The sequence below is a fragment of the Pecten maximus genome, chromosome 11 (assembly GCF_902652985.1).
Source record: "Pecten maximus chromosome 11, xPecMax1.1, whole genome shotgun sequence".
Taxonomy (NCBI): domain Eukaryota; kingdom Metazoa; phylum Mollusca; class Bivalvia; order Pectinida; family Pectinidae; genus Pecten; species Pecten maximus.
In genome coordinates this window covers 7152959-7422693 of record NC_047025.1, presented here as the reverse complement: position 1 = coordinate 7422693, position 269735 = coordinate 7152959, and the positions used below count along the sequence as shown (strand labels likewise).

Genomic DNA, 269735 nt, shown 5'->3' with positions numbered 1-269735 from the left:
TGTAGGCCGGTGTTTTTTCTCCGGGTACTCCGGCTTTCCTCCACCTCCAAAACCTGGCACGTCCTTAAATGACCCTGGCTGTTAATAGGACGTTAAACAAAAATAAACCGAACTATGGAAAAACTGACTTACATAGAAATACCAATGAACTAATGTTTCAGAGTGTGTAAAATTACATATAACGTAGAAAAGGAGTTAGATATATACATGTAATTGTGTCATATAGTGTATGTTATTAACCCTTCCTATAATTGTTATATTATACTAGTATCTTGACTCTATCGGCGCGTCACTAGTTGGTAGAATATCTAACCTATTGGCGCGTCACTAGTTGGTGAAAAATCTAACCTATCGGCGTGTCACTAGTTGGTAGAATATCTAAGCTATCGGCGCGTCACTAGTTGGTGGAATATCTAACCTATTGACGCGTCACTAGTTGGTGGAATATCTAACATATTAGTGCTTCAGTAGGTGTTGGAATATCTAACTTTTAGGCGCCAATATATCGTGGAATATCTAACCTTTTGGCGTCACTAATTGATGGAATATCTAAGCTATCGGTGTGTCACTAGTTGGTGGAATATCTAACCTATTGGCGCGTTACTAGTTGGTGAAATATCTAACCTATTGGCGCGTCACTAGTTGGTGGAATATCTAACCTATTGGCGCGTTACTAGTTGGTGGAATATCTAACCTATTGGCGCGTCACTAGTTGGTGGAATATCTAACCTATTGGCGCGTTACTAGTTGGTGGAATATCTAACCTTTTGGCGCGTCACTAGTGGGTGGAATATCTAACCTATTGACGCGTCACTAGGTGGTGGAATGTCTAACCTATTGACGCGTCACTAGGTGGTGGAATGTCTAACCTATTGACGCGTTACTAGTTGGTGGAATATCTAACGTCTTGGTGTGTCACTAGTTGGTGGAATATCTAACCTATTGACGCGTCACTAGGTGGTGGAATGTCTAACCTATTGACGCGTTACTAGTTGGTGGAATATCTAACGTCTTGGTGTGTCACTAGTTGGTGGAATATCTAACCTTTTGGCGCGTCACTAGTTGGTGGAATATCTAACCTATTGGCGTGTCACTAGTTGTAGAAATATCTAACCTATTGGCGCGTCACTAGTTGGTGGAATATCTAACCTATTGGTGTGTCACTAGTTGGTGGAATATCTAACGTATTGGCGCGTTACTAGTTGGTGGAATATCTAACGTATTGGCGCGTCACTAGTTTGTGGAATATCTAACTTATTGGCGCGTCAGTAGTTGGTGGAATATCTAACCTATTGGCATCACTAATTGATGGAATATCTAACCTATTGGTGTGTCACTAGTTGGTGGAATATCTAACCTATTGGCGCGTCACTAGTTGGTGGAATATCTAACCTATTGGCGCGTCACTAGTTGGTGGAATATCTAATCTATTAACGCGTCACTAGTTGGTGGAATATCTAACCTTTTGGCGCGTCACTAGTTGGTGGAATATCTTAACCATTGGCGCGTCACTAGTTGGTGGAATATCTAATCTATTAACGCGTCACTAGTTGGTGGAATATCTAATCTATTAACGCGTCACTAGTTGGTGGAACATGTTCTTCCCTTAGTCTCCTATTTCTTCTCTTCCTCTACCTGATACTGGCTTGATTATCTTCCTCATTCAGGGCCTCTTATTTCTTTTGATATTAAAAACTGTTCAAATAGCTGTCTTGTACAATCAATTAAGAAGACAGTTTTATAAAAGTGTCTATCACTCATCTTACCTGAATACCATGTTCTGTGATGTGCGGCTAGCTATGATCCCGCCCCATTGCAAGTGAACCACAAACAGATGGGTGTATTGACAGACAAGGCTTGTACACGTGAGTTCAGGGACGAATTATCAACTCACTCACATTGATAAAAATATATTATAGATTCGTGCCAAGTCCCTGTGCATAACGATATCAAATATTCCGTCATATACATTTATTTTATATCATACACACGACACAAGACAATACTTTATTGTCCTCATAAGGCGGACATGGTAGTGATCCACACTGAGCCAGAACGGCATAGAATAGAAGCCCGTTATCGTTCCTGCTTCCTCCACCAAGTACGGCCTGGGGATGTCCATCCATACAGAGGAATTCACTTGCACCAGCATTTTTTGGGTACCCGGATGTTAGAAGGCCTTCATAGGCCTCTGTCCACCCAGGGTAGCACGTGGTCCGACCGGGAATCATGTTGATGATCGAATGTGCCGTGTTTTTGCACACGGCACACGGAACGTCTTCATTTAAATCGGCCATACCGAAAATCGTAGTATCATCATACTCGGCACCGTACAAATAGGATGGATACGTGAGCGTCGCGTTCTTATGTGGTCCCCATATAGGGTCCGAGGGCATACACAGAGTTGTGGCGGCGGCACCACTGGCACTGTACCAGGATCCACCAGCGAAACCTAGGGAAGAAACATACACCTTTTTTAAATGCATAATATAGATGAAATATAACTTAATTTCGTAATAACGGCATAACGGTGTATATTATGATGTATATATAGAGTTTCCTAGTACAAGTAGTAGCTGATGGCTACCTCACTGAACAGTATACGAGACCGTCGCTTTCAAAAACGAATTAGCAAACATAAAGTATCTTGTCCAAGGACAACACCACAACTCAGGCCGGTCCGTGATCTCATCTTCCTGAGAGGCACAAACCGCCCCTAGTAGAGATCGAACCACACACCTCGGATCTTCATCCGAGGTTAACTTGTCCGATGTTCTGCAATCTGGTCTAACACGACCCCTATCGGAGATACTATATATTGGTACAGAACAAAGTTAATTTCTTTAAATCAAAATCGATAACTGATCTTTTCTTACCAGTGTAGACGAGTTGGTTGCCATTTCCCTCCGGACAATCCTTTCTGCCCCACCTGGTGTATATGACGCCTTGCCCACCTATAAACGATAATGTACATCAGCTATATACGGCCGAAAATATGTCTGCAATGATAAAACCCCGCTCCTTTACGACAACAGATCACAGCCAAGCCCCTGTGATCACGGCGGTGTTCCCTGGGAGGAATGTGATTCTTAAATTCCCTGTTAATGTGATATGAAGTTCTCATCAAATGCTACGTCCCGAGAATAGAGCACTAATATATTATTTCGATCGGTTGAGGAAACGAATTGGAACGAAATTATGTTCTCCTATGTTGAATGCGTGCCGATAGGGGGCGCGTTATGTAGTCCGCGCCACACGTGCCGGCGCACGGCGTTGTCATTCAGAGCGCCAATGTTGAACAGAGCACGCGTATTGTTTTGGAAATTAAATACAGTTGTATGCTGGTTTGTGGTAAAGTGAATGAAAGATTTAGAATTCTAGGAAAGATTGCTGTATACTTGTGTCGGATTGTAAGAGATTGTGTATTGTTTTGTATATAAATTCAGTCCGCGGCGTGGTCGCGCCCTTGCAATTCATATGATTTGTTATTATTGGGATCAGGCATAAATAGTGCTATAGGAGAAATATAAGTAGTAAGGAGCAATGTTGATATGTGACAAAAGAAAAATGACAGCAAAGAGTGATGAAATATAAAGGGGAGATAATTCTCCTTATGAGATAAAAATGAAAAGTGACAGTATTTTGCTTTATTATTTTTATTTTCACACATCTAGTATGTTTCTAATATTAATCATAATCTATCACTGCAAGAAATGTTGTTTGATTTCATTCGTGACAAAATAGTTTTATTGAAAAACAATGTTTGAAAACAAAATTCTTACCTATAGGTACAGTTTTTCTACTAAAACTCGATTCTCCCTTTAAATGCTTAATATTTACAGAGAATTGTGGTATTTTTATCCTGATGTTTAAATAATCACTTTTTTTTTTTTTTAAATGCATGTTTTTTACAATAAAGCAAATGGTGGCTCAAAAATCATTGATGTCAATTTTTATGACAATCGAATCACTATTTCCTGACCATGTCGTATCCTCTTAAGGCCAAATGCAGGTGTGATGAATTACTCGTGAGCGTGCTCTGTCGATTGTAGGGTTCCCCTTCAGGCCAAATGCAGGTGTGATAAATTTCTCGTGTGCATGCGCCGTCGATTGTTTGGGTTCTACTGCTCGATAAGGGGGCGTCACTCGGTACGCTCAGACCACAAAGCAATCGGGAACCGGCGGCACTTTCCGTAAACGAGAAAATATATTTTCTCGTTTACGGAAAGTGCCGACGGTTCCCGATTGACTTCAAAGCTGTGATCTAAGGCCAAACTATAATTAACAGGGAAGGGATAGTTTCAACAGAAGAGGCGTATCCTCCCGAAACATTACATGTACTCTTTATTTTACATGTGCGGAGAAAAGAAAGAGAAAGAAAGTATGCAAGGGTTTAGAAGGGGATAATACTGTGGGGATTGTTTTTCATTTCAGGAACAAATGCTTATTGCATCACAAGTGCTTGGGGGTGAGAAATTATATATTGCATATGTGTACTATATGAGCCTTGTATTACTACTGTATGAAATAAAATCATATAGTAATACAAGGCTCATATAGTACATATATACAATGTATAATTTCTTACTCCTACCACATGTCGATTGCATAACATATAATGTATGACGAAAGAGCCATTAGGACTGCACGTGCTTTGGAAAGTAGTACTTATACTAACAATACTACAGATACAATTCTAATTTGACAGTATGCAGTTAGGATAAAGGGTATTTAGTTTTTTAAAAGCACTTAAACTGACTGGTAAAGTTTTGAACACAATCAAAAATAGTTCCGTTGTACTGTGCTGGCATGTCTGAACTACCATGTAGTAAGGGGTTGTATGTAATGTTATAATTAGGAGGAAGGCTCCTAAAACATTGAATTCTTAGCTGCTGGTAGTTGGGACAATGGAGGAGGAAATGCTCGGTAGTTTCAGCAGACTAATAAACACATAGGACTATCAACTAAGTTACGTGAGTACACGGGACTATTTAAGGAGCTGCAGTTCATCTTAGTCACGCATGATGGTGTCTATTTAAATAGATATTGTTTATATTTTTCCTTCGTAATGTTGATTTGAGTTAAAATTACGGATTCGCTATCATGGCGGTATTCTATGCTGCTTTTCTCCTGAAGTCTATAAAGCTGGCTTAAATTACCATTAACAAGCAGATTTATCCACAGGGACTTGACACGAATTCCTAGCCTACAGTCCATAATGTATTATATAAATGGACCGTAGGTTGGAAATTGGCACCTGTGGATTTACTCATCTCTAAAGTTCGGACTCTGTCTAACACAGGCGTCTGCATCTAGTTCGTAATTATAGAACAAATAAAGTCCCTACTACTAATATTTCAACTTTGATATACCTCAGTAGAAATTGGGGTTAATCTTTTTCTCTCTAAAACTACTTACAAGATATGCAGACGCCTGTGGTCTAAATGACTGTCATTTTGATATTCACCTTGACTGGTCAGTGTAGTGATGGTCGACTGCTGGCTGTCTATGGTTTGTTGTTGGGTGGAAACCTTTGCCTGAAGCTGTTGTAACTCGGACTGTAGGTGGTTTAATTCCTGTGCCACATAGGCGGGGTCGCTCATCAAAATACGCCGATCCTTGGCGGACGTCGGACAGAAGAAACACACAACGGACAATGCAATAACATAATAGTACATTATGGCGGAATCGGGCAGTATGAGTTTAATAATAGATTCACGGAAAGTTTTCTTTATAGGACTTGTCTCAGAGATAAGGCAAGTTACGTAGAGATAACGAATGATAAGGTCCAGATTTCCTGATTTCTGATTGGCTAAATCGAGGTCAGCTGATCCGTATTTCCAAATACTGATTGGCTAAATCGAGGTCAGCTGATCCGTATTTCCAAATTCTGATTAGCTAAATCGACGTCAGTTGATCCGTATTTCACAAATTCTGATTGGCTGAATCGAGGTCACCTGATCCGCATTTCTGGTTTCTGATTGGCTAAAACGAGGTCACCTGAGTGATCTCTCATATTTTTCTATGCTTCGTTATACAATGCAGAAATGAAATATTAGATATTTTATGTTGTGTTAATTCGACAATATTAATCTTTAGAAGGAACATTTCCATATGATATGCTCCTTCGAATGTTACCTCACACTCCTCTCTGAGCGAAGCGACAATGACCTCCACGTCGTCCCAGTTAATGTTCATGCGATTTTCACCACAATAAAAATCAGTAGCTGATCGACCACATACACACTTCCATAGTACATGTGTATATAGTAATATTTAAGACACTGGGGTAACACTGAGAATTGTCTATGCGACAGTGATTGCTGACTTTTTGACTGATTGCGACATTGTGACAACGCGCCAAAACTATCCCGCCAATATGACATAACAATTATTTCGCTTTATTTTCAAATCTCGCGTTGGTCCGCGCTTTTAGCCCTAAACCTGTACGCGATAATTTGAGATGGCCGAAATCAGATATCATACGACAGTGATGCTCTGCCATTACATGTTAGAAAGAGAACAGGTTACCCTTTTATACTAACGTTCTTGGCTGTTGAAACAGCAAGAGTGGTCACAGACAGCCGGGTTGTGCTGTCGTGGTCATGGCCTTGCGGCAAGACACCTTACCTTAATTGCAATTGCTCTAGATGGCACGCGACAGGACCTCCGTATGTTGATCAGTGAGGTAGTCACTAACTACTACAAAGAGACCCCACCGCAAAATGACCCTGTGTGTTCACGGAGCGATAAACCCAACAAACAAACTACATGCATATATGTTAATTGATACTTTTTTATAATTCATTCCGTAATGGCGTAAGTTGTTTCCAGTTCGAAGGTTCTGTTGCCATTCGCAGTACTTGGGAAGGGAATTAACATAATCTGTACACGTATTTTCCCATTTCACATTAATATATGTATGACTGTGCAATATGGTTGAATAAATTGTTAAAGTACATCGGCCATATTGAGTCAATGAAATTCCCATTCAGGACAATGTTGCAATGTTGTTTGAAGGGAAGCAACTCCTCTACGCACAGCACGAGTTCAGTTACATGGTAATGTATACCTACAACGCATGTATACTTTTGTCCCGGAGTGTACCACTAATACCTTAAAGATGTGACGTCTGGATTGGGGCCGCGGTGGCCGAGTGGTTAAGGTGTCCCGACACTTTACGAAACCTACGTGGGGCAGTTGCCTGGTACTGACCGTAGGCCGGTGGTTTTTCTCCGGGTACTCCGGCTTTCCTTCACCTTTAAAACCTGGCACGTCCTTAAATGACCCTGGCTGTTAATAGGACGTTAAACAAAAAACAAACAAACAAACGTCTGGATTACCGTGCCATGGTAATCCGAATGATTCTGACACCCTACCGCTTTAATACACCAATAATGGGCGGGTGAGATAGTTATAGATTCATTCGGACTAGTGCCATTAGCGCATTTAGAGGAATTTACCGGACCTTTGGCCCAGACTAATGATGCGCGAGTTGTTGTTTTTATTTATTTATTTATTTTTTTTTTTTTTATTTATTAATTTATTTGTAACAATTTATTCATCGAACAAATCTCGCCCACAGGGACTTGGACAAACCAAACCCGCTGGCTAATTCATGTATATTGGTGTCGTATATATATGTATATATACATTGACCGTTAGTTGGGGATTATGACAAGTCCCTGTGCAACAAGTCCCTGTGAATACGCCTATACGGTAGTGTCGACTTCACACGGACCGTCGAGCCTAATATTGTGTACAAGTAACATTAGTTTAAAATGTTTGTACGTATTGAACCGAACGGATCGAGTCTCGTTGTTTTGCATCATTGAGTGGGGGGGTGTATCACTCAACATCCAGTTAGACTGATTTTGAGGCAGGGTCTCCTTGTAGTAGCTGGTGGCTACCTCACTGAACAATATACAGAATGCCCGTCGTTTGCCATCCAGAGCAATAAGGGTAAAGTGTTTTGCCATAGGACACAACCATGACCGCGCAGATCAGCCCGTTTCTCTGCCTATACCTTCACAATCCCCATTTCGTCCCAAACTTTATGAACAAATCTATCTCCAGGGTTGAGATATCTCTGTTTTCAGTACACAGTAATGACAGATTAAATCATTGCGAACCAAGTTTTATCAGCATTCCTTAACTCAGGGAAATCACTTAAATTAAAAAATCGAAAAGTTATTATTTTTTCTTTGACTCCAAGGATTCTTTCCAACAGAAAATTGTACGTCACGGTACTGTGCCTCTGGCTATCATGGCAATGTAGCGGAGTTTTATTTACGGAAGATCAAGATCAATATATGCATTATGTATGGACACAAACTCATCACTTCATTTATTTCTGAGGAATAACAATATCTTAATTTGAGAATACATTTGTATTTAACATACTTATATGGGATTACACTCATGAAGATTGATAAGAAATCGATGATATTATACACAGGGGCTTGACATGTTCTCCCAACCTACTGAGCATAATGTGAACGGTCGGGTGGCGCAGTGGTAACGTACTCGCCTTTAACTTGGTCGGCCGGGTTCTATTCCTCTATCAGACGTGAAAAGGTAATATATATATGTATATACATTTTGTAAATATTTTTCCAGTTGAATGATAATTATTTTGAACCTTTATCGTTAAAGTCAATTGGGATCATCGGGAAAAGAGCCTCCTTGTGCACATATGAAAACAAACCCTAAAAGGGACAAGTTTGTAACTATCTGCGCCAACTTCTCACTCAGATGAAATCTTAAATTCTCAGATATCCATTCCTAAACACTTTAGATTTGTCAACATTAATTTTCAGTTTCAACCGTTTACAATAATCGTCCAACATATTCAATCCATTTTGTAAACTTTTACTGCATTAAACTGGCTATCAGAGTGATATCGTCAGCATATAAAAATATGAATAATTTAAAATATCCTATCGAAACACCCTCATATCCAGTTATAACACAGATACTTGGCACGAATACATATACACATGTCGACCGTTGGTTGGAAATTCGTGACGAGTCCCTGTGATTCATGATAAACTCGTGCTCAAGATCCTTTACATAAATGACAGATAAAAATGGGGATAAAATTTCTCCCTGATTTACCCCGCCATACATTCTAACATGTCTAACATCCCACCTCTTATACAATGTCTAACATTCTACCTCTAATACAATGTCAAACATCCTGCCTCTAATACAATGTCTAACATTCCACCTCTAATACAATGTCTACCATCCTACCTCTAATACAATGTCTACCATCCTACCTCTTATACAATGTCTAACATCCCACCTCTAATACAATGTCTACCATCCTACCTCTAAAACAATGTCTGACACCCTACCTCTAATACATTATTCAACATCTCACCTTATACAATGTCTAACATCCTACCACTTATACAATGTCTACCATCCTACCTCTAATACAATGTCTAACATCCTACCTCTAATACAATGTCTACCACCCTGCCTCTAATACAATGTCTAACATCCTACCTATAATACAATGTCTAACATCCTACCTCTAATACAATGTCTAACATCCTACCTCTAATACAATGTCTACCACCCTACCTCTAATACAATGTCTAACATCCTACCTCTAATACAATGTCTACCACCCTACCATTAATACAATGTCTAACATCCTACCTCTAATACAATGTCTACCATCCTACCTCTAATACAATGTCTAACATCCCACCTCTAATACAATGTCTAACATCCCACCTCTAATACAATGTCTGACATCCTACCTCTAATACAATATTCAACATCTCACCTCTTATACAATGTCTACCATCCTACTTATAATACAATGTCTACCATCCTACCTCTAATACAATGTCTAACATCCCACCTCTAATACAATGTCTACCATCCTACCTTTAATACAATGTCTAACATCCTACCTCGAATACAATGTCTAACATCCTACCTCTAATACAATGTCTACCATCCTACCTCGAATACAATGTCTAACATCCTACCTCTAATACAATGTCTACCATCCTACCTCTAATACAATGTCTACCATCCTACCTCTAATACAATGTCTAACACCCTATCTCTAATACAATGTCTACCATCCTACCTCTAATACAATGTCTAACATCCTACCTCTAATACAATGTCTAACATCCTACCTCTAATACAATGTCTACCATCCTACCTCTAATACAATGTCTACCATCCTACCTCTAATACAATGTCTATAACATCCTACCTCTAATACAATGTCTAACACCCTACCTCTAATACAATGTCTAACATCCTACCTCTAATACAATGTCTACCATCCTACCTCTAATACAATGTCTAACATCCCACCTCTTATACAATGTCTAACATCCTACATCTAATACAATGTCTAACATCCTACCTCTAATACAATGTCTATAACATCCTACCTCTAATACAATGTCTAACACCCTACCTCTAATACAATGTCTAACATCCTACCTCTAATACAATGTCTAACATCCTATCTCTAATACAATGTCTTACATCCTACCTCTAATACAATGTCTGACATCCTACCTATAATACAATGTCTGACATCCTACCTCTAATACCATGTCTAACATCCTACCTCTAATACAATGTCTAACATCCTACCTCTAATACAATGTCTAACATCCTACCTCTAATACAATGTCTACCATCCTACCTCTAATACAATGTCTAACATCCTACCTATAATACAATGTCTAACATCCTACCTATAATACAATGTCTACCATCCTATCTCTAATACAATGTCTAACATCCTACCTCTAATACAATGTCTACCATCCTATCTCTAATACAATGTGTACCATCCCACCTCTAATACAATGTCTGACATCCTACCTCTAATACAATGTCTAACATCCTACCTCTAATGCAATGTCTAACATCCTACCTCTAACACAATGTCTAACATCCCACCTCTTATACAATGTCTAACATCCTACCTCTAATACAATGTCTACCATCCTACCTATAATACAATGTCTAACATCCTACCTCTAATACAATGTCTAACATCCTACCTCTAAACACAATGTTTAACACCCTACCTCTAATACAATGTCTAACATACTACCTCTAATACAATATTCAACATCTCACCTCTAATACAATGTCTACCATCCTACCTCTAATACAATATTCAACATCTCAACTCTTATACAATGTCTACCACCCTACCTCTAATACAATGTCTAACATCCTACCTCTAATACAATGTCTAACATCCTATACCTCTAATACAATGTCTAACATCTCACCTCTAATACAATGTCTAACATCCTACCTATGAGCGAACCTAATCAGTTTAATGCATAAATGAACACCAACTACACAATCAAAAGCTTTTTGAAAAATATACACAGTACAATGTTTTCTTAATACTAATAAAATGTGAGATCGTGTAAAATGAAGACATTATCGACCCTAATATGTCCATTTCTAAAACCAGCTTGTGTATCTACATACATTGTATTCCCCAGCCGAGTTTGATAGTCTGCTGTTCAAAATCTATATCTCACTGGATGAAAATCTTTATGTAAACCTGGAAACAAAAGTTGTCCCTGAGCCACGCTGATGTAATCAGTAACGCGAAAAAGAAAATATCATCGATATACTTACGGGGACTTCCTGTGCACTTAAATTTTCAGGGATGGAGTGAAATAAGTAAGGTTTATAAGATTGAAATTATTGACCTTTCAGGTATAACACATATTTATACATTATGTAAGTTAAGTCAATATATTTAATTTCCTCAGAATGTATTGTACTTATTCATTCACGTTAAATAAAAGATAAAAAAATGGAGATCAAACTTTTGGAGGGGGTTGTGTAATGCGTATACGTAAAATAGTCTATTCTCGTATCTAATTGATAATTTTCATTCTAATTAATATATAATATGGCAATATTCAGGCCCATGTGTGTCGCTGTATATCTTATGCATAACAGATTTATAATGTAATTTTAGATTAGATCTACATATGAAAAGAATATATATATAGATAGATGATATCATAACATTGTATATATTGTTCAGCTAGGAAGTCACCAACTACTACAAGGAAACTCCATCTCAAAATGACCTCGTTATTGCCACGTGCATAAAGTGTTGATAAGTCACAATCATAGTCCTGGCAAGATTACAAAGAAATTCACGTCTAGACGTCATTTTTGTTCAGTGGCTCTCTGAAAGATAGAATTAAGTCACGTGCGGAATTAACGTACAGTATATCGCAAGGTGCGTGATTTTAATGTTTATTGCTCAAAATAAATTACATTGTGCCTAATAATAGATCTTCAGAATATCTAGTTTATTTCCTATGTCATATTGTTAATCATAGAAGTTTTGGCATGTAGTCACAGCGATTTGGGCACTCGTCCTGTTTACGAATCTAATCAATATGCGGATGACCTAAGCGGCCTCGCCGTGACACGGAGCAAGCGGAGTCGGTCGAGGTAGGTGTACGGTTGCCTTCCTGTTCAGTTGTATGTGTATTTCTCAGACTTTCGGAAACATTATCGTAATTATTTTATGTCATGTTAATGATAGGTCATTCCTTTTTATTCCTATATGTTTGTTATGTATAATACGTATCTAGTTCGGTCACATTATCGACATTGTTTAGCATGGGCAACCGTGCGAGCTCTCTCTTGCAAGCAAAGATGGCTCCTTTCTCTTTGTTTGCCCTTCGTATCGTCACTCGGCGTAGACCTAATCCCAAACCTGTATTGTACATATTTCTGATACGGGCTTAAACAATCGATACTATTGGCAAATCTTAGAATATACAACAGGTATAGAATCAGGTTATGTTGTAACTTATGTTGTCCGCGAGAAGACTTGTAGAGCATTGGGCTGTCAGCCGTGTGAACATTGCTAGCATACTGTGTGTACATGCGGCCATTGATATGCACGTAATATCGGCTCGTATTTCACGCGTCTGCATTGCCAGCTACGTGCAGTAGAGTATTGGAGAGCTAGCAAGACGCCTAGGTTTGTTGCCATAGTGCAAAGTCCGTAACATCAACAGACACGCACTGTTGTCTTGTCCTCTTTGTGTACGAAGCTATCATGATCATGTCCAATGTTAGTGTATTCCGGATAGTTGGCTGTCGACCCAAAATTATGACTATTCAAAGAATATTGTAGTAGTGGCCTAGTCATTGTCTGTCATAAATAATTTAATCACTTTATAATTTTATCAGTTTTATCTTAAAAGGCCAATATAATATAAACCAAACTTTGTCTCAAGACATAGTTTTAACTTTTGTTTTGCATTTGTAGTTAGTTTTAACTTTTGTTTTGCATTTGTAGTTTGTTATAAGTAGATGGGTATTTTACTCTTGAGGTTATTTGTGGTTGATCAGCTGCGGGACCCTTTGTTTCTTCTATAATTTACTCTTCTAAAGTTGAGATTGTTTTTAAAAAAAAAAAATCACTATTTAGTATTTCTTTTTACAATGTTGGCTACTCTTAATATATTGAATTATCAGTGAAAAATAGAATTAAAAACATACATTTTAATAAAATATTAATTGAATTGTGTATTTACACTGTTATGCATGTGTCGATTCATGGTAAGATTTTAACCAATGTGGGAAAAAACCAAAAACACATGAGAAGTTTTATTTTATGACCCTGCCACAATGTGGTCAGACATTCATTGTTCCTTTTACTTTGTTCGTCACAATATTAAATCAGTTAAGAAGTTTTACATAATAATTATGCGCTCATTATTAGTAATGATATGATGCTATGGTATCCATACAAGTTCTGCTGGACAAATCACCAATGCTGTTAAGACAAATTGGAAAATTCAGTTACAATTTTTCTTAAATTTTGACATGATTGGGACTCAAGTTTGGTCATTGCCGACTGTCTTTGTATAAAGTTTGAAAGGGTAATCCTGCCTGGTTGCTAATATTTGGGAAGTTATAGATTTTCGAGGCCAAAATTGTTTTTTTTTAATGCTTTCAGTTTTGATGAAGAGGTTATTTTGCCATTTGTAGACTTTTATATAGGGGTCAGAAATCCATGTTGTGTAGACAAATCTTGCAAAAAATGCATACATTTGTTGGGCTTTGGCATAAATGTTGAGTTTAGTTCCATCTCTATGAATGCAAGAGTTAAACAAATGTTTTACATAAAGTACAACAGGTTATTTATCTATATTTTACCGGTATGTTTATTTATTTTCTTTTGCAAAGGCCTGCATAATCTTATGAAGTAAATTTTATTGATTTGGTATGTAATCATGCAATGTATTAGGATCTCTGGTATTACTGTCAAGGGGCTCATAGAGTGCTGACCATATAACCTCAGGATGAAGATCTGAGGTGTGTGGTTTGACGCTCCTTGACTTGGTCGGTTTATGTTTCTCGGGAAGCTGGGAAAGGGGCTGGTCTGTGCTGTGTTGTGGTTGTGTCCTTGGGTAACACTTTACCCTTATTGGTCGGGACGACATGTCATGTGATGGGCCTCCTGTATGTTGGTCAGTGAGGTAGCCACCAACTACTACAAGGACACATCGCTTCAAAATGACCCTAGTTCACAGCAAACACAAAAAATTCTTGAAAATTTATATACCGTATTCACTATGTAGGTATTTTGTCAAACATATAATTATTTTACTGTTTTAATTAGTAATTCACACAATATGTTTTATTTGCTTGCAGTGCTCTAAGGGCTGTCATGTATACCACCTATGTAAACATTCCCTACACCTTATACTGTCTAGGTCTAGGTCGATTCTTTGATTTAAACTAACATTAGTTATTCATGTTAAAATTACGACCGACTGTATAATCCTTGAACAGCAATTTGATAGTGAACTGTTGCCCCCCCCCGACAATTATGACATAGTAATGATGGCCACACTATGGGTATCATTTAAATGCAGTCCTTTAAAATCACACTGTACCTACACCTGGTATATCTATATATATGCAAATGTAAAAATGTAAACCACCAAATAGTTCGTACATGATTTTGACGGTGTGATCATGATCATTGGTCAATAATCATGTTTTGTATGTCAGATTCTGAATTTTTCAAAATGATTGCAGTACAAATTAATGTATATATATAATCAGTTTGATAAACTCACAGATCACGGTTTTGGTTTTGTTGTAGTTTTATTTTATGGCGTACCATTAGCTGGAAGTTAGCTAATCACTGTAGTGTATGTGATAATTAGGTCAAAAGTTACATACTTCAATTCTGCAGAGATTTTCTGTTCGAACTCCATATATCCACTGTACTGTAATGATATAACATGGTATACATAAGTCAGTATCGAAAACTGTGGTTGTAGTAATAATTACACATAATATTATAATTCATCAAGAAAATAATGCAAAATGTCAGAGTGAAGAATGTTAATTAAAGAGAATCCTAACAGAGTGATTTAGGACAATGCCAGTCTCGTATGTTACAGGGAATTTTAACATTTGAATATATCAAATAAACAACACAATCCAAACCAAAAAGACGACAATTTAAAGTATCGTGGATCGTCAGTTAAATATGTAGGGAACATTTTGCCTATTTAATTTCCATTTAGTTTGGAAATTTTAACAGCTTCATTGAATTGGTGAATCAGTTTTATATGTTTTGGAATAAATTCTCACCAAATAAACAATATTGACTGATCATGAACAAAGCAAGTCTCTTGTACCAGTATGGAAGATATTGCAGACATTTAGGATACAGGTAGTCACATATGTTATGAAAATTGTCAACCCTTCAAATCACATATGTACAGGAAACATAATTATCATGCCATAAATAACTTTAAAAAAACGACTTCCTGCTACAACTATAAGATGCTGTAATGTGAACATCAAAGACATCCATGCTCAGTTGTTGCTAATGTGATTTCTGATTCTCAGGAAAGAAACATCTTTGTTCAATACCAACGTCACACATGTTACAAGTTGTAAATAATGTATATATACATGTACAAGATATATGTGTTTATTGGTAGTGTATAATGGATCAGGCATAATGTTCTTCCTGTTATGAAGTTAAATATTACAATATTGTTTTATTGCCAAAGTGCCAGGTTTATTATATATCCCTTGGCAATTGTTTGACATCATTACACATGTGACACTCAAGCTGAAATTAAATTAAAAAAAAAAAACCTGTATGCAAAAATTAATTATTTGTCCGACTATTTTCTAACTGAAATGTATATATGGTTTCATTCTTCATTTAAACCAGGTCAAAGTTATAAGCTAAAGGATATACAGTATGTCTATTTTTGTTCGCAATTACTTGTCCCACTTAAGCTTATGTAACATTCTCAAGGACAGACCAGTGTGCTTTCACAAAAAACTTTTTTTTATAAAAGAAAACCTTACCTTGCGACTGTACAAAAGACTTAAAATCAATTTATTAGTAGAGTCGAAACTGAACTAAACTAAAACCAAAACGATTGTTGGAATCATGAAATAGATTGAATGTTAAATTCAAAATTTTCATAATTAAATTTATTACCATATTATACCGGGTATAAAATAAGCCCAGGGGGTTAGTGCACTGAAAGTAGGCAAAAGTTGGCGGTTGGCTTATTCTCAGATAAGACCCTATATGCAAGAAGGGAAAAAAATCGGCCGCCATCTTGGATTATAAAGGATCTACATCAATGATCTATGACTGAAACATTTGTTTAAAAATAATGCCATACATCGTTGATTCCATTCAAATTTTGTAAACATATGAGATAATTGTAAGTTACAAGGTTCGGAAAATGTGTTCGGTCACCGCATAATTTGTGAAGACAAATGAGAATGTATGGACCATTTTCTCATCCTTTTATTTTCAAAGTAGATAAAAGGCATTTAGAACTAAGAAATATTTTATAGAATACATACTCTCGGTGCTGTAACGGTAGACTATATATACTCGCTTCATAACAAGACTGGTGAAGTCTGCGTTTTGTATAGGCTATCATGATCACTTGCTCAGGCTGATTGAAATTATACTTATTTGTCAGTTCAGTTCATTATCAAAAGGATGCCTGGATAAATGAAAAGAAATTTGTCTAAATTTTGAACAAATTTGAGGAAGAGAGTGAGTGCTTGTTAAGTTGTTAAACATATAAACAGCATATAGCCTACCTCAGGTCTACCTACTGAGTAAATTTAACAGAGGGGGGGTGATAGGGTAAATCCTATTAACATCTTCAAAGATCTACAACTGCTAAGAGAGATGTGACATTTACTATCTACTGAAGCAAAAATGGTTTTCATGTTGATTCAGGACTTTGAAACTGGGCATTACTGTATTTATTTGGAAATATTTAAGCCTTTTTTCCATTAATAAGCCTCTGTCCAAAAATAAGTCTATTGATGAAAATATACGTATAAGCATTTTCAGAAGTCAAATCACTTCGGAGGATCATAATGTACCTGTCCTGGTAAACAAAATAGTCAAAACTAAATCTGGGGAATCATATACGGTCTCCAGGGTAAAATAAAGCATAAAGAAAACCGTGATCAATTTAATAGATCTTTCCCAGGAACATGATCAGAAAACAGGGCTTCAGGCCGATATTATCGTCCCCATTCTCAATTGAAATTATTTCATATTCAAGCTGAATTTCCAAAATTTGCAGTTGACTCCTGAGAATTTCCTTCCCAATTCACTAATTTGAATTAAACAAATTTCTCCCTAAAATGAGGTGAAAGGCCCCATCAAACAAGTGAAAAAAGTCAGGACTGATAAATTAAATGTATGTATATTGAGTGTCTATATATACTTAAAAAAAATATCAGAATGTCTATCATACGACCTTGGGTTTTAGATTTAATGTCATTATTTCTCAAAATTGAAGATATCGTTTACCTTTTTTTTTATCCATGGTAAAATTTAACTTGAGTATATTGGTATGGCATTGTCTGACCTTTTCTTTATCCTGAGATCTTCTACTATTTCCAACTGATCTCTTTGATACTTGGTATGTTTTATCACCACTATCTGTAACTTTGTGTTTCCCTGAGCGGTATTTTGATTCGACTATTGCCCTTTGCTTATTTCAGGAATTGATTTTTGTCTGCAGATCTTCATTTTTCAACTGATTACTTTGAAACTGGGTATAGCCTTTTTAATCAAAGATAGCATGGAAGGCAAACTTATATTACTGTAACAGTATTTCATTCTTGTTGATCTATCTGTAGATGCTGAATTCTTTATCAGTTTTCAACCAATTTCTTTCAAATTTTTCGGCATAGCCGTATAATATTCTTTTGGCCCTGGATATATGACTCACAAATGACACATTAATTTGATTACATTCCTGATTCAAATGCAGTCTTATTATCACCAAAAATGATTCAAATTGATGTGTTATCATTGCTGAAACGCATTAGTTTGTAAATTTATTTCACCAGCAGTTTTACATTATAACCACGGGCACCAGCATTAAAACTATGCCGTCGTTTATTTTTTTTAAAGATATTTCTTGTTAAGATTTTGCTATGGCAGAAATTGTATTTCCTCAATCATATTTTGGTTATACAATTAATCTAGAATTTCAATATTTGTGTTCAATTGATATATATATATAATACCAGTAAAGGGTTTCTTTTTGGCAAGGGCCGAAAGGCATATATTGTTTAGCCCTACAATACTCTTGTTCAATTTTACTACATGTAGTTGCAAATTATCACATTTTTGTTACATCATTGTTAAAGGTCAAGGCGACAGCAATATTAAAGATTGCAAACATTTTCTTCATCTGTTCTGTAAGACCCAAGATTCATATTATTTGCATTGGCCAACAGCTGTAATAGAGCATTTTAAAGGTTCCCCATGTAAGTGACCTTCTTGACCAGCTCTCAAGGTCACAAGCATGGGGTCAGTTTGTAGAGATCTTATCTAATACCCAGAAATCTTCCATAGTTATAGAAGACCCAGTGTTGGGGTAACATTGTATTCAATTTTAATTTGTGCACAGGTATATACAGGACATAGATCAAAAGTTAACATTGATTGAAACTTTAAAAATCAGAATATCCTGGACCATTATTTTCATGTAGTAAATAAATAAGTACGTAGGACATAGCATTATAAAGATTCAATTTGGAAAAATATCCACACTCTACTTTGTTTATTAAATATATATATAATTAGTCCCTAACCAGTGAAAACCGGGGGGACTATAGGTTTCTTCCCCGTCCGTCTGTCTGTCTGTCCACTCAGTTTTATGCACTTTTTTCAGCCATGCTTCATGGTATGTTGGCGATAGTTGGTATCTACTTCAGTCAGAGTAACTACAAATCAAATTCAAATTTCAGGGTTTTTTTGGTCAAGGTCACTGTTACTATTATTTAGCAGGGGTTTTCTAATGATATAAATATGTAATGACCATGACCTATTGTCAAGGTCACAGAGGTAAAATTGAGAATCGATTCAACAGGTTTAAAGCATGTTTTAGTCACTCCCATGAATCAAATTGAGTTTAAATGTTTCTCAGTCTACTGAAATGCCATGTGCAAGTCGCTAGCCCTGGGCTAGTAGGGCTGTAATTTTCACTAACCCAAACCCCTGACGTCGGGGATAGCGGGTTTTTACACCCCTGAAAACACTACATAATGATTAACTAAATGCATCAGTGAATCAAGATCATCTTTGTTACAAATATTGTTTACCGTTTCCTGAAAAATCACCCATATAGTTAGTATGATAGACTTCTAATGTCAAAATAGTTATTTTGCCACTTGATTTATTTGATCTATAGTTTCTCATTAACACAGATTTCAACCATTTCGGTCCACCATTTGTTGACACTAATGACCTTTTCTCTTGTGTTGATGGCCTTATATATATTAATTAAGAATAATATTTTAAGTAGGAAAGTGATGTCCTATCAACCTAGAAGATATCATGATTTCATTGTTAAAACAGATCGGCAAGGATTTCATAATAAGAGAAATCATAATTCTAAATTTTATTTCATTTGTATTTTTCAGGCTCCAAAATGGGGAAGAAAAACTCCATGCTGACCCTGTTGAAATGTGACCTCTGCTCCGTGTTTTCTACCAAGAATGCCTATATCTTCAAACGCCACAAGATACGATGTAAGCGTGAGAGGTACACAGAGGCCCACGCCCCTAAACAAGACAAAGTGAAACTAAAACTGTCTGGTGCCTCCCTGTTTGCATCAGCATCGACGTCAAAATTACCAAAATTGGAACTACAAGAGCCCAGTTCCTCAGCAGACCAGTCAGTAGATTTGAATGTTCAGACTGAAGAAGAACCGACTGCTGCCAATTCGCAAACAGAGACCTATCGAAAAGGCAATGTCTATTGTAGAACATACCGATGTCCCGAGTGCACCTACTGGACTAACAAATCAAAGACTTTTCTTTACCACATGATTGACACCCATCATAAGAACCTCAGTATCTTCTCTTGTAACTTCTGCGAGTATGCCTGTAAACATCGACACAAAGTACAGCGTCACCTGAAGTTGGTTCATCGCTACAATATTGATATTGATGATGTCAAGATTGAATACCAGACTGAAATGTCAGCTGCCAACTACAAGAGTAAGTCTCCAAAAGTACCAGCAGAGAGCCCAGTTAAAAACATTGCTCCACTGAAGGTGAAGATTGCGTTGACGACCACGGCCAGTCGACAAGCGGCCCGTGGTAAAGATATTTTACCTGTGGGTTATGAAAACCACATGGTTGAATTGACTTCAGGAGGCCAGAAGCTTTTCAAGTGCAAATACTGTCTGTTCAACAATGCAGATAAGTATCGTGTGTCAAAGCATGTGCAATGCATTCACATCAACGCAAGAACCTATAAATGCAACATTTGCAGTTTCACTACTGTGAAAAAGAAGGACTATTACATGCACAAATCTTCACATAGTGGCAAGACTGCTTACAAGTGCATGGAATGTGACTATACATCAGATTTCAAACCCAACCTTGACCGGCACAGACTCAACCACACCAACAAATACAGCATCAAATGTAAATTCTGTACATACTCGTGTGACCATGAGGGCACTGTAAAGCGCCACATGGCCAACAATCACACAAATAGTGCAGAGAATGTGTCTCTGATTTTCCCCGATGCCGATACCTCAGTCGAGTCCACCATAGATGAAGCACCTCCTCAAGGTATAAAGGCTGCAATGGCCTCACCGATTCCTAGCAAACAGAAAGGCCCAAATACATCCTTGAATATGTCCGACACTGAAATAGCAGGAGATGGAATTCCGAGTCTTCAAACTGTGGAAGGAAGTTTCTTCTGTCCTCTCTGTGGTCTCAAGTACAAACGCTCTTCTGACCTGAACCGTCATATGAAATTAAAGCATAAGATGACAGTAAAGCAGTATCTACGCGACATTGACTTGTATACAAACACTGCAACTCCTGTCATTTCGAACCAGGTGGAAGAGGAGGAGGAGGAGGCTGATGGGGACGGACCATTGGACCTGTCAGTGTCATCAAATAAGGATCTGGACGACTCTATGGACAAAGACAACCTGAAATGCTGCTACTGTACCTACCATGCGAAGTGGCCGAGTGACCTGCAGCGTCACATGGTCGTGCACACCGTAGAGAAACGCTATAAGTGTCCACACTGCAACAAACAATATAAGTATGTGGGTGACCTCAACGTCCATCTCCGACGCGATCACAAAAAAGAGCCTGGCTCGGTCAAACATGTCAAGGTTCCCACTATTCCAAACCGCAAGTCCTCACCAGCTATATTTAAATGCCCATCTTGTTCGTTCACATCTCCCTGGAAGTCTGAGGTTGACAGGCACTCCAAGCTCCACAAGGGCGACAAACCTTTTTGCTGCAAGCACTGTGTATACCAGACACACTGGAAGGGGGATATTCGCAGGCACATGTACAAACATCACCCAGCCGTCATGGTAGATGACGTCATACTGGATGAAGTCATCACAATCCTGGCTGACAAACTACCAGGAAAGGACAAGGAGGTGGGCGAACCATTAGATGATGAGAAAATGGAGGTTGGAAGCAACTCTAGTCATGATACAGACCATGTGTTTGATGGGGAGGATAATGACGATGACAGCGATTCAGAGTCTACACCATTAAAGCCATCACCCTCGGGCCTATATCGCTGTAATTTCTGTGACTTTGTAACCAATGCCCAATCTAAGCTGAAGGCTCATGAATCGACCCACACCAACCTCAAGCAGTACATGTGTCCTATATGTGGTCGCCGTGCCAACTGGAAGTGGGACATCAGGAAACATATTAGAAAGGATCACCCTGTCAGCGCCCTGGATGTGGTGAAGCTTAGTCGTCAGGAGGCAGAGGCCACCATACAGGCATACCTGGACACCATGCCTGTTGTCAGACGGGAACACCACCTCAATGTTCCCACAAATAATGAGGAGGAAGAGGGAGAGGCAGGTAAACCTGGCAACAGCTTTGTCTGTAGTGCCTGTGATTTCAACTCCAGCACCCGAGTCGCTGTGAGTAGACATATTCGTACCGCACACAGTGGCCTGAATGTAGACATCATCTGTTTGGTTGAGGAAGATGTGGATGATGAGATTCAGATAAAAATTCCCCGTATTAGTTCAGAGTCTAAGACATCCACTCCAGTTGCCGTGGCTGATAATTCAACTAGCAATCTTGCACCACTTTTTAATGCTGGAGATAAGCCATATAAATGCGTAGCATGTGGAAAAACTGGCAATATTAAAGCCGACATTCGAAAACATTACCATTACCGTCATCCAAACCAGCCAATCAAAATCTGGTACACCGATGAGAGTGGTACTAAAATGCTTCCAGAAGAACCCCCAATGCCACGCAACAACAAGAGGAAGCTGTCATCCTCATTCACCTCTAACATGCTAGATCTAGAAAAGACCCCCGGCAAGGATATTGCAAATGACACAGAGGCCACACCTGAAAAGCTAACCCCCGAGGTTGTACAGAATCGAGTGTCTGCAGCTAGCCTGATCAAACCGTTCATGTGTGGCGATTGTGGAAAACGCAGTGCTACGAAGGCAGATATTAAAAAACACTACAACTATATCCATCCAGGACTGGAGGTTAGAGTGGTTTACCAGGAAAATCCAAACTCACCGTACGATAGATTCAAACCTGTGCATAATAGTCAGACGACTCCTGCTTCATCTCCATCAAAGGGACCATCCCCTAGCAAACGCCCTTATAATAATTACCCCGGAGGACTGCCAATTGCCTCTGCCGATCCCAAAGTATTTGGGTACTGTAAGCCATTCCAGTGCTCAGACTGTGGACGCCGCTCCAACTGGAAGTGGGACCTGAACAAGCACATCAGAATGAAGCACCCTGGCAGTACAACAGCTCACATGATCGCGCTAACTGAAGCAGAGGCCCGTGCCACCCATGACGAGTACATGGCTCAGTTCAGCCAGACCACTCATGTTTCTAGCGCCTACAAACGGGCAGTACTTCAGGAGGCAGAGAAGGTTCCGAAGACAAGTCCCCAGAATATACCTAGCAAGGGAGTCTACAAGCAGTTCAAATGTTCAGGATGTCCTTACAGGTCTAACTGGCGTAGTGATATTGTACGTCATACAAAGCGTAAACATGGCGGCCGCTCCAGACTGGTTGTCATGGATACGGAGGAGGCTAAAGTGTCCCTGATGGAGTATAACTATAATCCAAGGAAAAAGAGAGAAGGAGATGAAAATCCTCCCTCAAAACAAGGCGGCGGTCTGACAAACATTTGGAAATGTGGAAAATGTTCATTCAAAAACCGTGACCGAACAGTCGTGATCAACCATCTTAGCATGCACAATGTTAAGGCCTATAGATGTTCCCTTTGTAACTACTCCACCAATTATAGGAGCTCTGCCTGTCGTCATATTAGGGTAAGACATCATAGTGAAAACTTGTCCCTGTGTCGATCTGCTATCAAATGTGTCAAGCAAGGCAAGGACGGCCAGGTGCTGGAGCCAGTCGCCAACACAGAAAAGGAAGAATTTGACTGGAAGGATGCTGAGCCAAATAATTTTTACGATGTGTTCAAGTGTAAACTGTGTGGATTTCAGTCCAGCTGGAGGTCCTGTGTCACCCGACATCTTCGTGAGAAACACAAGGGTGGTGGAAGTAAGGGTAAAGTTCTCAGAGTCCGCAAATATCTCAAGGATGAACAGAAATCAAAAAGTAATGTTCGCATTGCAGACCGGCGGTTCAAGTGTGATGTATGTCCATACAGAACTGACAAATCCAACCTCCTGCAGTTCCACATGAGTTGTCACAAGGCCCAGCCTGATTCACAACAGGTCAAGTGTCCTTACTGTCCATATTTTGTCGTGGCTCAGCGACTTCTCCGCCAGCATATCAAGCTCCACGAAGAAAATGTTTATCCAGAACCTACCAATAACAAAGAGGTGGTTTTCTCTGCCCCTACAACTCCAGTTAAGAATGTCACGCCAGTTTTTCAAACCACTCCTAAACGTCACCGCTGCGAGAAATGTCCCTACACCAGTAACAGCAAAAACGATTACTTGTACCACAAGCAGTTCCACAAGCCCAAGGAGAATGCAGAGTTCAAATGCCATTTGTGTGACTACTGGGTAACACATAGACGACTGTTGAAACAGCACATGAAAGTACACGAGGTCAACCACCAATCGCCTGCAGCCAAGAGCACCAACAGCTCTGCACAGTCATCGCCCTGCAAGTCTGACTTTTCCGAGTCCAGCAGTATCTATGACATGGTACAACTTGCTAACTACAAACAAAAAGTCATTGCCTCCAAGATAATGCCCAGTATTTCCCAGAAGCCCCTGATGTCTCCAATGAAGATTGCCTGCTCAGTTGGTAACAAGCCTGGCTATGTGTTCAGGAATGGCGTCTACAAGAAACTCCAAAAATGTAAGAAGTGTCCATACATGACCGTTCGTCTGAGGAACCTCAAGTTGCATGAAATGATGCACAACGTGCGGATATCAAGGAACCCTCTGCTCAAGTGTCCACACTGTGACTACTATGTTGGCTCCAAGGGTCTGATTTCCCACCATCTCAAAGTGCACCAACCTGGCTACATGATGGATTTCTCTGACACTACCATCTCTGACCTTGAGGCGATGGAGGGTGGGGCAGCTGAGGAGGATGTTGATGACAAGTCTGACATTGTTGATATCCCGTATGAGAGCAAAGTTGACACACTTTATGAGATAGCCAGGTTCAAGAAATACAGCTGTGAAAAGTGTCCTTATGCCAGTGCCAAGCGGTCACATTACGAGCATCATGTGGAACTTCACGGCAGCAAGCAGAGATGCGGATGTAGGTACTGTGACTACAGCGTGCCCTCACAGAACTTGTTGGCCCAGCATGAAAAGCTTCACAGAACTCCCAACCAGAACCTCATGGTAGCTCAGTCCCTTTCCAACCTCCTTCAGCTACCTGAGGTCCCTGCGGATGTGGCCTTGGCCAGTACTCTGCCTCCATTAGACACTAAAGAATCTTTCACAGTCAGTGTCACCCATGATCATCTAGAACTGTTTGAGAATTCTGCTGATGCAGATTCTGAGCCTAAGAAACTGTATCGCTGTGATAGATGTCCCTATGCCAATGTCAGACGTGACCATTTACTGTCTCACCTCAAGTTCCACATGATCCGCAGTGATCTGGCATGTCCCTACTGTGATTACACGGCTTCTAAGCAACACCTGCTTACTCAGCATATCAAGGTTCATTTCTCTCCCCTGCCCGAACTCTCCAACTGGCTGGCTCAGAATGGACAGATGGATCGGATGAAGCAGTCAAAGGAACCGGATATTACTGAAGCCCTGTATGTGGCACAGTTGCTTCAGGGAGAGATAAAAAAGGAGACTAATAGGAGAAGTTTGGAAACTGGTCCCTCTAGGAATAATAGGTGGAGAGAAGAAAAGTCAGGTTCCCAGTGCTTCAGAGGGAAGTTTGATAGACATTCCATCCAGTAGTTCCGACTGTCACCTGTCAACAACGGAACCAGTAGCCGTCAAATCTGCTGTAGAGTTGTCTGAAAAGTCATCCACTGAAGCAGAGAAAGGTATGACTGAAGCATCTTCTGTAGATGGCCCTGGAGTTTCCAACTCTGACACACCTGCTGTGGACAAATCTACTGAGGGTGATCTAAAACCCATCGACCCTTCCTCAGATGCTGAAATTCCCTGTTTCAGCAGAAGCACAAAAAGAAGTCGACCTTCCTGCTGAAAATAAGACATCTGGTGAAGACTGCCAGACAGGGTCTGGAGTATTGACCGACTCACCAGAGAAGATTCCAGTCACTGAGGTCAAGGTCAAACAGGAGATGAAGGAGCCGTGTAAAATTGACAGCTACATATGCCAGTATTGTGACCGAGAATTCGCTGCCTCTGGACAGCTCGTTATGCATGAGATGCAGCACCTGATTGGCAACAACTTCAAGGTATGCTATCTACAATACTGCTAACACATAACATACTCCAAACTGATAAGGGAGAACAGAAATTCTCTTTTTTTAGTATTTGCTTTTTTAAGATCTTAACAGGGAAAATTGAACGTCTTTGATAGATTTTGAAAAAAAAAACGTTCAAAATTTAAGGACCAGGAAGCTAATGTTATGTAGAGCAATAATATTTTGACAAGTGTCAAAGTGAACAGTTTAAGTTTGAGTCTCACTACTGAACAGTACCAGGGCTTTTTCTCACTGGTTTGGGATGGGGTCTTTTTGTCTCTTTTTAGGAAGAAAATTGGTGAAGTGGGAAAGATTTTTTCATGAGTAAACAGAAAATTTTACGAATTTGTCTTTAAAATGAAATAATTCCAATTGGGAATGGGGCCCATTAACGGCCCCAAAAAGCCCTCAGAAAAAGCCCTGAGTAATTGTTTAAGTGACTGAATGAAAATATTTGTGTTATCTAGCTACAAAAATAAAAAATCTCTCGCATGTTACTAGTCTCCAGGATGAAATCGCCATGCTATACAGTATAAAGATTATGTGTAACTTATGCTCACACCAGTACTAATCATGTTTCTGTACATTTCAGGACTACCTGGCAGAAAACCACGTAAGTATAACATATATTTCTGTTGTGTAGCCTTTAAATTAACCTATAGCTACCAAAGAATATTGTTACGCTATATTCATCTGGTAGTAAGCCAAGGGAGTTGACAAATATGCTTTGCAACACATATAATTTACACTCTTCTGAAGTTTCATTTGTTACACTTTCATATGAAAACTGCCCTAGTTTGTACTTTTAACCAAATTTGTTATACAAATACATTTAGTGTTGACTACAGTTTAATTGGGAAAGGGAATTTAAAGTGTACACATTATCAGCTCACCTGTCCGAAGGGCATGTAAGTGGATGCCGTGGTGCGTCGTCCATCTGTCTGGCCGTCTGGTTCATTTAAAGAGGTACAGACTGTAATTAGTTTATGCAAATGTGGTTTGGTTTCACCCAAATTTAATATACAGGTCCATATTAACTAGATTGAATTTGTTTACGTTATATACATTCTGTGTGTATACACTGCCCTCCAAAAGTCCTGTTACAATTATTATGTAAAATACAGCGAGGTTAATCTCTAAGTTTTTATTACAATTTGTTAGAATCATAACTTCTTAGGATGTTTTTGTTCATGATTTCAGATGTTCATGTTCATTTTTCAACAGTGCATATGTTTTGTTACAATGGAAATCCTCAAAATGCAACATTCTGGAAATTTCCCTTTTTGTTTAATATAAATTTCAAAAATGCATTTCTTACATTTTGTTTTACTGTTAATCAATTAAAGAATTACTTTTATTTGTGTCAGTGAAAAAAACAACATTTTTATTCATTTTTAACATTATGGAAAATAGAACCCTCCTTCAAAGAAGTGAGTTATTTTTCAAATAATTCGCAATCGTCACTTACAAATGGACTATCTTACGGATATTACAACACTTTTTCTCCAATTTTGTTGGCTAGCCATTCAGTTTAAATGTTCCAAGTGTAACAGAAATTTGGAGGGCAGTGTAGATTGACAAGTTTTATATCAAGTATGTATCCAATTCACAACAATAGGTAAAGCTCATAGGTCAAATTTTGTAGCTTTTCACTAATGAACATTTTGTTATGAAACTTTGAAAAAATGTTTTAAACAAGGAATCTACTGACCAGAGGTCAAGGTCAGATTTTGGATATTTTCACTGACAAACATTTTGTTATGAAACTGAAGCAATGTTGGTTGGATTTTAAGAAGAAGACAATTGACTCAAGGTCAAGGTCACTGGGTCAAAAGTCAAGGTCCAATTTTGTATCTTATCACTGAGAAATCAACAAGAAATCAACTTATTTCAAGTCAAGGACAGTTGGTCAAGTCAGCAAATTTTATATTTTTTTAGTGATGAATAATTTTTTTCTGACATTAGGAAGCAAAAATTGGTCTGAATTCAATTATAAGTCAACTGATGAAGGAGCAAGGTCACTGGATTTATTTGTTGGGTTTATCACGCCGTGAACAGATAGTGTTATGTTGAGGCTGGGACTCCTTGTAGTAGAAAGTGACTACCTCACTGTACAACATAAGGAAGCCATGCCATCGCATGCCATCCTGAGCAACAAACCACCATGGGTAGGGAGTATCAAACCACTCACCTGGGATCTTCACTTGAGGCTATATGACCCAACACTCTATAAGCAACTGATATAAGCTATTGCAGCCCCTCACTGGATGAAAGGTCAAGGTCGTTATATAATAATTAGAGTCCAAAGTTTAAAAACAAAGTGGATATCTGTCTATGACCCTGGCTCTTGATGGGGAGGTTTTCAAATAAAACAACTCAAAACAAACAAGGATTTCACCAGTATTTACATTTTCTGTTTGCCAAGCAAAAATGGAGGTGGAAGGAAACAAGAGTTACATCATAGTAAATGTGAAATGTATATTTTGCTTTCTTGCGATTGTTTTTGAAGTTCAAATGTAAAACATCAACTTCATCTAGATTATGGGGGATATATTGCCACAATAAGGGGACCATATTGACCTGTCAGTGTTCTAGTTGCTTCTATATATCAAAGTGTTTTAATTGTTCCTATCTCAAGCTTATTGATTCTATCGAAGTACCATTACTCTGGTATCTGATAAAGTATTACAGAACAGCTTTTTGTATGGTTTCAGGCAAAGACTGAAAAACAGGAAGTGATAATGAATGGCAAGAGCGAAAAAGTGGACGAAACTGTCAAAGACCAAACAAAAAAGAATGATAAGATAAATAGCGAAGAGACAGAGTGCCCTCAAAAAGGAGAAAAACCTGTACAGAATGGGATTGAGGATAAACAGGAGAAGGGGCCAAAACTAAACGGAGATGAGCCAGGACTGCATGAGGGAACAGAAAATGTAACGGTAGAGGAGAATCTCATGGAAACTGACTAATAGTATTTCACGGTATTGTAAGGGTTCTTCAAAGTATTGCTATTGGCTGTCCTCCTACTGGAATGACATAATTGTGAGTGTAAAAAGTAAATGTTAGTATTAAGCCAAATTTGATTCAATTAACGCATTCAACTATACGGAATTGAATGTACTTCCGACAGTATTCCAGGTGCTGGATTGGGAAAGGACCCTTCTACCGTCTTGTGTTGTGAAAGTTCTGTGGAACAGCAAATGACTTTAAGATGCGTCTCATGTGATACTTCAAATGATTTAAACCATAAGCTTTAATATCACTTATGAACTTGTGTCTTAAGTATTTTTGAGATTTACGACTGGTGACAGAAGTAAATACAATGTATCATGCAAACACATGAATTTCAGTAACCATCGGCAGATGTTCCAGCAAGCTGCAATATTTTCTCTACCGCCTTTAAAGACTTTTCACACAGCGAATTGTTTACCTGAGGTTATAGCCCCTAAAAGTGAGCTAATCATGGCAGGAAATATATATGAATGTCATCAGGGATTTGCTTATCAATTACAGCCAGTGAATTTGATTGATTGTACAATTTGTGTTTTGTGGTGGGTGGTTATGATGGATGGAATTTTGTTGGTTAAGTTTGAATGGCACTGTTAGTTCAGTTTTGAGAAAATGTTGAGGCATCCAGCAAATGTACAAGAAGTAGCATAGGAAGCATGAGACAGTGGCCAATGGTCAGAACTGCTGACCGGTACATGTCCAAGCCATTGACCTGAAGTGTGCATCCTCTTGCTGTATAACTTATATGGGGCCTTATGATCAGAACATTGTAACTTGTAAATCACATAGTATTCAATAACATGGTGCTTATGTTGTAGACATTTTTCTGTTTTTTTTGTTTTTGTTTTTGTTTTTTTTGGGGGGGTAATTTCACAGAAAATATTAAAAAAAATCCTAGTTCATCAATATTAAGGTTTTTGGAACAATTTGCAGGACAGGAAATGTTCTACAGACCATGTACCTGGTACAATATATAGCAATCCAAAGATTTAATAATACTTCATATATTATGAGAAGAAAAAGTTAAGATGTTCCATGGTTTGGATTCCCAGATCCAGAAGAAATAATGAGATATTATTTATTTATTTATAAAAAAAAATAATTTGGAAAAAGAGAATTTTTTTTTTCTATTTTAAAAGATTTTCAGCAGTACCATTAGTTTTTTCAATTTGATTGGGTGCATTTGGTCAGGCCCACTAGCCTTTTACCAAAATGACTGGAGTTTGATTCCTCCAAGTCACATGGGAAGGCTAAAAGTTGCACTGACATGACCATCCCTTAAGTACTCAGGTTTCCTGCCACATTATTGATTTTCGAGGTCGTTACTTGATATAGCTATATGTAGTTATCACATTAGCGGTATTTATGTACTAATAGCCTTACATATCTCCTCTTATTGTAAATCATTCTAGTCTGCACACCCGTTCTTAGTTGATAGTGTAATATATATACATACAGTATTTAACATAACGCATTTTACATACCGTATTTTACCTAATAAACACACTTGTGCACTAACACAAAAGAGATGCAGTTAATAACATCATCATATACAGGGGAAAAGTTACATGTGTATCTTGGGGAAGGAGGGGGGGGGGGGGGGGGGGGGGTAACTTTTTTTTATCATTCATTTTATTAGCCCATCTGCCTGAAGGGAAAGTGAGTTTATGTTACAGTGTTTTGTCTGTCTGGTGTCAACTTTTTTATTTAAACCTCTTCTTCTAAATAACCAAGGGGTGCATAGACCTGATATTAGGCCTGTAGTATGCTGAGGTCAAGGATGGTTGATCTACATTCAAGGTCACAGGGATCAAATGTGTTAAAATCTTTAAACAGCGATTTCTTGATAACCAAAAGACCCAGAGACCTGATTTTGTGCCAATATTATGCTAGAATGAAGTGCTAAAAAATTTCATTGAAATGAATGACCCTAGACTACTCTGATGTCTAAATAAAGAGGTTATCAGCTCAGTATCTGCATAAATGACTTTATCAACTTCGATGTTGCATTAGAAGCAGATGAGTTACACAGTTTTTTTAGTTTTTTTTTATGTTTTACACACCTGAATGTAGCAAAAACAATCCAGAATGTTTGTTTAGAAGAGTTGAGACAATATTGGCAGATGTTTCAATTAGTTCACTTATCCACTTTTCCTGTTAAAAGGTTTGGGGTGTTTGTTGCAGGAACAGGTGTGCTTATTTGGTTGAATGCAGTAAGTGTGCACTTTTAGGGAAAGATTGAAGTTGGTTATTGGAATAGAAACTGCAAAAGACTGGGTTTAGGCAAAAAAATCATGTGTATGAATTTATAAGGTGAATCAGATCAGGAAAATATTGGGCAGCATATATATTTACTTGCCAGTAGTTGGAAATTAGGCCAAACAAGTTTATGTGTGTGGTTATTGGGTATTTCCTGGTAGATTGGTGCATAGGTGGTATGTTTAGGCCAAACAATTTCTTAGAGAAGCCCCCCTGGAATAGGTTTTTTCTTATTGTAGGATTTAATTTCTGTTTATATGAAAGATTTTACGATAGAAAAATGAAGACATTGAATATTTGATAATTCCCATTTAGGTTTTTAAAGTGACGTTATTAAATAGTGATATGATAAAATTATGTCACATGTGCAGTCCTTGTCCTGTATTATTGCTTTAATATTGAGTTATACCAAGAATAATAACCCAAGTTTCCTCTGGCCCTGACACCCTGTCTGGTGTCATAACAGGGTCAGAGGAAACTCGGGCTACAAGCATTAATGTGTATTGTGTATAGGATAAAAAACTAATTTTTTTTTGTAAAAACAATATGTTGAATCATGTTTCCTCAACTCAAACTTGTATATAGATAATTGGAACATAAGTGAAATTCTCTTAGTTAAACATTGCAGAATTTATTTTGTTTCTGTATAGTTAAAGGGTGATGCTGGACTGTACTAGAAGTAGGTCATCCGCTGTTGTATAATGGTCTATATAACCTGTAAGTTATTGATATGAGTGTGATTGTGTGTATGGGGTATTGATGTTTGAGTGAAATAGGTAGAGTATTATCCACTAGGACGTTTTGAAAGTGCCATGTGACAATGAATGTCTTAACTTCTTTCCCACAAATTTTGTCAACTTCGTTTGATATTCAGTTTAATTAGTTCCCCTGCCTTAAGCGACCCAGAAACCTGTTATTGGGCCTGTATAGTATGCTTGTATGGAGAGTAACTGAGTTTGTTCAGGTGAATTACCTTGACCTACTTTCAAGTTTACATTGATCAAATGTGCTAAAATGTTTAAAAAAAACAAAATTCTCAATAACCAAGTAGCCCAGAGGCCTGATATTGTGCCTGTAGCATGCTTGGACGAAGGCTACAAAATTGATTTAAACAGATAGAACTAGCCTACTCTTATGTTTGAATAAGTAGTAATCAGCTTATAGCATCTGCATAAATGATTTAGATCAACTTTCAAAATTACATTATAGAAGCAGATGAGTGATACAGGCCCATTGGGCCTCTTTTTTCAGTCAAATTTAAATACAGAAGTATGCTTGATACCTGATTCTCTCTGGAGATGTGTTATTCGTTGGATATTCAGATGTTAGGACGTTGTACCCTAACGAAAAAAAAAATAATGATCGGAAATTAAAATGATGTGAAGTGAAAGACATCCCTGTGAATGTGTTATACATTTGTATATATATTATATTTTTGTCACCGAAAATCTCAGATCACAGTATTTAACATTAAGTAGTGTAAATATTCTGGACTCTTGATTTCAAAACTTGATATGTGATAAAAATATACACGTTGATGAATTTTATGAAGGGGTATGTCAAGATTTTTCTGGAGACAGAAGACTTAACCTTCCTCCATATATGAATTCTTTCTAGTTGTCATTTAAGATTCATATTCGCACAATTTACAAAATTAGAAATGTAATCAATGCAGTAATTGATCTAGCAAAGCATAAATATCTATCATAGGGATAGGAGAAATTAATTCTCTCTACACAAATATTAAGCATGGGTTTGTTTCTGCTCAAGTAAGCATTGGTAATTAATTTGTCAAATATCAATTGTATTTTGTGAACTTTTGATGAAAATTAAGAAAGTTTTGCTAATATTGCATTGTTTTGTGTAAAAAGTATTTTTGTTTTTCTGTAACTGCAAGTACAGTTAATTTACAAAAATGATGAAGTCGGACATATAGTTCGCTGTGTTTCTCATGGTCAGTTATAATACTGATTCTGTTGTGATATCAAAGGAAATGTTTTGAAATATAGTCCAATTTAGAAGCATAATTATACAAGTTATGTGTGTGATATCCCGTCTGTCAAAATCTTGTGATATCATGTCAATTCTTACTTGTCCACACAGTTGTGTGATACGTTGTCGACAATTCTCTGTTTGTCCTATTTCTTCAAATAATGCATTTCAAAGTCCTTCAAATTTTTAAGGAAATTGGGATGTGTTACATGTTGTTTTTATCAAAATCAGTGAGAAGACCTGCAGACTTAACAGTTTTGAGCAAGTATTGAGCATGTATTGATTATATGCACTGAATGAATTTGAATTTATCAGTGCATTTTATCCTCGATACTCCAGGGTTTCCTTTCTCCTTCACTCTCTTCACCCTGGACATTTTCATAGCAAAATCGAAGGCTGACAATCCTAGTTTGAGCCTTCGATAGACCTCAAACAAATTCCTTACTAGTTGTGTTGCCTTCAGTTTTTGCTGTGACATATTCCAAGGATGCAGAGTGAAAGTGGAGAGTGGAGTTTAGACATGGCACAAAATTAACTTTTTTCGTCACAAAAAGCTGAAGCCAAGTACGCATAACATAAAATGGTCAACTCTGAGAAAATTTTAAACTCGCAGACTAGAAAGTCTTTTATAACCATATTTATAAAGGTTTTTTTTGTTCCATGTTCTATAAAAAGAAAATATTTTTGACATTTTTTTTAAACCGGTTTTATAATTAGTCAACAGGTAATGTTCATATGATTATTGATTATAAAAATGGAACCAATAATTACTGTGGTGGCCGAGTGGTTAAGGTGTTCCGACACTTGATCACTAGCCCTCCACCTCTGGGTTGTGAGTTCGAAACCTACATGGGACAGTTGCCAGGTACAGACCGTAGGTCGGTGGTTTTTCTCACGTCCTTAAATGACCCTGGCTGTTAATAGGGTGTTAAACAAAAACAAACAAACTGTACAAATCAATTTTTTTTCATCATTTATAATTTTGTTTCCAGCATCTTGTTACTTTGAGTTGCACAAGCCAAAAATGAACTTTTGTATTTACTGAGAAAGGAAATAAAGGTACTTGTTTCATGTTAAGCAGCTACTGTAATAAAACAAATTTACAATAATCATACTGTGATATTATCAGCTGTACTAGAAGCGTGGATTAAGGAAGAAATTTTATTTTTAGAAATATTGGTTTGAGAGATTGTTTAACATTGTCTGCCAAAGAGTAAACTGATATTGTTTTTATAAAGCATGTCTTGCTGTTCATACAACGTTACCTGCATGCAGGAGGTGAAAGTGAAACCAGGGAGAAATGTGGATCTTTGTTTAAATTACTGTTGTGTGGGCGTGCCTTCATTATTTGGGGAGTTGTCTCCCTTGTGTTACAATAGAAACTAGTTGTATCAATCACAACATATGTTGGGGGCGACATTACCATACCGGCAATCTTCTCTCACACCAAAGATTGATAGAACTTTCACTGATATGTTGCAATTCTAGTGTCATGCACCAGTGTATTAGACCGTGTGTACAATAACTCTGAAGTAAGTTGGTTTACTATGATGTTTGTATTGGTAAAAATTACACTAGAATTTCCGTGCTTCATACTGTACTGTATTTGTATCTATGCATGTTTGAAAAATTGTATTTCCCAATATACTGTGATACTGAAAACAGAAAAATGAAAATGCAATAAATTAAATGTACATTTTATGCAGCTTCTCATCTCCTGAAAAAAAAAATCAAAGATGGGAGTCAAAAGAAATCTTTTATAATTTAAACTAAAAAGAAATGTTAAAATTGATATCATTTAACCATTTTTTTTCAAAGATTCAGCTATGAAAAGATTTCATTTGTATTAATTTTTGAAAGTTTTCTTTTTGTTTTTGCTCTTGTGGTGATATCTATGGGGTAAAGTAATAATATCAGGTATATATACCTAGGTGAAGCACTCTCCAAATGACATCAGTTAGTTTTGTCCAAGATATTGGAAACTTTTTCAAAATTTTTTAGTTGTAATTAATTCCAATTGAAGACAATACTTCGTTAAACTTCCCTATAGCATATGAATGTATTTTCTTAGAGAAAAATATGTGCTGCAATATTTTGATGTAGTTCTGTGGCTTTTGGTGTTTTTTTACTTGACGAGATTTGAGAAACTCATTTGGAGAGTGATTTCTAAAACCACTTGAGCAATTTTCTACATATTGATAATTTGAGATTTTTTTTTTAAACAAAAAATGTCTACTCATGTTAAATTACTAAGTGGATACTGTTTCACACTGAAGATATTACACAATAAAATTACTAATGCAGTTACGCCTTTGTTTTTAATCCACTCTTCATCCACGGTCTGTGATATTCTGTCCTGTCCATCCTCTACGTGTCTGGTATAGGTATAGTGTCAGGGTCAGAGGAAGCTCAGGCTATACACACTGGAGATGGGATGATAGTATTGACAACATTTATAGAAATAAGACGCCAAATGGGCCTTCTTTGAATGAAGAGGACTTGTGTCGTCGGACTATATTCTGTGATTTTTAGCTCACCTGGACCGAAGGTCCGGTGAGCTTCATCTTCGCTAGCCAAGGCTTCTGATTACGTTACACTCCGCGAACCCTTGGCAGATATAGGCGTCAGTTCTGGCCCTCTAGCGGTGATTCGAAATTACCACCCTTCACGCATGAAATTTTCGACCAATCAAAACAAGCGTTACCGATTTACTTCATCGGTGATGTTTACAAACACACATCGAGGTTTGGTGTCATTTCGATGAGATATGTGATCAATGACTTATATGAATTGATCAAACACTGCGAATGTTCCCCCAAAGATTGTGATTTTTGTATTTAGGTAAAATGCCATGACATAGTCGGCAATGTAGCTATGTACTGGGTGCCGCATTTTTTGTTTACTGCGAAACCAAGCCAGAATGTAAAACGCGATTTGATTGGGTGCCCTGGGATTCCAGGGCGCGACGGTTTGAACACGACTATATCCGCCAAGGGTTTGTAGAGTGTAACGTAATCAGAAGCCTTGGCTAGCGAAGATGGGTGAGCTTATGCCATGGTGCAGCGTCCGTCGTCCGTCGTCCGTCCGTCAACATTTGCTTCAAATCGCTACTAGTCAAAAAGTTCTTATTGGATTTTGACCAAATTTGGTCAGAAACATCCTTGGCAGAAGGGGATCAGATTTTGCATAAATGGTGGCTCTGACCCCCAAGGGGCCTGAGGGGCGGGGTCCAATAGGGGAAATTGAGGCAATTCCTTTAAATCGCTACTAGTCATAAAGTTATGAATGGATTTGAACCCGATTTGGTCAGAAACATCCTTTGGGGAAGGGGAACAGATTTTGCATAAATGGTTACTCTGACCTCCAAGGGGCCAAAGGGGCGGGGCCTAATGGGGAAATAGAGGTAATTCCTTTAAATCGCTACTAGTCATAAAGTTATGAATGGATTTGAACCCGATTTGGTCAGAAACATCCTTTGGGGAAGGGGAACAGATTTTGCATAAATGGTTACTCTGACCTCCAAGGGGCCAAAGGGGCGGGGCCTAATGGGGAAATAGAGGTAATTCCTTTAAATCGCTACTAGTCATAAAGTTATGAATGGATTTGAACCCAATTTGGTCAGAAACATCCTTTGGGGAAGGGGAACAGATTTTGCATAAATGGTGACTCTGACCACCAAGGGGCCTAATGGGGAAATAGAGGTGATTCCTTCAAATCGCTACTAGTCATAAAGTTATGAATGGATTTGAACCCAATTTGGTCAGAAACATCCTTTGGGGAAGGGGAACAGATTTTGCATAAATGGTGACTCTGACCCCGAAGGGGCCAAAGGGGCGGGGCCTAATGGGGAAATAGAGGTGATTCCTTCAAATCGCTACTAGTCATAAAGTTATGAATGGATTTGAACCCAATTTGGTCAGAAACATCCTTTGGGGAAGGGGAACAGATTTTGCATAAATGGTGACTCTGACCCCCAGGGGCCTTAGGGGCAGGGCCAAAAGGGGTCCATTTTGCTAAATTGATGTTAACAACTTCTCCCCTGAAACTAAGCAATGGATATTAGTCATATTTGACTGGTAGCATCCTTATCGGATAGAGATACAATATTGACCCCCCCTCCCACCAGGGGGCCTAAGGGGCAGAGCCATAAGGGGTGCATTCAGCAATATTGATGTTTTTTTCTCTGGAACTAAGCAAGGTATGAAATTGATATTTCAGTAGTAACATCCCAAGGAGGCTGGGATTCAAATTTATACAAATAATGGGACTGACACCTCTCTCCCTTTGGGTTTGGGGTCTTTCCCCACCCTTGAAGACTTATTACTGTTGTATTATCTGTGGAACCATTCAGATCCCCACCCATAGTCATATATAGTCTTGCTGGGCATTAAGAGATGAACACAATCCTGATGTAAAAATAGGTTCAGGGTTGAACCATTCTTTCTCCACCCCAAGGGACTTTTCTTTAAATACAATCATGTTGAATCTTCACTTTGTTTCTGGGTTATATCTTTGAAGCAGTTGAGTTGTATACAAATGTATACGTCATCATACATCAACAAATACAGCTATTAGCAAATGAAACATGAACATAAACATTATTTTGATGTTTGTTCAAATAAACCAGGTGAGCGATACAGGCCCTCTGTGCCTCTTGTTCTGTGACCTTCTAGGGCTTCATTCCCCGAAAGCTACCAGTAATCCGAATATGAATGTGTTAAATAAAGTCGACCACTGTGATCGTGAAATTAGAATTTCGAATTTTCTTCATGAACTTAACATAAGCTTAGACAACATAGGCGAATATACCGTATCGGATGTACCGCCATGGCTTGTCGAAACACCTGATATTAACCTTACTCTACACGTGAGGGCAAAATCGAGTGCATTACCCGAAGAACACAAATCCTCCTTTCGGGAATGCATTAAAGATTTTCCCGATCATGCACGTTCAGATCTACACTGATGGCTCAAAAGATGGAGTAAAGGTCTCCGCAGCATGCTACTCCGATCACCATTGCTCTTCAATCCGCTTACCAGATGGTGCCTCTATCTTCTCTGCGGAAGCATGTGCCATCGATTTGGCCCTCGACCATATCGAAGAACAACGCATTAGAAAGGCAATCATTTGTTCCGACTCTCTATCTGTCCTTCAGAATTCTCATACAAAACCTTGTTTTACGAATATCTCATATCTTAAAAAAATGCGAAATAACATTACTTTGTATTCCGAGCCATGTCGGAATGAAAGGCAACGAACTTGTTGACCGCCAAGCAAAACATGCTCTAAATCTGCAACAAACAAATATTAAAATACCATATACAGATTTCAAACCTGTAATTAGTTCTGCCATTCAGAGTAAATGGCAGCAACGCTGGTCTCTCGAGACAAGCAACAAACTTTTTAAAGTACAAGCAAAACTTAAAACATCAACACCAAGTCGGAAGGACCGTAGAGAGGAAATAGTCCTCTCTCGGCTCCGTACCAGGGCACACATGTCTTACTCATTCGTTCCTCTTGAAACGAGAGGATCCACCGGTGTGTTATGCATGTGATGCTCAATTCACAGTAGAGCATTTTTTAATAGAATGTTCCGATTTCAAGCATATTCGTGATAAATACTTTCAAGTCCCGGATATGTAGCCCTTTTCAGTTCCGTGGATTCGAAATCAATATTTAGCTACTTGAAAGAAATCGATCTATTTTATAGACTTTGATATCTTTTACGTTACTCTCTTTGACGTTCTATTTGTGTCACAAAGCTCACATAATCTATTCATACATATATATATTTTACCATTTTTAAACAACTTTTTTTTATCATAATGATCTAAATATACAATACGAATGCTTTTAAAAATGACAAATTTTATCTGAGTTTAACTTTAAAATAAAAACCGATAGTATATTGTTTGGCCCTAAATGACCCTAGTTGTCGATGGGCCGTAAAACATAAACAAACAAACAAACAAACAAACAAAGTGATCGTGAAAATGGGTCAACCTGAAAATCACCACCGTGCAAGGATGTCAGTTAAACACAAAGTGCTTGTAGGTCAGGATCTTTTCAATCCATGAAGCTGCTTGCCAAATGACATGACCGGCGACACGAAATTGTTCTTGTTGAAAAACTTTGCACTATCGGCAACGCTGCGACACCGCGTTAGTGTTTTCCTTTTGCACAGGTGCAACAAGATACCCCAGAGCCTGCAGAGGCATCTTTTGATGTCTACTGGTTCTGTGTAATTTGTAAATATGATTTTTTTATAAGGAACTATAGTAGCAGAGACATATATAGATATATATGTCTGTGATAGTAGGTACAGTATATGTATAACTCGCTTTTATTTGTATGCCCGGGGGCATACAGTGTTACCTATATCCGTCCCGATGCAGTGTAACTAGCTTCTAAGGAACTGCTAAGGTTTCAGGGTGTCAAGTGGCAGCGGGGGTATCTATGTCTTACAAACATTTTCTAGTTTGTAACAGTGGCATTGACCTTCCCATTTGCACATCACAGTGCAAAAACCATGTCAAGTTTTAGAAAGCTTAATTTGGCCCTCTGGATTCTGACATAACCTCCGGAAAGAAAGTTCTGACAGACAGACGATGGCTGTACAAACGTACACCGTGGTTACTAACGCGTGGTTACTATGGTAATGGTGATATTTTGTGAACACTGAATGCGACCCCGAACGAGAACATTATACAAGGGACCATTGTGTTCAGTCTCATAAAATTCATAGTATGTTTTCCCTATAAATCTGCAGAAAATCTTGAGCTTCTAAAATAGTGCTCATGATCCATATTTTAAACTTAATTTAACTCGACTCAAGAACTTTTACAAGGAACAACTTTTTCGGCATAGCCGTATAATATTCTTTTGGTCCCGGATATGACGCGACAGGTGGCGTTACCGGTCAAGATGAAACTATGTGATTGGTCAATGTAGCGATAAATGCAAAATGCCGATATGCAGTTAAAACGAAACAAAGTTAAGATTGAATGCAAGCTGAATAAGTGGTTGTATCTTTTCAAATGACACATTGATAAGATTATATTCCTGATTCAAATGCAGTCTTATTATCACCACAAATGATTCAAACTGATATAATTATGTTATCCGTGCTGAAACACGTTAGTTCGTTAATTTATTCCACCAGCAGTTTTACATTATAACCACCAGAATTAAAACTATGCCGTTTATCTTTTTTAAAGATATTTCTTGTTTTGAAGTTTCTTCGTAATCAATTATTTCACAACTCTAAATCTGGTGAAATGAAACAATGTAAAGACGCCCCGATACCGATGATTAAGTTAACACCGTAAAATTACAGACATATATCTTTATTTTCCAAAAGGCATTATATTACCTTTATACACATAATCATCATACAAGTATACATGTCGTGATTGCGTGATATTATAAGTATTCAGAACAGCATTCAGTAAAGTGTTACCTACATATTATTTTGGTACGATTTTAGCCAACAACAATTAATAAACTTATAAATGAAACATTTCTGACTGATTATTACTGTAAATCATTTATATTTTGTTTGGGATTTACCTCGCGTTAACGCGCGAGGATAGCCAATCGCGCGGATAGCCAATCGCGAGGATTGCCAATCGCGAGGATAGCCAATCGCGAGGATATTCAATCGCGGGGATAGCCAAGCGCGAGGATAGCCAATCGCGAGATTCAAATCCTTCGCGATCATTTGTACGAAAATAACACCTTTGGATTACAATCAAGCTATCGGTAACGGATATAGGACTCAGACGAGTCAATGACTCTAAAATATCATCATTAGCATATTAAAATAATCATTTCTAGGTCATCGTTCGCGAAATCATGTATTCGCGAATATATATGAAGATAGAAACAAGTATTCGCGAAGTCTAAATGATTTACAGTAAAGCATGTATTACCATATTGTAACCGAATTGTGCTATACACATAATTTAACATATTCCTTAGCTAAATAGTAGTTCAATTCTTAATTCATTTGCTTTGTACACTTGGCCAGATTTTAAATGACGGTACAGATTTCTGATGGTATAAATTTTAACATTCGGTCTAACGTAATATTTCCTATACAATATATGACCTATTTTTTCGTATAATGAACATTCCAGAATAAAATGATACTTCTTAATCTGAGTACAAACACTACATGCGAGTGCCAAAATGACTGTACCGATAAATAGTTTCACAATACAAGTGATAGGGAACAACATAACAATTGTGCGACGAGTTCTTTAGTAAAACAAAAAACACATTACTTTAAACGCCAAAATAAGCTTACCGCTAAAATGTTTACCTTTACATTTTCCAACTACAAGCTCTCAATGAATCATTGAAAGTAACCGTGGTAGCAGAAGTCCGACTTTCCTCTGGCCCAGACACCAATATATGACGTTCTAACTACAGACATCTAGCTGGTGGAATGTCAAAGTCTGGAGTGAGGGCCAGAGGAAACCCGGGCTATGGTACCATGTATAATACAATAACATTGTAATACAGACTTTGAGTTTGATCATAGTCTTGCCGACACGGTAACCTCAAAGTCCAGCGGTTTTAGCGTAAGCCCGTATTTGCTATCGATAACGGGCTCCTTTCCGGGGATTGTTACAAACAAACACTTTTGAATCATCGAAGCAAAAAACAAAAACAGTTCCATTCTTGCAAGTTGTTCTCCCGGACATTTCCGTCTCCCAGCACCGAACGGAAGGAACATGTCCACCATGTTTTTGTCGACATTTCCATCAGAATCTAAAAACCTTTCGGGGTCAAATTTATCAGGGTTATCGAACACTTCCGGGTCACGGTTGACGGACCAAAGATTGACGAAGACGAGGGTATGTGCCCGGATGAAGTGTCCGTCAAGGATCGTATCCCGAGTGGTACTGTGTGGTAAAGCGAATGGGAAGATGCATGAGTGACGCATTGTCTCAAACATGCATGCCTCTGTGTATGGCAAGCACTCAATGTCGTCAAACGAGATTTGGCGACTGAGGCCGACCTTTTCTCGAATTTCTGCGTGCGCAGTTTCCTGGACATCCGGATGTGTGGCCATGAATAACACTGACCATTGAAGACTACTAGCGATGGTGTCGAACCCCGCGCCAATAAGTTCTTGGACCGTTGTGAGGATGTGCTCGTCCGTAAGGCCCACGGCTTCCTTGTCCTCGTCAGGGATATCGTCCGTTGCCTTTATGAGCGCGTCTGTGATATCCCTCATGTGAGAAGCGTCATAAGTGTCCAAATGTTCTTGTCGCTTCTTCAAGCTGAATTTGTTCATGGTTTCCAAGATACCAATGAATTTATTGAATGAACCTTTAGTAAAGTGTCGCATCCATGGCATGATGTCTACTGGGTTTCCGGCGCCTGCAAACGCCATGAATTCATCGTTCATTTTAACTAGATGTGTGAAGTCCTCATCGTCACGCTTATAACGCTTACCGAAACACAAAGCGCAGATAATGTTGCCAACCGAAAGATAGATTTCGTTATGAGGGTCAAACGGGGCGCCCTCTGACGCCAGAAAATTGCTTGTAAGTAAATCTGCTTCCGACGCAATAGCCATCTCTATAGGACTGTTCCGTTTATTGGTAAATAATGCCAGGGAGTTCTGGGCGATACGACGATGCATTTTCCATCGAGGTCCGAAGTCCCCAAACCCCATGCTGTTTCCATTGGCTATGAATTTGAAGGAATAAAAGTCTGGCCGCCCCGCGAAGTCTTCAGCTTGTTTAATTAGGGCCGCCCGTATAGTTCCGAGGCCGTTCAACACAATGGTCGGTGTACTTCCCATCGTTATTTGAAACACATCTCCATATGTGTTTCTAAGTTTTGTTAAATATTCATGTGGCTTTTTACCCAGACTCACCAAATTTCCTATCAGAGGCCAAGGGAATGGTCCAGGTGCCGTGGTGGCCGAGTTCCGGTTCTTAGATGCCCAAATAAGGGACATCACAATTACACAACCGAGCATAACAATGGGTGATATAGACAAACAACATAACAATGTCCCTGGGATAAACTCCATTATGTCGTACCCGAAAATCCAGTAATCTGTATTGGAACTCTCCTGGGAAATACGTTGGGTAGCATCAGCGACTTTACGGAGAGTGACGAACTCACAATAAATTCGCCAGTGTCGGAGTCTGTTATTTGTGTCAGGGCAAAGATAAGAATATGTGCGTGTCCTATCCCAAATATCCTACATCATTGCTTTCTCTGGCGACAATAAACACGGTAAACAATATCATATAACACGGTTTAAGTACTAGTCCAGATTAGAGGTCTTTAACATAATTAAAATTGATTTGTTGAAAAAAAAATCCAACAAAAACAGGATGTCTTGTCTACCTTATTTCTGACATTTTCAGTGAATAGTAAACATATGTATACATTTATTTGGCCTCAAGTGGCCGAACAATGTGGCGTTGAAGGTCAGGTTATACAACTGTCTAGTCGGGCTCTCAAGGTGTGTTATTGTGTGTGAGATCCATTGTCAAGTCTGTCAAACAACCTTTTCTATACATGCTGACATGCGTATAAATTACTGGCCGCATTCACCATCCCGGATTGAATATCAAGTCCCTGCTCTGGACACCGGTGATTAACCCTCCGCCATATTTCAACGTCACTTCGGCCATACAAAGTATTCCATGTTGTGTCGATATTTATATAACAGCGACGAATGTCAGGAAAACTCAACGTCATATATTTTCAATGTTTTACTAATGTGTTCACTTTACAAATTATATACACGTATTACAAGAGGCCCAGAGGGCATATATCGTTCACCTGGATATTTCAGGGATTATGTCGAAATGCTAACATATAAATTACTTAGTATATAACAAGTACTTTTTTCCCCCTCAATATTATGAATTATAAAGTCAACGGTTTCCTTAAACGGACATTAAGATTTCTTATTCAAAAGAAACTTTCAAACAAATTATGCTAAAAAGTACTCAACATTATTTACAACGAATATCGACTTACGTTATTGCCCGATGATGCTAGACAAAATTTTATCAAAATCCCTTTATTCATACCGAAGAAACTGTTTTAAAGAAATCCTCTTTTCCCCCAATTTTGCCCCTTTGGAGAAATCGGAGATATAATAATACATCTTTATTTTGTTATAATTATGGGATAGCAGTTTGTGCCCAGGGGGTAACAAGCAAGGCCAAAAGGTGTCAAATTTACTTATTTTTAATAAATCTCCTGAAATTAAAAAAAAATCATCGCAATACAGACATGATATGTTTGAGGCCCACTGGCCATGTGTAACGTAAAATTTCGTAGTTGTTCTTAAAGGTATTTGAAATGTGTTAAGAAAAACATCGTTAACCCGGCAGCAATCGGAACGCCTCGCCTCCGTCTGCGAACGCACTAAAGTGACGAGGAGTTCCGATTGTCACAACAGGAGACGAAGGGGCGTCACTGGCCGTCACTGGCCGTCGTCAATTATATAGTCTTCATCATAACTAGCCGGAAGGGGTTCTCTCTATCTGAGATTTACTTCTGTCATCTGTCGCAGTTGATAGACTATCCATCTCGACAGAGACTAAAAGACTAAAGTTGACTTTAGTCTTAGCCAGGCAAATCGCAATCGCGATAGAAATTAATCATTTTTTAGCTAAATATGGTTAGTCCTATAACAAAGAAGAAAGTGGTCTCAAACCATTCTTGCAATGATCGCTACGAAGACCGTTTGGCCTATACCTGCACAAATTATGCTGCCAAAAATTCTTGCTGCAATAATTCAATTAATCAAAAAGTTCGCCTTTCAGTTGACAATGTTGGTTAATGACTGTTGAGAAAAAAAGCGAATAGATATCGTAGCATCGAATATTCTAAAAAAAATACCAATAAAAACAAAGTTTCATTGAAGGATTCTAATCAATTTGCAGTGTATATCTGTATGAGAAAATGGATGGGAGAAGCAAGGCTGTAGATACCTGTTCCATGTATATCATAGATCAGCAATTGACAGTGAAAACCACACAAATGAAGGTTAAATAGAATAAAAATGACAACTTTTCCGCTAAAAAACGTTCAGGCGTATTTTCATATACATGTAGTCCCGAACATTTCTGTGTAGTTTCACTGAAATTAGTTCACAAGTTAAGGTGGAGTGGTATAGACATAGAAGTAATTTTATATCAACAACATTTGTTTAATGACCTAGTTACCATGGCAACCACAATTTCTAGGGGGATGGGGTATAAAAACGATAAGGAAGTTGTATGTGAAATCTGAGTTTGATCTGCCTAGTTGTTATTGTCTGGAAACTAAATTTCTATTTATAGCTATAGTGATCTTGACCTTTGACCATATAACTTATATAAAAAGAGCCCCAAACAAGCACCCCAAAAAAGTAAGGGGCTTGATCGGCAAAATTGAATTTGCTGTTATCCGGAAATGGTGACGCGAACGGACGGACAGCGACATTACAATATCTTTTCCTATCTCCGATTCGGGAACGTTGTAAAACTAAACATGGACATAATCCCTCAAATTGCCTCCCAAAGTTTGAAGACCATGATTGTGAAATAACATCATCGATACCCCTGTGGTTATGTTCGCAGAGCGAAAATGAACGCATACAGCGAAAGAAACTCCATGGGGAGCGGAAGGTCAACAGTTTTATGCAAAATGATTAGGAACCTTTGCAGAAGTTGCTTTGTCTGAAGACAGGAAAGTGTCTAGATAAGATATCTATCAGATGTATATATATACAAAACACGTTAATCATTAAGTGCTGTTTTATTAAACTTCCGTTTTGAGTTTTCGCCTCTGGTTTCCGTTTTTTCTTTGTTTTTGTTCCTGACAGTGTATTTTGTAAGCATCAAACTCGCACACACAAATGTCATCCAGCCATCGGACTATCACCTTCTCACCATTGACCTGAAGTCCTTGTTGAAGCAACTTCCGGCAGTCTTCTAGTGTTGTCATGGTGATGACCCAGCGACTTCCGGTACCTACCATCACCCCCGCCCTGATAGATATAGGATCATACTGTATTGCTGCAACTTTGAGTCCACTTTCTTGCTCGACCCAATTTTTAACTGCGGCATGTGACCGGTTATCGTCACGAAGACTGAAACACAGGGACAATGGTTGTTCCATAGGATAACATCTTCTCATGTACATAGTTGGAAATATGCGTTTGTCGTATCCAATCTTCTGTTTTATTTCATCAATGAGCGATATCGTTTTTTCACTAACTGTATGATTTTCAATACACCTGAAAAAAGATAACCGTGATAATAAGAAGGGTTTAATAATTGAATGGGCAATAAGCCGTTCATTCACATTTTTACAAACTTTTAAAAGTAATCCATATCTGAAAGAACAAAGGGTTGGACTCTCAGCAGGATAGAAACTAACACACATATGTTATCATCAATAACTTTTTTTTTCTATTTTTAGCCCACCATCATCAAATAATGGGCTATTCAAAGTCTGTCCGTCCTTGACCCTTCCTTGACCCTTCCTTCCGTCCGTCCGCAAACAATTCATACAAGCTTTACAAGATTTTACTGAATGTAGAAATTTCATATGTACACTGATATATTTAATTTTGAGACTGATCGGAAAATGAAATTGCTTACAGGCTGTCATTTTGAATTTGTATAATTAAAGTCTGTTACCGCTATTTCTCAGAAAGTACTGAATTAATCTTTCGCAATTTGCATATAAAGGCTTAATTAGCTTGGTCCCTTGTTGTGCATGTTCAATTTTGAGAATGATAAGAACATACCTTAAACTAAGGAAAAAGCTTGATTCAAAATAATAGTAATAATAAATTAAACAATATTCTGCCTCTTGTACTGAATGTTGAATAGAATCCGTCATTTTTTTATTCAAAAGTCTCTATATGAATGAAACTGTGTATTATTAATGATACACTTACCCATCTTCGTCCGAGAGATGGCCCTCCATGTTTGGCGTCGTTCCGTGAGGTATATGAAGTCGCATCGTGTGATGCATGATGGGATTGCTTGCCCTGTCAACTGATTCGTATTTAGGGACTATTGGACTGGATGATCTTGGGGCAGTGGAAACTTTAGAGGGGGCAGCGATGAATCTCCGTCGGAAACCCAGTTCTTCCAATCTTCCATAGGACTTATCATCGACGCCGTACTGAGCGGGGATGTCCCTGTTCTCCATTGCTGTGTGTCTGTCCGCCATATTACCACGTCGCGACAGTAGTTTCTTTGGTTTGCTGACAATCTAGGTAATATAATATATTTTAGAAAGTTTTCGGTCATTAACAATTTGATTACTGATTAAGCATTTTGTTTTAATTTCGTTGCTTTTAATTTACAAACGTATTAACGAACAGAATGTGTCTGAGAAATGCTTCATCGTTGAACTTCAAATTTCCCAAAATATTTTTTTTTCTGTCACGCTACATTATATGAGACATGTTGATTTTGAAAATTGAGATGACACCATGATCGAACCACAGACGAAGTTCGGTGACAGTGTTTAATGTTACTTAAAACTCGTATTCTCATGCAATGGGATTCGAACTTATATATAAACAACCGAAATCACCGAAGTGTAAACCGCAACCAAAATTCCAACTCAAAATCGAACTCCAACTCCTTAAATTGTAGTAGTTGGTGACTACCTCACTGAATAACACACGGGATGCCGGTCCAGAACAATCAGGGTGAAGTTTCTTGCCCAAAGAATAACCACGACAAAGCAGACCGACCCGTTTCTCAGCTTCTCGAGAAACTCAAACCGACACGGGTAGGGAGCGTCGAACCACGCACCTCGGGTTTTCACCTGAGATTACGTGGACAGCGCTCTAACCAACTGAGCTATCGCGGCCCCCAGAGAGAAAACAGTGATGTTTAATACTACCAATAAATTGGAAACTGATATCACACTTAGCATACAGCTTAGTTGTGAGCTGTCCCTGCTGGTTACGTTGTAAGTAAAGATCGAGGTAAGCGGGTGATGTTGAAGGTCAATAGTGTCCTTGAGTTTACGTTCGTACAGCGTATATTATATATATCCGGTCGACATGGCCATGGAATTGTTTGTTATTTGAAGATAACACGTCAATAGTCCTAAAGGTGAAATTGAAGGATTTTACATACATGTATGTAACAGGCGAGGAACAATTCAACGACAAGACTGGGACTCGAACCCGGGACTCTCGAACCATAGACGCTTTAACCATTTTAGCTGCCCGTACCGGCGTTCAGCCTAGTCCAGTTCCACTACATTCGTCCTTCATTCAACATGGTGTTCGACCCTGAATACACGTACGAGGCCATACCTCCCGTGGGTATAAGGTTGGGCGCCAAATATAAGAGGAGAGGAAAATGCAACGACCATACCGGAACTCGAACCCGGGACCTCCGAGCTCTCGGAGGACGCATAACCATTTGAGCATTTATACAGTGATCAATACCATCTGGATTAGGCTAACACAGGAGTGATTTATATATGGGAGACCGTCACACAGAATGTAAATATATAAGTATACATCTATCTATAAACATTATGTGTACACTGTATATGTACTTGGTTACAGGTACATGTGATACATGTGAACCCAGGTAGGATTGGATCCTGATAGGACTCCATGTAAACTTAGAGTGCACTCGGAGTGCACTCCAAGCTTACCTGGAGTCCAAACGGAGTGCACTCGGAGTGCACTTTGTGTAACCTTTAGTCTACACTCAACTGTACCTGGCCACCGGCCTTCAATCCAGTCCAGTTCCGCGGCATATTCATATGTTCACAGATCGACGCAATACCGCCTCTGTATATGCCTAATGATATAAACATGTAGACTCATTGCATCATTGCGTATTCTAAAAATTAATAATAATACGTTTTACCTGTGAAGGGGGTGGTTTTTCTTCGGGTGAATCATAGTCAATTGACGTTGCAGTAAGCATGTCTTCTGAAACATTATTATTCTGTGATATGATTTGCCAACGAAAGCGCCTGGTTTCCTGATCAAAGAACATGTTGCCTCTGTAACCCTGAAGGATAATTTGTTGTGGTGTAGTCCCTGGACATGTCCGCGGACCTGGTTTGTCCTTTTGGAATGTCGGCATACTTCCAGCTGTTGGTGGTGGCGGTTTATTCGTACTTTCAGATCTAGCAGGTTTCACGTGCGACATCGACGAGTAAAGACGTCTTGCAAGGATATGATCAGACACCTCTGTAGTCCTCAAAATCATGGCTTGGCTTGCAGTGGGCATGGTTTTCATAAAAATAAGTGTTGACATGGACAACACGACTTCGGCTGGATTATGCCTTGGCTTTCCCGGCTGTGTGTATTACGTCATAACATTTGACGTAAACATCGATGACGTCATAATGATGGAAGGTTATGTCCCCTTTCTTTGCTGCAATGTAAACCGAATATTTCATTGCATATCGCGATTTCCGACTAAATCGGGCTACATTTATCATTGGTCAGAAAAGTATCCGAGTCAGAGCCAAATACCATTTCTAGGCTGGGACAACTAGTTTACGCGACCAACAATATCTTAAACTGTCAATCATATTGTAAAAAAATTAATTTCACCTTACTAGCTCATGCTAGCGGACATTCCCCCTAAGTCTGTTGTATCCTTAGGATGTCCGCTCAAAGAATGAGAGGTCGTTGGTTTGAGCCCCTGCGCGTACAGGATATATATTACAATAAATTGTAAATGATTGTAAGCTATTCACATTTAGACCTATTGCACTTACACCCCAACCTATGGCGCGGGAAGGATGTCATAATTAAATATTTTTTGCCTAAGCAAAAAACGAATACTGCTTAGGCAGAAATATTTCTGCCTAGGCAATAATCGATTTTTACCTAGGCAATAATCGATTTTTGACTCGGCAGAAATCGAATTTTGCCTAGTCAAAATTTGATTTCTGCCTAGGCAAAAATATTTAATTATGACATCCTTCCCGCGCCATACTAGTCCGAATTTTCTGACGATCTTACTATGTAGCAAGCTATAAGGCAGCTTTAACATCAGAACCCTTCGGATTAGCGCCATACCAACCCTCCCAACATACCGTACGTAATCCCGTGAAAGGTTAATTTATATTTAGATAAAACTCTGACACAGACAATTCTCATAGCCGAGATCTTACACAAAATGTATACACCCTTATAAAGAATGAGTGTCATCACTTTGGTTTTCGTTCCAACGCCGAATAGTGATTTGGCCTCAAGGCCCTGTCCTTTGAACTCATGTGAAAATGTATAATCGTAAAAACATATATTAACATTAACTTGTACCAAACGCCTATTTCCCGCTTAAACCCCATTGCATATACCTCTAATTCTTTTTTTTCGGCATAGCCGTCTAATTTTGTTTTAGCCCCGGATATGACGCGACAGGTGGCGTTACTGGTCAAGATGAAGTATGTGATTGGTCAATGTAGCGGTCAATGCAAAATGCAGATATACAGATAAAAACGAAACAAAGTTAAAGGGACCTTCACGGTAAACCAATATTTATTTTGTATTTTTTATCGTATTATTGGGTATATCTTTTAAAAAAATAACCTTCTGAACAATAACCATTTGAATTTGATGTACATAAAAACATCAATTATCAATTATTAAAAGGTTATCACTCTGAATTTGCAAATTTTGTGACATATACGATAAACGCATGCGCACAACAAACTAAAACACATGGAAACAAAAATGGCTTCCAATGTGAATCGACTGCGGTTGAAAACGATAACAGCTTCTGCAATGAAGAGAATAATAGGAAAATTGGTCAAACGCAATCCTAGAATTAAACTTGGGAAGCAGTACAATAAATTGTAACAGTTCAAACATGAAAACAGCAGTAATACGGACGCCGCTCGTATTCTGCTTGATTGTTTGATAGTAGGTCATGACAATCTCGGTAATATTTATACAAACTCGGTAATATTTACACAAACTCGGTAATATTAACACAAACTCGGTAATAGTTCCACAAACTCGGTAATATGTATACAGTCTGTACGAGTACATCGCTACTGTCACTATACTATATAAACAGTGTTTACACTTATTTACACATAAATATGTGTACCGTAATGTATACAGAACGTGTTATTTAACATTTAAACCACTGTGTATAATATCGTTATCCAACTAACCCAGATGGAATATAGATATCGCCTCGTAAACTATCGTGTGTTTGTGTTGCCACGATTTCAAAACAGTCACGTAATGATTTAAAAATAATTTCCGCGCTAAATTTAGAGGGGGATTCCCAACTAAATCGAGTGGTCAAGCTGGACATAGGGATTGACTGTGAACATTGGGACAGCACAGAAACATAACTGGAAAGGAACAAAACGCGTACATTCAGTGAAAATTGCAACGTTTTTACCGTGATGTCCCTTTTAAATTGAATGCAATGCTGAATAAGTGGATGCATCTATTCAAATGACACATTTGCAGTCTAAATATCACCAAAAATGATTCAAACTGATATAATTTTGTTATCCGTGCTGAAACTGCGCATTTATTAATTACAATGTAGTTCGTTAATTTATTTCACCAGTAGTTTTACATTATAACCACCAGCATTAAAACTATGCCGTTTATCTTTTTTAAAGATATTTCTTGTTTTAAACTGAAATGTTCAGCACCAGGTCGCAATAAACTGTTATCCGTTACTACCGCGGGAAGCGATAGTCTACATGTAGCTTACATGTACATATATATATATGTATACGTGTGGCGGCAAGACATGCCGATGACGTCCAGCTATATCCATCATCACTTTCGTCTTCCCGCGGGCTACCGCAGAACCGTAGGTAGGACGCAATATACAAGTCTCTGAGTAGACTAACCGCTCATACGTAGTTATTTCCGAGAAACATTCCTGTAATTTTGGCGATATTAATACCCGGTAGCTTTCGCTCGCTCTAAACTGAAATGCGTATAGATATATACCCATGTATCGGATAGCGTTGTGAGAGTACCGCACCGCCATGATATTTTGACATTGTACACCAATCTTTTTTTGCCAGGATGCCGCTTGACATGTCAACATTTATAAATAACCTATTTAATGTCTGTCGCGCACTGAGTCTGATTTATTTCTCCATGGATGTCCCACCGAGGTCTGTGTGATAAACGGAAGCACACCAGTGACGTCATAGCGACGGGTGCAGATTGGTCAAACCTGTCATGGATGGTCGACATTATTCACGGAAATGTGTTCTCGACTAAGGCGGTATGGTAAGTTGATGTAGACAGATGATTTTCAAAAAGATATTATGAAAATTATACATAACTCACAACTACATTCACCTTTGGCCTAACACTACAGTCCGTGTTTCCTCTGGCCCCAACACCAAACATTACAATGTCAAAACGAACGAACGAACGAATGAATGAATTAACGAATGAACGATTAAACATGTTTCGAAGGCATGGGTATACTACATATTCAGAGTTACAGTTATTTTACTAAATGAATATGAAAAAAAAATCATTTCATATTATATTATGGATAAAAGTGATACAAATGGTTCGAGTTTCTACAGTATAATGCGTAACCCCCCACCCCACCCACCTCACCGCACCCCGCCCCGCGCGCCCTCCTTCGCGGTATTTTTGGTTATCCTAATTTTTAGTTCTTTACACATGAATATTTTGTTTCACTTTAACAGCTCGGATATATCCATTGCAGTATGTTGTGGACTGTGACGATCGCCATCTCAGTCGTCTCCGCTGCGTATATCCGGCCGATCGTTTTCCCGAACGGGACCATAGGAATGGAGGTCATACAGACAGAAGACCGAATAGTTACCCCTGGAGATTCCAGTAATCCGGAAGAAGAAATCGATATGGGTGCGTTCGAGTTCCAACTGACCAGACAAGATGTCTTGTGGTTAGGTTCTTTACTGCGTCTGCCAGATCAAGGAGATGTACGAATCAGAAAGGAATATCGCGTTCTAACCAACGAGGAAAGGAATGCATTTCATTTGGCACTTAACATCCTAAAAAATGACACGGTTAGTTACTTGTGAACGTTTGAGACATGATATGGGCAAGTATTTGGGTTATGTATTGTTTAAAGGCCTACCAACAGCTAAGGTCATTAATTGACGACTTCTCCAATTGACGACTTCTCCAATTGACGACTTCTCCAATTGACGACTTCTCCTGTGTGCGAGATGGATGTTCTGGTAATTGTGTTTTGGGGGGCAGTATGTCCATGTTTGTCTCCTTGTGAAAGGCGCGGAAGTGATTCCGAATTTATAGTGCTACCTCACTGAATCATGCTACATGACAAGGCTACCATGCGTGTTTTGATGACCGTTCAGCTGGAGATATCATGTTTTTGCTAAAAATCACACTTATTTACTGATTGTCTTCGAAATGATGGAATTCCACCATGACATCAACGACCGCAAATAATCCATGAGTTGCTATTTGGCTAAAAACGGTTTTATTATAATTTTGACGTTCCTAAATGGATCAGCTACGAAAATATGTATGAGAATGGCCTCCTATCATAAATACATGTATATTCTAGATATCTGACAAAATTTTCCCGTTAATAAAACTATCTCTATGTTCCAGTCTGTAAGCCTCAACAAATATGATCTGCTAGCAAACATCCATTCTCGATCGTCTGCAAACAAAGCTGCGCACGCAGGTCCGGGATTCCTCGGCTGGCACCGAGTCTTTCTGCTAATGTAAGTTTAAACAAAAAACGTCATAAAAACTAATGAGTAAAACTGTCCTATGCAAAAAAATAACGAATTTCAAAACTTTGACTTGTAAGTTTCCTAAAGGATTAATCTGTAAATTCAATATTCAGTGTAGATAAATCCTACTAATTCGTCCAATTTCGTCAAAACCCGTTAACAGATTCGGAACCTTGATGGAATTTACCGAGATGTTTCAATATCTATAGATACCTTTTTTTATTATTATTATTGATATAATTTAATTTTGTATGAAACACGCATTTTCATTGGCTGAAATAATTTTGTTATACCTCAATAACAAATTTTTTGACGTTGCGAAATGTAACGTCATTTTTGATTGGCTGATGACGTTGCGTAATAATTTATCACAGAAAAGAGTTCGCCAAAGAAAGTGAAATATCTTGGTGTGTATAAGACGAAATTAAATTATAAGGATTAACATTAATTATTTTTTCTGTTATACAGTCATAACATAAAAAACTGGCTTCGTGGTTTATTTAGAGTACACTCCAGTTTTTTCTGTTATGACTGTATAACAAAAAAAATAATTGATGTTAATCCTTAAAAAACTCTGAAACTACGTATTTTTACATCTACCAGTTAAATCTACTCATTTTCTATGCAGGCCGTTCGTTTACCACGGAATATTTTCTCCGTTTATGTAAACCAGATACGTCAGATAGCTAAATGAACACTTCAAAAGCGTCCGCCATCATCATTCTATAAGTAATTTGGTACTGCAAACACGGGAACGTGTTTTGCTGAAGAATATATATTATATACTATATATTCTACCAGCGGGATCGAAACCGACACATAAAGTGGATGGCCTATAGCAACAATACATTTCACGGTGATAAGAATACATGTACATGACATCTGTTTATTTATAATTAACCAAGACCACTACTATAGTGCGTCACACATGTCCTTGGTTCTGGCCTGCGAGGACATCGAACCAGCTAGGGTTATGTACACACATGGGCTTATAAACCAATTTAGTATCCTTCAAACTGGACGATGGGTTTGGAACTTGTGACGTCTCTATGTAGATCAGAGAGTACAGTACTGCAGAATCGAAGCCAACTGACAACATCAACGTTCACATTGCATCGATTTAAACACGTTGAACTCTTTTGTTTTTGCTTCTTTCTTCCGTTTAGATAGGTTATCCATTTCCGTTTAGATATATTTTAACAATCGGAAAACTGCCCGGCCATTGCCGTCAATTCCCGGAAAGTCCCGATTCATTTTCCGATTGTGTGTACATCTGTTACCAGGTCCTTACGGGGAAAACGTTATTTCAAACGACCGTGTTATAACCTAATTGTCTATATAAATATACCAATAACAATGTCTCAATCTTGAAAATATCACTTCACTATGGGATTCAAAATGATGCGACTTAGCCGTCTCGTTCCATCATGATCAGTTTCTGTCTGAAGATGGCTAACACTAGCCTAAGTAGCCAGGAATTTGCAAAATGGACACATGTTTAGTGCAGAATGAATTCTCACCACCGGAGGATATGGATTTTAATATACATGTATGTAACAGAGCGCATGATTAATTAAATTTAAATCACTGCCTCCGCTAGGGATCGAACCCGGGACCTCTGGCTTACTAGTCTTACGCTCAACCGATCGAGCTAAAGAGAATATCTCTCTAGCCGAGCGGTATATTGCGGCTAGTATTTACCAGGGTTACATGTATATAGATAGATATACGTGTATTTTCGAAAAAGATCGAATTTGATTAAGAAAAGACCAACTGTTCAATTTCCGAAGGTTGCGTGACGGCAATTTTTTTTTACAGTACATTGTAAATAAATAATTTCAGTTTACCTTCAGTGCAAGATATCAAGCTACTCGGTCTAATTACTATTGATTAACCCCGGTTTTGTGTTTCAGGATGGAGAACGCTTTGCGGCAGGCGTACCCTGACGTCACTATACCGTACTGGGACGTCACACTTGACGGACGAATGGACAAACCGTACGAATCTGTCATCTGGTCAGACGATTTTCTGGGGTCGGGTCATGGTCCAGTGACCAATGGTCCATTCCTGCATTGGGAAACTCCGTTTGGCTTTGGCCATCTTCGGCGCCTTATCTCGGCGCAGGGGCGCCTGCTCTCTGACGCTGATATAAAGCGGATAATGTCTCGGAGGCGATTGGGTGATATCAGCTATTTTTCCGCTAGTACAGACACAAACTTAGAGGCGCTGCACAACCGAGTACATGTATGGGTTGGCGGTCAGATGAGGAAGATAGAAATAGGAGCATTCGACCCAATATTCTATCTTCTACATTCATTCGTTGACAAGATTTGGGAGGACTTCCGGTCAAATCAGAGGAGAGAAGGGCTAGATCCCCAAAAGGATTACCCCCAGTTTTATGGGAGAGCTGGTCATGCACCTCTGGCTCCCATGGGTTTGGGCAGTCTTGTTGTATTAGATGGTCTTAGTGACGTATGGGGCCATGGGGTTGAGTATCGACCCCGACCCGTGTGCAACACAACGACAAGACCAGGGTGTGATTCTTCCTATTTAAGATGTAACTCAGACGATTTGTGTGTTTCTATTACTAAAACAGATGCAATGTCTTTGTCTATAACCTCAAATCAGACACAAAGTACACCAGAGCACAACCACATCCCGACAAAACGAGACAATCTTATCATTGGTAATAATTCATCGACTTCCGGTGCGCATGCTCTGAACAACTCGCGCACTACTGATGAACAAGGACAGGATGTTGTCGAACATACAAGTACTGATCGATCCTTAGTTGTGAATCGAGATAATATTTCACGCGACGACATAAATATAACAACAAGTATTTACCGACCATATATACTCCCATACAACATGTACATAGACATATTTAACCCATTACGTCATCAAATGGTCGTGTGATTGTGCTCAAATATCACTCCAGTCAACCCTATCGTTCCCCGGAAGTCATTGCTTGTGTACTGTATTAAATTTTGTCAATATGTATCTAATTAAACATATTTTTCTAATAATTACTTTTTTGTGACTTATACGGTCAACTAATATAATTGGGAATACTGCCGTTAAAACGAGACCGTGATTCGAACTCAAAATACATTAACCAAGGCATGTTATGGAAAATATCAAGATCATCATGGAGGCTCATAATAAAGTAAACGACAGTTAGACCAGGTGTTCCGAGAGGGTTAGCGTACTTAGCTTCACCGAAGACACTCGGGTGTCAAGCGTATCTAGATAAGATAAGATCGAGATAATTCACAGCCTCAAAATTAGACTATGGTAGTGACAAGGGAACCGCTAGGCATTCAAGCCTCCGACATATTACTTTAGGAAATATAATATTTCCAAGTAAGATCATTAAACTTTCCCATTGTCTTCATCAACCTTTCAACTTCTATCAGTTGTCGAAATTGTGATAATGGGAACAGTCCTTCAATATCGAATCAACTGGGACAGGTACACACCGTCGGTATGGGGAGCGCTGAGGTTACTATCTAGAAATGCTAAATTAATGATTGGGAAATTAAACGTTGTAAGCTGTCCATGCTGGCTATGTTGAAGAGGCTATAATGTGTTTTAATTTTTAAGCCCTACATGTAGTTTATATCTGATCGACATGGACTTGTCTTTCTATTTAAAAATAATATTCCGGTATTCATAAAGTAATAATCACATGTGACACGTGCAATGATACACAACTTAGTACACTAACTGTCATGTACACGTAGTACCGACTCTCGGCACACGTGCATAGATATCTCAACTACCGCATTGGATAACATACTAAATTCAGGAATAATTTATAAAACAGACAATTCTTATTCTTTAAAAGTGATTGTACGTTCCTGGACGGTTACAGATAAATGCTCAGGTTTCTTTAAGATATTTCACTGATTTCAGATCGACCCGAAAAATAACTATTCTTGGTAAGCACCATCTCATGACAATTTCCCGCAAGTTTGAGCTGTATCCCACTGATGGAATTTGAGAACAAGTTTTAAATGTGAAAAAAATGCATATTTCGCGTGGCGAACGACGATGGCCATAGGTCATTATGACTAAAAGTTAATCTTTTAATGATTTTTTCGTTAACTATACAATGACGATTTTCATGTAAATCTTTCCAAAACAGTACCTAAAGAATTCGTGAAGTTGACAATAGTCTACGCTGGTCGTGTAATAGCCTTAATGCTGAGTGATACCCCATGTGATATATCATATTTGTTACTTTCGTTTGATAAGAGTAGTATATCTGTATGTGCAAGTTTTTACCTACATTTAGCTGGTTGGTAAATTACACAATTTTTATCTATTGCTAAACCAATGGGTTTGTAAACTACTTAGTTTCTGTTTAAAGTTCTACCATGTTTCGTGAGGTAACAACAGATACATGTCCACTTTTTACATGTGTAATGTACTGTACAATTTAAATAATCTATTAACATTGTCATTGAATATTGATTTGTAATGTGAATAATAATATATCTAATTGCATGTGCGATGTATAGATGTATGAGATTATGTGGGGAAAAATTGAATTAAAAAAATGTTTTTACCTACATATAAAACTTGAAATCGTGATGCACTATAAATAGAGCCCACTTTGGAATTCCCGTCCTCTCGGCGCCGGTGAGCCAAGGTGGCCTGCGTAGGCACGGCCAGGGGACAGAACACTCGCGAGATTAACGACCGTCCTCGCACTCTTACTCTCTCGCGTATATATATATCTAACGTACTGTATATCCCAATATATGTTCCTCCAGAAAATAAGCGGACTTCCTTGCGCGAGAGTCAGAGAGCGAGGACGGCCGTTAAGTCCTAATCTCGCATTTTCAACATTTCCCTCGCCGTCGCGTTTTCGTATTCTTCCGTTTTTATCCCAAGGTCGAGAGAGCAAGAATGTGAGAATTTATATTTTTGGCCCTACTGAGCCATCATACAAAACCCTTTGGGTGTCAAAATGAATTGACTTGTGGTTAGAGTGCCGACAAATATATTCTAGTAACGTGATCACTGGCACGCTATAACACGCACTCATTCTATGTCTTCTCATACTTCATTAAGATGATTAAAATTCAGTTTATAATGATTATTTTAGAGCATTGACAAAGATATTCTATCAATACTAACCGCGATCTTTCCCTTGACCTTCGCATTCTGAAACTCCTCCAGGGTGATGTGATGTGCGGTCACCTCCAGGGTGCTATGATGTGAGGTCACCTCCAGAGTGATGTGGTGTGAGGTCACCTCCAGGGTGATGTGGTGTGCGGTCACCTCCAGGGTGATGTGGTGTGAGGTCACCTTCAGGGTGATGTGGTGTGAGGTCCCTCCAGGGCTATGTGGTGTGAGGTCACCTCCAGGGTGATGTGGTGTGAGGTCACCTCCAGCGTGATGTGTGATGCGAGGTCACCTCCAGGGTGATGTGGTGTGAGGTCACCTCCAGGGTGCTATGATGTGAGGTCACCTTCAGGTTGATGTGGTGTGAGGTCACCTCCAGCGTGATGTGGTGTGCGGTCACTTCCAGGGTGATGTGGTTTGAGGTCACCTCCAGGGTGATGTGGTGTGAGGTCACCTCCGTGGTGGTGTGATGTGAGGTCACCTCCTAGGTGCTATGATGTGAGGTCACCTCCAGGGTGCTATGATGTGAGGTCACCTTCAGGGTGCTATGATGTGAGGTCACCTTCAGGGTGATGTGGTGTGCGGTCACCTCCAGGGCTATGTTGTGTGCGGTCACTTCCAGGGTGATGTGGTGTGAGGTCACCTCCAGGGTGGTGTGATGTGAGGTCACCTCCTAGGTGCTGTGTTGTGAGGTCACCTTCAGGGTGCTATGATGTGAGGTCACCTCCAGGGAGATGTGATGTGAGGTCACCTCCAGGGTGATGTGGTGTGCGGTCACTTCCAGGGTGATGTGGTGTGCGGTCACTTCCAGGGTGATGTGGTGTGGTCACCTCCAGGGTGGTGTGATGTGCAGTCACCTCCAGGGTGATGTGGTGTGCGGTCACCTCCAGGGTGATGTGGTGTGAGGTCACCTTCAGGGTGGTGTGATGTGAGGTCACCTCCAGGGTGGTGTGATGTGAGGTCACCTTCAGGGTGATGTGGTGTGCGGTCACTTCCAGGGTGATGTGGTGCGAGGTCACCTCCAGGGTGGTGTGATGTGAGGTCACCTCCTAGGTGCTATGATGTGAGGTCACCTTCAGGGTGCTATGATGTGAGGTCACCTTCAGGGTGATGTGGTGTGCGGTCACCTCCAGGGCTATGTTGTGTGCGGTCACTTCCAGGGTGATGTGGTGTGAGGTCACCTCCAGGGTGCTATGATGTGAGGTCACCTTCAGGGTGATGTGATGTGAGGTCACCTCCAGGGTGCTATGATGTGAGGTCACCTTCAGGGTGATGTGGTGTGAGGTCACCTCCAGGGTGCTATGATGTGAGGTCACCTTCAGGGTGATGTGGTGTGAGGTCACTTCCAGGGTGCTATGATGTGAGGTCACCTTCAGGGTGCTATGATGTGAGGTCACCCCCAGGGTGATGTGTTGTGAGGTCACCTTCAGGGTGCTATGATGTGAGGTCACCTTCAGGGTGGTGTGATGTGAGGTCACCTCCAGGGAGATGTGATGTGAGGTCACCTTCAGGGTGCTATGATGTGAGGTCACCTTCAGGGTGGTGTGATGTGAGGTCACCTCCAGGGAGATGTGATGTGAGGTCACCTTCAGGGTGCTATGATGTGATGTCACCTCCAGGGTGCTATGATGTGATGTCACCTCCAGGGTGCTATGATGTGAGGTCACCTTCAGGGAGATGTGATGTGAGGTCACCTCTTGATTGACTTGTGTCTTTTGAGTTTATAATGATAAACATGACAATTTCTTTGAAGCTGTTCACTATTTTATTTTGTCATGATTATAATATTCTCACCTTGCACCATCAAGGAACTGAATAATAAAAATAAATGTTCAATGAACATTCAGCACGATAAATTCAAGCACTAATTTTCTGTAACTGTTTTGCCTTTTTATTGTAACATACAGGATGAATGACTTATATCTATGTACACTGAACAACCAGGAAATGTTGACCATCATACCGGGTGGTAAGATACATGGCAATATTCACTGTGAGAGCTGGTAGGAATAAAGTTAAGTTACATATATATATTGATGGCCTATATCCATCAGCAATGAATTAAAAAATGTTGGTAATATTTCATATGAAATACGAACCTTCAAATGTACAAATTCAATAAATTTGTAAAATATTTCTATAGTTAATGGGCAAAATTGTAGATTTGGATTAAATGCTTTTAAGACTGCAATGAACACATACTTGGGAATCATTTTCCAGCTGTTAAACTGAAGATGAACATATACCTCGGGGTCTGAACGTCTTCCCTTCCTAACACACACTGGGTACTCCACAGAACATATACCTCGGGGTCTGAATGTCTTCCCTACCTAACACACTGGGTACTCCACAGACATATACCTGGCGGTCTGAACGTCTTCCCTACCTAACACACTGGGTACTCCACAGAACATATACCTCGGGGTCTGAACGTCTTCCCTACCTAACACACACTGGGTACTCCACAGAACATATACCTCGGGGTCTGAACGTCTTCCCTACCTAACACACACTGGGTACTCCACAGAACATATACCTCGGGGTCTGAATGTCTTCCCTACCTAACACACTGGGTACTCCACAGACATATACCTGGCGGTCTGAACGTCTTCCCTACCTAACACACTGGGTACTCCACAGAACATATACCTGGGGGTCTGAACGTCTTCCCTACCTAACACACACTGGGTACTACACAGAACATATACCTGGCGGTCTGAACGTCTTCCCTACCTAACACACACTGGGTACTCCACAGAACATATACCTGGCGGTCTGAACGTCTTCCCTACCTAACACACACTGGGTACTCCACAGAACATATATCTCGGGGTCTGAACGTCTTCCCTACCTAACACACTGGGTACTCCACAGAACATATACCTGGGGGTCTGAACGTCTTCCCTACCTAACACACTGGGTACTCCACAGACATATACCTGGCGGTCTGAACGTCTTCCCTTCCTAACACACACTGGGTACTCCACAGAACATATACCTGGGGGTCTGAACGTCTTCCCTACCTAACACACACTGGGTACTCCACAGAACATATACCTGGCGGTCTGAACGTCTTCCCTACCTAACACACACTGGGTACTCCACAGAACATATACCTGGGGGTCTGAACGTCTTCCCTACCTAACACACTGGGTACAGTACTCCACAGAACATATACCTGGGGGTCTGAACGTCTTCCCTACCTAACACACACTGGGTACTCCACAGAACATATACCTGGCAGTCTGAACGTCTTCCCTACCTAACACACTGGGTACAGTACTCCACAGAACATATGCCTCGGGGTCTGAACGTCTTCCCTACCTAACACACACTGGGTACTCCACAGAACATATACCTGGGGGTCTGAACGTCTTCCCTACCTAACACACACTGGGTACTCCACAGAACATATACCTGGGGGTCTGAACGTCTTCCCTACCTAACACACACTGGGTACTCCACAGACATATACCTGGGGTCCCCTTCCTAACACACATTCATGGTCACACAAGTACAAACATACAAATAGCAACACTTACATTAACAGCCGTCCAGTTTCATTAAAAGCATCTTCATAATTCATAATATTACACTTTAAAAACACAGAACAAATCTGCATATAGAAAAGGAAGAGCTCATTACTAAAATGTAATTCTTTAAAAAGTTTTACAGCACTGTTATATAACTATCCAACCAGCCGGTTTCTGCGGTTATTTCATAATCTCAATACCATGATGTAAGCAGCCAAGTTTTAATTAATAGCAAGTTGTAATAAGATAATTTTAAATAGAAAATACAAGTAATAAATTACAGTGGTATTTGTACTAGGACAAACTAGAACTGTCCAAATCTGATTCGAGGTCACATTTGCTTAATCCGTTTAAGTTTTTGGTCTCTGCATCTGATCCGTCTCTCAATTCCAGTTCCTGTACACTAAAGAGTTCCTCCTCTACCTGTGTATTTTGACGTACAAACAGCGTGACACCGGCCTTGTAGGCTGCGGGAATTGTTATGTGTGAGGTGAGCTGGGCGCGGTGCCGTGGGATTTGGTGTGATAGCGCTGTACATGCTTCACGTAACACATTTACTACTTGACCTGTGAACAAAAAATAAGTGTCTAGTTTTTCTATCTGGATGAAAATTGATGCGAATTTTTAAATTATGCTAAAATGTTTCATTTCTGAAATTCTAGTTATTTTTCTTTTTGAGTATATATGGATGATAAAACTTTCCCTGAATGATAATTTTTTTGCTAGATCTCTTCTTTGATCCGTTACTGAAATGATATTTTACATGTACAAGAAACTTATCCAAAATGTTTAAATAAAGCTGAAATCAATTGTACCTTTCATTTCCAAAACATTTTTTTGTTTTAATTTTTTTTGTTTAAATCTACATGAATGCTAAAACTTCATTCCTACTGAAATTAAACAAAAGGAAATGTTCAAGAGCAAAATTTTGTTTTCTACAATTACAATTATTTTGTTTTGTTTTCAAATGTAATGATTGCACAATGAGCATGGCAGCTGACTTACCAAGTACATTAAATGTTTGCCAGCGTGTATCTCTCTGCTTCAAGAAGTCGTTGAGGGGAGCCCAGTCCCTAAATCTATTGACCACATCTTGTCGTCTGACCAACAGAACTGAGTCACTAGTCAACTGGTCCATAACGGTCTCTGCTGACACGATTTCTAGTGGATTTGTCAAATATACCCCTGTAGATATCAAAGGCCCTGAATCAGTACATGTCACACATTACATAAGCTGACCTTCTGATCACGGTAGATATCAAAGGCCCTGAATCAGTACATATTATTATACATTACATTAACTGACCTTCTGACCCCTGTAGATATCAAAGGCCCTGAATCGGTACATATAAAAAATTACATAAACTGGCCTTCTGACCCAGGTAAATATCAAAGGCCCTGAATCAGTACATGTCACATATAACTTAAACTGACCTACTGACTGACCCCTGTAGATATCGAGGCCCTGAATCAGTACATGTCACATATTACTCAATTATAAACTGACTTACGTCAATATAAAATGACCTTCTGACCCCTGTATATATCAAAGGCCCTAAATCAGTATACAGTGCATTCCACTTAATCGGGTAACGCTTAATCGGGTATTTCGTTTAATTGGGTAAAATTTTAAAAACCAAAACCATTTTCTCTTAAATCATGTTAAAAAAATTCGTTTAATTGGGTTGGAAAAGTCGTATTTTTCGGTTATTCGAATAGAACAATCGGGACCAAAAATAGAAATGCTCCGATTTTCACGAAAGTCATCGCGTATTTCTTTAAGTTTTAGACATTTATCAACAAATAGTGTAATTTTGATGGTTCAAATGTCAAAAAACAGTTAAATATTACCTTAAACGGTAATGTTATGTCGGGGTTTTGTCATGTTCAGAACTGTGTTGTTGTTGATTCTGCCTCGTGTGGTTTTTCCCCAACAGGAAGTCGACTAAGAATTGTGGGTAAAATTAAATGTTATTTTTAGAGTCAGCAGCAGGCAAAACGTAATGGGGTTTTAAAAGCATAATTAAGCGACTAGACAATTAAACTTTTACGTCTGGGATGTAAAATCTTCGAAGCAAAAACCAAAACAATAGGTTTTTACCTGGGTCTGATATTGCTACAGATCGATTGATATCACCGCTTACTGTATGTGGCGAATCCAAAGTGAGGGGTTCGCCACGGGGAAATGTGACGACACCGATACACAGGTGAGTTAAAAATCAGTAGCGAGCAGTAAAATGACAGACGCCCGACGTTAGCTCATAATTCCTATTCAGGTTAGGATTAGAACTGGTTAATAAAAACATTACATTGGATTTCGTGTTGTTTTATCAGTGACTGCCAGTGTCAAGTTCGTATAAATTTATACCACAGGAAACGACCTAAATAAACTCGGTTTCTCCGATCTCTGTGCTTTGGTAATTGGAAATAATATGGAATATTTTAAACTTCAAAGCGAACATAAGAATGTCTCTATGATAAACATAAATGATTTTAGATGTAATTGTCGGCGAGTCCTTAGATCGTATGTCAAATTAGGAACACACGGATGAAACAGGGATGTATGACCCCCCGATTTGAGGTGCTACGATTGTACTGTGCCGGGAATAAGAAAATCATTAAGGTTTTGTTATTTTAATACACACATTTTTATACAATTAGTAATAGTAATCTGACAATTTGACATCAGTAAAAGCACAAACAAAAACACCGTTTATTAACAATAATAACGCAAATATTTTCATCCAAAATCGACCCAAGTCTGACTACCATTACGGACCAAATCCAAGATGGCGACGTGCATTTCGGCTTATCGGGTAAGTCGGTTAATCGGGTAAAAAGTCCCCGCAAATAGGCAACCCGATTAAGCGGAATGCACTGTATTATACTTCTGACCGCTGTAGATATCAAAGGCCCTGAATCAGTACATGTCACATATTACATAAACTGACCTTCTGACCCCTGTAGATATGTAATTAAAATAAGGCCCTGAATCATTACTTGTCACATATAACTTAAACTGACCCCTGTATATATCAAAGGCCCTGAATCAGTACAGGTCACATATTACTTAATTATTAACTGACTTGTGTAAATATAAAATGACCTTCTGACCCCTGTATATATCAAAGGCCCTAAATCAGTATATTATACTTCTGACCCCTGTAGATATCAAAGGCCCTGAATCAGTACATGTCGCATATGACCTTTATTGACTTGTTACCATGTTTTACCTTTAGAGCTCACTCCGTACACCATTTGATGGTGCCAGGCATCAGGAATTGTCCATCCAGGCTTCACACCGCGCTGCAGGTTCAGAGTGGCGATTGGAACAGCACCTTCAACAAACAAATTTTATACTGAAGAATTTGTTATAAAAAATTTCACCTCATATACTTGAAATTCTGTGAGGTATTTTAGGAATGAGAATGCAATAAAATCATGAAAAATTGTCAACGGTTTTTCTTAAATTTAAGTACCTAAATAGAGTAAGTAGTTTGAATTAAGCAATAAAATACACGGCTAAATTCCACTTTGGAAGAGGGCCTAATACTTGACCTATAGACACTTGGCAAAGTCTGTGTATCAAATACAGTGAAAGATTTGACTTATCTTCCAAGAAATATTTCAGGATTTTAATTTAAGTGTAATACATGTAGCAATGACATAGTTATCTCCCCTCTCTGTCATCATTCCAGTGTCCTTGAATGAAAACCTATTTTGACTGCCTGTTAATATCTATACTTCATCTACATGTAATTCAAAATACATTTTCTTCCATTATACTTCCTACAATACTGACTTTGTGAACAAGAACACATTTTTGTCTCTCAATCATATATATAACTTCATTTCTGAGCTATGTTTCTCATGACTTGTACATCTAAACCAGCAAAAATCCATGTGATTACCTTTTTTCATCCAATGCCCCAGCCATTTGAGGAGCTCCACTTTGCGTGGTGGATAGAAATTGAAGAACCGACCACGGATAGCTCCCTTTGTTAACTTTTCCACTCCCTCCAATAGATTCTCAGCTGTTGTACCTGGAAAAATAGCACCTGTTAATAACAGCCTCTGTGGTATAAAGTAAATACTGTATTAATCCAGAAATAAGCAAATGCCCATAAATAAGCCACCTTCTTTTTTTGCAAAATAATCAATTTAAGAAAATAAGCTAAAACTACACAAGTAAGCCCTCCTCAAACTTTAAAACATGCACTAAACTTTAACACTGGATTTGGGGGCTTCTTTGAGGATAAATACTAAACTTTTACACTCGGGAAGGGGGCTTATTTGAGGATAAATATAGTACTAAACACATTGCATATGATGTCATTAAACACTATGACATCACAGCTGAAAAATTTGTACCTGCAGCCACATAATTTTCTTTCTCAAAGTATGTTAATCATATTAACACTGGAATATCAATCTGTCTATTTTAGCATATAAAATACATCTGCACCTATGGAAATATATCTGAGTCTATCATGGATATCTGTACCTATGGAATTATATCTGAACCTATGGAAATATATCTGAACCTATGGAAATATATCGGAACCAATGGAATTATCACATCTCCTGTCTTTAGCGTTGACTTTCAAAATGTTAATTTTATCTTGTATTATTTACTGTAATTAATTTTATTGTTTATAATATTGAATAACTGAATTTGAACATGCTAGTCAATATGATTTGACACCTGTGGTTATAAAGTGTATATATATATATGTATGCTTATAGTTACCTGCGGCCGACCTAGAAAAGAGGTAGTATGGTATTGGCGCCCCTTCCATCCTCAAGTTGGCAAGAATCTGTTTACAGATCTCATCCTTGTCCACTTGGTAATCAAATGCTTTCTATAAAAGTAAACAAAAAACATTCCATGTAGCTAAAAGTAAAAAAAGCCAAGAAAATGGATTAGCTACCATCTTTAAAAAAATCCAGAAAATCTGCCTGCATGTCAGTTTTACAGGTTTGTCATCCAAGTCATGAAAATGTTTGAATGAAAGACAAATAAAAGCAAGCATTGAATTGATTGTGATTTATTTATCTTATGTGAATGGCAGAAGATTGCACAGAGAACATCACTCATTTGGGCAGAAGACACCTAAACAGAAGTAAAATACTTTGACTTTTGTCAACAAGATCCATGTTAATTGATAACAGAATACATGTACTTCAATCTTGGGTATAAAATAAAAAGAAGATTTTCATTTGAAAGCAATAGATAAAAATTCTCACACATCTCACTTTTGCCACGTAAAAAAAAAGAAGAAAAAATCACCTTTCATCTCTTTTGAAAAATAAATGGCCGAGAACCAATTGTTTGTTTTTACCTTACATAAATTGTCCCATTCAACTCTATTCAGTCTGTACCACAACCACGCTTTGAGCTGATGTTCAGGGGCCTGTTTGTTATGTGGACAAACATGGTTGTCTACTCCTTAATACAGTGTATAAAGAACTGCCAGAATATAGGATCACTAGATTTGTTCGTATTTCATTGATAAACATCTCGACCCATTTTCACTGCTTAAAATGAAAATTTCAAATCAGTAATAAATTATATCTACTCACCATTACATTGAGAACTGCTGTGGGACCACACGCAGATGTGCCGATCTGTTTCACTTGCAGGACATATGCCTCATACTCGTTCCAGATCAGCACCTTTTCCACATGACAGTGAGCCTTGTTACCACGGCGACGCCGCTGTTCATATTTCGGTATAACCTACAATGACCACCATTATGCATCACAAAATGAGGCAAATAAATGTTAAACATAAAGCAATGTTCCCTTGTCACCCGAAACCTCTCGTCTGATAAAAAATTATGAGTTATCTCCCTTAGCCAGCTTTTTGATGCTCACTTTTTGATTATCAATATATCACCTCTTCTATATATCATACCAAGATCAAACTCTTAAGTACATATTAAGACTACCAATCGACCAAGTAAGTTTTATACAGTTGTGTAGGTTTAGCTTGGTTTTTGTGTTGTTGAACGTCCTATCAACAGCTACGGTCATTTAAGGACTGAATCGTGCTGGTAATTATAACACAAATCTCTGCACAGCATACAATGATAAACAATATAAAGATATTGTTTGTATTAATGTTCCAAACAAAAAAATCATTTACATTATCTTATTAATACAGTATATGCACAAATCTGTGAATTACCATCTGACAAAAAAATCTGATTAGTCTGGTGAAAATTTGTTTCATCTGATAAATATTTGAGACAAAAAAGGATAATAAAATATCCTATTCAGTCTGGCAATCCTTAAGTCAAAAGGAAGTTAGAAAGTTTTGTAAACATTTCATTTGTCCATATAAATTCCATGGAGATTTCTCTACAAACCTGGGCCACATTGTCGGCAGATTTGACGACTTCCTCCTTGACCACATGCAGACTGTTATCACCGGTCAACAGCGGCTCCAAACATTCAATCTCTTCATAGATTGGCTCATCAGAACTCTCCCTAAATGTAAAATTAAGCTTTTAATAACAAGGAGATAGATATTCAGAAATCTGTTTGGTTCATTAAGCGACACAGTTAACGGTGTTCAAATATATTACCAGGGTACCGAGATAGTTTTTTTTATAAAATAATGATCGTACCCTGAGGATTCTTCCAGTTTGGGCGGTAATTGCATGATGACAGCATTCTGTAGGGCATGAGTGAGATTCTCCAAGTCCCCCATGTACATACACTCAGTGTTGCTGTTTTGGGGTGCACAATCCTCCTCTCCCTCCAGATTGGAAGCCACATCCCTCATAAAACTCTGGGAGACATTTTCCTCCTCATCCGAAGATCCCGGCGATAACCTGTTTTCCCTATCCAGGGCAGCTTTATAGAAAATCTTTTCTCTGCGATTACTGGCAGAGTTTTGAAAATTTGCACCGGGTACCTTTTCCTGCTTGCATAAATCTGGATTGCAATATGTGTGAAAGTTTTCATTATCAGCGTGAAGGTGGGGATCATATCTTTCCATATTATTGTCAAAGTCATCGAAGCCAGTACAGCATCTGTCGTAGTTGAGATTATTGGTGAGAGAGGCAGCACCCTCTTCTAGCATGTCCTCGCAGCTGTTAGCTAAGGATGCCTGATGAACACCGTCACAGTTGTTGGGATAGCAACGTTCATCAGACAAAAACGGGGTCAGGATCTCGGCGTCTCTGACAAAGGAGAAAGACTGGTTAAGTCCTGCAGATCCTGGAAGATCCGAGTCAACAAATTCTAGAAAATCTGCCTCTGGGGAATATACAACAGATGAATCGGAACCCATTTGACCCCCGACCTCACTTCCACTTTCACTTTTACCAGTACAACTGCCCAATCTTGACAATGGCTTGGTTGGTCTGGTTGTATTGTCATGTTCATTGTCTTTTGAACAGACATGATTAGACAATCTATCACAGAGCTTCAAATCACTTGGAGAATCATCTAAAAATAGAACTCTACTTTCACTTTCATCTTCCCTGTGTCCATTTGCTTTCCCTTCATGAAATGGTAAAGGCTCCTGTGGGAGGACAGGCATTTCATTTCTATCTTCCTCTCGTTCTGAAAAGTCTGGGATCCGAGGTTCTGCATTTACCCCGTACCCCTCATCCTCATCAGATGAGGTAGAAGAGGAACTTGTTGAACTACAGGCAAATAGAAGCCGGCTGGCTTGAGAAGGAAAGTCTGTGTCAATGTAATCACCTATCTCATCTAAGCTATCATTACTAGCAGGGCGTGGAAGCTGTTGAATTTGTGCATTTGGTAAGAATGGCATAATAGGTGATCTCTGCATTTCGGATTCAGGTTTTGGCATGTTTTCTTCACAAGAAATATTATTCATTCCTAGAATTTGTGGAGCAAGCTGACCTTGACTAGTTTGGGACTGGGAATATCTGAACATATCATTATCATATAAAGAAGAGTCAAAATTATCACAGTGAAAATCATTAGGATTAAAATTTGAGTCAGATCCACTGGACAAGGAAGATCCTCCACTGTCCTCTGGCACTGCAAGCGGGGCTAGAATACAATCACTCCTAACCATCATTACTGGATCAAACGGAGGGCACAACCCACTTCTTGTGGAAGAGGATTTTGACCCATTGCTGTCAGTACTTTCACATCCAGTTCCATTGACAACACTTTCAGTTTTTGTTGTAGTATCAGCATTATATCTTGCATCACTATCAGAAAACATTGGTCTTTTTAATTCCTGTGTCGGTTCGTGGACAAGATGGAAATTCCAGTCAGTCCCTCCATTGCTTGACGACTTTGCTATCTGTGATTTGGAACTTTTCTTTGATACTTCTGCTGGCATAATAACAATATCATCCAGATCTTCTTCAGAGCTAGAATACATTTCTGGGTATAAATATGCCTCCCCGCGGCTTTGACTTCGAACGTTATTTTGTTTTTTGTTCCTTTCTTTTTTGTCTTTTCTCTGTTTGACCAATCGACTCCATGAAATAGTTTTAGGCCTAACTGCTTGGCATCCTTTAGATCCCTGATCTTCCATTCCACCATTACCCACAATGAATCCATTTGGCATTTTAATATCATCGGAATTTCCCAGTGCACATCCTGTTTCAATACTGTTCCCCATGGCTTGCTCGGCCAGGGAGTCTACTTCTCCATTGCAGATTACTTTTATCTTTTCATTTCCGGAATCTAGATTCTGATTTCCATTTGATCTTAGGATCGGGATATCAAGATCTGGGTATAAATGATCATTACGACGGGAAGTTGCAATTGCTACTACAGGTGGAAGTGTGTTCACTGGACTTCCATCTGTGGGATTATCATTAAGTGGTGTGTTGTTGTTGTCAGGTTGTTTGGTAGCATCATCTGCACCTACGTCAGTGCCTGCAACTGTCATTGTTTTACTTGTTGTACCATTGCCTTGCTGGACCTGCACCCTTAACCCAACTGAAGGTACGGCCACTGGCACTCTGTTCTTCACCTCTTCAGATTCAATGGCTATTGCTGATACATGGCCGGTTTCTCCAGTCGCCATCTATTCTCTAGCTGGAAATAAAAATTATAAAATCATAAACATACAATCAAAAAATTGTTGATGCTTTTTTCAGATGTGCATTTGTTTTTTTTGTTTTTTTTTGTAAAAAGCAGTAGAACAATACAAAACTTCCAGAGATTTCCAGAGTAATTTTGAAAATGCAGAAACTTTTTCATGGTGTGGTATGAAATAATAGCACCAATCACTGTTTCATTGGCAGCAGATATAATATATTCCATAACATCTATTTACAGGTTCCCAATTAAGATGCAAAAAGAAATGACTTGATTTGATAACTAAACTTCCTGTCAAATAACCTTTTTGTACCATAATTGTAGCACAAGTTAATTCAAAAGACAATATAATAGGTTAAGAGAATATCCTTGATGAAGTCTTATTGCTTTGATTTGTTAGTTTATTTTGTTTGATGTCCTATTACATGTAACAGCCAGGGTCACATGCCAGGTTTTGGAGGTGGAGGAAAGCCCGAGTCCCCAGAGAAAAACCACCAGCCTGTATAAGCTGATCAGTACCAGGCAACTATGCATGCCCCACATGGGTTTCGAACTCGAAACCCAAGTTCGAAACCCAGAGGTGGAGGGCTGGTGATATTAAAAGTGTCGGGACACCATAAGCACTCGGTCACCACTGCCCCTCTAAATCTAACTGCAGTTTATATATATTGAATCTGCCAAGATGCTTCTATTCAAACCAACAAAAGATCAACTAACCTGTGAATACCCAAGGAAAATCAAAAAGTTAATTATTATTATTAGTATTTTATAATTGTTTGAATTTGAAAAAGATATTTTTAATAACATAATCGTATTGCAATCTTCAGGAGCAATATATCAAAGATCACAGCTAGGTGTACAGTAATCAGATTTGACTACCCTACAGCTGCCTGCTGGTATCTAGGTGACATCTGCATCCAAACCTTTCCAGTAGCTGTATAAACACTGTTGGCGTTCAATTTCCAATTTGTTTGACTAATTTATATATATATATAAATGTATAGATTATTTTAGGACACAATATTGAATTGCTCTTCCTAACCAAATTTATCTACCGAAGCAAAATTTGTGCTTATTTTTTATGAGTTCTCTGCCAAATCTGATCATGCCAGACCTCAGTCTTGTCTGGAAAACAATTTCGAGAACATCATTAATTACGCATATCTTAAACCAGTGAAAATGGTCAATTGATTAGCCTGCCACTTGAACAAAATGTCAAGTTGACGAACGTTTGTCTTTAAGGGTTTCAAGCAGATGTACAGTTTAGAAAGCTATACTTCATAGATTGATAATTTACCTTAGGCTTAGCTTGTTAAAAGCTGGAAATTTTAGAAAAAATGACAAACATCGGGAACGGTTTTCCTTAAGATAGGACAATGTAAAATCCCGTCGACATTCCAACAACATATTAGAAACAATCTGACACTTACCGTTATAATGAATAACATTTACATAGCAGATGAATAGGACAAAATTATAGTTTTTGGTGTCATTCACAAGGTCCAAACTTTCTTCCGCCATATTGCTTGATGGGTTTCACTTCGGATTTCCTCTTACGTTTGGTACGATGATAAGCACATTGTTAGATGCGTTCCGAAATAATAAATTTCAGGAATCTTTACAACAAGCCAATCAAAATCCTCCTTACATCAGTGTATACAAAGGTGATTAATAGAAAATGGCTGAAAATAATAAGTTGTAGAAGAGGATATGTAAGGTATGTCTAGGTTATTTTGCTGACGTTAAGAAAATTACAAGTCTATCAATGGCTTCATATTGAAACACAAGTTGATTACATGAAACGGCCATGCAAAAAGTCTGCTTGTGATGAATGTTCTAGTGATTTTACATTAGAAAAAATATTTCTTATGTATTTGAAAACATTTCACGACGGTATTGTTAATAGTCAATTGTCTACTGCACTGTAGATATTATATACGTATATTCCACAGACTAGGTCTGACTTATTTTTTAACTGTATTGTCATTGATGTCTTGGCTGGAGTCTAAGGAACTTCTCCGAGCCATTTGGTCGTTTCTGTATATCTTCCAGTTTCACATATATTCAGCTTAGAAGCAAGTACAGCTGAAGTAGGCAAGAACTTTATCATTTCAATCCATGTTCATTGATTTTAAAATTTAAAGGTGCTTGCTGATTCAGCAGACACAATTTCATTTGGTATTGCGTTCCAGTTGTTGTCAACACCACTTTCTTCATGTTTGCATAGGTCCCTAGCTAGTACACTTTCATACAATATGCCAAATTGGGTATCCATGGCCAACTGACTCAATTTTCCGAGACAACTTTGTATTTCATTATGGAGTGAGTCGCAATATTAAAAGATACAATTTTCAGATTTTGGAATAGTTAATTATTAATAATAACAGATAACTTTCTGTCCTTTGCGCCGTATACATATAAAACTTCTGGACATTTTCCAATAGTTTTCCCAAATAATATATATTGTATATGTTACATTATATTAACACTCAATTCATCAACTCATTTAATCACACAAAATATATAATATCCAGGTACTTATATAAGAGGTTTATCAAAAGACCTTAAAAACACCATCCCAACAGATGTGTATTGTTTATATACTTTTATGCCTACACGACAGATTTTTCGGCTTTATATACATATATATACATATATTGTAAAAATATATCAGTGTTGTTGTCTCGCTTGTGGAAGTGAGTCGGCACTGATGCCAGATGGCAGCACTGTTGCTAACATTTCATATAAAATGTTCGCACTTTGATCTAGATGTGAACGTTGCTCAAAAGTGAAAGTCAAACTTAAAGCACATTTGGTATGTATGATAAGATCATATATAGGGGACACCAAAACACATTCACAAAAGTATGTAACTTTGGAGATAATGATTTTGTTACAGTATATGATTGATGTGTAATAATATATGTGTGACAATTGGGAACCTGTATTCAAATAAATAATTATATATAATGTACAAAAGAAAATGGTAAACATTTGAATATGCACATGCATATGTACGGTATATACATATAACAAGAGTTTGTTTGGTTTATTTTTCAGCGAGAACATTACAAAGGAAATGGAAATGCCATCACCACCTTGGATAAAGCCATGTGATAAAAATGACAATATTTTCATTAAAAGTGTTACTTAAAAGCAAGGTTTTATAATTAATTTTTGAAATGTAGCATCAATTTGTGTCGGTATCTCGCAGAATGTATGCCCAGATCTTCGGGAAGTCTTTCAGACGAACCATTCTGTTATTACCATTACTTCTGTTGTTCTTAATGGTACCAGCTGGAAGTCAACTCTCTGACAATGTGAAATGTAACGAAACTTCTCCACTGGAAAACATCAAAATTGAATATGGAAGTAAAGTTGTCGATCATGGTAAGTACACAATGTAATTATATTAAGTTGCAATCGTCTCATTAAATGATTTTATCAATTGCAATGAACTGGTGTATTTATAAGAACAAAACTTGTCTATGTGTTAATGAAAATTTATTGCTGTTGATGAGGTACATGAAACAAACTCAAGACAATTTAATGTTGCTATATAGGCCGGGTCCTGTTTTCCTGTTACATCAATTTTTATAGCTTTAAATTTCAGTTAAATTAAAATAAAAAAGCAACTTTTTAATCCTGTATTTATTTTTTTTAACCACCCCCCCCCCCCCCGTCACCAAAAAAACCTCTCTTTATTTTATAGGTCCCTGTTTTGTATGTACCATGGTGATTTTCAAGCTTAGAATAACAGATAAATTTTGGATTCTTCTAATTTAGCTACACCAGGATATGTTTTATGAATTGGTAATAAAGTATATCCGTAGTTTCTATAAAGATTTTTTTCATCATGGTTTACCATGTTTTTAACTGATTTTTAATTGTTTGTTTCAGAATACATTGTGTCATTTAATGGGTATTATAAGGCGCAAACAAGAAAACGTTATCTCACTGCTGCCCTCCATAATTCAAATGTTGTGTCGTGGAAAATCATGCCGAGAAACAACCCAGCAAACGATTATCCCAGCGACTTTGAAGTAGTCAAGGTAGGCCATGCATGCTGGCTGATCGTGATAGAATTGTCCTTCAATTTCAACAGCTATTCATTTTGTAACTAGAGGTGTGAATGGCCAGGTTTGGTTTTGGTTTTTTATTGTTGAACATCCTGCTATCAACAGCTATGGTCACTTTAGGACGGAGAATAGCCAGGAAATTAAAGTGACGATACAAAACAAATCACAATGCTATACATAATGATTGATAAGTCATATTTTTATAGATTCGTGATTATATAAGTTGCTTTAATTTTTCTTGATGGCCTATATATCTTAAATTCAGAAAGCTCAGTATACATGAGGTTGATGATGGACAATATTTGTTTTGCTGTAAGTAAAGGGAAATAATCAGTCCTCATATGTATATAGCAACCTGTTGTGTTACAGTTGAGTGACGGAGGCAGGGCGGGGGTTGAGGGTCTACAGGATCATCCACTGGTTCGACGAGTCACACCACACAAACAAGTGACCAGGACGCTCAAATTTATACCAGGTAAAAATTATATATTTCTTAAATTTGCACACAAATTCCACTTTATAAAGAAATATTTTTGAATTGATGAGGATAATTTTATAAGAAACTAAATAAGTTATGGTTTTAAGACTTAAAGCATTGAAAGTGAAAAAAATAAAATGGAAAACTGTGTACATAGCAGGATCTCTCATTGTTTATGGAAACAGGAGAAACTTCACAAATGTGATAAAACGTTTTGGTATGAAAGTAAAGAAAAATGAAACTATTTAGTAATTATACCACAGTAATAGTTTGTACAGTCTTTGGCCCTGAAACATCTAAGTTATCGAAGGGCCCTAAGTCTTTGGCCTTAAAAGACCCAAAGTTGTCGATGGGCCCTGTTACAACAAAAAAAAAAACAAAAAAAACTACAGGTTGAATTGGTATTTTGTGATTTTTCTCCAGACTTGGGTCACAAGGATCAGGTCAGACGCAGTGATACTGAGAAGGTGGAAGTCCACTCAGATGTTAACATAGGGGAGGAGGTCAAAGAGTGCAACTGTACCGACAAGGATGAACCCTGCCCAATCTCGTGTGACCCCAAAAAGAATAAGAACCGTCGTAGTCTTTCTCTGGTATATATGCTTCATTGATATTTATTAAGTTCTAGTCATGTATAACATAATTCTGTATTCCTCCAGATCAAAATTATTAGTTGTCTTTAACTGTTTTGGTGTTTTGTTAAAATATTGCGAATGAATATTCGGGAGGACATGTACAAGGGTAGATGGGTTTGGGATCTTCCTTAGAGGGTCGAATGGGTTTGATGTTTTCACCATTCAACATACAGATTCTCAGGGGTAGAAATTAAGCTAGATCAGGTTGAATACCATTATGCTGTGACCTGGTACCCTGTCTGAATATCTGGTATCCCGTCTCTGTTCATTGATCAGTACTTGATTTCTGCCGATTCAAAACAATAAAAAGGTTTGCATATGTATTTTCTATTCAGTTGAGTTACAATAAAAACATATGTTAGATATTCATAATCAGTTAAATATTAGTAAAATGTAATTTTATATGATATTATAAAATATCTATGTTAATAACACTGATACGTTTTAATCTTTTATATAATATATTCAATATATGACACATTAGAAATATTATAAATAAGTTATGTTAATACTGAAAATTTGTTTGCTTATGAGAAATATACAAGAAAGAAAGTTATAAACATAAAGAATTATTAAGTAAAATAGCCCATATTTCTAAAAATAACATCTCTCAAAAATAAATACATAAAAGCTCTGATAAAAATATTGCGGAGACACATGTTAATGGTTTATTTTGGCAAAACCAAAATTTCCACAGCAATGCCTTCTTACTGTACATCCTAATCATAAAAATATTTATTACATATATCATTATATATAATATATATATGATTAATTTTTCTTTGTTTTCATGGTCAATACTCAAATGTGATTGGTCGAAAAATTCTTTTCATTCTTCTATGAAAGAAATTCTGAGAATGGCGCGAAAAATGTGACGTCACAATACGACAATTGAAGTTGCGTATTGATTTGAGAAAAAGAATCCCATTTAAAACCAGTAAAATTGTACATAAAACATGTTTTAAATTAGAAAATCATTTTCAAAAATTAATTATAAGCGTTGATGTCAATTTTTTTTTAGTTTCATCGGGGTATGAAACAAATTTTGTTTGCAAACTTCTGTAAGAATCCGCTACGATACCCCGATGAAACTAAAAGAAAATGACATCAATGCTTAAATATATTATGGTTTGAAACCACACAATAAAAAAATGAGTGATGCAAATTGTTAAAAACATAAGATAATAGATGTTGACTGGGACTTGAAAACCTGTTCAAAACCTGCTCAGTAATCCATACATGCATCAGTTGTTGATGAAGGCGTTGATAACTATTGAATGTTTTCCATGTTTCTAGAGCGCAACATATTGGCACTCTCCAGTCCGTTACAGAAACAGACGTCTGCTCAGAGCTGTCCCAAAGCAGGTAGGTCTTCAGGATAATGGTTATGTGTCAGAATAACAGAATCTTACTGGGTCTAACTTGGGATATCTCAACCAAGTGTAAGAGTTTGGCCATTCAGCACATGGCTTGCTGAGTGCTGGCCAGCCAAACTCTTTCACAAGGGTTGAGATATCCTTGTTGCGGAACAGACACATGTTTGATTATTTTTCTAACATACTTGCATCCAAATGTAAGTTTTTATGAAAGTTTTTCATCGACCATCTTTAATAATCATTGGAATGTGCGTCAAAATTGATGACGTCACAATAACGTAACATCATCATTATACGTTGAGTAACCAAGCTGTTAATGATGACGTCATAATTTTGACGCACATTCCAAGGAGCATTGAAGATTGCGCTATGAAAAACTTTCATAAAAACTTACATTTGATTGCAAGTATGTGAGAAAAATAATCAAACATGGGGTCTGTTCCGCGAACAAGGATATCTCAACCCTCGTGTAAGAGCTTGGCTGGCCAGCACTCGGCAAGCCTCCTACTGACTGGCCAAACACTTACTCTCGGGTTGAGATATCCCTGTCCACGGACCAGACTGATGTAAGATTCTATTAATATTTTCCCTAGCAACCCCCGGATAATCCAGTGAAGTATGTGAGAATACAATGTCTAAACTGTACAGTAATATTTAAGGGGAATTAAATTTAGTTATATTTGCAGCTATTAAATACATTGAGAATATCATTTCCTGGCGAATATTTGTTTAATAAACATACTCCTTGGTATACATAGAAGTGTTATCTGCAGATAGTTTACAAAGCATGATTGCACCAATTTTAATACCTGTGAAATAAGTCACCTTGAACAACCATGAGATATTAGCCTGGTAATTTAACAACTTTGCAGTACTTTGTGTTTGTCAGAATAAACAAGAGTTGTCAGAAGTCAACATAGTTTGCCTTGTGGTTGAAATTAAGAATAAGTTTTTTGAAAGTAGGTCAAAGGTCATGGTCAAAGTCAGCAGGTCTGCAAGTGTAATACCAATGGAAATCATGTCACGAGGAAAACACACATCAAATACCTAAGCTATATGCTCAGTATTGACACAACACCGTTTTATAAAAACTTAAACCAGCTATCTACAGACAACACTGGGGGTCTGGCATTACTAATAGACTAAGTGTCAATAATATTATTTGGTTTTTCAGATTGTGAGTGCTCTCCAGGCCGAGATTTTGTGGAACATGGGTTATACAGGTACAGTAGGAGGATCAGTAGGACTCCTCCATGTCTATGTAGAAGTGATAATCACCATGTTGAGGTTTAACAGATTTAAAAAAAATATTGTAGACTGACAATATATGTTTGTTAATTAAAGGAGCGTTGTTGCTATAGGAACATTGTTACTATAGGTCCATTGATTCCATGGATATATTGTAGCTATGGGAACATTGTTACTATTATAATAGATCCATTGATATATTGTAGCTATGGGAACATTGTTACTATAGATCCATTGATATATTGTAGCTATGGGAACATTGTTACTATAGATCCATTGATATATTGTAGCTATGGGACATTTTAACTATAGATCCATTGATTCCATGGATATATTGTAGCTATGGGAACATTGTTGCTATAGGTCAATATTAACTATTAAATACTGTTAACAGATGCTAACTATAATCATGTCCCTAGATAGAGTCTCATATACTATAACATTGTTTAGTAATGACATGTAAATGCATCACAGAATGTAGATATACGTAGGGCAACATTTGTTGTCTATAGGTACGGGTGTACAGGTGGCTTTGTTTGTTGTCTATAGGCACAAGTGTGAAGGTGGCTGTGTTTGTTGTCTATATGTACGGGTGTGAAGGTGGCTGTGTTTGTTGTCTATAGGTACAGGTGTGAAGGTGGCTGTGTTTGTTGTCTATAGGTACGGGAGTGAAGGTAGCTTTGTTGGTTGTCTATAGGTACGGGTGTGAACGTGGCTGTGTTTGTTGTCTATAGGTACGGGTGTGAAGGTGGCTGTGTTTGTTGTCTATAGGTACAGGTGTGAAGGTGGCTGTGTTTGTTGTCTATAGGTACAGGTGTGAAGGTGGCTGTGTTTGTTGTCTATAGGTACAGGTGTGAAGGTGGCTGTATTTGTTATCTATAGGTACGGGTGTACAGGTGGCTATGTTTGTTGTCTATAGGTACAGGTGTGAAGGTGGCTGTGTTTGTTGTCTATAGGTACGGGTGTGAAGGTGGCTGTGTTTGTTGTCTATAGGTACAGGTGTGAAGGTGGCTGTGTTTGTTGTCTATATGTACGGGTGTGAAGGTGGCTGTGTTTGTTGTCTATAGGTACGGGTGTGAAGGTGGCTATGTTTGTTGTCTATAGGTACGGGTGTGAAGGTGGCTATGTTTGTTGTCTATAGGTACGTGTGTGAAGGTGGCTGTGTTTGTTGTCTATAGGTACGGGTGTGAAGGTGGCTGTGTTTGTTGTCTATAGGTACGGGTGTGAAGGTGGCTGTGTTTGTTGTCTATAGGTACAGGTGTGAAGGTGGCTGTGTTTGTTGTCTATAGGTACAGGTGTACAGGTGGCTATGTTTGTTGTCTATAGGTACGAGTGTAAAGATGGCTGTGTTTGTTGTCTATAGGTACGGGTGTGAAGGTGGCTATGTTTGTTGTCTATAGGTACGGGTGTGAAGGTGGCTGTGTTTGTTGTCTATAGGTACAGGTGTGAAGGTGGCTGTGTTTGTTGTCTATAGGTACGGGTGTAAAGGTGGCTGTGTTTGTTGTCTATAGGTACGGGTGTGAAGGTGGCCATGTTTGTTGTCTATAGGTACGGGTGTGAAGGTGGCTGTGTTTGTTGTTTATAGGTACAGGTGTGAAGGTGGCTGTGTTTGACACTGGACTTGCAGAAGATCACCCACACTTTAAGAAAGGCCGAATTAAAGACAGATCGAACTGGACCAATGAGAAGACACTGGATGATGGTAAGTGGTTTTGTAGTGGATTAAAATCTGATGACCGTTTTTGTGTCGCATGCAAAAAGGTATCACAATTTTGGTGGTGTTGGCGTCGTCAGCACAGATATATTCGTGTGATAACTCAGTGCCCTTGTGCTGATCAAACTTCATGCAGATCTTCCTTACCAAAACTGCTGGCTTAGGATTGCTTTTCAGGTCCAATGGTCAAAGGTCAAAGTCTCTATTGCTGAAAAAGAAAAATTTGTTTTTATGCTATAATTCAAGTTCCTTTTGGGCGATCAAACTCAGACTTCATGAAGATCTTCCTCACCAGAACGCTTAGGATTGCATTTCAGATCCAAAGGTCAAGGTCACTGTTACTAAAAATAGAAAATTTAGAAAAAAGTTCCTTTGAGCCCATCAGACTCCATTTTCATTAGGGATTTCCTTACCACAAGTGCTTGTAATTGTTTATTGCTAGTCCAAAGGTCAAGGTTACTGTTACTATAAATAGAAAATCTGTTTCCAGGCAATAATTTTTATAACTCCAGTTCTCTAGGGCTGATCAAGCTCAAACTTCTTGAGGTGCTCATTTACCGAAAGATCGTGCTCTGTTTTGCTGAATTTAGAGCATATTTGAGTTATGCTGGTCTTGCTTACTTTTAACATTATTTCTTGAAGTGAGAAATATATCTATATCTTCGTGATTACCCAATTTGCTGCGCAGGTGACACATCCACTTCTGTGGAATTCTTATTGAAATATTTAATTCAAGTCTGTTTTGATTTATTGAAAGATAAGTAAATAAAGTTTCAATTAGCAGTAGTTATATATCTGCAGATGGCTTGTAATTTGACTTGTGTTAGACTAAACTTTGTAACTTTGACTTGTGTAGACTTAACTTTGACTTGTTAATTGTGTAGGCCTTGGACATGGTACTTTTGTGGCAGGAGTGATAGCCAGCTCCAGGGAGTGCCTTGGGTTTGCTCCAGATTCTGAGATCTACGTCTTCAGAGTGTTCACAAATAATCAGGTACGAGAGGTTTCCGATATCCGTCCCATCTTTGTGATGTCTGTCAGAAGAAATATGTTGTAAGATTAATTTGAAGTTACTTCACAGTAATAGTGTATGTTATATCTCAAATTTTTGTGATTAAAAGTAATATTTCAAATTCTTGTGATTAAAAAAATATTTCAAATTCTTGTGATTTAAAGTAATATTTCAAATTCTTGTGACTTAAAGTAATATTTCAAATTTTTTTGTGATTTTAAGTAATATAAATTTCAAATTCTTGTGATTTAAATTAATATTTCAAATTCTTGCGATTTAAAGAACTATCTCAAATTCTTGAATAGGATTTCAAAACCTTTGCACCAATTATTGGAAAATTTCAATATTTATCCAGTAATAAGCCCATGTCTGGTATAAACCTACCCACGTCTATATCAGTTAAATGCTAAAAGTGTTATTTCATCGGCTACAGTAAGCCATTCTATGAAGTGATGTATTGGTCCCCTGAACTTATTACTTTTATTACGATATAAATATTAAGTTTTGAAGAAGGCGCAAATGAATGTACTTAGTTTTGTGGTTTAACACATTGGTAAGATCACATTTTTTATCTCTGGACTTCTTGGATTTTGTTTTGAATGGTAATTAGTGACTTTTGGGACAGTGTCCAGATTGTCATGTGTAGCCCTCCACATGTGCTGCGTCTATTGTTAGTGGATGTAATTTGTGTTGCAGGTGTCTTATACGTCCTGGTTTCTAGACGCCTTTAACTACGCCATTCTAAAGAAGATCAACGTGCTCAACCTCAGTATCGGTGGTCCCGATTTTATGGACCACCCATTTGTTGACAAGGTAGGGTGTACAGACAAATAGGTCGTCACTGTGAAAATTTATTAATAGAAACTTATTTGTAGGTTGAATCAAGGAATATTAGTTTTAAAATACATTTATGATTAGAATGATAGCTTGATATGTATTTAAATGATGAAACTCTCAGTATATGGTATGTCGCTTTTCATGTTTTGATATCTGCCAAATTTGTGTCAAAAGTGTCACACATATAGAGGTTACACAACGAGTGGTTGTTGGATATGGAAATTATTTTACACAAGTAAGTTATTTTTTAAAAGTTACAAAAGACACGAGCTTTAGCGAGTGTTTTTTGCAACTTTTAAAAAATAACTTACGAGTGTGAAATAAATTCCATATCCAACAATTTCGAGTCGTGTGACCTGTTTCTACCACAATAATATCGGCTTGAATCAAAGGGAAACGTGGCAAAGTATAATTTCGCGTATGCAAATAAAGTGTACCGGTGACGTCCGGGACCCGGTGATGTGACGTCATTAGATTATTGATGACGTCAATAACAATTGCAGCTTGGGTCAAAGTTCACCGTGTTAGCCAATCAAAATGCGTACAGAGTTTATACCACGTGTGGTATAAACAGATTGTTAATCAACAGCTGTAATGATTAACTGATGGTCTGAGAGTTGAATAACAAATGGTATTGTATTGTGGTAGAAACCTTCTTTATCCAACTGCAATAAGCCATACCTGGTAATAAGCCCACCCATATATATTGCTGACAATAGTCATTTCATTCTCCTACAGTTAAGCCCCAAAACTTTGTATGTATAATGATCATAGTTTTTTGTGTGTAAATGTAGAAACTTTAGATGTCTGTTATATTGCCTTTCATGTTCAGAAATATTTACAGCCATATTTGATGTATCCTCAGGTGTGGGAGTTGACTGCCAACAAAGTTATTATGGTGTCTGCTATAGGCAATGATGGACCACTGTATGGGTAGGTATACCATTCCATAACTCAGACTTTGTCACCAAATCACAAAGATAAAAATTCATTAAGTACCCATTAGTCTCCAGGGGTCGCTGTAAATAGAACTTAATGCTAGTTCTCTGTTTGTCTCCAGCGGGCGCTGTAAATAGAACTAAATACTAGTTCTCTGTTTGTCGTCAGGCGCTGTAAATAGAACTAAATACTAGTTCTCTGTTTGTATGTACCATAGCTCTATGGGTGTAGCTGTGTGTTAACCTGTCCTGTCTTGTATACAATTTCATTTAAAACTGCCAAATCTCACATATTCAAATTCCAGCTCATCCTCTATTTAATGTAGAAGCCTATACCTGGTTATAAGCCAAACCATGGGTATTACAGTTAGGTAAAACTGCTAATGAATGCAATTTCATTGTCCTGATAAAACAACACCTCCCTCCTCCCCTCCCATGCCTGAAAAACTCAAATTTTCTGAAATGTTCTTATGTTATAGATATATTATTACGTTATCATTTGAAATGTTAATGTTTACCTTCTTCAAAAATATGGTACCATACCGCAAACCCCCCCCCCCCCCCCCCCCCCCCCCCACCCACACACACACACCTAGAGAAAAAAAATTGACCAAAAGTGGGGAAGGGGCTTATTTACATAAATATGAAAAATATAAATGCAACAATTATAACTACCAGTACAATATTTGTTGTATTTATATTTGTGCTTCCATCGCAACCACAAAAACAACAAAAGTTTATACACTACACACTTTTCATTTTTTGCTGTCACACAGTGTATTAACATTAGACAGCTAATAAAATCATAACCAGGTGAGCTATATTTTAATTCCCCTTTTCAATGTTTTCTGTGAAAACAAATTATTATGACAAGAATTAACACTGCCTATACAAGTGTTAATATGATCTTCTACACCGTAACTGTAACTTTAAACGATGTGTTTATTTGTATGTACAGTACTCTGAACAACCCCTGCTGACCAGATGGACGTGATCGGAGTCGGAGGTATCAACTTTGAGAACCAGATTGCCAGATTTTCTTCACGAGGAATGACAACATGGGTAAGAAAGAAATTGTTACGGTGATTGGTTCAAGGTTTTGGATTTGTAGAAGAAATGATGTACATCAAGCTAAATCTCTAGGATATGATCCAGTGATCACCACGGGCTGTTTTACTATGGAGCAGCGCCATAGTAAAATGTCTACCCGCCATAGTAAAATCATGTAGCGCCATAGTAAAAAAAATCTGCCCCGCCGATCTTCGTATTCAAAACTCTGTTAACCCGTGGTGAGCCCCAGATACCGCCGACTGTGTAGTGTTTTACTGACTGCACAGGTAAGAGCTTGAGGCCAGTTAATTACCTGTTCACACGCCAGGGAGACTTTTGACACTTCATTCAATGACCCTGACGTCCAATACCCCGACGAATTAACCGATGTAATTATATCAATCATACCAATATTAATTGATCAGACCGCGTTCCGCGTGTTTGTGTTTTGACAGCGGTTGATCTGTGTCGAATAAAGGCTTAAATGACGTCGACAATTAAAGTCAAACGCATATATGACCCCGATTACTTTGTAACACACGTGACATGGATGTTGCGTTTGCAAAACGAAAGTAACATGGACTGTAGAACAAAAAGACCGTTGATGATAATTTTATTCTGTAATCATGAAGCGGCAACTAAAGCAGCAGTCTATTGAATCATTTTTCGAGAATTCGCCGAAACGATAGAAGGCTTAGCCCGGTCTGTTCACCGACAAAGTCAAAACACGGATCGTCATTTTTACCGACTGAATGAAGAAAAATATTCATGGCTAAAGTACGACGAAGATGAAGGTAAGTTATTTAGGTGTCAAATGGTTACTAAAATGTATTTTGTATGATATAAATCTCTTACATGTCATAATAAAATATAATTTTTTTAAATCATTTTTTTTTAAATGTTATTGGCTAGTTTGTATGACTGATTTATAGGCGTATATTTAATATAAAAAAACTTAAAAGATGTCTAGTTGATATTTGAAAAAAATGTATTATTTCCAAATTTCACATTAGTGACTAATATATACTGACTTTGTTTAATCACAAAACCAAAAATTAAAATTAATTCTTTTTCAATATTTTCAGTGATTAGGTGAAAGTATTTATCTAGAGTGAAAGTTTCATGTTTAAACATTTTATTAATTTATTTTTATTAACTTTGAATGTTTCATTTGATTTGTAGGCATGTTTTGTAAGCAGTCTGCTTACAAAACTTAGCAGACTTATGGACAGAGATCAGAAAAAGAAATATCACTATCGCCACATTGTTTGATCCTGATGACAATTAAGTGTGAAGTTGTGCTGTAAGAAAATGGACAATTTGTGTGTGAAAATGACTGACAATTGTGACATTGGAAATCATATTATATTAGTGCTGTGACATTACATATTGCTATTGTGTTTAGTGTGATATCATAGTGCTTATTATTTTAAGAAATTTGAGCTTTGGAAGTGTATCAGTAACATTTAATTAGTAATCTGAAAGAGAGATAGAGAGAGACCATGAGTTTGAGAAAGTCTGAGTTGGTAAAGAGAATGAATGAAGAACGAGCAATGTATTAATTTAAGGATGTACAAATATGGATGAGTCAGAGATTGGTAAATGCTGATTGCTGTATTTATTTTTCTTACATATTGAATAAATAAATTCATATCACCATGATTAAAATAGTTTATCATTATTTCTGAAAACAATTTCTAAGAGGATTTTAATAACTACTGCACAACAAATCATCTCCCTAAAAATGAAAAGGGACATAACTCATGTAAACAAATTATCTCCCTTTAATTAATTAATATTGGTCTTGCGGCGCGCTGGGAAAATGATCCCGCAGTTTCCTCCATAGTAAAATCTGAAGCCATGGTGATCCCTGTGATCTTCAAAGTAAATGTATCAGCTAGTATTAGTAATTGGTCAGGTTCTTTTTCTGTTCTTTATTTTTTGATGTAAGTCATATAGATAGCTGTGTGTCTTTGGTTTTGCCTGACATGTTCCAGAGGTGCAGAGTGAAAGTGAAGATAACCCCTGGATTATCGAGGATGTAAAAAGTCATAAACCATTGTTTTACTTTCGTACCATTAACTTACGAAACATTGTTTTACCAATTTGTACTAGGAACTCCCCCAAGGTTATGGACGCGTCAAGCCAGATATTGTAACATACGGATCTGCTGTCCGCGGATCAGCCCTAAAGTAAGTAGATTTCCTTCAGTGTATGTCACTATAAGTCCATACCGATAATTCTACCGAGTCGGATCCAACTAGTGTTAGGGGTATAGTAACTGTTGTTCTTAAGTTTCCAAAACTACTGGCGACAAATATGTTCCTGTATTCCATATTACGTATCATTGTTTATCTATTGTTTATCTATTGTTTATCCATTGTTTATCTATTGTTTATCTATTGTTTATCTTTTGTTTATCTATTGTTTATCCATTGTTTATCCATGGTTTATCCATTGTTTATCTATTGTTTATTGTTTATCTATTGTTTATTAGGTCATCTGACCCGAAGGGTCAGGATGACCTATAGTCATCATGTTTCGTCCGTCGTCGTGCGCCGTGCGTAAACTTTTCACATTTCAAACTTCTTCTCAAGTTCCACCAGTGGGATTGAGCTGAAACTTGCCTGAAATGATGCTTGGATGGTCCTGACCAAGTGTTGTTATTTTTCGGGTCAGTCTGAAATCCAAGATGGCCGCCATGGCCACCATTTTGAAAACACATTTGAAACTTCTTCTCAAGTTCCACTGGTGAGATTGAGCTGAAACTTGCCTGAAATGATCCTGGGATGGTCCTGACCAAGTGTTGTTATTTTTCAAGTCGGTCAGAAATCCAAGATGGCCGCCATGGCAACCATCTTGAAAAACACATTTTAAACTTCTTCTCCAGTTCCACTGGTGCGATTGAGCTGGAAATTGGTGAGGATGTTAAGGAAGGAGAGCCAATAAAGTGTTGTTATTTTTCGGCTTCGTAAAAACTTCGACATTGCAGCCACGGCAGCCATTTTGTAACATGATTGCGCAATCATGGTTCTTCTGAGCAACACCTATTTCAAACTTCTTCTCAAATTCCATCAGTGGGATTGAGCTCTTACTTACCAGAAATGATCCTGAGATAGTCCTGACCAAGTGTTGTTATTTTTCAAGTCGATCAGAAATCCAAGATGGCCGTCATGGCAACCATCTTGAAAAACACATTTTAAACTTCTTCTCCAGTTCCACTGGTGCCATTGAGCTGGAAATTGGTGAGGATGTTAAGGAAAGAGAGGCAACAAAGTGTTGCTATTTTTTGGCCTCGTAAAAACTTTGACATGGCAGCCATGGTGGCCATTTTGTAAAATGATTGCGCAATCATGGTTTTCCTGAACAACACCTATTTCAAACTTCTTCTCAAATTCCACCAGTGGGATTCAGCTTTAACTTACCAGAAATGATCCTGAGATGTTCCTGGCCAAGTTTTGTTATTTATCGGGTCAGTCAGAAATCCAAGATGGCCGCCATGGCAGCCATCTTGAAAAACACATTTTAAACTTCTTCTCCAGTTCCACTGGTGCGATTGAGCTGGAAATTGGTGAGGATGTTAAGGAAGGGGAGCCAACAAAGTGTTGTTATTTTTCGGCCTCGTAAAAACTTTGAAAGGGCAGCCACGGCAGCCATTATGTAACATGATTGCGCAATCATGTTTTTCCTGAACAACACGTATTTCAAACTTCTTCTCAAATTCCACCCGTGGGATTTGGCTCTAACTTACCAGAAATGATCCTGAGATGGTCATGGCCAAGTGTTATTATTTTGAAGGTAGGTCAGAAATCCAAGATGGCCGCCATGGCCAACAGTTCCACTAAACCTGCAGAGAATGCATACTACAATATTATAAGGGTCTTTAATTTAGAGTCAGATGACCGTTAAGGCCCCTGGGCCTCTTGTTGTTTATCTATTGTTTATCCATTGTTTATCTATGGTTTATCTATTGTTTATCCATTGTTTATCTATGGTTTATCTATTGTTTATCCATTGTTTATTGTTTATCTATTGTTTATCCATTGTTTATCCATGGTTTATCCATGGTTTATCTATTGTTTACCTATTGTTTATCTATTGTTTATCCATTGTTTATTGTTTATCTATTGTTTATCCATTGTTTATCCATTGTTTATCCATTGTATATCTATTGTTTATCCATTGTTTATCTATTGTTTATCCATTGTTTATTCATCAGCATATCCCTCTTTTGATTTTTGCTTGTGATTGATTTGATAAAACTTTATTTAAAGACATTTCTGTGTTATCACACTTTCATCATTTGCAGTTCTTTTGTAAAAATCTGAACTGTGGAACTCTAAAATAAATAATTTCCATTCATTCGAATGTTCTATAGGGGAACATCATGTAATAATTCTAATGCAGTTTTATAATATTTATGTAAAATTACTGTATTTGCAAAACAAGTATCAACATAAATTATATTATATTAATATTTTAATGTGTAACCTCTGCCTTAAAGGAGTGGGTGCCGGTCACTGTCGGGGACGAGTGTTGCCTCACCTGTTGTTGTAGGAGCTATCACTCTGCTGTATAGGTAATTATCAAACCTTTTCTCCAGGTTGATACGTTTGTATGTGAACTGATGATGACCAAAATGTTTGTCAAGGATGATGTGTATATACAATAATGGATTTTATGTGTGATGATGTTTTAAGGAATCGGTGACTGCACTATTATCACCTTTCTGTGGTTTTGATATATGAAAGCATAAATCATATACATGTAGATTACAAAATGTTTTTTCACAGGTGTACAGGTGAACTTTCCCATCCATTGTTGTGTGAAGGTCACAGTTCTTACACGTTTGGCATTTTGTTGTCTTGTCGGTTTCTACTGCGGCAGTATTATATGATTTTCTTTTAAATATTAATACTGTAAAAGTGGATATTTTCGCGTGTGGAAATTTTCGCTTAGCCAGCTTCCAAAGTGTTCGCGGTGTGGATATTTTCGCGCCGTCAAGATATTTTTGCGCTAACTTGTATCTTTTATATTTAGTATTTTTATGTGTTAATATATTCGCCTGTGGAAATTTTTGCGGAGATTTACTGATAGCGAAATAAGCGAAAATTTTCACACTGCGAATATTTCCACTTTTACAGTATTCTTTTTCACACGATATTTGATGTTATCTACTACATGTATCCATCAGAACATGAATGTGACATCAGGACGAAAACTCTTATTTGATGTTAAAACCGTGTACCACAGGATATCAGTATTAATCAGTACACTGTAACGTATATTTGTGGCAGTGCTGTACTGGACAGAGCCCATGTGATCAACCCAGCCAGTATGAAGCAAGCCTTGATGGCATCCGCAAGGCGTCTACCAGACGTAAACATGTTTGAGCAGGGTCACGGCAAACTGGATCTTATCAAGGCTTACCAAACACTGCGCACCTACAAACCACAGGCCAGGTAAGTAATGATGTCAGTTGTGTCCCATGGAGAAATAATAAGAAGTATTTACTTATTATCAAAACTTTTTTCTTTGGGTTTGTAAAAATGTATGTGAAGAAGTTTTCCTAGTTAGATATATAATATGAAAATCAATTCACATTGTAAGGTGTCAATTCCCTGAACATTGTAACTCTTTGTTTTATTTAGGTCATCTGACACAAAGGGTCATGATGACCTATAGCCATTGTGTCTCATCTGTCATCCTTCAAACTGTTTGTCCTGTGCTATGCACTCAAACTCTAAACTTTTCATATTTCAAACTTCTCAAGTTCCATTGGTGGGGTTTAGCTCAAACTTGGCAGCCAGAGTGGCCATTATATAACATGGCTAAAACTTGTCTTAATGATCCTGAGATTATCAGGATTAAGTTTTTTAGCCCACCATCATCAGATGGTGGGCTATTCAAATCGCCCTGCGTCCGTGGTCCGTGGTCCGTCCGTCCGTCCCTCCGTCCGTCCGTCCCTCCGTCCGTCCGTAAACAATTCTTGTTATCGCTAATCCTCAGAAAGTACTGAAGGGATCTTTCTCAAATTTCATATGTAGGTTCCCCTTGGTGCCTAGTTATGCATATTGCATTTTGAGACCAATCGGAAAACAACATGGCCGACAGGCAGCCATCTTGGATTTTGACAATTGAAGTTTGTTATCGCTATTTCTCAGAAAGTACTGAAGGGATCTTTCTCAAATTTCATATGTAGGTTCCCCTTTGTGCCTTGTTATGCATATTGCATTTTGAGACAAATCGGAAAACAACATGGCCGACAGGCAGCCATCTTGGATTTTGACAATTGAAGTTTGTTATCGCTATTTCTCAGAAAGCAATGAAGGGATCTTTCTCAAATTTCATATGTAGGTTCCTCTTGGTGCTTAGTTATGCATATTGCATTTTGAGACCAATCAGAAAACAACATGGCCGACAGGCAGCCATCTTGGATTTTGACAATTGAAGATTGTTATCGCTATTTCTCAGAAAGAACTGAAAGGGATCTCTCTCAAATTTCATATTAAGGTTCCACTTGGTACCTAGTTATGCATATTGCATTTTGAGACCAATCAGAAAACAACATGGCCGACAGGCAGCCATCTTGGATTTTGACAATTGAAGTTTGTTATCGCTATTTCTCAGAAAGCACCGAAGGGATCTTTCTCAAATTTCATATGTAGGTTCCACTTGGTGCCTAGTTATGCATATTGCATTTTGAGTCCAATCGGAAAACAACATGGCCGACAGGCAGCCATCTTGGATTTTGACAATTGAAGTTTGTTATCTCTATTTCTCAGAAAGTACTGAAGGGATCTTTCTCAAATTTCATATGTAGGTTCCCCTTGGTGCCTAGTTATGCATATTGCATTTTGAGACCAATCGGAAAGCAACATGGCCGACATGCAGCCATCTTGGATTTTGACAATTGAAGTTTGTTATTGCTATTTCTCAGAAAGTACTGAAGGGATCTTTCTCAAATTTCATATGTAGGTTCCCCTTGGTGCCTAGTTATGCATATTGCATTTTGAGACCAATCGGAAAACAACATGGCCGACATGCAGCCATCTTGGATTTTGACAATTGAAGTTTGTTATCGCTATTTCTCAGAAAGCAATGAAGGGATCTTTCTCAAATTTCATATGTAGGTTCCTTTTGGTGCCTTGTTATGCATATTGCATTTTGAGACCAATCGGAAAACAACATGGCCGACAGGCAGCCATCTTGGATTTTGACAATTGAAGTTTGTTATCGCTATTTCTCAGAAAGTGATGAAGGGATCTTTCTCAAATTTCATACGTAGGTTCTTGTTGTTGCCTAGTTATGCATATTGCATTTTGAGACCAATCGGAAAACAACCTGGCCGACAGGCAGCCATCTTGGATTTTGACAATTGAAGTTTGTTATCGCTATTTCTCAGAAAGTAATGAAGGGATCTTTCTCAAATTTCATACATACGTTCCCCTCAGTGCCTTGTTATGCATATTGCATTTTGAGACCAATCAGAAAACAACATGGCTGACAGGTAGCCATCTTGGATATTGACAATTGAAGTTTGTTATCGCTTTTTCTGAGAAAGTACTGAAGGGATCTTTCTCAAATTTCATATGTAGGTTCCCTTTGGTGCCTAGTTATGCATATTGCATTTTGAAACTAATCAGAAAACAACATGGCCGACAGGCAGCCATCTTGGATTTTGACAATTGAAGTTTGTTATCGCTATTTCTCAGAAAGCACTCAAGGGATCTTTCTCAAATTTCATATGTATGTTCCCCTCAGTGCCTAGTTTTGCATATTGGGACCAATCCAAAAACAACATGGTCGACAGACAGCCATTATCGCTTAATCTTAAATTTTATATATAGCTTCCCCTTGTTTGAAAAGTACTAGCTATAGAGGGCTGTTTCTGAATTTACACAGATTAGTAAGACTTAGAAGAAGGGAAAAGTAGAGAAAAGATCAATCTGACATGGAACCTATGAAGATCATTCAATGGTGGGCGCCAAGATCCCTCTGGGATCTCTTGTTTTTTGTTTTTTTTTGTCTAAATATGGCTGCCATGATTGCCATCTTGAAACATCTTAAACTCCTCCAGTTCAACTAGTGCCATAGAACTGAACATTGATGGAAATCTTTAGGAAAGGAACCTAACAAAGTGTTCTTATGCTTTGCCCTGTTCAAAACTTTTAACATGGTAGCCATGGCGGCTATTTTGTAATATAATAGAATAATAATTTTGCAGATCAACATCTATTTCAGATTTCACCCAATGGGGTTCAGCTCAATTTTTCCTGAAATCTTGATGGTCTTGGTGAAATGTTCCGTTTAGCTCACATGGCGTTATGTGCGGGTAACCTTCTATGGTGAAGGGTATGTCATGCATCGTCTGTTGTTCGTCCTTTGGGCCTCTTGCTCCTAAATATGGTAACAATGCAACTTTTCTGTTCCCAGCTTGAGCCCAAGCTACATTGACCTGACAGAGTGCCCCTACATGTGGCCGTACTGCTCACAGCCACTTTTCTACGGACAGATGCCCGTCATCATCAACGTACGTCTTACCGACTTGTCTGTCCATATTTCAAATTTATTTGCTACAATCTAAAAAATATTGATTTATTATAATTCACATTCATTTCCCAATAGGCAATTCATAATAATTTTACAAATAGGACAGATTTCTGTTTTCTAATACTCAATGATAATATTATATTATAATATTGATATTACTTGTGTAAAATAGATATTTCTTGTGAATTATTATTCAAACATGAAGAAAATGATGTGGTAGTATTTCATTCTAATGTAAATAAAAATCTTTTTACATTTTAGAATTTTTAAATTTTTAAATTTTGCCATGTTTTAGGTCACTATTCTAAATGGAATGGGTGTCTCAGGAAAGATTGTTGATAAGGTAAGACGATTAAGCTTAAATAAAGGATTATATCCAGATCAGGGTGTATACCCATAGAATTAAAATGTGTGTAAGAATTTCCTGTAAAAGCAGGATTACATTGATTACAGTAACATTAGATTCTGACATTGACCTTTGAAGTTAAAGATTACTGTTACCCGGTAACCTGTGTTCTTTTTCTCTGGTTCAGTCATTCCGAAGATTTACACAAACATCATAAATTCAGGTTAAACTTTGTTTGTGTTGCAATATAATGCAACAAGCTTCTTTTAAAATTCTCATGACAAACAAATAGAATCATGAGATATTGATTGAGTTTTGCTAATATTACTATTCATTTGATAAAGAAAGTACAAATATTTTAAATGAAAGGCATTTTCCCAATCCAATTTGTACCTCTGTTGCAGCCAACCTGGCACCCGTACCTCCCTCACCATGGCAACTATCTGGATGTGGCACTCTCTTATTCGGCATCATTGTGGCCCTGGTCTGGATACTTGGCTGTTTCTCTCTCCATTGCTAAAGGAGGTAATGCCTGGGAGGGCATTGCTCAAGGCCACATCTCTCTCATCATAGAGTCTCCACCTGAGGTAAGTCTCTCTGAGCTGTAGGGCCACATCTCTCTCATCATAGAGTCTCCACCTGAGGTAAGTATCTCTGAGCTGTAGGGGCCACATCTCTCTCTTGAGCTGTAGGGGCCACATCTCTCTCCTGATCTTTAGGGCCACATCTTCCTCATTATAGAGTCTCCACCTGAGGTGAGTGTCTCTGAGTTGTAGGGGCCACATCTCTCTCCTGATCTTTAGGGCCACATCTTCCTCATCATAGAGTCTCCACCTGAGGTGAGTGTCTCTGAGTTGTAGGGGCCACATCTCTCTCCTGATCTTTAGGGCCACATCTTCCTCATCATAGAGTCTCCACCTGAGGTGAGTGTCTCTGAGCTGTAGGGGCCACATCTCTCTCATCATAGTCTCTACCCGAGGTAAGTATCTCTGATCTGTAGGGCCACATCTGGGAGGGCATTGCTCAAGGCCACATCTCCCTCATCATAGAGTCTCCACCTGAGGTAAGTATCTCTGAGCTGTAGGGCCACATCTCTCTCATCATAGAGTCTCCACCTGAGGTAAGTATCTCTGAATTGTAGGGGCCACATCTCTCTCCTGATCTGTAGGGGCCACATCTCTCTCCTGATCTGTAGGGGCCACATCTCTCTCCTGATCTGTAGGGGCCACATCTCTCTCCTGATCTGTAGGGGCCACATCTCTCTCCTGATCTGTAGGGGCCACATCTCTCTCTTGATCTGTAGGGGCCACATCTCTCTCCTGATCTGTAGGGGCCACATCTCTCTCCTGAGCTGTAGGGGCCACATCTCTCTCCTGATCTGTAGGGGCCACATCTCTCTCTTGATCTGTAGGGGCCACATCTCTCTCCTGATCTGTAGGGGCCACATCTCTCTCTGAGCTGTAGGGGCCACATCTCTCTCATCATAGAGTCTCCACCTGAGGTAAGTATCTCTGAATTGTAGGGGCCACATCTCTCCCCTGAGCTGTAGGGGCCACATCTTCCTCATTATAGAGTCTCCACCTGAGGTAAGTGACTCTGAGCTGTAGGGGCCACATCTCTCTCTGAGCTGTAGGGGCCACATCTTCCTCATCATAGAGTCTCCACCTGAGGTAAGTATCTCTGAGCTGTAGGAGCCACATCTCTCTCTTGAGCTATTGGTGCCACATCTCTCTCTTGAGCTGTGGGGGCCACATCTCCCTCAAACTTAGCAATCCTTTCAATATGTTTCTTGCAGCTCTCGATTCTATGTAGAGGAGTTAATTTTGGTCATTAAATGAAATGATTTTACCAACATTGAAAGTGTTATAACTAAGTAAAGTAACTGTGAATTTTCCTTCAATGAATTGTCAGATATAGCAAAAAGATTTAGTCATGTGTGCTATGATATATATATATATTAAATATAAATAGGTAATCTTGGCCAGATTTGAAGGACATAGATATTTTATGTTTTTTGTAAACAGCATTGACTACATGGTGAGTGATGCTGGTCCTCTGAACATCTTGTATGTTAATGTATGGGAGTGCATTTTGCTTGATCTGGTCTCTATCACCATAGACCCTACTTAGGATATTTTCAAATAATGAAATTTCAAACGATTTAAACATATTTTCATAGCTTTATTTGTTTTATTTTCTTTTACATTTTTGTACCATGTCGCCAAATTTTTAAGTGTGAGTGTCTGTTTTCAGGGAGAGGAAACAGAGCCGAGGAGAACGACGCTAAAATTGTCTGTCAAAGTGAAGATTATTCCCACTCCTCCTAAAAGGTATCTCTCCATGTCTGTATCATTACAGTCAATACCTTTTATTCCAGACATTTGATCAATCATGCAAATTTTTCAGGTTTACAGTAAGAAGATCCAAATATCCCCACAAGTTTTTGTTGGATAATGGGAAAAGTTGGCGATTAATGCTAATAAGTGATTTGATTTAAAAGCCACTGTGATAATTGATTCAATAAACCAGAAATAACAATTGAATTGATTATAAAAAAAGTGAAAAATTAATTTGATAACAGTTAATTTGAAATTAATTTAAAAATAAAATAAAATAAATAAATAAAATAATAAATCTATTTAAACCAGAAACGAAAATAACGTTAATTTTAAAAACCAGAAACGATAATTTAATTAATTTAAAAGAAACAAATGACAATAATTATAATCATCAGATACAGTTTACTGTACATTAAAAAAATATTTTGATAAAAAAAAAATCTATATTACATCTGCTTCATTAACAGTTTTAGTTTTTGTCATCTGGCAAGAAATTACAATATTTGAGTATCAATTAGTTTAATGATTTCATCCTAACAATTTTCCTAACAGTAAGCGTGTACTCTGGGACCAGTATCACAATCTTCGGTACCCACCCGGGTACTTCCCGAGGGATAACCTACGAATGAAGAACGACCCCCTGGACTGGTATGTTGTCTGTTAATCAGCCAACAATTTATAACCACATTCTGATCAAGGACAAGAATATGGATGTATTATTTAGTAATAAGCTGATGCTTGGTAATAAGCCAATTATTGTATATTACAGTTGAGAAAATATGCTAACAAGTATAATGTTAGCTCAACCATAATTTCGGGGAATGATTTCAGCACAAAAAATGCTAATATGAGATTACAACTATTAAAAATATGTATGGGAAATTGAAAATTACGATTATTTCAAATTGAAATTTAAATTAATGTTTAAGGGATTTCTATTCTAAAATATTGATAATAACTGATCCAATGATCTGTATGAACGAACATAATTGAGATCTTCATCTTTTGCGATATTTTTGTTTCAGGAATGGAGATCATATCCACACAAATTTCAAAGATATGTACCAACATCTCAGGAGCAGTGGTTACTTCGTGGAGGTCTTAGGTGAGAAAAACATCAAGATCGTGTAAAAAGAAGCTTTATATATATTGCAAATATCATGAAATAAATAGAGGATACACCATGAGAGGTTGTTGGATATGAAATTTATTTCACACGAGTAAGTTATTAAAGTTACATAAGACACGAGCTTTAGAGAGTGTTTTTTGTTACTTTTGAAAAATAACTTACGAGTGAGAAATAAATTCCATATCCAAAAATCACGAGTCGTGTGAGCTGTTTCTACCACAATAATATCGTCTTGAATCGAAGAGAAACATGGCCAAGTCTTATTTCGCATATGCAAATAAGGTGTACAGGTGACGGCGGGGACCCGGTGATATTCGATTATTGATGACGTCAATAACAATTGCAGCTCGGGTCAAAGTTCGAATTCTTGACCAATCAAAAGACCGGAAGGTCATATTCCTCTAGTGGAATATAACATATATATATCCAACAGTGGAATAACACCGGGCATTGTGGTAGAAGTATAATGTATTTAACAGGGCAAGAAATAAAATCTTGGCATCACTGGTCTTCCAGAAAAGTTCTTGGTCAAACGTACAGGCCCAAAGTTGAAAGTTAGTCCACTGCTCACAATTTACGTGATTTTCATTTTAAATAACAGCATGGAATTTATAATGAATTTAAAGTTTGCGATCTGGTTGTAAGATGGTATGTAATTTTTCTTAATATTTCTCCTAATATCGAATTACCAACTGTTTAATATGTGATTGTGAGTGTATCACAAGTGGTAAGAAAAATAATAATTGTGGAAATAACTTTGGATGCTTGGGGTTGGCTTTTGACAGTACAATCTGACGATAGTCTTACATGCAGCTTATTTCGTGTGTAATATATTCCTACAAGCTTACAAGAAATAATTGTGCTTGCCTGTATATTGGGCAAGTAGTCGCCAGTATTTACTTTCCCTCAGACCAAATGTAATGGCCTCGAGTCAACAGACCTGGTTTTTTCTCATCCTGTAATAATTTTTGTTGGCCTGTATAAAAAATGCTCAGGTAGTTTTTATTTGGGGAGAACTTCAATATGAGCACCAGAAGAAATCCTGCCTGGTTGTGTATAAACGTAGGTGACTAAAACTAAACTGGTTCCATCCCTTAGTTCTTGATTTTTAGCTCACCGGTTACGAGTAACCGAGAGCTAATGCTGTCACCCCGGTGTCCGCGTCGGCGTCTGCGTCTGCGTAGGCGTCCCACCCAAAAACTTTAAAGTTTTTGGGGTAAGTTTTTGGAAAGCTTGTAAGTCCAAAAGTATACACCTCTTGCCCTTCTTATTTTGTTTATGCATTCATTAGAGGTCTAGGAGTGATGTTATGGCAAAATCATGCAGAAAAAAAATGTGATTTTTTTTCGCATTTTACCATTTTGTGGACTTAACTTTTTTGGCACCAAAACCCACTTTAAAGTTTTTGGAGTAAGTTTTTGGAAAGCTTGTAAGTCCAAAAGTATACACCTCATGCCCTTCTAATTTGGTTTATACATCCATTAGAGGTCTATTAGTGATGTTATGGCAAAATCATGCAGAAAAAAATTGTGATTTTTTCGCATTTTATCATTTTGTGGACTTAACTTTTTTGGCACCAAAACTCACTTTAAAGTTTTGGGGGTGAGTCCAAAAGTATACACCTATCACCCTTCTAATTTGGTTTATACATTCATTAGAGATCCAGGAGTGATGCTGTGGCAAATCATGCAGAAAAAAATTGGCATTTTGGCATTTTACTATTTAGTGGACTTACTTTTTTACTTTAAAGATTTTGGGAGTTAGTTTTGAAAAGCTTGTAAGTCCACATCCTTCTAATTTGGTTTATACATCCATTAGAGGTCTAGGAGCGATATTATGTGACATACAATTTCAAAATGACATGCTTATACATACATAAAAAATGAATGTATAGTGTGATTGCTGCCGCCGGTGAGCTTTCGCAATCATTGATTGCACTTGTTTAATTTGGTTGATCAACATTATTTGTTATTTATTGACAAACATTTGCGAGATGAGCTATGCTATTCTACAACAGCTCTGGTTAAACTTCAGGCAAATAGCACCCAATGTGCTTATGAAAATGTCACTCTTTAATTTACGCTTTTTGCTTAAGTGGAAGTAAGCATCTCCAGATAACATAACACGCACGATAAATATGCGCACACGCTGGGGTAGGAATTCCTGCCAAAAATGATTACTCGCTACTATTGTGTACATAAGGGAGGTAACTGAGGAGGTTACCAGTCTACCCTGAAATGATAAAAAGTTATAACACTATAATCCAATATGAATTTGTTGTAATATTTAATGTTGATATGTGGATACAACCTTTTGTAGGTTCTCCGTTCACCTGTTTTGATGCTAGTCAGTACGGCACTCTGCTGATCGTGGATGCAGAAGAGGAGTATTTCCCGGAGGAAGTAACCAAACTCAAACGTGACGTGGACAATGGCTTGTCCATCATCATCTTTGGAGATTGGTACAACGTGTCGGTCATGAGGAAAGTGAAGTTCTATGATGAAAACACAAGGTGTGTATTGATTGGTTGATGAATTTTTGCATTTGCATTTTCTTACATCATTCAGGGATTCAGTTTGTAGTTCATTAGCATTCGCAAATATTATGGAAACATGGTTTTGGTAGAATATTTCATCATTCAAACATCAAAACATGTAGCCTTGAGTATCATTAAGATTTTTATGCCCCACCATGAATTTGGGGGGGGGGGGGGGGCACATTTAGTGCTACCCATGTCCGTCGCATTGTGTTCCGTCCCAATGGAATGTAACTAGCTAATCTCAGGAACTGCTGCTGATGCGATCCTCACCAAATTGTGTTTTTGGGTTTGGGTTGAGTGGCAGTGAGGCAATTATGTCTTACAGACATTTTCTTGTTTTAAGTTAGAGATGTTATTTGCAGGTATCTTTTAAGGTTTTGTATTTTGGAGATCTTTGGAAAAGCATATTAACATATGCAGTTGTAGTATATGGCCTTAATAAGATAAAAGGTTAAGGTGTTATGCCTGATGCTTTGTGTTACAGAAGGTTAAGGTGTTATGCCTGATGCTTTGTGTTACAGACAATGGTGGATGCCTGACACTGGAGGAGCTAATCTTCCAGCCACTAACGACCTGCTGGCACCATTTGGAATGGCCTTCAGGTAATACATACTGTATAGTCGGTAAAATTTTTGCGTAAAATTTAACTTTGAAACTAGGACAACTGCCAAATGCCCTTTACATATTTTTTTGCACAAATTTGAATTAGTTGTAGTTCCAACTTGGACAACCATCAAGTATTAGTCCTCAAAATTTGACTAGATATTGTTCCAACTGGGACAACCATCAAGTATTAGTCCTACAAAGTTTGACTAATTGTAGTTCCAACTGGAACAATTGCCAAATATTAGCCCTCAAAACTTACAGTAGTCAGACAGATAATGTGATTTCACCAAAGTTTAACACTTAATCACGGTAACAATTCAGTGGTTAGTGGGATGTTCATGACAAGTTTCATTGTATCTATACCCAAAACATTGTATGTTTAACAGCGGACTGGTGTATGATGGTAATTTTGTCCCCCAAACTAAGTGGAAAGTTTGGTTGCCATGGTAATGAAATGGAGGCCTCTGATTGGTCGAAATTAGGAAATTGTCAGATTAAAGTGAAAATTGGTATAGATAGGTAATGATGGATACCGAACACAATGGTATGACTGTTGGGAGGAGGGGGGTTGTTTAGGGGACATCTGTAATGGTCCCCATTACAATCAATACTTGTTTAACTTGTTGAGTCTATGTGTTGTGTCATCAGTTACTTGTAATGTTGTATGTTTTACAGTGACCAAGTGTACGAGGGAGATTTTATGATGGGAGAGCACGACAGTAAGTGTTAAACGTCCATTAATTCATAAAATGACCATTTAATTGGATTTTCTTATCTGATGTACAGAGTCAATGCCATTCAACATTCATTTGGTTCAGAGCAGACAGATTTTCTGTTTACATTCTAGGTTGAATAATAGCTGAGAGGCATTATTAAATGTCAGTTTGTGGAGGTGTCTGTATTGTACAGTGTTTACTCACTGCTGCTTCTTAACTTCGAGTAAAAATGTGAATTTACAACTGATTTGAAAGGTCTGGATTATACAGGTTTTGAGATTTCGAAGTTTAGTTTAATTTTGATTGAGTTCCCTGTAAATTCACATGATAATAGATTAAAAAAAATAGCTCACAAGTGTTGTTTGATGTTTAGTATATTGTCTTCTCACAAAATTGTATAACTGACTCTCTACACAGGTGGAGTATAAAATATCTGGGCTTTTAGAGCAAAAATATGTCTCCACTAGCTAGGCAGGTATATCTAAAGGATCCATACACTCAATAGTTTCTGGTATTAAATGCAGCTCAGCTAGACAAATGAAATTCTCAGTCTTAATGATTATAAGAAATGTTGATGTATATATTCTTTTAATTAGAGACTTCCAACCAGACAGGCTGCTATACAAACTGTCATTAAAATAAAAAAAATGATGGTTTATGTTTTAAAACCTTGCTGGTTAATGTAAAAATTTAGATTGTGTTATAATTATTAGGACAATATTATAACAGTAATCTTTCTTTTCCAAAAAAACTAAGACATTTTGACCAGTATAATACACGGGTCTCTGTTCATTGTAGTGTACTATGCCTCTGGAACAAGCCTTGCCAAGTTTCCCGATGATGGTGTGATTTTGAGCCATAATTTAAAAGATCAAGGTAAGTTTTACAGGAAGGAAGATAAGGAAGTAATGAAATACAGATTATGCTTCATTTATCCTCAAATAAGCATCCTCTCCTAGTGTAAAAGTTTGTTACCATATTCATTTTCAAGTAAATCCCCTTCCCATAATTTAAAAGTTGAATATGAAAGTTTGGGGAGGGCTCATTTGCAAACAATTTTTAGCTTACTATATAATATTAAAAATGACCTTTTTGCATAAATGAAAATAGGGGACTTATTTGTAGGCTACAGCTTATTTGTGGAATAAAAACAAAACTGTCAAGACTCTGTTTGTTTATCTGGACCTGACGGAGAAAATGTATCAAAGGAAGGTACTGAAAATATACTCTTGATAGTCATCTATCATTATCTATTGTCATAGGCTAATGTTCAAGGTCGTAGTTCATTGTCGAAGGTCAAAGGGCAATGTCCAAGCTCAAACGGTATTGTCTAAGGACATTGATCAATGGCATAGGTCAATATCATAGACTGATATCCAAGGTCATAAGTCAAAGTTCATGGTCATTAAGGTTGTTGGGTCAAATCTAGAATAATGCTTTGTGACCTAAGTAAGCTGGTTTGATAAATGTAAGTTATGAGTAAGCTATTTTATTTATAGAACAACAATTTTATTGTGTATATGACATTGGTAAATTCTTTTGTATTGTAGGCCATGAAGTGTTAAAAGGAGAAGCAAAGACGGTGGAGGGCGTGGCCATTCTCGGGCTGTACCAAACCACAGCAGCTCCAGAAAGTGGGCGTGTTGCCCTTTTTGGGGACTCAAATTGTCTTGACAACAGTCACATGCAGAAAGGTGAGCAAATGACATGTTGGTTTAGTGGAATCTGTATTTATCATCAGTCATAATATCAGTATGCACAGTCTTGAAAAATCCTTGAATTTTGCTGTGTGTTCTTGAAAAACCTTGAAGTCTTGCAGCTTTGGTACGTAAGTCCTTAACCCTTTCAACCCCAAGAAACTTTAGTGGACTCTGCCATTCTTTCATAATTTGAAGTCCAATATGGTCAGTAGGGGTGAAAGGGTTGGTATGCAAGTCATTTATACTGTAACATAAGAGATTAACATGAAAATGTAATTTCAATTCAAATTGGAATATTGACTCATTGAAACCTTGGATCCATAAATTCAAAGGTGACTATTAGAGATGAAGTAAATTGTTTTTGTGTCTCATACTGATAGATCTCGAGAAAACAGACAAGTCAGTTTTGAAATTATGCACAAAAGGTGTGCAGCATTCGGCATAGCAAAAATCATAAATGTAAAATGCTGTTTATGCTGTGTGAATTCCTTGCAAATTAAAAAAAGGGTCTTGAAATGGCCTTGAATTTAGCTTTATCAGAGCTGTATAAGGCCTTGTATATGCATGAACTAATATTCTACTGTTTGAGATAACCCTGTACAGTTAACTGTTTTACAATGTGAAGCCCTCTATATAGAGTGATATCTATAGAAGTACCATACTTGTTTTCAAAAGTACAATATCCTAAAGTAGAAATGTTTGGTTATGTTGGACTTGATAAGTCAAAGGTCAGGACTTTTTCTGTTTTTTTTTGGGGGCCGTAAATGGGCCCCATTCCCAATTGAAATTATTTCATATTTAAGCCAAATTCCCAAAATATGCAGTTTATTCCTGAACAAATCTTTCCCAATTCACCAATTTTCTTCCCAAAATGAGACAAAAAGGCCCTTTCCCAATTCAAACTAGTGAGAAAGTCCTGCAGGTAGCCATACGTATTATCACTGTAATTACTATATATATGTCCATACTTACAGTCAGATATTCCTGTTTCAGACTGTTTCTGGCTACTAAGTGCCCTGTTGGAATACACAGCCTACAACAGCCTTGTTCCCCTATTCTCTGGCACGGACCAGTCCATTTTGCCTCCTGCAGAGCTGCCACTCAGAATGGAGGGTAACTAGCATTAACTTAAGTATACATCGATTCACAGCAAACTGGGCCCGTTCACTCATAGTCTGGGAATTGTAAACACATATTTTGGAGCATAACTCAATTGAAATAGATTAGCAAATTTTGCACACCCAGATTAGTTTCTGCTATTAGCATAATCATAATTTAGCGGAGGGGTTTGACACGAAAAGCGCTGAATTAAAATTACCACTAAAATATAATATTTACAGTATATCTTGTCCATCATGAATTGAATCTTTAAGATTCAGGGTATTTTTTGTATTTCTTTTACTGAAGTACAACCTTCTGATCACTATAATTTTAGCTTTGAAATTTTACTCTTTTTTTAAAATGCACTACTTCTACAGTAACTAACATTAAAATTTCCATGACCTTCGTCATTGGGCATGACCTTGGTCATTGGGCAAATTGACTGTACCCTCGGTATACAATGTATATAATTTGTCTTGATTTTTATTTTACAGGGAATCACCTGCATCGTTATTCAAAAGTGCTAGAAGGTCACCTTGGGTCACCGAGGTCACGACCTCTACCTCAGTGTCCAAGACTGATCTGGACAGTAGCACATCCCTTGAATGTTTCTGCTCCTTCGTAAGTACCTTGGCTTAAATTGTCTTTCTTGATAAATCTTTCCTCTCCTCATGCATGTATTAAAGATACTGTGTCCTTATAGATGTTTTGTGAATACAGACATATCTGATTTGTCTGACAAAGGTAAGATTTTTTTGATAGAAATTCCCAAACTCTTCTTGTATGATTATATCAGAAAGCTAGCAGGAGTAAACAGGGTTCAAATATGCAAAAATATTTAGATTTTTATTACTCAACCAATGGATTTTTATATGTGACATTTCGATGACTAATACTAATATCTATCAGAGGTGACAGTGTACATACCGTACTAGTCATCGAAACATCACGCATAAACATCCATTGGTTGTGTTACGAAAATCCTTACATGAACAATAATTTCTGATCTGAAGATAAATGTTAAGAAATATGCAAATTAAAGTACTTATTATTTCATTATCTCACTTGAGTTCAGAATTTTTAGTAATATAAATTTGGAAGTGAGACAGTTACACATTTTCCCAGACAGAAATGATCCTCCTCATCAATTTTGGTTCGCAGGGTCTGTAATGTTCAAGCACATGGCAGAGGCCTTCGATGACCTGTCAGTGTTCCAATATTATCCCTAATGCTCATATCAGAAATTGATATTGAAATATGGACACAATTAATGATGCATGTAGGTAATGATATAGTGATTTTTGATTGACAGAAATCTGTACCAGCAACAGAAACTGCTGTCAACTGGACTAGACATTCCTGTGCCTCCTGGGATTGACCGACGAGACAGTGACCTGATGCCCAATATGGGGATGGTGAAGGAGTCCGGTGGATTCCAGGCGGACCCACTGATGAAACCAGCTAATCAGCTCCAGGATGTAGACTCTAACAGTGTTTTCCCAGTTGTGGCCTTTGTCGCCACAGGACTTGTGCTTCTTTTCCTTCTCAACCAGTACTATAAAAGTCGCTCAAAGCCTAAAAAGAGGCGTCCAAGATTAAAAAAGTTTCACCAAATATTTACCGGGAAAGTGCCGAGTGTATGATGTTAACTGTTTGTTAGGAGAGTGTGGCTCTGTGAGAGATTCTGATTTGTGTGTTTCAAGGATAGCTCTGTGTGTACCTGTGTGATTGACAGCCATGTGTGTACCTGTGTGATTGACAGTCATATGTGTACCTGTGTGATTGACAGCCGTATGTGTACCTGTGTGATTGACAGCCATGTGTGTACCTGTGTGATTGACAGCCATGTGTGTACCTGTGTGATTGACAGCCATATGTGTACCTGTGTGTTGAAGGTACAGTGTGTAAGCATGTGTTGAGAACAAACGTGTGCATTTGTGTATGGCAACAGATGCATGGTTGGTTTTCTGAATTTTGTAACAAAACTTGAGAATCCGATTAGTGCCATGTTGGTCACAGTGTTAAATATAGAATCAATTTTGAAATGAATTCTTTGATATTTGAGCAGAATGTGTGATTTTTCTGCAAGATTTTACCATTTCAGAATAGTACAACATTTTCAAGTACATGCATTGTGGTTTCATTGTTAAATTGTATATTTAACTGATAAATTCTCACAACAGACACTAAATGAAATTAATCATCAGTAAATGTAATTAGATAACTTTTTTAGCAAACATAATTTAGAAAGGATACTTTTCTTCTTTTTTTTTTTGCACTTATATTAATTAACATTTGTCTGTACTCGTATGTCTGATTGTTACAGTTTCTGTGAATAAATTATGAAATAAGTTTGTGTGATACTAAAGTTGGCAGTAGATGCTTAAGGTAGGGAATCTCGCTGAATTTCCATTCCATACAAACATTGAAACGTAGGGGCCACGAAAGCTCAGTCGGTCAAAGTTCTGGCCACGTAATCTCGGGTAAAGATCCGAGATGTATGCTTAGACTCTCCCTAACCGTGTCGGTTTGTGTTTCTGAGGAATCTGAGAAACGGGCCAATCTGTACTGTCATGGTTGTGTCCTTGAGCAAGACACTTTACCCTTATTGCTCTGGGTGGCATGAGACTGACCTCTTGTATGTGTAGTGAGGTAGTCACCAACTGCTACAAGGATACCCTCAAAATGACCGTGGCTGTTCATGGGGTGATTAACCCAGCAAACAAACAAAATGTTGAAACATTATTTTCAAGTTCTAATTTTATTGTTTTTGTACCTATTCAAGGACCGGGGTGTGATAATCATCAGATTCTGTAAAATTATGCATTAGAAACATTGTGGTAGGTCCATGACAATTTTCTACTCTCATCAATACAATTTTACAATCGCCAATTGTCCTTCATTTTCAACAAAGGTTGATGCCAACTGACAATGTGAAGCACAGCATCTTGTTTAAAGTTTCAGGCATTTGAAGAAATCTAAACACCTTGTAAATACTCTTAAGTAATGTTAATTTTAAAGTAAATTTAGTAAATATCGATAGAGGTTTACAGATTCAGTTTAAATTTGTGTTGCACTTAATGTTTTGAGAAAAAATAAAAATTATGGAAGTGTTTTTTGATAAATACAGCAAAGAAATGTAAATAAAGAAATTATAGATAACAAAAATACTTAACACACTGGATATCATCTTCATTTGAGATACAACTGAGCATCTCTACCTTAACTGAAATTTGCTGTCTGCGCTCAATGCATAAATTATTTATTTGAAAATCGACATTTTGCAAAATGAAAGTAAAACATGCTACACTGTCATTATATTTATTCATTAGTGGATTGTGTACTCACTACTACTGTGTCCTCGTTATATGAGGGGTTTTAATTGATTCCTGTGGTTTTTTATTAAGTCCGTAGTGAAAATGAGGGACTTAGTGATTAAATAATTATGATGTTGATATTTAAGGTAACTTACTGAATTTAAAAAAAAATATTGTGCTACTGACTATGATTTACAAGTATGAAACTGCAAATGTGTGAGTGTCAGAATTTTATATTTATTGTATAAATTTATAATGTGCATAATTCCAAACCTGCCAACTGCATCAGAGTTTTATCTCACAATATTCATTTGTAACTAGTTAGATTTCCCCACCTACAAATGAGTGTAACATGACTTATGTAATCTAAGTGCAACATGAACACAGGTTTAAATGTATATAGTTGAGATTTTTTCTACTCTGTTCAAACTTCTGATATGAGACAATTAGTCGCAGAATATATAATTCATCCCTAAACCTGTATGATGATTTTTCTTTCTGATCACTGTCCTTAAATACTACAAACCACTGGAATAAAAAATAACATTTTGGTCATGTCTGAATGATACATCGGGTGAATTGTTTATATTTACTATATACTACATAATCAATTATACATACACATGAACTTGAAATTTTCATTGAGAAAGCATTTCAGTTAATACGATATACTGCATAATGTCACATTCTTGCTATATCATATAATTCTGTAATGTCACATTCTGCTTTGTATCACATTCTGCATAATGTCACATTCTGTTTTTATATCACATTCTGCATAATGTCACATTATGCTTTATATCACATTCTGCATAATGTCACATTGTGTTTTATATCACATTCTGCATAATGTCACATTATGCTTTATATCACATTCTGCATAATATCACATTCTGCTTTATATCACATTCTGCATAATGTCACATTATGCTTTATATCACATTCTGCATAAAGTCACATTATGCTTTATATCACATACTGCATAATGTCCCATAATGCTTTATATCACATTCTGCATAATGTCACATTATGCTTTATATCACATTCTGCATAATGTCACATTCTGCTTAATATCACATTCTGCATAATGTCACATTATCCTTTATATCACATACTGCATAATGTTACATTATGCTTTATATCACATACTGCATAATGTCCCATTATGCTTTATATCACATTCTGCATAATGTCACATTCTGCTTAATATCACATTCTGCATAATGTCACATTATCCTTTATATCACATACTGCATAATGTTACATTATGCTTTATATCACATTCTGCATAAAGTCACATTGTGTTTTATATCACATTCTGCTTAATGTCACATTCTGTTTTATATCACATTCTGCATAATGTCACAGTATGTTTTATATCATATTCTGCATAAAGTCACATTATGCTTTATATCACATTCTCAGTAATGTCACATTCTGCTTCATAGATTTAACTCTGGCAAATGACATTTGTATATGCAATTCCTTAAAATACATTTGGAAACTGAGAAATGTTCTGGTCCTCAGGCTCCAGGTTATGGAGGTTTCACTATGCATTAAAGCACTAATCACAATGAATACAAATAAGGCTATACAATTGTATATTGCTTAATATGCTTCTTTTTTATTCTGCAAGATGATCCAACTGTAAGATTTTTTAAGAAAAATCAACAATTTTTTATGCAGGTCATTTTCATCTCTGGCAAATGATGTGGAAGCATTTTGTGAGAAAAGGCGGTTTGTCATATTCAATAAATAATAAATTAAGAAAGAGGGAGAGAAAGCTTCTGAATTGTACTGTCATCAGTTAATGTCACTGTCGTTCACAACAGGTGTCATTATTGTCAGGTTTTCATTTTTGATAAATTTTGAAAGCTTATTATGTCATAACTAATTTGCTTTGTACAAAAACGGAGGAATATGTTTGCTTTAAAATTTGTACAAGTAATGAATCATCATTTCTGTGGGAAAGTTGAAATCATAGGCATATTTATTGAAAAATATTTTTATTTATTGTTTTGGGGGTTGAACAATGGCCAAATGGGGGAAATTATTTTTAAATAGTTTCAATATAAATTTTTTAAAATATGTATCAGTATTTATATGAAAAGTCTGTTTTTTATGCAGTGTAGGTAGACAGAATCCACACAAGATCGGTGTGGTCTCGATGTGCAATAGTGAACTTTATTTTGCTTCTATATCTTTATAAACCTGCTAATATATTGTGTTTAGAGAATTTTAAACTTTCTTTATTAATGAAATCAAAGACTTTTAATTGAATTACTTTTGGGGAAAAGAAAGAGTGAATTTAAATGTTATTTAAGTAATTGAAAAAATGTTAATTTAAATTATTTGAGCCTGAATAATTTTGGTCTGGAGTCCTATACACTGTATTTGTAAAGTGAATATTTGAATATTGTATTTAACAAGGGGGTCTTAAGATCATTGAAGTGCAGATTGACAGTTGTTTATATGTCTGTGTCCTGGTAATATTTGTAACTGTTGTTGCTATTGTATATAAAAGGGATTTTGCACAAATTTCCAATATACAGTCTTTATATAAGGTATTTATATATGTAAAAGGAAGGAGTAATGAAAAATATCCTGTCTGGGGCTTGGACTAGCGATCTCTAGCTCTCTAAGCCAAAATCTTACCACTAGGCTATAAAGGGATTTAACATCCAGCTTGAGCTATTAAGGTGACATACACTCTCCACTATTACCGTATTCGCCGCAATTAACACCTCTCCCCATTTAAGTGCCCCTACCCTTTCCGACAGAGAAATTGAAATTACATATGTATATCAACGCCACTCCTAATCGTGAAACCACTTCAAAATATGTTGTATTACTTACATTTATATGTAGAGACTTTAGTTTGGTGATCAAAATAGACTCCCCCTAAATCTTAGATATCTGGTCACAATGTATCAAATTTTTTCTTTGACTTTTTCTTCACAACATAGATTAAGTTACCTTGATAAACGCCCTCTCTCTAACGACGTTTTTAAGCGCCCGGGCGCTTATTATGCCAAATATGGTACGCTAGCTCCTACCTCACAAAGTTTTCATCCTGAATACAATCTCAGCCTGGGTTCTTTAGCTCCTAGAAAACCTGTCTCCTGCAGCTGGCACTTGGAGTGATCAACACCAAGTCTGTAATAGGAAGGTGTAATGAAAATACCCTGGCCATGCTGAGACTCGTGTTAGTGAACTCTCACTCTCTAAGGAACATTTTACCACTAGTTAAAGGGAAGTTTCTCACCCACCTGAGCTAGTAAGGTGAACATATACTCCAATTTTACATATTATTGAAATATGGACTATGATTTGGGAATTTGTGCCAAATTTCCGTGGTCTACATCGCATGTTTAAATGTTTAATGAGTGACTCAAAATGATATGATTTAAAGTGGGAGCATACATGGTAGTCAGCTAAAATATGTACCAGATATGAATATACATCTTTTTTGTTAGCATTTGTATTGAACACAGCATGGGAAAACATGAAGGTTTAAAAATAAATTCACAATATTGAAAAAAACAAATTCTAGTAAGTTCTTGGTTGTTAAACTTCATGCTGTGTAGGGTAAAAATGAAGTATGAAGTATCAGAGAAAGGAAGGGGGGGGGGGGGGGGGGGGGGGGGGGGGGACAAAACTACCTGTAACTCCTTGACACAAAAAATTTGTATTTAAATTTGTATTTATATGTATTTTTATATATGGCATCCCACCATATATATACTGTATAGTTGATATTCACATAGAATTTCATTTCTCTAAAATTGTGGTCATTGAATATAATACAAATATAATTTCCCAATATTTTTTTTTTTTTTTTTTCAAGGAACATTGTGTGTAACAAAAAAAAAAAATTTTAATAAATACAAAAGTATTTTATAGTGCTTATTTGCATTACTGCAGAATGGTTACATGAAATTTGATACATATGAACTATGTACTTTCGACTGGGACATCTGCTAAAATTTAGACCAGTGAAATTTTATTCTATATATACAGCTGTACTTCATTGTTTACATCACCATAGACTTCTTTTTATTCCATGCAAATTCTTTCACTTTAATACATGTCTTACAACTAAAATACTTTTAAATGTTTTCAACTAGATGTTATGTAGTGGTATTATGTTAGTCATTAATGGGTTTATAGAAATGTCTTCGCTAATTTAAACTGTTGTATGAACTTTAATGTTAATTTGTGGTGTGGCCTATGCAATTGGAAGAATGATTAAATTGTACCCAATATGGAAGCATATTTGAAATATGTAAAAAAACAGAAATAAAAACAACATACAAAAAATAATAAAATGGAAGTAAATGAAATATTGGTGTTTATTATTTTGATTTCAGTGATAACAAGGCTGCGGACTTTCTCAAACTCTGTAGTGACGAGGTCCAAAGATAGGGAAAACACGGATATGATATAAAGTTCTTTCCACAGCATTCTCAGCTAGATATCAGGAAGAACACTTTTTAGTTTGCAAGTTGTTAGAATATGGATTTATCTCCCAGAAAATGTTGTCTTAGCACCTACAGTAAATTCTTTCAAAAACTGAAAAGATAAGCATTGGGATAATCAAGAAATTTTATCTGTGAAATACTGGTGATAAGACATGTAAATATTAATTAAAATAAACTCTAAGAATGTCACCATATTGTACCATCATTAGCTGATGCAGAATGTTTGATTCCCACAGGTAGGTTGCTCAGTTTAACTAAAGGAGATCGTTACAGGTCGATGAATGTTTACAAAAAACAAAAATAAATATTATTCAACATCCGGAGCAGTATTCTCGAAAATTACATACAATGTACCCTGTTACAGCCAGGTCACAAAAGTTTAATTTGTTAAAATTTAATTGTTTCATTTCATCAGAGACTTATTTTCTACTGATTTTATATGAAAATTGTGAAAATTTTGACCTGCGAAAATAACCAGCTGTACAATAATTTATCTGTTATGATGGCTGAATGTATTTTACAAAATAGCAGCTAGATCAAGAAGATGATCAATTGATTTAACTAAGATGCTATGCCAATGTTAATAATTTATTTGAGAGAAATTACAGACATACAGTTTTATTTAGTTTTAAGACACGCACTCGGATAGAGCAGGCATGTTCCTTTTTGACCCCTGGTCCTAGTCATTGGTAAACTACAATGTGAAGGAACTCAAATAGCTTGTAGTGTTCCTTCGATTTTACCAAGACATTGTATTAATTGTAAATAGTGTACATAGTGATACTGTCGTCTCTATGAGCTTCGCGCTAGAGGGAATTTCCCTTTAGCAGTAAGCCGAGGGTTGCGGGTATGATCCTCGGTGGAGGCACACTACTCTCTTTCCTGTTTAAGAAAGATTTATGGCTCATTTCATTTTCGCTCCATTTTGGCAAAATCATTAATTACATTCCGGATTTATATACATATATTTACATATTTAAAATATTTTGACGATAGAACTATCTAGTGAATGATATGTTGATTTTACAAGTTCATCCTTAAGTGTAAAAGAGAAAGTTGCAATTGATAAAGAATCTAAAAATCAATTAAATTTGATTTTCTTGAAAATAAAAGAACCAAAAATCTCATTAAACTTAAACTCAGCTCAACAAAAGATTAAACAAACTGGTTTTTTTTTTTTAGATTTATTTATTTATTTTTTGTTTGTTTCCTATTTTATCTGCACGCATGCCCAAAATTTTGTATAATAAATATAGTACGTAAAGTAGAACTCTTATCACAGTGAGTACGGTAAATCGTTCTGGTTCGTATAGAGGTATAGAGTAGTCTCCCTTTTGACCCGGAAGTCAACAAACCATCACATGATGAGGAAGAGTTAGGGGAGTTTCTGTTTACCGTAAAATACTAATTAGTGCAGGTGTGACATGCTGTAGATGATCATGCCTGGACCAGACGAAGATATGATTCGCAGCACGGGAGGTCAGGTCGATGGTGGGTATTCAATGCAGACGACACACCGTTAAAACACCGGCCTCATATCCAGACCTTACATCGATTTCGCAGGAAACAAAAAACAACTATCGAACGCTGTCTGCGTGTGACCGCTGTTCTTTTTTTATGTATATATAAGTATCGCCTCCTGCCGGTCTACATTATGTTTTTATTTTTCTGCAATTCTACAATTACACATATATACAGATCTCACAACTATTTATTTTATTACAAATCCCTGTGTTTGCATTATGAACATAACATGATCTTCTGACGGTACGACAGAAGGTGGCATTATCACGTACCGAGGGCATGCACTGATAGTCCCGAATGTATCTGTATTGGTTAGGGAGTTTCTTTATGTTCACTTGCCAAAAAGACAGGATCTCTAGCACAGGATCCAAACATGAACTCTTTCAGATCTGCCCTTACTAAATGTAACTACAACACTCCCTAATGTTTCACTTGTCTTGGTTTTCTTATAATAAATAACAATATATGTGTATTGTTTTAACATATGCCACCCAGGGCCAATTGCACTCAAACCTTTGAAGAAGAAGAAGATCACAGAGACATGTATAGATTTTATTATTTAGGAGGGAAATTGAAATGACCAGATATAGAGACTGAAACCAATTTGAAAGAGCTTTGAAGTTCAGACAGACACTCAAGACATTTGACCTTTTCTGGTTCATTGCAATTTTGTTAGTCAACATTCCTCCCTCCTTGAACAATGTCTTTGACCTCAAAACCATGAATACACCTCAGTTATGCCCCTAGAGATCTATGTGTAAACATGTAATTAGTTGGGTGCCAAATGTAACTGGAAAGGAAAACTGCAATGACTTGACTTATCCGAAGGAATCTGATGTTGATATCGCCTTTAAAGATTGCCTGCTTTTATCTACTGTCTTTTCAAAAAACAGGGATTTGTGACTTTCAACTGGTGACAGAAATGTACCTTGAGCTTTAAAGGTATATTGGATGAAATAATATAAGAATCACAATATACCATAAATGAATATTTCACTCACTTGATGACTTGCCCAATGTTATCATGTCAGCAACAGATGTTGCATCATTTATTGCAGGTGAAGTGTTGTTAACTGCTTATTAATAAATGGGATGTTGTCTTATAGATGAATGATGTGGTGTTGAAAATGAAAGGTCTGGACACACGTATAGATGAATGAAGTTTTATTCGGTTCAGTTCAGTTCTTTATTACTTTAAACCATTTGGTTTATCAGTACAGTGCATATATATACAGTGCAGACAGGAAAAACAATACCATATGTACAGACACACAACACACTCGCAGCGTACACGTTTGTATAGTGTAGAGAGACATCTCACATAATTATTCTCGATACAATATGTTCTCACATTAAGTTTCTATGTCACACATGTTTCAATATTCCCACCTTACACTATACGTTACTTACTTAATTTCTATGTCACACACAACTTTATAATATTCTCAATTTACATTTATACGTTACTTACTTAATTTTTCATTATTGTTCTCACAATATATTTATACGGAGACAGAGCATAGATGTTGTTACTCTGACTCCCAGGTAGACTGACGCAGTTAACAGGTATAAGTGTTCCTTATATACATAGGAACAGGCCAGTTGTTAAACTATTACATAAAACTATTACATGATCTCATAGGAAATAGCTGGCCAACAGATTATAAGTACATAGGAAGGTCAATAGATAACTACATACGTAAATCAATCAATACACGTTTGCTAGGCAACACAAGTGTCACACAGATCCAAAGGGCCTGTTATTACATAAGTTAATCAATACGCTTTGGCCAGGTAAACACATGGGTCACACCCAAGGGTCAGGCAGATAATATATACTTGCCTTTTACCTAGATTGCATAGTTTTCCGGACTTTTTTTCACTGACACATGCTGATCAATTTGTATCTTGGTATGTAGCTTTATGATATTGGATTATAGATTAAGTTTGAACTGCATGTCAACATTCATTTTTGAACTGCATGTCAACATTGATTTGTGCTGTATTTTGTACTTAGGAAATTTCTATACTTAACTATCTTTCGCATTTTTTTGTAGCTATTGCTTGTTTAATTGCTACATGTATTGTAACCTGGTACATATATGTAGTATGTGGTTTTGTCAAAATGGATTACAGTTTGACTTTGAACCCTGTGTAAATATTACGTTTTGCTAGAGATATGATCCTTAACACATAGAAAATTATCAGAATTAACAAGATCTTTTTAAGATCTTTCTTCACTACCGCTTGCCCCATCAGCTTAAATCTTTGTATGGCTTTTAATTTTCATATAAAAATAGATTACAAATCAAGTTTGAACCTTCTATCACTATCAATATTCCATTTTTTTGTTGGAGTTATTTCCCTTTGTACATAGAAATTCTCATAATCTAATTAAATGTTGCTTTTATCTTTTCATTTAAAACTCCTTGCCAATCTAGTTAAAATTGGACACAGAGGAAACGTTTAATTCTGTGGAATTCTAGACTAAATTTAACATTATTTTTAATTACATGTACTTATTAGAATAACATCTACAGTAGTGTAAAACATGTATATGTTGAGTGTTTTCGTGTGACTTATATTACAACCTATCTAATCATGACTTATTACATACCAATATTTTAAAAATAAATTATGAAATACAGTTGCACATTGTTATCTCAAAGTCAATGGGGCCATGAACAAACTTATCCTGAGTATAAGAGATAACCAAGTCTATTTTATATAGAGTTTTTACTGTTGGAATTGAATGTCTACAGTTAAGCAGGCCTTTGAGTTGTCAGAGTTCTAGATAACACGGTTTAACTATATACAAATGTATTGATCATTATTCATTCATGAAAAGTTTTGACCTCTGCCGTTTGGTGACCTATATTTTGACCTCTGATATAACTTCATTGAAACAAGGTGAGCAAATTTAAAGACACATTGATCAGTTATGATGACAATTACCAATTATAACATTTGGTGATCTTCGGTATTTTGGGATACTTATGTTAACAGGGATCAACACTAACAGTAGCCCGGCAGCCCTGGGCTGCCTTGAATCTGATCAGGCTGTCAGAATGTCCAGACCAGCAGCCCTGTGGCCTGCCAACATTTTCCTAGATAAGGAAATTTTCCCTGAATTCTGTAATGCTTTACTATGGAAAATTTCAAAGCTATGGAATTTCATCAAATAAAGGAATAGTGATAAGACTGGGTCCATAGGTGGAATGTAAGTATACCAAATTGGTCTGTATTGATGAGCAGTTTGACCTTTAACCTTTGTCTTGACCATGGCTCTGATAGATGAAGCATACGGCCGTGTTGGTGAATGTCGGAAACAGATTGGTAATGCCCTAGATGACCTTTAACCTTTGTCTTGTTGACAGACCTGCCCATGGCTCTGATAGATGCTACATACGACCGTGATGGTGAATGTCAGGAACAGATTGGTTATTCTTTATATGACCTTTAACCTTTGTCTTGTTATTTGACCTTTAACCTTTGTCTTGTTGACAGACCTGACCATGGCTCTGATAGATGCTGCGTACGACCGCGATGGTGAATGTCAGGAACAGATTGGTAATGCCCTGTTTGACCTCGGCAAGAGAAAGCCAGCCTTGGTCCTCAGCAGCTGCTACGCCTATCTTAAAAAACATGCGAAGGTAACAGCACAAAAAATATCACAAAACAATGAACCATTTGCTGTTCTTTGTTTAAATTTTTTTTCTTTCTTTCTGTCTTTTTTTTTTTTTTTTTTTTTTTTAATTTTACGATCTTTCTTTAAAATTATTAACATGGTTAGCTCACCAGTTACAGGTAACTTTTTAAGTTTTTGGGGTAGATTTTTTGAAAGGCTTCAAAGTCCATAAGTATTGATTACACACCCCTGTTATTTGATATATATTATCATTAGAGGTCTAGTCATTACCACCCTTTATGCATGAAATTTTCGACCAATCAAAACGACCGTTATCGATGTACTTCATCGGTGATGTTTACAGACACACATGGAGGCTTGTGTCATTTTGATGAGATATGTGATCAATGACTTCTATCAATTGATCAAACACTGAATATTTCCCCGAAGATTGTAGTCTCTGTATTTAGGTAAAATGCCATGACATAGTCGACAAGGTAGCTCTGTACTGGGTGCCGCAATTTTTGTTTACTGCGAAACCATGCCTGAATGTAAAACACGATTTGATTGGATGCCTTTGGATTCCAGGGCGCGACGGTTTAAACACCACTATATCTGGGTTCGTGAAGTGAAACGTAATCAGAAGCCTTGGCTAGCGAAGATGGTCTTGAACTTTTTCTATAAAACCCATTTTACAGTTTTTGGGATGAAGACTTCTATAAATTATGTTCATCAGTATATATATCACACCAAACTTTTCAGTATCTTCATCATTAGAGGTCTAGGTATGAAAATATGACATTGGAGTGTCAAAGATATTAGATTTTTTCTGAATTTTTCCATATTTTGAATTTATTCAACCATTGCACGACAATTCATAACAATTTGATTTGGAATTTGCTTCAGCTCCACAATTATTTGTTTGTGTTTAGAATGCATAAATTTGGCATTGAAATTTGGTATCCTAATAAATTCTTTAAACTTTTAAGCTTTTGTAATGTTGTAGCTGGTGAAGGAACATCGAGTGGTGCTGCTACAGTGTATGGAGAGGATAATAAAGGAAAAACTGGATGATATAGACACTGGTCTGGCAGTGGATGTTGTCAAGCAGGCGGCATTGGAGCTCACACTGTCAAAGGTCAGGGGTCAAGGTTAAACAGAGATCTTACTATATCCTCTATTTATCCATGAATAAGCCCCCTACTACATCAAACATGAGTTTTAGAATAAGTAAAAGTGGCTAAAAAATAATCCCTCCCCTAACCTTAATGCTAAAGGTTATACTATGGGACAGGCTATTTTTGAGAATTACAGTGTATCTGAAATTGATGATTTTTTTGTTGAATCAAATTTGGAACTTAATTATGAATATCTAATTCGAATGTAAAAGAAATTTAAATCTAAATTATAAAATTAAAATTTGAATTTTTAATCAAATGGATGTGATCAAGACTAACCGGAATTAGGGGTGGGGTGGGGGTTGGGGTGTGTGCTGGATTTTATGAAATGTACTGAAAACAATTTTGTGCAATATTTTCATGTTTATGCCACATTTTTTGTATATTACTATAGGAGGTAGTGCCCGATTGGCAGACGGCAGCTAGTGGTGTTTTGGTTGCCATAGGTACGAAGTACTGTGATGAAGTGATGGACGAGATGTTACAGAGGTTCCAGCCTGGCCAGCTTCCCCACTTTTTTGTTGTACAGACCATCGGCAACCTTTCCCAGGCCAATGGTACAAAGTATATTTTACATACTGCAAAAAGTCCATGTCTGGTATAATAAGTCGGTGTCTGGTGTAATAAGTCCATGTCTGGTATAATAAGCCCATGTCTGGTATAATAAGTCGGTGTCTGGTATAATAATTCCATATCTGATATAATAAGCCCATGTCTGGTATAATAAGCCCATGTCTGGTATAATAAGTCCATGTCTGGTATAATAAGTCCATGTCTGGTATAATAAGCCCATGTCTGGTATAATAAGCCCATGTCTGGTATAATAAGTCCATATCTGGTATAATAAGTCCATGTCTGGTATAATAAGTCCATGTCTGGTATAATAAGTCCATGTCTGGTATAATAAGCCCATGTCTGGTATAATGAGTCCATGTCTGGTATAATAAGTCCATGTCTGGTATAATAAGCCCATATCTGGTATAATAAGTCGGTGTCTGGTATAATAAGTCCATGTCTGATATAATAAGCCCATATCTGGTATAATAAGTCAGTGTCTGGTATAATAAGTCCATGTCTGGTATAATAAGCCCATATCTGGTATAATAAGTCCATGTCTGGTATAATAAGTCCATGTCTGGATTAATAAGTCCATGTCTAGTAATAAGTCCATGTCTGGTATAATAAGTCCATATCTGGTATAATAAGTCCATGTCTGGTATAATAATTCCATGTCTGGTATAATAAGCCCATGTCTGGTATAATAATTCCATATCTGATATAATAAGTCCATGTCTGGTATAATAAGTCCATGTCTGGTATAATAAGCCCATGTCTGGTATAATAAGTCCATGCCTGGTATAATAAGTCCATGTCTGGTATAATAAGTCCATGTCTGGTAATAAGTCCATGTCTGGTATAATAAGTCCATGTCTGGTATAATAAGCCCATGTCTGGTATAATAAGTCCATGTCTGGTATAATAAGTCCATGTCTGGTATAATAAGTCCATGTCTGGTATAATAAGTCCATGTCTGGTATAATAAGTCGGTGTCTGGTATAATAATTCCATATCTGATATAATAAGCCCATGTCTGGTATAATAAGCCCATGTCTGGTATAATGAGTCCATGTCTGGTATAATAAGTCCATGTCTGGTATAATAAGTCCATGTCTGGTATAATAAGTCCATGTCTGGTATAATAAGTCCATGTCTGGTATAATAAGTCGGTGTCTGGTATAATAATTCCATATCTGATATAATAAGCCCATGTCTGGTATAATAAGCCCATGTCTGGTATAATGAGTCCATGTCTGGTATAATAAGTCCATGTCTGGTATAATAAGCCCATGTCTGGTATAATAAGTCCATGTCTGGTATAATAAGTCCATGTCTGGTATAATAAGTCCATGTCTGGTATAATAAGTCCATGTCTGGTATAATAAGTCGGTGTCTGGTATAATAATTCCATATCTGATATAATAAGCCCATGTCTGGTATAATAAGCCCATGTCTGGTATAATGAGTCCATGTCTGGTATAATAAGTCCATGTCTGGTATAATAAGCCCATATCTGGTATAATAAGTCGGTGTCTGGTATAATAGGCACATATCTGGTATAATAAATCGGTGTCTGGTATAATAATTCCATATCTGGTATAATAAGTCCATGCCTGGTATAATAAGCCCATGTCTGGTATAATAAGTCCATGCCTTGTATAATAAGTCGGTGTCTGGTATAATAAGCCCATGTCTGGTATAATAAGCCCATGTCTGGTATAATAAGTCCATGTCTGGTATAATAAGTCCATGTCTGGTATAATAAGTCGGTGTCTGGTATAATAAGTCCATGTCTGGTATAATAAGTCCATGTCTGGTATAATAAGTCCATGTCTGGTATAATAAGTCCATGTCTGGTATAATAAGTCCATGTCTGGTATAATAAGCCAATGTCTGGTATAATAAGTCCATGTCTGGTATAATAAGTCAATGTCTGGTATAATAAGTCAATGTCTGGTATAATAAGTCCATGTCTGGTATAATAAGCACATGTCTGGTATAATAAGTCCATGTCTGGTATAATAAGCCAATGTCTGGTATAATAAGTCCATGTCTGGTATAAAAAGTCCATGTCTGGTATAATAAGTCCATGTCTGGTATAATAAGTCCATGTCTGGTATAATAAGTCGGTGTCTGGTATAATAAGTCCATGTCTGGTAATAAGTCCATGTCTGGTATAATAAGTCCATTCCTGGTATAATAAGTCCATGTCTGGTATAATAAGTCCATGTCTGGTATAATAAGTCCATGTCTGATATAATAAGCCCATGTCTGGTATAATAAGTCCATGTCTGATATAATAAGTCCATGTCTGGTATAATAAGTCGATGTCTGGTATAATAAGTCCATGTCTGGTATAATAAGTCCATGTCTGGTATAATAAGTCCATATCTGGTATAATAAGTCGGTGTCTGGTATAATAAGTCCATGTCTGATATAATAAGTCCATGTCTGGTATAATAAGTCAGTGTCTGGTATAATAAGTCAGTGTCTGGTATAATAAGTCCATGTCTGGTATAATAAGTCCATGTCTGGTATAATAAGTCGGTGTCTGGTATAATAAGTCCATGTCTGGTATAATGAGTCCATGTCTGGTATAATAAGTCCATGTCTGGTATAATAAGTCCATGTCTGGTATAATAAGTCCATGTCTGGTATAATAAGTCCATGTCTGGTTATAAGTCCATGTCTGGTATAATAAGTCCATGTCTGGTATAATAAGTCCATGTCTGGTATAATAAGTCCATGTCTGGTATAATAAGTCCATGTCTGGTATAATAAGTCCATGTCTGGTATAATAAGTCCATGTCTGGTATAATAAGTCCATGTCTGGTATAATAAGTCCATGCCTGGTATAATAAGCCCATGTCTGATATAATAAGTCCATGTCTGGTATAATAAGCCCATGTCTGGTATAATAAGTCCATGTCTGGTATAATAAGTCCATGTCTGGTATAATAAGTCCATGTCTGGTATAATAAGTCCATGCCTGGTATAATAAGCCCATGGCTGATATAATAAGTCCATGTCTGGTATAATAAGTCCATGCCTGGTATAATAAGTCCATGCCTGGTATAATAAGCCCATGTCTGGTATAATAAGTCAGTGTCTGGTATAATAAGTCAGTGTCTGGTATAATAAGTCCATGTCTGGTATAATAAGTCCATGTCTGGTATAATAAGTCCATGTCTGGTATAATAAGTCCATGTCTGGTTATAAGTCCATGTCTGGTATAATAAGTCCATGTCTGGTATAATAAGTCCATGTCTGGTATAATAAGTCAGTGTCTGGTATAATAAGTCGATGTCTGGTATAATAAGCCCATGTCTGGTATAATAAGTCCATGTCTGGTATAATAAGTCCATGCCTGGTATAATAAGTCCATGCCTGGTATAATAAGTCCATGTCTGGTATAATAAGTCCATGTCTGGTATAATAAGTCCATGTCTGATATAATAAGTCCATGTCTGATATAATAAGTCCATGTCTGGTATAATAAGTCGATGTCTGGTATAATAAGTCAATATCTGGTATAATAAGTCCATGTCTGGTATAATAAGCACATGTCTGGTATAATAAGTCCATGTCTGGTATAATAAGTCCAGGTCTGGTATAATAAGTCGGTGTCTGGTATAATAAGTCCATGTCTGGTAATAAGTCCATGTCTGGTATAATAAGTCCATGTCTGGTATAATAAGTCCATGTCTGGTATAATAAGTCCATGTCTGGTATAATAAGTCGGTGTCTGGTATAATAAGCCAATGTCTGGTATAATAAGTCCATGTCTGGTATAAAAAGTCCATGTCTGGTATAATAAGTCCGTCTGGTATAATAAGTCCATGTCTGGTATAATAAGTCGGTGTCTGGTATAATAAGTCCATGTCTGGTAATAAGTCCATGTCTGGTATAATAAGTCCATTCCTGGTATAATAAGTCCATGTCTGGTATAATAAGTCCATGTCTGGTATAATAAGTCGATGTCTGGTATAATAAGTCCATGTCTGATATAATAAGCCCATGTCTGGTATAATAAGTCCATGTCTGATATAATAAGTCCATGTCTGGTATAATAAGTCGATGTCTGGTATAATAAGTCCATGTCTGGTATAATAAGTCCATGTCTGGTATAATAAGTCCATATCTGGTATAATAAGTCGGTGTCTGGTATAATAAGTCCATGTCTGATATAATAAGTCGATGTCTGATATAATAAGTCCATGTCTGGTATAATAAGTCAGTGTCTGGTATAATAAGTCAGTGTCTGGTATAATAAGTCCATGTCTGGTATAATAAGTCAGTGTCTGGTATAATAAGTCCATGTCTGGTATAATAAGTCCATGTCTGGTATAATAAGTCAGTGTCTGATATAATAAGCCCATGTCTGGTATAATAAGTCTATGTCTGGTATAATAAGTCCATGTCTGGTATAATAAGTCGGTGTCTGGTATAATAAGTCGGTGTCTGGTATGTAAGTCCATGTCTGGTATAATAAGTACATGTCTGGTATAATAAGTACATGTCTGGTATAATAAGTCCATGTCTGGTATAATAAGTCCATGTCTGGTATAAAAAGTCCATGTCTGGTATAATAAGTCCATGTCTGGTATAATAAGTCCATGTCTGGTATAATAAGTCCATGTCTGGTATAATAAGTCCATGTCTGGTATAATAAGTCCATGTCTGGTATAATAAGTCCATGTCTGATATAATAAGCCCATGTCTGGTATAATAAGTCCATGTCTGGTATAATAAGTCCATGTCTGATATAATAAGCCCATGTCTGGTATAATAAGTCCATGTCTGGTATAATAAGTCAGTGTCTGGTATAATAAGTCCATGTCTGGTATAATAAGTCCATGTCTGGTATAATAAGTCCATGTCTGGTATAATAAGTCCATGTCTGGTATAATAAGTCCATGTCTGGTATAATAAGTCCATGTCTGGTATAATAAGTCCATGTCTGGTTATAAGTCCATGTCTGGTATAATAAGTCCATGTCTGGTATAATAAGCCCATGTCTGATATAATAAGTCCATGTCTGGTATAATAAGTCCATGTCTGGTATAATAAGTCAGTGTCTGGTATAATAAGTCGATGTCTGATATAATAAGTCGGTGTCTGGTATAATAAGTCCATGTCTGGTATAATAAGTCCATGTCTGGTATAATAAGTCCATGTCTGGTATAATAAGTCGGTGTCTGGTATAATAAGTCCATGTCTGGTATAATAAGTCCATGTCTGGTATAATAAGTACATGTCTGGTATAATAAGTCCATGTCTGGTATAATAAGTCCATGTCTGGTATAATAAGCACATGTCTGATATAATAAGTCCATGTCTGGTATAATAAGTCCATGTCTGGTATAATAAGTCCATGTCTGGTATAATAAGTCCATGTCTGGTATAATAAGTCCATTTCTGGTATAATAAGTCAATGTCTGGTATAATAAGTCCATGCCTGGTATAATAAGTCCATGTCTGGTAATAAGTCCATGTCTGGTATAATAAGTCCATCTCTGGATTAATAAGTCCATGCCTGGTATAATAAGTCGGTGTCTGGTATAATAAGTCGGTGTCTGGTATAATAAGTCCATGCCTGGTATAATAAGTCCATGTCTGGTATAATAAGTCGGTGTCTGGTATAATAAGCCCATGTCTGGTATAAAAAGTCCATGTCTGGTATAATAAGTCCATGTCTGGTATAATAAGCCCTTGTCTGATATAATAAGTCCATGTCTGGTATAATAAGTCCATGTCTGGTATAATAAGCCCATGTCTGGTATAATAAGCCCATGTCTGGTATAATAAGTACATGTCTGGTATAATAAGTACATGTCTGGTATAATAAGTCCATGTCTGGTATAATAAGTACATGTCTGGTATAATAAGTCCATGTCTGGTATAATAAGTCAGTGTCTGGTATAATAAGTCCAAGTGTGGTATAATAAGTCCATGTCTGGTATAATAAGCCATTGTCTGATATAATAAGTCCATGTCTGGTATAATAAGTCCATATCTGGTATAATAAGTCCATGTCTGGTATAATAAGTCCATGTCTGGTATAATAAGTCCAAGTGTGGTATAATAAGTCCATGCCTGGTATAATAAGTCCATGTCTGGTATAATAAGTCCATGCCTGGTATAATAAGTCCATATCTGGTATAATAAGTCCAAGTGTGGTATAATAAGTCTATGCCTGGTATAATAAGCACATGTCTGGTATAATAAGTCCATGCCTGGTATAATAAGTCCATGTCTAGTAATAAGTACATGTCTGGTATAATAAGTCCATGTCTGGTATAATAAGTCCATGTCTGGTATAATAAGCCATTGTCTGATATAATAAGTCCATGTCTGGTATAATAAGTCCATATCTGGTATAATAAGTCCATGTCTGGTATAATAAGTCCATGTCTGGTATAATAAGTCCAAGTGTGGTATAATAAGTCCATGCCTGGTATAATAAGTCCATGTCTGGTATAATAAGTCCATGCCTGGTATAATAAGTCCATATCTGGTATAATAAGCACATGTCTGGTATAATAAGTCTATGCCTGGTATAATAAGTCCATGTCTAGTAATAAGTACATGTCTGGTATAATAAGTCCATGTCTGGTATAATAAGTCCATGTCTGGTATAATAAGCACATGTCTGGTATATTTTAATAAGTCGATGTCTGGTATAATACGTCCATGTCTCATAATAAGCCTATGTATGGTATAATAAGCCAATTCCTAGTAATAAGCCATATCCATATCTATATCAGTTCAGTAAAAAACATTTAGTTTAACAATTGGGTATGCATCATTTCGAGAAGGGCTTATAGCATGTATTTGCTGCTTATACGATAAACCAGTTCTCAAGTAAAAAAAAGATTACCTGCAATATTTTCGCATGTATTTGGTTTGAAACAGTCTCATGTACTACAGTACTAAAGTTAGACTAGGCAGAGTCATGTCATCATCTTAAAAATTTGGATGAGGTCTAATAATTATTGATTTAGTAACTACATAGTGGCTAAATATGGAGGATTGCCAAAGGAAAAGCTTATGTTGTGGACTTAATTTAATGTGTCCCGAAATCACTAGGGGCCGCGATGGCCGAGTGGTTAAGGTGTAACGACACTTTATCACTAGCCCTCCACCTCTGGGTTGCGAGTTCGAAACCTACGTAGGTCTGTTTCCAAGTACTGACCGTAGGCCGGTGGTTTTTCTCCGGGTACTCCGGCTTTCCTCCACCTCCAAAACCTGGCACGTCCTTAAATGACCCTGGCTGTTAATAGGACGTTAAACAAAAACAAACAAACAAACCCGAAATCACTGCTACATGTATTTTCTTGATGTGATCTGTTATGAGGATTTTTTCTATGTTACAGTTTACCGAATGGTACCACACTTAACAGCCGTACTGGGAACTATGTTACCGATGCTGGGTATGGCCAAACATGACAACATGAGATGGGTCTTCTCCGCAGGTAAATATTTCAGGTCTTAAACATGAAATACGTAATCTCCCAAGGTAAATATTTCACATCTGAAACATGAAATACGTATTCTCCCAAGGTAAACATTTCACATCTGAAACATTTTCCCAAGGTAAACATTTCACACCAAAAAAATGAAATAGGTATTCTCCAAAGGTAAATATTTCACGTCTGAAACATGAGCGATTAGTAAATGTATTCTTACACAATGGCCAGATATCTCTCATAAGTGCTGAAGTTTCCCAAATTGAAACCTCTCTATATACAGAGTTATTGCCCCTTGTTCAGAAATCACTTTGTATGGAGTTCCATCAAGATATATGCCTCAAATAATAAATTGAAAAACAGATGAATCAGTTTGTCCTCATTAACCAAGAGGCCCATGGGATCCATTTGTATTTTAGGTGCATAAGAAACACAGCTAGGAGATAATTTCCAAGGGAGATAATTCATTCTATTATTGAAGGATTTTGAAATTATGATACATGTAGTTTCATGTTTGGATGAGGTTGGCATTCTATAATATCTCATTCAAGGAAAAGCCTAATGCTTATCCCTTTTCACACAGGGTGACCAAATCCCTTTGAATCCGACACTTCTCTGCCATTTTCCATGTTGTTTGATACAAGAATTCATTGACAAATCAACCTGTAAAATAGTAGATTATTGTATTCCATTCTACATATTTTAGCTCTGTCCAAGTTTTGTGAGGCCATCATTGAGTATTGTGCCAATATCGACAAGGCTCCTGATCCGTCCGTTACCAAAGATCGCTTTTCCCAGGAAGTGGCGTCAGCTTTTGATGTCCTCTTCAATTCCTGGTTACAATCAAAGGAAATCAAGGTACATGTAATTGAAGAATTCAATGATACCACATACTTCACTTTAGATTTTTACGGTTAAGTTGCGGTTTCTGCAGCTTCTGTCTTCATTTGAAAGAAGATACAAATATAAGGATGAAGAAGTTTTAGTAATTGACCATGATCACCTTAGTCTACAAAATAAATAATTTAATGAATAAAAGATGAAATGTAAGAAATGTTAAAAAAATTTACAAAAAAAAAAAAAAATTTGCTATTATAGAAATTGAATCATAAGTATTGACTTATCTTAAATTGGATTTGTTTGATGATTGGTTAGGTTTGAAAAGTAATTTTACACAATTAAATTGAATAAGGAACCATCTATGCCTATCATTATAATGATTGTTGATGTTAATTTCAGTAATCTAAATTGGAACACCTGTATTTGTATTAAATTTGTAGCTTCGCCTGGCCATTGTGGAAGCACTAGGTCACATGACACATTTAATGGCTAAGGAAAAGTTAGATGAACAGTTACCACGGATACTGCAGGGAATTCTGGGACTTTACAAACGACATCCCGAACCTCTCCACATAACTACAGTAAGGACTCTGTTTTGATTTGGTTTAATACCTTTATATATAAAATTTAATGTGATATTGTAGCAAATTGTTAAACAGAAATAAATTGTGCATCAAGTTTAAATGATCAAATTCAGTTCACTTAAATATATACAATTAAACTAGTCTTGTCTAATCTGATACCCTGTGGCCTACAATATATTTGTCAGATTAACCTGTCCAATCTGACACCCTGTGAGACAAAACATATTGGTCAGATTAATCTGTCTAATGAGACACCCTGTGGTCTACAACATATTTGTCAGATTATATTGTCTAATCTGACACCCCATAGGACATAAAATATATACAAACTAGTTTCACTTTCAGAATTTTTCCAGGATTTACATATAGAAAATTTGTACTCTCAAACTTTTAAAACACTCTCTTAAAATAATAAAAACATCCCAGGTGCTGGTTGGAATAAATAGGAAGATTGAATGTTGTTATCGCGGTATTTTATTGTTCTGTAGGGTCTGTGTAGTGTGCTGGACGCTGTCTGTACAGAAGAGAACACGGTGTTGGAGCCCCACCTTGAACAGCTGCTGGGCACACTCTTTCCACAGGTTAGTACCAAACTGTCTACACAACCCCAGTAAATTTATCTGGGTCCTCTTTTATTCCCTCCTTATTTACAGTTTCTTTATCAAAACCCGCTTAGTAGAGGGTGGTATGTAGTAATCACTTATTTGACTGACTGTGTGTCCATCTGTGATAAGATTGTGTACAATATATCTTGTGAACCTTTTGACAGATTTAAATCATATTTTAAATATTTTTTAAGGTAAATTTAGAATTGACCTTCAAGGTAAAAGGTCACACTTGACCACTATAAAAGTTTAAGGTAAAAGGTCACACTTTACCACTATAAAAGGTTAAGGTAAAAGGTCGCACTTGACCACTATTGGAAAAAGAAAAAAGAAAATGTTCAGGATATTTCTTGAACTCCTGGACAGATTTAGATCATATTCACACCATAACATCACACCATCAATGTCTACATCTAATTATATTTAGTTTGTCATTTGTTAAGGTCAAAGGTCACACAGGTCACACTTGAATATTTAAAAAAAAATAAAAAAGATAGATTTGTGTACAAGATATTTCTAGGACTCAAGACAGATTTAGTTCATATTCACACCATAACACGCATCACGGCATGATATTCTACTCGTGATTAGAGATTGTTTGTCATCGATCAACGTTAAAGGTCAGAGGTCACACTCGACCTCTTTCAAAAAAAAAAAAAATGATATAAGATATATCTCATGAACCTCTAAATAGATTTGTTTTATTGATTAGGGGGTGGGGATACAGTGAAACCTGACTTTACTGATCACTGACTTTAACTACATCCTGTGACATCTGACCATATCCAACGGAATCAGCGACATTCACGACATTATCTATGTACATTTACGCTTTTTTTTATCTGGAACCTGCCTTTACCGAAATCCGACACAAATTTTTGTTTGAGAAATACAATGTTAGTAGCACTATTTTCTCATTGAATCTAATGACCTGTTTATTTACATGTACAAAAAAATCACTTGTTCTGAAAAAAAATAAAAATTTCATTCAGTAAAAAGATCGTTTTTTCACAGAAAATAGAATCCAGATCGTTTTCACTACAAGTTTTTCATTTTATTGTATTATTAATTTTTTCCATTGTGGATTAGACATTCAAAAGTTGGGGTGGGCTTATTAACGAAATATGAGCCTATGCAGAAAAAAAGCGAAAAATAGAGAGGTGGGCTTATCCCCTAGCATGGGCTTATATCCGGTAAAATACGGTACCGCTCAATCGTAGTTCCTGACAGAACCTTGCTTGTACACACAAGACCATACACATGCTGAATGAGTCACTTTTTGGTGAGATAGGCAAATTTCTACTTGAACGGTTTGTTTTTTCTCTACAGAGATAATTTTATGACGTCATATAGTTATTATGACATAATAATAAATTGTTTATGACATCACAATCATAAATGGACCAGTTACAATATGTATGTTACAAAAGAAATCAGTTTGTTGATGTTTCCCTCGAATCTTTTGTTTCAGATTTTCAATCCCCCGGACTACAACAATCCAAACAGTATCAAGAACCACAATGAAGTTCTCCGCTGTTTTGCTATTCTAGGTAGATTTAACATTTCTGTCAAATCCTTGGTTTCTGTAAAAGTTAATTTTTGATGCTTCATATTTTTGTGGTTTTGCTAAATGTTGAAGTAATTGTCGTTTTTTTTCCCCTCGGAAGTTATGACTCTAATTTTCTTAATTACTTTCATAGTATTTACAATACCATATTTGTCCTTCATAGTATTTACAATATCATATTTGTCCTTCATAGTATTTACAATACCATATTTGTCCTTCATAGTATTTACAATACCATATTTGTCCTCAAATAAGCCCCTCTCGTATAAACAATTAACTTTCTGGAGGTTATTATTTTAAAATTCATGATTTTGAAAAAAATAAGAAGGGGCTTATTTGTGGATAAATACATACTGTACGTTAGAATATTTACAATTGATTTATTTAAACATACAACAAATGTACTTGGAAATTTGAAGAAAATAATTATATTAATTTTTTTGTCAAAAGTGCATTATCAAAAATATGTTATTTCACAGCTCGTTCCTTCTCTGGGAAACTGACAGGAATCCTTCTAGCCAAGCTTGACAACAACAACGAAAAGACCAAGATTGGCATATTGACCATATTCAAACATCTGATCAACGCTGCTAGTAGGTTGATCCTGAAATTTTATATTTTTAAATTCTATTTTAATGTCAGTTTTAATGATATTATGAGTCTCCTTCCAGTGTAACATTTGGGGCTATAGGTTTGTCAACACTCTAGCGGCTTCAGTCCTACAGGAATTTGATTAAACTTCATACAATCATAAAGAACCGTAATATCTCAAACAAGTTAGAGTTTTGGATCAAGGTCACCGTTTCTATTTTTAGAAAATCCTTATCAGCACTCTAGGGGCTTCATTCCTTGAAGGAATTTGATCAAATACCACAATGACAAATGACCTTAATACCTCTGAGTTAGAGTTTCAGGGTAGTTGAATCAAGGTCACTGTTACTATTTTTAGAAAATGCTTGTCAGCACTCTAGGGGCTTCATTCCTTGAAGAAATTCGATCAAATACCACACAATGACAAATGACCTTAATACCTCTGAGTTAGAGTTTCAGGGTAGTTGAATCAAGGTCACTGTTACTATTTTTAGAAAATCATTTGTCAGTACTCTAGGGGCTTCATTCCTTGAAGGAATTCGATCAAATACCACACAATGACAAATGACCTTAATATCTCTGAGTTAGAGTTTCAGGGTAGTTGAATCAAGGTCACTGTTACTATTTTTAGAAAATCCTTTGTCAGTACTCCAGTGGCTTCATTCTTTGAGGGATTTTTATCAAACTTCAGACTCTTATTCAGGATCATAGTATCACAGACAAAATATGAGTGTCAGGGTTTAGGATCAAGGTCACTATTACTATTTTTAGAAAACATTTGTCAGTGCTCTAGAGTCTTCATTCCTTGAAGGATTTGGATCAAATTTTAGACACTTGTAAATGACCATAATAGCTAGTGGAGGACCGGTAGCGGACATGAATTGCCTTCGCAATATGCAGCTTGCTTGATCAAAATCAAAGTTTCATTTTCTGAACTGCTCAAAGTTCACTTTGGTGAGATACCAGTAAAAAGAATAGATTAAAGGATGTCAGTTTCTGAAACATTGTTCAAAAGCCCAGTATAATTTACTGAGCTGCAGTTTGATAATTTAATGGGGTTTTCTTGATTTTGTATTTTATAGCGGAGTCTATGGCAGATAAACAGGAAGTCGTTGTGTCGGGTCTAAAGTCCATGGTCCTGGAACAGAACAATAAGGTAGGATATTATGGCCGAACCTACAGTACAGACCACCAGTCTGTAACTAGTAATAAAACCTGTCTATAGACATCATCTGTCTAAATAACACCTGACAATAGCTACCACACCTCTCTATACCTACCAACAGTCTACGTTATTTTGATATCTATATTAATATTTTTGTGAAATTGGAAAATGTCACATTAAAAAAAAAAATCATCAAAATGAAAGTTCGTCATGAAAGTTTTTAGCATACATTGTATGTGTTTTTTTTCAATCAAGAAAATCTTTTCTCAGGTAGTGATTGCCATAGCTCTTTTTTAATATATGGTTTTTTTTTTTTCAGATAAAGAAAATCTTTGCTCAGGTAGTGATTGCCATGGCTCACCATAACTACCTGGAACTTGAAGGTGGACAACAGATGATGGAGTTTATTGTGAAACAGTGCTCCCTCCCTAATGACCCTCCGGTGAGTTAAAGAGAAGAACGAGTGAGAGGAGGTGGGAATGAATGAGAACAAGTGAGAAGAAGATAATGAATGAGAGAGGCAGGGAACAATAGAAGGGAAGTGAGAGGATAAGGAATTGAATAAGAGAGCAAAAGAGAGAGAGAGAGACAGACAGACAGAAAGGAAAGAGAGAAAAGAGAAGGGAAAGAGAAGAGGGAGCAGGAAGAAGGGATAGAATAAAAGAGCGAGAGAGAGAAGACAGACAGAAAGGAAAGAGAGAAAAGAGGAGGGAAAGAGAAGAGGGAGAGGGAAGAAGGGATAGAATAAGAGTGAGAGAGACAGAAAGGAAGGAAAGAAAAGAAAGGAAATGAATGAAAAAAGGAGAGGGGAAGATCGAGGGAGTTGGGTGAAGAATAGGAAAACTGAGGGACACGGAGAGATTGGGAAGAGTTAGAAGGAGAGGATGGGGAGAGAACAATGGAAAGGAACTTAAGGCAAGCAGTTTGAGATGGAGACTTTAAAAAAAATGTGGCAAAAATCCGGGAGGATTCTCAAGGGCAGCGGATATCCTAGTCCAGAATGTACATGATGATAAAAAAGCAAATGAAAGCATGAGAATTGGTGAAGGAATAGATGAAAGGGATGAAGATGGTGTGGATAGTGTGGATAGACAAGGGGTAGTATTTTATCTGTTTGTATGTATTTTTGTCTGTACAGGGAAAGAGATCGCCAGACCCTGAGCATGTAACAAATAAACAGCTGAAGTTGATGTGTGACAATGTACTACAACTTCTCACAACCACAGTAGAGGACATGGAACAGGTGAGTAACTGTATGACAACTTCTCATGACCTCAGTAGAGGACATGGAACAGGTGAGTAACTGTACTACAACTTCTCATGACCACAGTAGAGGACACAGAACAGGTGAGTAACTGTACTACAACTTCTCATGACCTCAGTAGAGGACATGGAACAGGTGAGTTAATGTATTACAACTTCTCATGACCACAGTAGAGGACACAGAACAGGTGAGTAACTGTACTACAACTTCTCATGACCTCAGTAGAGGACATGGAACAGGTGAGTAACTGTACTACAACTTCTCATGACCACAGTAGAGGACATGGAACAGGTGAGTAAATGTACTACAACTTCTCATGACCTCAGTAGAGGACACGGAACAGGTGAGACAATGTACAACTTCTCACGACCTCAGTAGAGGACACAGAACAGGTGAGTAAATGTATTACAACTTCTCACAACCACAGTAGAGGACATGGAACAGGTGAGTAACTGTACTACCACTTCTCACAACCACAGTAGAGGACATGGAACAGGTGAGTTAATGTATTACAACTTCTCATGACCACAGTAGAGGACACAGAACAGGTGAGTAACTGTACTACAACTTCTCACAACCTCAGTAGAGGACATGGAACAGGTGAGTTAATGTACTACAACTTCTCACGTCCACAGTAGAGGACACGGAACAGGTGAGTAAATGTATGACATGCTACTTGCAATTGTTGTGAAATAAATACAGTTGTATGTAAAGTCTAAGAAGTACAGCTGTATGATGCAGTTCTATGAATGAGTGTATGTCCTCCATACAATCCAGGTATTGTGGCCGTACCTGTTGGAGCTCATCGTGCCAGAACAGTACACAGAGGCAGCCGGAGTCCTCTGTAAATGTCTCTCTCACCTGTCCAACAAAAAACGTGACGAAAATGCAGACGACTACGAAATTGATTATGAAACCCAAGGTAATTTTAGGATCTGATCGACAACTATTTTTCCAGCTATATCAGTTACAAAATAGTAGATTGATTACCATATGTGGTTTTCATTGCTCATAGGGTAGAGCATTGGACTGATGCAATGTAACCTCCCATAAAGATCGGAAGTTTGGGGTGTAATCACTATCCGGGATGGTTTGTGTTTTCATGAATATTGAGATCACAGTTCCTCATGTGCTGTCGTGGTTATGTCCATAGCGAGATACTTTACACGGCCCATAATTGCCTTCGACAGCATGAGGCAGGCCTCCTGTGTATTTTTGAGTAAGGTAGTCACCAACTATTACAAGAAGACAGCATGTGGCAGGCTTTCTGTGTATTGTTGAGTAAGGTAGCCACCAACTACTACAAGAAGACAGCATGTGGCAGGCTTTCTGTGTATTGTTGAGTAAGGTAGCCACCAACTACTACAAGGAGTTAGCATGAGACAGGTCTCCTGTGTATTGTTAAGGTAGCCACTAGCTACTACAAGGAGACAGCATGTGACAGGTTTTCTGTGTAATGTTGAGTAAGGTAGTCACCAACTACTACAAGGAGACAGCATGCGACAGGCCTCCTGTGTAATGTTGAGTAAGGTAGCCACTAGCTTCTACAAGAAGACAGCTTCCCTCAGAATAGGGTCATTAAGGCACTGTTTATGTATGGGGCGATAAACCCAGCTAACAAAAAACTCCACACTTTAAGCTGTATTTTGTTTATGAGTGCAAGTATAGAAACAAATGAAATGTAGGTCACTGTAACCTTTAATTTTCACTTCTAGCTTAAATTCTTGGCATTTCCTTTAAAGCAAAAATAGAGAAATGTTTGCTTTAGATTTCAACAAGTTTTATAAATTGCTACATATTATCATCATATTTGTAATCAATTTCTCTCTGGCTACTAATTCTCAATATTAGTCCAATAAATGTATACTTCATCTGTGTTATATTTCAGCAAACGTGCCCAAGCCCCCAGTCCTGATGGCGAGGCTCATGGTGAGTGGCAATGAGTATATAAAAAGTACATTTCTAAATTGGGGTGGGGGTGGGGTTGGGAGGGGAAGGTGGGGGTGGGGTTAGGAGGGGAAGGGGGAGAGAGAGAGAGAAATCTCAAGCCCTTTGCAGATTTTTCTGTTTACTCAAATCTGTTTGGCATCTTTACATGACATTTGATGCCCAGTGATGTCATAATAAAAATTACATGTATGTCATACCCCAATATCTTTGTATGCTTAACCCACAAGGGAGGTAATTCAGCAAAGTTAAAATAATTAGTAATAAAATTAATTCATAAATGGTTTTATGCAATTTTTTATGATACAAAAAAGCATCTATTAAACATACATGTATGTGTCCAAGATAATCCTATTTCAGTCTTGGGCTGTATTTCTGTTATATCATAGAATACCAGTATTTGACGGAGTTAATTTTCCTATAAAGGTATTGGATTCCATTAGACTGAATCAGCAAATGGTATGGAATTTTGCTCTTTGTCATTGATAGGTGTTAGCAGGTCGCCCTACCAACGGACGAGACCGAGGTGTCCAAGTGCTAATGACGATGAAGGGACTTGTCCCTAACCTTGACGAGAACCTGGTCGACCTTTGGGACACCGTAATCCCTAAACTCATACAGTTTCTGGAAGGTATGTGTCGCCCTAAATTAAGATTTTCAAGTAAATATTGAATTTCAGTGTATTTCATATACATGTGTAATAGGAGTGGGAAAATGAACACTAGCCAGATGCTCTACCTATTGAGCTACCTGGTCGCCGATGATCGACCCGGTCCAGTTCCGCTACACATGTATAGGTTTTATGCAGAACTACAAGGTGTTTTAACAAATTTATTTATGTTAAAATACAGATGCCACAAGAGAAGACACATTTTCACAGCAGAATTGGGAAGATTTATTTTTGAAGGTAAGACACAACAATTAGATATACTAGTGCACTATGGGGGTGAGATCAGAGCTATATGGCTCTATCCCTTATTGGACATTTTGTGGTCTCATTCCTAAGACATCACTGACATTCATTTATTGGTACAGTATGGTCATGTCCTTGGGTAAGACACTTTCGCCTTATTGCCCTGAATATCATGTGACCGGACTGTTTTACCTTGTTCAATATCCCTTTTCAAAAGCAATACTCTTTATTCTCATAAAACAAATTTTCTCACACCTGGGGTGATCAAAAGGTCTGTTGTCATGAAACAGTGTCAAATAATCAGGTAGTTTTCAATATATACATATATTGTTTGATTTAATGATTTTACTTTGAGTTATGTCCCTTTAATGAACTCCTTACCTACATTTCCGTGGGAATTTGGGTGCCTTTTGCGTACAGTTATAGTACATCTGATTGTCTTATGGTTATACAGCTGTTGTCTAAGAGTTTGGATGTGATGGAGAATGAGGATTGGACAGCAGAGCTGGGAGAAACATTTGGCAATCAAATTAGCATGTACAACAGTTATCCCGAGGAAAAGGTAGGTTTGTAAATGAAAATAGATTGTTAGAAAAACTTATTAAAAATGATAGATAAGCTTAAATGTTCAAATCAAAGATTGCATTATTTCTTTTTTCACGCTTTTTAGAGAGTATTAGATTGATGATAATTACACTTCTTTTTAGAGAGTATTAGATCAGTGATAATTACACTTTTGTTTAGAGAATATTGAACTTAGATAATTAAACTTTGGTTTTTAAATTAGAAGACAAAAAATAAATCCTATTCTTGTCTCTGTGTGTTTGTGTTTATAGGTGTTGAATTTTTTACAAATTTTTGTTTAGAGAATATTGAACTTATAGACTTTTTTTTTTACAATTTTTTTTGTTTTCCACAGAACTTCCTATATAAGAGTCTGGGTGTTGTCATGAGAAAATCAAATAAGAAAGACTTCGTAAATAAACATCTGGACCTGATCTTCAGCACTATCAAACATTCCGACCAGATAGAGAGAGAGGTAAAAACACAAAAACAAATACTAGTAGGATAAATTTATGAATTGCTATCAAAGCACTGTGTCTACTCACCATTTCACAGAAGTAGGTCACTGTGGCCCTATATTCAAGGTCAAGGTCAAATAAGAGCAAAAGTTTCCGACCAAGTGTTGTCATTTTATGGCTATGACTTTTGAAGAATTCCGGGCCGATGATCGAACATAATTGAAAATTAGTAAAAAATAAAAATAAAAATATAAAAAATACCAACTGATCATCAAAGACGATTTTGGAAAGGCATTTAATCAGAAATTTCCAGAAGTGGTTGGAATTCTTGGGCTTCCCATATTTTTGTAATGTTACCAAACCAAGAAGTAGTTGATTTTATGGATATATTCATTGGTCATTTTTACAAGTGATTAAGGAGATTTAGATATATCAACAACCGTTAAATGCTCTAAATAGCCCTGGCTGTTCATGGGCAATAAACCTAGCATGCAAACAAACCTATAAGAGTTTTATCATAAAAATTACATAGATATTCAAAATTTTATTAGGACTTTTTCAGTTTTTCCTGTAGTTTCTGAGGACATGCCGTCTAATTTGCTTTATTCTGATTTTTAACCAGGGCTGTGCCATAGCTATGGGGTTCTGTGCAGCCTCCCATTTAGATGCAGTCCTAACTAAACTGGAAAGTGTTGCTAAAAATGAGATGTCTCAAAAAAGTGGTGGACTCTTCAGCTTCATCAAGGTAACTTTCTGTTCAGATTAGCTTTAATTGTATTTTTTGTGCTATATTCATGAATTTTTTATAAATGATTATATATAATTTTTCAGTTTATTACATGATCCTTAAACTGGTGGGTTTGATAAATATACTCCATATATTTTTCCGCACTCTCTGAAATGATTTATTGGAGGTTAATTTGGAATGAGAGTGTCCATCTGTCTGTCAAACTCTCCACAGAAGTTCATTAATTAGTCGTTTATACTGCTTTCTCTCTCAGTCGATATTTATAAAATATGCTTTCATAACCTAAAGGACAAGTTTTGGTAAACTTGTAGCTCGCCTCAATTAAATTGGTGTTGGCTGATAATATACTGAACTTCTGGGCCACTGTTCAGTGGAGAATAATAGTTAAAATCATTTTTAAAGTAGTGTATAAGTGCTACATCAACCAAACTTACATGTTTTATAGAATATATAATACTTAGCATGCTGCAGAGGTTGGATCTGACCATGTTTTATGATTGATTGACTGAATTCTTTTACCAATACGTTTACAAACATGTACTTTGTGTATCTTTTATGTGTAATTATTTTGTTATGACATCATGATGCTAAGTTTGTCGGAATTAAGCAGGAAGTCAACTGACCTATTGAGTCAAAGGTCAAGGTTCTTTAAACTGGTGACCAAGCAAACTTGGTCATAGTCAAACGAAATGTCATCTGACCAAAGCTGAAGGTCATTGAATCAAAGGTCAAGGTTAAATTTGGTATCTTGTAACTATTAAACATTTTGTTATGACTTAATGAAACAAACTATGGTTGTAGTCAAAATAGAAATTGTACAAGGGTCAAGGTCAACGTAGACTTAATGAAACAAGCTATGGTTGTAGTCAAAATAGAAATTGTACAAGGGTCAAGGTCAACGTAGACTTAATGAAACAAACTATGGTTGTAGTCAAAATAGAAATTGTACAAGGGTCAAGGTCAAGGTCACAAATTGTATATTTCCTTGTTGCATTAAATGAGAGATCCTTTAAAAAGAGGTCAAGGTCATCAGGCACAGTTCTTGATTTTTGCCATCTCGGCTTCCATTGACCAAAATCAAAATGGTTGTGTGATTCAAGATGATTTAGGGGGTATCAGACAGGCATACTGACGTCTAGATATCGCCTGTTTCTCCGACCAAATGTAGATGGCTGATTATTCTAAGAATGCTTATAATGCACAGGATATGTTACAGTGGCTGGAACTGACCTTTGTTCGATTGTATTATAGTATGACAATCACATATCAAATACACTGGAATTTGTCATTCAAGGAAAAAAAAAATTATTGCCTTAAACTGATATTGAGTTTTATATTTTTCAGTCTCAAGGCGTATGTATTCCTGGATTATAATTAGTCTGATTTCTGTAGTAACCATGGCAACATAAATCTAGTTCTTCTAATTAACTGCTTACCCTGAGTGTTTTCTTGTTGACTGTTTTTGCCATCTCGATTAGATGGAGCTTAATCAGAATGAAGTAACCAAGTGGTTTCCTGTTAGGTACTATCTGAATGAAACATTAACATTTAAAATATTTCCAGATATTGATAATAGATTTAATCCCCCCCCCCCCCCCCCCCCCCCCCCCCCCCCCCCTAAAAAAAACAACAAAAAAACAACAAAAAACAAAAAACAAGATTGGAAAATTAAAAAAAAGTAATACAAATAATATTCTTAAGAATCAAGTTTTTGATTTCTGTATTTATTCTCAGATAAGCTCCCTTCACTAGTAATTTTGGTAAAATTAAAATTTTGAATGACCGTATTTATTCTCAGGTAAGCCCTCTATGCTCGTAAGTTTGGTATAATTAAATTTTTGGGGAGGGCTTATTTGAGACACCTTCTGATCCTTCAAAAATGGAGAAGGGGTTTATTTGTGTGCGGAGGCTTTACTTATTTGTGGGCAGGGGGCTTATTTGTGGATTAACAACAGTATTACAATTTTCTATGCTGATTTGAGAAATTATTTGTGAATATATATTCTATCAAATGAATGAAAATAGCAAGAAATACTTATAACCTTAAAATTTAATTCTTTTTATTATAGTGATTTAAATCTGGATGTGTTGCAACATTGGAAAATTAATTTTTCATGGTCTTTTCTGCTGTCCTAATGTCTGTTTGCTTTCACAACGTCAGTGAAAATTGACATTAACAAAAATATTCTTGCCTTTGTATGAACAAAATCATTGAAATCTGCTTGAATAAGTCAATGACATCAGTGAAAGTCGAGAACTTATTCAAAAACCTTTGTATAGTGGACTCTGTGTTAACAGGACTATCCTCTGGGGCTGTGTAATTTGGCCGATTCGTAGTTGGAGAGATTTGGATTGCAGAGAGTCTGATTTGATATCATCGCTGAATGAAATAAAGCTAAAATACCAGATACAACATATCATAGCTGCTCTTTTGATTATCATCAGCCCAAATATTTAAAGATGCTACACCTCCGACAGAGTGTAATAAATTTCTGAAGATGTTAAGCTAACACGACCTGTTGCCTTCCTCGCTTCGCCATGTGGTTCCTACTCGTTTGTGTTTCTGTTTTCGGCGCATGCGCAATCAGTATTGCATTCAATATGTAGGCGGAGCGAAATGGAATTTCTTCGGGACGCAATTAATTATTTTATTTGTTTTAATTTTAAAGATAAATAAGAAGTCGAAACTTTCCGTGGGTGGTAATAATATCAAGTGTGTAACTTTTATTCCTGAAGAAAAATACATATGAGTCGTGTTTTTAATTGATAAAAAATACTTTCTGTCGGAGATGTAGCACCTTTAAAAAAAAAAAAAAAATTTGTGATGTACACAATGGCGACGTGACATCATTGTCTTGTTGCTGTACGTGACATCATTGGTTATTGCCAGCAAATGCTATCTGGGCCGACAGAGAAATCCCACACAAGTTAAAAGGGAGACAAATCTGTATACAGGAGGAAAAAAAGAATCATTTTACATCTTGTTTATTTATCCAAACAAGGTAGATCACGGCCATCATTTAAAAAAAAAAAATTTTTCATAATTTGATGAGTGAGTTCAGGAATGTTGTTATAGCCCAGTTCACTTTATTTATCGGGATTTTATTGGGACCAAATTATTTAACATAGATCCGATTTGCACAGAGTCCGGTTTAGACAGAGTCCACAGTATATCCATTATGCTTGAATGATAACAGTGAAAATTAATTGACAATAACAAAAAGATAATACTTACCTTATATACATGGTATATGCTTGATCTGCAGCAGTGAAAATTGACATTAACAAAAAAGATGCTTGCCATTGTATATTAATTATGCTTGATAAGCCGCATGTGACAATTAAAAGATTTTCAGTCTGATCAATTATGCTAGAAAAGCATTTAATACTGTCTTATTTAGGTTACAGCTACCATAACCTGCTAAAAAAGTATGTTCCCAAGCTGTATAAATCCACAGAACCTAGCATAACCATATTAGCTTTAAGCATAGCGAGATAAGTTGGTTGAAAAATTACCTTTTTTTTTTTTTTAAATTTCTAAGGTCAGAGGTAAAAAACTTCTTAAAAATTGCAAACATCTCCAGAATCTGAAATAAGAATCATGATGATTGGAGTAATGATCTATTTTAACCTGGTGAACTAGTTTATTTTGAAAGTAGACACCCAGGTAAAATTTCAGGTAAATAGTTGGTTAATTGATGTCTTGATCTGTCCACACTCATATGACTTGGTTTTACAATACTATCAATATTTAGTAATACATCATAATCATGATACTAATATTGATTTTTTTTTCTTCATTTTGTTATTGACCTTTGAACTTGTGTCCTTTGTGACCTATATATCACCATATTAACATACTTGTACTGTCGTCTTTAGGACAGGTCTGAAGCAGACATAGAGAGAACCAAAGCTACCCTGATGTTGTGTTACGGTTTCGTGGCCCTGTTTTCACCCCCTGGCCTGATCGTGTCACGGATGGAGGCCACCATTCTCCGTGGCATACAGCCATATTTTGCTAACGTCAAGGTAACCGTGTAAAACAATGCCACACATGACACTACGCACAAAACACATTCTCACACCATCAGTGATCCCTGATTCAGGAAGTATGCGATGGCGACATGACTTATTTAGGGCGTCAAACTCCATCTAACAATGGCCAAGGTAAACTTGTATCATTCACTCTGACCAATGATAAACATAAAATGCAAAGTATTCCTCGCTAAGGTAACCACGCATCCCTTTACGTTGACCACAGGTAACCAAACAACAGAAATATTCCTGGCTAAGGTAGTCACACATTCCTTCACTTTGACAACAGGTAACCAAACAACAGAAATATTCCTGGCTAAGGTAACCACACATTCCTTCACTTTGACCACAGGTAACCAAACAACAGAAATATTCCTGACTAAGGGAACCATATATCCCTTCACTTTGACCACAGGTAACCAACCAACAGATTAACTGGCTAAGGTAACCACACATTCCTTCACTTTGACCACAGGTAACCAAACAACAGAAATATTCCTGGCTAAGGTAACCACACATTCCTTCACTTTGACCACAGGTAACCAAACAACAGAAATATTCCTGACTAAGGTAACCACTATATCCCTTCACTTTGACCACAGGTAACCAACCAACAGAAATATTCCTGACTAAGGTAACCACACATTCCTTCACTTTGACCACAATTGACCACACATTCCTTCACTTTGACCACAATTGACCACACATTCCTTCACTTTGACCACATAGGTACCTACACATTCCTTACTTTGACCACAGGTAACGGTATAATAGAAATATTCCTGGCTTAAGGTGGCCAACTCATCAACCGCCCAAGATAAAACACTAACAAGGAAATACACATAAATGTCCACAACATGAACCAGACCTGTTTCTGGCCATGGTAACGACATCCTAGTATAGGGACCAAAGCAGGACAGTAACATTCACATCATAATTCGTACATTTCCAAAATATTGAAATGCACCCTTTCAGTGACAGTCTAGGTACACTGTACTTATATTTACATTGTGTACGATAATATTGTACTCAGTTTTGGTCACTTGTTAAATTTACTGGCTTTTCAAATTGCAAAAGGATAATGTGGAAATGAAAATTGGGATAATCAATTACAGTTTTGGGGGAAAAAAATAACATTTAAGATATTTTTTTTCATATTTTTTTTAATCATAGAATTACATGTACTGGTATGGGTAAATGATTTTTGGGTAGAGTTAAATTTTTGAAAAATAATCAAGAATCTTAATTCAAAAATAAAAAGTAATGATATTGAGCAATATACATACTAAACATTTGGGTAACGGTAAATAGTAATTTAAATCTGAAAAAAAAAATTCTAAAAATAAATCCGTGGATTTGAAAATTGAATTCTTGTCTCTGATATCTTTTACCTTATGGCAGATGGAGACAATGGACCTGAAAAGATGTTGCATACGTACTATTGAATTGATTGGGAAAACTTTGGAGCATATTTCACGTCGACGGAAATTAGATTTCATTTTCTCACAGCGATCAGAATACCTGGAATACCTACAGGTAGATTTTACTGCATGGTCAAGTGCATGATTAATGTTGTGACATTTTGTTGGCAGGACATGGGCGTCAAACAAAACTTGATTCGAACCGTGGACCTGATTGGCAAAGCCCTCCATCCAGATCATCTCAAGTCTCACTATAACTTCAGTAATAGAGGGGAGTTCCTTAATCACTTACAGGTATAAACTACAGGTGTGTCAGTATACAGGTGTGTCAGTATACAGGTGTATATTACAGGTGTGTCAGTAGATAGGTGTATAATACAGGTGTGACTGTATACAGGTATATAATACAGGTGTGTCTGTATACAGGTATATAATACAGGTGTGTCAGTAGATAGGTATATATAACAGGTGTGTAAATATCCAGGTATATAGTACAGGTGTGTCAGTATACAGGTATATAATACAGGTGTGTCAGTATACAGGTATGTAATACAGGTGTGTCAGTAGATAGGTATATATAACAGGTGTGTCAGTATACAGGTATATAATACAGGTGTGTCAGTAGATAGGTATAAACTACAGGTGTGTCAGTAGATAGGTATATAATGCAAGTGTGTCAGTAGATAGGTATATAATACAGGTGTGTTAGTATACAGGTGTGTCAGTAGATAGGTATATAATACAGGTGTGTCAGTAGATAGGTATATAATACAGGTGTGTCTGTATACAGGTATGTAATACATGTGTGTCTGTATACAGGTATATAATACAGGTGTGTCAATATACAGGTATATAATACAGGTGTGTCAATATACAGGTATATAATACAGGTGTGTCTGTGTACAGGTATATAATACAGGTGTGTCTGTAAACAGGTATATAATACAGGTGTGTCAGTATACAGGTGTGTCAGTATACAGGTATATATAACATGTTTGTCAGTAGATAGGTATATAATACAGGTGTGTCAGTATACAGGTATATATAACATGTGTGTCAGTATACAGGTATATAATACAGGTGTGTCAGTATACAGGTATATAATACAGGTGTGTCAGTATACAGGTATATATAACATGTGTGTCTGTATACAGGTATATATAACATGTGTGTCTGTATACAGGTATATATAACAGGTGGGTCACTATACAGGTATATAATACAGGTGTGACTGTATACAGGTATATAATACAGGTGTGTCAGTATACAGGTATATATAACAGGTGTGTCTGTATACAGGTATATATAACAAGTGTGTCTGTGTACAGGTATGTAATACAGGTGTGTCTGTATACAGGTATATATAACAGGTGTGTCACTATACAGGTATATGATACAGGTGTGTCAATATACAGGTATGTAATACAGGTGTGTCAGTATACAGGTATATATAACAGGTGTGTCTGTATACAGGTATATATAACTGGTGTGTCACTATACAGGTATATAATACAGGTGTGTCAGTATTCAGGTACATGTATATAATACAGGTGTGTCAGTATACAGGTATATAATACAGGTGTGTCAGTGTACAGGTATATAAAACAAGTGTGTCAGTATACAGGTATGTAATACAGGTGTGTCAGTATACAGGTATATAATACAGGTGTGTCAGTATACAGGTATATATAACAGGTGTGTCACTATAATAAATAAATAAATAAATATACAGAACTTGTATAGCGCTGAATTTAGCTTTAAAAACTACGCTAGAGCGCTTTACAACCTTAAAATAAATAAAAATTAATTCACAACATTAAAATATATAAAAAGCAAGATATTAAAACACTAAAACATATAAAAGAACAAGTCATTCCTGTGGTGAGCTTAAACCAGCTATAAAGTCTATATATCAATACTGTTAACACTGTTAAAACTTTTAATCATCCTAATTAAAAGCTAATTTGAAAAGATGGGTCTTCAAAAGAGTCTTAAAAGAATCAATTTTTCTGGCACTCCTAATTTTTAAAGGGAGACGATTCCAAAGGGAGGCAGCAGCTTTATCAAAACGTCTGTCCCCATATGTTTTGGTTCGGGTCTTTGGCTCAACCAAGTAGTTTTCATGTTCTGATCGAAGTGATCTCGATGGGACATATGGTGTCACAAGATCCCTGAGATACATAGGAGCTAAACCATTCAGAGCTTTATATGTGTACATGAGCATCTTGTACTGGAAGCGGTATTCAACAGGGAGCCAATGAAGCGACATGAGAACAGGTGTTATGTGGTCTCTTTTCCTTGTACGAGTGACAAGATGAGCTGCAGTGTTTTGAAGTTTCTGGAGCCGACCAGACACGTTTGCAGGTACACCATACAGTAAGGCATTTCCGTAATCTAGTCTGGAAGTTACAAGTGAGTGCACAAGTGTCTTGCAGGCATCCATAGTGATGAACTGTCTGATGCGACCGATATTCCTCACTTGATAGTAACAGGCTTTAGAGATTGAGCACACCTGTTTTTCCATGCTTAAAGTGTGATCAAAGTACACACCTAAGTTCTTAACACATGTAACTGCTTGAATGACACTATTTCCAATTGTAAGTTGATATTTTGACGTCACACTTGTGCAGTGTTTGGGAGTGAACACTATGAGCTCTGTTTTGTCCTGGTTGAGCTTCAGCATATTAGACGTCATCCAATTGCTGATGTCTGAAAGACAGGCTTCAAGCTTAACAGAAAGACTATTCCATTGTTCACGTTGTTTGATTACCATATATACTTGAGTGTCATCTGCATAGCAGTGGTAAGTCATATTGTGAGTTTGGCATATTGCACTAATAGGTTTAGAGTAAAGACAGTATATCTTTGGCCCAAGTACCGAACCTTGTGGTATTCCAAAAGCAAGACACTGTTCATCTGATCTCACAGATCCTATGGCAACACGCTGTTTTCTGTCTCTCAAATAAGACTTGATCCATAAGAGGGCACCACCTGATATCCCGTACGTGTATTCCAGCCGCTTGAAGAGAATGCCGTGATCAATAACATCAAACGCGGCAGACAAGTCAAGCAGTACAAGAACAGCTGAACAGTTGTTGTCCAGAGCAGTTGCAACATCATGATGGACCTTCAATAAGGCTGTCTCCGTGGAATGGCATGGACGATATGCAGATTGACAGTTATCATAGAGAAAATTAGCATCCAAGTGCAAATCAAGTCTGTTGGCCACAACTTTCTCCAACACTTTAGACAGAAATGGCAGATTTGAAACAGGGCGGTAGTTTTTAAGTACTTCCTTATCTAGACCAGGATTCTTAAGAAGTGGTCTAACAATGGCCTGTTTAAAAGCAACTGGAACATTGCATTCAGTCAAAGATGAATTTAGAGTAGTGGTAATAAGTGGCAGTAGACTATACAGGTATAAAATACAGGTGTGTCAGTATACAAGTATGCTAATGTTTTAAGTAAGACATCTAAGATTAAGACCATCAAACCTACCTTAGTGTAATTATCAATATTATCTATTGATTTTTAACGAAGATATTTCTGATTGCATTTAATTTTACATGATTATTATGTGTCGTTTTGTGTTGAGCAGGTATCTTGAATTAAGTTCAGCATGGCTTTTAATGTTTCAGTTAGATATAATTGGCTTTAAATTGTATTTATTTGATTTTTTTTCTTGTGATATTATAAACTACAGATGTATCAGTATACAGGTGTATATTACAGGTGTGTCAGTAGATAGGTGTATAATACAGGTGTGTCTGTATACAGGTATATAATACAGGTGTGTCTGTATACAGGTATATAATACAGGTGTGTCAGTAGATAGGTATATAATACAGGTGTGTCTGTATACAGGTGTATCAGTATACAGGTATAAACTACAGGTGTGTCAGTAGATAGGTATATAATACAGGTGTGTCTGTATACAGGTGTGTCAGTATACAGGTATAAACTACAGGTGTGTCAGTAGATAGGTATATAATACAGGTGTGTCAGTAGATAGGTATATAATACAGGTGTGTCAGTAGATAGGTATATAATACAGGTGTGTCTGTATACAGGTATATAATACAGGTGTGTCTTTATACAGGTGTGTCAGTATACAGGTGTGTCAATATACAGGTGTGTCAGTATACAGGTGTGTCAGTATACAGGTGTGTCAATATACAGGTGTGTCAGTATACAGGTGTGTCAGTAGATAGGTACCGTAAATATTCGCGTATAGTGCGCACTTTTTTTCAAAAATTGACAAGTGAAAAAGACCACTGCGCACTATACGCAAGTACAAGCTTTTTCCCCAGTCAGAATGAATGTGATTTGACGGAGATTTGCGATCGTTTCCTTCCGAAGCAGGATTGATTTAATACTTATATATATATATAACATATATAAAGCATTAAGAAAGTAATAGTTAACAAATAATCAAAGAAATGAATAGTTATCTTGATGTTTAATTCCTTGAAATTGTGTATTTATCAGCAATTACGTGGATATTTAAGTCGATCGTGAGCCACACGTTCCGTACACATACGATCTCACTTGAGCATGTTCTCCTATTCAGGTCCAAAACGATGTATAACATCTCAATTAACATCAAACAAAACTTGAAATGATATAGCAGTACTTCGTTATTTCATACTTCTAAATTAATAACAGAGTACTGCCAGAAACTGATAACGTTCAACTTGTTTATTTACGGAAGCTGTAACAGCACGCATGCGCAATTAGGCAAGGGTAACACTAATGCCTTGATCTCGTGCGGCAGTCACTGGCCATATAAAATACGATCTGACTGTGAAAACTACCGGGGTACTCTTATTTATCGTCTGCACTGTAGATTTATCCATTACACATGTTAATTCATTGATATAAAAGTTGTGACCACCACCACGACAGCAGACTTGTTTCCGTACTGTATACAAAATGGCGGCCTGTGTTACATTACGTAGCAGTCAGCTTACTAGTCAATCGTATTACAATTTTTTTTTTTTTTTTGAAAACGAACCTCAAAAACGTACCTGCGCACTATACGCGAGTGCGTACTATACCCGAATATTTACGGTATATAATACAGGTGTGTCTGTATACAGGTGTGTCAGTATACAGGTATAAACTACAGGTGTGTCAGTAGATAGGTATATAATACAGGTGTGTCAGTAGATAGGTATATAATACAGGTGTGTCTGTATACAGGTATATAATACAGGTGTGTCTTTATACAGGTGTGTCAGTATACAGGTGTGTCAATAAACAGGTGTGTCAATATACAGGTGTGTCAGTATACAGGTGTGTCAATATACAGGTGTGTCAGTATACAGGTGTGTCAGTATACAGGTGTGTCAGTATACAGGTGTGTCAGTAGATAGGTATATAATACAGGTGTGTCAGTAGATAGGTATATAATACAGGTGTGTCTGTATACAGGTATATATAACAGGTGTGTCAATATACAGGTATATAATACAGGTGTGTCTGTATACAGGTATATATAACAGGTGCGTCAGTATACAGGTGTATAATACAGGTGTGTCAATATACAGGTATATAATACAGGTGTGTCAGTATACAGGTATATAATACAGGTGTGTCAGTATACAGGTATATATAACAGGTGTGTCACTATACAGGTATGGTGTATAATACAGGTGTGTCAGTATACAGGTATATAATACAGGTGTATAATACAGGTGTATCTGTATACAGGTGTATAATACAAGTGTGTCAGTATACAGGTATATAATACAGGTGAGTCAGTATACAGGTATAAGATACAGGTGTGTCAGGATACAGGTATATAATACAGGTGAGTCAGTATACAGGTATAAGATAAAGGTGTGTCAGGATACAGGTGTATATTACAGGTGTGTTAGTATACAGGTATAAAATGCATGTGTGTCTGAATACAGGTATATATTACAGGTGTGTCTGTATACAGGTATAAGATACAGGTGTGTCAGTATACAGGTATGCTAATGTTTTAAGTAAGACATCTAAGATTAAGACCATCAAACCTACCTTAGTGTAATTATCAATATTATATATTGATTTTTAACGAAGATATTTCTGATTGAATTTAATTTTACATGATTATTATGTGTCGTTTTGTGTTGAGCAGGTATCTTGAATTAAGTTCAGCATGGCTTTTAATGTTTCAGTTAGATGTAATTGGCTTTAAATTGTATTTATTTAATATTTTTTCTTGTGATATTATTAGTGTTAATCATGCTATTTTGTTTGGTCTATTGTGTCAGCCTATTCAGTTACATAAATCCAGCAAAGCAAATTCTTTCTCAAATTTCTTTATGGTAGATTTTGATCAAATTTTACGCAGAAGTGACATATTGAAGGATATCTCTTGTAAAAATCAGTGTTATCATTTATCAAAATTTGTCAAAAAACGTCACCATTGTACAGGGAATATGGACATTCATGTCAGAGATAATTTCTAGTCGGACATTTGGAACTAATAAGTAAGCAGTCTTTGACTGTGAATTAATTTGAGGGGTACAAGTTGTCATGTCTAAATTTTATATTTGTGGAGAGTTGTCTCCCGTTTTGTATCTGAATTATTACACCTGATCGATCAACAAAAGTATGTCTTCCAAATATTTTCAAGTACAATTAAATTATTATAATAAATCATGTATTTTCATATTTTGTTTCACTAGGTGCACTATTACTGGTGTTTAGTGTTATGAATGCTAGCTTTCTTTTTCATATAGAAAATTTTGTGTTCAGATGACAAGACAAACGTTTTTTGTTGGATAGTTGCTTGCTAAAGTATAGCTAAAGCGAGAATTTAGTAAAAGTTCAAGGTCAATAATAAACCATATTTATCTTACAGCAAACACACGTCTGATAATAAGTCCACCATGAATTTTGTTTAGTAAAAAAAGCTTCTTCGTAGGGGCCGCAGTGGCCGAGTGGTTAAGGTGTCCCGACACTTTATCACTAGCCCTCTACCTCTGGGTTGCGAGTTCGAAACCTACATGGGGCAGTTGCCAGGTACTGACTGTAGGCCGGTGGTTTTTTCTCCGGGTACTCCGGCTTTCCTCCACCTCCAAAACCTGGCACATCCTTACATGACCCTGGCTGTTAATAGGACGTTAAACAAAAACAAACCAAACAAACCAAATCGTCCTGCAATAAGCTTTTTGCCTTATTTAGATTTTGTTTTGACATCCTGGAAAATTTCATTTCAAAAACTCTATTTTTGATCTGTAAGTCTTGTTTTTTACAGAGTTACATGAAGGCTGAATCTACAGCATCCATCACGAACGAGACGAGAGCACTAGCCATGCGATCATGTGCTACCCTGGTGTATCCTTGATGTTTGATTGTGTTAGAAATACTATGTTAGAAATACTGTAAAATATGAAAATATATTTAAAAGACACAGAAATAGATACAAATGTTTACTGAAGAATACAAAATTTAATGTGGTCCATCTCGGTACTAAGACAACCCAGCTATTAAAACCACTTTCACTCAGATCCCCCAGTGGTCTTAATAGAGAGGTTTCACGGTATTTACAATGCGTGGTTGCATTAAATTTGATACGTATGAACTATAAATGTGACTGGGACGACTGCATATTATTAGCGACCTGAAATTTCACAACTTCTTGCAATATTTCTTTAACTGTAATGAATAGTAAACTGGATCCCAAGCTGTCAGAAGCAGAGATTTTCGATTTGATAAAGACAGCGACGGACAGTCTGTTCGTGTTGCCGAAGGAAGGAATGTCACCAAAGAAGGGGAAAGACGAATCGTATGATCAGATGCTGGAGGCTGAGGTGTTACTGCAGTCCACAACAGAGGCCATGCATGATCTCATCTGTGTTATACTCAGCAAGGACCTCACGCCAAATGGCCTTGACTGTGTGTTCAAGGTAATGTCAAGGTCACAGTGACTAAGGGCAAGGTCACAGTGGTATATGGTTTATAGTAAGGTCAAGGTTACAGTGCTTGCATCTTCAGTATCTCAAGATAAGGTCAAGGTCACTTGTGACTATAAGGTCATGGCCACATTAAATGTGTTAATCCCAAGAATAAGGTCAAATATCAAGGTCATTTCTGACCTGTTTCAAATATGGAAGTGATATCTAGTGTAAAATCATAGTTCTTGATATGTAAAATTATAAAAAAAAATTAAGATAAATAATTAGATAAATAAGCAAAAAATCTTTGAATTAAACAATGTCCAACATTTACAGATGTCTTAAGTCAACTGTGGTAAATTACTTGAATATTCATGAGCCATATGCTTTATTGGCATGAATACAGATAACATTAAACATTAAGGCATTTAACAGTTTCGCTTAGTAATTAATATTTGTGCTGTAGAACCATTTAGATACCATAGTTTTTGGTGTTGAAGGGCCTGAACAATGATCCATATATTAATTTTCAGCACATGATGAAATGGTTTCACGAGCTGGAGGACCAAAGGCGAATTCGGTCATTAGAAACACTCCTCATGGCAGAGGAGTATATACTGGAGAATATGGATCCCTCTTCTGAGGTTAGTAAAATAAAAACATGTATTCCTCCTCTGAGGTCAGTAAAATGAAAACATGTATTCCTCCTCTGAGGTTAGTAAAATAAAAACATGTATTCCTCCTCTGAGGTCAGTAAAATGAAAACATGTATTCCTCCTCTGAGGTTAGTAAAATAAAAACATGTATTCCTCCTCTGAGGTCAGTAAAATAAAAACATGTATTCCTCCTCTGAGGTTAGTAAAATGAAAACATGTGTTCCTCCTCTGAGGTCAGTAAAATGAAAACATGTATTCCTCCTCTGAGGTCAGTAAAATAAAAACATGTATTTCTCCTCTGAGGTTAGTAAAATGAAAACATGGATTCTCTTCGGAGGTTAGTGAAATAAAAACATGTATTTCTTCTCTGAGGTTAGTGAAGTAAAAATGTGCACTCCTCTCCTGAGGTTAGTAAAATAAAAACAGGTACTCCTCTTCTGAGGTTAGTAAAAGTAAAAACAGGTACTCCTCTTCTGAGGTTAGTAAAATATAACATGCTCTCCTCTTCTTTGGTCTGTAGAATGAAAACATGCACCTCTCATCTCATGATCACATCAATGAAAGAATAATGATAAGAAGAAAACATGTTCTCCTCTTCTGAGGATTGCTACTAAAATTATAATAACATGTTGCTATGAGCTCCTAATATGATCTTTTTTAGCAAGCTCTGCGGCCATATATAATGCCTTTAATTACGATAAGTAAGGCATTTCAAGGAAAAATTTTCATTTCTCAAACTTTTTGCTGTCTAATATGGATCTTCATTCTGTTTACAATAAATACATAATGTAAGATATATATGATACCAACATAGTTTTTGCCTTAGTTTACCATATTTCTCCCAAAATAAGACTCCTCCCCTAGTGTTAAAGTTTACCATATTTCTCCCGAAATAAGTGTTAAAGTTTACCATATTTCTCCTGAAATAAGCCCCCTCCCCTTATGTTAAAGTTTACCATATTAATCCTCAAATAAGCCCCCTCCCCTAGTGTTAATGTTTACTATATTCATCCTCAAACAAGCCCCCTCCCCTAGTGTTAAAGTTTAGTACCATATTTATCCTTATATAAGCCCTTCTCCTATTGTAAAAGTTAAGTACCGTATTTGTCTCAAATAATCTCCTCCCCTAGTGTAAAAAGTTTGGAGGAGAGCTTAATTGCTTTTAACTTTCTAATTTAAAATTGACCATTTTGCAAAAATAAACAAAGTGGCTTTTTTGGGAATAAATAGTTACTTTAGTGAATTTGAAATGATTTACATGATTATGCCATATAATGAATCTTGTATGTATCTTGTAGGAGATAAATGGATTTGAGAACGAGTGTACCATATTAGCACGCTTAGTGCCTCGCTGTACGGATCCAAACACACAGGTGCGACAGTTAGCTGTGGATTGTATACAGGTTGTACTCAAGATGGCCTCCAGAATAGATGGTAAGACTTTGCCCTGTCTCCACATTTGTTAGATTGATTAGATTGATCAGTTCTCCATAACACATTCGCCATGTTGCCCAACAGGTTGTAAATAATGTATACATATAACTTTTAGCATGAGTCTCATGTTTTTGATTAGAGTTACAGGCTGTGATAGCCCAATAAATAGAGCAACTAGGTCAATCAGTACAGAAACTAGGTCAAACAGTACAGAAACTAGGTCAATCAGTACAGAAACTAGGTCAAACATTACAGAAACTAGGTCAATCAGTAGAGTAACTAGCTCAATCAGTAGAGCAACTAGCTCAATCAGTAGAGGCACTAGCTCAATCAGTAGAGGAACTAGCTCAATCAGTAGAGCAACTAGCTCAATCAGTAGAGGAACTAGCTCTATCAGTAGAGCAACTAGCTCAATCAATAGAGCAACTAGCTCAATCAGTAGAGCAACTAGCTCAATCAATAGAGCAACTAGCTCAATCAGTAGAGCAACTAGCTCAATCAATAGAGCAACTAGCTCAATCAGTAGAGTAACTAGCTCAATCAGTAGAGGAACTAGCTCAATCAGTAGAGTAACTAGCTCAATCAGTAGAGCAACTAGCTCAATCAATAGAGCAACTAGCTCTATCAGTAGAGCAACTAGCTCAATCAGTAGAGCAACTAGCTCTATCAGTAGAGCAACTAGCTCAATCAGTAGAGCAACTAGCTCAATCAATAGAGCAACTAGCTCAATCAGTAGAGCAACTAGCTCAATCAATAGAGCAACTAGCTCAATCAGTAGAGCAACTAGCTCAATCAATAGAGCAACTAGCTCAATCAGTAGAGCAACTAGCTCAATCAATAGAGCAACTAGCTCAATCAGTAGAGTAACTAGCTCAATCAGTAGAGGAACTAGCTCAATCAGTAGAGTAACTAGCTCAATCAGTAGAGCAACTAGCTCAATCAATAGAGCAACTAGCTCTATCAGTAGAGCAACTAGCTCAATCAGTAGAGTAACTAGCTCAATCAGTAGAGCAACTAGCTCAATCAATAGAGCAACTAGCTCTATCAGTAGAGCAACTAGCTCAATCAGTAGAGCAACTAGCTCTATCAGTAGAGCACCTGGCTGGAGTACCCTCAGGTGAAGCATTGAGGTACCTGTTTATGGTTTCGTTCCTACTTTGGCAGGTCATATTTTTCAGGAAGAGGGCTTACATAGGCTTTTGCCTGTTGCCCAATACCCATTGAATTTAATTCAGTAAAATCTTTGTGAAATGAGAAAAAAAAATTCTCAGGAAGCTGAGATAAAGGAACATCAAATGCAGTAGTTGTGGTTGTGTTCTTAGGCAAGACACTTTTCCAAAATTGCGCAGGATGGCATGTGACAGGCTTCCTGTATAATGCTCAGTGAGGTAGTCACCAACTACTTTAAGTAAACCTCACCTCTAAGAGACTCTAATAGAGACCAACCAACCAATTGTTTTCCCATAGACCTTAGTGTTAACGTTTTGGATTATTTCATTCAAATTCTTGAATTGAATATGACGATTATGGTTTATAACAAAAGTTTAGGGTCTGATATAACACCTAATCAGAAAAAAAAGTTGGGTCCTTCAGCTCAAATTTTCTCCAGGGTAGCCATTTTGAAAATAGGTGAATTTCGCAGTAAAAATTCTCAAAAATCTTAAATGTTTACCTGTTTACTATTATTACGTGAACTTTTGGGAAAAAAAACAATCGGACTTAAGAAATTTATATCAACATTTCTTATTGATAGTTACCTATCAGGCTACATATCTATTTTCTCACTTCATAACATACTGGCCAATCAGTGGCTGCCAGACATTTTATCCTTGGCTCAACGTTCTATACACAGGGGTTGTTTCAAAAATATATTTTTTCAATTGGTTGGTTGTTCCCTAATAGTTGACAGTATGATAAGCAAAGCAAGTAAGAAAAAAATAAATAAAGATTTATTTCCCTTTGATAATTGTTTGACTTTGTTTTGAGGTACATCTAGCTAGTAGACAACAATTTTCTCTAAAATATGTTTTGACTTGTACAATGTTAATCTCAGTATAGTTATATTATTTACCAAAACGTCTGAATAAATACCTACCTATTTAGTGATCTCTAAATAAATGTCTACCTATTTAGTGATCTCTAAATAAATACCTACCTATTTAGTAATCTCTAAATAAATACCTACCTATTTAGTGATCTCTAAATAAATGTCAACCTATTTAGTGATCTCTAAATAAATGTTGACCTATTTAGTGATCTCTAAATAAATGTATAACTATTTAATGATCTCTAAATAAATGTTTAACTATTTAATGATCTCTAAATAAATGTATAACTATTTAATGATCTCTAAATAAATGTCGACCTATTTAGTGATCTCTAAATAAATGTTGACCTATTTAGTGATCTCTAAATAAATGTATAACTATTTAATGATCTCTAAATAAATGTATAACTATTTAATGATCTCTAAATAAATATCTACATATTTAGTGATCTCTAAATAAATGTCTACATATTTAGTAATCTCTAAATAAATACCTACCTATTTAGAAATCTCTAAATAAATACATGTATCTACCTATTTAGTGATCTCTAAATAAATGTTGACCTATTTAGTGATCTCTAAATAAATATCTACATATTTAGTAATCTCTAAATAGATATCTACCTATTTAGTAATCTCTAAATAAATATCTACATATTTAGTGATCTCTAAATAAATGTATAACTATTTAATGATCTCTAAATAAATGTCGACCTATTTAGTGATCTCTAAATAAATGTTGACCTATTTAGTGATCTCTAAATAAATGTATAACTATTTAATGATCTCTAAATAAATGTCTACCTATTTAGTGATCTCTAAATAAATGTCGACCTATATAGTGATCTCTAAATAATGTCGACCTATTTAGTGATCTCTAAATAAATGTCGACCTATTTAGTGATCTCTAAATAAATGTATAACTATTTAATGATCTCTAAATAAATGTCTACATATTTAGTGATCTCTAAATAAATGTCTACATATTTAGTAATCTCTAAATAAATACCTACCTATTTAGTAATCTCTAAATAAATACCTACCTATTTAGAAATCTCTAAATACATACATGTATCTACCTATTTAGTGATCTCTAAATAAATGTTGACCTATTTAGTGATCTCTAAATAAATATCTACATATTTAGTAATCTCTAAATAGATATCTACCTATTTAGTAATCTCTAAATAAATATCTACATATTTAGTGATCTCGAAATAAATGTCTACCTAATTAGTGATATTTGGTTATCTCCCTTTACATATACCGAGTTATCTCCCTTGATTCTATGATAATTGATTATGATGATGTTGTATTCTATCATTAACTGTGATGATGCTGTACAGGAAACCCAGCCGATTCCAAAGATCAGATGATTGAAGCTTTGTCAACACTAAAAGAACGGCTGGAAAAGGCGACCCCACTGTGCTATTCAGTGTCATCAACGACCTTGCAAAGGTCAGTAAATGGCATTATCATTTCCATTGATTTTGTATTTTTTTTAACCCATAACAAAATTGTAATAGGTAAAACTTTTCTGTGTATACAGTACTGTATCAATATCTGTCATGCCCCAGGTATTTTTAGATCATTGCTGATGAATTTATCAGGACAACTCCCTCTATACTATTCAAGTTTTCAATTTTCTGAATTTTGGTGGTTGTTTAATTTTGAAGGTGATAGCCAAGAAGTTGCCAGCTGACCAGCTACAGACTTTTCTAGAGGTGCTACAGGATGGGTTGTTGGACCCCCAATCACACAGCTCCTCAGGGGCCTGTGTCGTTCTGAATGGAATGATGAAGGCTCGTGGTGGGGAGGTACTGAAACAGGTACTGACTGACAATTCAGTGTCAAAAGCAGAAATATTCATGCTGGGCTACCAAGATCTTCATTGCACTTAATTCTTATGATGCTATTTGGTCTTTCTTCACTAATGATAAGTAGTTGTCTCCCTTGATCATTATGGTGCTGTTTTGTCTCTTTTCTCTAATGATACTGAGTTATCTCCATTCCTTTAATTCTCATGATGCTGTTTTGTCTCTCTTCACTTATGATAAGGAGTTATCTCCCTTGATTATTATGATATTGTTTTCTCTCATCATAAATAAAACTGAGTTGTCTCCCTTGATTAATTTTATGCTTTTGTCTCCCTTCACTAATGATATCGAGTTGTCTCCCTTGACAGGTGGGCAACATTGTGTCTTCTCTACATGAGAAGCTTGGCCAGATCGAATTTGCTCAGACAAGGACGGGAACGCTGCGCACACTTCGTACCCTCACCAGCTTTCATCTTACTTCTGTAATGCAGTCTTTGCTCAATTTCCCTCTCCCCTACGACCCGTAAGTATTTGTAAACAATTCGTCCTATGTTCACCTGTTATCAGTTGTTCATCTCCTTAGAATTTCCCCGCTTACAGGGGGCCACGGTGGCCGAGTGGTTAAGGTGTCCTGACACTTTATAACTAGCCCTCCACCTCTGGGTTGCGAGTTCAAAACCTACGGGGGCAGTTGCCAGGTACTGACCGTAGGCCGGTGGTTTTTCTCCGGGTACTCCGGCTTTCCTCCGCCCCCAAAACCTGGCACGTCCTTAAATGACCCTGGCTATTAATAGGACGTTTAACAAAAACAAACAAACAAACAAATCCCCGCTTACAACGATAATAAAATAAAAATTTTATCTTAATAAATTTAATACTAAACTTCCACTTAATTATTTGATGAAATACATAACTCCTTATTTACAGTGCTTATTTGTTTCTATTTACAAGAAATTGTGCTGAAATGAGAAGTGAAATTACATAGAAATTGGACTTATAATAAATTCTTTCATGTTTCCTGGTGCTTAGATTATGTCTAGATTTAATCCGATCTAATTAAAATCTAGATGGTCATTTACACTATGTTACATGGACATCTAACAACATCCCATAAGGGGTCAGGTTGAGGTGACCTTTTGGATTAGCCAATCAAATGACTACTTCCAGCATCTTGGAAGTGAATTTATATGTCCGAATTAGCATGACTAAAGTACATGGCTTGCATAATCTGACAAATTGTTGCAAGTCATTTCGTCCTACATAGCATATAGCTATATACATACTGTGCCGAAATGGTTTGCTTTAGATGCATGCTGTGGCGAAATCGTGTGCTTCCAAGACATCGACAAATTGACAATTACATTTAGCCCTGAAAGTGAAATACACACCTCAAAGGTCATCAGAACATGACCCCTCATGGGATGTTGTTAGATGGATTCAATCCTGATAATAAAATGTTTCAACCTTTGATAACACATTATGATAGCTGATAACTTATCTCCAAAAATGATTCCAATGTAGTAAATATTTTCAACTTTAATTACACACAATGATAACTAGAAAATTAGATTGTCAGATGTAGTAAATATTTTCAACTTTGATTACACACAATGATAACTAGAAAATTATTTTTCAGATGTAGTAAATATTTTCAACTTTGATTACACACAATGATAACTAGAAAATTATTTTTCAGATGTAGTACACAATGATAACTAGAAAATAATTTTTCAGATGTAGTAAATATTTTAACTTTTGATTACACTTAAAGGTCTTGTTTTAAATGTCATCTAGAAAGAAATGCTTTGTCCACCAAGAAGGATCACTATGGAGGCCTAAATAAGTAATTCAGTTTTAATTTTACAGGAATGTAGTTGAGATTTGGCAGATATTGTCTCAGGATGCCCAGATTACCTCCAGTATGCTTGACCATTTACTGGAGACACTACAACGAACTCTACCGTATGAGGAACGCACCGATGGAGACCGGACAGTCCGAAATGCTACAGTAGCACCCATGGCTGTGAGTATCCTTGAGTAATATCTACACTTGCTAATGTTTTCTATCAATGTTTGAACACGTTTGTGAAGAAAATAGTCGTTACAGATTACAAAACCTAAGGGGTCATATGAATCCTAATGCTCAGTTGATTTTTTCTTTGACCACTTAAGAACTTAAAATCCTGGTAATGGTTTTTAATTAAAAGTCAAATTCCTTGGAATGAAATAAATGACTCCAAGACTGGCTTAAATGATTTCTTTGATGATATGTGTGTCATAAAAGTGATATTTGTGTACATTCTAGGTTACCTGTGCCATGAAGGTGATATTTGTGTACATTTTAGGTTACGTGTACCAAGGTTACCTGTGCCATGTGGTGATATTTGTGTACATTCTAGGTTATGTGTGTCATAAAGGTGATATTTGTGTACATGGTTACCTGTGCCATGAAGGTGATATTTGTGTACATTCTAGGTTACGTGTACCATTAAAGTGATATTTATGTACATTCTACGTTACCTATGCCATGAAGGTGATATTTGTGTACATTTTAGGTTACCTGTGCCATGTGGTAATATTTGTGTACATTCTAGGTTATCTGTGCCATGAAGGTGATATTTGTGTACATTCTAGGTTATATGTACCAGTAAGGTGATATTTGTGTACATTCTAGGTTACCTGTGCCATGTGGTAATATTTGTGTACATTCTAGGTTATCTGTGCCATGAAGGTGATATTTGTGTACATTCTAGGTTACCTGTGCCATGTGGTAATATTTGTGTACATTCTAGGTTATCTGTGCCATGAAGGTGATATTTGTGTACATTCTAGGTTATATGTACCAGTAAGGTGATATTTGTGTACATTCTAGGTTACGTGTACCAGTAAGGTGATATTTGTGTACATTCTAGGTTACGTGTACCAGTAAGGTGATATTTGTGTACATTCTAGGTTACCTGTGACATTAAGGTGATATTTGTGTACATTCTAGGTTACCTGTGACATTAAGGTGATATTTGTGTACATTCTAGGTTACCTGTGACATTAAGGTGATATTTGTGTACATTCTAGGTTACGTGTACCGTTAAGGTGATATTTGTGTACATTCTAGGTTACCTGTGCCATGAAGGTGATATTTGATGTTGAGGAAACAGAAGAACAGGTGATGAAGAACTATCACAGATTATTTGCTGCCCTAATGCTACGTGTTGGTTCATCTATCGGAGTCAAACCTCTCAAACAGAAATCTGTAAGTATAGAAAATTTAATACTTATTTCTGATTGTCAAGGTAAGTAGAAGATATAATTCTGTCAGAAGTTCCATGGCCATTGAAAGGTCAAGGTCAACAACAAACAAATGTTCAACAGAAATTTGAAGGTCACATTCTCTCTGAGCTATTAAACTTTTGAAGCTACTACTGGCACTAAATGACTTCAATTGTCGTTGGATGATTAAGCAATACAAACAAATCTCCAAAAGGCTACATTGACAAAGATTTCAAATACATATTAAGGTTTTTAACCAAACTGGCGAGGGGTATATGATATAGAAATGTAACTCTAATCTGTCTGCCTATTATAAATTTGGTGATGTAGTTTTGCATATTTTGTCATTCATAAAGACATTAATGTTGTTGGGATGCTTATATTTTGCACAAAAGTTATTTTTATCAAAGTTAATTACTTTGAAATTTAATGAGAAGTTTTTTTGTTTTTTTTAATTTTGGTTTGTGTTTTGTGTTGAGCTCAATTTCTATTTCTTTTTTTAAACACTCTATAGCTGTGTTTGAATATCTTAAGGTAGAAGATATAGGGACGTCTGGTTTTGGATGCATGTGCATATAACTAGCAGCCATTTTTAATTGAACTTGATTTATTGGTGTCGCTGTTTTCCATTTTTGCATCTACGACAGAAAAAAAAAGTATTTTATTCAATTTTATGCTGAAACTCAAATTTTGATACTGTATTTATCCTGTAAACATCTCCTGAGGGCCTACATATAACCTCTGGCTCAGATACAGGAGTAGGCCTATTACAGGACAAAGAAATTACAAATTAAGTTTGTTTGTAAGACTTTCAAAACCCTACTCCTACTTAACCCTTTAGTGGATCACTACCAAATTTGGTGTGAAACATCATTGGGGAGAGCGATCATACCTTATATAAATGAGGCTGGTCTGACCCCTAGGGACAGAGAAGCGTGGCCCAAAAAGGGGAACTTTGAAGAAATTTTGCTTTAAAACCCTACTCCTTTTAATCCTTGGCTGGATTACATCCCAATTTGGTTTGAAACATCATTAGGGGAGGGTAATCATATTTTATATGAATGAGGCTAGTGAACTTAGCCAAAATTTTGCTTAAAAATGCTTCTCCTTCTTAATGCCTTAATTTATTACAACCATAACGATATGAAAGCATCATTGGGGAAGGGCAATCCTAATTGATATAAATGAGGCTTGTCAGGCCCGGACAGAGGGACATGGCCCAAACATCGGAACTTAAAAAATTGGCTGAAATTTTGCTTTTAAGATGCTGCTCCTCCTTTAAGCCAAAATAGATAAAAACCAAATTTGATCTGAAACGTAACTGGCTGCGTATAGATAATTTATGGTAATAATGCTGGATTGAGGGGTGTGTCTCTGCTGTAAATGTTTGTCAGATGACCGTTAAGGCCCATGGGCCTCTTGTATCAGCATACCTTCAAAAATGTATTACTGTAATGAACTGTTACGTTGCTTAAACAAATATTTTATAAACAACATTTTTGACAGTGTGTTGTCACGTATAAAGGTCTGGAGAACTTATTACAATAAACAATTAAACAATGCATATAAGACAAAGAAAAAAACCTATTGTTTAAGTAAACCTTTGTTTAACCACATCAAGGTCACTGTGAGGTCAGTCACGTCAAATTTACCTACATGCGACACTGTGATATATGACGGGATAATCCTGTTGTCGGACACAGACTTGATGTCGGTAAAGTTAGGTTTCTTGTTTAAAAAGTATGTCACATTCTCCCATAATGCATTCTACTAACTAAGTTCCTGTGCACCGTTGATCGAGAACAAGAATAAAATTATTTGCCAGTTTTACCTCTATAGACCGATGTACCATGAAACAATCCTAGTCAATGTGTTTCCATATATATACTCTGATGAAATAAGGCTATTCCAGATGCTTCAATTATAGATAATGGATGGTCTTATCACAGGACAAAGAAATAGCATTAAAAAGCATATTCACAGTGCTGTATTAGACATGGGTTGGCTTATTGTCAAGCATTCACCTATTGTTGGATAGATGAAGTAGCATTTATATATTAAGTAAATACATAGAGAATACATGGTCAATGTCTTAAAATATAAGCTGTATTTTGGCGAGGGTAAAGAAAGTCAAAAGTGACGAGCCTTGGTGAGCCACTTTTGTCTTTCTGTCCCGTGCCAAAAATACAGCTTATATTTTAAGACACTGACCATGTATTCTATTTATCCTGCAACAGACATAAAAATAATCATTTTGAAGTGAAACGGTGTCACAAATGACAGAAATATGTTCGCCTTTTAAACATAGTTTCACTTTGAAGTAGGTCAGTCTAACTGATGCACATGCTAAGATTCCAAAATACAGCTGTTTTCGTCACTGCCGTATACAGCAAAAATGTATACGGTGGGTGTATTCCGACAATGCGGTGGCAGTTGCAGGATAAATATATATACTAGATACATCTTACTAATTGGTCAGTCGATAATCAAATATTGTGCTTGGAAGGATCTAGTCAGTTATCAAATGTCATGTGTAGGAAACATCTAGTCAGTCATCAAATGTCATGTTAGGATACATCTAGTCAGTTATCAAATGTCATGTTAGGATACATCTAGTCAGTTATCAAATGTATGTCATGTGTGGAAACATCTAGTCAGTTATCAAATGTCATGTGTGGTAACATCTAGTCAGTCATCAAATGTCATGTTAGGATACATCTAGTCAGTCACCAAATGTATGTCATGTGTGGAAACATCTAGTCAGTTATCAAATGTCATGTGTGGAAACATCTAGTCAGTTATCAAATGTCATGTTAGGAAACATCTAGTCAGACATCAAATGTCATGTGTGGAAACATCTAGTCAGACATCAAATGTCATGTTAGGAAACATCTAGTCAGTTATCAAATGTATGTCATGTGTGGAAACATCTAGTCAGTTATCAAATGTCATGTGTGGTAACATCTAGTCAGTCATCAAATGTCATGTTAGGATACATCTAGTCAGTTATCAAATGTATGTCATGTGTGGAAACATCTAGTCAGTCATCAAATATCATGTTAGGATACATCTAGTCAGTCATCAAATGTCGTGTTAGGATACATCTAGTCAGTTATCAAATGTCATGTGTGGAAACATCTAGTCAGTCATCAAATGTCATGTGTGGATACATCTAGTCAATCATCAAATGTCATGTTAGAATACATGTAGTCAGACATCAAATGTCATGTGTGGTAACATCTAGTCAGTCATCAAATGTCATATGTGGAAACATCTAGTCAGTCATCAAATGTCATGTGTGGAAACATCTAGTCAGTTATCAAATGTCATGTGTGGAAACATCTAGTCAAATATCAAATGTCATGTTAGGATACATCTAGTCAGTCATCAAATGTCATGTGTGGAAACATCTAGTCAGTCATCAAATGTCATGTGTGGAAACATCTAGTCAGTCATCAAATGTCATGTGTGGAAACATCTTGTCAGTCATCAAATGTCATGTGTGGAAACATATAGTCAGTCATCAAATGTCATGTGTGGAAACATCTAGTCAGTCATCAAATGTCATGTTAGGATACATCTAGTCAGTCATAAAATGTCATGTGTGGAAACATCTACTCAGACATAAAATGTCGTGTGTGGTAAACATCTAGTCAGTCATCAAATGTCATGTTAGGATACATCTAGTCAGTCATAAAATGTCATGTGTGGAAACATCTACTCAGACATAAAATGTCGTGTGTGGTAACATCTAGTCAGTTATCAAATGTCATGTGTGGAAACATCTAGTCAGTCATCAAATGTCATGTGTGGATAATCTAGTCAGTCATCAAATGTCATGTGTGGAAACATCTAGTCAGTCGTCAAATGTCATGTTAGGATACATCTAGTCAGTCATCAAATGTCATGTGTGGTAACATCTAGTCAGTTATCAAATGTCATGTGTGGAAACATCTAGTCAGTTATCAAACGTCATGTGTTGAAACATCTAGTCAGTTATCAAATGTCATGTGTGGAAACATCTAGTCAGTCGTCAAATGTCATGTGTGGAAACATCTAGTCAGTTGTCAAATGTCATGTGTGGATAATCTAGTCAGTCATCAAATGTCATGTGTGGATAATCTAGTGGGGAAACAATACCTGAAATGTAGTCTTTATTTTTCCATCTTTGTTCAGCTTTAATTCTAGATCTGCTTTGGCATCAACATATATGTCACTGTGGTGATGTACTAGTCTAATGTCCTATTGGGATCGACAGATATGTCATCGTAGGCACTGTACCAAAAACTTTCATGGGAAAGATGAGCCAAGGTTGTGAAATATAATAGTCAACTCCAGGGCAGGACCCTCTGATAATTAAATAATCCATCAATTTCTGGAAACAGTTTCATTATTTTTTGACAGATTGTTGCTGTAGAATTACATGCCTGGTAAAGTGTTTGTTATTTTCCAATAACATTTTTTATCGGAAAATACCTATTGCTGTTGAAATGCATGTACAAGTTGGAAATATACCTACAGCTGTAGCTCTGTTTACACAGATAAGTCCATGAACAACTTACTACAAAAAAGGCACTGCTTTCAAGACTATTAAGGTCCATGGGCTTCTTATTATCCTTATATTAAACTTGAATATTTTTCAACTTTCAGACATGGGGATAATTTTACAATGAATGTTATCTACATCAGATGATGAACTGCTACCTAACAGTGTACAGTTGAAGAATTTATGAATCTAAACATTTTCTAAATGAATGAGTATAAGTCTTAACAAAGGGAAGTAACTCTATAGAACCAAGGGAGGTAACTCTATAGAACCAAGGGATGTTACTCTATAGAACCAAGGGAGGTTACTCTAGAGAGGTGTGCAAAGTCATAGTGGCGTATGGAGATACTGTAGCATTAATAGCCAGAATGGTATACAATATGTGTGCAGGATTTTGTAAAAAACATATATGCTTTCTTTAACACAAATTTTAATATTATCTTATAACAGAAAACATTGAGACAAATATTGTTAAAGCAGGTATGTAATATCACAATGTGTATAGATATTTTATTTTGATTATTTTTTATAATGACATGTTGCCTGCTTTTACTATTATTATTTCCGCTTAACTGTACATACATGCTAACCCTCCTTGTTTTGGAAGGAGACAACATATTTTTACCCCATTTTTTTGCAAAAATCATTAGTAAAACTTTTTTGTTTTTTATCCCCAATTTCTGAATTTGTGTAACAATTCATTTTTTGTTTGTAAACGTTATTTACCTTGAATCCTGAATATTTAGTTTTTTTGTCGTTATTATGTTAGTACAGTAGATGTTGGTGAATTGTCCTCCATTGTAGTAGCACTGTTGTGTGAATGTTAGGCGAGATATACACTATAGTGATTGAAATGTTACTTTTCTAACTAGATATTTTTTTTAAAGATACACCATTATAGCATCACTGCAGATATATGTTGAAATATTACACCATCGTAGCATCACTTTTCTAATCGTAGATATTTTGTGAAATGTACACTTTTGTAGAAGGATGGAGATATATGTAGGCATGACAGAATTAGGGAGGTGTTGACTCGATCTGTAGATGAAAGTTCATTAAGGATATATATAATCCTTGTTGTGATTCTTTTAATGAGTTTTTATAAAAGCAGGTATTTACCAGTACATGAAGTAATTAAAATGTGCTTGCAATATATTTTTTTTATTTCAATCATATGCAGGGAGTTATGCCCTTTAATGACTTCCTTTCATAAGATTTATGCTGGTAGAGATTATTGCTAGCCTTTGGCTTACAACATATATCATAGTTTTCCAGTTGGCTGCATTTTGCATGTTTTGATATTAATCGGAAATATCTTGTATATTATGGCCAATGCAAGCTCTGCTAAATGTCAGTTTACTGCAGCTTATTATTATTCGAATATAATTTTGCTGAATGACTTTTAAGCCTTTCTGAGATTCCTGCTGTTGAAGCTTGCTGTTATGATAAAGAGATTTAGTTAAAAAAAAACATGTTTGGGAGTTTCAGTTTCAGTTGAATTAAACAAAAACTTATTTTCTCTAAGCCTATGCCTTGATTAGTTATAATAGTTCTAAAGTTTTAGTAACTCAATCTTTCCATATTTATCCTCAAATAAGCCCCCTTCCCTGTTGTTAAAAGTCATTGTATTTATCCTCAAATAAGCCTCCTCCCCTAGTGTAAAATTTCAGTACTGTATTTATCCTAAAATAAGCCCCCTCCCTTTTGTAAAAAGTCATTGTATTTATCCTAAAATAAGCCCTCTCTCCTAGTGTAAAAGTTTAGTACTATATTTATCCTCAAAAAAGCCCCCTCCCATAGTGTAAAATTTCATTCCTGTATTGTAAAAATTTAGGACCATATTTATTAAGTTTCTCAAACTTATTGTCTTTACCCCAATTATTCTTATTATCGTTATTTTTTCTTCAGGCTTCGCATTGATCAAAATTGAGATGTTGTCCGATTTTCATAATCGGTATATCAGTGTGGTATGACAACACAGACACAAAATGTGAAATCTGTTTCTTGATTGGAAAATTCACAGGCTTTTGAAAATTGAAACATAAACTTTAAGATATGTTGAGCCTTGACGTACTCCAGTGGGAATATTAAAATACTGAATTGTCCAATTTCGGTTTGTAGAATGCTGATGACACTACAACATGACTGCAACTTGTATTTCTAGATTTTAGAAAATCTTCTGATTGATGAAAATTTAGATGTTCAATTTTAATGAAATATGGTTTTGAGGTATTATGACTTAAGGAACAATATTGTATTTTTTTAGGCTTCATTATCAACTGCCAGGGTAGGTTAGCAGACTTATGTAACACTTTAAAAGTTTACTGTATTTATCCTTAAATCATCCCCTTCCTCTAGTGTAACAGTTTAGTACCACATTTATCCTCAAATAAGCCCCCTCCTCTAGCATAACAGTTTAATACCATATTTATCCTCAAATAATCCCCTTCCTCTAGTGTAACAGTTTAGTACCACATTTATCCTCAAATAAGCCCCCTCCTCTAGCATAAGAGTTTAATACCATATTTATCCTCAAATAATCCCCTTCCTCTAGTGTAGGAGTTTAGTACCACATTTATCCTCAAATAAGCCCCCTCACCTAGCATAACAGTTTAGTACCATATTTATCCTCAAATAAGCCCCCTTCCTCTAGTGTAACAGTTTAATACCATATTTATCCTCAAATAAGCCCCCTCCTCTAGTGTAACAGTTTAGTGTTTAAGTTTTGAGAGGGCTTATTTAAATTGTGAACCACTTTTAGCTTATTGGTTTATAATTTATGGATCTGCAAAAATGAAGAACAGGGCTTATTTGTGGGCGGGAGATTATAAATATATATGGATACAGTGATTACTGGTGATTTGTTGCAGGATAAAGAAGAAAAACCAAAGGATAAGAAAAGAGCCGCTGCATTAGCTGCATCAACTCCGAAAGTACCGACCTGTAGTCAGTAAGTGTCCTCTACCTGTAGTCAGTAAGTGTCCTCTACCTGTAGTCAGTAAGTGTCCTCTACCTGTAGTCAGTAAGTGTCCTCGATCCTGTAGTCAGTGTCCTCTACCTGTAGTCAGTACTTGTCCTCTACCTGTAGTCAGTAAGTGTCCTCTACCTGTAGTCAGTAAGTGTTCTCTACCTGTAGTCAGTGTCCTCTACCTGTGGACAGTAAGTGTCCTCTACCTGTAGTCAGTGAGTGTCCTCTACCTGTAGTCTGTAAGTGTCCTCTACGTGTAGTCAGTGAGTGTCCTCTAGCTGTAGTCAGTTAGTGTCCTCTACCTGTAGTCAGTAAGTGTCCTCTACCTGTGTTCGGTAAGTGTCCTCTACCTGTGTTCAGTATGTGTCCTCTACCTGTAGTCAGTAAGTGTCCTCTACCTGTAGTCAGTAAGTGTTCTCTACCTGTAGTCAGTAGTATCCTCTACCTGTAGTCAGTAAGTGTCCTCTACCTGTAGTCAGTGAGTGTCCTCTACCTGTAGTCAGTGAGTGTCCTCTACCTGTAATCAGTGAGTGTCCTCTACCTGTAGTCAGTAAGTGTCCTCTACCTGTAGTCAGTAAGTGTCCTCTACCTGTAGTCAGTAAGTGTCCTCTACCTGTGGTCAGTAAGTGTCCTCTACCTGTGGTCAGTAAGTGTCCTCTACCTGTAGTCAGTAAGTGTCCTCTACCTGTGGTCAGTAAGTGTCCTCTACCTGTAGTCAGTAAGTGTCCTCTACCTGTAGTCAGTAAGTGTCCTCTACCTGTAGTCAGTAAGTGTCCTCTACCTGTAGTCAGTGAGTGTCCTCTACCTGTAGTCAGTGAGTGTCCTCTACCTGTGGTCAGTAAGTGTCCTCTACCTGTAGTCAGTAAGTGTCCTCTACCTGTAGTCAGTGTCCTCTACCTGTAGTCAGTGTCCTCTACCTGTAGTCAGTAGTATCCTCTACCTGTAGTCAGTAAGTGTCCTCTACCTGTAGTCAGTAAGTGTCCTCTCCCTGTGGTCAGTTAGTGTCCTCTACCTGTAGTCAGTGTCCTCTACCTGTAGTCAATGTCCTCTACCTGTAGTCAGTAAGTGTCCTCTACCTGTAGTCAGTAAGTGTCCTCTACCTGTAGTCAGTAAGTGTCCTCTACCTGTAGGCAGTGTCCTCTACCTGTAGTCAGTGAGTGTCCTCTACCTGTATTTATTTCAAAACATTAACAAATTAAATATTATTTTGATGAAATATTATATCGTTATGATACAAAACAAAATATTTTTTTATTAAATAAAATATTTTTTGATTAAACAAAAAATTTTCACTAAAGTGAAGGATTAAAAAAAATGAAAATTTCTTCTTAAAAAAAAAAGAGAAGACATTTAAACAGGAAAAAAAAGATTCGATTAAAAAATAAGGATATTTTGAATAAATAAAAATACTTTTTTTTTAATTGAAAAAATAAAACTAAAGAAGTGAAAATAATATTTTGATTAAACAAAAAAGGAAATCTTTGTAAAGGATATCAGTAAGTGGGCTCCATAGTCACAATTTACACACACTCAAAAAACAATTTAATGCTCATTTTTTTTGTGGACAGAATGTGTTGAATTTGTAACTTTTATAAAAAAAAATCATTATCATGTAGACTTATAACCAGGGAATAAGGGTCATTATTTTTACACTGGTCTGTATTTCCCTCAGGTCTGCTGTGGTGGCATTTAAAGCTTTTCTAGAACGGACAAAGACTAAGGACATCCTAGAAGGACTTGAGGAAGAGGACTGCTGGGCTAAATTGGAGGACGAGGAGGAGTACACTGATGCTTTAACGACACTGACCAGGTAAAAGTTTGAGGTTTAGGTTTGATGTGAAAAGAAAAAGATTTAAAAGAATTTTAATGTGATTATAGATACAATAACTTATCCAGGCATCTGATTTTACAATGGTGTTAATTGCCAAAACTTTGATGATGAAAAAATAGGTCATGTGACACGGCCCATGAAAACAAGGATGAAAGGGTCAAAATAGGGGTCATTTAAGTGTTGCAACATTTTTTCTCATTATTTCTTGATTTTTTTCACTCGAATATGTTTGAAATAATTATCTGATTTGTTCACATGTCTGTAGAACAGTACCTTGTGTGATTTATTTGCTGTGTTTAGAAAAACTAGAACTAATGTAAATAATTCACTTTTATGTGAAGATTCAACCAAATCAGATCAAAAGTTTAGAAGATAAGAATTGGTATAATTATTCAACAAAGGGGCATAACTCCATAAAAAGTAACAATTGAAATAAATAAATAAATATCCAGATGCACTGTATAAGAGGGAAGTAATTATATATTAAAAATTTCATGCAATCAAAGTTTAGGTGGAACATAACGCATTTCAGCAGACAAACATACTAGCTCATTCCGGAGTACATGTATACCCATTCTATAACTCCATAAGCAAAATTACCTGCAATGTATCTGTGTAAATACATAAATGTTTACCTGTAAATTTTGTACCTGTAGACTGATTGTAACTAGTACAGTGGCGGGGCCCCACACCTCACAGATTGTTGCCTGCCTTACCTCCTCACTGTCAAGTCTCTACGAAACACAAAGGATCACCACTGCAGCCTTCTTCGCAGAGGTAACGGACAATTATAAATTTGAAAAAATTCCTAGTGCTAGAACTTGGATCTGAAAATCATGTGTTAACAAAAAGAGAGAGAGAAAAAAAAAGGAATATTTTGACCATCTTTTTCTTTCTTCATTCAGAATTCCCTTAATTACCCGATACTTACTAATATCTAATTTATTACTTAGTATGGCTTTTAAATTTATTATCTCATATATTTGTAGTAAATTATAAAAATCTTTTGCTGGATTATATTACCATCACTTCCATATTATTGTGAAATAAACACATACCTGATAAAAAAAACAACCCACCCATGTCTATTTCCTGTTATGTAACTTTGAGTCAGTGTTTATTTGTTGGTGGTGTAATTATTACAGGATAATTATGGTTGTATATTAAGTCTGTGTATCAGAATTGAATGCCTTAGAATTTTGTAACTCTGTGTCTTTGTGCCAACAGTTGATCAACCAGAAGTGTGCAGATGACAGTACTCTTGTGGAGTTGGTTATGAACAGTATGCTAGGACGACTCGTCGACTCTTCCCACGTCGTACGCATGCTGTGTATCCGTGGGTTAGGCAACGTGTCTGCCATGGGTCAGGATCAGGTAAAGATAAAAATCTGTATCAAGGCGAAATATTCCTAAGTACAAAGTATAGAAATATGTCATGGGTGTCCGTGCAATAGTCCAGAATATTTAACACAGGGTACTGGTAATCGACAGATACCCATGATATTCTTGTTTTATTACATATTCACTAAAACACACATATAATCTAAATCATAGGACTAAATTCTGAAACGTCACAGGCATTCAATAGTTGGCACGGGACCGTGCAATAGTCATTTTAGCCGACAATATTTCGAAATATGGCTTGATATGCTTATAGTTAAGGAAAATCAAATGCATTATGTAATAACATAAACTATTTCAGACCATCTAAAGGTTATATCTTAGGAGAATGTCAGGACTGGGATGGTTTATAAGTCCCCTGTTAGTGAAATTGGGGTGACTATTTAATAGGTTTCTTCTTTATCCATCTTGTACATATGTAATACCAAAGTTTATCAGCACTCTAGCGTCTTCATTCCTTGATAGATTTTGATCAAACTTTGTGCAGTGATATAGGACTATAATTTCTCTTACTTCTGGACAGGGATATCCGTAGTTTTATCAGGGTGAGATTTTCTTATCTCATTCTAGGGGAAAGACAAGCTACACATGTTTGCATGTTTTCAACAATTGCATCATTCACACTTGACAAGCCTCACTTTTGGCAACTTAAGAATCTTCTCCTTGGGTTGTGATTCCCCTGTCTTACTTCCAAGGGGTCGAAAGATTCTATTAATTGCATACAGTTTGAGTTTCAGGTTTTTTTTTCGTCAAGGTAGGGGACATGTGTTGTTATTAGCAATACCCAGCATGCTTGTTGAAATTAATACTTACTGAGTAGTTAGAGATTATTCTCTTCAGGAAGACTTCATGTTAAAATTGTACATCAGGTTCAGCGCTACTCCACCACTGTGCTGTCGGCTATGATGGCGGGGATGGACGATAAAGAGGACCCGGACGATGACATCACAATTCAGGCAATGAGTGGATTATCCCGCATACTGCCAGAAATTGACGAGAGCCACATCCGTGCCATTCTCATCAACGTTGCTCTTCGGATACGGCCTTGTTTTGAGAAGGTATCTACTAATATTTACATTTGTATGGCATTGTCACTATAAAGCCTTTTTGAGAGTTGTGTCGTTGATGTTTGTTTAAGTGCCATGCATCACGCGACAGTATCAGCGTAGTAATACAACACATACCTGTGCAATATTTTGTTCCGGGCCAATATACTGAAAGCATTGTTATAGATAAATTTGAGCAAAAATACATATTTTTGTCAAATAATTTATTATGAGAAAACATGCCATATACTTTGTTTGTAATAAATGTAGAATATAATAAATTGTTGGGTTTTTTTTTCAAGCACTATTTTGTTGCCGATTTTGTTTGCCAATCTGCACGAGACATGAAGGCTGTTCCAGTTAATGACTAAAATTTGTGTTGCCTGTGGGTAATGCGGGAATTATGAATTTTTTAAATATGATCTGTCAAAGGAAAAAAAAATCAAATCGTTGGAAAATGTAAATGTAAGCATTGAACTGTTTTTGTATGGTATTTATGATCTATTTGAACGACAGAGCTTTGCAAGCAAACAAATCATAATGCGCGCTAGCGCATTATGATTTGTTTGCTTGCAAAGCTCTGTCGTTCAAATAGATCATAAATACCATACAAAAACAGTTCAATGCTTAAATATTTCATACATGTTAGGCAAATTTTTAAACTCCATATTTCTCCAGCAAAAAGCCCATGCCTGGTAACTATAGCCCACCTATAGAGCAGTTAGATGTCATGCACAGTTCTCAGTTATAAACAAAATATTTAACAAGTTTAAGAAACTCGCATCAATCACTCTTGTTTTTGTGGAGATGGGAGCAAGCAGGCCCTGGTTTCATCAACATTCCTTAACTTAACAAAATTCCTTAACTTAAAATTTTTAACAGGTAAGCATTACAGAATTTAAGACATCTTAGTTCAGGAATCTTTCTTAACTTCTGTAATGCTTTCCTTTAGAAACTTTTAAGTTAAGGAATAGTGATGAAACTAGCCCCTGGAGGTGATAATCGGGTGGACATTGGAGTATCCTGGAGAAGTCCACATGCTAGGTCTTCAGATCTTTTCACATCAAATCTGGAATATCTCTTGGTATCCACTTCAACACCCCGACAACACAACAAGTAATACTCAATCCCTCATAGTAATGAAAATGTTAAAAGCATTGTTGTTTTCTTGTCCAGGATAAGGAGGGAGTCCGAGCTCAATCCTATATCCTGTTTGGAAACTTATCTCGGTTCGGGGACGGTCCATCTAAAGCTCCATTCTTGGAACAGATCCACAGCAACCTGGTCAGCCTCCTGTTGCATCTGAATGACCCCAAAAAGGAGGTCATCAAGGTACCGTTGTTAAATAGTCAATGAACACTTTTTACAGGAGTTGTCTGTTTTCTATGCCATGTTATTTTTGTGCTATTTACGGATAAGTACTCTGTCGCAAATACAACAATATTTCCACTTTAGGGTGCTATTGCAAATTTGAGCTACTACCTTTGAGAATAATGATAAAAAGGTGATATGTACCAGGTATTAGTCAGTTTGATTATGACATAATAAAAATTATATATATAGATATAGATTCTCAGTCCATAAGATGCTTTAGGCTTTAAAACTTATTCTGGTTTAATATAAATTTACCCTGTAGGCTTGTAAAGGAGCCTTAAGACAGCTTGGCCCACTGATGGAGTCAGAGGACATCAACACCAAATTCCAAAAACACCTACTAGAGGATGCTAACTTACATTATGGCGAGTTTATGAATGATCTATCAAAATTAATAGTAAGTAAATTTTGTCAACTCCCTGTTGGAAACTGTACCTAAAATTGTAGTTTAAGCCAACCATTCTCAGATGATGGGCTATTCATGTAACCCTTAATTGATTCATCCATTAATTGTGTCTTTCGTCTGAAACCAAACCTTGTTATTGCCATATCTTGAAAACTATGGGAAGGAATTTCTCAAACTAGATATGTTATCTATATGTTCATTCCCCTCAGGCCCTAGTTGTGCTCATTCAATTTTGAAATTATACCAAAAATTACTTTCCCATATTTCAAAAATATTTTCGAGGTAAAATTTTCATTGACAAAGGTTTAAAACTTTGAACTTATTTCTTCAGATCCAAGATTTCCCAGATAAAGTAAATTTCTATGCAATGGGGTGCGTGTCATTCTTCAAAAGTTCATGGCCGGAGATTAAAAGTAATGCAGCATTATTTATAGGTGAGTAAAAAGTTAAATTTCATTTAAGAAGATCATCTGAAACGTTGGAATTTTTCCTTTATGCGACTTTTTTCTTCTTTTTTTTTCCATAATTCTTGCTATTATTATAATTTCAGGATTTTTACTTGGCAATTTACCAAAAGACAAACATGGCCTGATCTCCAAAGAACACATATGTTCAGGTGAGTGTAATTTGCCATGATGATAATTGTAACTGCGTAATTTTACATCATCACAGCATATACATGTTATAGTAAAAAGTACTTTTTATCACATATTCAACCCGTTATCCAGTGAATTTTTCCATGAAATATTTTTGCATTATGTCAATGGACTAATCAAATTCAGTTCCCTGACTACATGTAATATACCCCGAGAGTTTTTCATTGACCAGCCTGAAGTTGTTAGTGATATGTCATAATATGGACACAGATTAAGTTTTGTCATTAACTGAAAATTGTACAACAAAATTGTTGCCTGTGAATTTCTCAACCATATTTCAAATTTAAAACCTGTCAAAAGTTTTCTGAATTATACATGTGATAAGAAGTATCATAATTTGTTTTCTTTTCATACAATATCAATGCTCATTAGAATGAAAATCTCTGAATTATTTTTTCCTTAAAAATCTTATATGAAATCGTATCTAATTAGATCCTGTATTTTTTCAATAATCGGCCTGTTATCCATTCACGCTGGCTGTTATCACTGTACACAGCTTTGACAAAAAAATATAATAAGAGTGATGAAGGCGAAAATGAAAATGCGTGGCAATATAATATGGAGTTTGTTACTGTTCATACTATATAACTATGGCCTAAATATGTCTGATTTATTTTACAGCCTTGATAATGTTATTGAAAGACTCCACACCAGAAGTCCGAGCCAAAGCGTCTGAAGCCATAAGTCTGCTCTACGAATACTAAACGAACGACAATCTTTTATTAACATAATACTGCAACAATTGTGCTCTACAGTTATTGAGTGATTTACAGATTGAATATTCTCGTTTGATAAGAAATGTCAGCTGTTTTACTTCCAAGATCATCAGTTCCTGGACAACAGTGGAATTAACATTCATTGTGGGATAGTTTTTACCTTATTAAGTTATACATGATAAAGTTATGTTTATTAACTGTACAGTACAGTAGTATTAGCTCCAAGCAAAATTGTGAATAACATGTTTAATGATGTTTTTTTGAAGGTTTGCGAGAGACTCTCAGCTTTATACTGAGATTACGGTCTTAGAGTAAGAGAAGCTGCCAAACATCAGATTTCATTGTGAAAATTGATAAAAATTTCGTAAAAACTATGACAGCAACTTTTTGTCTCTACAAGGGGAGGGTGAATAGGCCTAACAAATTCATCAGCAAGGCCGAGATATTTTATGTCACATTTGATTCAGAATGAATGTTTTTTGTTTGAAAGTGTATGGAGTGAACACAATGTATATTAAAAGCATGGATGCAAAGTCAATAAGCTAATTTATTTTAATTATCATCATTCAGTATATTATGCAGTCTGTACATGGTGTAGCAAGATCAATTGTGGCCGACACACATTGGAGTGTAAACATGACATTATTTATGGCAATTATACTGTGCATCCAGCTATATGACATGTATGTTATGGTATTGCCTTTATTTCATTCACCGATATATTACTAGATTCAAAATCAGGGTATGATCAACTGTCAGCTTACCATTTCTGGCCTAATATAATAGCATCATGGCAGTGTTTTGAGTTTCAAAGTCGAAATACAGTATTTCAATATGATGGCAGAAGTAATTTTACCCGTGTTTGCAATGTATGTGCATGTCTTTTCGATGTGAAGTTTCCTGATACTGATACTCTGGAAGGATTTCCATTAAATAGTTTTATTCTACTGATATTTGAATTTTGGCTTCCTGATGCTGAAGACAGAGAAGGGGAGGGGAGCATTTTCATTTCCTGATAATTGGTGACTGTAGGTTGGAGTCATCTATGATTCTGCCAACTAATATTTATTTACTAAACTTCAGAAACAATCAAAATCGAAATGTGTGCAGTGCAACCATCTCCCACACAGTTTCAGTTTTGTATTTTAGAAAGGTTCCCTATGTATGACTATCAGGAATGCTGGGGGAAATGTATTTTTTTCCAATATGACAGAATCACTCATGAATGATATTTCTCATACATTGTAATCTAAAGCCTTATAGTGATAATATAACTGTATAATGATTTATCGTGTTGTCTTTTGTGTCTATTTGTTCTAAAGTTTATTTATGTAGAAACCCATATCATTATAAAGTTGCACCATAATTCTTGATACCAGTTTGCCGAGACAAATTTAAGCTCAAGGCTAAAGGTTAAATCAATGTTATAGGTTAAATCAAGGTCATGGTCGCTGCTGCAGAATCCATTTTTGGCTTGATGATGAAAATGAATTCTTGACAAAGTTTTCAGATACATTATAAAACTTGTGTCATATCTCTCAATATCGCTACATCCCACTGCTTGTTAGCATGTAATCATGCCAGGTTGTCTTCAATGTTTTATCGCTTTCCAGTAAAATCAAGTTTATATATTAGCAAATTTTATATCCAACAATCTGACCCACTATGGCATTAATTATCAATTATCAATTTATTCTTTTTTTTTCATCTAAAACCATTTTTTTTCCGAAGGATTCTTAAAATAAAATTTGAGGAAATGAATTTTAAATTATATCCTTTTTAATATTGAAAGTGAAAATAGACTGCATGTATTTTTTGCAGCATTAGAATTTTTTATGATTTAGAGATTTTCAACTGAGTCAGCTACAGAAACTTTCATGAAATTTATCATCTAAAGATTTGTCCTTTAAGATGATTCATTGAATGGAGACTTCAAAGTTTCTGATCTGAAAACTGATAGTGGCTGTCAGATGTTTCGGTACATATAATTAAACAATAATGTGATCATGTTTATATTTTGAAAATAAGTGAATGTTGAAGTGTTCGTTCATTTTGGTTTCATCACAGTCCTTTTCATTCCAACAGTTTCACTGCAGTTGTATAAATTATGTGCAATAACGCAACTCTCCAAATCATTTTGCAATATCCTCATTATCACAGAAAAATTAATCTTGTCAGTTAAGATACAACCCATTTCCTAGTGACCGACAGCTAGGGCATAGTTCCCTTTATCTTAATCCTCAGAATGTCATCAGTCTGCATGGTAATCCAGAGGTTCCCATTTTGATCACTCTAATGAAGTTATTGGGGGGAAAAACTTAGTGATTACTTATAAGCAGTATCAATATTCATAGGAAGCAATTAAAAGAATATTTTGAAATGTTGTTTTCACTTGCTTGCGAAATTTTGAAATCCTTTACTTTTTTTGAAAGGTAAATTTATGTAATAATTTGGTATCTTAATAGCATATTATGAATTCAATTGCATTTTGCTTTGTTCTTTTATTGGTACATCTGCAATCATGTAACAAAATTAAAAATCAATTATTTTAGGAGTATGTCAAATCTGTGATATTAATCTGTGGCTTGTTTTTGTGGGAAGCTGTTGTTATGTTTTCAATAATTTTGTGTATGTTATTGAATAAATTATAATATTGCGAGTCATTCTCATTGTTTTGTCTTTAAATTGAAGTTAACAAAAAATTGAATAGTCTGTATAATTGAAGTTGAGAAGATAAGATAAGTAACATAAGTACATGATGGAGCAGGCATAACTTATGCCTCTATGTCCATATCTATAGAATTATGGCTATGGAATTGATCATTACAAATATATGTGGCAGAGCGGTATACGCTGCAGGTATTTCTGGCTAGGCGATTTGGTGCCTTTAGATCGTGAGTTCGAGGCCCGGTCAGTGCACGAGTCAAAAAGTTGTCTTCCTTCCTCATTTGTGTTACTATGTTATATATATACATATATTGTAGATTAAGTGTCTTAACTTGTAATTGTGATCATTGGGTTATTCAATTATATTGTTTATGAAATTAAACAAAATATTATATATTCCTGCTCCTTTCAAGTAAAGTTATTCGTTGGTTGTATTCATGTAACTCGGTTTTCTCTGAATAGTTAAGGCATGAGTATCCTAGCATCAAAAAATCAGCAAAAACAATGTACACTTGCAAGAAAAATAGAATCTTTCATCCCATTGGGAATGAGATGGGGATCTCAACCTTAGGGAGGAAGTTTCTTAAGTTAACATACACTTGGAGGCTTGCCGAGTGTGTGGCAGCTTAAAGGGACTATTACCTTAGATTTCAACCTCAGGAATTGAAGAATTCGGCCTATGAATAATAAGATATATCAATAATTAAGCGATACCCGAGGGTTTTATTTTTTTTCTCTTATCCTGTTTACCCTCTTATATAAATTGACGTTAAAACAATGCAAGAAAATGTTGACAAGATGGTATTGTTGCTGTGACATCATAAATATTTGAGAAAAAGCAAAGAGCATGTGTAGCTTATAAGTAACAAGTATTGCAACAGCAATACAAAGTCCCCTGCCTGACCTAGGAGTGCACCTATTTATTTCTCATTTCTTTTTAACTACATGTTATACTGATAATGTATACCAAGTTTAGTTAAAATCGGAGTAGTACTTTAGAAGGAGTTGTCCGGACAACTATTGCGTGACAGACAGATGGAAGGACGGACGGAGGGTAAACCTATAGTCCCCCCCCCCCGTTTTTCAAACGGCAGGGGAATAATAAGCAAGTAATGTAAGATTGTGGATACTGTAGTGAAATATATTTGTTAGAATTTCTTCTAATTACAGTGGATAGGGGCTAGCTTTGTTACAAGACATACACTTATTTCTGGATAAATACTGGTAAGAGATTCCAGTTATTCACTGAAGTGTATAAACAGGGTTTCAAGGTTCCACAGCCAGTCCTAATGCAGTGTTGACTCTGTCAATCAGATCAGACTTCTTGTCTTTTGACTTGTGTTGTATTCCTTTGTCTTTCAACCATGCAATCAGAGTGGCAGCATTAGCCTTTTGTAGCTTAAACAACAAAAATGACATTTCAATAACAGTTTGATAAGATTAATTTTGATATATCTACCGTAAATATGAAAAGAAAATTGATATATAATTGAATATAATTTATTTTACTTTATACAAATTAATAAACTTGTTGAATTAAAGGGCCCCAGGATGTGGAATGTGAAATGACTACTAATCCTGAAGAATCAATGAGCTTTTTCTTACTGTGCTGATTCTGATAAGTAAACTCCCACCCTTATATTCTCAAGGTTTATTAATGAAAACTTGGGCCATAGATTGCTTGCTCAGGCACAATTGTACGTATGGCTTTTTTCTCACTCACTTGGGATTTTTGTCTAATTTTAGTAAGAAAATTTGTGAATTGGGAAAGATTTTTTCTAATCTTACATATACAAAATGTATTCTGTTATATTTTTTTAGGCAATATTTTGGGAATTTTACTCATATTAATATAATAGAGGACTTTTTCTCACTGGTTTTGGATGGTGCCTTTTTGTCTCATTTTGGGAAGAAAATTGGTGTATTGGGACATTATCATTAAACAGGTAAAACAATTTCAAATTTGTTTCAAACTCTGAAATTCTCTGATGATATTCATGGCCTATATTTAACATTCATGACCTATAATTACTCCTGCTATGATAAAACTGGTGTAAAGAAAAGCAAAGCTGCTTTGCATGTGCATACATTACAAATTGTCAGTCACATGAATAAAGCAGGTGATAGGAAAATAGTTGACAGTAAAAATCTACATAAAATTCCACAGCCTCATCCTGTACAAGTTAAGTTTTAAAATACAGTATCTGGTTGTGGTGAATATATTACATGTAGTAATTGGAACTTCCTGAACTCGTTACATGTATATGTTATCCTATCAGTTCAAGACACTGAGGAAAGGGGGGTTGGGGTTTGTCTGAATTCATGGGATACCCTCAAAACAAAAGTATAAATAATGTAGCAAAGTTGACAGTACACTGTGTTGTAAGATAAATCATTAACCATTACCTGGTTTGCTCTTGCAAATAATTCAACATCTAAATTGTCTTGTATCTGAGGTTTTACTCTTGGTTTCTTTGACTTGGGAGTTTCTTCTTCATCCTGAAATTTGAAGATCATGTTTGACTTCAATTGACAGTCACAAGAGGAGGATGTTTTACCTTGATCTTATTACAAGGGTTATAATTTAGAAGTATTCTTAAATTTTCAAAACATTTTTCTTTGTCACAAAATCAACATAACATTAGGCAAGGATCATGCATGATGAGATCTAAGGAATGTACTCAAGGTTTTGCTCAGAAATCTCATTTTCTGAATGTTCTTAAATCCCATCTTTCTCCAAATCCTGAAATTGTCTCATTTACATAATTGACCCAAAGATATAACTGATTGCTTAGGTCTTAGAAATACTCGAATTGCCTTATATTATTAAAGCAGAAATCAATTCATTATAACAAATATTTAAAAAAATGGCTACTCTTTACCCAAGGATGCTTCAGACCAAAATGACCAAATTCTTTTATTCCTTAGTACAGATGAAGGAGGATTTAATGAATGTGTTATATTTCACCTGGTCGGGGCCTATGCCCCTCAGGCCCCCAGGGGTAAGACCTATCACTATATAAAATTGGTTCCCTTTCACCCAACGATGTTTCAAAGACAACACTAGGGAGAGTGGTTGTTCCACTTTAATAGTGGTTGTGGTTGATTAATAATAACGATTTTAAGGAAAAGTTCACAGACAGACATCAACAGACAATGGATGATGGACACAGCACCATTCCATACTAGTAAGCTTACTGGCCCTTTGAGGGCAAGTGAGCTAAAACCAACTTCTTAAGCACAGGTTATCTAGCATGGACAAAAGTAAGTGTTTTAGTTCCCTACCTGCTTCAGCCGTTTTTTAGATACTGTACTAGGAGTTCCTTTGGGAGTCACCTGATGCAGCTTTGGGGTCGAGGGTACAGGTAAGACTGAAATCTGTGGTGTGGATGATGTTCCCATTGGTATTCCTGAGCTTGTCTTTTTGGAGGATATCCACATTGACGAAGACATCAGACTCTGAGGGTGTGTTGTGTGCTGTGATGATTTCCCAGTAAAGTAATCTTTACCACAGCTCACAGATGAAGGTTTGGGTTTAAATGATGGTGTCATGGAAGGCAATGTGGCTGTTTGAGATAAAGCAGAACCATTAACTCTGACTTGTTCAATATTTTCTCTTGAGAGACAAGTGACTCCGGTAGGTGGCTGTTTCTGGAAGTTTTGTATATAAGGTCTTTGGCCAGTACTTGTAGAGAGAGAGGGTGCAACATTTGAGGCAATAGTTCCAATGTTCTTTGGTTTAAACATTGGCACAGTTTTTTGACTGCATGTTGTTGATGATCCAGATGATGTAAAGTAGTTTAATTTTTTACTGCTGGGGCAAGTCTTTGGTGTGAAAGAGGGAACTATGCGCGAGCTAGGTGCAGGAGCTGGCTGACTGGAGCTGTTGACTGGTGCAAGAGTCGGCTGTGAAGACCCTATTGTAAACTTAGAGGAATTGTGACACACTGCCATGGTGGGTCCTGCAGCTGATGTGGAAAAGACATCACAATGGAGATTATTCCCCGATTGAGGTCTGTCGAGCATTGGAAGATCATTCCTCTCATTTCTACATTGAAATATTTTATCATTGTCCTCTTGTTGAGCTGGGACCTGGCTCTGTGAATCCCCGGCACGGTTATGGACAGTCTGGGACCAAGTGACTTGGGCAGCACTGCATGTTTTGTTAAGCATGATCTCCATTTCCTCCTTGCTACGGTAAACTATTTTCTGACTTGATCTGTTTGATAGATTTGGAGTCTGTTTGGACATCTGATAAAAGAAAATACAATTTTGCAGTACCATATTCAGCTTTAAAGAAGTGCAACTGCCTCTATAAGTGCACCCCTGCTTTTTTTCGAGGAAAAGAGGATGGGTGTACTAATTGAAATATGAATAGTTCCTTACTTCACTGATCTGCCAGTATAATGTTCAGTCTTTTAACCAGAGACATATACAGTATATAGATTTTTTCCCCTGCATAAAGGTATGAATGTGAGAAAACAGCTAATTTTCCTTCCAGATTTTACATGGAAGGTTTTCCCAGTAAAAGTTTTTATCAAGTGCACGTCTATGTTTTTGTGAGTGTACAGTGTGCTTGTTAGGTCGATTTTGTTTGTTTGTTGTTGGATTTATAGCCCCTTATTAGCAGTCAGGGTCATTTTGAGGTGGGATATCCTTGTAGTAGTTGGTGACTACCTTACTGAACATTTGGTTTGGTTTGGTTTATTTTGTTTAACGTCCTATTAACAGCCAGGATCATTTAAGGACATGCCAGGTTTTTTTACTTACTGAACAACATATAGGAGGCACATTGTATGACATTCAGAACAATTACGGTAAAATGTCTTGCCCAATAACACAACCACAACAGAACAGACTGGCCTGATTTTTTTTAACACAAACCGACACTGGTAGGATCGAGTGTCGAACCACGTTCCTCAGATCATCACCTGGGATTATGTGGCCAACACTCTAACCAACTGAGGTGTCATGGCCCCATAGGTCGAACAATGTAGTATTGTACCAAAGTCACATGAAAAAAAAAGCAAATTCAAATATATGAAATCAGTACAGAAGGCCTATTTTGCCAAATAATAAATTAAACTACATCAAGGTGCTGTATTTTCTTTCTAGAAATCAACAGCGATAATTTAAGGACAAATGAAATTTGGAAATCCATATGGGAATCCAGAAAGATATCAAACAGGGTCTGAATAGATACCAAAATATAGGAAGGGATGTAGATACATTAACAGCGTACCTTAATCAATCTGGTAAAATTTGGATATATTTGCTAACTTTGAAAAAATATCAAATACATGTACATGTAAAAACATATTCTAAACCAGTGTCGTTATTCTTCAGGATTTATAGACATTGGATGTAGGATGTTCAGCTTATCTATAAACTTTACATCAGAATCTATAAAATAAGTTATGACATCCATTTGTTTGTCCCAGGACACACAGCTCAAGACAACAACATTTTTCCCCTTGTTCTCATCACTACAAAGTGTCCAAATGAAAGAGATTCATTGCTCTGATTTATATAAAACTTTACCTGTAGGTTAGGAGGTGGAATTAACTCTAGAATTGGGTACTTGGCCTTCGACTGTAGGCGGAGAGGGCTCCCACAAATACTGGACATCTTGCTCTGTATGCCTTGGAGAAAAGCTGTGAGTATAGGTTTTGGATCCACACGTGGAACCCTTTGGATGTTACTGGCTCTTAGACAAACTTCTGGATATGTGGAGGATTAGGGTCAAGGATAACTCTGGTACCAGTGTGAAAGAACATGGATGACATACGTTTCAGTTGAGTGCCCCAGCAGAAATCAAAGCTGGTCTCTGGAATGATATTACCATTTACACAGCTTTACCTCCTAAACCAAAGAAGCTACTCCCTTAGCAGAGACCATATTTAACACTATGAACAGACATGGACCCACATTTAAAAAATTTTTTTATTTTGTTGATTCATTTTGGTTTTTATAGACTGACTTCATTAAACGAGGATTTTCACTGAGTTGGCATGACCCACGGGTGATTTTAGTGTAGCGTAGTGTTGTACAATCCACCGTGGGTGTTCGAAGATGGTGAATATCCATAAACAAGTGAAATATTACGTATATACTACTGACATATATAGCCATATACCAGGGCTTTTTGCTGATTGAGGATGCACTTTTTATCACATCTGGGAAAGAACTGTAACGAAAAGAAATTTCAGGGCCCAGTTGTTTAAATCAATTAAAACAACTTGGAATGGGGCTATTGATGAATGGCTGGTTTCAAGAAAGGACATGATTATGCAGTTTTAGGGATGTTTCACTGACTTCAAATGTCCCATGAAATTTACCACAGCTAGGGACATAGTAATGAAACTACAGCTATACATTGTCCCAGTAGTCTGAGACTTAATCATCTTGTATAGTGTGACAATATGATAATGAAAGGACTGATTGTAAATTTTGTTGCTTGCATGGACTGATGGAGGGGATATTGAACCTCAAGGATCCCAACATCAGATTGCAAAATTCAGTGGCTATATATATTAAGACATATGTGCATCATTTTGTAACATTGTTACAAATTAATGAATTTCATAGCCTTCTTTTGATTATATACCTGGTTAAACAAATCATCTCCATGGCAACAAAATATATCATAATATGATAGTGAACTTCTTGAATTGACATTTTAAAGCAGAAATTGTTTGGTTTGTTTTTGTTTAACGTCCTATTAACAGAAACTAATAATTAATATTAAGCAGAAACCAATCAAAATCTGAAAATAGTAAAAGGAAAAAAAAATTCTTAATTACCTTCTTGACAATATAATTACTGTCTATTAAATTAATCTATGATTCTTAGCTTTATGTTTTTTGCATTGTTTTTGGAATGTTACTGGTTTAGCCATGAATACACTTTCTAAAGTAATTCATATTTTAAAGATTTTTGACAAAAATCTAGGAATTCTGTTATCAAAGCAATCATAGCTATGTCACGGAAGGCATTTAAATCATTTTAAGGTATGTACATTTCTACAAAATTTCCTTTTAGGAAAGATATTGGCGTGTACTAAAAATGTGTCAAATGAAGGATATGTAAAAATTCTTCCTCCAAGAGGTCGAAAATGAACCTGGTAGTAAATGACTCCATCGTCTGAGTCTGGCAGACGATAACCATACTGAAATCAGAGAGAAAACGTTCATAAATGATTGCAATAACATAAGAAAGTAATATATAAAACACACATCTAAATCTTGGTGTTAATACATTCTGCCCATAAAGCCATTAGCACACACGCATAAGTTATGTATTAAGTTGTTTTCATTTGCAAATATCAATGGAATAGGAAATAAAGTAAAAATATTTGATTTTTTAAATTGCAATTTTTGTATATCTTGTTGAGACATAAGTGACACTACACAATCTTGCCTAGTTAAATGAAACTTACAGTGTTTTTCCAATGTCTTTTGAGGTCCTTGTATGACTTGAATGGCCCGTTTTGTGGTAAAGTTCTAGTTACGCCGACAACTTTTCCTTTCTTCATGCTGAAATAATAGAAAATATTTAAAAACTCAGACAATTAATCTAAAGTACTTTAACTTATATTGAATTTCATCACAGTCAAAGATAGGATGAACAATCAAAAACAGTTTTAATGTACAATTTAACTTAAAGTATCTGAAAAATACAATAAGAAAAGTATCAGTCCGTGTATTAAAGCATTATGAATAGAATGTAGGTCACGTAACACTAGTTTCCCTATTATTCACATCAATGGCTTGTACATATATAAGATCTTTGATGAGATTTCATTTCATGTGAGATTTTTTTACAGGTTTTAAAATCAAAATGTTGAGGACAAAACTATTTTCAATTGATGACATAATGTCATTGTCCATATTAGATATGTCTCAATAGATTTCTGACTGTTGCAGCCAAAGAAAAAACTAGAGTATATTACATAACATACATTTTTTTTTTTTTTTGTATATATCGTGGCTTTTTCTGAGGGCTAAATTTCTGGGGCCGTTAATGGGCGCCATTCCCAATTGGAATTATTTCATTTTAACGCCAAATTCCCAAAATTTGCAGTTTACTCTTGAAAAAATCTTTCCCAATTCACCAATTTTCTTCCCAAAATGAGACAAAAAGGACCCTTCCCAAACCAGTGAGAAAAAGCCTGGGTCTGTTAGTCATAGTTTAAAAAAAGTGCAATTTTGCATGTCTGAGAGAAGACATCATGGGAGAAAGCTTTGAATATATCATGGGTGTCCAACCAAGGACGCGAGAGTTGACTACAGCTGTGTATACGTACATGTACCACCATACTTACCTTGGGAGCACATGAGACCACGGGGAACCGATTGCACACTCATCTATTTCTGCATGGTGATTCTCCATGAATTCCTTATAACACTTTCCATATATATCCAGGTCTTCAACCTGAAATCAAACATCAGTATTTATATATAGTAACAATACAGAGTTATATGCAAATGAAGCTTAATTATTGATCAGCCCTCCACCTCTGGGTTGCGAGTTCGAAACCTACGTGGGGCAGTTGCCAGGTACTGACTGTAGGCCGGTGATTTTTCTCCGGGTACTCCGGCTTTCCTCCACCTCCAAAACCTGGCACATCCTTGAATGACCCTGGCTGTTAATTGGACGTTAAACAAAATAAACCAAATAAACCAAAAGCTTAATTATGTCTGTAAATCTATAAGGCCCGAAACTGATATATTGGATACAGTTAACTCAGTCTAAATATAACAATCTTAATTTGTACAAACCGTTATTCAGAAATTTCAACATTTGTCAAATGTTCTCACCTGTAGTGGCAGAAACTTAACAGTCGTGGCATCCAGTGAAAAGTACATTTCCCCTTGATTCACTGTTATATCAAGCTCTGTAGAACGAAAATAGAAATGACTTCAATAATTCTAGACAATTTGTGGCATTAAATCTTCAATTATAAAAAGTATCTTAAAGTTTATATCCAAGAAATAAATATTGAATAGTTATGATCATTTTCTTTCATTGCTTAATTTGAAAACATTTTTCTGGCATTTTCAATCTCTGAAGTTTTAACTGAAGTCCAGAGTACCAGGGTATTACATTTAAGTTCCTAAACCATATTGTTTAATACAATATACAGTATTTATCATACATGTATGCTTTGGATATTAACATGCAGTTTTTATACTTACTCACAGCATTAACATATCCATTAGATGTTAAAAAATCTCGACCTGGAAATGAATAAAAAAGAATAATACATATTGATCACTGACTGAAAGGAGATAACTTTAAGAATATGTTTAATTAGATAATCAACATTAGTGAATATCAAATTGTTTCTCCTCCATTTTGTTTGGTGACCTAAAAGGGTGTTTGTGCAACCTGTTTTTCCCCATTTTTTTTCAGGTAGAAATACTTTTATTGCCTAGAACATTCAACCATTCAATAAAGCTATAGGCTGCTGTCAGGGTTAGGACCTGGATTCAGCATTTGTACAAATATGTCCTCTTGCAAGAGGGCTCTCATTCACCAACAAATATTCATTAATCTATTCATTCTGCAGTTCATTCATTCATTCCTTGGAATCATCATAATTTTGTTATGCATTTTTAATTCAGTCTAGTATTTATAATTCTGGAGAACCAAAATACATTTATCCATGTAATTATTCAGGAAATCAATCTCTCTAAATTCATTAATTCTGTAATTCATTCATTGTGATTCATTCTGTAATTCTGTAATTCATTCATTGTGATTCATTCATCCCACATTTCATTCATTCTGCACCTCCATTGTAAATCCATCAAAAATCATACTTATTCAGTTTATCCCAAATTTAGTCACCTCTTACAAATCATGTAATGCTTCATACCTCTTCATGTAGGTGAGCCAAAAACTACTGGGTTGAACAGAACTGAAGGAAAATATTTTGCATTTGACATTTAAAAGATAACTTTTGACAAAGAATGAATACCCTGAATCAACCATTCACCAGTCTTGTTCCAGTTTGGAGCAATCCTAGCCACTAGTGTGTATCTCAGACATGCTTGGTACATGGCAGGGCTCACCAGTGTAGGGCTTGCTGACCTGAAATAGCATGGTCATTGTAAAGTGTTATCAAAATATATTCATAGAATTTGATGTGATGTTACCTATAAGCTGTAAAAGATGCAGACGTCATGAATCCTACAAGATGCTTAAAATTTCCTGTGCATTTTCTCACTTAGTTAAATTCTTTTTCAATTATTGGATATGTTTTGTGCATTATAATACTAGGATGAAAATTCTGCTGGACACAGGATTAAATTAAAGTCATTCTGGCTGCTTTTAATTTGAATGTTTGTGTTATAAATGATAAATTAATATTTACCTCAAGACCAATTTTCTGGAACCGTGACTGTAACCGTCCAGTCTTATAGAGAGATTGCTGTAAAGGCAATTTTTTCACAACTCAATTGTGTATTAGTTGGCCATTGGGGTGTAATAAATGATCCACTTGACCGTGCTCATGATAACTATACATTTCAGGTGCAAACGTTCAACACTTAATTTCCTTGGGTATGGGCATCATTTTGTAGATTTTATGGGTTTTGTGAGGAATTCCAATTATTATAAATTTGGGTTTTTGAACTTGAAGTCTTGTTAGGGCAAATGCTTTACATAAGATCAATAATTAGCTCTATTACTTTTTTTTTTTTTTTTTTTTTATTCTCAGGGACTGATAATTATAGCTCTTATATACGGTAAGCCACACTTCAATCAGAATTCAATTACAATATCTCATGGGATATTATCAAAAAAAAAGAAAAAAAAAATCAATAAAAGGTTATACTCAGGAAACATGAAAGTTCTAAGCTGAGTGTATTTGTCTTCTTTTTATAATTCTCCTTCTGTAGAATTTTCCAAATTTGTATCCAAAAGCACTTCAAAGAATGAAAATGAACAGATTTAAATACAAAAGTTATAACATTACAGTACATTACCTCCATGACAATGTGGAATGCATTGCTGACATCATATGCAGGAGTGGCAATAATGGATGGTTCTGTGAAGATGATTTCTCTGAAAATGCAATCAGTAGAATGGTCACTAGGGAACTGGCATAGGAAATATTTGTATTTCCACTACCCAACTAAATTTACCTGAATATATATCATCATATATATGTGGTCTGTTCTATAGTGTGTCTATCTTCTTTCTCTTTCATTTTTAATGCATGGAGAAAAGTTCTGAAATGTGTGGATTGCCTTATATAACACAAAGTCTTACATCCTTTTCATCTTTAATATTGACAGAACTTTCCCAGTAGGCTGTTAAATAGCCCAAGTTTCCTCTGGCCCTGACACCATGTCTGGTGTACATGGTGTCAGGGCCAGAGGAAACTCAGCTAGCTTTTAAGTAACTTCAAAGCAGTTGGACATTCTATCAATAAAATATAGCCTATTATATTCCAAAAAGAAATACCTTTTTTCAATGTGATTTTATATGGAATAGTTTATGTTCTTATTCAGTTATTGATAGAACGCCTATCTTCTGTCAAACTTCAAACTTTCATTTGAAGTTTAAATTTAATAGGATTTGAAATCTTCAAATAGAATATTTTTGAGCTTGTTTGAAAAGAAATAAATAAACAGAATAATTCGATGAATGTTTTTTAAACATATGCCTACCTGCATTTGAGTATCTGGGGCTGTACAGCAGACGACTGTTGCACGATCTGCTTGCTCAATTTCGCTGTGACCACACAGAGCTCGTTCAGATTGGGTGGTTCAGCAAAAAGAAGAAGTTGTGACGTTGCATTCGGTTTGTCATACATGTCAAAAATACTGTTTGTTGCCACTCGTTATATCTTTTTCCTTAGCGGGTTTACCTGGGTGTTGAAGAAAGCTAATTTCAGAATTCGACATTCCCGGGTTCAATAACTTTTATTTTCGTCTGCTCGTCGGGGTCATTCCCGCGTTTGATTTTCTCATAGAGGCTTGAAAGGAAGTTACAAATGCAAGTGCACGTGCAATTTGTGAATGAGAGCTAGGAACGGACAGTTTGCCGTCTTCGCACTATTTAACGTGCTGTTTATCAACAAGTGAGTAGGCCTAGACCCAACCGAAACGATATACATTCCCAACAAAAATCTACTAATGTGTCTAATACATGCTCTTGAAGCCTCTGTTGGATTAGCGTAGCCGTAGGCCATCCTGGCAATGCCTCAATATGGTTTAGGATCTGTTTGTACTTTCCCTACTGATTATTAACCCTTATTATTTCATTATTTTGGCAAAAGATAAAATTTGTTTTTATAACATACTAAATGTCAAATGCATTTACCGACGATAAAGCTCCTTGTAAAAAAAATCACCCATTTGATGGTTCATGTTGTACATGCATGTATGTCAGGTTGGGGAAAACCATCCACTTGCATAAACTCGGCTATAATCATGTTTTGGAAAACCACCAACTTGCATATGATATGCAACATTGACTATTATATGCCATTTGAGGTGTAGTTTTGTTATTAGAAATAGCCAAATCGCACTAGCGCTTAGGTTAACTTTTAAAAATATTTCGTCTAAGTAGCATTTATATAGTCATGAAGCATCAGACAAATGCAAAAATGAAAATTATTTGCACGTTGGAAAGTAACAAAAAAATGATGCAATACTTCTAGTAGACAAAGCTTTCAATAAACTGTCTTAAGTAAAATATTATTTATCTTGTTGTAAATTAATATACCATTAAATGATGTATTGCAAAATTTACTGTTTAAGTGATTTTGGCTTTTTCTAGTAAAAACAAACCCATACTCCAACTGGCATATAATATGCAAGATGGCAGTTTGCCCTAACCTGTTAAGTACCAAAGTACCAAAAATTGATGCAATACTTCTGGTAGAGTGACATCAAGTTTCTAAATAGCTTATGCTTTCAGTAAACATCTTTTGGTAAAATATTATTACCTTGTAAATTAATGTGACTTTAAATATGTGGCAAAATTTACTCTTTAAGTTGTTTTGGCTATTTTGATAACAAATTCAAATGCTCCAACTGAAGAATAATATGCGGTGAAGTTGGTGGTTTTGCCCAACCTGTACAATTATATACATGTACATTGTAGCTTAAGGTACAGGTTGGGAACTCCCTTTGAAAGTCGAGTCAAGCAGTCTTGATTTTGCAAGACTTCTAAGTTGTATTTTACAATTGAGTGTGCCCAATATGAAACTTAAATTTCCGATTGTGGTTTATTTTTTTGAAAAAAACCCTTCTTTTGTTCATTATAAACAACTTTTGTTTGATAAGCTTTCTGGAGCCTTCAAAATCATCATTTTTCAGAAGGTGTAAAAAACCACGACATTCGTTAAAAACTGTTTGAACGAATATTGTTTGTAATACCCTGCTATCCTGGAAATCAATGTTTATAAAAAAGTAAGTTACAAATTGGTCTTCATTTTTAGCTCACCTGCCCGAAGGGCAAGTGAGCTTATGCCGTGGTGCGGCGTCCGTCGTCCGTCCGGCCGTCCGGCCGTCCGGCGTCAACTTTTTAGCCCACCATCATCAGATGGTGGGCTATTCAAATCGCCCTGCGTCCGTGGTCCGTCGTCCGTCCGTCCCTCCGTCCGTCTGTCCGTCCCTCCGTCCGTAAACAATTCTTGTTATCGCTATTTCTCAGAAAGTACTGAAGGGATCTTTCTCAAATTTCATATGTAGGTTCCCCTTGGTGCCTAGTTATGCATATTGTGTTTTGAGACCAATCTGAAAACAACATGGCCGACAGGCAGCCATCTTGGATTTTGACAATTGAAGTTTGTTATCGCTATTTCTGAGAAAGTACTGAAGGGATCTTTCTCAAATTTCATATGAAGGTTCCCCTTGGTGCCTGGTTATGCATATTGCGATTTGAGACCAATCGGAAAACAACATGGCCGACAGGCAGCCATCTTGGATTTTGACAATTGAAGATTGTTATCGCTATTTCTGAGAAAGTACTGAAGGGATCTTTCTCAAATTTCATATGAAGGTTCCCCTTGGTGCATAGTTATGCATATTGCGTTTTGAGACCAATCGGAAAACAACATGGCCGACAGGCAGCCATCTTGGATTTTGACAATTGAAGTTTGTTATCGCTATTTCTGAGAAAGTGCTGAAGGGATCTTTCTCAAATTTCATATGAAGGTTCCCCTTGGTGCCTAGTTATGCATATTGCGTTTTGAGACCAATCCGAAAACAACATGGCCGACAGGCAGCCATCTTGGATTTTGACAATTGAAGTTTGTTATCGCTATTTCTGAGAAAGTACTTAAGGGATCTTTCTCAAATTTCATATGTAGGTTCCCCTTGGTGCCTAGTTATGCATATTGCGATTTGAAACCAATTGGAAAACAACATGGCCGACAGGCAGCCATCTTGGATTTTGACAATTGAAGTTTGTTATCACAATTTCTGAGAATGTACTGAATGGATCTTTCTGAAATTTCATATGTAGGTTTCCCTTGGTGCCTAGTTATGCATATTGCGTTTTGAGACCAATCTGAAAACAACATGGCCGACAGGCAGCCATTTTGGATTTTGACAATTGAAGTTTGTTATCACTATTTCTGAGAAAGTGTTTAAGGGATCTTTCTCAAATTTCATATGAAGGTTCCACTTGGTGCCTAGTCATGCATATTGCGTTTTGAGACCAATCCGAAAACAACATGGCCGACAGGCAGCCATCTTGGATTTTGACAATTGAAGTTTGTTATCACTATTTCTGAGAAAGTACTGAAGGGATCTTTCTCAAATTTCATATGTAAGTTTCCCTTGGTGCCTAGTTATGCATATTGCATTTTGAGACCAATCTGAAAATAACATGGCCGACAGGCAGCCATCTTGGATTTTGACAATTGAAGTTTGTTATCGCTATTTCTGAGAAAGTACTGAAGGGATCTTTCTCAAATTTCATATGGAGGTTCCCCTTGGTGCCTCGTTATGCTTATTGCATTTTGAGATCAATTGGAAAACAATATGGCCGACAGACCGCCATCTTGGATTTTGACAATTGAAGTTTGTTATCTCTATTTCTCAAAGTACTGAATGGATCTTTCTCAAATTTCATAAGTAGGTTCCCCTTGGTCCCTTGTATTGCATTTTTGGACCAGTCTGTCCTGAAAACAACCTGGCAAACAAACAGCCATTATCGTTAAATCTCAAATTTCTTATATAGCTAGGATTCCCTTGTTTGAAAAGTACTGGAGGGATGTCTCAATTTGCACAGATTAGTAAAATGAAGGGAAAAGTAGAGAAAAGATCAATCTGACATGGAACCTATGAAGATCATTCAATGGTGGGCGCCAAGATCCCTCTGGGATCTCTTGTTCATTTAAACAACTTCTTCTCAATAACCAAGAGGCCCAGGGACTTGATATTGGGCCTGTAGCATGCTGGGGTGAAGGCCTACAAAGTTTGTTCAAATAAATGACCTTCACCTTCATTCAAGGTCACAGGGGTCAAATAGGCTATAATCTTCAAACGACTTCTTCTCAATAACCAAGAGGCCCAGGGACTTGATATTGGGCATGTACCATGCTGGAGTGAAGGGCTACAAAGTTTGTTCAAATAAATGACCTTGACCTTCATTCAAGGTCACATGGGTCAAATAGGCTATAATCTTCAAACGACTTCTTCTCAATTACCAAGAGGCCCAGGGACTTGATATTGGGCCTGTAGCATGCTGGGATGAAGGGCTACAAAGTTTGTTCAAATAAATGACCTTGACCTTCATTCAAGGTCACAGGGGTCAAATAGGCCATAATCTTCAAACAACTTCTTCTCAATAACCAAGAGGCCCAGGGACTTGATATTGGGCCTGTAGCATGCTGGGGTGAAGGGCTACAAAGTTTGTTCAAATAAATGACCTTGACCTACATTCAAGGTCACATGGGTCAAATAGGCTATAATCTTCAAACGACTTCTTCTCAATAACCAAGAGGCCCAGGGACTTGATATTGGGCCTGTAGCATGCTGGAGTGAAGGGCTACAAAGTTTGTTCAAATAAATGACCTTGACCTTCATTCAAGGTCACATGGGTCAAATAGGCCATAATCTTCAAACAACTTCTTCTCAATAACCAAGAGGCCCAGGGACTTGATATTGGGCCTGTAGCATGCTGGGGTGAAGGGCTACAAAGTTTGTTCAAATAAATGACCTTGACCTACATTCAAGGTCACATGGGTCAAATAGGCTATAATCTTCAAACGACTTCTTCTCAATAACCAAGAGGCCCAGGGACTTGATATTGGGCCTGTAGCATGCTGGAGTGAAGGGCTACAAAGTTTGTTCAAATAAATGACCTTGACCTTCATTCAAGGTCACATGGGTCAAATAGGCTATAATCTTCAAACAACTTCTTCTCAATAACCAAGAGGCCCAGGGACTTGATATTGGGCCTGTAGCATGCTGGGGTGAAGGGCTACAAAGTTTGTTCAAATAAATGACCTTGACCTACATTCAAGGTCACATGGGTCAAATAGGCTATAATCTTCAAACGACTTCTTCTCAATAACCAAGAGGCCCAGGGACTTGATATTGGGCCTGTAGCATGCTGGAGTGAAGGGCTACAAAGTTTGTTCAAATAAATGTCCTTGACCTTCATTTAAGGTCACATGGGTCAAATAGGCTATAATCTTCAAATGACTTTTTCTCAATAACCAAGAGGCCCAGGGACTTGATATTGGGCCTGTAATATGCTGGGGTGAAGGGCTACCAATTTTGTTCAAATAAATGACCTTGACCTTCATTCAAGGTCACAGGGGTGAAATTTGCGATAGCCAAGAGCCTCCAAGACCTGATATTAGGCCAATAGAATGCTGGAATGAAGGACTAGAACATTGTATCTTTAGAAATGACCTCATCAACTTCAAAGTTGCTGTAGAGCCAGGTGAGCGATACAGGCCCATTGGGCCTCTTGTTCAAACTTGTAAACATGTATGTTAAATATATATATTGTGTTACTTGTTCTTTTCATTGTTCTGTTGAGATCTGAGTCATGAATGCAGCAGATGAAAGCAAGAGTTTGATTGCTGGCATAGCCTGCAGGCTCCCGAAGTCTAGCAATTTACAGGTAAGTTATAAAGTCAGAATAATCATGTTTAAAGTTTAATGTGGTTTTAGTTAACTTCCCTTTCTGCTCAGTTAAAAGAGGGCAAATTTAACAGTTAAAATCTGATATGGCCATTAGTAGAATTTTTTTAAATCTAAAAAGATATTTTTTGTCAGAAGAAGTATTTCCATTATTCATTTTCACAACAGGCTTAATATTTTTGTATTAATCTTTTAATCTGCCAGATTATCAAAAGACTATTACAGATTTGAATAAAAATTGTTGTGTTAATTGAAGATAATGTTTTATCGCAGTTTTTCTTTGCTCTAGGAATTTTGGGAAAATTTGATTGAAAGTCATGACATGATAGACACAACCCGGTTTCCTGATGGATTGGAGGGTGTTCCACCACGGGCTGGCCTCATTCCTGATATCGACAAATTTGATGCTGGATATTTTGGATTTACAGATGTAGAAGTATATTTCATTAGAATTTATATTACATAATTAATCCGTAAAAAAAACCCTGTCCTCAAATAAGCATTTTTTTTTTATTTTTGGAGAATTATCTATTTTGAAATAGTAAGGTAAAAGTGACCAACAAATCATTATAAGGCCATTCATCGTGAACTTTAAATACTCAAATTTGATATTAGGGGAGGCCCCCTTTCAGGATAAATATGGTAAAAGTGTTTATCATCTACAACAATTGATATATTATGATATTCATCAATTGTGCGATCTGTTCAGATGATATTTCAAAATTTTCTTCTGTTTCTATTGCTGTTTCCTCATCAGGCGGACAACATGAATGTGATGCTTCGACACCTGTTGGAGGTGACATATGAATGTATAGTAGATTCAGGCCTGAAAGAAAAAACCCTTCAGGACAATGTCACTGGACTGTACTTGGCATGTTTTCTGCCCGACACTGACCCCATTGAAACTACGAAATACAGCAAGTCAAAACTATGTAAGTTATCTAACCTTGTTTGTTTCTTACCCAACAATAACCCCATAGATATCATAGCAATTAAAAACTAGGTACGTTACTGACTTTTGTCTTTGTTCCCCTTTTCCCCTGTTATCTAATTTCATTCATTTCATGGCCTTTTCTCACTGGTTTGGGATGGGACCTTTTTGTCTCATTTTGGGAAGAAAATTGGTGATTTGGGAAAGATTTTTTCAGGAGTAAACTGCAAATTTTGGGAATTTGGCTTTAAAATGAAATAATTCCAATTGGGGATGGGGCCCATTAACGGCCCCAGAAAGCCCTCAGAAAAAGCCCTGCATTTGTTGTACACGAAACAATCTCATTTTCTTACCTGAAATTATTATCCAAATTGTCCAGGAAAAATGCTATTACAGTATTAGAATACACTAGCTCCAACACACTAGCTCCACATGAAGGAACTTAAAAATGTCTTGTAAAATTTATCAGTAGGTTCTGAATTTAATCTTGTGAATGTATGTTGATAGTGACTTGATAGTGGTTTGAATAAGGGAGGTATCTTATGCTACAGGTACCACAACTCCACTACTAACTGGCCACATCACCAGCTACTTTGGATGGAAGGGGCCAGCCGTATCGGTGGATACAGCATGTAGTTCCAGCCTCTCGGCCCTGGAAATGGCGGAAACTGACCTCCGAACTGGCCGCTGTCAATTTGCTGTTGTTGCAAGTATGGTGGATTCAACGAAATCTGACTAGTATTATTTATGTTCTTCTCATTTTTAGCCCATCATCATCAGATGGTCGGCTATTGGAAATGCCTTTTGTGGTACGTCGTCTGTTTATAAACAATTCTGGTTATTGCTATTTCTCACATTAGGTCCTTTATGGATCTTTCTCATATTTAATAGGTAGCTTAATCCCTGGTCCCTGGTTGTGCATATTGAATTTTGAGACTGATTAGAAAACCAAATGGCTGACAGATGGCCATTTTTAATTTTGACTGTAGAAGTTTGTTATGAATCTTTCTCAAACAGGAAAATCATTCCGATACACATATTCTTTAATAGTGTGAATTGTGAACACAGAATCTTGTATGTAACAAGCATTTACATTGACTTAAAAAATTATGTAATTGGTCCATAACAAAAAAGGATGTTGCCGTTTGTATTGTCGCTTTTGATTTGCTGATACATGCAGTGGTGTAGTAGTTTCTAGACTCCATCAGTAAATGTTAATTAAATTATAAGGAAGTAAGTATTAGAAAATAGTAAATTGAATTATAAATAATAAGTTTTAACACAAAAAACTGGCGTGTATTCTCATTGTAACTGCCTCACATTCATGGTCTATTTAAATAGTACACTCTGTTTTTTTTGTATTTTATCTCCATAACATAAAAAATATATTCAAGTTAATTTCTTATTATAAAGAGGCATCAACAATTTATTCAGGTGTTAATGTGATCATCAACCCGGTGTACCTACAGCAGATGGCCATCTTGGGCATGCTTAATCCGACGGGTGAGAGTAAGGTGTTTGACAGGGATGCAGGGGGCTACGTCCGAGCTGAAGGAGTGGCAGCTATCATACTTACCAGGTGCTGTTTAACTGATGTATTGTAGAAAGTGTTTCTTTTAAATAAAGCTTGTAGTTGAAGGCTATTAGCAGATATTTAACCTTCTTGTAGAATTTTCAGGATGGACAATATTTTTCTTCCCACTTGCCATCTGTGAAAGAAATTGAAATATTTCTCGTACACATGCTTTATATAGCATGAACATTCCCTGCATGTGTATATATAAAGGTCAGTATTCTGGATTAATCAAGGACAACAAAAATCAAATTTGAATGCAACAAATCTTGCTGATATTCTTATCAATGAAAATTTGTATTATTTAACAAAACTCCTAATTATAATTCATAAACAGCATAAGATCTTAATATTTCATGTTATTACAAAGCATATGTAAAATGTTTTCAAGCTTATGAGGCTTTAAAATATTTCCTTGTAAACTTAACAGCATGTGTTAACAAGAAAAGGAAAAAGTATTTAGATAATAAGGAAGGAATTCTTGGTCAGAACAGCATGTCTTTGTACGTTGTGAGTTTTTAATGTCGGGTCAAGGTTGATGAAGTTTGTAATGACTTGATGCAATGATTATTACAGGCGAGAGACATTATGTAGAAGGATCTATGCGACCCTGGTAGATGTAATGACTAACTGTGATGGATACACACCAGAGGGTATATATATATATTAAGTCTTCAATAGTTTTATGCCTACTCTATTACGTGTACTGTAAACATGGTTATTATCGCGGGGGGTTAATTTCGCGATTTTGATATGTAAACTATACGCGTTGGGGTAACTTTCGATCGATCCACCTTCGTTTGTAGTTCGAGATTATGCAAATTGATATCAAAATAATATGGGGAAAATTTTCGCGATCAAATGGACTCTGTGTAATTAGCGTAAATTTCCCCCTCGCATAAATTTCCATGTTTACAGTACTATGCCCTCGCCATTTTATGTTCATCCATCCGTCCTTTGCATCCCATCTTGTCCCAAATCAATGTCATACTTTGAGAACCCCTGATTCATGTTTTCGTCACGTAATCAATTAAAACAACAAGTTCCTCACCTTGTCTCATTCTGATGGTCATTGATGAAGGTTAAAAGGTCAAAGGTCACCTTGACCAATGACCTGACACGTTGCAGTTATGAACAAAGGCATTTATGTCTTACAGACATTTTCCATTCTAATTTCCTGTGAGTTAATTAATATGTTGAGCTTAAGAAAAATTTCTGAAGTATGAAATTACATCAGGAACGTGTAGACAAGCAATTAATTTTACTATTAAACATTAAAAATAAAAATAAGGAAAGTTCCTGTTATATCAAATTGAAATGAAATGACATGATGAGCATGATAATGATGTATTGGGGTAAACAATATAATCTTTAGCTTATCAGTACTTATGATTATGAAAGTAATAAGAATCATTAAATTTGATCTGGCTATAAACTTGCTATTAAAAGACATTTTAAAATAGATTCCATGCGCTTGTTTCAGGTATTTCGTTCCCCAATGACCTTACCCAGAAGAAGTTGCTACAAGCCATATACAAGAGGGCAGGCGTGGAGAGTGACCAACTTGCTTATATGGAGCTTCACAGCACTGGAACAAAGGTCGGTCAAGGTCACATCAGTGACAGAAATAGTATTGTGAGAAATGTCATGTAGTCAAGGACAAAGCTTTGAGAGAAAAAAGTGTGATGGGTTAAAGGTCAGTCAAGGTCACCTCGATGGCGAAAATAGTGTTGTAGGGTAAGTGTCAGTTAAGGTCAAATCATTGACAGAAGCGTTGTTGTAAATTAAGTTTTGTCCAGGTCATATCAGTTACAGCGATATTGTCTTTGGGTCAAGTTGGTCAAGGTGGTATCAGAAATAAAGTAAAGACCGAGGGTTAAAGGTCAAATCATCGACAGAAATACAGTTGTTTGATGACAATCAGTATAGATAGCATATAGATTTTCATCTTTATGCAAGATAAAGTAATGAGTAATATATTTCCACAGGTGAAAATGGGCCTCGAAAATGAGCTCAGCCAATCAGAGCACCAGCCACGTAACCTCAGGTGAAGATCCGAGGTGCATGGTTGAACGCTCCCTCCCCATGTTAGTTTTTGTTTCTCGGGAAGCTGAGAAAGGGACTGGTCTGTGCTGTCTTGGTTCTGTCCTTTGACACTTTACTATACATGTTCTTAGTGGCATGCAACAAGTGTTCTGTATGTTGTTCAGTGAGGTAGTCACAAACTACTACAAGAGTCTGCCTCAAAATGACCCTGGCTGTTCACGGGGCAAAGAGCCCAGCAAACAAACAAATGGGTGAAATTAAGTTGTAATAGAGATTGTATTTAAGTAAAACATGAACAGCAGCGTGAGTATTTTGTTGTCTGTTCAGCTTCAGTTATTTGAAGCCAGGTCAAAGAAATCACCTTAAAATATAAGGTGACAGAAATGAAAGTTGTTGTGTAGGTCGGAGACAAAGTAGAAGTTGGAGCAGTGACCGATGTTTTGAGTCCAGGACGGAGTACTCCTCTTCCTATTGGATCTGTGAAAGGAAACATGGGACACTCGGAGGCCACAGCAGGTAGGATTGATGCTCCAGGGGTCAGCCTAAGGCAAAATTTAGGAAATTAGGATTTAGGATTAGATTAGGAATCTCATTGAAACTCTCAGAATGTGCTATAATCTATTGGAAAATTCCATCCACTTTCTCTTTGAAATTCTCCCATAACATTAATGACTTGTCCTTTTGGCCCAAATATGTACCAACTAGTTTACTCTCTTTCTTCTCACTCATATCATGCATATATCAGAAAATGTTGTCTGAACAGACTTCAAATTTACAGCCAATGTTGTTCACTATGAATGAAGGGAGGCTACTCTAGGCCAGAGTAAACTCTTTTGCTTCTAAATTTTAAAAATAAAGGCCTGAAGACTAAAACTAAGATCAGTTTAAGCCTAAAATATCAGAAATGTTTTGTATCATTCGACTTTAATGCTTGATAATTAAACTGAATTAAAAAGGAGTTAATTCTTTATTATAGGAATGGCGAGTTTGATGAAATGTCTCCTTGTGGCTCGCCACAGGAAAATACCACCGCAGCTCAATTATGTCAACCCAAATCCGAGGATCCCAGCAGTTCAAAAAGGAAAAGTGGAAATCATCAACCAAGTAACGCCTCTAAAGGGTGAGTCTGTTACTGTGTCAAAATGTCAGTCTCAACAACACCAGTTCTCATAGACAGGAGTGTATCTGTCACCCCTCGTAATATTTCCTTCATTTTACACTGCCGTGAAAGTATTTTTGAAGGTATATCTGTTGCAGATGGATACATTGGGTTGAACTCTTTTGGATTCGGTGGTGCTAACGGACATCTGATCTTGAAGCCTTATCGCAAAGACAGAAAGGAGAATGGTACAGTAACACTTGTTATTATATTCAAAATTTGTTATAGGTTCTTAAGATACAAATAGTTAGGTTGTTTTTGGATTTCAGTCTAAAGACTATACTGAGTAATAAGGAGAATTTTATATCAACCCTGTTATAAGGAAGGTTTCTAGGTCTGTTGTTAATACTTGAACAGTCTCCGCTCTCACCAGGACACCGATGGAAAACGGTAAGTTATCATATTTGTACAGTCCCGGCTACAACCTGAGGACACCGATGGAAAACGGTAAGTTATCGTATTTGTACAGTCCCGGCTACAACCAAGACACCGATGGAAAATGGTGAGTTATCATATTTGTACAGTCTCCGCTCTCACCAGGACACCGATGGAAAGCGGTAAGTTATCGTATTTGTACAGTCCCGGCTACAACCAGGACATCGATGGAAAATGATAAGTTATCATATTTGGACAGTCCCGGCTACAACCTGAGGACACCGATGGAAAACGGTAAGTTATCATATTTGGACAGTCCCGGCTACAACCAGGACACCGATGGAAAACGGTAAGTTATCGTATTTGTACAGTCCCGGCTACAACCTGAGGACACCGATGGAAAACGGTAAGTTATCGTATTTGTACAGTCCCGGCTACAACCTGAGGACACCGATGGAAAACGGTAAGTTATTGTATTTGGACAGTCCGTGCTACAACCTGAGGACACCGATGGAAAATAGTAAGTTATCATATTTGTACGGTCTCCGCTCTCACCAGGACAAGATGGAAAATGGTAAGTTATCGTATTTGTACAGTCCCGGCTACAACCAGGACACCGATGGAAAACGGTAAGTTATCATATTTGTACAGTCCCGGCTACAACCAGGACACCGATGGAAAACGGTAAGTTATCGTATTTGTACAGTCCCGGCTACAACCAGGACACCGATGGAAAACGGTAAGTTATCGTATTTGTACAGTCCCGGCTACAACCTGAGGACACCGATGGAAAACGGTAAGTTATCATATTTGTACAGTCCCGGCTACAACCAGGACACCGATGGAAAACGGTAAGTTATCGTATTTGTACAGTCCCGGCTACAACCTGAGGACACCGATGGAAAGCGGTAAGTTATCGTATTTGTACAGTCCCGGCTACAACCTGAGGACACCGATGGAAAGCGGTAAGTTATCGTATTTGTACAGTCCCGGCTACAACCAGGACATCGATGGAAAATGGTAAGTTATCATATTTGGACAGTCCCGGCTACAACCTGAGGACACCGATGGAAAACGGTAAGTTATCATATTTGGACAGTCCCGGCTACAACCTAAGGACACCGATGGAAAACGGTAAGTTATCATATTTGGACAGTCCCGGCTGCAACCTGAGGACACCGATGGAAAGCGGTAAGTTATCGTATTTGTACAGTCTCCGCTCACACCAGGACAAGATGGAAAATGGTAAGCTGAGGTGTCCTAGCTAGGCTATTGTGTAGAATTATTACCATGACAATAACAAATATGGTAGTCTGTTTTCATAATTGTACAGGCCTATTATTGTAAGGATATTTTTACACATAGTGGCATTTGTAAACAGTAGAATTCAGCCATGAAAATTGAATTTTCGATTCTCCAGACCAGAAGCTATGCCTACTACCTTACAAAGCCCGAACAATGGAAGAAGTGGAAGCTATTTGCAAATTGTCTGAGTCAGATTTGTCATCCAGAATAGACATTCATGGCCTTCTGGCTGGCTCTATTTTGTCACATGATGAGAAGCGGCCAATCAAAGGCTACTTGATCTCAAGCAGAGACAGAGAAGGTAAAAGCGATATTTATTAAAAGATTGATAGATATCTATGTATAAGCATACTTAATACAGCTACTGGCTGGAGGAGAGCAAGTTTTCTGTTCTAGCAGAATTATAACAGCAGATTAAACAAGAATGCATTGTTCTGAATTGGATTGAATTAAGGCCTAAAAAATACCTGTGTCTCTGCTAACCCGATATAGCTACCAACCTGAAGGTGTTTTTTTTTATCATTTTTAAGGAAGGACTATTAAAGTCAAGATTCATCATCTATATAACCTGAGTAAAAACTATTTGAAAATAAAATAAAATCCCTGACTACCTATCCTATTTTTTTCTGGCATGTTAATGGAAACACATTATTTTTCAAGGCCTAATAGGACATTTGAACGAAGACCAGTCATTGACCTGGCGATATTATGTGACCATTGATTTGTTAGGCATTAATACTATGCCTGCTATTAAGCCCACCCATATGTACGTGTATGTGAGGTTGAATTATCGCTCACCTTTGCTAAAAATTATGTTTTAATTCTAAAATATTTGAAATATTATTGTTAATAATAAACGGCCGCCCCTTTTATCAAGTGGTATGCCAAGATTTTACAGCCATTTATATTGTTTGGTATTTTATATTTTATAATTTTGGCACAAACAGAGCTCGAGGTATGGACCAGATTGTGTAGCTGCAGATGTAATAGGTTGATATTGTTTTATAATCTTTAACTTTAGCAGGACAAAAATGATTTGTCCTGTACTGATCCCAAGTGTATGTGTTAATCTCCTATAAGCTTATTACAGGATAAAGTATGATACATGCTGTATGACCCCAAATGATAGCATACATTAAAAAGGATAAAAAAGATAATAAGTATGAACAAGATTCAAACTGCTGTTCCTGAAATGAAAGGCTATGTATAACAGCCGTCGACTGAACCACTTGGCTACAGATGTTCTTAACAAGTAGATTTATATACATTGGTTATAAAACTTTCAGGCCTTCTTGCATTTCAAGTACCGCGGCATATTCCAATACACAATGCCATGTAATCTTGATATGAAATAATAATGGTTTATTTAGGGCACCTTGTAGTTCTCAAAAGAATATCAATAAATTGCAAAATATTGCTTTCTTGGATAGATATCAGCTAGTGTGAAATATTGATATAAATTAACTATAGTTTAAAGCATTTTGAATTAACAAAATAATATCAGTAAATTGCATGTGTAATTCATTCTCGTGCCTTCCCTCTGTACCGTATATGTTTTCCTGAAACAGCCCTGATTAATTATTAAATAACTTAACTACCGTCTTTGAATAAAGAACATTAATTAAGAACATATTCTTTAATTTGTATCGAAAAAGTTCATTCTTAATTCATGTTTTCATTTTAAGTACATTGCTGATTATGGTATTTCATTTATTTTTGAAGAAATGGTTTGTGGGTGGACTGTGGTAGAAGATCAATGCAAGACCAAGGTCGGAAAAATTGGACTGTTCCTTCCAAACTTTGTATGGGAACCGGTCCTGATGGACAAGGATATCCTGGATATTCCTGGATTTTTGTCGTCACTACAGAAATCACAACAGGTCAGTTGATGCCTTACTGAATAGCGAGTATATTTTGCAGGGTTTTTATTTTTGCTGTATACTTGTTTCAACTAAAATCCAGGAATTCTGATGTTATTTTTCGGGTTGATCCAAATTCCAAGATTGCCACCATCGCCAACAGTGCCACTATACTCGCTACAGAGAATGCATTACTTCAATAGTATAAGGGTGTTTAATTTAGAGTCAGATGACCGTTAAGGCCCTTGGGCCTCTTGTTTTTGCTGTATTCGTGTTTCGACTAAAATCCATGAATTCTGATGTTCTGAACATGTGGACTGTCATACTACCGTAAATATGATTTAACTACATTACATAATTTTAAAGCACATGTTAATGAAATGAGAAATAAAAGTTGGGATGTGAAATAAATTATTATTCCGATAATGGATAATAAATGTCCCTGATCTGCTCAGAGATGTCCTTTTTACAATGCATCAGTATGTTAGTCATGCATCAAGAGGCATTGATGCAAATCGCGGGCCGATTACTGAATACCTGTCTGTCTAGTAAAAATAACAAAAAACTGGCTAAAGTAAAATACATGTTTTTGTAATAAGCTAGACAAAATGTAAACCAGACAAAATAATCTATTACAATTCTCTCATATTACACATGCTAGTACTTACATGTACAAGATATCTGTGAATTCTTTCGGGGGGAAATCATTGATGCATGATGGTTATAATCGGGAGGTTGTATACACAGCGCAAGATCATCTAAATGTTCACACACATTGACAAGCTGTGTACCCATTTTAGATTTACACTCTAACAAATATACAAAAGAATGCATGGCAAAGCAAACTACCACAATAACGATGACTGAAAATTATATTGACATACAGGCGGAATAGGAAGTTATGTACAGCAGAATTTAAACCCTGAATGTTTTGAAAACGAAATACACAATATTGACCCCGTGAATTTTAAGCGCCGCACAGTAGCTACATATAAAAAATGTAGTGCAGTTTTTTTTCCCGTCTATATACAAGGATGTGCAATTGACCCTATTCCCAATGCATTTTAGCCTTATTCTCCCAAAAAGGAATTAAAAATTCACAATAGTGACTATAGATAAAAACTTTCGAAAAAATGAAGGAAAAAAATATATATAATGGCAGTTATTGCACAAAATAAATTTGAAATTTCACCTACACCGCTAAAATTTAGCCTGGATAATTTATAAAACTGGTAAGTATGATACTCATGAAACATAATTTACATGTAAAATTTCCCCAATTTGATTAATTAGATTTTCTCTAAATAAGCAGGAAAAACGCTGTATTGATGAAAACTGATTAAGACTTACATTTGACAGGTGTTTGATTACTCCAACAGAAATGTTTGGCTTACACCTTTGATGTGGTATTTAGTTTGTTAGAATTGATGGCTCCCAGATAAAAAATAAATGAAATTTCAGGAATATATACATTATATGTTACAGTGATGAAGATTTTGAAGGCTAGATTTGTAATTACTTTCAGATTTTAACAGAGAAACTTGGATGGTCGTTTTCCTTGGTGGACAAAATAAGATCTGATGAGCTACTCACAACTGTGACTGCTGAAAACTTGTGTTTGATGATTGCTACACAGATTGGTAAGCCAAGTATAGAAGGTAGTTTTCGTATTGCAACGTTTTTTCTTTGTTTTATTTTTTTTAAGAAGAAAAATTGTTGTTTGATGACATTTTGAGGGTGATAGACCACATGTAGTATTTCTTCTTGAAAATGTTAGATGTTTTGTCATTAACAAGGTAAGCTGAATTTGTGGATTTATCATGATGCAATAATCAAATAATAATAAAAGTATTATGTTAAATGTTATTTTGTTGAAAGACCTCCTAATCAAAACATGATCAGTATTTCTTTAGAATGTAATGAATTTAAAATAGTTAAAGATTTATGGGAAAATATGTAGTTATTTTGTCACTTAAATGATGTTGTAAAAGATATAAACTTCTCACAATATTATCTTCCTGTCTAAAATCTTGTCAAGATAAAAATATCTGATTTACAATTTGTTAGAGTTGACCATTATAATTGTTGTTCTGTATTTATTACATTTTCACCAGTGAAATATTGAAAATTATTCATTCTTTAAAAGTGATATTTTTCACTAGAGCATTCACCTATGTGAGGAAGGCTTCACCTCTGGCTGAGACAATACAGAAAATGTAGTTTCTACTCCTGCTAAATGCCCAGGATTTGGGGGGTGGGACAATTGGCTTGCCAGCTTTCAGTATAATGTGACCAGGTGGGGTGTCCTGCTGGGTGTCTTAAGCAGTATGCTTCAGTGAGGCAGCACTATAAAATCATCATTAGTTTTGCGCTATCACAAGGATACAAACACAAACATACTGTGGTCTCCCAAAATACATGAATGTAGAAATGACGTCACACACAGGCGAGGCTGTCCTTAAATGGCCATAGCTGTTGATAGGAAGTTAAATAATAGTAACCAAAAACCTTGACTTACCTAGATGTTTTCAAAGTCAAAGGGGTGAAATAAGTTGAAATCTTTAAACAGCACACATTTTCGCAATAACAGAAAGGTTCAGGGTCATGATATTGGGACAGTAGCATGTTTTGATTGAACAAACTTGACCTACTTTCAAGGTCACTGGGATCAAATATGTTAGAATCCCAATTTAAGAGTAAAACATCAACTATTATGACAGTTGTATGTATTTCAGAACTAATGTGACAGTTTAGGCCCTTGGGCCTCGGGATTCCTTTTTATGATTGTACTAATATGCAGGCATTGCAGGTGCTTCAATGCCTTTTCGAGATATATTTAAGATATATATTTAGTTCTTCAACTTTTTTTTATTAAAACTCAAAATATTTAGCAATAAACCCCCTTAAATATGTACTTTGCAATTTAAAAAAAAAGTTTCATAAAAATCCCTTCCTATATGTTCCCAGGTTTGATTGACTGTATAGAAGAGTGTCGTGTTCCCATTTCCTATGTGTCGGGGAGTGGCCTGTCAGAGATAGCTGTGGCATATGTGGACGGGTGCCTTACTCAGGAGCAGTGTTTACACGTGGCGCTAGTTCTTGGGAAAGCTCTTCAGGATTTTACTGATAAACAAGGTACATTTCTTAACTATCAAATCATTGTTATCATACTTAACTATCAAATCATTGTTATCATACCTAACTATCAAATCATTGTTATCATACTTGCTGCTATTTGAAGAAATTGTTTGATATGGATGAAAAATTGCCTGAATTAGTGTTGGGAACTACAGAAATTTTGAAAGTCATGATAAGTTCTAAAACAATTGATGTCTGATTTTTGATTATCTCTAAAATGGAGAAAATTTGGTTGGTATGTTTTAAGTTATTAAGCTATAATATATTTAAATTTACTACTCACAACTTTTCTTTCTGGCTAATACTAATGGCTTTCTAGCATTCCTAAAATGTGAATTTTTTTAATTGATTTAATTATTTTGATGCATGTTTATCATTTATTTTGTTCCTTTAATTTCTTTTCAAATCTGCTATGAATCTCAATAACTCAAGAAAGCTAGTTTTCATGTTGTAGTCATGCCAGTAAATCATAATCGATAAGCCATATTACTTGGAGGTGAAACATCAGTTAAATACATTAATCAGAACAACTCAACTGTGAATGTAAAGATCATACCAACTTTCACATTTTCCTGTTGTAGGCCACTTATTACTTCTAGAAACAGCCAAACTTTATCTAAAATTTTTATAACCCAAAGATTGTGTAACTCAAAGTAAAAATTCAGTTCGGATAGTAAAAAATCTCTATATGAAATATGCTCGGTGATCTTGAATACCTGCAATACTGAGGTCCATCTGTACCTCGTAAATGGGTAAGAAATTGAAATTTGGAAATTTATAGACACATACTATAAGGTCTTCCATTGCTGTGAGATATATCAACTATAGGCTGCAGCGACAAAATGAATAAATGAACAATATGGAACTCCTCCCCAGACAAACAGTATAAATGACCTACACTATGATGTACAGTGTCTACATATCACACCATACCTAATTTTTTAACCTGATGATTTCCATACTATATATTTACCTCATCTGAGATCACCAATTGTGCTTAGTATACAACCATTTATGTAGACTTTGTCTGTTATAACTTCGTTTAGAGAAAAGCCTGCAAGTTATAGAACCTTCAAATGATCTGCAAGAATTAATATCCTAATTATCTGTCTTTAAAAAGATATTGAATTGTGTGTGTGAATTTAAATATGGAAATATTTTTTCTTACCTAAGAACTACCTGACAAGGTCTACAAAGTCCACCTCCCTCTAGAAATGGTATACCTACTTGGTCCAAAGATCAAGGTTCTGGCCAGTCCCTCCATGGAAACATCCATAATACTGGTCAACGCACAATACTCCAACCAGATTCTCAAGGATATTCACGAGAAAGGTAAAACATTTTCAGCTCTTAATCTTAACCACTATTCATAAAAAATTCATATTTTTCAAATCAATAACTTTTAAATTATTATTGATATCTCCTAAAGTTTATATTAAGTACATTTTGCAAAATTTTGAAGTCAGTTCCTGATTGCATAGATAAAGATCCTGACCAAGAAATCCTAAATAATTTTGCCACAAACGGTTTAAATAAAAAAGTTTACTTTCATTCATGGTTTTTGTCATGGGCAAACAAAAATGAAGTGAAAAATCCCATCTCATATCCTATATATATTTCTCCTGGTTCAATAAAAAAAATCGTCATTATTCTTTGGAAGAACTTGTTATATCCATTGTACTATTAACCATAAAATAAGAGCACATGCCCATTGTGAAACAAAGACAAAGAATTATGATTAATCATTGTTTCCCACATTTTGAAATAGTGTTTATAATATGCAAAGGGATAATAATTGTTCTTGAAAAAAAAATTATAAACAAAAACAAAACATGCTCTTATCGTTTTTTCCACAAGTAAAATGATTAAAAAAATAACTTCCTTCATCATCTATTTAGAAAATTGGCCTAAAAACCAAGTAATTAATTTCACTTAGCCTTCGAAAAATGCTTCCTTTTATTGAGTCAAGAATTTTTGTGTTGATGTATTGTAGGGGGATTTTACAAGGAGCTACAGCAGAAGTTACCCTTCCATAGCCACTACATGATGAACTGTTTCAACTCGGTCTTACACACTCTGGAAGACATCATCAGATACCCCAGACAGAGGTTACCTATAGCTATTTACGGAAGAAATATGTTTGAAATTAAGCTGTTTGCAAAATATCCGCTGCACTCAGTTATATAACTGGTAGTTTTTTTGGTTTTTGTTTTTTTTTAAAAGGAAAAAAATCTTCAAGACAAAGCAATATCACCATAATGAAGTTCATTCTTGAACAGAGGTAAAAGTCCTGTCTGACTTATCAAATTATTTATCGTATAAGGGATATCATGAATACAAACCTAACTTTTTATCTGGGAATCGAATTTGGTTCTTTATTGCTGTAACTTACAGTGTTTGAGCAACAACACCTAAAAGTCTTTCTATTGTACATAATTATAATTCAAACTTTGTGGAAATACTTCTGCATCTTTTCTTGTTTAAGTTTTTTTTAGTCTGGTCATTGAGAAACTGAATGGCTGGCAGGAAGATATTGGTATGCATGTTAGCTTTTGGGAATTCTCCGAAAAAGAAATTAATAAACGTCATATTCTGTCAACAGAACAATAAGAGAGAAAAAAAGAGAAAATCATAGAAAACATTTAAAACATAGAGCATAAGACATTATGATGGTGGGTGCATTAAGGGAGATAACTCTTAAAAAGGTGTGAAGCAGGATATATCTTTAAAGTTATTTCTCTGTAGTTCCAGCCGGTTTGTCCAGAGGAAGCATGACTTCTTGCCTGGCCTGGAATCGAGATCTGTGGCTTTTAGTGCCAAGTATCTGACGGAGGTGCTTACTCGAACGTGTCCTCCCTTCAAAGCTGCCATCCCCGAAGATATTGTTATGGTCAATATTAACTTCAACGGCCAGTCTGAGGAGGCGGAGACCATCATTAATGCTGACTCAGAGCATCAACTGACAAACTTACAACTCGAGTCTAACCCAGTCACAATGCTCCGAGCATTAGGAGAAATTTTCCTTTACGGTGAGTATCCAGGTTAATCAATGTGTCAGTATCCAGGTTAATCAATGTGTCAGTATCCAGGTTAATCAATGCGTCAGTATCCAGGTTAATCAATGTGTTAGTATCCAGGTTAATCAATGTGTCAGTATCCAGGTTAATCAATGTGTCAGTATCCAGGTTAATCAATGTGTTAGTGTCGAGGTTAATCAATGTGTCTGTATCCAGGTTAATCAATGTGTGAGTATCCAGGTTAATCAATGTGTCAGTATCCAGGTTAATCAATGCGTCAGTGTCCAGGTTAATCAATGTGTTAGTGTCCAGGTTAATCAATGTGTTAAGTGTCCAGGTAAATCAATGTGTCAGTATCCAGGTTAATCAATGTGTCGGTATCCAGGTTAATCAATGTGTTAGTATCCAGGTTAATCAATGTGTAAGTGTCCTGGTTAATCAATGCGTCAGTGTCCAGGTTAATCAATGTGTTGGTGTCCAGGTTAATCAATGTGTTAGTATCCAGGTTAATCAATGTGTCAGTATCCAGGTTAATCAATGTGTCGGTATCCAGGTTAATCAATGTATTTGTATCCAGGTTAATCAATGTGTCGGTGTCCAGGTTAATCAATGTGTCAGTGTCCAGGTTAATCAATGTGTCAGTATCCAGGTTAATCAATGTGTCAGTATCCAGGTTAATCAATGTATTTGTATCCAGGTTAATCAATGTGTCGGTGTCCAGGTTAATCAATGTGTCGGTGTCCAGGTTAATCAATGTGTCAGTATCCAGGTTAATCAATGTGTCAGTGTCCAGGTTAATCAATGTGTCAGTGTCCAGGTTAATCAATGTGTCAGTATCCACGTTAATCAATGTGTCGGTATCCAGGTTAATCAATGTGTCAGTATCCAGGTTAATCAATGTGTCAGTATCCACGTTAATCAATGTGTCAGTATCCAGGTTAATCAATGTGTCAGTATCCAGGTTAATCAATGTGTTAGTGTCCAGGTTAATCAATGTGTTAGTATCCAGGTTAATCAATGTGTTAATATCCAGGTTAATCAATGTGTAAGTATCCAGGTTAATCAATGTGTAAGTATCCAGGTTAATCAATGTGTCGGTGTCCAGGTTAATCAATGTGTCAGTATCCAGGTTAATCAATGTGTCAGTGTCCAGGTTAATCAATGTGTCAGTATCCAGGTTAATCAATGTGTTAGTGTCCAGGTTAATCAATGTGTCAGTGTCCAGGTTAATCAATGTGTCAGTATCCAGGTTAATCAATGTGTTAGTGTCCTGGTTAATCAATGTGTCAGTATCCAGGTTAATCAATGTGTCAGTATCCAGGTTAATCAATGTATCGGTATCCAGGTTAATCAATGTGTTTGTATCCAGGTTAATCAATGTGTCAGTATCCAGGTTAATCAATGTGTCAGTGTCCAGGTTAATCAATGTGTCAGTATCCAGGTTAATCAATGTGTTAGTATCCAGGTTAATCAATGTGTCAGTATCCAGGTTAATCAATGTGTCAGTATCCAGGTTAATCAATGTGTCAGTATCCAGGTTAATCAATGTGTCAGTGTCCAGGTTAATCAATGTGTTAGTGTCCTGGTTAATCAATGTGTCAGTATCCAGGTTAATCAATGTGTCAGTATCCAGGTTAATCAATGTGTCAGTATCCAGGTTAATCAATGTGTCAGTATCCAGGTTAATCAATGTGTCAGTATCCAGGTTAATCAATGTGTCAGTATCCAGGTTAATCAATGTGTCAGTATCCAGGTTAATCAATGTGCATAAATGAAAGTGTTCAGTATTAATATTGAATTCCGTATTTTTGGAAATATTTTCCCCCATATATGCTTATTTCAGGAAACGGGACACCCATGAATGTGAAATGAAATACGTATATCATGAAATTTTTCTGACAGAAAGTGTGTACTTTCTGTCATGGTTTGGAGGTTTCCAATTATTTCTTGGGTACACAAACTTTTATGGTTTAATCCCATGCAACAATAATTTAACATTAATTTTAATACATGCAACAATATTACCATTATTTATATCCATGGCTCCATAGCAACCACAAAAAACAATGAAAATTTAATATACATAACAAACATTGATATACATGATATACAGTGTTGATTAACAGTATGTAATGATGTTTGGTAAATGAAAAATTTCACTGTACATTTTTAGTGAGGGAAGTAATATATACAAAAAAAAAGACTTTTGCAAATGCTGTTCAAAATTCTCCTGAGTTCATGTACTCTCAAGTACAATTATATTCCTATGTATGTCATGGTGTGGCACCTATAAAGTCCACCTTTACATAACAAAACCTGTCTATAATGTCCACCTGTATATAACAAAAACCTGTCTATAATGTCCACCTGTATATAACAAAAACCTGTCTATAACACCCACCTGTATATAACAAAAAACTGTCTATAATGTCCACCTGTATATAACAAAACCCGTCTATAACATCCACCTGTATATTACAAAACCTGTCTATAATGTCCCCTTCTACCTGTATATTACAAAACCTGTCTATAATGTCCCCCTTCTACTTGTATATTACAAAACCTGTCTATAACATCCACCTGTATATAACAAAACCTGTCTTATATTGTGACAGGTGTATAACAAAACCTGTCTATGGAGGTCCCATGTTTTGGTTCCCAATAATGTGTATTTTAATAAGGTCACCTGTATGTAAGGGCCACTTTCTACTCTCCTTTGAGTGACCTTTATAGGAAGGTTTGACTGTATACAGATACACATAATTTTGTAAGATACATTATGAATGATCAATAGATGGGACAATTTAATATTCAGTTGATTTAGCCTGTTGGAGGCATTTTCTAATGTTTTAAATCATGTAACCCACATAAACACATTAAGGTATGGGATATCTTGTTTTACAGGCCACGATATTGAGGTTGCACACCTGTACAAGACAGATTTCCCGTTGGATGTATCAGCGCCAGCACTAAGTCCGTTGATTCGCTGGAACCATGATATTTCCTGGTACATCCCGGAATGGCACGAGTTTTTTAACAAAGGTACAGTACTTGAAACATTTTGCCAGGCAAGGTGAGGTAGGTACATTTATATGTAGGTAAGGTTACATAAAAAAAGAAAAAAAGGTGAATTTCTAGTTTACTTTGGCAGAATGGTGAAAACATTTACATAAAATTTTAAAAGGCCATAGGTCATATGTTGAGTACTTGTTTTTGGTATTCAAAATAAACACAGTTTTAATGAAACTCTGTTTGCTAATATGTGTTTTTGCTAATATGTATTTGTCTTATGGAAAGCTGTATCAATATCATTCTGGGGCATGTCATTGGGTCAGCTGCTGTTGCATGCTGGGATAATTGGTAAATGCCTGGTTTGATATTGTGTAGCCTACAATTGATGTTGGAAAGGCTACACAAAGGCGTTGCTTTTCCGGTGGTGGTGGTGGTGGTGGCGTCAACAATGTTAAGGTTATATGTTTATGGCTCAGTTTCTGACAAAGCTAGACCAACAAAACCTTAATCATAGATGTAGCTTGGATAGTAGAGTCTACTTGGCTAAGAATATTTCTACATTTTTGGGTGAAAAATCTAAAGTTTCTGGGTTTTGGGGAAAGATCAGTGTGGTTTTGTGTTTAGGTCTTGCATATCACACTTTTTCTGACAATCTGTAAGAGCTACAGCAACCAAACTACAGGTGTATTGTGGGATGTATATATCTGAATGCGTTGCATCCTTTACCAACATTTCTACGATTTTTGTATTTCTTGGGTAAAAACCTCAAATTTCTGGACTTCAATGAATTTCATTATAATCTCTTCAAATACATCATTGAGTACCATGAAAAATGCTTATGATATTGACAAATAGGGATAGTTTACATATAAAATTATGTTTAGTTCTTGTTTAAGTAACATTTTTCAAACATTTTTATTTCAAGTTTCTTGCAAAACTGCTGAATCTGGAAATTTATATTATATTTACCTAGTTTATTTTGAGACTAAGGCGGAAAAGAGAGTAAGAACAACATATATTGTAAAATATTAGATATGGTCCAATTTTCCTTAATTCTCATTGGATGAAACATGGTCTCATGGAATTTGATATTTTGAGAGATTAACCTGATATTTCTGTTTTTAGAAAGAGTCAATATTGCTTTATGATGTCACAATGACCTAATGTAAATTTCCTCAAATCAAAATAAATATAATGCAATTTAACCATTTTGCAAACAAGTTCCATATCTAAAATAAAAATTAAGGACCTTCAATTGATTTGGTCAATATGGTGATATATCAACCTGGTAGAATCTGAAATATTAACTGTGGGCTTATAGCCTCAAGGTCAGTATAAAACCATATTGAATTTTGCAGAGGTCTATGATTGATATTGAATGGTTCTGCAATGACCAAATATTGCTGATATCCAAAGTTTCCAAAGTACAGTATACATGATAGAATTCTTTCTCTGTTACAGTGAAGGATGTCGGCTTACCAACCTATATCATTGACACAAAAAATACGGAGGATATGACCACACCCATGGCTCTGCTGGTGTACCACACCTGGAGGGCCATTACCCAGCGGCACAAGGTCAGTCCAGGGTCAAAGGTCAAACTGAAATATTAGGTTAGAGGTCGCATTCCCTGAAACACAAGGCCAGACAAGGGTTAGAGGTCATACTGAAACACAAGTCACTCAGTCATTGGTAAAAGGTCATACTTAGTTAAACACAGGTTAGTCATTAAAGACATTGTATACATTTGTTTTAGGCCCTGACAAAGGACTGTATTGTCATTAAAGACAGTATACATTTGTTGCAGGCCCTGACAAAGGACAAAATAGTTGCGGTAGAGATTCAAAGTTTAGCTGCACATAATGAGGCAGTGTGGAGTGCAGACTTAATATCCGGGGCTGCCATCAATATCCAGGAGCTACAACAAAACTTTACCATCACAAAAAAAGGTAACTTGCTGTTTGCTTTTGCTAAAAAAGCTTTAAAATGATGATTGTTTGGTAAATTTTGTTTAACATCCTACTAACAGCCAGGGTCATTTAGGACGTGCAAGGTTTTGGAGGTGGAGGAAAGCGGAAGTACCCAGGAGAAAAACCACCGGACTACAGTCAGTACCAGGCAACTACCGAATGTTAGTTTCGAACTTGTGACTCGGAGGCGGAAGTGATAAAATATTGTGTCGCAATATTATGATTCTATTGACCAGTTACTTGATATTCTGATGATGTCTTTGTTCTTCTTCAAACACAGGGGTTGTTCTGCTGACAGGAAGTTTCAAGGTTCATACAGAAAATATAGAATTACCCAGAATTCCTGGTTTTGACCTTGACATCAATCAGAATGTGGACCCTGTCCGTGATGACGAGTAAGTTGATAGCAAAATATTCAAATACTAATTTAAAACTTGATTAACATCAGTTTTATACTAAAAAGAGGAAGTCAGAACCGGATATCAGGGTTGTAATGGAGTAATTATCATCTGAATTTGCTTTGATTCCTATTTGGAATCAGAAAACTAAATGATATTTGAAAGATACAACCTTGAGTGGTACTGAGGAAGCTCTAAAATGGAGTGTTTTGCCATATATTTACCGAAATATTCAGGTGAGCAATGCAGGCCCTCTGGGCATCTTGTAATGGACTTTAAAGTAACTGCATCCATCCTCTTTCTCACAAAAAAAGATAGAGATGCATTTATCGGGACAGGTGGGTTTATTAAGTAAAATATGGCATGTGTTAATTAGACTAGGTAATACATTTATTTTATGTAGATAGGAATTAATATTGACATAAACGATAAAATTTAGGGAAAAATTGTGATTCAAATGTTTATTTTAAGTTAAAAATATTAACTGTTTGTCTGACTCGGGAAAACATTGGAAATCTATTCAGATCTGATGATTGCAAATCTTCAACGTAGTTCTATTAACACTTTTCATTGTTTATATATAATAGATCATATTGTTCTTCAGGGAGGAGATCCAGAAAACTGAAATCCTATGGGAGGATAGCTGGCTGGATTTTATCAATACAGCATTGGAATTCACCATACAGTCTCTAGTGGGGCCGCTGACTCGTGTTATCATCCACCCAGAAGGCCACAGCAAAGAGGTGGAGAGCTGTGCCAATATCCTCACAGTGGCCGAGAGGGTTACAGGTGAGTGATTGTGTGGGGTTGTTACAGGTGAGTGATTGGGTGGGGTTATATTACAGGTGAGTGATTGTGTGGGGTAATGTTACAGGTGAGTGATTGTGTGGGGTTATGTTACAGGTGAGTGATTGTGTGGGGTTATGTTACAGGTGAGTGATTGTGTGGGGTTGTTATGGGTGAGTGATTGGGTGGGGTTGTTACAGGTGAGTGATTGGGTGGGGTTATGTTACAGGTGAGTGATTGTGTGGGGTTGTTATGGGTGAGTGATTGGGTGGGGTTGTTACAGGTGAGTGATTGTGTGGGGTTATGTTACAGGTGAGTGATTGTGTGGGGTTATGTTACAGGTGAGTGATTGTGTGGGATTGTTACAGGTGAGTGATTGGGTGGGGTTATGTTACAGGTGAGTGATTGTGTAGGGTTATGTTACAGGTGAGTGATTGTGTTGGGTTGTTACAGGTGAGTGATTGGGTGGGGTTATGTTACAGGTGAGTGATTGTGTTAGGGTTATGTTACAGGTGAATGTTTGTGTGGGGTTATGTTACAGGTGAGTGATTGTGTGGGGTTATGTTACATGTGAGTGATTGTGTGGGGTTATGTTACAGGTGAGTGATTGGGTGGGGTTATGTTACAGGTGAGTGATTGTGTGGGGTTATGTTACAGGTGAGTGATTGGGTGGGGTTATGTTACAGGTGAGTGATTGTGTGGGGTTATGTTACAGGTGAGTGATTGTGTTGGGTTGTTACAGGTGAGTGATTGTGTTGGGTTATGTTACAGGTGAGTGATTGTGTGGGGTTATGTTAAAAGTGAGTGATTGTGTGGGGTTATGTTACAGGTGAGTGATTGTGTGGGGTTATGTTACAGGCGACTTATTGGGTGGTGGTTATGTTACAGGTGAGTGATTGTGTGGGGTTATGTTACAGATGAGTGATTATGTGGGGTTATGTTACAGGTGAGTGATTGTGTGGGGTTATGTTACAGGTGAGTGATTGTGTGGGGTTATGTTACAGGTGAGTGATTGTGTGGGGTTATGTTACATGTGAGTGATTGTGTGGGGTTATGTTACAGGTGAGTGATTGTGTGGGGTTATGTTACAGGTGAGTGATTGTGTGGGGTTATGTTACAGGTGAGTGATTGTGTGGGGTTATGTTACAGGTGAGTGATTGTGTGGGTTATGTTACAGGTGAGTGATTGTGTGGGGTTATGTTACAGGTGAGTGATTGTGTGGGGTTATGTTACAGGTGAGTGATTGGGTCATTGTTATGTTACAGGTGAGTGATTGTGTGGGGTTATGTTACAGGTGAGTGATTGTGTGGGGTTATGTTACAGGTGAGTGATTGTGTGGGGTTATGTTACAGGTGAGTGATTGTGTTGGGTTGTTACAGGTGAGTGATTGTGTTGGGTTATGTTACAGGTGAGTGATTGTGTGGGGTTATGTTACAGGTGAGTGATTGTGTGGGGTTATGTTACAGGTGAGTGATTGTGTGGGGTTATGTTACAGGCGACTTATTGGGTGGTGGTTATGTTACAGGTGAGTGATTGTGTGGGGTTATGTTACAGATGAGTGATTATGTGGGGTTATGTTACAGGTGAGTGATTGTGTGGGGTTATGTTACAGGTGAGTGATTGTGTGGGGTTATGTTACAGGTGAGTGATTGTGTGGGGTTATGTTACATGTGAGTGATTGTGTGGGGTTATGTTACAGGTGAGTGATTGTGTGGGGTTATGTTACAGGTGAGTGATTGTGTGGGGTTATGTTACAGGTGAGTGATTGTGTGGGGTTATGTTACAGGTGAGTGATTGTGTGGGGTTATGTTACAGGTGAGTGATTGTGTGGGGTTATGTTACAGGTGAGTGATTGTGTGGGGTTATGTTACAGGTGAGTGATTGGGTCATTGTTATGTTACAGGTGAGTGATTGTGTGGGGTTATGTTACAGGTGAGTGATTGTGTTGGGTTATGTTACAGGTGAGTGATTGTGTGGGGTAATGTTACTGGTGAGTGATTGTGTGGGGTTATGTTACAGGTGAGTGATTGTGTGGGGTTGTTACAGGTGAGTGATTGTGTGGGGTTATGTTACAGGTGAGTGATTGTGTGGGGTTATGTTACAGGCGACTTATTGGGTGGTGGTTATGTTACAGGTGAGTTATTGTGTGGGGTTATGTTACAGGTGAGTGATTGTGTGGGGTTATGTTACAGGTGAGTGATTGTGTTGGGTTATGTTACAGGTGAGTGATTGTGTTTGGTTATGTTACAGGTGAGTGATTGTGTTGGATTATGTTACAGGTGAGTGATTATACCCCCGCAACGAAGTTAGGGGGGTATACTGGAATCAGGTTGTCTGTCTGTCCATCCGTCCGTCCGTCCATCCGTCCGTCCGTCCGTCTGTAGACACGTTTTGTCCGGACAACTCCTCCTAAACTGATGGGCCGATTCCAATGAAACTTCACACACATATTAATGATCATGTGTAGATGTGCATGCCACTTTCTTTTTCTCAAAATTATGGTTGCTATGTCAACTGGTCACTATAAACAGGTTTTCCGATAAGAACCATAACTTTAAGTTTGTCCGGACAACTCCTCCTAAATCGAAGGACCAATTTCAATGAAACTCCACACAAATATAGAGGACCATGTGTAGATGTGCATGCCACTTTCTTTTTCTCAAAATTATGGTTGCTATGGCAACTGGTCACTATATTACTGGGTTATCTTAGTTAGCCTCTAATTAAGAGTTCCAATTCACCATTGACTCGTGCAGATTGCGGGGGTATTAGTCAGCCATCCTGGCGACAGTTCTAGTTGTGTTGGGTTATGTTACAGGTGAGTGATTGTGTGGGGTTATGTTACAGGTGAGTGATTGTGTGGGGTTGTGTTACAGGGGAGTGATTGTGTGGGGTTATGTTACAGGTGAGTGATTGTGTGGGGTTATGTTACAGGTGAGTGATTGGGTCAATGTTATGTTACAGGTGACTTATTGGGTGGTGGTTATGTTACAGGTGAGTGTTTTGGTAGAGATATCGAATTAAGATTGTTACACAAGACAGGATTATGTGACAGAGTGATGGGCCAAAGTCAGATTGACAAAAAATCACTGTTCATTTAGAGTTGATAAAGGTTAAAGAGAGATCATTGATAAATGAGATCATATAGATGAAAGGTTGCAGAATTTAATCAAGTATTGAATTTGTTTAGTGAAACTCTGCACTTTGAACCACAGGTCTATGTAAGGCCGGTAGTGGCCTTGTCTTCCAGACGTTAGTTACACAGGCTCAACGGGAACTCCAGGCTGGTCATTCAAGGAAGGTGAACATATCTGATGGAGAGAACACACTGGTCAACATGGCCATGGCCTACGGCGTCCAGGGCTCTGGTCAGTCGTATGACCAGGTGCTACTCTACCAGGGCACCAATACTGTAAAGAACACGAACGTCATAGGGGTCGTTCTGATTACAGGTAAATATTCTTCAGGTGTATCAAACCCATGGCATATTTACAATTTATCCCCATTGTGAAATAAAAGATTAAATTATCATTTACCTCTTAAAAATGGTTTGCAGGAAATATTAAATTGGTCTCCGCCTATCCCTCGGCAGATTATTCTGTTTACAAGACGGGTAAATATTCCACTTGGTATAAAATCCATGGCATATTTACTAGATAGTTTTCTGTTTTGAAATAAAAAGATATCAGTGGTCAAGGAAAAAGTCTTGTAAACCTCAGCATTTTTTTGGCTTCAGTCTTTTGCTGAGGTTTTTAGATATTTTTTTTTAATTTATTGATCCTAATGAAGCGATTTACTAACTCATAGTATGGTTGTTATGTATGGCTAGATGAGGAGACGGTGTGTCGTGAGATTCCTATAGACAAGAGACTGGATCAGGAGGAAATGCAGCAGTTAACTCCATACATCCTGGCTCACTACATCACGACAACCGTGGCTGAGGTCACAAGGGGAGACAAGGTGCTGGTCTCCCACCCTATAGGTATGTATACTGACCATCACCATGACTGACCAAGGTCACAAGGGAGACAATGTGCTGGTCTCACACCCTATAGGTATGTATACTGACCGTCACCATGACTGTGGCTGAGGTCACAAGGGGAGACAAGGTGCTGGTCTCACACCCTATAGGTATGTATACTGACCATCACCAGGACCGTGGCTGAGGTCACAAGGGGAGACAAGGTGCTGGTCTCCCACCCTATAGGTATGTATACTGACCGTCACCAGGACTGACCGAGGTCACAAGGGGAGACAAGGTGCTGGTCTCCCACCCTATAGGTATGTATACTGACCATCACCATGACTCTGGGGGAGGTCACAAGGGAACAAGGTGCTGGTCTCCCACCCTATAGGTATGTATACTGACCATCACCAGGACTGTGGGAGAGGTCACAAGGGGAGACAAGGTGCTGGTCTCACACCCTATAGGTATGTATACTGACCATCACCATGACTGACCGAGGTCACAAGGGGAGACAAGGTGCTGGTCTCCGACCCTATAGGTATGTATATTGACCATCACCATGACTGACCCGAGGTCACAAGGGGAGACAAGGTGCTGGTCTCACACCCTATAGATATGTATACTGACCATCACCATGACTGTGGGGGAGGTCACAAGGGGAGACAAGGTGCTGGTCTCCCACCCTATATGTATGTATACTGACCATCACCATGACTGTGGGGGAGGTCACAAGGGGAGACAATGTGCTGGTCTCCCACCCTATAGGTATGTATACTGACCATCACCATGACTGTGGGAGAGGTCACAAGGGGAGACAAGATGCTGGTCTTACACCCTATAGGTATGTATACTGACCATCACCATGACTGACCCGAGGTCACAAGGGGAGACAAGGTGCTGGTCTCACACCCTATAGATATGTATACTGACCATCACCATGACTGGGGGAGGTCACAAGGGGAGACAATGTGCTGGTCTCCCACCCTATATGTATGTATACTGACCATCACCATGACTGACCGAGGTCACAAGGGGAGATAAGGTGCTGGTCTCACACCCTATAGGTATGTATACTGACCATCACCATGACTGACCGAGGTCACAAGGGCAGACAATGTGCTGGTCTCCCACCCTATAGGTATGTATACTGACCGTCACCATGACTCTGGGGGAGGTCACAAGGGGAGACAAGGTGCTGGTCTCCCACCCTATAGGTATGTATACTGACCATCACCAGGACTCTGGCCGAGGTCACAAAGGGAGACAAGGTGCTGGTCTCCCACCCTATAGGTATGTATACTGACCATCACCATGACTGACCGAGGTCACAAGGGGACAAGGTGCTGGTCTCCCACCCTATAGGTATGTATACTGACCATCACCATGACTGACCGAGGTCACAAGGGGACAAGGTGCTGGTCTTACACCCTATAGGTATGTATACTGACCATCACCATGACTGACCGAGGTCACAAGGGGACAAGGTGCTGGTCTTACACCCTATAGGTATGTATACTGACCATCACCATGACTGTGGGGGAGGTCACAAGGGAAGACAAGGTGCTGGTATCTCACCCTATAGGTATGTATACTGACCATCACTATGACTACGGCTGAGGTCACAAGGGGAGACAAGGTGCTGGTCTTACACCCTATAGGTATGTATACTGTCCATCACTATGACTGTGGGGGAGGTCACAAGGGGAGACAAGGTGCTGGTCTCCCACCCTATAGGTATGTATACTGACCATCACCATGACTGTGGGGGAGGTCACAAGGGGAGACAAGATGCTGGTCTTACACCCTATAGGTATGTATACTGACCATCACCATGACTGACCGAGGTCACAAGGGCAGACAATGTGCTGGTCTCCCACCCTATAGGTATGTATACTGACCGTCACCATGACTCTGGGGGAGGTCACAAGGGGAGACAAGGTGCTGGTCTCCCACCCTATAGGTATGTATACTGACCATCACCATGACTGACCGAGGTCACAAAGGGAGACAAGGTGCTGGTCTCCCACCCTATAGGTATGTATACTGACCATCACCATGACTGTGGGAGAGGTCACGAGGGGAGACAAGGTGCTGGTCTCACACCCTATAGGTATGTATACTGACCATCACCAGGACTCTGGGGGAGGTCACAAGGGGAGACGAGGTGTTGGTCTTACACCCTATAGGTATGTATACTGACCGTCACCATGACTGACTGAGGTCACAAAGGGAGACAAGGTGCTGGTCTCCCACCCTATATGTATGTATACTGACCATCACTATGACTACGGCTGAGGTCACAAGGGGAGACAAGGTGCTGGTCTTACACCCTATAGGTATGTATACTGACCATCACCATGACTGTGGCTGAGGTCACAAGGGGAGACAAGGTGTTGGTCTCGCGCCCTATAGGTATGTATACTGACCATCACTATGACTACGGCTGAGGTCACAAGGGGAGACAAGGTGCTGGTCTCCCACCCTATAGGTATGTATACTGACCGTCACCAGGACTGTGGCTGAGGTCACAAGGGGAGACAAGGTGCTGGTCTCCCACCCTATAGGTATGTATACTGACCGTCACCATGACTGACCGAGGTCACGAGGGGAGACAAGGTGCTGGTCTCCCACCCTATAGGTATGTATACTGACCGTCACCATGACTGTGGCTGAGGTCACAAGGGGAGGCAAGGTGCTGGTCTCCCACCCTATAGGTATGTATACTGACTGTCACCATGACTGTGGCTGAGGTCACGAGGGGAGACAATTGAGGTTCTGGTCTTGCATCCTATAGGTACATTACATATATATATATATAATTAATTAATAATCAACTGTTTGTCATTTAATTCATGATGTGAAAGCTTGATAATTGAAATGTATAATTTATTTGATTTTCCATCGCTGTAATGAACTGTACATTATTGTATGTTGTATATATATATGTGTTATTAATGTAATACTTATGAGCGGAAAGGCTTAAGGTTGATAAACATTGATACTGACCATCGATCATGTGGCTAAAGTCAGAAAGGGCAAAGTTTTGAGTTGTTGGTGGCAGGCCAAAGAAACTACATGACACATTTTAGGGCTGTAATTCATAAATCATATCGGTAAATATTCAATTTTTTTGCGGACTAAATGCTCGGCTTACAGACTAAATTTATTTTTCATCCCACAGACACAGTGGCTGTCTACATCATGGCCATTGTAGAAGAACTAGGAGGTGTGATATTTGTGTCCAGCTATGATGCTGAAATAAGACAGATGCTTGACCGAGCATTTCCATACGCTCGAGTCCTTCCAGCCTCTAGCATGATGTCCAACGTAAAATCAGTTACCCAGGGCGAGGGATGTGACATTTGTATCAAATTCACCAGTGGAGGTAGGTATTTTTGTACTTTTAAGAGAAATTGATATTTTTAACTCACCTGGTCTGAAGGACCAAGGTTAGCTTATGCCATACCGAAGCGTCCGTCGTCCGTCCGTCCGCCAACAATTAACTTCTTCTTCATAACCACTGGTCAGAATTTGACCAAATTTGGTCAGAAGCATCCCTATGAGGTACAAAATTGTACAAATGGTGGGGCTGACCCCCAAGTGGTCTGAGGGGCGGGGCCGAATGTGGTCTATTGGGCTATATTGATATAAACGACTTCTTCTCTGAAACTGAGCAATGGATATTGCTCATATTTGTCTGGCACCATCACTATTGAGTGGGAATTCAAAATTGTACAAATGCTAGGGGCCTGAGGGGTGGGGCCGAATGTGGTCTATTGGGGTATAATGATATAAACGACTTCTTCTCTGAAACTGAGCAATGCATATTGCTCATATTTGCCTGGTAACATCTCTATTGGTTGGGGATTCAAAATTGTATTTTGCACTCTGCACTCACCCTGCATTCACCTCACATGTATGAGCTAAATGATCTAGATATTTTATATATACCTGCTACAGTTGTGTTTTAGAGTTTTGATGTAATTCACCTTCAGAATTGGACGAGGTGCTATCCCTAGTCTCTCTCAATGGGAAAATGATCCAGTGCTCCCCAATGCTGGACAATGAAAGCTTGGACCTTTCCTTCCTTTCAAAAAATGCAGCATTAAAACTGCCCACCATGACGGAGGCCTTCAAAGTCCTGATGGAGAAGAGTCTGGAGGATATTGATGAAATGCTGTATGACCTCCGTCATGGCAATGTTGTCAAGGTAACCACTTGTTCAGCATAATCAGTTATCAACTAACAAACCCCTACCTCCTCTCCTTACTCCCTCAACCAAGTTATATCAGTAGCTGAGATAGGAGGACCCTTCTGGTCTAGTTTTCATTTCATTGATGTTCTTATGAGTTAAGCCCCTTTTGATTGCCTTGTATCAATTTTTAGGTCACCTGACACAAAGTCTCAAGTGACCTATTCTTATCCCCTTTTGTCCGTCGTCGTGCGTCGTGCGTCGTGCGTCCGTAAACAATTTACATTTTCGACTTCTTCTACAAAACCCCTAACCTAAATTCTCTGAAATTTGGCAGGATGCTTCTATGGCTAAAGGTCAACCAAAATTGTAAATTATATGGTCCCCACCCCCCAGGGGCCTGTGGGGTGGGGCTAAAAAGGGTCAAATTGACTAAAATTTCAAAAATCTTCTTCTCTACTCTCAGATATGTTGGAATCAAACACTCTTCATAGATGGAAGGGTCTTAAGGTGCTTTACCAAAATTGTAAATTTCATGACCCAGGGGTCTCACGTTTGCCCCTGGGGAGGGGGTAAACTTTACAATAGTTTATATAGGGAAATAACATTTTTGACTTTAATTTGATTTGTTTCTGTTGGAATTCATTCTAATTTGGTATACATTGTCAGCATGGGATGACGGTTTGATGGCATAAACATGTTGGCTCTGACTGACCCCCAGGGGCTGATGGGCGGGGCTAAAAAGGGTCAACTTGACTGAAATTTCAAAAATCTTCTTCTCAAGACCGAAATAAGGTGGAATCAAATACTCTTTATAGTTGGAAGGGTCTTAAGGTGCTTGACTAAAATTGTGAATTTCATGACCCTGGGGTCTCAAGTTTGCCCCTGGGGAGTGGGTAAACTTTACTATAGTTTATATAGCGAAATCACATTTTTGACTATAATTTGTTCGATTTGTATTGGAATTCATTCTAATTTGGTTAATATTATCAGCTTGGGATGGCAGATTGAGGGTATGCACATGTTGGCCCTTTCTGACCCCAAGGGGCTGATGGGCGGGGCTAAAAGGGTCAAATTGACTTAAATTTCAGAAATCTTCTTTTCAGACCGAAATAAGGTAGAATCAAATACTGTTTATAGATGGAAGGGTCTTAAGGTGCTTTACTAAAATTATGAATTTCATGACCCTGGAGCCACACATTTACCCCTGGGGAGGGGGTAAATTTTACTATAATTTGTATTGGGAAATCACATTTTTAGCTCACCTGCCCGAAGGGCAAGTGAGCTTATGCCGTGGCGCGGCGTCCGTCCGGCCGTCCGGCTGGCGTCAACTTTCCATTCAAGCAACTTCTTCTCAATAACCAAAAGGCCTAGAGACCTAATATTGGGCCTGTAGCATGCTGGGGTGAAGGGCTACCAAGTTTGTTCAAATGAATAACGTTGACCTTCATTCAAGGTCACAGGGGTCAAATATGCTAAAAAAAATTAAACGACTTCTAAATAGCCAAAAGACCCAGGGACTTGATATTGGGTCTGTATTATGCTGGGGTGACGGGCTACCAAGTTTGTTAAAATGAATGACCTTGACCTTCATTCAAGGTCACAGGAGTCAAAAAGGCTAAAATATTTAAACGACTTCTTCTCAATAACCAAGAGTCCCAGGGAGTTGATATTGGGTCTGTAGCATGCTGGGGCGAAGGGCTACCAAATTTGTTCAAATGAATAAAGTTGACCTTCATTCAAGGTCACAGGGGTCAAAAAGGCTAAAATCTTTAAACCACTTCTTCTCAATAACCAAGAGTCCCAGGGAGTTGATATTGGGTCTGTAGCATGCTGGGGTGAAGGGCTACCAAGTTTGTTCAAATGAATGACCTTGACTTTCATTCAAGGTCACATGGATCAAATATGCTAAAAACAATTAAACGACTTCTAAATAGCCAAAAGACCCAGGGACTTGATCTTTATTCAAGGTCAAAGGGGTCAAAAAGGCTGAAATATTTAAATGACTTCTTCTCAATAACCAAGAGTTCCATGGAGTTGATATTGGGTCTTTAGCATGCTGGGGTGAAGGGCTACCAAGTTTGTTCAAATGAATGACCCTGACTCGCATTCAAGGTCATGTCGATCAAGTATGCTTAAATCTTTAAATGACTTTTAGTGAATAGCTTAAGTGCCAGGAGACATTATATTGCTCCTGTAGCATGCTTTCAAATAACTGCAGGATCCATATATGAAAAAATCACTGCATTGCAGGTGAGCGATTCGGGCCCATTGGGCCCTTGTTCTATCTAAGTCTCTTCAGGTCAAACATCAATACTGTGTGAAATTTTGGAATGTTTTGGACTTCAGTTGTGGATTAGTAGTTTGACAAATATATTTTTACATATCACAAGTACTTGAATTTCCTCTATCCCAAATTTCATGTCATTCATGGCTTAATTAATCACATCTAAGTTAACTTGTTCACTAAAAGTCTTAATCAAGATTGAGTATATTGTATTAATGACCTTAGCTGTTAAAAGGACGTTAAACAAAATAAACCAAACCAAACCAAACCAAATGTATTGGTGGCCTTTCCACTTTGTCTATAATTGAAGGGGCCGCGGTGGCTGAGTGGTTAAGGTGTCCCGACACTTTATCACTAGCCCTCCACCTCTGGGTTGCGAGTTCGAAACCTACGTGGGGCAGTTGCCTGGTACTGACTGTAGGCCGGTGGTTTTTATCCGGGTACTCCGGCTTTCCTCCACCTCCAAAACCTGGCACGTCCTTAAATGACCCTGGCTGTTAATAGGACGTTAAACAAAAACAAACAAACGAAAGTCTATAATTGATATTTTGGGATCTGTTTTAAGCTGACGTCTGAGGGTTTTCCAGAGGCTAAGGGTTTGCTGTATGGCCTTGAGGAACACTCCAGTTTTGTCAGCCCTGTGCCATTCCCAAAGCTACTGACAGTGCTGGAAGAACCACGTATTGGTCTGATGGAGAGTTTTGAGGAAATGGTGATGGCTGATGTGATGGCAATGGAGAAACTCCACAACTTTGTCATGTCAAAACCCAAGGTGAGGCTTCATGCTTTGTGTTGTATAACAGATTTTTTATCTTGGTTGAAAATTAATCGAGTGTCATGGCCGTTTGGATCCTCCCTATCTCATAGGTGTGGCACTGAAACCTCAACCAAAGTGGTGAGATTCTTGGTTGTCTAACACTAGGAACTGCCAAATAAAGGTCCATTCTTTTACAGCTAAAATGGGAAGTAAGTAAGTGAATGGTGGGAGAAAACTATCACCCAAATGGGAAGTAAGTAAGTGAATGGTGGGAGAAAACTATCACCCAAATGGGAAGTAAGTAAGTGAATGGTGGGAGAAAACTTTCACCCAAATGGGAAGTAAGTAAGTGAATGGTGGGAGAAAACTATCACCCAAATGGGAAGTAAATAAGTGAATGGTGGGAGAAAACTATCTCCCAAATGGGAAGTAAATAAGTGAATGGTGGGAGAAAACTATCTCCCAAATGGGAAGTAAATAAGTGAATGGTGGGAGAAAACTATCACCCAAATGGGAGGCAAATAAGTGAATGGTGGGAGAAAACTATCTCCCAAATGGGAAGTAAATAAGTGAATGGTGGGAGAAAACTATCACCCAAATGGGAAGTAAATAAGTGAATGGTGAGAGAAAACTATCACCCAAATAGGAGGCAAATAAGTGAATGGTGGGAGAAAACTATCACCCAAATAGGAAGTAAATAAGTGAATGGTGGGAGAAAACTATCACCCAAGTGAGAGACATATACCTCTGGTAAGTGAATGGTGGGAGAAAACTATCACCCAAATGGAAAGTAAATAAGTTAATGGTGGGAGAAAACTATCACCCAAATGAGAGGCAAATAAGTTAATGGTGGGAGAAAACTATCACCCAAATGGAAGTAAATAAGTTAATGGTGGGAGAAAACTATCACCCAAATGGGAAGCAAATAAGTTAATGGTGGGAGAAAACTATCACCTAAATGGGAGGCAAATAAGTGAATGGTGAGAGAAAACTATCACCCAAATAGGAGGCGAATAAGTGAATGGTGAGAGAAAACTATCACCCAAATGGGAAGTAAATAAGTGAATGGTTGGAGAAAACTATCACCCAAATGGGAAGTAAATAAGTGAATGGTTGGAGAAAACTATCACCCAAATAGGAGGCAAATAAGTGAATGGTGAGAGAAAACTATCACCCAAATGGGAAGTAAATAAGTTAATGGTTGGAGAAAATAATCTCCCAAATGGGAGGCAAATAAGTGAATGGTGGGAGAAAACTATCACCCAAATGGGAAGTAAATAAGTGAATGGTGGGAGAAAACTATCACCCAAATGGGAAGCAAATAAGTGAATGGTGGGAGAAAACTATCACCAAAATGGGAGACATACCTCTGGTAAGTGAATGGTGGGGAAAAACTATCACCCAAATGGGAAGTAAATAAGTTAATGGTGGGAGAAAACTATCACCCAAATGGGAAGTAAATAAGTGAATGGTTGGAGAAAATAATCTCCCAAATGGGAGGCAAATAAGTGAATGGTGGGAGAAAACTATGACCAAAATGGGAAGCAAATAAGTGAATGGTGTGAGAAAACTATCACCCAAATGGGAAGCAAATAAGTTAATGGTGGGAGAAAACTATCACCCAAGTGGGAGGCAAATAAGTGAATGGTGGGAGAAAACTATCACCCAAGTGGGAGGCAAATAAGTGAATGGTGGGAGAAAACTATCACCCAAATGGGAAGTAAATAAGTGAATGGTGGGAGAAAACTATCACCCAAATGGGAAGTAAATAAGTGAATGGTTGGAGAAAACTATCACCCAAATAGGAGGCAAATAAGTGAATGGTGAGAGAAAACTATCACCCAAATGGGAAGTAAATAAGTTAATGGTTGGAGAAAATAATCTCCCAAATGGGAGGCAAATAAGTGAATGGTGGGAGAAAACTATCACCCAAATGGGAAGCAAATAAGTGAATGGTGGGAGAAAACTATCACCAAAATGGGAGACATACCTCTGGTAAGTGAATGGTGGGGAAAAACTATCACCCAAATGGGAAGTAAATAAGTTAATGGTGGGAGAAAACTATCACCCAAATGGGAAGTAAATAAGTGAATGGTTGGAGAAAATAATCTCCCAAATGGGAGGCAAATAAGTGAATGGTGGGAGAAAACTATGACCAAAATGGGAAGCAAATAAGTGAATGGTGGGAGAAAACTATCACCCAAATGGGAAGCAAATAAGTTAATGGTGGGAGAAAACTATCACCCAAGTGGGAGGCAAATAAGTGAATGGTGGGAGAAAACTATCACCCAAGTGGGAGGCAAATAAGTGAATGGTGGGAGAAAACTATCACCCAAATGGGAAGTAAATAAGTGAATGGTGGGAGAAAACTATCACCCAAATGGGAAGTAAATAAGTGAATGGTTGGAGAAAACTATCACCCAAATGGGAGGCAAATAAGTGAATGGTGGGAGAAAACTATCACCCAAATGGGAAGTAAATAAGTGAATGGTTGGAGAAAATAATCTCCCAAATGGGAGGCAAATAAGTGAATGGTGGGAGAAAACTATGACCAAAATGGGAAGCAAATAAGTGAATGGTGGGAGAAAACTATCACCCAAATGGGAAGCAAATAAGTTAATGGTGGGAGAAAACTATCACCCAAGTGGGAGGCAAATAAGTGAATGGTGGGAGAAAACTATCACCCAAGTGGGAGGCAAATAAGTGAATGGTGGGAGAAAACTATCACCGAAATGGGAAGTAAATAAGTGAATGGTGGGAGAAAACTATCACCCAAATGGGAAGTAAATAAGTGAATGGTTGGAGAAAACTATCACCCAAATGGGAGGCAAATAAGTGAATGGTGGGAGAAAACTATCACCCAAATGGGAAGCAAATAAGTGAATGGTGGGAGAAAACTATCACCCAAATGGGAGGCAAATAAGTTAATGGTGGGAGAAAACTATCACCAAAATGGGAAGTAAATAAGTGAATGGTTGGAGAAAATAATCTCCCAAATGGGAGGCAAATAAGTGAATGGTGGGAGAAAACTATCACCCAAATGGGAAGTAAATAAGTGAATGGTGGGAGAAAACTATCACCCAAATGGGAAGCAAATAAGTGAATGGTGGGAGAAAACTATCACCAAAATGGGAAGTAAATAAGTGAATGGTTGGAGAAAACTATCACCCAAATGGGAGGCAAATAAGTTAATGGTGGGAGAAAACTATCACCCAAATTGGAAGTAAATAAGTGAATGGTGGGAGAAAAATGTCACCCAAATGGAAAGTAAATAAGTGAATGGTGGGAGAAAACTATCACCCAAATGGGAAGCAAATAAGTGAATGGTGGGAGAAAACTATCACCAAAATGGGAGACATATACCTCTGGTAAGTGAATGGTGGGGAAAAACTATCACCCAAATGGGAAGTAAATAAGTTAATGGTTTGACAAAACTGTCTCCCAAATGGGAAGTAAATAAGTGAATGGTGGGAGAAAACTATCACCCAAATAGGAAGTAAGTAAGTGAATGGTGGGAGAAAACTATCACCAAAATGGGAAGCAAATAAGTGAATGGTGGGAGAAAACTATCACCCAAATGGGAAGTAAATAAGTGAATGGTGGGAGAAAACTATCACCAAAATGGGAAGCAAATAAGTGAATGGTGGGAGAAAACTATCATCCAAATGGGAAGTAAGTAAGTGAATGGTGGGAGAAAACTATCACCAAAATGGGAAGCAAATAAGTGAATGGTGGGAGAAAACTATCACCCAAATGGGAAGTAAATAAGTGAATGGTGGGAGAAAACTATCACCAAAATGGGAAGTAAGTAAGTGAATGGTGGGAGAAAACTATCACCCAAATGGGAAGTAAGTAAGTGAATGGTGGGAGAAAACTATCACCAAAATGGGAAGCAAATAAGTTAATGGTCGGAGAAAACTATCACCCAAATGGGAGGCAAATAAGTTAATGGTTGGAGAAAACTATCACCCAAATGGGAAGCAAATAAGTGAATGGTGGGAGAAAACTATCACCCAAGTGGGAGGCAAATAAGTGAATGGTTGGAGAAAACTATCACCGAAATGGGAAGCAAATAAGTGAATGGTGAGAGAAAACTATCACCCAATTTAAATGGGAGGCAAATAAGTGAATGATGGGAGAAAACTATCACCCAAATGAGAGGCAAATAAGTTAATGGTTGGAGAAAACTATCACCAAAATGGGAAGCAAATAAGTGAATGGTGGGAGAAAACTATCACCCAAATGTGAAGTAAATAAGTGAATGGTGGGAGAAAACTATCACCAAAATGGGAAGTAAGTAAGTGAATGGTGGGAGAAAACTATCACCCAAATGGGAAGTAAGTAAGTGAATGGTGGGAGAAAACTATCACCAAAATGGGAAGCAAATAAGTTAATGGTCGGAGAAAACTATCACCCAAATGGGAGGCAAATAAGTTAATGGTTGGAGAAAACTATCACCCAAATGGGAAGCAAATAAGTGAATGGTGGGAGAAAACTATCACCCAAGTGGGAGGCAAATAAGTGAATGGTTGGAGAAAACTATCACCGAAATGGGAAGTAAATAAGTTAATGGTTGGAGAAAACTATCACCCAATTTAAATGGGAGGCAAATAAGTGAATGATGGGAGAAAACTATCACCCAAATGAGAGGCAAATAAGTTAATGGTTGGAGAAAACTATCACCAAAATGGGAAGCAAATAAGTGAATGGTGAGAGAAAACTATCACCCAATTTAAATGGGAGGCAAATAAGTGAATGATGGAGAGAAAACTATCACCCAAATGGGAAGCAAATAAGTTAATGGTGGGAGAGCTATTGTCTGTATTTGGCCAGAGGAGGATATAGCAGACATGGGTATCAAACAGCCTTGATATAGCACTACATGTGATACCAGGACATTGTAATAATAAATACTATTATATATCTGGCAATTAAACTGCTGATGTCTGTTGTACTTCAGTAAAATTGCTAACAATTACAGAACTTTCCTTTTCCTGCAATATCGCCCATTCCCTACTTTCGGCCTAATTTTGACTTTTGCACGATAAATGCAAGAAGAAATTGATCACAAATTTTTTCACTACCTTACTGTAAATATAAATAACAACAAAATTATCATACCCCCGCAACGAAGTTAGGGGGGGGGGTATACTGGAATCAGGTTGTCCGTCCGTCCGTCTGTAGACACATTTTGTCCGGACAACTCCTCCTAAACCGATGGGCCGATTCCAATGAAACTTCACACAGATATTAATGATCATGTGTAGATGTGCATGCCACTTTCTTTTTCTCAAAATTATGGTTGCTATGGCAACTGGTCACTATAAACAGGTTTTCCGATTAGAACCATAACTTTAAGTTTTTCCGGACAACTCCTCCTAAACCAATGGGCCGAATTCAATGAAATTTCACACAAATATAGAGGACCATGTGTAGATGTGCATGCCACTTTCTTTTTTCTCAAAATTATGGTTGTTATGGCAACTGGTCACTATAATCAGGTTTTCCGATAAGAACCATAACTTAAAGTTTGTCCGGACAACTCTTAAACCGAAGTCCCGATTTCAATGAAACTTCACACAAATATAGAGCACCATGTGTAGATGTGCATGCCATTTTCTTTTTCTCAAAATTATGGTTGCTATGGCTTCTGGTCACTATATTACTGGGTTATCTTAATTAGCCTCTTATTAACAGTTTCAATTCACCATTGACTCATGCAGATTGCGGGGGTATTAGTCAGCCATCCGGGCGACAGTTCTACTTTAACACTAATTTTTTGTTATTATGTAATAAAGGGCAATAACTCTGACAAAAATTTGTCTCGGTGGAGGTACACCTTGCCACATGAGACAAGGATTTGTTTTCAAGGTCATGTGATGTGTTTGTAACAGAGGATGATATAACAATGAATGTTATTGTAGGATTACTCTCTGGCAGAGATGGGACATAACTCCTCCCAGGGTGGTCTGAATGCTGCCATGAATCCCACACCGGCTTCTGGCAGTACAGCGTTTCCCTCATCTTCACCAGGTATATGTGTTGTTTCTCTAAACAACATCAGCTTGGAAAGCTCTCCAACTGGACCACCAACTCCCCATCCCTCAAAAATCAACCTCAAACCCAAAGTCGAACAAAAGATGACGTCGACCCCAATGATCACCATCACAGAGTCGGAGGACAAAGTGGATAATCTTCACGAGAGTTACATAGAGCCTTGTGTTCCTGTCCCAACATCCATGTCCAACAAGCTTCAGGTCAAAGGTGCAAAGGGGCTAAATTTCTTATCACCACTCAGCTTGTCGGGCATTTCAAACTTCAGACCTAGTAAGTCTAAAGGTCAACAGGTGGACCTACTGTTTGTGGGCCCACCACGTACCCCAATGACTCCTGCGATTCAGGATGTGCTGACGCCAAGCATCCATGAGCCAACTGTTGTACCTCTTAACACCGTCCAAACCGGGTCGAAAACGGTCTTCATGATACATCCCATTACAGGTAAGGCTTAACAGTATAAAGCAGACTTTTCGTGCCGCACCATTTTATGGGGTCATCTTGTCCCATTCAGAATCAGTAGATTTTGATTTTTTTTTAACTCCAGGTACAAATGATTTTATTTCCAATAACATTCTTACATACCCGGGTATATACTTCTGCCAAGGTGGGACCCTGGATTCAGCATCCGTACAAATGTGTCTTGCAAAAGTTCTCTCATTCACCATCAAATATTCATTCATTCATTATATTAGAATCATCATGATTTTGAATTAATTCTGGAGAACCCAAATGCATTCATTCATTCATTCATTCATTCTGTAAGATTTACCAGCTGGTCTATGCAGTTGTGTTTGTGTCCTTGGGCAAGACACCCTACCCTAATTGATGTGGATGGCATGCAGCAAGCCTGATATCCCATATGTTGTTCAGTGAGGAACTGGTAGTTACCAATTACTACAAGGAGACCCAGCCTCAAAATGCCCCCCGTCTGTTTACCGCACAATAAACCAAACTAAACAAACGAAATCTACACCTGATCCAGTTTTCTGGTGGTCATTGGTAAGAGTTAAAAGTCATCTTTGTCACCCCTGCATGAGACAAATTGTTGTATAGGAACTAGCTGGAGACATTCAAGTCTTAATATTTTCTAGTAAATTGTTTTGCAAGTTTTGCATTTGCCAGATTATTGTAAAAAAAAAATATACATTTATACCTCGCAAGCAAAACATGACATTTAAGAATGTTCCACAGCATTGAATCATGAGTTATGGTGTTGGCTATGACGACTATTCAGAAAAATAAACTCAAAGAAGTTGAAATGTTCATTTGTTAACAGATAAGGAAATGGTGATGTTTACTTTTGACGCAGTAGCTAAAATAAACCAAAGCATCATTTTGAACATCATTTTGACTTTGTATACAAATTCAATCAGTTCTTCAGTCCCAATAGAGTGTGAAGAATTATATTGTTTTACCTACAACCTGAGTGGTTGGGTGACACAGTGGTAACGTACATGCATTTCGCCTAGGCAGCCAGGGTTCGATTCCCTTATCTGACGTGAACAGGTATGGGATCACCTGCCCGACTACAGAGGTTTTCCCTAGCTGGGTTCTCCATTTCCTTCGACAGTAAGACCCCTCGTGTGCTTCAATCCGGGCCAGCAAGCGTGATTACTATAAGTTGATATAAGTTGTTTAAGTATTGTAAAATAAGTTTTAAGGAAATGATTCAACCATATGTTGACCTTTGACAAAGAGAATGCTAGTCATTAAAATTCACGTTGTACAATGGAATATTAAAATAACAGCCTCTGAGATACTTTCAGAAGTTGATTTGATTATCTAAAATTTCAGTTAATTCAGAGGAAAATGTTAATAATAGAGGAGTAATTAAAAATGCAGTCGTCAAAACTGATCTCTGTGTATGTACATGAAACTAAAGTGCTATAATCTTAATATCACTGCTGCTGTTTGGCTTTTCTCAGTCCTTGATTACAATTAAATTGAGTGGTTGTATGGGTGGTACTGTAGTTATACACACTTGCGTTCACCTAGGTGTCCAATCGGGAGTGAAAAGGTATGACGTGTCACCATGTCCAAGTATGCCTTAGTTTTCTTTGGATGCCCAGGTTTCCTTCAGTTTCTTCCCAAAGTAAGACCCGGCCCTCCAGCATTTCCATCTTGGCCAACAAGAGTGATTGACATAATTAAAGGCAGCGTGACTTTTTTCACAGTTGTTGTAAAATAAACAAAAAATCACAATGTACTCATTGACGTTATATTGTTCCCGAGGAACACTAAACTATTTTTATAATTTAACAGGCAAACTTACCCTGTTACGTAAGTTGGGCGAGAACTTGATGGTCCCCGTGTTTGGTATTCAGAGGACCAGTACAACACCCAGGGATTCAATCCACAGTGTGGCCAGGTAACCTCCTGTCTCCTCAGTATAATTCAAGTCTGTAAAACCTAACTAATACATAGAGGATATATCTAACAGTGTATTCAGTAATACCAAATATATTTCACGAGTGGAGCTAATATTTTGATATTTTTCACAAGTGAAAAATATCAAAATATTAGCTGCCCGAGTAAAATAATCAACAGATGCACTCGTGAAAAATAACAAAAAATTAGCTGCACAAGAAAAATAATTAACAGATGCACTCGTGAAAAATATCAAAATATTAGCCGCATGAGTAAAATGATAGATGCACTCGTGAAAAATATCAAAATATTAGCTGCATGAGTAAAATGATAGATGCACTCGTGAAAAATATCAAAATATTAGCTGCACGAGTAAAATAATTAACAGATGCACTCGTGAAAAACATCAAAATATTAGCTGTATGAGTAAAATACTAAACAGATGCACTCATGAAAAATATCAAAAAATTAGCTGTACAAGAAAAATAATTAACAGATGCACTCGTAAAAAATATCAAAATATTAGCCGCATGAGTAAAATGATAGATGCACTCGTGAAAAATATCAAAATATTAGCTGCATGAGTAAAATGATAGATGCACTCGTGAAAAATATCAAAATATTAGCTGCACCAGTAAAATAATTAACAGATGCACTCGTGAAAAACATCAAAATATTAGCTGCATGAGTAAAATACTAAACAGATGCACTCATGAAAAATGTCAAATATTAGCCGCATGAGTAAAATACTAAACAGATGCACTCATGAAAAATGTCAAATATTAGCCCCACTCTTGAAATATATTTGGTATTACTGAAGAAGCCATCAGATATCCTCCATACAATGTACATTAAGTTGATATAACTTGTTTTCAATTGTTGTAAAGTATTTAAAGTTTACATTTTAAAAGGATCAAACTAACATACTACCTAAAATTGCATATGACTGATAGTACCACAATTCCCTCTGGGATCTCATTTACCCGAATATTTTTAGTTTAGCAATTAATGGGGATGTGCATGATTATGAGTTTTCACCACCGCAAAATGACATTCACCTGATATTTCTCAGAATGGTCAGTGTAAAGTCACAAACAAAGTATAGGCAGTATAGATTTTCCTGACCAGTACCTGGTACACAGCTACTTCACTAAATTTTACCTGTACATGCACCTACAAATGTACAACCTGAATTCTTCACCTGAACAGATAATACTAAATATTTACCTGACTGTGTATACCTAAAAAAATGAACAATGCCAATTCTTTACCTATGGTAATGCAGATATTACCTAAATATTTACCTCAAAGCGAACACCTACAAAATTGTACAATGCCAGTTCTTTACCTATAGCTATTACCTAAATGCGATCCAGATGATGGAAGTACCGGACGATGACCATTACATCATTGGATATTCATTTGGAGCCATCGTTGCCATAGAGATGGCGATACAGCTTCAGGCATGCGGCAAAAAGGTATTTGTTGAAAGTTTGGCTTTTGATTAGCATGCGTTTGATAGGGTCATGAATAGTTTGTTGAACCTGAGCTAGCTGTACACAGGCAAAATGTTGTGGAGGTAAATTTGACCTGAAAAAATATTGACCTGAATTTGACTTGAAATAAACCTGAACATGACCTAAAAATTAAGTCATTTTTACTTTTCAGGTCAATTTCTGGTCATTTTCTGGTTAATTTCTTGACATGAATTGACCCTTCTGCTCTTTTATGTCATGAAGACATTTTACCTGTGTACACTTTTATATACAGGTAGCTAGTGGTGGCCTAAAGATAATAATTGAAAATTTAGTAAAACATATAGAAATAAAACTAATCCCTGATGAGGATTGTTAAAGGGCAATTAATTGTAAACTTCTGAAAAGTGTTTGTAAATCTTTGGCTTCATGTATTTTATAATGTTACCAAACCAAGAAATAGTTGATGTTATTATTATTATTAATATGAATGAAGGCAAAGCCTTGGAAGAGCACAGCTAATCTAATTGTCACTTGTATACGTGTATATATATATATATGTTTATGTAATATATATGTAAATTTTTTCATTATATTAGCAGATTTATGAAAATCACTAGGCCATGATAAGTCATCAAAAGGCCTTATATATATAACAAGAATTATACAGAAATATATATATCTCATCTTTCCTGCTTTATCAATAACATCTTTCAATTTATGGAGTAGTGTTCAAGTAATTAAATAATATCAGTAACCAGTGTTCAGTGAGACATTGAGATAGGGTGAAAACTGAACTTTAATGAAAATTCTCAAAATTCAGTTTTGAGGCCAAAATATGTGAATCTGTAAAGACATTTAAGTTTCAATTAGATTAATATTGCTTTTATAACACAGTTTAAAGTGAATCTGAACATAACTTCATAAAATTCCCTGTTAGTATTTTTATTTTACCCAAAAATAGGTGAACCTGGAAAAAAATCCTCTAAATGATGGATAGGTGCATGTACAGTATAGGTGCATGTGTACAACAGTATATATGATTGTATCAGTACCCTCACCAGTTTCAATTCAATCTGACAGCATGCAACTCAATAACACTGTCAAATGTGGACTTTAAACAAATATTGACGCCACTGCTATTAAATATTTGTAGTGATGGTTGTAAACTCGCTTTTATTTAATAAATTAATTGAACAAATTAAATAAGGCCAAAAAGTGTAATTTCTGTATATGAATTAAATAATTATTTCTATAACCCATCCCTATAGGGTAACAGAACAGGACACCCTGTGGTAAAAAAAAAAAAGAAAAAAGAAAAAAAAAAATCTAATATTTTGAAAAGTACCTTAATCAAGTTTCTTTCATCCATGAAGGATATGTTTGATTTCTTCATATCTGGAAGTTTAGAAGTTTCGTCAATTTTACGCTTTTCGGTCCCACTACTCGGGCCACTATATCACCGTAATTTGTGTAACTGTTCCATGTTCTATGTCTATATGTGATCGTATGTAATTTACCTGTGTCTTGATAAAGGGGCAGATTGCCTCGAAAATTCGACAATTTACTTGTCTGTACTGTCGTTATTATTACTTGACATATATATATATACATATATATATTTAATCGATTCACAAAGTTTCTACAAGTTTTATTCTATATACAGTCAAACTTCGATGTTTCGAAGTTCAAGGGACTAACAGAAAAACTTCGAAACAGCGGGACTTCGAATTATTCATGGTTGACAATAGATTGATGTTTTCTTGATAATGACCATATCTGTTAACGTTACATGTCCTCAGTGTCTTATCTTCGCCTGTCAGGCTCACATCGAAAAGTTTAGTTAATTTATACCTCAAACACAACAAAATAAAAATTCTTTTCATTAATTATACCTAAGCATTTTATTAATTAAACAAAATATGTATCGGTTACAAAACACTTATATCGCGTTTAACAGATAAAACAAAAGAAGTACAATGCACATTTACGTAAGTCGTTAGGCTTTTCTGCTAAAGACACGTGCGTTTACGTTATGTGCATATAAAATACGGAATGCCGATCGGTTGGAGAATGCATGATTGAATGACAAATAATCGATTTACTTGGATATTTATGTATAAGTTTGAAACGTGACACTTTGAATATGAGTGAAGCCATCGCTAATTGTTTGTGTTTAAAATTGGCCCGGTTGTTTTACAGTTCCGTAAAATTTACTCACCGACCGCTGATTTCAATGGCGGCGGAGATTATCAGAGACGACTACCGAAATGTTTTACCGGAGTGATTAAATGTCATGGCTTCTAAATACACTTTTTATCTATCAATTTGGTCTGATTATTAATAAAGTGGTCAGTACAGGTAAATGTTTTGTTCGAATCATGAGATGTCAATTACCTATAATATCATAGCTAACGGGTCATGAAAAAAGTTTGATACATTGAAAACTTCGATTTATAAAAATTCAATTCATACATAGTTTCGTTAGTAGTGTTATATAGTGAGAAAATTCGGGACCAAGCAAAAAGTTCGATACAGCGAGAAATTTGAATCAACGAAGTTTGAATCATCGAGGTTTGACTGTATATAATGTATGTATATACACATGTACATAAATATATAAACATATACTATTGCACAGATATCCCATTCTGATACTTCTATTAAAGTTTGTGTTATTTCCAATAGCAATATTCAATATAATTTCTGTTTTTGTATTGAGTTAACTAATAACAAGGGTCCCCTCATCTTAAAAAAAAACAAACTACAGACCCAAGGTGCATTAAATTATATCAATTTTAAAGGACTTGAATTGAAGATCCTTCTACCATGTGTAATATTTGATTCTACCATATATTTGGAATGGAATATAGAACATTTTGAACTGTTATTCAGTCACTTCAACTCATTTTTGGGCAAAACCGCTTTGGACCGAGGACATGTACTTATAACATATGATTTGAAGATCTGTTTATAGAGAACTTTTAAAAGAAATTCACTTAACAGTTAACATTGTGCGCTTTTTAAAAATAAAATATGAATCAACTTTGGGATTACATCAGTATATAATTATAATGTTCTGTCAATTTTGTAATATCTGGTTGAAAGTTTAAATTTAGTTATTTATATCAAAGTTTTTCGAGTTGTCAAACTTTGAATTATCTTATATATATTTTATTACTATAAAAACAAAGATTTTGACTTGGACCAGTGAGATACTTTAATTTATAATCAGTGTTTTTGAGTTATCATAGTTCGAGTTAATTAATTTTGATTGTAAGCACATGTATTCTCTTGTCTCCACTAAAACAGAATTTGTAGCAAATTTTAGTTAAACCTACTAAGAGTCAACACCATAGACAATTACTCTCCTTTTGTAATTATGATTAATTACAAAATAATTATAGAAATTCTATAATTTTCCAGGCTTTGGAAATTAACAGCAGTTGTTTATAAGGTTTAAATCATATTACACTGTACATTTACATGTGTTCATAAACATTGTAATACATTTGGTTTTAATTTGGTTTACTTCATTTAAAGGGTGATTCCATCATTAGTTTAAATTCAAATGTTAGGTCATCAAAATTAAACTTATTGGAAAATATGATTTTTTCCCAAATAGTAAATCTTCGAATCTTTAATTTACATAAATCAAACAGTTTGACTCGCAGGGTAATTAACACAAGTTCTCCAAATTCTAAGTCCTAAAAATTCTTTATTCCTACCAAAATATCACTTTTTACTTGAAAGCCAGTCAGTATTTTTGTAGGATTCATCATTTTTCTGTACATTTTGGCATTGATTTATTTTCCTGTTCAAAAGTGGATTTCATCAGTAAAAAATGTACATGGTTCTGATATCTGAAAGAAGGAATGTCCCTCTAAATTGAGCCTCATTATATAATTAACTGCCAGGGTCATTTAAGAACATGCCAGGCATTGGAGAAGTGTTGGAACTTCAAACACCTAACACACACAATAAAACAGTTCTTGTATGTTTTGACATTGAGTACAAAAGATTGTTTTAAATTTCCTTTTTATTAATTTCAGGCAATATTTTGTGAAATAAATAGTTACTATACTTAGCAATAGAAATCTGATCTATAATACTCTCAACAGTATATATATGATAATTATTTTATAAACATTGCAAAGAATTATTTTTCAGATAAATTTCATTTAAAATTCAATCATTATTCTTGGTACCACCTACATATCTGCCATGTTGATCTATGTTTATTTCTGCTGACTAATGTAGACTAACTACACATGTACTAAGCCTGCATTTCATAAATGATAAAAATCTAGGTTTATCACATGGGCTTTATATACCTATATCGATACTAGAATCTAGTCTCGGACATTTTAAATGGTTACTAGCCCCATGTGCTGTAGATAATATAACCTTCTTCTAATTATAATAAACAATGCGAGTCACACACATCGTATCATCTGTAACTAACAATAAAAAAGCTGGGACGTAACCAATAGGCACTTGTTTCCTATGCATATGCCTAGCCTAGTAGTACTAGTTGTCTTTTGGCATGTTATTGTTTACAATGTAAATCAAGTGCCTGTCGTAAGCCTAATGTTAACGCCAAGAAAATAAATCGACAAGGCGGTCTAAATATTTACGATAGAATCGATCATAACACAGTGTTATCGGCAAATGCCTACCTTTGATCAGATCAGACTGGAACCACATACAAAAATAATTACAAGGACCCTATACTGAGTTTAATTCCAACGTACTCGCATGTCTTGTTGTGTACAATGTATCTAGGTCAGACGTGAATGGAGACGATGACATTCGGTAATTCCCGATCGGTTACGGACGACATGATTAAAATAAAAGCGAAAATATACCGCTGTTTTGTTACTTATTTTTCATCTGAGAACAAAAGTCATATACAACTAATGTTTAAACACTATAGTGAGACTTTGGTGTTGATATTGTTCAAGATTTTTGCCCATGGGAATACTACATCCGGTTTTGAGCCATTCCGGTACCGGTTTTTTGGACCATACAATTTTCTTTGTTCGTATGTATAGAAAGGGAGGCAACTCTTGTTGGAGGTACCGTTTTCCAGTATTTAGAGAGCTTCGCTCGGGCGCCTTTGGCGCTCTAGAGCTGCGCTCTTATTATTTTATTTTTGAATATTCTTTGGTCATTAATTTACAAGCAGTTAGTGACAGGGTTAGCACGGGCCTCGAGAAAGCCTTGAATTTCACCTTTGGCCTTGAAAAGCCTTGAATTTCATTTTGGGCCTTGAAAAGCCTTGAATTTCATTTTGGTCCTTGAAAAGCCTTGAAAATTGAAGTTTCATTAGGATAAATAAAACCCTGGCCGCTGATCATTTGGATTCAACTTTGTCTTTGCCGCTTCCCCTACAAACATTAATAATACCCATGTCAAGATATATTTTGATCAAGTGGATAGTTATAAGTTGCTTTGTTGTTCCCTCTCAAGATGACTTAGATGACGGGTAAAATGGGCCTTGGCTATTTAATTAAGACATTGAAAAAGCCTTGAAATGGCCTTGAATTTGGTTTGACATAATCCGTATGAACCCTGAGTGAGATATGATATATTTACAACCGTTAAATAGTTTGTGTTCTGTATTAAAAATGTTGATAACAAAGTCTAAGATGTGTAATAAATGTACTTGAGAAGTATACAAATTTTCTACAAAAGAATGCTTCTGTGCTAAATTTAGAAAATCGATAATGAATCAATTTCGAGTTTCCGGTTATCAATTCTGAAATTGAAATCAATCCCCATGATATTACAGGTATCTGATCTGATACTGTTGGATGGAGCCCCTAATCTGCTGCAGAGTCAGATGCAGGACAGTGAACTGATGAGGGCAAAGGGGAAAACAGATCAACAGGTGAGGTCAAAGGGTCACACAGTCGGATAAGGTCAAAGGTCATGAAGTGTAGATATAATATGATTGGTCAATTAAAATTCAACTCCATAAAGGAGTTTTGACAATATCTGTTCAATGGTGTCTGGTATGTATAGATCTCGACAAGTGATGATCAACATTTTATCTTACAGATATCGACAATGTTTGAGGTTGGCAGCCTAATGAGCTACATGTTCATGTTTAAACCAATAGAGAACCCATGTCTTACCCGGAAGATCCTGGCCAACCTGCCAACAAAGGATGCACGCATCGATACAGTTGTGGACATGACGTTTGGCAATGTTAATATAGGGTTGGTAATGATACTGGACATACCAGTATCTTGTAAAAACAATACCTGAAGTTTAACACCCAAGCGGCAATAGAGGATAGGGTTTTTAATTTGTTACCATGGAAACAAATGGTGAAAAATGTAATTCTTACAGGTAACCAATTCCGAAACTGTTCAGATAACTTCACAAAACCTGATACATTTTGATTGCTCTTAGTGGTCTTTGGTATGGAGTGATCGGAATTTTTCATAATTTTTTCTGTTACAATGGAAACAAATAGAAAAACAGTAAATATTACAGGTAACAGAAATAACTACAAAACTGTTTGGATAACATAAGGACACCTGGTACACCAATTTCTCTATCGGTTTAGTTGTGCCTTTGGTATGAGATGATTTGTGTTTTTAGGTCATCTGACCTAAAGTATCAGGATGACCTTTTCTCATTTCAAACTTCAAGTTCTATGAGCGGGACTGAGGTCTAACTTGCCTGAAATGATCCTGAGATGATCCTGACCAATCATAGTATTACCATTATTTTGGATCCATCCAAAATCCAAGATGGCCACCATGGCAGCCATCTTGGAAAGCATATTTTAAACTACTTCTCCAGTTTCACTTTTGCCATTCAGATGGAAATTTGTGAGGATGTTAAGGAAGGGAAGGCAACAAAGTGTTGTTATTTTTGGGGTCAGCACAAAATCCAAGATGGCCACCATGGCCGACAACACCATCCTTTCATTATGCCTTCCTGCTGCGCCTTATCTCTTGCCAAGCTCTTTTTCTTACACTGATAATGTCTCTGGAACCTTGTACACATGGGTCGATCCAGGGAAGACAGCGTGTCATGTACTTCAACTTACATTTGACATAATTCACAGAGATCCTGCTCTCATGTACTTCTTGTCTCTGGAACTTCTTATTTAGGGCATCAGCATACTTGAAGAAATAGCATATACTACAGTATATTCAATTATTTTTGGTCTGTCAAACATGTAGTGCCTGTAATTAAAGGTCCTGCTCAAATTCATCTCCTGTGCATTCTTTGCGCATATACTTTCATATCTGATGGAGGGGGAGGGCTGTTATCCACCAAATCTTAATTTGATTAATTGCTAAACCTTTGACCCCCTACAGAGCGAGTCCAAGACACACAAAATGGCTGACAGCCAAACACAAGATACTGAAGAAGCTGAAGGAGCCAATCAAAGACCAGGCCAAGTATGGGATGGCCGACGCTGCTCAGGAGTTGATTCGTCTGAAGAGAGTTGAAGCAGCCAGTGATCATATTAAGTCCATAAAGATGGTGTACAACTTCAGGCCTAACCATAACCGGAGATTTGATGGTAAGTCTACACTACCTGTTAACGAACATATTTCAGCGGTAATCTTATCTTAGCACATTTCGCACTAGAAGCTTAACTCTTACCAGTTGTTCCTTCAAAGTCGCGCTCACCTTCCTTGACAGGGAAAGCAACAGATCTCATTCCTGTAGTTTACCCAAAGCCTCATTAGGGGACTGGTGAACTGATTCACCTCAGCTGCAAGGAAAGCAGGCCCTCTCAGACGGGCGGCTGCCTTTTGATGATCACCTTACACAGGTCCATCTATGTGGAACACTACCATCTCTGTCATGGTGTCATTTTTGCTATATGTGTTACAGGGGTAGACAGCAGTAAAAAAAATTTGGTTGCATAGAAAGGAGAAAATATCTTTGCCTCCTCATATGCTTCTCTGTGTACCATTCATGAGCAAAATACTTCTAGGAATGCTACATGTGCAGTCCTGAAAACTCTTAATTATGGACCATTTGATTTTTCCAGCAGTGCAATATGTTGCTTGCGCCACTTATAGTTGCCAAAAGGCTAAGGAATATCACTTATCTTATTATGCAAATCATTTGTGAAACATCTTATGTTTCTAAGTTGCTTGAGCTGCTTAGATGCCAACAAGGAATATCACTTGGCCTCTATCATTATAGAAAAAAATCAATAACTGGAAAGAAAAACAAAAAACAAAACAAAAATGTGTTTTGCCACATTGTATCCAAAAAAGAAAGAGAAAAAAATCACGTTCACAAAAGTTGGTAACATAAAATGAAAAATTGAAAAAAAGAAGGGTGAAAAAAAAAAAGGAAAGAAAGGCTGGCATGCTACTACATTAAAGTCACGGTGATGTCCATTTGTTGTTTTCTTTTATGCTGTTTATGTTCAATTTTACCAAAACTGTTTCAAACAGTGAGTGCTTCCTGAGTTTCTCTTTGAGGTGAGAGTTATCCTTCTTGAACTTAGAACTACATCATCAAAATGGCGGTTAACAACCAAAATCATGGAATTTGCTGTTGGTACTGCATACTACTGCAGGCAGTTTCCCAATACACATATCAATTGTTTAATTTGTAAATCTCGTTTTAGTATAATGGATTTCTGTGAGGAATGTACCGCTTGATCACAGTACAAAGCAAATGTACACAATGCCGTTTTTTTTTTCTTGTTTTCTCCGCTGGAATTATACACATTTTATACACATTTAAGATTGATAAGATATCAATTCTGCAATGCATTTGTGAAAAACATTCTTTTGAAAATAAGGTCAAATTGAACTGTTCATAATTGTAAATAAGTTCAGGCCAGAAAAAGCCATGTGCAGATTTTCTCAGAGCTTGAATACCCAACATGCAATTTAATTAGGGATTAACATCAATTATTTTTTCTGTTATACAGTCATAACAGAAAAAACTGGAGTGTACTCTAAATAAACCGCAAAGCGGTTTATGAAGAGAGTACACTCCAGTTTTTTATGTTATGACTGTATATCAGAAAAAATAATTAATGTTAATTCTTATAATTTAATTTTGTCTTATACACACCAAGATATTTCACTTTCTTTGGCGAACTCTTTTCTGTGATAAATTATTACGCAACGTCATCAGCCAATCAAAAATGACGTTACATTTTGCAACGTCAAAAATTTTGTTATGGAGGTATAACAAAATTATTTCAGCCAATGAAAATGCGCGTTTCATACAAAATTAAATTATATAAGTATAATGAAAGTGTTAAGGAACAATATTGTAGCTTCATGAGTGACAGTGGGTAGTAATCTTCATGAGTGACAGTGGGTAGTAAGCTTCATGAGTGACAGTGGCTGGTAAGCTTCATGAGTGACAGTGGGTAGTAAGCTTCATGAGTGACGGTGGGTAGTAAGCTTTATGAGTGACAGTGGGTAGTAAGCTTCATGAGTGACAGTGGGTAGTAAGCTTCATGAGTGACAGTGGGTAGTAAGCTTCATGAGAGACTGTGGGTCGTAAGCTTCATGAATGACAGTGGGTAGTAAGCTTCATTAATGACAATGGTTAGTAAGCTTGATGAGTGAAAGTGGCTTATAAGCTTCATGAATGACAGTAAGTAGTAAGCTTCATGGGTGACAGTGGCTTATAAGCTTCATGAGTGACTGTGGGTAGTAAGCCCATAAGTGACTGGCTAGTAAGCTTCATGATTGACAGTGGGTAGTAAGCTTCATGAGTGACAGTGGCTAGTAAGCTTCATGAGTGTCAGTGGGTAGTAAGCTTCATGTGGGACAGTGGGTAGTAAGCTTCATGAGTGACAGTGGGTAGTAAGCTTCATGAGTGACTGGCTAGTAAGCTTCATGATTGACAGTGGCTAGTAAGCTTCATGAATGACAGTGGGTAGTAAGCTTCATTAATGACAGTGGGTAGTAAGCTTCATGAGTGACAGTGGCTGGTAAGCTTCATGAGTGACAGTGGCCAGAAAGCTTCATGAGTGACAGTGGGTAGTAAGCTTCATGAGTGACAGTGGGTAGTAAGCGTCATGAATGACAGTGGGTAGTAAGCTTCATTAATGACAATGGTTAGTAAGCTTCGTGAGTGGCAGTGGCGTATTAGCTTCATGAGTGACAGTGGCATATAAGCTTCATGAGTGACTGTGGGTAGTAAGCCTCATGAGTGACAGCGGGTAGTAAGCTTCATAAGTGACTGGCTAGTAAGCTTCATGATTGACAGTGGGTAGTAAGCTTCATGAGTGAAAGTGGGTAGTAAGCTTCATGAGTGACATTGGCTGGTAAGCTTCATGAGTGGCAGTAGCTTATAAGCTTCATGAGTGACAGTGGCTTATAAGCTTCATGAGTGACTGTGGGTAGTAAGCTTCATGAGTGACAGTGATTAGTAAACTTCATGAGTGACTGTGGGTAGTAAGCTTCATGAGTGACAGTGGGTAGTAGGCTTCATGAGTGACAGTGGGTAGTAAGCTTCATGAATGACAGTGTGTAGTAAGCTTCATTAATGACAATGGTTAGTAAGTTTCATGAGTGACAGTGGCTTATAAGCTTCATGAGTGACAGCGGGTAGTAAGCTTCATGAGTGACAGCGGGTAGTAAGCTTCATGAGTGACAGTGGCTAGTCAGCTTCATGAGTGACAGCGGGTAGTCAGCTTCATGAGTGACAGAGGGTAGTAAGCTTCATGAGTGACTGTGGGTAGTAAGCTTCATGAGTAACAGTGGCTAGTAAGCTTCATGAGTGACAGTGGCTAGTAAGCTTCATGAGTGACAGCTGGCTAGTATGGGTGACTTCGATCTTATCAGTATGAGAGCTCTTTATCAGATTACCTGTAGTGTAAGTAGGGGTATCTATTGAGCTCTGATTACCTGTAGTGTAAGTAGGGGTATCTATTGAGCTCTGATTACCTGTAGTGTAAGTAGGGGTATCTATTGAGCTGTGGTTACCTGTAGTGTAAGTAAGGTATCTATTGAGCTCTGATTACCTGTAGTGTAAGTAGGGGTATCTATTGAGCTCTGATTACCTGTAGTGTAAGTAGGGGTATCTTTTGAGCTCTGATTACCTGTAGTGTAAGTAGGGATATCTATTGAGCTCTGATTACCTGTAGTGTAAGTAGGGGTATCTATTGAGCTCTGATTACCTGTAGTAGAAGTAGGAGTATCTATTGAGCTCTGATTACCTGTAGTGTAAGTAGGGGTATCTATTGAGCTCTGATTACCTGTATTGAAGTAAAGTATCTATTGAGCTCTGGTTACCTGTATTGTAAGTAGGTGCATCTATTGAGCTCTGATTACCTGTAGTGTAAGTAGGGGTATCTATTGAGCTCTGATTACCTGTAGTGTAAGTAGAGGTATCTATTGAGCTCTGATTACCTGTAGTGTAAGTAGGGGTATCTGTTGAGCTCTGATTACCTGTAGTGTAAGTAGGGGTATCTATTGAGCTCTGATTACCTGTAGTGTAAGTAGGGGTATCTATTGAGCTCTGATTACCTGTATTGAAGAAGGGGTATCTTTTGAGCTCTTATTACCTGTAGTGTAAGTAGGGGTATATATTAAGCTCTTATTACCTGTAGTGTAAGTAGGGGTATCTATTGAGCTCTGATTACCTGTAGTAGAAATAGGGGTATCTATTGAGCTCTGATTACCTGTAGTGTAAGTAGGGGTATCTATTGAGCTCTGATTACCTGTAGTAGAAGTAGGGGTATCTATTGAGCTCTGATTACCTGTAATGTAAGTAGCGGTATCTATTGAGCTCTGATTACCTGTAGTGTAAGTAGGAGTATCTATTGAGTTCTGATTACCTGTAGTGTAAGTAGGGGTATCTATTGAGCTCTGATTACCTGTAGTGTAAGAAGGGGTATCTATTGAGCTCTGATTACCTGTAGTGTAAGTAGGGGTATCTGTTGAGCTCTGATTACCTGTATTGAAGTAGGGGTATCTGTTGAGCTCTGATTACCTGTAGTGTAAGTAGGGGTATCTATTGAGTTCTGATTACCTGTAGTGTAAGTAGGGGTATTTATTGAGCTCTGATTACCTGTAGTGTAAGTAGGGGTATCAATTGAGCTCTTATTACCTGTAGTGTAAGTAGGGGTATCTATTGAGCTTTGATTACCTGTAGTGTAAGTAGGGGTATCTATTGAGCTCTGATTACCTGTAGTGTAAGTAGGGGTATCTATTGAGCTCTGATTACCTGTAGTGTAAGTTGGGGTATCTATTGAGCTCTGATTACCTGTAGTATAAGTAGGGGTATCTATTGAGTTCTGATTACCTGTAGTGTAAGTTGGGGTATCTATTGAGTTCTGATTACCTGTAGTAGAAGTAGGGGTATCTATTGAGCTCTGATTACCTGTAGTATAAGTAGGGGTATCTATTGAGTTCTGATTACCTGTAGTGTAAGTAGGGGTATCTATTGAGTTCTGATTACCTGTAGTAGAAGTAGGGGTATCTATTGAGCTCTGATTACCTGTAGTGTAAGTAGGGGTATCTATTGAGCTCTGATTACCTGTAGTGTAAGTTGGGGTATCTATTGAGCTCTGATTACCTGTAGTATAAGTAGGGGTATCTATTGAGTTCTGATTACCTGTAGTGTAAGTTGGGGTATCTATTGAGTTCTGATTACCTGTAGTAGAAGTAGGGGTATCTCTTGAGCTCTGATTACCTGTAGTATAAGTAGGGGTATCTATTGAGTTCTGATTACCTGTAGTGTAAGTAGGGGTATCTATTGAGTTCTGATTACCTGTAGTAGAAGTAGGGATATCTATTGAGCTCTGATTACCTGTAGTGTAAGTAGGTGTATCTATTGAGCTCTGATTACCTGTAGTGTAAGTAGGGGTATCTATTGAGGACTGATTACCTGTAGTGTAAGTAGGGGTATCTATTGAGCTCTTATTACATGTAGTGTAAGTAGGGGTATCTATTGAGCTCTGATTACCTGTAGTGTAAGTAAGGTATCTTTTGAGTTATAATTACCTGTGAAAGAAGTAGGATATCTATTGAGTTCTGATTACCTGTAGTGAAAGGAGGATACCTATTTAGTTCTAATTACCATACAGTTGATACAGATATAGATCTTGACATGCTCACGATTAGTTATCAAAAGTTTCACTCATGTGGCATTTAAGGCTCATCAGAGCCTCTTTTGTGTTAGTTTTGACATGAAAGCAAGTTTGTTTTGTATAAAATAGCACGTGTATATCATATTGTCGGAACCAGAGTCTGATTTCACCGGAAATTACATGTAAACAGCATAGCAATTCACTGGAGATACACTAGAAATCAATGCTGGATCGACAGACTGGTCATATCAACGATCAGTCAATGCCGAACTGAACTTTCAGGTTAGTGAACACAAATGATTACGTGGCAGATCATGTTACGACATAGTCGATTGTCTAATTTGTGTTATGGAGTTGGCTGTCTACTGGGTCTCTATTATCATGCATACTGTCAGATTCTTCACCCTTACATACACTGCCAGCCTTGAGGGGCCGCGGTGGCCGAGTGGTTAAGGAGTCCCGACACTTTACCACTAGCCCTCCACCTCTGGGTTGCAAGTTCGAAACTTATGTGGGGCAATTGCCAGGTACTGACCATACGCCGGTGGTTTAATTTTTCTCTGAGTACTCCGGCTTTCCTCCACCTCCAGAACCTGGCACGTCCTTAAATGACCCTGGCTGTTAATTGGACGTTAAACAAAATAAACCAAACCAAAGCCAGCCTTAAGAAACTAGGCACACTCTTTAGATTTGTTGAAATATTTGAAATGCATCACAAATCTTTACTTTGCAATTTCTTAAAGATTTTTAGTTTGTGAGAGTCAATGGGAATTTTTTCAAAAAAATATCCTACCTCGATGAAGTTTCAGGGAGGGACAAGAGAGAGATTTATGAATTGCCCTTTTAAAGAAATTATGGTCAATTCTTTGAAAATGTGCTCTCAATTTTATAAAACAATGTAATCATAATATTGCAAAAATGTTGATCATCAGCATCTCGGGACTTTTTCTCACTGGTTTGGGATGGGAGCTTTTTGTCTCATTTTGGGAAGAAAATTGGTGATTTGTAAAAGATTTTTTCCAGAGTAAACTTTATATTTTGTTAATTTGGCTTAGATATGAGATAGTTTCAAGTGAACGGGGGTTATTAACAACCTCAGAAAGCTCTCAGAAAAAGCCCTGCAACTATATTGACTATTTATAGAATATAAAAGCATTAATTAAGGTAAGAAATTATCAGACAAACAATTACAATATACAATGTTATAGTAATATTTACTGAAATTCAAAATATTGTCTGCAAAGTGTATTAGGAACTTAAGGATGGTAATATGTATTGAAGCTCACTGCAACTTTGTTGAGTTTGGACAGCTGACTGGAATATTCATAGTCCTTCAGATCAGGTAATTTAAAAATAGAACTTGAAGCTGACAATGAAATTCAAAGAAAAACTCCCAATTAAGATTTTTAGGTCACCTGAGACAAAGTCTCAGTTGACCTATTGCGATCGCCTTTTGTCTGGCGTCGTCCGTCGTAAACAATTTACACATTCAACTTCTTCTCAATAACCAAAAGGCCCAGAGACCTAATATTGGGTGTGTAGCATGCTGGGATAAAGGGCTACAAAGTTTGTTCAAGTGGATGACCTTGACCTTCATTCAAGGTCACAGGGTCAAATATACTATAATCTTTAAACAACTTCTTCTTGATAACCAAAAGGCCCAGAGACCCAATATTAGGTCCGTACCATGCTGGGATGAAGGGCTACCAAGTTTGTTCAAATAGATGACCTTGACTATCATTCAAGGTCACAGGTGTCAAATATACTAAAATATATCATAACTCAGGTGACCGTTAAGGCTCATGGGCTTCTTGTTTAAAAATGCAGTTGCAGTATACAGAAATTATTTCTGAGATATCCCTATGGTGATTGAAAGAATGTTCCAGTCATTGTAGCTTACATTTTAGTTAGTTCTCTACTTGGAGACGGATATGAAAACCCATTCCTATAAAAGTGCTTCATGAATCTTTCTCTTACACCTGTAGGTTCCCAATGTACCCTTGTTGAGCATGATCTATTTTGTGACTGATTTGAAAAACAAGATGGCAGTCATGATCTGAGGTGCCATTTTGAATTTTGACAGTTCAAGATTGTTATCTCTATTTCTCAGATAGATCTAGATCTTCATGGATCTTTCTCAAATTTCACCTCTAGGTTCCCCTTGGCCCTGAGTTGTGTATGTTCCATTCTGAGACTGATTGGAAAATAATATGGCCAACAGGGGGCCATTTTGAATTTTGTCAGTTAAAGCTTGTTTTTGCTATTTCTCTAAAAGTACTTCATGGTTATTTCTTGAATTTCATTAGATTCCTTTCCCTGAGAATTGTTGATGGATCTTTCTCAGATTTAATTTGTAAGGTTCCTCTTGTCAGATGATTGAGGTTTTGCTTATAGTTAACTATTGTTTAACACCCTATCAAAAGTTAAGGAGCACACATTTGTTCTTTATGACAATCTTTAGCTTACAGTATAAGGGCTGTCGATAGAAAGGTTGTGGTGCGTCTTTGATTCTCAGATTTTATCTAGGTTACTTGACATTGCAGGCAGAATTACATTAATGTAACAGTTTGATCTTGCATTTTAAGAAAAAAAATATGCAAATTAACAAACAAAATAACAGGAAATTTGTTTTGGAGGAGTTCAAATTTTTTAAAATCTTTTAGTTCCAGAAAACAGAAAGTTTATAATATATAAGTGTCAAATTAGTAAATATATATATTCTTGTAAAAATTACCAGGTATTCAATGTATGCAAAGTAACATCTGTTTTAGTCGATTGTAATTCTTTTGCCAGAGACATTTATCTATAGTAACTTTTTTCCATATAACATCTATTAATAATAACTATTTTGTATGTAATTACAGTGTATTTATGGGAACTGTTTTGCATTTAACATCTATTTATAGTTACTATTTTGTATGTGTAGGTAACATCTATATTTATAGTAACTATTTTGTATGTGTATGTAACATCTATTTATAGTAACTGTTTTGTATGTAACATCTATATATAGTAACTATTTTGCTGTTAACATCTATTTATAGTAACTTTTTTGTATGTAACATCTATTTATAGTAACTATTTTGTATGTGTAGGTAACATCTATATTTATAGTAACTATTTTGTATGTGTAGGTAACATCTATATATAGTAACAATTTTGCTGTTAACATCTATTTATAGTAACTGTTTTGTAGGTAACATCTATTTATAGTAACTATTTTGTATGTGTAGGTAACATCTATTTATAGTAACTGTTTTGTATGTAACATCTATATATAGTAACTATTTTGTATGTGTAGGTAACATCTATTTATAGTAACTGTTTTGTATGTGTATGTAACATCTATTTATAGTAACTGTTTTGTAGGTAACATCTATATATAGTAACTATTTTGCTGTTAACATCTATTTATAGTAGCTGTTTTGTATGTAACATCTATATATAGTAACTATTTTGTATGTGTATGTAACATCTATATATAGTAACTATTTTGTATGTGTAGGTAACATCTATTTATAGTAACTGTTTTGTATGTGTATGTAACATCTATTTATAGTAAATGTTTTGTAGGTAACATCTATATATAGTAACTATTTTGCTGATAACATCTATTTATAGTAGCTGTTTTGTATGTAACATCTATATATAGTAACTATTTTGTATGTGTAGGTAACATCCATTTGCTGAGGATAAAGTCCGACCCTCTGTTCCTGACCCATCATCTCTCACCTGACTATGACCTCCATGACTGGTGTACGGGTAAGGTCCAGATCAAGTTCTATGACGGCACACATGAAAGTTTCCTAAGTGGCATGAATGCCCCAAATGTGGCCAAGGACATCACAGAGATTCTCTCCAAATTGTGAAAAATTGAAGCACCACAAAGGTCCTAGGATCTCAGAAAACCAGTGTAAACAGAAAATTGTAAGACAGCAGAAAGTCAAAGCATAATGGGAAAATTCTAGCACTTACCGCAGATAACCACAGCACCCACTGAAATTCTAGCACAGCAGAAAATCACAGCAACCACTGAAATTCTAGCACAGCAGAAAATCACAGTAACCACTGAAATTCTAGCACAGCAGAAAACCATAGCACAAATGAAAATTCTTGGAAAACAGAAAACCTTGCCTCCATAGAAAATCCTATAACCTACGAAGATTGTAGCTACCTAAACAAAACCAGTACAACACAAATTGGTAGCACAGAAAATTAAAGCACCCCAAAAAACAGGTCTACTTCTTTTCATTATAGTTCTATTAGGAAAAACATTATGTCTTCTATGGGCAAACAATAGTAAACTGTGGATAATCATGTTATCTATTTCCAAGTTTATCATTTTAAAACATATCAAATTAAGATATGTGTTTCTCATTCAAAACCACAACAAACCAACTCAGTTTTCCTATTCTAGGTCACATCAAATTTCCTCGGTCTGTTTGTGTATTACTAGAAATGTCATATCAAATGATATTGATTTGGAACTCAACAACATTCACCTCTGTCATTCAGATGCTGAAATTTTAGTTTTGATATAATATGCCCAGAATTCATCAACTCAATCCATTTATATATTTTCTGAAATGCATCATTTTTATATCCCAAAATTCCAGGGTTTGGTTTTGAATAAATTCTACTATAACGATGATGATATTTTACAGGATTAAAAATGAAAGTCCGACCAATTATATATATGAGTACCAGACTTCGTGTGTTAAACATTGAAGTACCCGGGTAGCAGAAATGATTTCTATTATGATCTAGGTAACTGTGAACATGTTGATTCTAGGTAGCTATGTATATGTTGATTAAAAGTAGCTGTGTACATGTTGATTATAGGTACCTGTGTACATGTTGATTATAGGTACCTGTGTACATGTTGATTCTAGATAGCTGTGAACATGTTGATTCTAGGTAGCTGTGTACATGTTGATTCTAGGTAGCTGTGAACATGTTGATTATAGGTAGCTGTGTACATGTTGATTCTAGATAGCTGTGAACATGGTGATTCTAGGTAGCTGTGTACATGTTGATTCTAGATAGCTGTGTACATGTTGATTCTAGGTAGCTGTGAACATGTTGATTCTAGATAGCTGTGTACATGTTGATTCTAGATAGCTGTGAACATGTTGATTATAAATAGCTGTGTACATGTTGATTCTAGATAGCTGTGAACATGTTGATTATAGGTAGCTGTGTACATGTTGATTCTAGATAGCTGTGAACATGGTGATTCTAGATTGCTGTGAACATGGTGATTCTAGGTAGCTGTGTACATGTTGATTCTAGATAGCTGTGAACATGGTGATTCTAGATTGCTGTGAACATGGTGATTCTAGGTAGCTGTGTACATGTTGATTCTAGATAGCTGTGAACATGGTGATTCTAGATTGCTGTGAACATGGTGATTCTAGGTAGCTGTGTACATGTTGATTCTAGGTAGCTGTGTACATGTTGATTATAGGTAGCTGTGTACATGTTGATTCTAGATTGCTGTGAACACGTTGATTATAGGTAGCTGTGAACATGTTGATTCTAGGTAGCTGTGTACAAGTTGATTCTAGGTAGCTGTGTACATGTTGATTCTAGGTAACCTTGTACATGTTGATTCTAGGTAGCTGTGTACAAGTTGATTCTAGGTAGCTGTGTATATGTTGATTCTAGGTAGCCATGTACATGTTGATTCTAGGTAGCTCTGTACAAGTTGATTCTAGGTAGCTGTGTACATGTTGATTCTAGGTAGCTGTGTACATGTTGATTCTAGGTAGCTGTGTACATGTTGATTCTAGGTAGCCATGTACATGTGGATTATAGGTACATGTGTACATGTTGTAGGTACATGTGTACATATTATAGGTACATGTGTACATGTTGTAGGTACATGTGTACATGTTATAGGTACATGTGTACATATTATAGGTACATGTTTACATATTATAGGTACATGTATACATGTTATAGGTACATGTGTACATATTATAGGTACATGTATACATGTTATAGGTACATGTGTACATATTATATGTACATGTATACATGTTATAGGTACCTGTATACATGTTATAGGTACATGTATACATGTTATAGGTACATGTATACATGTTATATGTACATGTATACATGTTATAGGTACCTGTATACATGTTATAGGTACCTGTATACATGTTATAGGTACATGTTTACATATTATAGGTACATGTATACATGTTATAGGTACCTGTATACATGTTATAGGTACCTGTATACATGTTATAGGTACCTGTATACATGTTATAGGTACATGTATACATGTTATAGGTACATGTGTACATGTTATAGGTACATGTGTACATGTTATAGGTACCTGTATACATGTTATAGGTATATGTGTACATATTATAGGTACATGTATACATGTTATAGGTACCTGTATACATGTTATAGGTATATGTGTACATATTATAGGTACATGTATACATGTTATAGGTACCTGTATACATGTTATATGTACATGTATACATGTTATAGGTACCTGTATACATGTTATAGGTACCTGTATACATGTTATAGGTACATGTGTACATGTTATAGGTATATGTGTATATATTATATGTACATGTATACATGTTATAGGTACCTGTATACATGTTATAGGTATATGTGTATATATTATATGTACATGTATACATGTTATAGGTACCTGTATACATGTTATAGGTATATGTGTATATATTATATGTACATGTATACATGTTATAGGTACCTGTATACATGTTATAGGTATATGTATACATGTTATAGGTATATGTATACATGTTATAGGTATATGTATACATGTTATAGGTACCTGTATACATGTTATAGGTATATGTATACATGTTATAGGTATATGTATACATGTTATAGGTATATGTATACATGTTATAGGTATATGTATACATGTTATAGGTATATGTATACATGTTATAGGTATATGTGTATATATTCATATATATGTATGTATTTAATTGAGATTGTGATTATTTATATATCGTGTTCCGATATTTGAAATTAAAGCATTTTTTTCAGTATTTTTTTGCTGAGCTCTTTTGATATGCATTTACAATGAATTTCATTCTTTTACATGTGTTGATATTTTTTTATGTTTAAAAGTTGTTTGATTAAAAAAGTGCCATGAAAGAACTGCTGCGTTTTTTTTTGCTTTTATGATAAAAATGAAGTTAACATAAAAAAAGAATTATTTATTAAGCCAAATATAAATATACTATTCGAAAGCTCATGCTGTTGTTTTAATAGGCCACCATCATCAGATGTTTCTCTATTCAAATCTCCTTTTGTCTGTGGTCCCCTCGATCCATCCAGAAACAATTCACGTTACCGCTGTTTTCCAGAAAGTACTGAAGTACTGGATCTTTTTCATTTAGTTTCACTATTGAAAATGATTGGAAAACAAAATGGCCAACAGGCAGCCATTTTGAACTTTGACAGGTTGAAGTTTGTTACCTCGACTATGTTCAGAAAGTATTTGATTCATCTTTTTTTCCAATTTCATATGTGAATTCTCCTTGGTCCCTAGTTGCGCAAATTGAATTTTAAGACTAATCAGAAACAAAGTCACGGATTTTGGCAGTTGAAGTTTGTTTACTATAAATATATTGAATACTATAAATACATTGGTGAATACTGTAAATATATTGATGAATACTATTAATATATTGGTGAATACTATAAATATATTGGTGAATACAATAAAGATATTGGTGAATACAATAAATATATTGGTGAACACAGTAAAGATATTGGTGAATACTATAAATATATTGATCAATACTGTAAATATATTGGTGAATACAGTAAAGATATTGGTGAATACTATAAATATATTGATGAGTACTATTAATATATTGGTGAATACTATAAATATATTGGTGAATACTATAAACATGTTGATGAATACTGTAAATATATTGGTAAACACTCAATATATTGATGAATGCTGTAAATATATTGATGAATACAATAAATATATCGATGAATGCTGTAAATATATTGATGAATACAATAAATATATCGATGAATGCTGTAAATATATTGATGAATACTATAGATATATTGATGAATACTATAAATATGTTGATGAATACTGTAAATATATTGGTAAACACTCAATATATTGATGAATGCTGTAAATATATTGATGAATACAATAAATATATTGATGAATGCTGTAAATATATTGATGAATACTATAGATATATTGATGAATACTGTAAATATATTGATGCATACTGTAAATATATTGATGAATACTATAAATATATTGATGAATACTGTAAATATATTGATGAATACTATAGGTATATTGATGAATACTGTAAATATATTGATGCATACTGTAAATATATTGATGAATACTGTAAGTATATTGATGCATACTGTAAATATATTGATGAATACTATAGATATATTGATGAATACTGTAAATATATTGATGCATACTGTAAATATATTGATGAATACTGTAAGTATATTGATGAATACTGTAAATATATTGGTGAATACAATAAATATATTGATGAATACTATAAATATATTGGTGAATACAGTAAAGATATTGGTGAATACTGTAAATATATTGGTGAATACTATAATATATTGGTGAATACAATAAATATATTGATGAATACTATAAATATATTAATGAATACTATAGATATATTCGTGAATACTGTAAATATAGTGAATACTATAAAGATATTGATGAATACTATAGATTTATTGATGAATACTATAAATATATTGAACAATACTATAGATATATTGGTGAATACTATAAATATATTGGTGAATACAATAAATTGTTGGTGAATACAATAAATATATTGATGAATACTATAAATATATTAATGAATACTATAGATTTATTGATGAATTCTATAAATATATTGAACAATACTATAGATATATTGGTGAATACTATAAATATATTGAACAATACTATAGATATATTGGTGAATACTATAAATATATTGAACAATACTATAGATATATTGAACAATACTATAAATATATTGAACAATACTATAAATATATTGAACAATACTATAGATATATTGAACAATACTATAAATATATTGAACAATACTATAAATATATTGGTGAATACTATAAATATATTGGTGAATACTATAGATATATTGATGAATACTGTAAATTATTGATGAATACTATGAATATATTGAACAATACTATAAATATATTGAACAATACTATAGATATATTGGTGAATACTATAAATATATTGAACAATACTATAAATATATTGGTGAATACTATAAATATATTGATGAATACTATAAATATATTGGTGAATACTATAAATATATTGGTGAATACTATAAATATATTGGTGAATACTATAGATATATTGGTGAATACTATAGATATATTGGTGAATACTATAAATATATTGGTGAATACTATAAATATATTGGTGAATACTGTAAATTATTGATGAATACTATAAATATATTGGTGAATACTATAAATATATTGGTGAATACTATAAATATATTGATGAATACTGTAAATTATTGATGAATACTATAAATATATTGATGAATACTGTAAATATATTGATGAATACTATAAATATATTGATGAATACTATAAATATATTGGTGAATACTATAAATATATTGATGAATACTGTAAATTATTGATGAATACTATAAATATATTGATGAATACTATAAATATATTGATGAATACTGTAAATATATTGATGAATACTGTAAATATATTGATGAATACTATAAATATATTGGTGAATACTATAAATATATTGGTGAATACTGCCACCTGTTAATTTTACTTACTCCTTGATCAATGAAATACTGTACTGTACTGAAAAGGAAAACAATGGCAATTAGAAACTGTCTGATTTATAAAAAGATGTTTAATATATAGAATGTAATAATGGTGTAACGGGGAGATGGGCAACCACTCTGTCCTCTGTGAAAATTCCATCCAAGTACGTTTAGTACGCTCATCAGATTTCAGGTTCTTTTGGTTTTTAGGTGACCCGAGACGAAGTCTTGAGTAACCTATTCTAATCGCCTTTTGGCCATTGTGTGTTGTCCCTTGTCCGTTCGTGAACAATTTACATTTTCCACGACTTCTCAATAACCAAGAGGCCTAGAAACCTGAAAATATGCCTACTGGTATATCATGCTGGGGTAAAGGCTATGAAGATGGTTCAAATAAATGACATAGAACTTCATTCAAGGTCATAAGTGTCAAATATGCTAAAATCTTTAAATTACGTCTTCTTAGTAAGCAAGAGGTCCAGGGACCTGATATTGGGCCTTTAGCATGTTGGGGTGAAGAGCTATCAAGATTGTATGACATTGACCTTCATTCAAGGCCACCAAGCTCAAATATGCTATAACATTTTTAATACCTTCTCTATAACCAACACACTTAGAAACCGGATATTTGGCCTGTAGCATGCTGAGGTGAACGACATTGACCTCAAATTTAATGTCACGGACATCAAATCTGCCAAGATATATCAAATTACTCAAGTGACCATTAAGGCCCACGTGCCTCTTGTTATATTTCCTTGGCAGCATGTTTACTACAAAAGCCACCAGATCGTGTGTCAAGGCTAGTAGAACAACGGGGGAAAACACATTGGAGCTTGGTGAATGTCAAAGGATTGTATATCAGGTAAATGATCGTCAACATGATCATATAAATGCTAATTCATCATACTTAAATGCCTGCTGATTAGGAACGTTAAGAGACTAGAAATGAAAGAGAGTAAACTGTATAAAATCAAGATACAGCAGACCTCAATTTGATGTTTGTAGACTTTTCTGTGACGGATCATACTATAATTACAGAAAATTAGCAAGGCTCGCAATATCCTTGGACCCTGCACGACTTTTGGTTTATTGCAGAAAATCCTGCCCTCAATATGACAATTACCCAGGATTAATTATAGTAATTATATTCTACATAGTTATGTTCGACTGCCTTTGAACTATAGTAAAAGCTCGGCTAGTTACTTCAGGTACATGTATAATGACGAAGTGGTTTCCAAGGGTTACGCTATATATGTCCTCGACCATACAATGGAGGCATGAACAATGGCGTAAGAATTGAACCCGATGTCCTCATTGCATGGTCGTAAGAGGGGGCGGCTAAATTTTGGGATACTGTTAACATACTTAAGTTGACGCACTCAAATTTTAGCGCAAAACCAAATCATAAATCATGAATTAGCACACCAACAATGATCGTCATACAACCAATGTAGATAAACTACATTTATATTATGTAATTTAGCGTAATGATTTCAGTGGGGAAACGCTAAAATAAGATAACCGAAAAAATATGTACATTTGCAGCATCATCTTTTTAGGTCACCTGAGACAAAGTTTCAAGTGACCTATTCTAATTGCCTTTTGTCCATCGTCGTCCGTCCGTAAACAATTTACATTTTCGACTTTTTATCCAAAACCACTAAACCAAATTCAATGAAATTTGGCTGGAAGCTTCTATGGCTAAAGGTCAACAAAAATTGTGAATTATATGGTCCCCACCCCCCAGGGGCCTGAGGGGCGGGGCTAAAATGGGTCAAATTGACTAAAACTTCAAAAATCATCTTCTCTACTCTCAGATATGGTGGAATCAAACACTCTTCATAGATGGAAGGGTCTTAAGGAACTTTACTAAAATTGTGAATTTCATGACCCAGGGGTCTCACGTTTGCCCCTGGGGAGGGGGTAAACTTTACTATAGTTTATATAGGGAAATCAAATATTTGGCTCTAATTTGTTTGATTTCGATTGGGATTCATTCTAACTTGGTTAACATTATCAGCATGGGATGACAGTTTTATGGCATGCACATGTTGGCCCTGACTGACCCCCAGGGGCTGATGGGTGGGGCCAAAAATGGTCAATTAAATTAACTGAAATATTTCAAATCTCAGGTGACCGTTAAGGCCCATGGTCCCCTTGTCTCTTTTTAGGTCACCTGAGACAAAGTCTCAGTTGACCTACATGTATTGTGATCGCCTTTTGTCCGGTGTCATAAACAATTTACATTTTCAACTTCTCAATTACCAACAGACCCAGAGACCTGATATTGGGTCTGTAGCATGATGGGCTAAAGGGCTACAAGGTTTGTTCAAATGATGACCTTGACCTTCATTCAAGGTCACAGGGGTCAAATATGCTTGCAAGCGCTCCCCATCCTGAACACGCCTCAGGATTTAGAATTACAAAATCAATTGTACACGGTGTTATGGAATGAAGTATTGAAAGTTGAGACACCCTATCTCGGGTATCCCAATAATACAGTGGTATGGTAACCAGAGCTTCGTACGGACATTTAAAACCATACCTGCGGAATTGCTTCAGCAAAATAACATATGTGACCATCCTGGCAGTCGCCATTTAGACATAAATGACACCAAAGGTAAAAAATATATGTAATTAACACCAACAAATCAAATGATAAAGCATTGTCCTTATAACGATCCGACCGAAAGTTATATAGAGGGTATATACTTCAGTCAGTTTCAAATACAGTAACCAAATACAACAAAAGTGACGTCATCTGACTTTCATAAAACTAGCAATTTCGCTTAAAATACAGAATATGTTAAGAAAACAACATGATAGATAAAACACCCAAAAAAAAACAACATAACCACAAAGACAAATATTTAGATAAACTACAGAATATAGGGCCGGGGGGGGGGGGGGGGGGGGGGGGGGGGGGATATAATTCACATTTTTGGCTTATCTTATGCCATTGAAACTTACTGCAAAAAATCATCAAAATCGGTTCAGAGGTTTTGAAGAAAAAGGCAAATATCATGATAGCAATAGATCACCCTAACCCTTCAGATGACCGAAAAAGAGAATCTTAAATTTTAGGAAGGCGTTTTTAGCGTAAAATATGTAACGATTGGTATAGTGTAAAAATAACAACGGCCTATTGATCTTAATTACTCTTTGTCTGATACGTGTCACATTTAAAGAAACAGTGTAGTTCATATAGAACAGGAATATGATGTCATCTATAAATAATATAATTTTAGGCATGGCCTATGTGAGAGCGCAGCAATCCTGGTGCCCATGGAATTCGAGAAACGCACACATAATCTAGTGTACTAGAATAGTAAATCCCACGTTACAAAATGAATATATTGCCAACAGATCTATACACTGGTTTGTAATAAAGTATATATCAACAAGAATTATGATTTAGATAACTTACTACAAAAACTAATCGTAGAATAAGTCTTAAAATAGACTGATTAAGCGATGACAAGGTGACGGGACAGCAGATCTCGCAGATGAGCAGCAGACGACAACAAAAAAATTCGGAAGTCCTCTTTATTTTATGTGCTATATTTGGTAAACTTGTATGCAACTCGAACGGACCGGAGCTGCACTCGTAAAACACCGGAAACATTTTCGTTGAAAATTATACCGTTACGTTTTGAATATAAAAAATTAAGAACTTGTTAGTGATAAATTTTATTAACAAATTCTAACTAGTGTGAAGTCAAACATTTGCATATTTTTAAAATCTTGATATTTTGTAATCTCCCGAGAATGTGACTTTGAATACAGTCTTGCGCAACACTGGGTCTTGTCGTGACTTCCTGTTTCCGGTTACTGAGAAAGTTTTTGAACTCTAAGTTATATTGGGGGAAAAGGGGGGTTTCCGAGACATCTCTACCATTAAGTTCGCTACGCGAACGGGCTTCGCCCGTTCGAGCTGCGCTCTCTATTAAATTATGCCAGACGAAACGGATGCTTAAGTGTCAACAAATGTTAACAAACTCCATTGTAGAATGTTCTTTGTTGAAGTGCGATCGTTCCGAACTCACTAATGAAAACCTGTCGTGCTGCCATTTGCCCGCAAACAGAATGTTATCCCCAACAAGGCAATGCTCGGTGCCATGTCGGCAATGTCGACACGTTATCAGCCTTACAGGGACCAATCAACCAATTGTTTTTCCATAGACTTTAGTGTTAACATTTTGGAGTATATCATTAAAATTCCTGAATTCAATTTGGCAATTATGGTTTATAACAAAAGTTTAGGGTCTCGTATAACACGTAATCAAAAACAAAAGTCGGGTCCTCCAGCTCAAATTTTTTCCAGGAGAGCCATTTTGAAAACGGGTGAATTTCGCAGTAAAAATTCTCAAAAATCTGAAATGTTTACCTGTTAATTTTTATGATCTGAACTTTTGGGGGAAAATTCAATCGGACTTACGAAATTTATATCAACATTTCTTATGGACAGTTACCTATCAGGCCACATATCTATTTTGTTACTTTATAACATACTGGCCAATCAGTGGCTGCCAGACATGTTATCCCTGGCTCATACACAGGGGATGTTTCAAAAATCTATTCTTTTCAATTGGTTGGTTGTTCCCTATAGAGTACTAGTACTGGTCTTTCGCCAGTAGAGCATACGCGCGCCATGTTCGATCGACACATTCGAACGCGCCCTAAACCCACAAGAGATTAGGCCTACCCGCAATTTGCGCCAGACATTTCCGGGAAAGTGGCAGACCATCGCATCCCTATGCGAATATCCGATAATTCGAACTGTATCAAGCGCTAATGGATTTCTAGGAAAACTCCAATTGCCTTCCCCTTTTCATTATTGAAAACCAGGGATTATCGATAGCGCTCAACCGATTTAAATTATTTAAATTAATTATGATAAAGTGTGTCTTTCATTTGTTTAGCTATTTAAATTGACCCGTTGAATAAAATGTAAAAGTGATTCAAAAATATTACCGAAAATCAGTTTTTTGTTGTGCCAGTATGCTTTTCCCCTCTGATTTAATTTTGAAATTCATTTTCAAAAGTCAATGGGCGCAATGGGAATTTAATTTGTGATACATTGCATTAATTAAGAGATACACATAATGTACCTTATCACAGACAAACCTAGCGCGAAGTCCATTTCGTCATTATGTACTTAAAATAAATCTCATCACTTTAATTAATATCATTATTTTAATTAAACACTGTCATATGCTTGGTAATAGCACACGAACAAAAAAAAAAAAAAAAACAATTAATTTCTGTCAGATCCACGGTAATGGTGTACATTAACTCCCACAATTAACAAAATTTACCGTAATTATTTTATTTGTAATGTGTCGATCATATACTGTACAAACGATTAGGTTTAAAACCATTAATAATAAATTAATCTGGCCAGCTCACCACTCGCACACTCGCTAGTTTCAGTCCCGACACTTTATCACTAGCCCTCCACCTCTGGGTTGCGAGTTCGAAACCTACGTTGGGCAGTTGTCAGGTACTGACCGTAGGCCGGTGGCTTTTCTCCTGGTACTCCGGCTTTTCTCCACCTCCAAAACCTGGCACGTCCTTAATGACCCTGGCTGTTAATAGGACGTTAAACAAAAACAAACAAACCAAACCTTCTTTAACATTTTGTTTTATTGCTGATCTTAATATTGTAAATTTAAATTGAAGGGGAGTGGTTTAACATAAGCTTTAGAGTTTGTTCCCATATCCTGTTCAGTCCTGAATAATATTTGTTGTATTTTGTTTTGTCTGCATGAAACGAAATAAAGCTTATACTAAACACTTGGATATCCATGGGAATAACACACAAACAAACAAAAACAGTAATTTCTGTCTGATCCACGGTTATAATATACAACCGTGTTTAGTGGTATATAATTATGTTTACTCCCACAATTAACAAAATTTATCGTAATTATTCAATTCATAATTTGTTTTCGTTAATGTCGATCCTTTGCTGTTCATTGAAGCAAATGATGACGATGAACTTTACATTTGGAAATAACAAGACATTAAACTTGGAAAATAGCGTATGAAATGATAATGATGAACATCGTGTACGAAAACGTCGCCCATATTTTTGTAAGATTTAATCTTCGTAGTACGAGTGTCATATAACCGTTAGTATTGTCGAGTTCAAACCAACAGCTTAATGAGTGCTATAAAACCCTGGTGTTTCTATAGTAACGTACTGATAGAATGAGAATGTTTTGAATTTGATATGTTATTGTCAGCGATATAAGACGGATATTGATTCGAGATTGTGTATCGTATGATATATATATATATATATATATATATATATATATCGACTATGGAACCAGACACACCCATATGTATACATAGGAATAGCAGTGATGTCCACGCCTTGAGGAATCGGGGTTAAAAGTAAGTAATTTTTAAATATTAACCCCTTCTTCCCAAAGTCCTTTGAATTTCTCGCCTTGAGGTATCGAGGTTGAAAGAAAGTAATTTTTCAAATTTTAACCTATCCATCCTAAAACCCATTGAATTTCTCGCCTAGAGGAATCCGCGTTAGTATAGGTATTTTTTTGAAATTTTAACCCCCTCCTCTACAAAACCTTTTGAATTTCTTATGGAACCTCAATTTCCATAAATCATTTGTCTAGTTATTAAGGAATGGACTTTGGATTCTTAGCACGCTGTCTGTATATAAGTATTAGAAAAGACTTGCCGCGGTATCTAAGTACACACAATAATATCTACATATATATATATATATACATGTACATGTGTGTATACATATAAGGACCGCGGGGTTGTGCAATCTATGCCTGTTTTATTGCCCACCTTTTATTTTCCGAGTCGGGCCTACCTTCAATATATCTATAATTTCTTTGAATTCCATAGCAATAATAAATTATTAGACTGATCCGAGAAAAATCTTACCCCGATCCGCCATAGATCTAACTTGACTTTCTTTCACCCAGTGTCTAGTATCACAAAACTAAGTCCCTGTTCACGTATCACTTTGTAAATAAGAAATATCTTTAAAAAAAAATATAAACGGCATAGTTTTATTGCTGGTGGGTATAAGGTAAAACTGTTGGTGAAATAAATTAACTAATGCGTTTCAGCACAGATAACAAAATTATATCAGCTTGAATCATTTTTGGTGATAATAAGACTGCATTTGAATCAGGAATATAATTCTATTAATGTGTCATTTGTAAAGATACATCCACTTATTCAGCTTGCATTCAATCTTAACTTTGTTTCGTTTTTAACTGCATATCTGCATTTTGCATTTACCGCTACATTGACCAATCACATACTTCATCTTGACCAGTAAAGCCACCTGTCGTGTCAATGCGAAAGGTCCAATGTACGAATTGTATAAGGTTTATAATGGTAGTTCTATATAAGCAGACACGCCCTACCAAATCGTAGATCTATCTGTTCGTGCAATACACAGCCCACCATTCGCGGAGAATCGTTTCGATTCGAAACTTTGATCAGATGATAGGGAAACTAGAAAATGTCTAAGACATAAATGCCCTCTCTGCCACTTGACTCCCCGAAACACAGTTTGGCGAGGATCGCATCAGCAGTTCCCGAGATTAGCGATTATATCAGGACGTGACTGGACGGACAAGGGTTACACTTTATGCCCCCCGTTTCATGGCAGGACCATGAAAATACTAATGTTTCCAACATAAATGTGGAACATGTATCAATGCTCGCTGTGGTACTTGTATCAATGCTCGCTAATATGAAATACCTATGTTATAAGTGCTGTCTTTGTCCCATTCTTTTAACGTTTCACCACTGGCTTCGCCATTTTTTTTGTCATGGTACTCACCAACTTCAGACCACGTGACTTTCACCAACCTGTATAGGTTGCGGACAAAGGAGCCTCCAATTTTGTGACATGACTCATGTGGTTCGAAGAATCTAACGTTTTCGGCCGAATCTTCATTGATATCCACTTGGTTGAAGCTTACACAAGGGAGATGAATATAGCACACCAACAACACACTGGATACAAGATTGTCTTTGGAAATTAGCTCAAAATCTAGATTGGAAAGGGTTCATTCAAGTTAAAGACTAACACAGTTGTGGAAAGTGGTTAATTAATAATTCATTTTAAACTCACAATGCATTTTGAGACCAATCGGAAAACAACATGGCCGACAGGCAGCCATCTTGGATTTTGACAATTGAAGTTTGTTATCGCTATTTCTCAGAAAGTGCTGAAGGGATCTTTCTCAAATTGCATATGTAGGTTCCCCTTGGTGCCTAGTTATGCATATTGCATTTTGAGGATAATCAGAAAACAACATGGCCGACAGGCAGCCATCTTGGATTTTGACAATTGAAGTTTGTTATCGCTATTTCTCAGAAAGTACTGAAGGGATCTTTCTCAAATTTCATATGTAGGTTCCCCTCGGTGCCTTGTTATGCATATTGCATTTTGAGACCAATCAGAAAATAACATGGCCGACAGGCAGCCATCTTGGATTTTGACAATTGAAGTTTGTTATTGCTATTTCTCAGAAAGTGCTGAAGGGATCTTTCTCAAATTTCATATGTAGGTTCCCCTCTGTGCCTAGTTATGCATATTGCATTTTGAGGCCAATCGGAAAACAACATGGCCGACAGGTAGACATCTTGGATTTTGACAATTGAAGTTTGTTATCACTATTTCTCAGAAAGTGCTGAAGGGATCTTTCTCAAATTTCATATGTAGGTTCCCCTTGGTCTGTAGTTATGCATATTACATCTTGGGACCAATAGGAAAACAACATGGCCGACAGGCAGCCATCTTGGATTTTGACAATTGAAGTTTGTTATTGCTATTTTACAGATGGTACTGAAAGGATCTTTCTCAAATTTCATATGTAGGTTCCCCTTGGTCCCTGGTATTGCATTT

The 269735-nt window shown here is 36.7% G+C and overlaps 11 protein-coding genes across 15 annotated transcripts; 5 read left to right on the top strand and 6 right to left on the bottom strand.

The window, feature by feature from the left end:
* Window positions 1-1766: 1766 nt before the first annotated feature.
* LOC117338336 (short-chain collagen C4-like) lies at window positions 1767-5741 on the bottom strand. Its single transcript, XM_033899645.1, has 3 exons — window positions 5468-5741; window positions 2877-2954; window positions 1767-2452 (listed from the first exon to the last, which is right to left on the bottom strand). The coding sequence occupies exons 1-3, from the start codon at window positions 5676-5678 to the stop codon at window positions 1977-1979; spliced, it is 765 nt and encodes a 254-aa protein (XP_033755536.1). The 5' UTR covers window positions 5679-5741; the 3' UTR covers window positions 1767-1976.
* A 14270-nt stretch (window positions 5742-20011) lies between these two features.
* On the top strand, window positions 20012-29774 carry LOC117337804 (zinc finger protein 208-like). Its single transcript, XM_033898922.1, has 4 exons — window positions 20012-25975; window positions 26155-26446; window positions 27048-27068; window positions 29170-29774. Exons 1-4 carry the CDS (start codon window positions 20016-20018, stop codon window positions 29422-29424), a joined length of 6528 nt encoding a protein of 2175 aa, XP_033754813.1. The 5' UTR covers window positions 20012-20015; the 3' UTR covers window positions 29425-29774.
* Window positions 29775-41045: 11271 nt separating this feature from the next.
* Window positions 41046-43948, bottom strand: LOC117337940 (cytochrome P450 1A1-like). Its single transcript, XM_033899099.1, has one exon. It carries the CDS (start codon window positions 43765-43767, stop codon window positions 42256-42258), a length of 1512 nt encoding a protein of 503 aa, XP_033754990.1. The 5' UTR covers window positions 43768-43948; the 3' UTR covers window positions 41046-42255.
* Window positions 43949-44769: 821 nt separating this feature from the next.
* LOC117337939 lies at window positions 44770-50093 on the bottom strand. Its single transcript, XM_033899098.1, has 3 exons — window positions 49604-50093; window positions 47653-47972; window positions 44770-46983 (listed from the first exon to the last, which is right to left on the bottom strand). The coding sequence occupies exons 1-3, from the start codon at window positions 49997-49999 to the stop codon at window positions 46506-46508; spliced, it is 1194 nt and encodes a 397-aa protein (XP_033754989.1). The 5' UTR covers window positions 50000-50093; the 3' UTR covers window positions 44770-46505.
* Window positions 50094-52564: 2471 nt separating this feature from the next.
* Window positions 52565-57475, top strand: LOC117338000 (putative tyrosinase-like protein tyr-3). 2 transcript variants are annotated; one of them, XM_033899161.1, is made up of 4 exons: window positions 52565-52968; window positions 53403-53747; window positions 54319-54434; window positions 56360-57475. In XM_033899161.1, the coding sequence occupies exons 1-4, from the start codon at window positions 52966-52968 to the stop codon at window positions 57363-57365; spliced, it is 1470 nt and encodes a 489-aa protein (XP_033755052.1). In that variant the 5' UTR covers window positions 52565-52965; the 3' UTR covers window positions 57366-57475. The 2 variants fall into 2 exon arrangements, with proteins under 2 accessions (XP_033755052.1, XP_033755053.1); XM_033899162.1 differs by lacking the exons at window positions 52565-52968; window positions 53403-53747 and adding an exon at window positions 53889-53921.
* Window positions 57476-61328: 3853 nt separating this feature from the next.
* Window positions 61329-73708, bottom strand: LOC117337471. 4 transcript variants are annotated; one of them, XR_004534843.1, is made up of 10 exons: window positions 73588-73708; window positions 69748-72154; window positions 69487-69607; window positions 68699-68854; window positions 67866-67977; window positions 67027-67158; window positions 66349-66453; window positions 64121-64300; window positions 63025-63681; window positions 61329-62844 (listed from the first exon to the last, which is right to left on the bottom strand). XR_004534843.1 is itself a non-coding variant. In XM_033898466.1 (9 exons), the coding sequence occupies exons 2-9, from the start codon at window positions 72141-72143 to the stop codon at window positions 63410-63412; spliced, it is 3474 nt and encodes a 1157-aa protein (XP_033754357.1). In that variant the 5' UTR covers window positions 72144-72154; window positions 73588-73708; the 3' UTR covers window positions 62882-63409. The 4 variants fall into 4 exon arrangements, 1 of the variants encoding a protein (XP_033754357.1); XR_004534845.1 differs by having other exon boundaries at window positions 61329-62723; XR_004534844.1 differs by having other exon boundaries at window positions 61329-62760; window positions 63058-63681.
* A 122-nt stretch (window positions 73709-73830) lies between these two features.
* Window positions 73831-112213, top strand: LOC117337362 (membrane-bound transcription factor site-1 protease-like). Its single transcript, XM_033898320.1, is given in 30 exon segments — window positions 73831-73874; window positions 75218-75547; window positions 76058-76209; window positions 76606-76711; window positions 77138-77307; window positions 78646-78714; window positions 79900-79948; window positions 81559-81675; window positions 82572-82681; window positions 83396-83512; window positions 84402-84469; window positions 85433-85445; window positions 85447-85536; window positions 87640-87716; window positions 90029-90103; window positions 90822-90986; window positions 93961-94057; window positions 94373-94420; window positions 94828-95010; window positions 96677-96753; window positions 97315-97410; window positions 97788-97867; window positions 100211-100403; window positions 100952-101032; window positions 101712-101755; window positions 102551-102628; window positions 103303-103446; window positions 104446-104565; window positions 105048-105174; window positions 105866-112213. Coding segments are annotated over 29 exon segments (3252 nt in total). The 5' UTR covers window positions 73831-73874; window positions 75218-75372; the 3' UTR covers window positions 106197-112213.
* Window positions 112214-113683: 1470 nt separating this feature from the next.
* On the top strand, window positions 113684-178131 carry LOC117338655 (maestro heat-like repeat-containing protein family member 1). The gene is given in 45 exon segments (XM_033900016.1): window positions 113684-113842; window positions 117383-117528; window positions 118510-118641; window positions 119076-119238; window positions 126616-126714; window positions 127415-127566; window positions 127989-128129; window positions 128621-128713; window positions 130209-130287; window positions 130784-130897; window positions 131978-132051; window positions 132380-132502; window positions 133199-133303; window positions 134102-134246; window positions 135213-135253; window positions 135761-135902; window positions 136123-136178; window positions 136639-136746; window positions 137104-137223; window positions 137829-137951; window positions 139299-139307; window positions 141834-141983; window positions 143582-143704; window positions 150660-150739; window positions 151074-151311; window positions 151833-151943; window positions 153254-153389; window positions 156783-156848; window positions 156851-156894; window positions 157113-157265; window positions 157622-157776; window positions 159120-159276; window positions 160366-160503; window positions 162142-162234; window positions 165517-165546; window positions 167940-168019; window positions 169710-169847; window positions 170525-170645; window positions 171096-171242; window positions 172139-172327; window positions 173492-173647; window positions 173952-174086; window positions 174427-174529; window positions 174646-174711; window positions 175373-178131. Coding segments are annotated over 45 exon segments (5115 nt in total). The 5' UTR covers window positions 113684-113784; the 3' UTR covers window positions 175456-178131.
* Window positions 178132-179278: 1147 nt separating this feature from the next.
* LOC117338654 (flocculation protein FLO11-like) lies at window positions 179279-183948 on the bottom strand. The gene is made up of 4 exons (XM_033900015.1): window positions 183676-183948; window positions 181420-182385; window positions 180541-180633; window positions 179279-179532 (listed from the first exon to the last, which is right to left on the bottom strand). The coding sequence occupies exons 1-4, from the start codon at window positions 183760-183762 to the stop codon at window positions 179401-179403; spliced, it is 1278 nt and encodes a 425-aa protein (XP_033755906.1). The 5' UTR covers window positions 183763-183948; the 3' UTR covers window positions 179279-179400.
* A 1186-nt stretch (window positions 183949-185134) lies between these two features.
* Window positions 185135-190072, bottom strand: LOC117337803 (uncharacterized protein C18orf63-like). The gene is made up of 9 exons (XM_033898921.1): window positions 189813-190072; window positions 189126-189204; window positions 188513-188569; window positions 188117-188229; window positions 187332-187373; window positions 186954-187030; window positions 186458-186567; window positions 185573-185669; window positions 185135-185302 (listed from the first exon to the last, which is right to left on the bottom strand). The coding sequence occupies exons 2-9, from the start codon at window positions 189158-189160 to the stop codon at window positions 185135-185137; spliced, it is 699 nt and encodes a 232-aa protein (XP_033754812.1). The 5' UTR covers window positions 189161-189204; window positions 189813-190072.
* Window positions 190073-190139: 67 nt separating this feature from the next.
* On the top strand, window positions 190140-255060 carry LOC117338653 (fatty acid synthase-like). Its single transcript, XM_033900014.1, has 35 exons — window positions 190140-190225; window positions 195151-195234; window positions 195544-195690; window positions 196012-196186; window positions 196737-196895; window positions 197620-197764; window positions 198335-198411; window positions 199242-199357; window positions 200206-200320; window positions 200781-200924; window positions 201062-201151; window positions 202759-202944; window positions 204366-204523; window positions 206028-206142; window positions 207470-207637; window positions 208814-208972; window positions 209634-209748; window positions 210386-210669; window positions 213562-213699; window positions 215131-215246; window positions 215477-215618; window positions 215920-216034; window positions 216642-216826; window positions 220039-220275; window positions 220653-220805; window positions 223972-224175; window positions 224786-225000; window positions 227835-228041; window positions 233951-234524; window positions 236346-236451; window positions 237805-237928; window positions 243720-243818; window positions 243989-244149; window positions 245266-245474; window positions 254649-255060. The coding sequence occupies exons 2-35, from the start codon at window positions 195160-195162 to the stop codon at window positions 254843-254845; spliced, it is 5610 nt and encodes a 1869-aa protein (XP_033755905.1). The 5' UTR covers window positions 190140-190225; window positions 195151-195159; the 3' UTR covers window positions 254846-255060.
* The last annotated feature ends 14675 nt before the right edge of the window (window positions 255061-269735 follow it).

Bases quoted from the DNA above. Each gene is read 5' to 3' on its own strand.
- LOC117338336 (XM_033899645.1), bottom strand. From the start codon at position 5,678: ATGTACTATTATGTTATTGCATTGTCCGTTGTGTGTTTCTTCTGTCCG. The intron at 2,955-5,467 runs GTGAATATCAAA...TATCGTTTATAG, and splicing joins CACTACACTGACCAGTCAAG to GTGGGCAAGGCGTCATATAC. The intron at 2,453-2,876 runs GTAAGAAAAGAT...TTTCTTCCCTAG, and splicing joins CAACCAACTCGTCTACACTG to GTTTCGCTGGTGGATCCTGG.
- LOC117337804 (XM_033898922.1), top strand. From the start codon at position 20,016: ATGGGGAAGAAAAACTCCATGCTGACCCTGTTGAAATGTGACCTCTGC. The intron at 25,976-26,154 runs GTAGTTCCGACT...GAGGGTGATCTA, and splicing joins TTTGATAGACATTCCATCCA to AAACCCATCGACCCTTCCTC. The intron at 27,069-29,169 runs GTAAGTATAACA...GTATGGTTTCAG, and splicing joins ACTACCTGGCAGAAAACCAC to GCAAAGACTGAAAAACAGGA.
- LOC117337940 (XM_033899099.1), bottom strand. From the start codon at position 43,767: ATGGAGTTTATCCCAGGGACATTGTTATGTTGTTTGTCTATATCACCC.
- LOC117337939 (XM_033899098.1), bottom strand. From the start codon at position 49,999: ATGTCAACACTTATTTTTATGAAAACCATGCCCACTGCAAGCCAAGCC. The intron at 47,973-49,603 runs GTAAAACGTATT...TATATTACCTAG, and splicing joins AAAAACCACCCCCTTCACAG to ATTGTCAGCAAACCAAAGAA. The intron at 46,984-47,652 runs GTAAGTGTATCA...ATCTTTTTTCAG, and splicing joins CATCTCTCGGACGAAGATGG to GTGTATTGAAAATCATACAG.
- LOC117338000 (XM_033899161.1), top strand. The intron at 53,748-54,318 runs GTTAGTTACTTG...TCTATGTTCCAG, and splicing joins ACATCCTAAAAAATGACACG to TCTGTAAGCCTCAACAAATA. The intron at 54,435-56,359 runs GTAAGTTTAAAC...TTTGTGTTTCAG, and splicing joins CACCGAGTCTTTCTGCTAAT to GATGGAGAACGCTTTGCGGC.
- LOC117337471 (XM_033898466.1), bottom strand. From the start codon at position 72,143: ATGGCGACTGGAGAAACCGGCCATGTATCAGCAATAGCCATTGAATCT. The intron at 69,608-69,747 runs GTACGATCATTA...TTTTACATTTAG, and splicing joins AAACTGGAAGAATCCTCAGG to GGAGAGTTCTGATGAGCCAA. The intron at 68,855-69,486 runs GTTTGTAGAGAA...TGGTCATTGTAG, and splicing joins CTGCCGACAATGTGGCCCAG to GTTATACCGAAATATGAACA.
- LOC117338654 (XM_033900015.1), bottom strand. From the start codon at position 183,762: ATGTCCAGTATTTGTGGGAGCCCTCTCCGCCTACAGTCGAAGGCCAAG. The intron at 180,634-181,419 runs GTAGGGAACTAA...TTCAAATTTCAG, and splicing joins CTAAAAAACGGCTGAAGCAG to GATGAAGAAGAAACTCCCAA. The intron at 179,533-180,540 runs GTAATGGTTAAT...TTGTTGTTTAAG, and splicing joins TATTTGCAAGAGCAAACCAG to CTACAAAAGGCTAATGCTGC.
- LOC117337803 (XM_033898921.1), bottom strand. From the start codon at position 189,160: ATGATGTCAGCAATGCATTCCACATTGTCATGGAG. The intron at 187,374-188,116 runs GTATTCATTCTT...ATTCATTTCCAG, and splicing joins TGGTGAATGGTTGATTCAGG to GTCGAGATTTTTTAACATCT. The intron at 185,303-185,572 runs GTAAGTTTCATT...CTCTGATTTCAG, and splicing joins AAAGACATTGGAAAAACACT to TATGGTTATCGTCTGCCAGA.
- LOC117338653 (XM_033900014.1), top strand. From the start codon at position 195,160: ATGAATGCAGCAGATGAAAGCAAGAGTTTGATTGCTGGCATAGCCTGC. The intron at 208,973-209,633 runs GTAAAACATTTT...GATGTATTGTAG, and splicing joins CAAGGATATTCACGAGAAAG to GGGGATTTTACAAGGAGCTA. The intron at 215,247-215,476 runs GTCAGTCCAGGG...CATTTGTTGCAG, and splicing joins CCATTACCCAGCGGCACAAG to GCCCTGACAAAGGACAAAAT.